Consider the following 265,863-nt stretch of genomic DNA (forward strand, 5'->3'; position numbering starts at 1 on the left):
GAATCACCATAATTCTAATGTAGTTATCAGTCCTTTTTGCTTCCTGGTTGGCTGGTTAAATATAATACATATCTTTTGCAGCAATCCCAGATTATAGAATTTCCAATATGTACAAGTGCAGTTTGAGATTCTTTTAAGCTACATCCGTTTGTGTATAGCACAGTAAAGGCAGCCCTGTAAGAGACAAAGTGTGTTGCATGTACTATGAAAAATACAGCAAAATGAAAGGTAAATGCAACTTTTGTTAAAACATGTAGCTATTCCACTTTTATTAAAAAGTCCTTTTATGTAATTGCTATTTCACCACAAAATAGCTCTAAGGAGCAATATTCTGTATGTGACTTCTCGATGCTAAGAGACTCCCTTTGGCTCATGCATTTCTGATCTTCAGCAAGCAGAAATGTATTATGGACAGCAACACATTATTGTATACATCAAACATTTCCCCAGTGTTCAGCACACACACTGATCGGTGATGCCAAAATTATGTATTTTTATCATATCCATATTTTTAGAAATACACCATTATTTATTTATTTATTCAGCTCTTTCTAAACTGACACTCTAAATATTTATAGACAAGCTGGTGTGGATATTTTAGTGCAAGCAAATGGAAATATACTCAAAATAATTTTAAAAATCTGTCTTACTGAGTCCATATCTTTTTTCTTGAGGTCTAACGAGACATATTTCAAGATGTGTATCTCTCCCTCCACCCCCCCAACATTAGCCGTAACCTGACAATGTGTTACCATGAATACATCATACAGAAAAACAGGAGTCCTTTTGAAAGCATAGCCCACAACCAAGGTACATAATTATCAAACTGCCTATTTATAGGCTAGTCAGAGCAGCCACATGTTATTTGCTATCAGGTCTCATTCGCAAGCCAGTAGACAACTCTTGCAGCAATGCAGATATGCCACTGCAAGCCCTCTTATGTAACCGCTCTGAGCTGACAGGAGAGAGCTCTCTCATAATAGAATAAAAAAATATCAGGGTTGGAAGGGACCTCAGGAGATCATCTAGTCCAACCCCCTGCTCAAAGCCAGACCAATCCCCAATTTTTGCCCCAGATCCCTAAATGGCCCCCTCAAGGATTGAACTCACAACCCTGGATTTAGCAGGCCAATGCTCAAACCACTGAGCTATCCCTCCCTCAACTTAACTACTCCTGCCTCACAAGCACGGTAGCGATGCCAGCAGTAGACACTCTCCCACCAACATAGCGCTGTGCACACCAGTTGTCATAAATATAAAGGGAAGGGTAACCACCTTTCTGTATACAGAACTATAAAATCCCTCCTGGCCAGAGGTAAAACCCTTTCACCTGTAAAGGGTTAAGAAGCTAAGATAACCTCGCTGGCACCTGACCAAAATGACCAATTAGGAGACAAGTTACTTTCAAAGCTGGAGGCGGGGAGGAAAACAAAGGGTCTGTCAGTCTGGGTGATGCTTTTGCCAGGAACAGAAAAGGAAGGGAGTCTTAAAACTTAGTAAGTAATCTTGCTAGATATGCATTAGATTTCTGTTTTGTTTAAATGGCTGGTAAAATAGCTGTGCTGAATGGAATGTATATTCCTGTTTTTGTGTCTTTTTGTAACTTAAGGTTTTGCCTAGAGGGATTCTCTATGTTTTGAATCTGATTACCCTGTAAGGTATTTACCATCCTGATTTTACAGAGGTGATTCTTTTACTTTTTCTTTAATTAAAATTCTTCCTTTAAGAACCTGATTGTTTTTTTCATTGTTCTTAAGATCCAAGGGTTTGGGTCTGTGTTCACCTATGCAAATTGGTGAGGATTTTTATCAAGCCTTCCCCAGGAAAGGTAGTGTAGGGCTTGGGGGGGATATTTTTGGGGGGGAAGACGTCTCCAAGTGGGCTCTTTCCCTGTTCTTTGTTTAACACGCTTGGTGGTGGCAGCATAAGGTTCAAGGACAAGGCAAAGTTTGTACCTTGACAAAGTTTTTAACCTAAGCTGGTAAGAATAAGCTTAGGAGGTCCTTCATGCAGGTCCCCCCCACATCTGTATCCTAGAGTTCAGAGCGGGTAAGGGACCTTGACACCAGTGCTTAGGTTGGTGTAACTTATGTCGCTTGTGGGGTGGCTTTTTCACACTCCTGAGCAACATAAGTTATACCACAGTAAGTGCTAGTGTACACATAGCCTAATACTTGTGGGGGAAGACTTGGCCAATCACCGCTACAGACTGTGCCGCTGTAAGGTACACAGTGTAGACATAGCTAAGAGAATGCCAGTAAAGAAACCTGAGAGACAAGTCCAGAGTCAAGTCGAGTTCTTGTGAACTGAGAAGTTAAGGTCTTTAGAGAAATACCAGCAACAGAGAGGTAATTCATTTACAGATCTGAAATGGAAAGAGTTTATAGGAGAAGAGATACAGCCTTCTTTGATATGTCCTTTAGGTTCAATTGGTTCCAGCTAACATAGAAGTTTCATATTTTACAAAATACCATTTATTAGGCTCAAGAAGTAAAGAAACTAAAGTAGGGTTTTTAAAATAAAACAAATATTGATCATGTAGAGGCTAATTTTTGATCTTTCCTTACTTGTAGACACTCCTTCATTGTCTGGTAATTCCTGGGTACATGCTGCTAGGGATTAAGGAGGAGCATCTTTGAGGAGTACTCCTGCCTAATCTAAAAAGTGACTGAAGTGACCCATAAATCTAAGAGATAAGCCTAACCATTCAGGGCCAAGTTCAAAATTTAGGTGGGAATACCTTTCAATTTTAATGCATAAACTCAACCCAAAAGACATCTGTGGACTATCTTATCCAGAAGGACTATAATTATTTATATTTTGCAGCGCTTCACTCATTATAACCCAGGACAAATTGGTTGCTGGTGCATGCTAGCCTGGAAGCAAACATAGATAGTGCTTTAATTTTGGATCATGGCATCTGGTTTAATAATGGATCTGGGATATACCTCCTCTGAAGACTCAAGATGGAAACAAAATACCTTCCCACTGAAACATCACCATTTTCGTATAACCATGGGAAAAAGCCAGCTTCAACTTCCCAAACAAAACTCTCCATTCAGTCCCTTTGATCGATAAATTCCAAGAAGTCCTACAAGCAGCTATCCGGGAAGAATGCAAAAGATGTCTCTCTCCAGCAAAGAGCAAGAGTGTAGCATTATTAGATTTCTTATCTAAAGAAAGAAACTGCTTATAAAGAAGTCAAGCTAGTGATAATTTTCTGTGTTGATTTATCAATGTATGCCAAGTAAAAGGGCAATGGAGGCCTGCCCAGATGGGAAGGAGCTATGATAAATCAAAATGATTAAGAATGCACAGACAATTCAAGCAGATTTCTAGCCGCAATGATCAGTGCCAAAGAATACAGTACAACAGGCAACCCACAAGAGAAGCAAAGCCATAAAGAGTGTGTCATTCAGACAATCCTGAACTCTGAAAAATATAATTCAGTCAGAGCAAGGCTGATCACTTCACCAGTGGCTTGCTTCTTAGTCTATTGCTCTTGGGTCATATAGAATCTATGGATAAACTAATAATATTAAAAGCGATGTGCAACCTGGCAGAACTGCTGCAGATGGATACCTTGTGGCTTCCATGGGCGATCCCTAAACACATGCAGTAGCTGTAGCCAGTGCCATCCAAAAATCCCCTTGTCGGAGCAGTTTGATAGCAACTACCCCATCCAGCCCCAGTAGAGGGATCACAGCTGGACATAATCCAGAGAGCAAGTTCCCCAAACAGATCCCTCTCTGCTGCCCACACGTGCCCCCACCAACCACACTTGCAGATCCCTCTCCAGCTCTGGGTCTCAGTCACACGTGAAGTAAGCTATACTCCACTCACACTGATTGATTCCAAGACATCCAGAAACTTTATGGATTTGGCCTTTGCCTGAGCCAAACACTTGCCCACCCAGAGGAAGCTTGTCCCAGAGCAGATGGAGACTATGTTGTCCCCTTGGTCTGTTTTCTACAAGACAGCACCTCTCCAGGTTGAGATTTGGGAACACCAGGATATTAAGAAATTTTACCTGATCCTTTTGCTGCACTTTTTGGTTATATTAGGCTTCCCCTGCCTCTCCTTCCACAACCCAATGATTTCCTGGGCAGCATGGGAGGTATGATTCAACTTCCAGTTCTGACAGCAGAGGTGCTTAGGAAGATCCAGTGGGGGGAGATAGAATGGCACCCAGGAAAGCATCTTTGGTGCTCGGTACTACATCAGTGTTGAGATATACTGGTTCCTTAATTCTGGCCAAGTATAGCGACCTCGCAGATGTGTTGATAAAAAGAATGCCAATGTCCTACCCCAACACTGACCCTACAACAAGCCTACAGATCTCCAGCCAGGGGCAAAGAGCCCGTTAGGCATATTTACCCTTTATCAGCACCTGAGATCAAGGTCCTACAAAATTACCTGGATGAGAATCTGACTACAAACTTCATCCAGCCCACCAAATCCCCTGCTGGAACCCCCATCCTGAGGATTAAAAAGAAGGAAAACGGCACCTCTGAGTTGATTATCTGGCCTTGAATAGTATCACCATGAAGAACAAATATCCTCTCCCATTGATCAACGAGCTTCTAGAACAAGTCAGCACAGCAAAGGTCTTCACCGAGCTCCACCTGCACAATGCATACAGCTTGGTCCACATCTGAAAGGGCCGAGAAGCGGAAGACAGCCTTCTGACCAGGTATGGCCACTATGAGAACCTGTTTACACCCTTCGGCCTCTCCAACGCCCTGGCCACATTCTAACATTTTGTGAATGATATCTTCAAAGATATCCTAGACCAGTTCATTGCTTAGATGACATCCTCATCTTCTTGGAAAGCCAGACTCTGCACAGCCATGAGGTCCAACAAGTGCTGGAATGCCTTAGGAAAAATGACCTATACACCAAACTGGAAAAATGCGAGTGTGACCACACCACCATTGATTTCCTGGGTTATGTCATCTCACTCTATGAGATCAGTATGGATCCACAGAAAGTATCTACCAGTATTGTGGACTGTGCCTCACTGAAGACCACCTGCAACATCCAGTGCTTCCTGGGATTTGTGAATTTCTATCAAAGATTCTTCATGAACTTCTCCTGAGTAGTGGCCTCAATTACACAACTTCACTGTAAGAATTCTACCTTTATCTAGATGTCAGAAGCCCAACAAGCAACTAAAGAAGAACTTTGACTCCGCATCTATATTGAAACAGCCAGACCCATCCAAGACCTTAGTTGTCAAGGCAGATACTTCTAATTATGCCATCAGAGCCGTGCTATCACAAACACAGGGGTCACCGTGCATTCTCCATCTGTGAACATTCTACTCCAGAAAGCTAACTCCCACATCACTATGAAATCTATGACAAATAGCTGCTAGCCATTAAGACTGCCTTTGAGAAGTGGTGTCACCACTTGAAGGGTGCACATTTCCCCATCCCGGTATTCCCAGACCATAAAAACTTAGAACACCTGCTACACCTGAAGTTCCTCAACCAACGCCAGGTCCACTGGTCCTGTTTTTACCCCATTTTGAGTTCACACTACATTATCAGCCCGGAGGCTGCAATGGCAAGCCCGATGCACTCTCCCACAAGGGTGAGTGCCTTGATGGCAAGGAAGGACCATCAGAACCCTTGCCATTTCACCAGTGTGCTAGTGAAAATGGACCTGTTAGCCCTCGTAAAATCCTCTCTGCCAAGAGACCAATTTGCAACTAAACAGATATTGCCCAGTGGTGAGCCGAACCCAGGCATCTCTGTTAGAAATGGGATACTTCTGTTCAAGGAATGCATTTATGCCCCTGAAGGTACACCCTGCCTTGCAATTCTCTGACTGTGCCATGATTTATATTTAACTGGCTATTTTGGACCATAAAACTGTGCAGCATTTCTGGTGGCCCAGATTGCATGCCTCCACAAGATCGCACAACTTGTGCAAGGTACGTTGCCATATAAAGCTCCCCCACAATAAGCCCCTGGGCACCTTTGTACACCTACTTACTTCTTCCTGACCCTGGAATCCATATCAATGGATTTTGTTGTGGAGCTCCCTGACTCCCAGAACCATACCATCATATTTGTACTCATAGACCTCCTAGCCAAGATGTCCCACTACATGCCCTGCCACAAGATCCCCACCACAGAAGTGACAGCCGATCTCTTCTCCTATCATGTTTTCAAGTTTCATGGATGTGACAGGCTGCTGGGGATACCCAGAGCTGCAAGACACTGTTACCCCTCTCAGCGTCAGCAAGTTTGAGCTTTGCTGCACCTAAACTATGACAACTCCTTGACAAACTAGCTTTTCTGCCTTGCCAGTATAGTCCTCAGGACTCCACCAGTCCAAACCTTGCCAGCAGGTAACAGTGAACTTCAGCACCAAGTGCCTCAGTGAAGTCTTTATTCAATTCACAACCACTATTGCTGAACATTCAAGAAAGATATTAAGTTCTCTGCTTCTTTAGAGAGACAGAAAGAGCAGCTTATCATCTTGACTGGAGATAACTATCACTTCAATTCAACCAAAGCACTGGGATGGTTTAGATAATAAGTAAAAGAAGCTTATTCAATCAAAAAAGAGGTTTTAAGTGGGTTCAAGTATAAGAGATAAAAGACAAAGGGTTATAAACAAACAAAAGTAAACTTTCTAATGGCTAAGACCTAACTTATCAAGCTACAGTCTTTGCTCCTCATCCATCTTCCTTTTCCAGCAATAGCTAACTAGCTCTTAGTCAGGATCCCCACAGAGTTCAAGACACTGATTTTCCTCATCTCCTCAGATGAAGGATAACTTAGGGGTTCTCTGCCCCTCTCTTTATAGTCCAATAAGCCTTTGGAAAGTATCTCTCAAAGTTCATCAACCCTGCTTTAAGAGGCAGGAAGGCTTCCTGGGGGTGCTGTCTCCATCCCCCATTGAGATTGTTAAATGATCACTTTTTTCCCCACTTGCTCTCCTGATGGCTTTGTTTGCCTGGCCTGCAAATGTCTCTCTGTCTTTGGTCATACCTTACTCAGTTTACATGGGAGACACATTCAAGCAGGCAGAACTGCATGACTGGGTTCAACTCCTACTCTTCGCACAGTTCACCTACAACGATGCTGAGCGTAAGTCCACCTGCCAAAGCCCCTCTTTCGCCAGCTATGGTGTCCACCCCCAATTCCACCCATTCCAACCCTCAACTTCCTATGGCCCTGCATCTGACCTGGTTGAACATCTCCATCACATCCTGGAGGAACTAAGATCCCATCTGGATTCTGCCAAACCAGACTCTAAGTGGTTCACTGACTACTGTCACTGGACTAACCTTCCCATCACTGGGACAAGGTCTGGCTGTTCACACAACACTTGGACACCTCCCATCCCTCCCGCAAACTAAACTACCACTACCTCTGTGACGCATGGCCAGAAAGGGTTAAGGCATCCTGCAGGATGAATGACTGAAATTCAACCATCAAAGACATATGGGGAGATAATGTTTGTGTTTTTGTGTATTTACATATATATGGGTAGTGGTCAACAATGTAATCAACACTCCCTGTCTATGCTGTATTCTGTTAATTCAGAAATCAAAAGAAATGAACATTTAAATGAACTATAAACATAGGATGTCGCTGTATTCATCTCTCTTTGAAATGCATAGCAAATCATCTGTGAATGGTGAAAAAACAGGGAATTGCCTTATGTTCATCTGTGTGAATAATTAACAACGATGCTTAGGAAATGAGGACCTATTGTTCCCTGAGGGACTCCAACTTCTCAAAGAAGGCCTGAATTGTATAAAAGATGTTTGGGTCCCAATCCTTCTTATCCCAGATCTGCTTAAGCTTCATCAGGGAAAGTCTGAATCATCACATTGAAATCCCAGTTATGCTGGTACTCCCTGAATACAATATTGGACACTGGACTATAACTTATGGACTAAATTCTAAAAGAACTCTTTGCAACTACAAAGCTCACCATCTCTGCTATGTATCTGAACCTCAAGAACTGAACTAATGTCTGTATGTATATTGATCTTTTAACCATACTCTCTCTCTTTTCTAATAAATTTTAGTTTAGTTAATAATAATTGGTGGTAAGCGTGTATTTGGATAAGATCTGGATAATTCATTAACCTGGAAGTAATGTGTCTGATCCTTTGAGATTGGTAGAAGCTTTTCTTTTATACGATGAAATAAGATTTTCAGAAATCATCATCATATTTGACTTGGGTACCTGGATGGTGGCTTGAGGCTGGCTTACTTCAAGGGAACTGTGTTGTTGGCTTCTGGGCAACCAGTGAGGTAATAAAGAATCTGTTTTATGCTGGCTTGGTAAATTTAAGTATTGGAAGTATCCACCAGTTTTGAGGATTATCTGCCCCATTCTTTGCAGTTCAACCTGAGTGACCTTGGCAGGCCCACACTGGGACCCCGGTCACAACCTCAGTCCCTTTCTCATCACTCAGCATGTTATCCTGGTCACTTTCCACCTCCAGCTACCCCCCACAGTGCGAGTACATCCCTTGTTACATGTCTCCCTAGGGGAAAAGCGCACCCCCAACTCCCTGCCGTGACAAATACAGGCTCCCCCTCTCATTTCCTCTCTCTGGTTTTGCCCTATATTTCTCCCCCTACATCGCCTCTCTCACTGGTTTCTCCTCCACCTGCCCCATGTACCTGATCTTCTCTACTTTCCCTGGGCCCTCACTTCAGACTTTACAACTTTCAAATAAAGCCTCACTGACCTGTGTGTCCTGGCTCCATCACAATTTTTGCCATTACAATCCGCTCCACTGATATATTTGCTTTTGTCCTCCTGCTCACCAGTATATTCCTTGACTTGAGCATTGTCCTCATCTCTGTTGCCATCTTTTTCAACATCCTCACCTCCATCACTGACATCAGCTCCACCATTAACAACTTCAGCTCCATCACCATCCTCACTGTCATCCCTACCTCCATCATTCACCTCATCACTGTCATCAGCTCCATTGCTATCAGGTCCCTTGCCAGCTCCATCACCCTCTTTGGTGCTACCCAGCGCTCTGCCATCATCTTCATCACTGTCCTGGGCTCCACCATCATTGCTCCCTCGTCGCCCCTGTCCTGGGCTCTGTTACTGCCATTGAATCCCTGGTCACCATCATTGCTGATCTGGGCTATGCCACAGTCACACGCATCATCTGCCTCCTGGTCACCATCATCCTGGGTCCCATTGGCTTTACTGTCAGCTCCATCAACAGATCTCTTCACCGCTACCATCATCAGCTCATTCACCTTCCTTGTTGCTTCCATCCTGGGCTCTGTTGCCATCACTGACTCCCTGATTGTCACTGTTGTCCCGGGCTCCGCCACCATCATTGGTTCCCTCGTCACAGCTGGCTTGGGACGTGTTGCCATTCTTGGCTCCACCACGGTCATCAGCTTCCTGGTTATCCCTGTCATTGGCTCTTCACCTCCCATATCGATTCCATCCTGGCCTCCATTGCCACCCTCATCACCGCCCTCCTCAGCCCCACTGCAGTCCTTGTTACCATCGTTGGCTCCATCACCATCATACACTCTTGTTGCCACTGTTCTGCTCTCCACTGCTATTGCTGGCTCCCTCTCTGTTGCCATTCTAATCTTCATCATCAGCTTCTTGGTCATTGTCATTGTTGGCTTCCTCCCAGTCCTCATCATTGCCATGGCTCCACTGCCATCATTGGTTCTGATGCCTCCCGCCTGGGTTCCATTGCCATGTCACCACCACTATCCTGGGTTCTGCCACTATCATCAACTCCCAGGTCACTTCTGTCTTGGACTCCATCCCTGTCCTTGTCATTGCCCTGGTTTCATTTTCGTCATAGGTTTCCTGGTCACTACCATCATGGGCTGCCTTATCACTGTTGTCATTGGTTCTGTCACCTCCCCCGTTGCCTTCCTCACTGCCATCTGAGCCAACAGACACCACAGTGCACTGCTAATTAGAGCTGGGCAAAGTTTTTCAAATAGTTTATTTGCCAAAAAATGTAGTTTTGGTCAATCCAAAACAACTTGTGAATTTGAAAGAAATGCTTTTGGCCATTCACAAAATGGCCAAAGGAGGAGGTGGTGGTAACCTGCTCCCCTATTCCCACCCCTTATAATCTTTAGCCCAGTGATTAGAACCCTCACCTGGGACATATAAGACCTAGGTTTGAATTCCTGCTCTGGAACAGACCCCAAAATGGACTTTTTCAATTCACCAAAAATTCCAAAACAAATTCAGATTCAGTTCAACCCAAACTGGATTTTTTTTTAACTGCCACCAAACCAAAAAAATCAGTTATTTGTCTAGCTGTACTGGTAATGTTTATTAATACAGCTGATCTAATACTATTTAGTTGAACAATATATTTGATGAATGGCATCATTCAAATAAAATATCTGACAAAAATGTGTTGTGTTATTCAACCAGTGTTTTGACTTTTAAATTATATTCCAAAAATGTTTTATTCTTCAAATAGATTTGATAAATTATTTACTAGTCAAAGAGCTCTGTTTATTTAGTTAATTTATGAAAATGACTCAATGAGCAAGATTCCAAACCAAGGATTTAAAAAACATAAGGATACATGCAGGATCTTACAGAAAAGATAAATCTCTAATAGTTTGTTGTTGAGTGACAGATAGGTATTAAAGTGAAATACTGACATCCGAAGGACAACAGTTGTACTTAAAAAAATATCTCCACTTACAGTTCTATTTAGACTTTGGGGAATTCATTTAGGGCCTAATCCTGCCCTACCCAAATCACACAATTGGATCCTGCTTAAATCATGAAACTTGAGGTTTCTTAAAGACTAGCAGAAAGATGAAGTTAGATGCTATGCATTTATAATGTGTTTCAAAGTTAAAATTACAACAGTTACATTGAAATCAATAGGTGTTAAGGGTGATTTTTAGGAGCAGCATAAAAGAGAAAATTCTAAAAATCCCTATGTTTGTTACCATGAATTATCACTGAATCCTTTCCCCTTCTGTACGCTAATAAATAAATAAATAAAAACACCTTCTGTCCTTGCAGATTATACTGACTTTGGTAAATTCATAATAGGGCCTGGAGCCTACATTTTCAGTCTGGTAGAAGAGGACAATTCCCAGCTGGTTCAGCTTATAGAACTTGACAGTTCTGAATAGAGTTGAGCAAACTTCTAATGTGTAGGACCTCTTGGCCTGTAACAGTTCACTATGGGATTAAATGAGTAAGAGTTGCTGGATGTACAATAGCAAACAGGTGAATGCTTGACATATGCAATACATAGAATGTGCAAATGCTTGACATATGCAATACATAGAATGTGCAAATTTATTTGGTGTTTTATTCTTTTACTTCTTGAAGAGTGGTAAAGTGAAGTGAAGAGATTTAATGTGAGCAGACCTAAAACATTTCTGAATGTTTTTGCTTGTTTCTTTGTAATTGCCATTCTGCTATAAAACAGAGTTCAGAAAGGATCAAAGAGGATTACTTTAATGAAGCAGGAATCTCATTTCTCTTCTTCCATAACTAAGCAAAAGGTCAACAGCTTTCCTATATTCAAGAACACAGGTCAACTTTCTAAAAGTCAAATACCAGCCTGAGCTTTCTGGAAGGGTTTGCAACTGGATTCAAGTACCAGAGTGCTGAGATTCTATAATGTGATAGTTACTTATTGGCCTGAATCAGCACTAAAAAAAAAAAAAAAAGATTCACGCCTGAATACTTAGTTGTGTAATAATTTCAACATTTTCTGTACTCTTCAAAGCTGGTTCTGAGTGTGCTTGGTATTATCCCCTTAATTTTAAGTATGAAGTGAAGTCAGTGGGAATTAAGCATGTTTTTAAGTGCTTTGCTGAGGCCCTGAGTCACCAGGATACTAAACTATGTGAGTAGTCTCATTGCCTAAATTTACACCCACGTGTAAGTGCTTTGCTGATCAGAATCCTAATTTGAGAGCTCAATGATGCCTTAAATTAGTGTCTTTTCTGGGGGCAAATTAATGGAGGATATGGGGCCAAAGCTGGATCTCAGGAAGTTCTTTGGCTCTTCGTGGAAGAATCATGGCTGGATGGGGAGCGTCAGGGTGCAGTTTTTATGCTCCACGATCATCTCTCTAAAAACCAATGGAGAAAAGAGTTTAGGAGGAAAGATATTGCAATGACTGAACTTATCTTCTGATAAAACTAAATGTCTGAAGATTTTGCTACTACAAGATATAGTAGCAAGATATTGCCAGAGATACTCTGATAATATATTATGGAGATTACTATAATTGGCTAATGGTCCTTCAATCCATAAGTGCCACATTTTACTGCCATGTCCAGAAGAAACACATCTGAAAGGGAAAAGCATTTTGCCGTGTTTTGATCTACAACACATTTTATTTGTAAACATTTGTTACATGTGCCAATAATTTAACTGAACACAAAATTTTGTACATTTCAATATATCCTATTAACAATGTCATACAAGAAAAAAATCAACTGTATTGAGTTACAGTTGTACTTGAAAACCTTCAGAATACAAACTGTGTTAGAAACACTGAACAAGAAAAGAAAAAAAGGTTTGAGAACAATGCCAGAGAGAATTTTTGAATCATTGTGTGATAGAAACCACAATGAAATCCTGTTAGTTGGCTCCTGTATCTCAAGATAAATCCAGCTAAAATACTGCTTAGGTTGACCGAACTAATTCCCAAAGCACAAAACAAACCACTTTTTTCGTTAACTTAATAGACTTCTTGGAAGGTAGATGCCTAAAATAAATTTAAAATATTATTGATTTTCCATAATTAATAAATCATTTGAAGAAAAAAGTTATATTGTCTTTATTCTTAATAACAATATCAAAAGATTATTTTGGTCTGAATGGAGGTCTTGCCGTTGTTTACACCGCATTTAAAACAAAATGTTGTACCTTGAATAAAGCCTCTGGACCATACCCAGTATCACAGTTGCAGTTGAGTTTATGATAGTTTAAGGTCTTTCTTTGGTAGTCACCTATTCAGTAAAATTTCCAAGCCTGTGGGTCTATAGTTAGGTTTCTAAATCCATCTTAAAGCACCTAAATAAGAGTAGCTTAATTTTGAAAAGCTGCCAAGTACCTGCAGCTCTTATTGTTAACCGTCAGATTTGTAGGTATTCAGCAATTCTGCTAACCAGGCTACTTTTATTTAGAAGCCTAACTTTAGGTATCCAAGTATGAATATTTAAGCCAATAATAGTGGAGAATTAAAAACAAATTTAAAAAAAAATTCTTCCATTAATTTTGAGGTTGCAGACGACAGACTTTTACATGAGCTACCATAATTGTACATATCTGTATATATACAATGTACAGGTGACAGCCGATATAAAGTTTGCTGCTAGCTAAACTACAAAAGCTCACTGCAGTATTTCAAATAATGCCTACGATACTGAAAATGTAAAGCACCACCTTCAGTATAGGTCCCTTCACTGTGTTAGACGGTGGATTAATGTCTCTTCATGTAGGATATTAATTCTCAGACAGATCAGACTATGGTCTGCTTTCTATGCTATTTCCCCCCTTACTAATATCCATAAAGAACATGTAGCATTCCTATTTTTTCTTTTTAATTTCCTTTGAAGGCAAAAAGACAGCCAGTATCAATTTAAAAATATGGACAATTTGTACATGTCCAATAAAAAAAAAGTCAACCTTTTTTATTGTAGCATACACACTAATCAACACATGAAGTCAAGCTCTGTAATATGTGCAGAATAAGCAAGTTCAGCTGCTACTGGTAAAATATAAAAGGAGAAGAGACAAACGTGAGAAGAGCATTGCACTGACCATGCTGAAATACTTACAACTTCCAGTTTTTCAGCCGGAGAGAAAGCGCCACATTTACACTTAATAGGAATGTTAACCAAGTGAGAAATAAAGAAATAACTGAAGATTCCATTCTAATTCAACTCACTGTTCTATCACATTAGGGTGCTTCCCCCCACCCTTTTAAAACATATATCACATCAAATATTTTCTTCTTACCCTCTTATCAAACAAATACAAAAACTGAACATTACTACATTTACCATGTACAATTTCCAGCACTGCATGTTGCACAGGTTCTTGGTCCAATAATTGCTTAAACTGCAGGCAGGTGCTGACAGCATGGTTCAATTTCATTTTAAAGATAGTATATTAATGAATTCCAGTAAACAAAAAGTCATCAGAAATTTTTAGACACTAATCTTCAAAATATTCTACATACTTGTTTTCCTAGTATGCTTAACTGGATACGATGTGTTTAAAAGGGCAGGAAACAACCTTGCAGAGTTAGTATAAACTAAAATGAAGTAACACTGCACAAATTCCTCCCACCTCTAGGGAGGAAGCCTTCTAAACCTAGAAATGATTAAGTTGATATTTGTCATGAGTAGTTGATGGCTTACGGAAAACTTAAAAGAACTGTTTAAAGAAATACATCTGCCTACAGATTTTCGGCACTTTTTTCTGCATTTTTTCTTTATTGAGAACACCCACATAAAAACCAAAAGCTTTGTTCTTTTAGTATTAAGGCTTCTCCAACTGTTTATTCTGCCATTAACTTGTTTGGTTTGTGACATCACTCCTTTTCCACAGCGACGTTACAAACATAAATGAACAGCTTCCGGTGAGGAATAAGTGACAGAAGCAAAGACAAGGTGGGTGAGGTAATCTCTTTTTTTGGAGCAACTTTCGTTCATGAGACACACAAGCTTACACACTGCTCTTCTTCAGGTCTACTCTGTGTAAGCTCAAATGCTTGTGTCTCTCACCAACAGAAGTTGCTTCAATAAAAGATATCACCTCACCCACCTTGTGTGTCTAATATCCTGGGTCCAACACGACCCCAACAACACTGCATGTGACAGAAGCAAACATGCTTAAGGCGCAAAGATCCTAGTTTCATGTAAGTGCTCCAATAAAACAAGGGACAAAAGAAATACACTACTATATACGTAAACAGCTTTCTAGGAACAGAGGGAACCAAATTAATCCCTGGTGCAATTCTATTGCTCTCCATGAAATTACACAGAGGATGAAATTGACCCAATCTTTTTCTAAGATTTCCTAAAGGCATCAGTAGGATTTTATGTCTTCAAAACTTAAGACCTCATAGAAAGTGTCAATTCATTATTGTTATGTTGATTTACCAAACCAAACCTTCATCATCATCAGGCTGACCTACATAATATACAGACATCGGCAACAATTCTTAATGCCCCATAATACCACCATGATACCAGATTTTTACTATTTGAACACTACTGAAAGCCTTTCCAGAGCCAAATCTCCTACTTATAAACAGAATTCAGTAATAAAATACAAAACTAATTTATATATGAGCAACGAACGTATCAAATTACTATTGCAATTTTGTGGTGACAGCATAGAAATTTAACAATAACCAGAAAGCCTAAAAAAGGTGTGTTTAGAATTATAAAAGAAATAGCGATTATCCCAAGATACAAATATAGCGCTGATAGCTGAAGAGCTTTCTGTTGCAGCCGGAAATGCGCCAATGAATAACAAGTTGTATACAGCGTGTTTCCCCAGTACTGCAACACAACACACTTAAAAACACTACTTTAATGTGGGTTATGCTGCAGCAGCAAAACACTTCTTAGTGGTTGGCAGTATAAATTAATTGTACTAGACAAAGAAAAAAGGCATTAAGTGAGCAATGCACGGTGAAACCAAACTATTGGATTTGTTCTTTAAGTACGTTTGCAATAAGAACTGGGGACGGGGACTGTCCATTCCATTCGGATAACATGCCTTCTTTGAACATTAGATTCTTGGCAGGAAGTGGAACACCCATTTCAGCAGAAGTCGGTTGTGAAAACAAACTTGAATTGGTGTCAGAGAGCAGATCCAGTGTTGAAATACCTTCCTAAAGACAAAGGGAAAAATACAATGTTTTAAAATAGGAACAAAGGACCAACAAAGGACAAAAGACTTCAAGACTAAGCTCGATAAGTTCATGGAGGGGATGGTATGATGGGATAGCCTAATTTTGGCAATTAATTGATCTTTGACTATTAGCAGTAAATATGCCCAATGGCCTGTGATGGGACGCTAGATAGGATGGGATCTGAGTTACTACAGAGAATTCTTTCCTGGGTGTCTGGCTGGTGAGTCTTGCCCACATGCTCAGGGTTTAGCTGATCGCCATATTTGGGGTTGGGAAGGAATTTTCCCCCAGAGCAGATTGGCAGAGGCTCTGGGGGTTTTTCACCTTCCTCTGCAGCATGAGGCACGGGTCACTTGCTGGAGGATTCTCTGTACCTTGAAGTCTTTAAACCACAAGTTGAGGACTTCAATAGCTCAGACATAGGTCAGGGGTTTGTTACAGGAGTGGGTGGGTGAGATTCTGTGGCCTGGTTGCGCAGGAGGTCAGACTAGATGATCATAATGGTCCCTTCTGACCTTAAAGTCTATGATTCTAAGGTGGTTTAGTACTAAAACTGGAGTTCTATTGACTCATTTAAGCCACAGATCTGCATTCTGGCGGTTCTATGAATGCTACTTTCAACCACTGAAGTTTTGAATTTTTATACAGGTAAGTGCATGTGCCACAGAACGTGTCAGGAGTTAATTGACTCTTCTGCTATGTCTACATACAAACTCTCTCGGGTCCAAGAAGGCTTTTGGAAAAATCCAAAGTAGAATTAAAAAAAACTTCAATGAGAACTCCATTTACTGGTAAGTAACTAGACACTGAAAACATAGCTGAAGCTGGTGTTTGCCCTAGTGTCAGAGTCTAATAATCTTTACAAAATTATGCTCCCTTCCCATCTTGCATGAAACCTACCTTCAGGCCCTTGTGAGCCATCTGCCCTGCAAGGAAGCATAAGGAAGTCAAAGGAACTGTACTTCTTGGGATTTCTGTATGTTGTTCCTCTGCAAGGCAGACTCTTTATATTCGTCTCCTACTCTTATCCTTAGGCTTTCTTTTTTTCCAGACTGCCATCTATGCTGGGAACACCCTCAAAAGCAAGATGATCACCCTCTCTCATTCAAACACCTCTAAACCATTTCCACAAAGCCCATTAGTAATGCTGCTCCATTTCATTAAATTCATCGTGTCTCACCAATCAAAAGTCATTCTAAGATAGAACCCTTCTCTGTCAGTTTTGCACCTCTTACCTGATTTGTATTGGCTATTTAAGACTATACACTCATCAGAGCAGGAACCACATCATCCTTGATAATTTGTACAAGAAACACATTGTTGGCATTTAAATATCAATGCATGTGTAGATATATTTATTTCTCACATTCTGATTAGTGTGAAGAGGTGGGAGGCAGGGGGGTTGTAGTCACTTCCACTTTTTCATTCCTGGAATCCTTACCCAAAAGTATTTCATCACTTAACTCCCTAGCACACCCCCACATCTCTCTCATTATGTATTATGGCTTTATATGATTTCATGTGCAATGTATTTTATAAATACAAAACCATTTGTATTTTACATGCCAGATACGTGGATCGTTCTACCGATTTCTGATTACACCACCAGATAATAATCTCCATCATTTAGTATCCCTTCTAGTTCTTGCTGGTTTCCAGTGCTCCTTGCATATGGATACAAAATTTAGAATGTTAAGATCCTTCATGTTTGGTCTTCAAATTTTATCTTCTGAAATGCTATGTATGTTGGAATTACATCACAGGACATTTGAATTAAGCAAAAAGCTCCTTCTCTTCCTTTTCTAACGAGTTTAAAGCAAGGCTTGTGTAGGAGTTCAATTCTCTTCAGTCTAAGAAACAGGTATCTAATCCAAATAGGCTTTCTTCACAAAAGGAATTTCAGTGCTCTGAAAATCTTAAACTCTTCTTTGTCCATCAGCACATTAAGTCAGTTCACCAGTATCAATCTTCTCATGTGTGCTACAAGTTCCCAAAGGACCTCAAAGACCTCTCGCACTGCTGCCATCTTTGTCTGGGCTGAGGCTAATTTAATGCACCTAGTTGGAAATACTGTTTGACACTCCAGGAGGAATCTGCTTCAAGAAGAAATGAAGGTTACTTTCTTGAGGTTACTTACCTGGAGTTCTTTCAGGTTGGCACATGGCCCATCTACAACTGCTAGTAGCAAATATCTCCAACAGATGGAGACAGAACTTTAGATGGGGAGGGCTCTGAGTTACTACAGTGAATTCTTTCCAGATATCTGGCTGGTGGGTCTCGTCGACATGCTCAGGGTATAACTGATCACCATCTTTCTATCAGGAAGAAATTTCCTCCCAAGTCAGACTGGCAGAGACCTTGGGGGTGAGGGGTTGCCTTCTTCTGCAGCATGGAGCATAGGTCACTTGCTCGTTTCAACGAGAGTAAATGGTGGATTCTCTGTATTTTTAAATCTTTAAATCATGATTTGAGGAATTCAGTAACTCAGTCAGAGGATATGAATCTATTACAGGAGTGGGTGGATGAGGTTCTGTGGCCTGAAATGTGCAGGTCAGGCTAGATGACCACGATGGTTCCTTCTGGCCTTAAAGCCTAGGAGTCTATGAGATGATGGATTTATGGATAATGCGCCAACCAGTGCAGCCTAACGGTAGAACCTTCTCCAAGCAGTGCCTGTTGGAACACACATGCGCCCTCTCCTCACTCTTGAACGTTCTGAGGGCGAGGATATAAAAGGGGGCACTGGCACTTTACTGCCTTAGTTCTTTCTGAGGCTGACCCAGAGAAACCAGGATAGGACTCTGAGGAATTGTGTGTGGGATGTGTGAATATGCAGAGTCATCTTGAAGAACTCTGGTTATTAGTAAATAACCTTAATTTCTCCTTCGAGTGGCTCTGCATATTCCCACTTATGGGTAGTTTGGCAAGTGATACTGTAAACTCAGGAGGAGGGAAGAGAGTCCTAATTAATTAACTGCTCTACCAAATCTAGCATCTTCTCTTGAAGCCAAATCCAAAGCATAATGTTTAGTAAACGTATGGACCGACTTCCAGGTAGCAGCTTTGCAGATTTCCCCAATAGAAACATGTTTAAGACAAGCCCTAGAATTCTTACAGGAGTGCTAAGTGTTGTCACTCTTGTCTGAGAACAAGGTCCAGCCAGCAAAGGGCAAATCAATTTAACCGGCTTCGTCATTTTTGTGTAGTTCCTCTTTTTTAAGTTAAATGGTATTGTGGTGGGTTTCTTTAGTATTTTCTCCCTACCAGGATGTTAAATTTAATTACATTATGATCATTAATACTGAGTGCTTCAGCCATATTCATCTTTTGGATCAGATCCTGTGCTTGTCTAAATCAAGAATTGCCTCTCCCCTTGCAGATTCCAGGACAAGCTGCTCCATGCAGCAGTCATTTACGGTGTCTAGAAATTTTCTTTGCATCCCTTCCTGAGGTGACATATAGACAGTCATTCTAAGGATAGCTGAAATCCCCCATTATTATTGTGTTTTTTGCCTCTGTAGCCATTCTTCACTGTCACCATCCTGGTCAGGTGATCAGTAGTATATTATATTGCTATATTCTTATTGTTCAAGCACAGAATTTCTGTCCATAGAGATTCTGTGGTACAGTTTGATTCATTTAAGATTACTATATTTGACTATGCTTCCTTTACATATAGTGCCACTCCCTCACCAGTAAAAAAAACAACGAGGAGTACTTGTGGCACCTTAGAGACTAAAATTTATTTTGGCATAAGCTTTCATGGGCTAAAACCCACTTAATCAGGATGGCCCATTTCAAACAGTTGATTATCACTACAAAAGGTTTTGGTTTTTTTTCCCTCCTGCTGATAATAGCCCACCTTAATTAATTGGTCTTGTTACGGTTGTTATGGCAACACCCATTGTTTCATGTTCTCTCTGTATATATATCTTCCTACTGAATTTTCCACTGCATGCACCCGATGAAGTGGGTTTTAGCCCACAAAAGCTTATGCCCAAATAAATTTTAGTCTCTAAGGTGCCACAAGTACTCCTCAGGTTTTTTTTTTGCTGATACAGACTAACACGGCTACCACTCTGAAATCCCTCACCAGCGTGACCTACTTGGTCATTCCTATATATTTGGTACCATGGTATAATGGTGTCCCATTGATTATCCTCATTCCACCAAGTTTCCATATTGCCTGTGACAGGGTCGGGCCAGATGGCTACAGAAGAGTAACAGAAGGCAGATATATTAGCCCCAGGCTAAGTAGGTCCCCTTTCCCTGGGTAAGGTAACAGGGGCGGTTCCAGAACAATCAGGAACCTTCTGGAGACAATTAAGACAGGCTGATTAGAACACCTGCAGCCAACCAAGAAGCTGCTAGAATCAATTAAGGCAGGCTAATCAGAGCACCTGAGTTTTAAAAAGGAGCTCACTTCTGTTTGTGGTGTGCGTGTGAGGAGCTGGGAGCAAGAGGCACGAGGAGCTGAGAGTGAGAACGCGGACTGTTGGAGGACTGAGGTGTACAAGCATTATCAGACACCAGGAGGAAGGTCCTATGGTGAGGATAAAGAAGATGTTGGGAGGAGGCCATGGGGAAGTAGCCCAGGGAGTTGGGCACAGCTGTTCCAGGAGGCACTCTAGACAGCTGCATTCCACAAGGCCCTGGGCTGGAACCCGGAGTAGAGGGTCGGCCCAGGTTCCCCCAAATCCTCCCAACTCCTGGTCAGACACAGGAGGAGTCAACCTGGACTGTGGGTTCAGAAAAACAGCCAAGCTGAGGGCTGCTGTGAAGCTCCAAGGCGAGCAAATCCGCCAATAAGCGCAAGATCCACCAAGGTGGAGGAGGAACTTTGTCACAATCCATATCCTCATTTAATGCCAGGCACTCTAGTTCACCTATCTCAGTATTTAGACTTCGAGGATTTATATAGAAGCACTTTTACATTTTGTCAATATTCAGTTGCTTAACTTCATGTGTTCTATTTCAATGGGACTCTTACATTTGATTGTTCCTCACTAGTTCCTACATCCACTTTACCAACTTCTTTCCTATCCTCTTTACTAGGATATAGAGTTTCCCCTTTAATAAATTTATCTCTAAGGGATGTCTCCTCCGCAAATCATATGCTGCTGTGCACCTGTCAGTTTTCCCCCAGCTCTTAGTTTAAACAAAAAAAAAAAAAGTCTTCTACAACCTTTTTAATTTTACATGGCAACAATCTGCTTCCATCTGGATTTAGGTGGAGCCCATCCTTCTTGTATAGACTCCTCCTTTCCCCAAAAGTTCCCTAGTTTCTAATAAAGGGGTTTAATAAACTTAAAACCGCCCTCACTACACCACTGTCTTCATCCATTGAGACCCTGCAGTTCTGCCTATATTTCCAGCCCTGAGCATAGAACTGGAAGGATTTCAGAGAATGCTACCATGGAGGTTCTGGACTTTAATTTCTTATCTAGCAGCCTAAATTTGGCTTCCAAGACCTCTCTCCTATCTTTCCCTTTGTCAGCGGTACCTATGTGTATCACAACCACTGGCTCCTCCCCTTAAGTCTGTCTAGATGTCTCAGGAGATCTACAACTTTGCACTTGGCAGACAATTTATCATGTGGTTCTCCCAGTCATCACAAACCCAACTATCTATATTTCTAATAACTGAATTGCTATTACCTGGCTCTTCCTAGTATCTCAGGATCTCTCCCTAGGAGGGGTGTCCTCAGTGCAAGAGGATACCATGACACCATGTGGAAGGAGTGTCCTAACTAAGGGATTGTTTCCCTTGGCTCCAGATGTTCTCCTCCACTCAGACTTTCATCCTCCTCAACAGCACAAAGGCTGTCAGACTGGGAGTGGGACTGTTCTACTGTGTCCCTGAAAGTCTCGTCTGTGTACTTCCATCTCCCTTAGTTCTTCCAGTTCAGCCGCTCTGGCCTCAAGTGTCTCTACAGTGAATCCGAGGCCCATGAGCTGCTTGCACAAAAATGCCACTTGCCCACAAGACAGATATTCATACATGCTGCATTCAGTGCAATAAACTGGATAGCCTCCACTCTGCTGCTGGATTTCTGCCTGCATTATATTTACTCTTGCAGGGTTTTTGGTTTTATTTGGGGCGGGGGCAGAATTGGCCTAAGTTTAGAGTAGGTTTGTTACATGTAGCGGCCTCTTACACTCCCTCTCTAAACTCCCTCACAAAATTCCCATTTGCTGCTCCTATTCACTATCTCCTTTGGTCATTTAGGAGCTGGCTTTTGAAAGCCTTGTTCTCCCTGAGATGATCTCCTCTGATCATCTGGTAACTTTTGCACAAGTTATCTACTGCCAGGTAATTAGTCACCCTAAATCACTAAAACAAAAAAACCAAACAAAAACCCGACCTTTTCTCCCTCTCTCCTATCTGGAGTCGAACAGGCTTAATCAGACCTGAATCTATTACTGGCTGCTGCAACCAGCAGGGAATTTGGCACAGGTGAGTATGAAAATATGAACATGCCTCATGCAGTACTTCAGAGAATTTGTCAGTTTTCTTAAAGATAAGCTGACAAGAAGCCAGGGTAGCCCAAACTGCTTCAGCAGGTTGCAAGAAACCTTCCAACATACGTAAAAACATCCCCTTCCTGAAAGGACCACCAAGAATGTCAAATACTGGATGTGATGCCACTTCCACAGCAACTGAAGGCAAGTTCAAAGTAGATTCCATATGATATATTAATTCATAAAATAGTAAAGCATCCTCAGAAGGAGAAGACAGAGAAGCAACACCAACATGCTCATCAGGTGAAATATCAGGTTCAAATTTTTTACCCACCTAACCATGCTCAAAAAGAGGAAGTAACTCTTCATTTTCTTACTCAGAAAGTATCAGGCACCACCATGTGAGCTGCAGACATATCCGGTGGAATCAGATCCAAAAATTTCCCAGAAGATGGATCCTTATTAGTTGGAATATCACTACTTCATCCATACGGAGGATGACTCAAGAACTCTTGCAGCACAGCCCAATAAGACCACAGACCTGCCAGTCTCTCCAATAATTGGGACCTGGGATCATATACATAGGATGAGGCAGCAGAAACTGTCCAAGAGGTTGAGGAAATCCAGACTTAGATGGCATGAATATGGACAATTGAGACCTTTCAACTCTCCCTCTATCCTCTTCTAACCGTGGATTCAACCTCTATTCCACTATTGATCTCACCGGAGATAGCAACGGCACTGGAGGATGCCTAAAAGCGGAGAAGGATCTGTTTGGCAATCCTCAAGGAGTCTTAAGAGGGAGAGGCAAAGATGGCTCTGTGAAAAAACTCACAATATCTTCCATTTTACCTTTTTCAGGTGAAAGGGATTTAGACCTCAGAACCAATGAAGGCTTCCTCCTCCTTCTCACTCTGAGCAATCACTCACTCAGATCCAACCAACAGTCAGATGTCATATTGAGAGCATGCCAGCACAATAATAGTCTTCTTCTGATCAGACATTGGCACTGGAGTTAATACAGGCAATGGTGCTGGTCTGACAGGCTTAGGAATCATCAGAGCTGGAGAGGGGCTCAACTCTGTAATCCTGAAACATGAAGCCAAATGCGGAATAGACTTAGGTCTCAGAGACTGAACCGCAGAAGACATATCCAAATCAGACAGAACCAATAAATCTGATCCACAACATTTGGCACTGCTGACAGTGACTGACTTCTCCCTGCCTTTTTGATTTGGAACTGCGACAGTCAGAACAAACAGCCTAATCATAGGGTCCTTAGCTATCAGTTGAACAGACAGGGCCCTCCAGCTCAGATGGAGAGGAGCCTCCAGAGGAGAAAGACGTCTCTTCTCCGCTGCTGGAGTTCAGACCCAACAGCAACCGCTGCAGCACCCGAGATCTGGACAGACTGCCAGAGCTGCCGGTCGCTGGAGACACCAAGGAATTGTTGGGGCTGCCATTAACTGTTTATCCCAGAGAGACTGACGATGACCCCCGAGACCCAGAAGTGTAGGAAGTAGCCCAGGGGAGCCAAATATAGTTCAGTTGTGTTCCTGACTGACAGCTGGCCAACGTATTGCAGCCAGGTTTCCCCACTGACCCAGTGGCGGACCACTCCGCCACTGTTAGGGCCCTGGGCTGGGACACGGTGGAGTCAGGTGGGCCCACATCACCCTACCCTTGGGGTGGCAGCCTCCCCACCATAGGCCAAGAGGCCTGCGTTTGTTGGCGGTCGGCCAGAGCCAGAACCCCCGACTGTTTTCTGCCCCACTCTGTTTGCGCTTATTGCTCTGTCCTGACTACAGGCCAGAGCATCCGGACTTTGCTGCCGTGCCCTGTCTGAGGGCCTGGCATATAGACTTGCTGCCCCATCCTGTTTGAGGGTCTGGGCTAACAGATTCGTTACTGCTCTTTTCTGAATACCAGCCAGAGCCTCTTTGCTGCCCCGCACTGTCTGAGGGCCAGGGCTTATAGACATTGCTGCTCTACCCTGATTGTAGGCTAGAGCCCTCTAATTGTTTGGTGCCTTGGCCAGTCGGAGGACCATGGCCCCTAGACTCACTACTGTGTTACCCCGCCAAGTGGCGGAGACCCCGTGCGAATTCCCCCCAAACGGTGCCCTTCCAGAGGGCTTGTAGCAAGGGGGTGTGGCCTCTCTTCCAGACGGATGGAGGGACAGCTGCAACCGCCTTACAAGTACCAACGGACATAGGAAAGAACTTGTCAACTACTGTATATGAGGATACACATGTGCATATCATAGAATTTCAACAAGTTGGATGCTTACATGGCAACTGTAGAAATGCTGAGGCATTGTAGAGGAAATACCAAGGTAAACATGCTACATCAATGCGCTTAAACAAAAAGTCTTCCAAAACATAGCCAAGAGTTTTACGCATTTTCTCTTTAACATTAACTCATCACTACATTGTTTACATGAAGAAACACACCAGACTTCTTCAAGTAATAAAACTAGAATTTAACAGCATGTTTCATCTATCACTCAGACTTGGCTAAATTTAGGACATGAGATTTCATTACCAAACAATGACAGTTTTAAATAAAAATATTTCTCTTAAAAGGGATATGGGTCAACTTGATATTTAGAAGATTACTAAGTAGCACGTGAGGCTACACTTGCCCAGAGTCCCTTAATAATATTTAGGAGGTTATAAGCATGTTTCAAATCTCTCTCTCTCCTTTTGCTGTGAAAACCCATACAGAACAGGGGAAACTGATTATATACGGAGCAGAGCAGTGATAACATACCAAGTATAAAACCAAACAATGGTATTTTCCCCTCTTATTTCAATGAAAATTCAGAAAATAATGAGATTTTTAATATGACAATGTCTTTAATAGCTCTATAATTAAAAAATGAATAAGCTACAAACTTCTACACAACATTTAACAAAAAAGCCAAAACCAAAAGACAGACCATGCAGAAGTTCCTACATTTTGATTTTTTTCCCTTACCTGGAATGAATAAACAAAGTTAAGAACCTGTAGAGACAGCTTTCTACTGGAATGCAAGAGTTTTTGAAGGCTGTCAAAATGAAAAAAGGAAAAGCTGTAAAACGTAGCAGGTGTCTAAAAAAGTGCACGTGTGCTGATACATATTGTTACTGTAGTGGACTAGAATACCAGGCTCACGATCTTAAGAGCAGCTCTAATGGTTCTTAACACCACTTGTTAAAATAAAACAGAATAATGTAATACTATCATTGTAGAAGAGGTAAATTGCTAACTAAACTCCAACCCCCCACTCCCTGCTTTTAACTACATGGGTTTTGTTCCATTCAACAAGTGAATATCCAATTTCCTGAAGCTATTTATGTTTGTTACTATGATAAAAAGGTGTGGTTGAAAGTTTTACTCAATATGTATAATGTACATGAAGCATGAATAATATATTAAATTTTATTCTTGCTTCTTATGCTAGACCGTTCTAAAAAGGTATGCTATACAGTGGTTCTTAGCGTAAGTTACTTCTTAAAATGCAACACAGCAAAAGCTCCAAAAAAGGTGACAAGCAACCTATTTACCTGTAAGATCCTCACCGCAGAGGGCTATTAGGGAAACGTTTTCAAATGGCCGTAACACAGCCTCTAAAATTGTGCCCCTAAATCAGACACATTTTGCCAAGAAAAGATGAACTATAATGAAAAGCCACCTTCGAAATGAGGAATACAAATCAGTGGCCATCACTTAAGTCCATAAGATTTTGTTATAGTGCATAAGAACTGCCTTCCCAAAATCAAATGCAGTAAAGCTACTACATTATTAGCTCTTACGGAATTTGAGTTTTGCTGGTATTTCAATGATGAGAGGATAGCTTGTGTAAAGGCTCTCTATGGCTACTTCCCTCTGCCCTTTCCCTCTACAAAGGACTATATTTATTCACACACAGAGAAGCCACCATTAATTTAAGAAATATAATCTAATCAAAGGTGCTGCATTTCAGTGAAACTGTTCCAATTAAATTGTCTGTCAGAGACCTCATTGAACAAGAGATGAAAAAATTACCATCAGAAATCCCATTTCCCATCGTCTCCAAAGTAAAATAAAATTCCTTTCAAAAAACATTTTGCTTTATTAATCAATTGCAATGTGAAGTTTAATCTACAATAAAGATAGATTGCAAGGCATGATTTTAAGTAGGCTAATCTCCGCTCATACACCACATACATCAGTGGTTCTCAAAACTAGGGCCGCTGCTTGCTCAGGGAAAGCCCCTGCCAGGCCGGGCCGGTTTGTTTACCTGTCGCGTCTACAGGTTCAGCCGATCGCAGCTCCCACTGGCCGCGGTTTGCCACTCCAGGCCAATGAGGGCTGCAGGAAGGGCGGCCAGCACATCCCTTGGCCCGTGCCGCTTCCCGCAGCCCCCATTAGCCTGGAGTGGCGAACTGCGGCCAGTGGGAACCGCGATCAGCCGAACCTGCAGACGCAGCAGGTAAACAAACCGGCCCAGCCTGCCAGGGGCTTTCCCTGAACAAGCAGCGGCCCTAGTCTGAGAACCACTGCCATACATTATGGTATGATGCCCACGCTGACAATAGCAGCCAAATATTCCTAGGGCTTGAGCTATGATCAATGAGCTATGGGAATGTATATTACAGCAAGTATCTTGGAGCCTAAAAGTGACTCCTACAATGTAATAACATGATACAGTACTACAGTTTCAAACTTTAATTTATTGCATTGCCAAAGCACAGATAAGTTCTGCACACAATGGCTGTGCAAAAGAAACCTCACCTTTCTTTTCTACATAGTCCATGGGTAGCAATTTTTCTGCAGACTTTCCGGTTTAATTCCGAGCTAAACAGTGGAATTCCAAAGCATAATTCCAGGGGAACCCATTCCAGTTCTGTTGTGGGAACTACAAGATATAAACAAGAGACTAAAATGTTTTCTGAAGAGAACAGTAAATTGACCCTGAAAATTTAACCCCGGATCAGTTCTCTCTAAAAAAAATAAAAATTGAGTCAGTAGCTAAACTGTACCAAAAGGTTCCTATCTCCCATTCTTTATAAAACTTACACAGTATTTACAAGACAGAACACTTCAAGCAATTCTGAGCCAAACAAAGATTCTTAATAGGTCTGCATTAGAACATATTAACAGTATTGCACTATCCATACATCAATGTGTCAAATACATTAAGTTTTTTTTTTAATGTGTACTATTTGCTTAAAACACAGCACTGGAGACATTAGGCAATGCTTGTATTGTGTGTTTAGATACTTTAATACTAGATTTCTGACTGGACAGAAATATCTAAGGGAGATTTTATCTTCCAGTAAATAATATAGGTCATTTGTAAGATCTTACCTTCAGGACTTTGCTTAGCTGCAGAATCCACAGATGTGTCTTCAACAACAATTTCAAATGATTCTGTGCTCCCATTTACATCAGATCCTGATGCCAATTCAAGCTCACCTAAATTTAAGATATTTAATAATATTTAGATGAACATAAGCTTAGTTACCTCCTGATGTACAGAATATATAAATTTTACTCATATGTGATGTATTGATAATGAACACAAAGTACCTCAAACTATTTACCTAAGGACAGTAATCTAGATGCATGGCATAAAGGAATAAAGAAAAACACAAGGATCTTACTTGGATCTAGTTTGACACTAAAATAATCAAAGGAAACTAGGGATCTCCATCGCTTCTACTTAAATAGAGTTTTGTTTTCAAAATAAAACATTAAAGAGCTGATGGTTTTAAGAGAAGATTTCGTTTTGTACTTATTTCTATATTCTAAACAATAAATTTATACACCTTGATTTTTGTTTAAAAGGGGCATATGAATTCAAAGAAATTGACCGCCAAAGACAAATAGTCTTCACTGCTGACTAACCTTTTCCATCAGAAGCATCACTCAGCTTTCTGTTTGTGTGTCGACTGGAAGGATTCAACATGGTAACATACCCACAAAAATGCTGCAAATCCACTTTGTCGCTTAATATTCTCAATGCTTTATGAACACCCATATTCACACGAGAGAAGTCTAGCAGAGAAAAGAAGCACACAAGTTTGCCTTTGCATCACTGCAAGAAGGTAGTAGAGCAACCATAGCACCACTACAGTTAATATCCAGGAAGTCAGGGCTAGACTTCTGATGGCGGTTCATTTAGGCATTTGGAGATTTCCCTTTCTTTTGTAGCTCCTAGGTTCAGATATCATGATGGTGGGTATGATATGGGAAACTGGGTAAATGGATCGCTTCTTCTTCCCCATTCCAAAAACAACATAGTACCTTAAGATACAGTGGCAAGGAGGGAAGAGAGAATGCAAGAATTAGTGGGTACCATTTTCCCCACACCTTCAGCTAGATGGCAGAGTGCAGCAATTTCAATGCTGGGCCTCACTGATGTCCATCTCTTCCACTAAGATGCAATCTGGATCTTCCACAGTACTTTGGCCCAGAGTTTATGTGAGGTACGTTATGAAGCACAAGATAATACTGCAGTGCTCCCAGGTTTTGAGTCTGGTCATGGAGGAACTACTGGCATCAACAGCTAGATGTCAAAACCCAGAATGAGAAAGGGGGGGTGAGAAAGATCCCTCTGGTTTTCAGCTCAAAACTTTTCACTTGAGGATCAAGGTGAAAGGATGTGGGCCACTTTGCCAAAGACCAAAAGGAGGAGAAGTGAATGTAGGAAATAGCTCATTGTAAACCTAAAACAAATAAACTGGATTTAGACTCAGATCAGGAAACTAATGGATGGTTTATGCTGGTTTGTATTTTGTCCAGCACCAATCTACAGTTTCAGGTGTTAAATCTCATACTTTGTACTTGGGAATGGGGGTTGTCCGTAACTCTGAACAAGACATTACGGATTTCAGCCACTGGGAGGGGCGGGGGATTGCAGTGGGGGACTGGGGCTGCAGCCGTAGAGACGTGTCAAAGCTTCTGACTCTCAGGAGCACCAGGGCTCAGGGATTTAGACGTGGAGGGAGTTCAGGGGCTCGAGGCTTCAGGCCCTGCAGCTCCACTCCCAGTTTCAGCCTCGTGGGGGGCACCAGGGTTCGGGGCTTCTGCCCCAGGATGGATGGCAGAGCTTCAGCCCCGCGGCTCTGTTCCTGGCTTCTGCCCGGGGGGAGGGGGGCAGGAAGAGGAGGGAAGAAGAGGACGCTGGGGCTTGGGGCTCCCCACAGCTCTGCTCCCGGTTTCGGGGGGAGGGGGGAGCTGGGGCTCGGCGCTTTAGCTATGGGGGAAAAGCACTGGGGCTGAAACCGACACTTCCCTGTGGGGCTGAAGCCCTGAGCCCCAGGCAGAAGCTGGGTACAGAGTTGTGGGACTGAAGCCCTGAGCCCCAGGGCTAAAGCCCCAAGGCAGTAAAGTATTTGCTGTCTGTCTGATTACTTCTGGGTCCACAGGGTATCCGGTTGACCTGTAAGTCCATAACTCTGGTGTTCGTATCTTTGAGGTTCTACTGTACATGACCATCATCTTCCTCTCCACCCCCTTTAAACTTCAAAATGATTGACTAAGACAAGTTTAAGAAGCACTTCACAATCAGTAAATTTCTGCTTCACTAAAAGTAATTGTGCTTGTGCAGACCTTGAAAGTGAAGATTAGGAAATTTAAAAGGGACATCATTAACTTGGAACTTTTTAAAAAAAAAAAACAAAAAAACGCTGTGTTCAATTTTTTATTTTCTGTATTACAGTCATGCTCCAGAGTAATAGTCAAGATAGTTTAGCTGAATGCACAACTAGGAGCTCACCATCTGCCTAGATGTTTTCATCTGGCAGTGTTCTGTAGGCAACACAGGAGTGACAAGTCTTGTGGAGAATAAGGTAGATTTAAAATTTTTTTCAATAAACTTGCATGCAACACAAAGAGCAGCTAGGAGGTGCATGTACAACCAATGATGGGCAATAAAAGCTGGTGTTGTCCCAGTAAGTTTATGCAGGGAAAGAAAGAGGGCCAGTAAATTAATTGGAAGTTGGGGTAATGGTCACAATAAGACTATCTTCCTCTACATTTACAGCAGCACCCTGTGGACACTATGTAAGGATCCCTTCAATTTTCTCTTCCAAGTTTAATCAATAGCTAGTAACATTGTAATCCTCTGCTATTAGAAAGTGGGCATCAATATATTTAGTTTAGCCTCGCCATACAAGGTAATTGTACAATAGCACTGAAGTCTTTGTTGCAGAATTCACATTAAAGACAGTTACCTCCTTGCTGTTCTGCTTCCTCAAATGGGAAAGGAATATGCATAGTTTCCCCCATTCCGTGCATGCCATGTCCCTGAACACCAAGAAATTAAAGTCAGGGAAAGAAATCCATATATACTACTAGAGCTTGCATTGATTTCTTAGTTCTACTTGTTCTCTATTGTTTAAGAAAGGCCAGATTGGTAACGCTAATGTAACAAACAAGTAGACCAGATAAGACGCTTATATACTGAAGATTGTGGTTAGTAATTTTAAACAAATATTAATGTAAGTAACTCAAAGTTAAAATGTAATAAAGGAGGAACAGTTAGCTTTGTGTTTTACTAATCATAACTACAAAGTTTAGCGTCATTGTTAGTTTCAAAGTGGCATCACAGCATGGAGACCCTCATCCACAGAAATGCTCAAATAATTGCTTTTCTTTTTCACTAAGGCTCTTACAGGTGAAGCATTTGGTGGTATATACAATATGAAAGTTACTTAATGTAATCCTAAATGCTCGCTTATTTGAGTTACTACTTTTTCTTTCAGTTGTTTTCTATATCTCAAAGATTTTAGCTAAACCAATGAAAGACAAAAAAAGGATTCATACACAATGCCATACTATGGCATTTATTTTACTAAAACGTTTAAGACAAATATACCTATATATTTTTTTAAAAACCCAATGTAGTAGTTAATGTCAGTAATTTCAATAAAGAACCCTTCATTTCAGATGTTTATGAAGAGCCATAGAAATGCTCTTCACACCAAAAGCAATAGTGAATTATGTTTAGCTGTTTTTGATTTAGATACAAGACCTAAACACCAAGTAGTCTCTCAAGAGGTGCTTTTCTTAGATGAGAACATTTTCAAACAGAACTACCTCTTATCACACACCATTTTGGCCTATAACCTTAGTATTTTCCTTCACCTTGAAACTGCCTTCTCACATCTCCTAACTTGTGAATCTGAATCTCACCACTTTGCAGTATTGCTCAGGTACATCACTCTCTTAGCCCCACTTATGCCAAAACTCTTGTCTATGACCTCATCTCTCTCGTCTTTAATATTGCACCTCTCTTTTGGCCTCCCCAAGTCCCAGATGTCCAAGAGCCTTGGTTCAAGAGCCTTCTCATCAGTGACACTGGAACACTTTTTACAGTGGGGGTGCTGAAAGCCATCTAACGAAACTGCAAATCCTGTGTGCTCAAAAGCAATATAAAAAAGTACAATTCCTGCTCACACCACATGGGATTCTCAACAATCGTGAAATAATGCTAGCTTCATTCTGACAGCATACCAAACTTTTCACAGTGAAATCTGGGGGTGCTGCAGCCCTTCCGCATCCCTAGTTCCCGTGCCTGTGCTTCTCATATGCCTCTCGACATCTGAATAACCTTCATGTATCTACCTCATCAAATCCATCTCACTTGAAAACCTCTTTTCTTTATTAAAGTTGCTTAACTTATCCTTCTTTCCGAGTTAATACAGTTAAAATAATAAGAAGAGAGTCTGGAATACAGTTTGTAGGAAAGTCTGTGAACAAAAAGTTGTGCAAGAGTACAAAAACACCCTAAAAGTTAGCACAAAATTGTACTAAGATACAAATATTATATGATCAGAAAGAAATAACTGAAAACCAATAAAAAAAATTTTAGTATAGAACTCTGAAAAAACAGGCATCTACAAAGCACAATTGTGATGCATACTATACTTGTTGACTACATTTTAATACATGGACTACGTTTTAATCCATATAACTGTATATGAATCACACAACGGTTTTGGTTCAACATTTTAGTGACACAGTAATAAACAAACTCCACAATAAAGCCGGTCAAAATTTTTCTAAGTTAAAAATTTTGAAAAAAAATGAAGAATTTTGAAAATAATGTCACTTTTTTCAGTCACCTCTACTGTACATTACATATAAGAAAAAAATGTACTGAAATTAAGTACATTTTATCATATCCATATCAAGTACCTGAATTAGAACGGCAGAATGTGTTAAAGCATCATTCAACATTGTCAATACATTCGAAGTTAGGACTACTCCTGGGTCATGACCCCAAGATGTTATTAGTAAGCGATCATAACCCTAAAAGAAAGAAACAAAATAAAAAGCAGTAGTAATTGATTGTCCAAGTATATAAAAGTGAAAAGCTAAATCATTAGGCTAATAGTAAAGTATTACAATTAGGAAATTACTGCCAGTATTTTCAGTAATATACCATTTTATATTGTGTTATAACATCACTTTTATGCTCATGCTCCTTCTAGTGATGGAGGCAGAATTTTGAGGTTGGGGGTTTCCTAACATGCTAGTACGAACAGGATATATCTGCTGCAAAGACTTGTGACAATGTGCAGATACCACAATGTTCCTTGAGAAGGGGAGATAAAAATATTCTCATATAAATTTGGAAGGTAAGAATATGTGCTGAGAAACTTTAAATCTGCCAGCAGTACTCAAAATGATAATGGTGTTCTATCAATGTGGAGTATATCTTCAGAGAAAAATAATGACATGGAAGCACTTTCCTTTTCTCTAAAGATACGACTGTGAGAGAGCCTCATTTCAGAAGATTAAAAAGTCCTGGGAATGTCTCTCGATAAAAAGTGTATATTTTTAACAAAATGCCACTGCAACAAGCAATAGTGGAAACAAGAACAACATTTTTGCATGGTAACAAAAAAAGGGTGTGCAGACAGATAAGATGTCCCAAGAAAAAATTTATTGGTATAGGACTTGAGACTATTTGGTACAAGGAAAATCCGCTATGCCAGCAAACCTCAAATCTGATTCTATAAGGAAATTTACAAAGTAACTACATAGAGCGCTTTTAAAAATATGAAAAAAAAAGCCACACCACACATTTGTGAAGTATTGAAGCTTTGGGTTAGGCCTCACAGCTAGACTCAAGATCCAGTTTGTTAGTATTATAGAACCTCTTTGTGGACTGGGTATCCACACTCACCTGACCTTTTAGTACTTTATTTTTGAGACAGGACTTTTCCCCATGCCAATTTTACAACAAAAAATAGGAATATAAAATGAGGGAGATAGAGCAAAACAAGATCTCTATGTTTTCATTCCTGATGTCTACAAACACTGATGCCAGAAACTATTGCTACTGTAGCTACATCAAAGGATGCATGCATCTCTCTGTCTATCTCCACTCACTCACAAGGCCAGTTTCTTAAATGTCTCAATTCTCTTTGGAAAGGGGGACATGAAGAATAAAGAGTCCTGTATCTCAGTTTAAATTGATATTTGACCAGGAGGAGATTCTATAATTTTAATTCAGCCAAGTTTGCCTTGGCCATTGCAACTTCCACCACCAGGATTGTGTTTTCCATTTAACATCTTTGACACAGACAAAATGGTAGGAGAAAACTGCCATACCTCCTTTAATCAATCCAAAGCAGTATGAATACAGTCATCCTAATTGCAGAAGACATCTCCAAGGTGCTTCAAAAAAAAAAATCTCTGTTCTAGGACCCGAACAGTCTCCAGAATAAAGGGGATAGTCTTAACCATCTTCTCAGACTCTGAGAGAAGCACGCGTGTGAAAGATTTTTATTTTTTGTTTTGTTTGGGGGATGAAGGGAGAAGAGAGAAGATCTGATTCTCTAAGGTAGAATCCTTGCACTCTGGAGTAGAAGCCTAAATCTTTCCCAGCAAAGATATGCTTGCTCCTCATAAGTCTTCTGCTACAGCAGTCTCCTATGTGTCCAGATAGTACTCCTGAACAACCACCACCACCATCTAAAGTGTTTACTTCATACTAAGAGGATCTGCAGTATGATGTATTAAATTAAAGCTAGGGAAAGTAGCGTCAAGTTTGCTGGAACAACACTGATACAAACAGCAACAGAAGCAATGAACAGTTCCTTCGTTGGGAGAAAATTCAGGTTCCATTTGAGAGAAAAAAGAAGCATATAAACATACCTGAAAAATATCTGGAAGTTTTCTAAGCCTTGTCCCTTTAGACAGCAATAGGGATGGTGGTCCTTGACCAGTAATATGGTAAATATACAATTTGAACCAAACTGAGCTAACTTCTGGTATAGCTGGTCCAATATGCTGAAGAAAGATCAATCAAAAAATGCAAAAGCATCATTTGAATTGCAACTATTACAAGTACAATTATAGGTTAAGAAAAAACGGCAGAACTTTGTTATTTTACTAGAGTTTGGTACACTTAAATAGTAACCCTTACAAGCAGATAAGACTGGCCTCATGGCCAGCAGCTACAACACCTCACTATTACATGGTGAATCCAAGTTTTAAGATTCCAACTCAGCTGTCCCTTCATTCCCTGGGTATAACAGAAGATGGGAAGGACACTCTTGCTTGAAAGCTAGATTTGTTAAAGTTTGCTAAAGGTACAGTACATACACACCGATTAGACACTTGCTCAAACACAACACTGTAAACAAGCTGGCTGTCTTATAGAATTTGGTTACCAAGTTGACGACATTACTTACCCTTTTAATTTATACTGCACAGTACGTTTTGCTATTCTAACGTTCACTGCAGAGGTCTGATACGTGAAGCTAAGTAATACACCAAGTAAAACTCAGAAAGCAAGTTACAGTAGCTTCACAGATGATTATATAATGCACTTTCCTAAATTATTGAAAGCTGATCCCCCTTCTGGAAAATTAAGCCTATGGCACCCCTTCTCCCACAGCCCTGGCATATGTAGTGAATGGGGTATACATCTTAATTTATTTACCATTCAGGATTGTTTTAGTTATTTATTTTTAATGAAAGCTGACAACCTGGAGAACACATCAGAAATCTTCTTACAGCCTCCCCACACATTTAGTTCTTCAGACACCCCCAGGGGGACATGCCCCAGCATTTGGGAAAAATTGACAGAATGTGTCATGTGATGGCAAGTCAACAATTAAAACACTGTAGCGCTTTAATGAAGATGCTCTAAGCCAGCAGTTCTCAAACTATGGGGTGGGCCTCCCAAGGGAGATGCGGGTATGCATCAAGGGAGGCAAAGCGGTGTCCCTTTTTCTTTTCTTTTCTTTTTTAAAAGAGCTCGTGCCGTCAGCTCCAGGTCGCTGGGGCTCATGCAGAACGGCCGTGCACGCCTGGGAGGCGGGGATAAAGGGGACAGCCAGAATAGGGGGACTGGAACACATGAGTTATGAGGAGAGGCTGAGGGAGCTGGGATTGTTTAGCCTGCAGAAGAGAAGAATGAGGGGGGATTTGATAGCTGCTTTCAACTACCTGAAAGGGGGTTCCAAAGAGGATGGCTCTAGACTGTTCTCAATGGTAGCAGATGACAGAACGAGGAGTTAATGGTCTCAAGTTGCAGTGGGGGAGGTTTAGATTGGATATTAGGAAAAACTTTTTCACTAAGAGGGTGGTGAAACACTGGAATGAGTTACCTAGGGAAGTGGTAGAATCTCCTTCCTTAGAGGTTTTTAAGGTCAGGCTTGACAAAGCCCTGGCTGGGATGATTTAACTGGGAATTGGTCCTGCTTTGAGCAGGGGGTTGGACTAGATGACCTTCTGGGGTCCCTTCCAACCCTGATATTCTATGATTCTATGAATAGAGAGTGCTACTTTAGGGAATAAATTAAGGGCTTCATTACACCACCCTTATTGTTATGGCACAGTATCTTACTATGTGCTACTCAACATGAGTACAGGGTAGTGAAGTAGGTTCTAAAATAATATCTCTTCTAGAGGATGCAAAATATTTATTTTGTTTCCTGGCATTTTTTATTTATAAATATAATCTTCTTACTATATATGTTCCATTCTATGCATCCGATGAAGTGGGCTGTAGCCCACGAAAGCTTATGCTCAAATAAATTTGTTAGTCTCTAAGATGCCACAAGTACTCCTGTTCTTTTTGCAGATACAGACTAACATGGCTGCTACTCTGAAAACTGATAAGAGAGTAGAAGACTTTATTTCCAAAGGGCTCACGAGTTCTAAGAACATGAATTCAAAACGTTAAATATATATATAAAGGAACATCTGTCACAGAACTTTTTAACTAGAGAGATAATTACTACGCAGACATTTAGTAAATAAATTCAGCTTAATAAATATGCACATTATACCTCACTAAACTCTGATTTTCATGAAACAATTGTAATATAATAATACGGTTTTATGTGCAAAATCATTTAGAGCAAAAAATTCTAATGAAGTTTCTATGAAAAAGATCCAAAGAAAACTGCTTTTATGTTAAAAGTATTAATTCAAAAATGAAGTGCAATAATATCACAGACTCAGATTCCTTTCAAAGTGGATTTTCACCTGGGGGGTACAGCTGCTGATGGGTCGAATTTCATTGGTGAGCGGCGCCATGGAGACAAGTAGTGTGTAGTTTTTGTTTAGAACTCTACTGCAGGTTGCAGGATCCAAGCCCAGCAAACTCTCACATCGTAAGAGATCCAAAGGAAAACCTACATTAAAAAGCATCAAAAGACACTTTGAATACAGCTAGAAAAGGAACATACACAACCAGTAACAATTCTAACAACATATGAATCAGAAAAGAATCCAGTTCTTTCCCCGAGATGTGTTGGTTCTTCAGGCTGAAAGTAGAAGAGTCTAGTCTGTCACTAGAATAAGGAGATACATTATTTTTACAGGCCGGTTTTTCAGAGTTGAACTTTTAACATTAAGCAGCTTGGCTTTTGACTGTTTAAGCTAACTCAGTATCTTAAACAGGTATTTGTGACTATGTTCTAGATGTTTTATAACAAACCATTAAAATATAAAGTTAAATTGGCATCTAGTATGCTTACTATGGAGCAAAAACATAGGTCAGAGAAAATGGAATACATAAAAAACTAGCTGCTATGTTGCTTTTTACTCAATGCTATGGAGGTGGCCAATGCCAATGTTTTGGCCAGCAAAGGATTACATCTAGCACCTGGAATCGTGGAAGTATTCAAGGATACCCTGGCATACTGATGTACTACTACAAAGCAGTATTTCAAATCTATGCCTGAACTTAGTCTCTGACAGAGAAGCATAACTTATACCTCACTGCCTACTTGACCATATGAAGAAGACAGTTTCCTACTCAGTGAATTACAAGAGTCAATATCTAATATTAAAGAAAAATTGTTATCTGTTCTTCAAGGTGTGGGTGCAGACATGTATTCCACTCAGATGCGAGTGCGTGCCCAATGCACCAAAGCCGAAGAACTTTGCCTAGCTGTACCCATAAAGATGGTACTTGTACCTTTGGCCATTAGCCCCTCCCCAGCAACTGACCCCCCACAGTTCCATCCCACCGAATGTCAAGAGCAGAGACTTCGATGCAGAGGAAAAGGAGGGTGGGTTGTGAAATACAAGTCTGAAATACATCTCAAAGAACAGCAATTACAGAACTGATAAGTAGTCATTTTTTATGTCAGTGGTTGTAGTTGTGTATTCTACTCAGGCAACTCACAAGCAGTAATCAGATGTGGGACTTGAAGTCTATTTAAATAATGATTATAGCACTGTCTTCACGAAGTTTGTATCTGACAGAGATGCTGTGGTAACTAAATAACGTTTGGTAAAAGTACGTACAGAACCCATATCACAGCCTGACAAATGTCCAATATTGAAACATTGCTGAAAAATGCAATCGATAACACTTGGGCTCTCATTAAATGAGTCCGTAATGTCTGTGGGGATGCAGATTGATCTACTCCATAAACTGTAGTAATGCAGGAAGTTATCCATCTGGAAATTATCTGCACAGAAACCACCTGACCCTTCATTCAATCCGCACAGGAAATAAAAAGTCAAGGAAATGTCCGAAAAGACTGTCCTCTCTAGGTAAAATGCCAAGTACTGTCTCACATCCAACATGTGAAGTCATTGGTCACGTGCATTTGAACGCAGTTTAGGAAAGAACACTGGTAAGTAAATCACTTGGTTAAGGTGAAGCTGTGAAATAATTTTTGAAAAAAAATTTGGATGTGGCCCCAGCTATACTTAGTCTTTGAAAAAACATGTATATGAGGGCTCCAGTAATAAACCCTGCAGCTTACTTATTCTTCTTGTGGATGTTATTGCAACAAGGAAAGCTGCCTTCTGGCACAGAAAGGGACTGAGAAAAGGCTACCAGAGGCTCAAACAGAGGCCCCATCAGGGCAGCTAAACATACATTATGGTACCACAAGGGAATTGGCCCGTTCACAGGTGGGTGGAGATGACTGACTCTTCTCAGAAATCCCATTACCATGGAGTTCATAAAAACTGACTTCCCTTGGATGGGCAGATGAAAAATGCTGAGATCATTGCTAAGTGAACCCTCAATGAACTGATAGAAAGACCAAATGATTGAAGGCATAGCAGGTACTTCAAAATGTCCTGAATATAGGCCAGTAGCAGCTGAACTCCCCGAGCTAGCAATCAAACTGAAAATCATTTCCACTTGGCCAAATAGTAGCCCTAGAAGATGGCTTTCTACTCTTAAGCCACACTTGTCAAACAGCTTCCAAATATCATTCCTTCTCTTCATCAAACTGTACAGCATCCACACCGCGAGGAGCAGGCTGTTCAATATTGGATGCCAAATCTGACAATGATCAGTAGGTCAGGATAAAGAGATATGAGCAGTTGAGGGAATCAGAGGAAATCAGAGAACCAGCACTGCCTTGGCCAAGCTGGTGCAATGAGAATCAGTCTAGCATGATCCAACTTCAGTTTGAAAACAACCTGTGTGATGACAGAAATCCCAAGGAAAGGCATACATGAGTGCCAATCCCCAATTCAGGTGGAAGGGATCTGTCAAGGATCTTGGACTGAGGCCCACCTGGGAGCAAAACTAATGGGCACTTCTTGTGGTCTTTTGTTGCAAACAGGTTGATAGTTGGAATGCCCCATACTCCGAAGATGGACCTTAACACACTGTTCTTCAGAGACAACTCATGATTCTGAGAAAACACTTTGCTGAGGTGATCACATTAGCAATTCCTCATCCCCAGTAGGTGAGCTGCTGTGGGTATGTTGTTCTCCCTGATGCAAAATGCCAAAACTTTACTATCTTCTGACAAAGCTGGTTGGAGTGAGGACCCTTGTTTGTTCACATAGTACACCACAGTGGTATTGTCAGTGAGTATATGAACCTCTGTGTCTGATGTGTGACCGAAAGGCCCAGCCTGCATTGTAAATGGCTCAGTGCTACAGGATGTTGATAGGAAGGAAATATTCCTATCTGTCCACACTCCCTGAACTTTCAAAATCTCCAGATATGTTCCCCAACCTATGGCAGAGGGATCACTAATGTTATGATCCATGGAGAACAGATGAAGGAACACCTCTGCAAACATTGATTTGGTTCCTCCACCACTTGATGGACTGCAGGATGGGTGGCAGCACTTGCACCAGGGTGTCCAGCTACTAAAAATGTAGGTGATACATCAGCTTAAGCCAAACCTGAAGATGACGAAGATGTAGTCTCGTATCCTGGACCATGTAAGTACACATGGCCATAAGATCCAATAACTTCAGGCATACCCAAATTATGGAAGAAGGGTAAACTTGGAGGGACAGACAGAAACAACAATTATCTGAAATCGTTCCCCTGGCAGGAATACCCTTGCACTCGTACAATCTAGTAGGGCCCCAATGTACTAAGTTTTGTGTGGTACTAAAGTTGATTTTGCTTTATTTATTATTAGACCTAGATGACTAAAAAGATGCAGAGTGAACCGGACATAGCTGAGCAATTGGTCTCTGGACTTGCCCCTCACCAACCAATTGTGCAGGTAAAAAAACATGTATTCCTCTTCTCCTGGGATGTGCTACTACTATAGCCATGCATTTGGTAAAAACTCAAGGAGCTACAGGAGAGAACCATGTCTTGATAATGCTGCCCCTGCAACTACAAATCTCAGAAACAGCCACACTGAAACAGTCATCTTCAACATCTAGGGCATCAAACCAGTCATTTGGGGGAGGATAGTAGCTAGGGTAATCATGTGGAATCTCATGTACTTAATGCACCTGTTGAGACCCTTAAGATCAAGAATAGGTCTCAGGAAATACTGCGAGTAGAATCTTTTCCCCTGATATTGTAGAGGGACTTCTTCTATGGCCCCCAAATCCTGCAGAGTCCACAGCTGCTGGAGATGCAGTGACTTGTGAGAGGGGTCCATGAAAAGGGATAGGGTGGAGGACGGGGCACAATGTGGGAAATGGAGAGAAATTGAATGGCATAACCTGATCCCACAGTGCTGAAGACCCATTTGTCTGTGGTAATAGCTTCCCAACCACTGTGGAAGTGAGAAAGGCCATCCCCGAACAGCTGCAAGTTCACAACTGGAATGCTGCTCTTGATCTGACAGTCAAAACTGCTGCTTGACAAAAGTTGAAGGAGGACAGACTGGCTGATTAAAAGTTAGACCCAGGTGGTCTTCTCCTGTATGACTTATTCCCCTTTCTAGGATGGTCCTTCTGTCTGCCCCAACATGCTGTCTGCCAGAAATACCACTGGGACAGGTATTGCTGGTGCTAACCAGTAAAATACCCTTTGGTTTGGGTATAAATCCCCAACACACACGAGTCCTTCAGTGAATGCAAAGTCTCATCTGTTCTGTCCAAGAACAAAATATGACCACCAAAGGCTTTTTGCATTTTGCTACACACTCTGAATTCACAAAATCATATTCTGACAGAAGTGGCTAGTGATTTGCAATGCGCATTTGCAAGGAGGAGGCTAACAAATTTTCTCCCCAGGAGATTCATCCTCTCAGCCTCTTCATCCTTGGGTGTGGATATATATCTCTGCTGTTACAAGAACAGAGTTAGGGGCAGGATGAGATTGAACACACTCAAACACCTGCATGGGAACATAACACTTGTCCATATGTTTTGCTGTAGAAGGCAAGGAAGCTGGGGTATTCCAAAAAGTCTTGGCAGGTTCTAATAATGCTTCATGTAAAGGGAACTACACTACTTGTGCCAAGGACTGAATAATGTCAAGTTGGGTGTATTTTCTTGCACAAACTCCACTTGAATACCCATAGCTGAAGCCATTCATCTGAGAAGCTCCTAATGGAGCTTAAAATCTTCAGGCACTGGGAAGAAGACTCCAGTACCATGAAGTCATCCAGTGATGAGGGTGATGACAGAAGTGGAGCCACTGGAACCTTCTGCAGTAATACATGCTTCTGTATGAGTGGTTCAGACTGAACCTGCTCCAAGGAAGCTGCCTCCATTTGAGTCTGCAATATAGGCAGCTGAGCAGATGATACTACAGGTTGGTTGGGCAACCTAACTCTGGAGTGAGTCAAAGACCAGGACTTTACTGAATGTGGAACATCCCACAGAGCTACTGGGTATAGGGATTTGGCACTAATGGCCAGTATGCACTAGACCAAGAGCCCATCTCTAATGTAGGAACAGTGCAAATCCTGGTACCAATCGTGGTCCACAGGAGTTCTCCACCATCTCCTAGAAGTGTGTCTCAAGGATGAGGGAGAGGGGGAAGATGTCCCTGAGCTTGATGAACCTTCAAAGTAACAGAAGGTAACACAGGAGCCGTCCTGCATGGAGTGAACAAACATCACGCCTCATCTGAGACCCAATACGCTGGCTGTATCAGCATCGGAGGTAAGAAAAGGAGTCACCACCTTGAGGACTGGCCACGATATCACATTCCCATTTGGTACTAACACTAAAGATAGCACAGACGACAGGGTCAGTACTCATTCTAAAGATATGGTCTGTACCACAGTCATCATTGGTGCCACAGATGGCAACAGTTCCAACGGACCACTCAGTACTGATAAGAAAGCAGTGGTCAATTGTCCACTGTGAGTGTTAGGCAATGCCGGCAATTGGGATGTCTTTGGCATCACACCAGGCAGCACTGCCCATATCAATGGTTTCTGGGCTACTGAATGCTCCTGAGTAATTGGAGAACCAGGAACAGAGAGAGGCAAAGTAAGTCTGACACTGCCTGGTATTCTAGTAGCAGGGAAAAAGTCAATGCTGACATTGACAGTACCAGCATCTCATGGACGGCATCGGAGTCAACAAGTATAGTGTCGAACTGATGCTGCCTTGGTAACAGAGCAGATAGCCCAGCTCCATCTCACATCCTGGTAGATCAGTCCACACTCCTCCTGGAAGAGAATGATGACAGCTCTGAAGTAGCTGCAGTCCATTTTGTGAGACCTTTTTCTCGGAGGACCCAAAGAAGGAGAATGATCTGTCTTCCTCCTGCGAGAGGAATCAGAGTCTGGCTGAAGAACATAAGTCTGGCTCTAGCTCTGAAGTTGTTTGAGAGGCCAGACGATCTGTGGAAGTCCCTTGTACCAAAGTGGGCCTCGTGGTCTACACTCAAGTGCTGCCTGAGTCTCAAGTCCATTGCCACCTGCATTCTTTTTTTTAAGAGACTTGCAGATGGAGAACCTTTCTCTAATGTACCTTTCTCCTAGTCACAATAAACACCTCATGTGGGGATCACTATTGGGAATAGCCAACCCACGTACTGGACAGTGTTTGAATCCTGGTGACAGCATCCCATCAGGATGACAAGTTAATCTAACTATTCTTAGCTAATACTAGTTAACTATTTATAACAAAAACTCAAAAGACTGAGATAAGAAACAGCATGTGGGAAATACCACATGAAATGCTCCAACTCTAGTTGCAGGTAGTGAGAAAGAATGGAGGAGGTTGGGTGGTGCTACCCTTCAATAGCCAGGGGATGGGGCTAATGGCCACAGGATGCAAACTCTGCCCCTATGGCTACCACTACGCAAACTTCTCTGACTTCGGAATGCTAGGTGCACACACACATGCACACCTGAGTGGAATACACATCTCCAATCACTCAAAGAAGAACTAAATGTCTGCTACCAAATCACATTACACTTTTTCTATTATCTGCCATTATACCACACTATAAAAGATACTTGGGCTAAGTATATTGGTGTAAATCTGGTGAAATACCATTGATTCAAGATAGCAGAGCAGTACTTAGTTCACTTGCTTCCAAACAATTCTCTCTATAGAACAGAGCAATACAACTGAATAGTATGATTCTGCCTTCCAAATTCTCCCTTAATTTATCCTGTGAGGTGCTGAGCACCTAAATATCCCAACTATGATTAGCATGGAGAGTGCTTAGCACCTTGCAAGATCAAGCTCTTATTTGTTAAAACAAAACCAAAAAAACCAACCTTATTGATAGATTTTGTCATCACAGAATTGCAATTTTGGGGTATATTTCAGGCCCATAGAGATAGCTGAACTAGCAGCAAGAAAAAAGTTTTGGCAATTCATCTTGATGATGGATTTTTGCAGTGAAGCATGTTTGGAATTTTTTTGAGGGGAGGGGGATTTTCACAGGCATAAAGGACAACTAGGCATTCACTTGTGTGTGTGTGTGCACAATGAGAGTTTTGCCTAACTCCCCTCTGTGCCTTTGAAATATCTCCACTTAGTACATTTAGTCATGCAGAAATATTCCTCCTTTACTATCCTTGAATGTGTGCGTTTTGGAACCAGCTCCCTCCCACACCAGCCCAGTTTGTCCTTGCTCTTGCAGTGAAATCAATCTAGTGCTTCGAACACCAGTCCTACTGCCATGTAAGTGACTTATGTGTCAAATGTGACAAGGATGGATCACTGGAGGCTCAACACAGGCAGCAGTGGACTGAAAGGCCCAATTTCAGGAAAGCATCCCATTCAGAAAGGGCACTTAATGAGAAAACTCTTTTTAAAGAGAACACACGATAGATAAACAAACATAACTCCGAGAGACTGGACAGTTTTCCCAAAACAGTAACTTTCACTATACCATTATTTGGTTGTTCAGGTTGTGCAGCTTGTGCCACTAGGTCCTTGTTATGCCGCAAAAACAGTATTGTGTTTCTCAGAGTAAGTGCATGATCAAAGTATCTCTGTGCCTCCCCTTCACCTGTGCTTTGAACCTAAACAAAAAATCATATAAAGGTGTACATGTTGTATACTGTTTCTGTAAATACCAGTTCCACAAATACGAGATTAAGAAGTTATTACAAACATTCTACAGTCAGCATTTAAAAGGTGCAACTGCCTTCCAGTTTTTCAGCAAGACTGATCCATAGCAACCATCAAGTTAAGTGAAAGCTGGCAAAGCTTGTCAAATACTGTAATGTTAAGTATATTAGTAGGACATTAAAATTAGGGGAAGGGAGGAATCCAAAAATATATATCCAACAACTGCAGTTGTACTGTATCATCATTGTTCAATATAACTGACCACTAAAGGGGCTTCTGTGAAAGGATGCCATAATAAAGTCATAGCAATTACAGAAAAAAAATCTACAAGTATACAACTGTATAGTCATCTTAAGAAATTGGTTGGTTTGTTTAAAATTATGGTAGATATAAGATCTAAAGGTTTTAAAAAAATAAATAAATAAAACCACAGGTCCAGAAAATTATGGCCTGCAAATTCCAGTCCTTAATGACCAAGTTTTCAAGGGCATGTGAATGCAAAAGTATGCATATTTACAGATACCCAAATCCAGCAAACAAAAAGCCAATGCTAGCACACAAGTTAGTGGTTGTGTGAACATGTATCTACAGATGTATGCACATGAGGGTTTGTGACGTTTAGTGTATTTTCATATCTTCACTTAGTGACTGCACTTTTATACATGCACTTCTGATAATGTCATCTTAAAAAAAAGTCATTTCTGGCACAGACATATAGGACAGTCTCCATTTTAATGGGACATAAAAAACTGAGGATCGAATATTCCCACGCATGTGTTCCTACCAATATTATTATGTACAAAGAGGGGTAATAAGAAGCTCCTAAAGCAAAAGCACAAGACAAAAATACATATCAAATACTGATAGTGTAAAACACACACACACAGAAACATCTTAAGCTCTGAAAAACTTTAGACTGTATACAAGAGGGTTACCTTTTCAAGTTCCAAAAGAAAACTGTCCAGAGATTCATCTGATAATTTTCCAACTTCAAACATAGTTACCGCATGACTTTTCAAGTTCTGCAACAATATGATCCAAATATATTGTATATAAGATTTTTTATCTTTCACAGATTCTTATCTCTGTGAGTGGGAGATTTAACATATATATTTTTGTAAAATAAAGACAAAATTTGCCTAAACAAATGATCATTAAAGTTCCTAAGCAATTGATACAAAAGGTCCTAAAATCATCAGAGCTGCATTATGCTAAAAGCCAAGACTTAAAGTGTTTTCTACACATTTGATCTTCACATAGACAAACTGAACAATCTGACATACAGGTGAAAGATTCCCCATCATTAGAAAGGCAGTGAGAGTTGAATCAAACAGGAATGCAATACGCTTTGTGTGTCCACTAGACAGACTCAAGCTGCTCACGCTGGCTGTGTCAGCTATAAAACAAAGAAAGAATTTGTAAACTTATTTGTTTTATTTAAGAATAAAGACAATTTCCTTAAGCAAGCCTTAAAATCATAAAACTAGATCTACGTATGAACTAAACAAATAAAGCATAAAGCCCACACTATGCCATACTGAGTCTTATACATATTTCCTCGCCATTATTGCAATACTATATAACTCATCAAATTTAAAATTTAATTTTGCAGTAATTTTATTTTCATTCAGGAAGAATTCTACTAACATTCATAATGCAGACTGGTTAATACAGCACTTTTTTGAGGTGGGGAGATGCAATAAGAATAAAAAGTGGGAAAATAACTCAATGCATTTGATGTTAGAAGTATTTCCACAATCTGCCTCTCTCTACATATTCTGGTTGGGTCTATGAATAATTAGCATTTATAACCTCAAGGCATTTTACAAACATTAACCAATTGATTCTAATGTATCAATTTAATATGGGTGCTAACCTGGATCATCTTGACTGTTGGTGTCAGTATCTGTAGCTGATGAACAAGCTTCCTGTACAGGAGTCCTGTTTTCCCCACTGTCCCATGAAAGGAGCATCTTTTGCGGATCCAAAGTACTCCTATTAACAAAGTCTGTATCTATTATCACTGTAGCACCATGGCAGCAGCTCTGCCTGCTAATCTCATGGTACTTCACGCATGCTCAGTGGCAGATTATGAAAACCACTGCAAGTCCTATCAAAGCCAGATAAAACATTTCACACCAATGTAGAAAACCTATTTCAAACTATCCCTCAGCAAGACGTCTGAATCCTCCAACTGCTGACTACAAAAAAGTTCAAACAGGTTTTATTTCTCCTTTTTTAAAAAATCATTACCAGACATTTAAGTTTAAGAACAAAACAAGGGCCCACAGGATTGCCAGAATGCCCAAGTACTGCAAGCTGTCTTGCCAACCACAGAAACGCACCGCCAATTAAAAGTATACACACCAACAGCTGCACTGAGAAAGGCTGTCATGGTACTACAATAAAAACAGCAACTTTTAGTTTTTAAAAATCAGGAAATAATCTTAAAATTCCTAAAGACACAAATCAAAATACAGAATAATTACAAATTCACAGCCATAAGACATTAAAGCAAGTACACAGTCTGTGTTTCAAAACCAAAATGCCAACACTTAAAGTATTATTTGCAGCATCTATGAGCGAATTTTACCACCAATAACCCTCACATATACCCAAGAGCTACACATATGTTATTCTCATTTTATATATAGAAAATGAAGGAAGATAATTAAATTATTGTCAGGACCACAAAGGAATCACAATGCCAGACGCAAGGGTAGAATTTAAAATGTCCCACCTCTGTAGTCAAAACTATACTTTTAAAGTAGCTCAAGAAACATGGCAAGATACCTACTTCAGTCGATTTATAGACGGAATGTTCCTCCATGATGAATGAAGATTTTCCAGATTCATTACTTGGCCTTTTTTGTGAGCAAAACCCAATCGACAATACATGGACACAGCATTCTGAAGAGACAAAGACACACAAGAGATCAATCAAAAACTGCTAAGTTTCATAATGTAGTTTTAGTATCTATTTAAGAAGCCATGTAGTAAAACATTGGAGGATTTTCACTTTGGACAATTAGATGCTTTGGATGTACTATGCAGACATACCTTCACCAGTGACAGGTCTATCTCTAGAACATTTGCAAGCTGAAAAATAGGAAACAGATAAGAGACAAAATAAGAAAAATTGATAAGTGATTCCAGGACTCATTTGCTACTAGCCAAGAACACCTTTTCTAGTACAAGTTGTACAATCTATTGTCATTTCACAAGTGGTTAAGAGAAAGGAGAAGAAATGCTGAAACCTCAGTCCAATACTCCCTTTCTTGAGCAGCAAGAGATTCAGGATCAAATACTCCACTGTTACACTCCTTGTGCAGTAATTTACAGCAGTGTAGATTACATGCAAAGTGGATGTAAAATGCTAACATTTCAATTGATTGATTTAAGCATTCTACACCCACTATACCCAGTCAATGAGTACAGAGGGCATTGGAGAATCAAGCCTAGTCTTACAACCTGATTCTGTTTTGAGAAGTGACTGTGTAAAAGTGACACTTACTCACAAAATCTATTCCCTGTGCTTTCATTGTCCCATCCATTCACTTTGGTGACAAAGATAAAAATGTACTACTTTTTACTCCTGTTAAAACAACAGAATCAATCCAACTATGAGAGGGGGAAGCTGGGTTCTATTTTTCTTGTGCATCATCAACTAAATTCCAATCACAGTTTTAATCTATCAGTTACCCCTGAGCAAACCCACTTAAGGCAATGGAGCTGTATATGCCCTGAACTAAGGACATAATTTGGTCTGCAGCATTTTTATTACAAAAGATTGAAGAACTCAGCTTGACCTCAGGAACCCCACAATGCCTTTTTGCAATCACTTTTCAAAGTAAAAATGCACCTCTAAGTAGAGACAACAAAGTAAATAAGCAACAAGTACTATGAATATTAACTATTTGCAAGGATCGTTCGCTAAAACTCCCACCCCATGTTGTTCCTATGCACTGCTCTTTTTGCCAGGGGAATTGTAGTGCTATTTATGAAAAAAAAAGTTGTGTACTTCTTAATATTTAAAAAAAAAAAAAAGCAACTAGCACATTCCATAAAGCACTGAATATTGTTTCAAATCTCTTACCCCTAGACTCATCTCTGGAAAGCTACATACAGTCATATGGCTGTGGAGATGGACACTGACAACAGGAAATGCATTTCTCTCTATCTGTCTTTCAGGTACTTCACCAGCCTGTTTTACTGGCCCTTCCAGTTTCCTCCACCTCCCTGATGCAGAAACAAACTAAGCATTACTTACCTCTGCCACATTAGTGTGTTCATCTATTGAAACAAATATCTTGTAGAGAAGAGTTTCAAAGTAATCACCTTGCACTCTGTTCATTACAAAACCTTCAAGTGGAGGCACTGGAAGGAAGAATTATTTTTAATACTATGGTTTAAGAGATGTAAGTTTTCAGAGTATTTTGACTGCTTAAAAGCTGAAAGGTTTTTTTAAAATAAAAACTAAATTTTATTCTAGTTCAGACTAGGGGTTGTCAAGGTTCCTTCCCCACTCTGAACTCTAGGGTACAGATGTGGGGACCTGTATGAAAACCTCCTAAGCTTACTTTTACCAGCTTAGGTTAAAACTTCCCCAAGGTACAAACTATTTTACCTTTTGCCCTTGGACTTTCGCTGCCACCACCAAACGTCTAACCGGTTTTATTTTATTAGGAAAGAGCCCGTTTGGAAACGTCTTTTCCCCAAAAATCCTCACCAAAACCTTGCACCCCCCTTCCTGGGGAAGGTTTGATAAAAATCCTCACCAATTTGCATAGGTGACCACAGACCCAAACCCTTGGATCTTAAGAACAATGAAAAAGCATTCAGTTTCTTAAAAGAAGAATTTTAATAGAAGTAAAAGTAAAAAGAAACATCTCTGTAAAATCAGGATGGTAAATACCTTACAGGGTAATCAGATTCAAAACATAGAGAATCCCTCTAGGCAAAACCTTAAGTTACAAAAAGACACAAAGACAGGAATATCCATTCCATTTAAACAAACAGAATCTAACGCATATCTAGCTAGATTACTTACTAAATTTCTAAGGCTCCATTCCTGTTCTGTTCCCAGCAAAAGCATCACACAGACAGACCCAGACCCTTTGTTTCTCCCCCTCTCCAGCTTTGAAAGTATCTTGTCTCCTCACTGGTCATTGTGGTCAGGTGCCAGCAAGATTATCCTAGCTTCTTAACCCTTTACAGGTGAAAGGGTTTTTCCTCTGGCCAGGAGGGATTTTAAAGGTGTTTACCCTTCCCTTTATATTTATGACAGGGGTAATTTACAATATTTTCCCTCCAAGTTCAGATTTATTCTTTCAGTTTCTCTGGTGCCTTTCCAACTTCACACACCTCCCAAAACTTAAACACAGTTAAAAATCTAAAATCATTCTATGAAATATTTTCATTCAGCAACTTTCTAATCAAAAAATTTCCTGTTGATATATTCTCCCACAATAACTAAAGCCATTCTGCCCAGCTGTATCATAAGACCCCACCTAAATCATCCTGCAGTCAGCCACCAGCCCATCCACCTGTAAAAACTCCCAGCCTACTTAAAAGGTCTATGAAAGAGACTAGCTTTGTACCATGTCTGAATGGTTAATATGTCTGGACTGTGGTGGAAAAAGGAGAGAAGTAAAGAGTTGAGGACCCAACTGCAGTTTAAGTATCTTGCCAGGTCTAAACTGTAGCAGTGTGAGGTGGTCCCTCTGTAACCAGCTCCCAAACCACTTAAACCAAACACAATTAAACCTTGTCCTTGAAATTCCATCCCAAATATCTTGAGAGCTAGTGCAGTACTCAAAATAATAGTAATTGCTCCCTGAATGTTGCCCCATTTATCCAGTGGACAGCCACATTCTGTAGAAGCTCAAGTTTCCACATGGTCCTAAAGGACAGCACATTAGAGTAATCAAATTTTCAGGTGACAGAGGCATGAATGATGGAAGTGAATAAGCAACCAGTACTATGAATATTAACTGAATCAGAAGGAAAAGGTCCCTCTTCTAGACAGATTTTTTTTTAATATGGTTAAGTTTCTACATTTATAGTATCCTTGTTAACTGCAGATACAACAAAACAAGGACAATTGTTTAAATTATACTTAAATGTCTTCAAGGACATGTCTTCCTCTCTACATATGTTAAAAGCAGCTTTATTATTTCAGACAGAAATATTAGTTGAAAATAAATAAATATTAGCATCAGGATAAAGGACAAATTTTTAGCAGCAAGTTGGAAAGCCACTGAATAAACAAGAAGAGTTTTCATCCATCTTGGTATTATGTTTAAATAGGTCACTTTAATAGAAAAAGACAAGCAACACCCAAAAAAAGGAAACCTAAATTATCTGGAATGAATCTCTTCCAAAAAAAACATAGCTACTACTGCTAAAACATACACTCACCTGCTATACAACTGTCATCAGATATTGGTACATCAAGGTAAATAAATCCTTTGTTATATAAACCTTTAAAAATAAAAAAGGTATGTCATTTTACAAAGATGTTTACCCAAGTACTAATGATACTAGTAGACGCTACATTTTTTTTCAAACAATTCAGGAAGGTTTAACGTCTCCCACCCAACTCTCCCGAATGATATACAATTATACAGCTATGCACAGACCAGAAGACTAAACAGAACATTAACTACATTACACTGAAGCAGAATCCTAAATTATTTACAGCACAAAGGCAAGGTACAATTTGACTCTCAACCATATATTTACTTCAGAAACAGGGATTAGGAAGGTAACAGGGTGTGGAAAGAAGGGTGATCAGAAATTGAGGCAATTATGTTTATTGCAGAAACATGGGGTATAGCTACACAATAGTTAATCTGGACTCTTGAGGTTTAGCGTTTACCCTCTACCATCCACACAGAAAGACCTCTGACTCAGGTTTTCCTGGCTGGGGGTGTGGGTTAGAGGCTGGGCTCTACTTTTAATTGGGCAGGAACCCACACTGAAGACGCAGACTTAACTCACTCGAATGCTGATAGTCCTCCAATGCCTTCCCACAATCCACCCCCACCTGAAGGACAGACAAGTTCTCTCACAAATGACTGGGAACCAATCCTACAGCGTCTAAGTACAGACAGCCATGGCATGTGCCCCCAATATACACGGGCATGAATAAATACTGAGGTCAGAGTAATGAAGGTATGCCTTTGTAGTGGGGATACTCATGCCTTTGTAGTGGTGACATTCACATCAAGACTAAGATAACCTGAGTGCTCAACCTTGGTGCCAATCACCCAGGTTAATTGTGTAGCATAAACCTAACTATGGAGAGGGATTTCAAAGGGCAAGACCAAGAGAGCACATTTCAGCATAACTTGAGAACCCTGACCGTTAACTCTAAGAATTGTATCATGAGCGAATAAAGCACAAACCTTGATCACCCAATGTATTAGGTGTCTGATTTATTGCCTTTTGTTTATCTCTGACCTTAGGCCAGAGAACTTATCTACTCCCTGTTCAGTACAGCAGAAAGGACACTACCAGCACTCAATTTTTAAATGTGTGTGTGTGTTTTTATTTAACTCATTCTTGTATCCAAGTGTTTTCTTTAGCCCATGATAGGATATTTGAGGCTAACTACCTCAAAAGTTAACACCTCCAAGAATCATTTAGTTACTCTTAACTATTTAGCTCTGAAAATATTATGAGAAACAGTAGAAATTTTCAGAAGTAAATTGCCAAGTCAACAGCCAACCAGGCAAGCAACCTTGATAAGATACAGTTTTAGCACAGTAGGGATTTGAGTTGCAGCTGTACATCGTATTTAATAATACAGATTTACTAAATTGAGTTCAGACTGGACTTCTGGCTTATGTTAGGAATTGCATTGCCTTCTAAAAATAAAGACACACACAATATATAATGGACTACACACTGACAAGCCTGCACAGAGTAGGGAGCAACACATACCCAGACAGGCTGTTAAGCACATGTAATGCAAGACAGCCTGTTGTCATAGGCCAGGAGGACACACGGCAAGCTGACATAACCCAAAGTGGCGTGCTTTTTACTGCTTTCTCAAGGTGCCATGTTCATTACTGCAGCAGGCTCTCAGTTGCTGTGTATGGCAGCATACACACAACAGATTTTAGGCCAACCAAACACTTGTCCCCTTAAAAGCCCATCCCACTGGTGGTCCATATTTGCTTTTTCCACCCATGAGACAGGGCACGATCCCTCTGCACACCCACGTTGGGCACACTGCTATTTGTGCATTGAGTTTGCACCATTTTCTTTCGTCAAGTACAGGCAGCACTTAGCCCTAAATACCTTGTAGGGTCGCTGTCAAGCATTTTCATAGTTTTTGCTTTTCTTAAACCCTCTACTGTTCTTACATCTACTCAGAAGCTTGAAATTAATCTCCCTCACTCTTTCTACAGAGTTTGTCCTGTTCCATTTAGCAAACACTGAATTTCTTAAAAAGAAAAGGAGGACTTGTGGCACCTTAGAGACTAACCAATTTATTTGAGCATAAGCTTTCGTGAGCTACAGCTCACTCGGATACAGCTCACTTCATCGGAGAGAAAACCTTTTGAAGTGATAAACACCCATTTTTTCATGATCTGTGTGTATAAAAACATCCTCACTGCATTTTCCACTTTTATGCATCCGATGAAGTGAGCTGTAGCTCACGAAAGCTTATGCTCAAATAAATTGGTTAGTCTCTAAGGTGCCACAAGTACTCCTTTTCTTTTTGCGAATCACAGACTAACACGGCTGCTACTCTGAAACTGAATTTCTTCCTGCTCTTCTTATGGGAAATATACAGTATAGATCAGCAGCATCAATGTCACCAATGATTTAGGTACAGACAGCTCAGGGAAGAGGGTTTGTTAGTCAGCTTGGGCTCCCTCTGCTGGCATGAGGACATGACTCAAAATATTGTTGTTTCTACAAAAACAATGGAAACACACACAGGTTCTCAGCAATAGAGTGGTAGACCTTTGGGAAATCAACAAGAGATTGTCCCCACCAGATCATAATATTCTTAAAAGAGTCCCATGTTTGCTATCTAATAGTGCTCTTCACAACAGAATCAATTACTATTTTAAAAGCTCTCCCCTCCCCAAATAGTATACATTTGATGAATAATAGCAAATTGAAATAATGTCCCTCTCCCTCATTTGGGTCAACACAACCTTGATATCTACAAATTGCATAAGTATGAGCTTTTTAGATGTCGCTGTGGGAAAGTCATTGTATCATTTCAAATAGAAATAGAGCGACAGCTGCCAAAATAAATATATACCGCTAAGAATCAGTGTTATACTATTTAGAAAACATTATTTATAGGTGATTTCCTCCACTCTTGTTTTATTCCATAATATTTTCCTTCATCTCTTAGCTGTACTAAATGCTTCAGTCTCCTATTTCCTTTTATTCCTAGTTTGAAATACTGGTCCTCAAATTTTTCCTCAATAAATTCTACAGTAGAAAGAAATGCCACATTTGTTAAACACTTACTGTGAACTACATTGTAGTCCAGTGATCCAGCAAGTTGAGGACCTGAATCAATTATCTTGTCAATAACAGATTTCTCAGATGTAGTACAAATCTATGTAAAAGAAAACATGTTAATTTCTAGTAATATCTGTCTACCCATTTTACATACAGTCACTCAGAATGAAAAGTTTTCAGCTTTAAGTCAGTGAAAACTAATAAAGGCATCTTTACACAAGGAAGTCAGTATATGAACCACAGATTTAAGCTTGCCACAGTTGTCTAGTTTGTTACTCTTATCTCTGCAGAAGTAACCTCATCACAAGATTACGCACACCTTTGGAATCTGTATTTAGTTTACTGCTTGCTGAAGATTTAGCAAGTGAAGTTCAGACTAAAAGAGAGATTTTAAAATTCACTGATGATACAGTGCTCAACCTTTAGGTAGGGTTGTGTATCTTCAATACAACTTATTTAACTATAACAGTTCTAAAACAGATTAAGTTTCAGATCTAAATACAACACCTCTATTTAAATCACTTTACAGTTATGGGATTTTGGAATACAAATAAACTGTATCTGAAATGTACTAGATTCCATCCAAACATTCAATTCCTGCTTTGAACAATTTACAATCTAAATGAAACCAGCAACATAATATAGTTGATTCATTTTGTTTCTTAAGACATATGCATCATACAGTTTATGGACATTCCTTCAGGGAAAAATGTCTTTCGCACTCATGCTGAAATAAGTTTCCTCATACTATATAACCCAGAAGTCAGAATTCATAGGAAAAGAGAAAGTATACCAATAAAAAAAACCCTTACCACTATTTCCATAAGAGATTCTACTGCATTAAGAGATAAACAGTACAGATTTGTAATCTTCCCCCATTTTCTCAGTAATTAGCAATGTCTAAATTTGGCTAAACACACAATACCTTAATGTCATCCTCTGTGATGTAGCCAGCCTGCACCACCCACCAGGCCTCTATGGCAATCTCCACTGGCTTTACTGGTAGCAGATCACGAGCAGTTTTCCTTCTGAAAAATTTCTGCAGTGGTACAGTCCATTTGAGATTGCACATGTTAAATGTTATTGATTACAAATAGAGATGTTCCAGTTTCCTTTACACCATAAAAACAGCTACTTGTAAATGATTACTCTCCAAGTACTTCATACTTAGGCATTAAACAAACATTGCAGGATACCTTGGGATGTGGGAAAGCTGCTGATTTTTATTCCTAATCCCCTAAGGTCACGGAATGCACATGAATATAGCACACAGGGATACAGACTTTTTTTTTTTTTAATACATTCTCTCCACTCCAAACCAAATAAAAATGGGAAAATGAAAACAAACCATTTGTGTGTGTACTCAAGTCTGCTAGCATGAAGTCCAGGCCTGAACTATTAAAAGCACACTAGCATTTTATTAGCAAAAAAGCAGAGCCTGAAGATACAGGATAGCATACAACATATCAAATGGAGTGTTTTTGTAGGCAGAATGCTTTACAAAACTAATAAGCAATGCATCATAAGAACACATATTCTGTTTATTTCTATCAACAGACAACGATTACACTGTGTTCCAGATGAGCTACAAGCTACTATAAACTTCAGTTCATGAAAGAACAGCTAGAGGGTACTGTTGTACTGATATGGTTAAGATTACTCTTCTCACATTCTATAAAGCAGGCCCCTAACCTTTTTGCTTCCCTCAGCCTACACTAAATCTCTTTTAACTTGGATACACAATCCTTTGGCCAAAGGCGCAATGCTGTAACTGCAGACAGAGCACTTATGAATTACTTATTACATTCTTAAAAAGGAAATTATTATTGTAAACTGAGCTTGTAAAAGGGCCAGATCATGCAGACATCAATCATGAGATTAATCTTGATGTCATCAGTGAAACTGATCATACACAAAAAAAGGGCTGAATGATCAGACCAAACACTGCATCCTCAAACAAGGTGAGTAGTATACAAACTAAATAGAATTTACATTAGCTACTTTGATAAGCTTTTTGAGACACACACCAGAGAAAATTCTGCTCTCAATTATACCAGTATAAATATGGAATAACTCCACCAATACCAATGGAATTACTTCAGATTTATACTAGTCAAAGGAGAATTTAGCCCCTTGTCTTTGTGTAGAGAGGGCCTTAGACAAAACGTAGCCCTTAATAAGTAGTAATAAGATAACATGAAGCTGCAGAAATTTTATTTTTTTCTAATTTTTTTTTGCTTTTTACCACAATTAACAAAGATATTTTAATAGCTTTGAAGAAACATACATATGTTAGTGTATTATTATTTGATTAATCATAATTTTACTAAAGAGGCACATGGCATCCTACCCCCATCTAGAACAGTTTTGTCAAGATGGAGCCAGGCATGGAGAGGCAGGACCCACAGAAAGAAAATTAAGAACAAAACTTACTTTTGATGACCTGCACTGGTTCATTAGATCAATATACTGGTTTCTTCCTATACCAAGAAGCCGTAGACCTGAAAAGTAAATGTTTGATTTTACTTGGGAAAAAAGTCTATTTTTAATTGAAGATGTGAGAACATATTATTCTCATTTTTAAAAGTAGTTCTGAATATCAAGAATGTTTTCAATACTTCCCTCTTTTTTTCTAAAGAAAGAGGTAAACAGCACCAAAAATAGATCCTGCGAACTTCATGGTAGCTACATCTCTGCCTAAGAGCAGAATTTGGCCCCATTCATTTCTTTTGCCCAGACTGAATTCATAGATTCCAAGGTCAGAAGGGACCATTGTGACCATCTAGTCTCACCTCCTACATAACACAGGCCATTGAACTTCCCCAAGATAATTCCTAGAACAGATTTTTTTTAAAAATCACCCAACTTAGATTTTAAAATTGTCACTGATGGAGAATCCACCAAGATCCTTGGTAAATTGCCTGATTATTTAATGGGCAAAAATTGTCAAAAAGTCACACCTTATTTCTAATCTGAATTTGTCTAGCTTCATTTTCCAGACAGTGGATCATGTTATATATACACACTCTTTTCTGATATACTGAAGAGCCGATCATTCAATATTTGTTTCCCATATAGATACGTATAGACTGTACATCAAGTCACCCCTTAACTTTCTCTCTGTTAAGGTAAACAGATTGAGCTCTTTGAATCTACCACTGTAAGGCATGTTTCCTAATGTTTTAATCATTTTTGTGGTTCTTCTCTGAAACCTCTCCAATTTTTCAACATCCTTCTTTAATTGTGGGCTGCTGGAGTACTGGATACACTATTCCAGCAGCAGTCACACCAGTGCCAAATACACAGGTAAAATGATCTCTCTACTCCTACACAAGATTCCCCTGTTAATGCATCCCAGGATCACATTAGCTGTTTTGGCCATAGAATCACCTTGGGAGCTTGTGTTCATGATTACCTATCATGACCCCCAAATCTTCTTCAGTCACTGCTTCCCAGGATAAAGTAAAGTATAGCCTACCTTCTTTGCTCTTATATATTTACATTTAGTCATATTAAAACACATAATGTTTGCTTGCACCCAGTAGCCTATCCAGATAGCTCTGAACCAGTGACCTGTCCTTTTCATTATTTACAACTCCCTCAGTTTTTGTGTCATCTGCAAACTTTAACAGTGATGATTTTGTGTTTTCTTCCGGTCATTGATAAATATGTTAAATAGCATAGGACCAAGAACCAATCCCTGCAGGACCCCACTGGAAACACACCCACTTGATGATGATTCCCTGTCATCTTACTTAATATAGTCGGAAGAAAAACAAATGTAAACTTATGTTTTTTATTTTATGACACAAGAGTCACAGCACAGAAAGAAAAGAGTCACCAAGATCTGTCCAACATCTTCATCACCTCAGCCTTACCTTCAGTCAGCTGGTAGTAATAACTATGCCAACACCAGACACTACGGAGTTAGCTGGATTTTTAAAACGGCTAGACATTTAATACTCACTTACATGACTAAGGTTACAAAAATTTTAAAAAAGGGAAAAATTAGCGGGTGCTCTGCATCCACTGGCAGCCAAGCTCCCCACTCCTCGCCTCCTTCTCCCCACACCTGAGTGCGCCGCGTCCCTGCTCCTCTCCTCCCTCCCAGCACTTCCCGCCCTCCCACCATCTAATAGCTGTTTGGTGGTGCTTAGGACTTTTTAGGAGGGAGGAAAAGAGGTGGAGGAGCGGGGAAGGGTTGTGCTCAGTGGAGGAGGTAGAGAAGAGGCAGGTCAGGGGTGGGGACTTGGGGGAAGAGGGTGGGACGAGGGCGGTGTAGGGGATGGAAGAGGGGCAGGGTCGAGCACCCACCAGGCAGCGGGGAAGTTGGTGCCTATGGTGAGGATACCAGCTAACTTGAGTGCTGATATTCCTGCTGTGCCTTCCTACAATTCTCTCACACCATGTGCCCAGAAGGACAGACAAGTTCTCCGACAATTCATCGGGAAAATCACAGAGCAGCCCAGATTACGGCAGCACACAGAACCATGGATTATGTCCCCAGAAGTCCTATTAACACAGGAATCCAGTACCAATGAGGACACAGCAGAGGATAACTCTGCATGAAGAGACACCCCTACTTCAAAACTACTACTTACAGGTGCTACACCTTTAAAAAGAAGCTGTGATGCAACTGAAGCCTTCAAACTGTTTTCAGAAACTGCAGTTATCTACCTCGCTAAACATAAGAATGCAGCCAGAAAATACTTACAGTCAGCAGCAGTAAAGTTAGGCAATGAATCATAGCTTTTTTCACTGTTCATTATATCCTTTAAAAAACAACATACAGAAAAGAAAAAAGCTTAATTTGTAGCATGAAACACAGTTTTGGACCAATGTAGTCCACTATTTCAGAAAGGGGCATTTCTTTGATATCAATGAGCATCTAAAACCTAAAATAATGTGTGTATTTTCGATATAAAAATCTATCCCTCAAATTGAAGAATTTGAGGAAGAAAATCTAGCCTGCTAAAATCAGTTAGCACTTTTGAGAGATCTGGCTTACTGTAAAAGTGATGCGAGAACTGTACCAAAAATTATATGCTTACTATTAATGATGATCAGATCCCTTAAAAAGTTATATTGTAAAAACCCCAGAAAGCCTGACAGGCAAATTACTAAGGGTCTAAGTCTATTTCCATTAAAGTCTGTGGTAAAACTGGAGATGTTCAACCAAACAGGGGAAGAAAAAAGCACTAATGAAAGTAGCTAATAGTAATCACAATAACAATTATCAATTTGTTCTACATTAAACTGTACGCATCTTTTACTCAAATGACAAAATATTATGTGTACTGCACCCAAGAGAAATGACAGAAGGTTGCCAGCAGAGCTGGTTGGGCATTTTTTGATGAAAAATGCCAATTCACCAAAACTGTAAAAGAGAGTCAGTTTTGACAAATTTCTCATTTTGAACATTTTTTAGATGTTTCAAAGTTGTCAAAATGGGCTGTTTTGACATTTTCCGAATGAAAAAGTTCCATTTTTTTCAGGTCAGCATGACTTTTTGTTTTGACATTTAAGTTAATTTGCAGTAAAAAAAAAAAAAAAAGTTTAAAAGGTCATAATTGAAATAAAATGTTTTGATTGATTCAATCTGAATTTTTTGGGATTTTCAGTTTGCAAAAAATTAGGAGTTTTCAATTGATTCAGGACTGGAAAACCATTTCCCACCCAACTGCAGTTGCCAATCCCTAGCTCTGCAGATTTCAGAGTAGCAGCCATGTTAGTCTGTATTCGCAAAAAGAAAAGGAGTACTTGTGGCACCTTAGAGATTAACAAATTTATTTGAGCATAAGCTTTCGTGAGCTACAGCTCACTTCATCGGATGCATTCAGTGGAAAATACAATGGGGAGATTTATATACATAGGGGTAGGCTGAGTTGTGATTATGAGCACAGTTCTGAAGAAGCTTTCCTTCATGCGGCTCATTAGCAGCAGCAGTCTCTCCAAGAGCAAACAATAACAGTCATTTGACTGGCTGGCAGACATTACAATGCTACAAAAAGCATTTCCCAAAGGACAGAGCATGACATGTTTTGTTTTAATTCTGTTCCCAAACTCACCTCCATTATTCCTGTGTAATACGAAAATGGTGTTATCCTCAGGCCTTTTACCATGATGTCAGACAAATGATAAGGGTACAGCATGAGATGATCTCTACTGTATTTTAACAGTTCCTCATAGTATTTTCGTTCTTCTTTCTTGACATGCTTAACTGGGGGGAAAAAAGGTCAGGCTAATATTCTGTTACACTGTTCTCTCAAAATGGTGCAGAGATTATATTTTTACACTTAAACTGCATGGCAACACACAAAAAAGGTTAGTCATAAAATGGTATGAAATTGACTTAAGAAATAAAAGGGGGATCCAAAGATGTTGAGCACCACCATCTGCTATTAACTTCTATAGGAGATGCAGGTGCTCAGAGCCTCTCAGGATAAGGTTGGAAATCAGAAAGATTACTTGTGATAAGATTAGCTATTAAGCTACTAAATAATCTCACCAGGAAATAGTGAAAACCCAATGAGAGTAATGTAAAGCTAACTAAAACGTAGCACTGAATAATATATTGTATGGAGCAATCCATTTTCAGCAATGATAGATAAGCTTATTGTTTGGTTTATTATGTGTCTCATTTCTAAATGAGACATGCCATTCTGGCATAAACAGACATGAAAAGAGGCTAAAATATACACTCATGTTCATGATTTAGAATGCCTGGAGTTGCCAGCACACCTCCTTTTAAAGCAGCGAGAGCTTTGTCCACTACAGAAGAGAAAGTGAGTAAAAGCAGTGTGAATCCAATGATGAGAATTCTATGTCAAACAGCTTGGACCCCAGGCCTTCTTCTTTGTACCTGTCTGGGCTCCTTCTAGAGCAGTGGTTCCCAAACTTGTTCCGCTGCTTGCGCAGGCAAAGCCCCTGGCGGGCCGCGCCGGTTTGTTTACCTGCCGCGTCCGCAGGTTCGGCCGATTGCGGCTCCCACTGGCCATGGTTCACTGCTCTAGGCCAACGGGAGCTGCTGGAAGTGGCACGGTCAGACAGACATGCTGGCCACTGCTTCCAGAAGCTCCCATTGGCCTGGAGCAGCGAACTGCGGCCACTGGAAGCCACGATCAGCCAAACCTGCAGATGCATCAGGGAAACAAACCAGCACGGCCCGCCAGGGGCTTTCCCTGCACAAGCGGCGGAACAAGTTTGGGAACGACTGTTCTACAGGGATACTTCCTTTGACATCATGGCTGTAAATTAGTTAAGTCCTCCATTAACAAGCCCTAACCTTGTTTGAAGGGCTCAGATGGCACACAGGAGACTTACTAAGTCGGCCATCAGTAAGCTTCACTTGGAAACCTGCAGAGTCTGAAAGGTGCATTCCACAAAGAAGTCACTGCAGTTAGGTGGATTTCAAAGTTAAATTTACTTTTGGGGTTCTAGCATTAAAAGGGTGTTTTGCTGGGGTCTTTTTTGGTGGAAATTTGGAGGCTTGAGTTGGTTCTGACAGGTCTATAGTAATTTCAGTGACATACTTTTGTAAACTATTAAAGATCACAGTACATTCAAACGAAGGCTTTATAAGTAGAGTAAGTTATCAAATTGAAGTTATCAGTCTTCCACACTCACCTAAGTTATTTCGGTATCGTAGCTGATTACGAATACTATAGAGTACAACCTGCTTTTCATACTCCCTCTGAGAGTTTCCAAGACCCTATGAAACAAAATATAAATGTTATTTTAGTTGAACTGTATGGTCCTTTAATTAAATCAGTGCAACTTGTACTACAGACAGGTATATTCTACTACAGCTACTGAATTCTCCTAATCTGTCACAGTAATAGGAGGTCAAGATTATCCATCTAACTGAATTAATAAAGGGTACCTTTGAACTGTACTTTTCTAAGGCTATGTCTACACTACAGAGCCTATGCTGGCATGGCCCCCACTGCAAACCAGCATACACTGGCAGAAAAACTTTCTGTTGGTGTAAGAACACCACCTCCCCAAACAAAATTATCTACGCCACCAGAAGCCCTCTTCTGTCACAGTAGCTGCATCTACACTCGAAGTTTTGCTGGCTAAGTCAAGTCAGTCAGGGATGTGGTTTTTTCACACTCTGACTGAAATAGCTATATGCCAATATAAATTTTAAGTGCAGACAAGCTTAAGTGTCCTTGCACCACTATTCTGATCAAGAGAAAAAATCAAATCCTGAAAACAAGTCTGTACGGGCCACATATACTTATTAGGACCCAATCATGCAAAGCGTCAAGCATCTCATAAAGCGCTAAGCACTTGAGTGAAGTGTGGTCAGCTCCTTGCAGGATCAACTTCTTAGGCCATATCTACACAAAGTTGCATAGGGTTTACTAAAGTGTGATGTAAAACTGATTTAGCTAATGCAACTTTGGGTATAGACATAGTTTGGTTTAAATCTGAATGTAAGAATGTCCACATAAAGATTTACACTCAGAAAAGAGGTGTGTTTTTCACATATGTTAGCTAATACGTAAAAAGCCTAATGTAGACCAGGCTGTAGTTTTAACATGTGCTAGCTGGTTAAAGTATACCCTTGGCTCCCCCTTAGGCTGCACTTTGACCAACTAATACATATTAAAACTACAGCTTGCCTGGTCTATATTAGGATTTTAACAAATTAGCCAATGTCTTTTTTCCTTAGTAAAGACATGGCCAAAATTGCACCAGTTTAACTCAGCTGGTTCAACGTCACAATTTTAGTTAAACTGGTGCAAAACTTGTGTATTTAGACAAGGCCTTAGTTAAACCAGTGCAAAGTCCAGTGTAGACACTCAAATTTAAGAATGGCTGTGATAAGGTGTACTAAACCCAAAGGCCCACCGCTTGGAGGTTTCACAGTCCTACCACACCCTGCCCCAGGAAAAGAGCAGAAGAGGTTTGTCCTACCAAAAGGCTGAGAGAGAGACTGCATCAAAAGCAGTCAATTAAAATAGAGGCTGCAGGGAAGGAACCAGAGCCCAGAAGCCTCACATGAAAGGAGCTGCGGGGCCTAAGTAGACTCAGTTGCTGGCTAGAGCCAGAAGAGCATGGGTGGTCCTCCTGGCTCATTGCAGCAGTTCCAGTACCTGGACAAAGCAGTTGCCAGAAGGGACCAGGGGAGCAAGGAAGATGCTTCTAGCTGGCTGCTGGGACTCAAGCAAGACTTCAGCCCAAGGTAAGGGTGAAGCTGAACATGCTGGGAGCATGGGGAAGTGGTCCAGGGAACAGTAGCAGCAACAGGTTAAAGCAGGGGTCTCAAACATGCAACCTGTGGGGTTATTTTCTGAGGCCCGCCAGCTCTCCGCGCCCCCCCCCCCAGCATTTACCTAGAGCAGGTCTGACCTGGTGAGCACCGGGGGCAGGGAAGCCTCCCTCCCTGCCTGCCCTGCCCCCGCGCCGCTCCGGAAAGCGGCCGAGACCTGGGGAGGGGGGGCACAGGGGTCTGTGTATTGTCCTGGCAGCTCCTCTAGGTACCTCCCCCGAAGCTCCCATTGGCCGCGGTTCCCTGTTCCCAGCCAAAGGAAGCTTCAGGGGAGGTACCTGGAGGTGCGGCCAGGGCAACACACATACCCCTGTGCCCGCCCTCCCCCCAGGTCCCGGCCGCTTCCCGGAGTGGCACGGGGCTAGGGCAGGCAGGCAGCCTGCCCTGCCCCAAGTGCGCATCGGGCCGGACCCGCCCCCCGATCCCCTCCTGCAGCCAAACCCCCTGCCCCGAGCCCCCTGCTGCACCCCACACCCCTCCAGCACCCCAACCCCCTGCCCTGAGCCCCCTGCCGCACCCCACATCCCTCCTGCACCCCAACCCCCTGCCCTGAGCCGCCTGTGCACCCTGACACCCTGCCCCACTCTGCACCCTGACCCCCTGCCCTGAGCCCCCTGTCGCACCCTACAGCCCTCCTGCACCCCCTGGGAGCAGGGAGGAGACAGGGTTGGGGTGGGGATTTCAGGGAAGGGGTGGGAAGAGGTGGGGCAGGGGCGGGGCCTCAAGGAAGGGATGGAGTGGGGGCGTGACCGGGACAGCGGGGGTGGTCAGTGGTGCGGCCCTCGGGCCAACGTACTAGTCCTCATGTGGCCCTCATGGTCATTTGAGTTTGAGACCCTGGGATTAAAGGGATGCAGCAGGTGGTTGCTATTTGCAGGGTCCTTGGGTTGGGACCTGGTGTAGTGGGCGGGCCCAGGTTCCCCCCACCAGCCAGAGGGGAAGTGACTAAGTGCCTTGAGAAGGGAGTTTACACAGGCCCTGGGAAGGGGCTGAAGACGCCAAAGGGATCATTATGTATTGAACTTTAATACCCCAGAAGGGGGATGAACTGAACTGAAAAAGTGACTCAGCTGGAGATCTTGAGGCTCACTATAGAATGAAGAGTCTCCAGGGAGGAAGCCTGGGGGCACTGCTCCATCCCAGAGAAGGAACTATTTGAGATCTAGCCTTTGAGTGGCCGTGGATACCAACCAGGGTACTAGGGTTAGGTCTTTTTGGACTGATGAAGGTCTGAGCCCAGGGAGGACTGCAAAAGACGAACAAGGGTACTGTGATAGGCCCCACCGGACTGTTTACGCCAGAAGGAGTCTATTTTGTTTCACAAATGGAGTGTGTGTGACTCTGCCAGAGGGTTGAGCCACTGAAAATCCACCTGAAAAGTGATGCTGCCAACAGAGAGCACCACAAGAGCTGCGAGAGAGCAGGCACACGCATGTGCGATAAGAGGGGCTCACGTGAGGTGACTGGCCCTATCACAGTCGCTTATTTTGATTTAGCCTAGATCTGCTATTAGAAACAGGTTTAAGTGAAATCGAAATAAGTGTCCCCCAAACCCTCTACAAACTGGATTTGAAAGAAAATTAAAAAAAAAAAAATTAAAAATCACATCTTAAGTTAAACCAGTGCAACTCTGAGCAGAAGCAAGCACTTAAGAAGAAGAAGAGCTACAGGCTGCATTACAGAGCTCCTTGAATAAGTCCTGATATCAGAAGTAAATCTCACATGGACAATAGTCTGGGCCTGACGGGAAAAAAAAAAATCAACTAGCCACAGTGAGCAAGAAGCTTTCCCTAACAAGCCTGGAGGACAAAATCACCAATTAATTAAAAAAAAAAAAAAGGCTTAAATTGTTGAAGGAAGGAAGGTCCCAATCTTGCAATTCAATCTACATGTCTCGTACTCCAAAGAGTTTAATGGGACACCGCATGGACAACAGGTGTACATATGTATGTACACACACGATTGAAAAAAACAGGACTCAGGTTTCTAGCCCTTATGATTGAACATAATTTTACAAAAGTGACCCAAGTTTAAACTGATGCATTGTTGCCTTCCCAATACTGCAGACAACGAAAATATTGTAGTGAGCATATTTTCAGATACTTTCATCTATAATTTTACTAGAACAAAAGGTTTTATAGAAGAAAACAGATAAAAATTATTTGAGGCTTTTACTACTCTTACAGAAGGTGAACAGATGTTACATTTTAGGAAAAGTTATTCAGTTCAAGCCCATTTTCTGTAAGAATAAGAGTTAATTCTTTATCCAGTATAGTTGTATAACTGGTCTTGCTGAGGACTGAACTACATAATCCTTAATAACAGAACTTAACGCTATTCCTCAGATTAAGTATAATAACTTGAAGCTCAAGGGAAAGACTAATGGCCAGTCACTACTTCTGCGGGACAGTATATTTACTAGTCTTCAAAGTAAACTGAGCTAATCAACTGAGCTAATCAAACAATTTTAATGCATGAACAGAATAAAATCCTGGTACTAATATCACACACTTCTCAATATGTTTGGCACCAGAAATTTTATCTGGTGTTGCCGCAGAAATGTTAATTTCAAATCAATTTCACTTTCAAACTGACATTCACTCAATATTTTGTGAAGTCCAATAGTAAGTAACCATTTCAAGAGAGAATATAATACGATATAAACTGTCCACATTTCAAAAAACCATTTGTTTCAACTACTTGAAGCCAAGCATTGAACAGGTTTGCCCTGGAGACCCTTCAATTATTTTTCTTCTACAATTTAGCTGTGCAGCAGTGAAATTTCATTGTCAGGTAACACCTTGCAATGGCACTAAAAGTCTTAAGTCTTATATCAGAGGGGTAGCCGTGTTAGTTTGTATCCACAGAAACAATGAGGAATCCGGTGGCATCTTAAAGACTAACAGATTTATTTGGGCATAAGCTTTCGTGGGTAAAAAAACCCACACTTTGGTGCCACCGGACTCCTCGTCGTTTAAGTCTTTTATAATGCTTTGAAATCCTTAGATAAAACGTAACATATAATTGCACGGTGTGCACAGATCCAACCTTAAAGCAAGTAAATTCACACACAGCTTTAAAGCATCAGCTGTTGGAAAAGAAATGGATTACGTTGCAGACAATTTCCACATCTTGTTAGATGTCCAGATACAAGAGAATGTGTAAGTACTGCCACTTTCACTAATAGGAAAAGATACTTTTACTCAAACTTTTTTTTTTTTTTTTTTTTTTTAAAAAGGAAGGTGTTCTTCCGAAAGCATTGCAGAAGTTACGTTTAACAGATGTCTTATCTAGTAGCAAGACTTAAATTAACAAGAGACTATTTTAGGCTGATTTACATGAGCATTAGCAGTGCATTTTCAGGTTTACAGGTAAAGAGAAATAAAATCACTTGTGTTCCTGCTACAAACTAGTTCTTGGAAGTCTCCCTAAGGAGCTCAATAATTCATATACCAGGATCTACAATCAATGTTCATCTTTCTTCCAACACATTTTCTCCCTTTCTTCTGCGTAAGAGAAGGAATTATTTTTCAGTTTCTGTTTGAAGTAGTATAAGACTCCTAAGATGAAAAGAGACTTTCCTTCTTGACTTTAAACAATGTTTATCACTTGGGCTGTCAGAAGCCCATTAAACCTGGCACTCATCAAAATTTCATGGGGTTTCCATTTTCATTAACGCTTATTGTGACATTTCTCTTACTGCTGAAAACTAGCGCAGTATAATCCTTAAATCTTGAAACCACTCCTGGTTTACTGTACATAGTACAGTGTTGACTGGGGAGTCCTCCCCTGGATCTGAACTTCCCCCAGAAAATAATCCTCAGTCGCTTAAAGCTTCACTATGAATCACACCTCCATGTTATGATTGTTTCATCTCAACCTTACAAGTGTCAGAACCACCTGTGCTTTCCAGGAGCACCTAGTGATCACGCACCACACAGGGAGGGATGGAGACAGGACACTCTCTCTCTCTCTCTCGGTTCACTTACTGAGAGCTGAGATTTAGTTTTAGAAGCACATGCTGTTAATAGGACACTTACAGCACTAAGGCCACATGCTTAAATAGCGCAGTTTTTTCCCCATGACACTCTGGAGTCTGTCTGATAAATCTCGACTCCCCAATGTCAAGACAGGAGGCAGATGAGATCCATAGTCCCAGAAGGGTGGGGGCCCCAATTACCCCTTGCCAAGAACCTGAAGGCGATAGAGTCACCAGGGCCCCTGCTGGAGGTGATGAAGACAGGATGTGTTGATTCTGTAAGATGGCATACGCGACAAAGGATTGATACCAATAGGAGAGATGAAGGGGCAAAAGAAGGTGATTGGGGAACAAGGAGTCCCCTTCATGGGGAAGATGAAGACAGATGGAGCAGCATGGATGGGAGGATGACAGAGGTAGGTAAGCCCCCCAGTTGCCGGTGTAGCGAGAGGGCCTGATAATGGGAACGGCAGAGCCAGTGGAAGGGGCAGCTGAGGCCCGAAAGAAGGGAATGGTGTTGCCCCCAGAAGCCCCGCCTGGCGGTGGGAGGCAGGACGATGCTTTCGCCTCTCCCCTCTCACTAGGCTCCCAATGTCTCTAGCTGTCACCGGCAGCCCAGCGGGCGGCTGACGATCGCCGCCTCTCCCCGCCGTGTAGCACCGGCAGGGGAGGGGTCCGCGCTGTCCATGGCACCCGTCCAACACTCCGGGCAGGGGGAGGCTGGTGTCCGGTCATGGGCTGATGCTGGGGGAGGGGCTTTGGTACAGTGACCGCTCCCCCCAGCCCGGTATCGGTCCGATGCTGACGGGAGGGGGATCGGTACCAGCCCAGGCGAGGACCAGAACTTGTCTAACGCGGGCGGGAGGGGAGGCGGTCCCGGCCCGGCTGCCCCGCCCGCCCCGGTACCGGCCAGATGCTGGCCAGAGGGGGGTTGGTACCCACCCAGCCGCCCCTCCCCCGGCCCAGTGGGGCGCTGGCGGGAGGGGGTTGGGACTGGCCCGGCTACTCCTCCCCCCGCCATGCCGGTACCTGGCGGACGCTGGCAGGCAGGCGGGCCCAGGGGTAGTTGTGGCGGATGTGGAACTCCACGTCTATGTTCATAGCGAGGGGCCGGGATAGGCTGCGGCCAGCCGCTGCGCACAGCCCCAACGCGAGGGGGCGCTCCAGCACAGGCTCCTCCCTCCAGCCGCGCAGCCTCCACCGACACGGCGCTCCCCACTTCCGCGTTACGCCCCCCGGAAGCGCCGCCCCCGGCCGCTTACGTCACTTCCTGTAACTGGGCTTGAACGCGACGACAGTTCCACAGGGCTCGTGCCCAGTGGGAAAGGCGGGAGTGGTGATGCGCACGCAGTGTGTGACGCAGCCAGGGGGGCGTTTCCTCTCAGTCCCCTAACCCTTGCCCTCGGTTTCTACGTGCTGAGGCGCCTGCGCCTCCCTCCTACTCGCTGGTCTCCGAGCGCTCTGCGCCTGGCGCGCCGGACTGGGGCCGAGCCCAGACTTCAACGCGGCGCTCGCAGGCCCCAGCCGCTGTCCCCCGTGCACCAGACCCGCTCCAGCGGCCCCCCACGGCTACGCTCCCTGGTGCGCTGCCCCGAAGAGCTTCAGCCCTGAGCCCGTCCTCAGCCTCTGTCGTGCCTCCCTCAGCCTGACCCACAAATCTCCCCACATCTCACTCCCTGGCCCCGACCCGCTCCCCCGAAATGCTCCGGGGCTGCAGCCTCCACCCCTGCTGCCTCCACTCCCGAGCAGTGCTGCAGAGCTGAGTCCTGACCGCCTCCCTCCAATGCCTCAGGTTCAGTCTCAGCTCCCTCTCTGTTCAGGTGCCTCCTGTCGCTGCCCCCGGCTGACCACCACCGCAGGACTCTGAACTAGACTCCATTATTTGAACTGAGTTAGACTCATAGATATTACGGTCAGAAAGAGATCGTTAGGATCGTCTAGTCTGACCTCCTGCACAACGCAGGCCCCGGAATCTCACCCACCCACTCCTGTAATAAACCCCAACCTATATCTGAGCTATTGACGTCCTCAACTCGTGGTTAAAGACTTCAAGGTGCAGAGAAACTTCCCACAAGTGACCACGCTGCAGAGGAAGGCGAAGAGTGTACTCCGTGAAATTTGGTACAGGTCCTCCAGTGTGCATTTGATATAAATTAGGGGTGTCAACCATATGGCCTGCGTGATGTACTCAGATTCTCCAGAACTTAAGCTGTCTTTTAAAAAAAAAAAAGTTTCGCAGCCTCATGGCTGCCAAAATAAAGCTATGTCTGCACTATGCACCTTTTAGCGACACAGCTGTGCCGCTACAGCCATGCCGCTAAAAGGTGTGCGGTGTAGTCGCTCTTTGTTCTCCCGCCGACAAAAAAATTCCACCTGCAATGAGAGGTGGTAGCTTTGTCAGAGTGAGAGCTCTCCTGCCAACAAAGCACTGTTCACACAAGCACTTTTCGTCGGTAAAACTTTTGTGGTTCAGGGAGGTGTTTTTTTCACACCATTGAACTACGAAAGTTTTACTGACGAAAGCCTAACTTTCCAAATGTGAATGATTTGTAACCAAAATGTTGTCTGCCTGAGTCTGCAGATATCTTAAAACTGACAGCAATGGGAAATTTCCAGTATCCTATTAATCTGATTGGAGTGTCACTGGTATCTCTGATTGGCATGTCAACATTAGCTATTTAATCACTAACCATTGTAATGGATGGAATGGCTCAGTGGAGTGGAAGTGAAGTCCCACTTGGCTGGTAATTGTTGCATGGAAGGAAATGCAGAGGAAAAAAACAAGAGATTCACTAAGACTGAAGTGGGAGAGAAAGGAAGAAGGGTAGAAATAATCATGGCCTAAAGGCCATTCATCTGTCTAACTGACATTAGGGCACTGAACAAATAATGACTGATAACTAAACGTGTAGTTAATGCATAAAAGCCGGAACATTCTCCCATTCATCTCTATGCAAACCTACTGATGTTGGTGAGCATTCCATTGTACTTCGTCACACAGAGTGAACCACTGGATCAGTGTAAATATGGAAGTCGATTGAAATAAAACTCTTAACTGCTGCATTGCATCAGGTTTAGATGTAAGGTTTTGTCAGTCCTTTAGAATTTTATAGATACTGTTATTGAGACGGACACCAACTTTCTATTTAGTAGTATTTTTCTCAAGCAGGTTGCAGATTGTTTAAATAGCCCTGTACTCTTATTTTGAACTTCTTGAAAATAAAAGTATAGGGCTATTTAATTTTTGCTTTAGCTGTACTGTATTACTACTAAAATATATTTAAGAGATTGCTGTTTGAAATGTCATGAGCAATCAGAACATAAAAGTAATACCTGCTGAAAGAAAGGGAACACATGGTTACTCGTTCAGTTTAATGTGTCTATTATCTTACATGAATAATAATATTTAGTCAGTGATAATATTGGTAAGAAAATGAAAGCCATAACAGTAGAAAGAAACTCAACACCTTATTGGCTTGCTTTCTTGCCTTGTCCCTACAATAAATTAATGTATACACACTCATCCCTCCAAAGCAATTTTTCAAATCTTGTAATCAAGGCTTTCGTTTTTCGATGTGTCCTATCCTATCACAGGTTTATATAGTATATAAGTAACCTATGAAAAGTAATTAGACTGAAACCTTTTATATCTTGCTTGCTATCATATAAAACATCACCTGGTACAAGTCTTAAGCTGGTACTAACTGTTTGCAATTGATAACAGCAAGAGGCCACACCTGTTGATAGGGCATGGCAATTTTAAGCTTTTGATTTGGGACCAAATTCTCATGTTAGTGAACCAACATCAGTGAGTTATTCCTTTGAAAATAACTAGTAACACACAGATTGCAAAATCAGCAACCTAGAAACTCAAGCACAATGGTGGGCACAGTACAAAAGCCTCTTAGGGCTTGTCTACACTGGCACTTTACAGCACTGCAACTTTCTCACTCAGGGGTGTGCAAAAACACCCCCCTGAGCACAGCAAGTTTAAGCGCTGTAAAGTGCCAGTGTAGACAGTGCACCAGTGCCATGGAGATGGCTTTAGCATTGCCAGTGTAGACTAGCCCTTAGATTGCTTAAAAGCATTGTGTTCAAATCATTGGGACTAATTTTCAAGCTTTACTCTGAAAAGTGTTTTTGGGCTATCAAAGCCATGATTAGAATCCAAAAATGGATTTACTTGAACATAAATGAGATTTTAACCTGTTGCAAGAATAAAGCGTTATAAAAAGAAGTTTCATCATTTAGCTATTTAGTATTTTTGGTCAAGGTTTTCAAACAGTTGTTGGTATCTTTTCATCTATGAGAAACAGTGGGAATTGCAGCCTATGATGTAGATGGTTTGCAATGTCTCATGTGACTGAATAGTCCAATCCAAGATTTCTGTGATCTTTGGCAGTTATTGCAAATATATGTGTCTTGGTTGGGAGCTGCTTGCTTCCTACGGGATCTTTTCTCTTCAAGCTGTAGGAGCCAGCTTCTGTCATGGACTTTGATACCCTGATGGAGACAGGAGACTAAATTTAGGTTCCTAAATAAAAGTCTGATTTTCAGACCTGCTGAGTTCCTTCAGCTCAGATTGAAGTCGGTCAGTCTGATTCTAATCTGAGTTAGCTAAACCAGATGTGTAAAATACAATATGAGTTTAGAAGCAGACCTGTTGGGAGTTCCAGATGCACAACACTTCCAAGGATCAGGCCTAGGGGGTATGTGCCTACATGTGTTTTCAATCTTCTCCCTCAGCTTTGGCAGCACAGCCAGCTATTTTGCTGAACTACTGTTGGCTCTCTCCTCCATGGGTGTGCATGCATGACCCCTCTGAGGGAGTACCAAAGGTAAATTAATGTTTCTTTGGACAACAGTAACTTTCACAACTATTTTCCTTGTGAATTACATGTGTAACCCTTCTGCCCGTCAGAGTTGGCAGCAACAAGGGCCGGGTTCAATATCTAGGGGTTCCATTCCAATAACACAATGCAAACCGGCTCGAGCCCCCACCCAGTGACCTGGGACAAATATATACCACCCCCGGCTGGGCGCCTCCAAGAAGGAATACTTCCCCTCTCGCAAGCACATAGTCTGAGTGTAGCAAAAGCCTTTTAATAACAGACAGAAACAATGTGGCATTATGTTGGGGAAACACCACCAACAGGATTCATAACACAACCCATGAGCAAAAAAAACCCACCCCAGGCAAATTGGGGCATGCCCTTTTCCCTTTGGTTCTTGAGTCCAGCAACCCCAAATCACCCAAAGTCCCAAAAGTCCAATGCCCCAAAAGTCTCTGTCCCTGGTCAGGGCAGCCCCAGAGTTTGAAAGTTTATCTGCGGAGCTTTACCTCCCAACCTGGGTGGAAATGGGATGGGGGTAAGAGGCACCTTACGTGATCTGAAGCTGACTGCCCCATAGCTCTGCTCCGCTCCGCCAACCGCCCCACAAACTCCTTCGCTCAGCTGCACTCCGCTCCGCCAGCTGCCCCACGAACTCCTTCGCTCAGCTCCACGGCCCACAAGCAGCTCCTGCCATCCACACGCTGCTCCGCGTCGAACTGCTCCACAATATATCTTCAGGCTCCCCCACTACTTAACACAACACTCAGTGATTTCAGCTCTTGGGTGAATTCAGCTTATAGTAGGGGAGCCCCAGTGCTGGTGCACTGTCAGCCCAAAGTGAGCTCAGCAGCCTATAACTAGACTTCTAATGAAATCAAAATTAGCTCTAATATTCCACAGTGGAGAGAGGAGGAAGTGCAATTAGCATGTAAGACCCTCACCAAGGGGCCCATGCCACCAAGTATTAATACTTGTCCCCAGCCTCTCTCTATTCACACAGTTTTGGAACCCATGACCCTTGCCTAGCGAGTGCTACTTAGTTGATGGTGAATCCCTCCATCATAACAAAAAGCCACGTACAGTTCCAAGCACAGTTCCCATAATCAGGGTAATAACAATTTATTCTTCCTGCCCCAATAACAGAGACACTGGGGATCCCACAGCAGCCAAAGTGACCATTTGGGCAGCTATGGTCTCATTCTAGGCGTGGTGGGTGTGCCTATGCAAATGAGATCAGCCCCTGAAGTTCTTTTCCACAACTTGCCACACCTCACCACCAGATGTCAGGGTGGAGCTCATCCTGACACTGCTTACACATGTTAGGATATAGATATTCAGGCCTGTATGCAAAGGCCTATACTTTAAGAAATTAGGTATATTCTTATCACTTAGCTAGTTATAGAGGTATAAAAGAAAGAATCAAAATCACAGTCTGCCTGTTTACAGGCCTTCTCTTACAGTGACAGTCTGAGGCCCTGTTCTTAGGCTAAGATCTTTGGCTAAACAGCAGAGGCAGTCAGAAGCTAGGAAGTGTGTGGTCACAGCCTCACATTCCAAACTAGTCACATTGAAATAAGGCAATCTGGGGCTGTTAGAAAGGTGATCTGATCTATCATCTCCAGAGAAAGGGAAGAGCCTAGCGGATGTAAAAGGAAGTTTAGTTTGATAGTTTTCTATTCAGTAAGAACTCACTTATCAATAGACACAGCTGGGAAACCCTTATGTCTTTATAGGTGTAGATGTGAAATCCTCACTTCTGTATTGTTTTGTCATTATTGTTCCCATTTTGCTGTTGTTTATTTGCATGGTCTCTGTCTGGTTCTGTGATTGTTTCTGTCTGCTGTGTAATTAATTTTGCCGGATGTTAACTAATTAAGGTGGTGGGATATAACTGGTTAAATAATCATGTTACAATATGTTAGGATTGGTTAGTTAAATTTCAGTAACTGATTAAGGTATAGCTAAGCAGAACTCAAGTTTTACTACATAGTCTGCAGTCAGTCAAGAAGTAAGGGGGGGGAGATGGGAACAGGGAATGGGGGTGGGGAAATTGGAATCATGTTTTGCTAAGGAGGGGAATGGGAATAGGGACACAGGTAAGGCTCTGTGGTGTCAGAGCTGGGAAGGGGGACACTAAGGAAGGAAACTGGAATCATGCTTGCTGGAAGTTCACCCCAATAAACATTGAATTGTTTGCACCTTTGGACTTCGGGTATTGTTGCTCTCTGTTCATGTGAGAAGGATCAGGGAAGTAAGCTGGTGAAGGATTAAGCCCTCTAACATTACACAAGCTTGCCATAACAGCATACCTCACAGAACAGTCCCCTCTCTCCATTCTACTTATGCTTCGCTGTGCTCCTCTTTTTGTCTTACTTTACATTTAATAATATAATACTACTGACTAGGTTGAGGGGCAAATTTGATGCTTACAGCTATCCATACGTTCTAAAATGCAAATTATATCATTATATCCTTTTCTCCAGACATTTGAATATCACTTGTCTTCTTAGGGTATGTCTATACTACGAAATTAGGTCAAATTTGTAGAAGTCGGTTTTGCAGAAAGCGTTTTTATACAATCGATTGTGTGTGTTCCCACACAAATGCTCTAAGTGCATGTAATCGGCAGAGTGTGTCCACAGTACCAAGGCAGCCATCTACTTCCGGAGCATTGCACTATGGGTAGCTATCCCACAGTTCCCACAGTCTCCACTGCCCATTTGAATTCTGGGTAGAAATCCCAGTGCCTGATGGGGCTAAAACATTGTTGCGGGTGGTTCTGGGTACATATCATCAGGCCCCCCCTTCCCTCCCTCCCTCCATGAAAGCAAGGGCAGACAATCGTTTTGCGCCTTTTTTCTTGAGTTACCCGTGCAGACGCCATACCACGACAAGCATGGAGCCTGCTCAGCTAACCGTCACTGTATGGGTGCTGGCAGACCTGGTACTGCATTGCTACACAGCAACAGTTTATTGCATTTTGGCAGTAGACAGTGCAGTATGACTGGTAGCCGTTGTCGACGTAGTCCAGGGTGCTCTTTTAACCGACCTCGATGAGGTCAGGAGCGCCTGGGCATACATGGGAGTGATTCAGCCAAGTCATTTCCCTTTAAGTTTTCTTTCATGGCGATTCAGTCCTACCGGCAGTGCACTGTCTTTTAATCTGCAGCCAGCAGTCATACTGCACCATCTTCTGCTGAGCACCCAGGAGATTATGATGGCTAGCGGTCATGCTGCACAATCTGCTGCCAGCAAGATGTATAAAAATAGATGAAGTGGCTCAAAACAAGAAATAGACCAGATTTGTTTTCTATTCATTTTCTCCTCCCTCCCTCCGTGAAATCAATGGCCTGCTAAACCCAGTTTTGAGTTCTATCCTTGAGGTTTTGAGTTCTATCCTTGAGGGGGCCATTCTGTTTCTCGCAAAGCCACCCCTTTGTTGATTTTAATTCCCTGTAAACCAACCCTGTAAGCCATGTCGTCCATCGCCCCTCCCTCCAGCAGAGCAATGGCAGACAATCGTTCTTTTTTCTGTGCAGACGCAATACCACAGCAAGCATGGAGCCCGCTCAGATCACTTTGGCAATTAGGAGCACATTAAACACCACACACATTATCCAGCAGTATATGCAGCACCAGAACCTGGCAAAGCAAAACCGGGCGAGTAGGCAACATCAGCACGGTGACGAGAGTGATGAGGATATAAACAGAGACTTCTCTCAAAGCATGGGCCCTGGCAATGTGGGCATCATGGTGTTAATGGGGCAGGTTCATGCGGTGGAACGCCGATTCTGGGCTCGGGAAACAAGCACAGACTGGTGGGACCGCATAGTGTTGCAGGTCTGGGACAACACTCCTCATTTTGTGCTTTCCTACACTCTGACATTGTCTTCCTCCACGCATTCGTCTGTGCTCTGGCAGTGTGGGAGGACAGCAAGAGCTCAGAGAGTGTGTTTCTTTCGCGTTCTAATCTTCTCTAGCCTCCGGGAAGGAGACGATCCTGTGATCCTTGAAAATCATGCAGGTGGTGGAGAAAAAATAAAGGGACAGTGGTATTTAAAAAGACACATTTTATAGAACAATGGGTACACTCTTTCACGGTAAACCTTGCTGTTAACATTACATACATAGCACATGTGCTTTTGTTACAAGGTCGCATTTTGCCTCCCCTCACCGTGTGGCTAGCCCTCCTCCCTCCCCCCACCCCTTGGCTAACAGGGGGAAACATCTGTTCAGCTACAGGCAAACAGCGCAGCAGAAACGGGCACCTCTGAATGTCCCCTTAAGAAAAGCACCCTATTTCAACCAGGTGACTATGAATGATATCACTTTCCTGAGGATAACACAGAGAGATAAAGAACGGATGTTGTTTGAACACCAGCAAACATACACTGCAATGCTTTGTTCTACAATGATTCCCAAGTACGTGCTACTGGCCTGAAGTGGTAAACTGTCATAGAATCATAGAATATCAGGGTTGGAAGGGACCTCAGGAGGTCATCTACTCCAACCCCCTACTCAAAGCAGGACCAATCCCTAACTAAATCATCCCAGCCAGGGCTTTGTGAAGCTGGGCGTTAAAAATCTCCAAGGATGGAGATTCCACCACCTTTCTAGGTAACCCATTCCAGGGCTTCACCACCCTCCTAGTGAAAAAGTTTTTCCTAATATCCAACTTAGACCTTCCCCACTGCGACTTGAGACCATTCCTCCTTGTTCTGTCATCTGCTACTACTGAGAACAGCCGAGCTCCATCCTCTTTGGAACCCCCTTTCAGGTAATTGAAAGCAGCTGTCAAATCCCCCCTCATTCTTCTGAGAAGTGTTGTTGCTTCTCGAGCTCAACCACGCTTTAAACATGGCTAGATTTCAACAGTCTGCTAAAAATGTAGGCTGAAATTCCAAAGGTGCCTAAGGGAGTTAGGTGCTCAAATTCATTGGGACCCCAATTCTCCTAAGGTGTGTCTCACAGCAAAGAAAAACCAGCGGCTGGTCAGTTCCCGCTGACGTGGGCTGTCCTACCATGGTGGTCAGAATAAGGCTGCCCTCCCCAGAAACCTTTTGCAAAGGCTTTGGGAGTACATCCAGGAGAGCCGCGAATGCCAGGGCAAATTAATCTTTAAACATGCTTGCTTTTAAACCATGTATAGTATTTTAAAAGGTACACTCACCAGAGGTCCCTTCTCTGCCTGGCGGGTCCAGGAGGCAGCCTTGGGTGGGTTCGGGGGGTGCTGGCTCCAGGTCCAAGGTGAGAAACAGTTCCTGGCTGTCAGGAAAACCAGTTTCTCCACTTGCTTGCTGTGAGCTATCTACAACCTCATCATCATCATCTTCCTCGTCCCCAAAACCTGCTTCCATGTTGCCTCCATCTCCATTGAAGGAGTCAAACAACACGGCTGGGGTAGTGGTGGCTGAACCCCCTAAAATGGCATGCAGCTCATCATAGAAGTGGCATGTTTTTGGCTCTGACCCGAAGTGGCCGTTCACCTCTCTAGCTTTCTGGTAGGCTTGCCTCAGCTCCTTAAGTTTCATGCTGCACTGCTTCGGGTCCCTGTTATGACCTCTGTCCTTCATGCCCTGGGAGATTTTGACAAATGTTTTGGCATTTCGAAAACTGGAACGTAGTTCTTATAGCACGGATTCCTCTCCCCATACAGCGATCAGATCCCGTACCTCCCGTTCAGTCCATGCTGGAGCTCTTTTGTGATTCTGGGACTCCATCATGGCCACCTCTGCTGATGAGCTCTGTATAGTCACCTCTGCTGATGAGCTCTGCATGGTCACCCGCAGCTTGCCACGCTGGCCAAACAGGAAATTGAAATTCAATAGTTCGCTGGCCTTTTCCTGTCTACCTGGCCAGTGCATCTGAGTTGAGAGTGCTGTCCAGAGCGGTCACAATGGAGCACTCTGAGATAGCTCCCGGAGGCCAATACCATCTAATTGTGTTCACAGTACCCCAAATTCGACCCGGCAAGGCCAATTTCAGCACTAATCCCCTTGTCGGGGGTGGAGTAAGGAAATCGATTTTAAGAGCCCTTTAAGTCGAAAAAAAGGGCTTCATCATGTGGACGGGTGCACGGTTAAATCGATTTAACGCTGATAAATTCGACCTCAACTCCTAGTGTAGACCAAGGCTTAGATTGTAAGCCCCTCTAGTCAGGGCCTATGTATTTGTATATGTGTTTGCATAGCACCTAGCACACCAGGATATGTTGTGGGCTCTCAATCCAACCTTGTAGCTGCTCCTGCAATATACATAACAATAAATAATGCTTTGACCAGTCCAATTTTAAATGACTCGAGCATGGGTTCCATCACTTTTCTTCTCTTGCCTACTCCATAGCCTAATCAGTCTCACTGTCTGGAACATATTCCTCACATACAGCCTAAGTTTTGTCCCATTACAATATCTTCTCTTAATGCTACTGCACTTTGTGTTTGATTTATTAGATAATTATTTTAAATGTGGAGTAACAGATGTTTCATCACATGTGAAAATATTACCCTCTGCTTGGGCCCAATCTGGAAACTGTGAGATTCTCTTCCCCCCACACCTCAGACACACACACTTTTGGGGTAGCAGGCCTCAGGTGGTCCATCCCTCTCCCAGCCATGTGAGCTTGGGGGAGGTAGTGGAAACAGTCCCCATGTGAAGGCCAGGCAGGAGACATATTAGAGCTGGTCGGAAAATTCCGATGAAACGTTTTTTGTCAACATTTACCAATTTGTTGAATCAATTTGTCTCTGCGAGAGGTTTAGATTTTGATGAAGTTCCATCAGAACCCGGCTCTTTGGCTGCCCATCTGCCAGCCTGGCTCAGACTTGGGGCTTCCAGGGTCCACAGCTCCAGGGTAGCCCCATCAGGTGGATTGCTGTGGAGTCAGGTTCCATTCCCTTTCACAGAGAATTTCAAAATTTTGGAGACCCTCTGTAAAACAGAATTACCTTTCTCTGTCCAGCTGTACTCCTCATGTCTGTGTTTTACTGTCTACAGATGTGATGTCGTGCCTTGTGACCTTGTTGTTCAGTTTGTTACAAGTAGGTAATTTAAACCATTCAGTGGTTCCCAAACTGGGGTTCATGAACCCCTGGGGGTCTGCAAAATGTTACAGGGAGTTCTCGGGGGGAAAATTCCCAAATGGCGGACAGAGCTGTCCCTAGGGACTCCGGGCAGCACGGGGCCAGCAGCACGGAGCCCCTGGACTTCCAAGAGCTAAGCAGATCAAAGCAAGCATATCTATCACACTGAGGAGATTTAAACTTCAAGACTCCTTATAAGAAATGGAAAGGGAGGTGGATATTTTTGCTGTTTTTAAAATTAAATAGGCAGCTAGTATTGGTTTTAAAATTATTATGAACAACAAATTTTTGTTGTAACGTGCGTTGTTTGCCTGGACTGCTCAAGACCTCAATGCTTGTGTAGGAGGAACTCTTTGAGTTGGCTTTTTAAATACCTTCATGCTGTTTCACATCTGATACTCCTTGAGGAAACATAGGAACCCTTATAACAGGGTTATTCAAAGTGATACAGGCTACGAAAGTGAGATCTTGGAAGGGTGTTGCCATTTTCATAATGTAATAAAAATACTGTAATGTTAAATAATAATTAATTATAAACGGTGTGTAGTAAGCATGTCATAAAACCAAATTTTATATTTCCAGAATCACTGCTTTTATAATCTATACTCAGGTAAAGGAGAAAATCCCTGGAAATTTTCATTTTTAGGAGGTGGTTCGCGAGACTTGACATTTTAGTGAAAGGGGTTCACAAGTTGTTAAAGTTTGGGAACCACTGCAGTAGTCATATCTGTTTGCTCTTCTTGAGACCAAGAATCGAGCATTCTTGTAGCATATTATTTCTGTTTTGTATTCATGCTTTTTGGATTGTACCATATGAAAGATGTCTTAGCATTCATTAGATTCTTTGAACAAGTGGCAGCGATAGATGACAAAAAGGTTGTTCCCGAGAGCATGGCAGCACCCTCATTTTGACCTTAACATGGACTTGTTATATCACATAGACCAGGACAAGCAGACACAGGACACACGGATACAGCTACTAGTACTCTGGCTATATCATTGCAAGCTCCTACATCTAGCACATGCCGCTCCACATGTCAGACATGCTGGGAAGGACAAAACACAGTCTAAGATCCTGGCCTGATACTAGTGCCCCTTCCATTGGCAGAGATCCGCTTTGAATGAATAGGAATTGACCTTATAAGCCCGCAAAGAGAAGAGCGCATCTGGACATGAGTATATACTTGTTATCGTGGACTATGCCACCTGATACCTGGAAGCCATGGCTCGCCAGTCAGCAAATGCCAGGACTACTGCTAATGAGCTGCTGAAAGTCTTCATATGGGTAGGAATTCCCAGAGAAATCCTGACAAGACTAGGAGACAAATTTCACTTCCTGGCTAATGAGAGAGGTCTGATCTATTGAAAGTCAAAGTATTACATCTGTGTACCGTCTGGATGGCCTAGTGGAAAGATTCAATAAGACACTCAGAAGAATGCTCAAGAAATTCATTACCCAGGACCCTCAATATTAAGACCAACTACTCCCAACCCTACTCTTCGCATCAGGGAAGTACCACAAGCATCAACGGGGTTTTCATCATTCAAACTGCTATATGAGCGACAGTCAAGAGACATACCAGAGGTATGGGAAACATGTGAAAGCCAGGAGCCAAAAGCTGAAAACAGTACAATATGTTTTAAAGTTACATGGGAGACTAGAGACTATGAAGGGATACACTGAAGGAAAATCTCAAAGAAGCACAGGAACAACAACAACAACATTATAATAAAGGGGCATAAATGTGCATCTTTCAGCCAGGTGACAGGGTTCTCCTACTTCTTCCATGCTCTGAATCAAAGCTAATGGCCAAGTGGCGAGGACCTTATGAGGTGGTTAAGAAAGTAGGAACCATGGACTACTCAATCAGACAACTGGGGAGGGGGGAAGGAACAACAAATTTACCACATAAATATGCTGGAGCTCTGGAAAACAAGGGAAAACTTCATCTTGCCATATCCTGAGGAACTAGAATTGGGGCCCCAAATTAACAACTGCCTGAAAGAAAGCTTAGTGCCCCTCAGAGAGAACCTAAACCAGAAACAAAAGGAACAGGAATTCCAACTGGTATTTTCCAAAGGTATTCTCAGCTCTCTCTGGGAAGATGTCCTTGGCCCACCATCAAATTGATGTGGAACCTGGTAAAGTAATACAGGAAGGGCTGTGACCAATCCCCAACTAATTGAGGGGGATGGTTGAAAAAGGACCATGTTAAAACTCAGGGTAATAGAGGAATCCCAAGGTGACTGGAGGAGTCCTATTGTGCTCATGGGCAATGGGTATAATGGGCCACGGGAGCCTCGGGTCAGAGTAGCTCCAGCCACACTGGCCTGCCAACCCCAGCCATGAGCCGACCGGCCAACCCCAGCCAGGCCAGCCAGCCACAGCAGCCCCAGCCCCTCTCCTTTTAATTAGTTAACCGATTAAATGACATAATTTTAATAATTTAAACGGTAAACTTTTTTAATGGATATTTACATCCCTACACTCTTCCTATTTCATTTTAAGACAATGCTGTTTGGGTTACATGGGGCCGTGGCTACTTTTCAACATTTGATAGACTAATTAAAAAGGCTAATGTAGTGCCAATCTTTAAAAAAGGGAAGAAGGAGGATCCTGGGAACTACAGGCCAGTCAGCCTCACCTCAGTCCCTGGAAAAATCATGGAGCAGGTCCTCAAAGAATCAATCCTGAAGCACTTGCATGAGAGGAAAGTGATCAGGAACAGCCAGCATGGATTCACCAAGGGAAGGTCATGCCTGACTAATCTAATCGCCTTTTATGATGAGATTACTGGTTCTGTGGATGAAGGGAAAGCAGTGGATGTATTGTTTCTTGACTTTAGCAAAGCTTTTGACATGGTCTCCCACAGTATTCTTGTCAGCAAGTTAAGGAAGTATGGGCTGGATGAATGCACTATAAGGTGGGTAGAAAGCTGGCTAGATTGTCGGGCTCAACGGGTAGTGATCAATGGCTCCATGTCTAGTTGGCAGCCGGTATCAAGTGGAGTGCCCCAAGGGTCGGTCCTGGGGCCGGTTTTGTTCAATATCTTCATAAATGATCTGGAGGATGGTGTGGATTGCACTCTCAGCAAATTTGCGGATGATACTAAACTGGGAGGAGTGGTAGATACGCTGGAGGGGAGGGATAAGATACAGAAGGACCTAGACAAATTGGAGGATTGGGCCAAAAGAAATCTGATGAGGTTCAATAAGGATAAGTGCAGGGTCCTGCACTTAGGACGGAAGAACCCAATGCACAGCTACAGACTAGGGACCGAATGGCTAGGCAGCAGTTCTGCGGAAAAGGACCTAGGGGTGACAGTGGACGAGAAGCTGGATATGAGTCAGCAGTGTGCCCTTGTTGCCAAGAAGGCCAATGGCATTTTGGGATGTATAAGTAGGGGCATAGCGAGCAGATCGAGGGACGTGATCGTTCCCCTATATTCGACTTTGGTGAGGCCTCATCTGGAGTACTGTGTCCAGTTTTGGGCCCCACACTTCAAGAAGGATGTGGATAAATTGGAGAGAGTCCAGCGAAGGGCAACAAAAATGATTAGGGGACTGGAACACATGAGTTATGAGGAGAGACTGAGGGAGCTGGGATTGTTTAGCCTGCAGAAAAGAAGAATGAGGGGGGATTTGATAGCTGCTTTCAACTACCTGAAAGGGGGTTCCAAAGAGGATGGCTCTAGACTGTTCTCAATGGTAGCAGATGACAGAACGAGGAGTAATGGTCTCAAGTTGCAGTGGGGGAGGTTTAGATTGGATATTAGGGAAAACTTTTTCACTAAGAGGGTGGTGAAACACTGGAATGCGTTACCTAGGGAGGTGGTAGAATCTCCTTCCTTAGAGGTTTTTAAGGTCAGGCTTGACAAAGCCTGGCTGGGATGATTTAACTGGGAATTGGTCCTGCTTTGAGCAGGGGATTGGACTAGATGACCTTCTGGGGTCCCTTCCAACCCTGATATTCTATGATTCTATGATTACTCCAACAGCATAATCAATACACGGTGGCATACTTGGACAATGTAATTATCTATAGCAGGGATCTCAATCTCAAATCACCACGAGGGCCACATGAGGACTAGTACATTGGCCCAAGGGCCGCATCACTGAAACCTTTTCATACAACGATACAAAAGTATAGTAAAAAATGAAGAGTAATATAGTATGCTATTAAAAGTCAATGTATTAACTTTTTTAAAACTGTAATGCGAAAAGTCAGTGCTAATTTTGACAGTCATTCATTTTTGGCCACTTAGCCAATGAAGTGAGCTGTAGTTCACAAAAGCTTATGCTCAGATAAATTTGTTAAGTCTCTAAGGTCCACAAGTCCTCCTTTTCTTCTTTTGAAAGTGTTGTGCAAGTTTCCTTTGGATCAAAGACTCACTTGATGGCAGCCATTAACAACTTTCAGCATAAAACCCTGCATCTCAGCCCTGCCCCATCATCCCAATGGAGTTTAAAATGTTGATACCCTGAGTAATATCCCAGACAGAAAGAAAAGAAGTAATTTAAAAAGTTAAAAATTATGCACACTTAGTTATTTACATAATGATTTTCTGTCAGGACACTTACATATCGCCAACCCAAATCAATTTTACTCCCATCCAAATCTTGGAGCTTTCTATTCCCTGTCCAATTTCCTTTCCAACTGGGAGTGGCTGATTTCAGTGAGCTCCTGAAGAGAGTCTGTTGATTCTGTGGAGTCTGCTAGATGGGAGAGTCCTCATCCATTCTGCTCTGTTGAGTTCATCACTGTCACGATTCTTTCAGCCTGAGCTTCTACAGCTACATTCTCAGTTTTTGGGGGCAGCCAAGCTGAGATTCTGTCCCTCTGGTACCTTCTCAGGCAGCCCTGATATTCCGTGTCAATACTGCCCCCAGTCCGTAAGCACTAGCGTCTATGTCTAATCTGATTGGGGGGAGTGAGGAGGGGTTAAAACATGTAAGCTAAGACAGGAGCTGTCACTAGGGCCCTTTTCAACTCTGAAAATGCTAAATAATTTTCTGTTGATCACTGAAATTGTTTCCTTTTCTTGTCCAACCTGTGCAATGAATTCACAATTTTGACAAACACACAAATAAACTTTCTATAGTAGGACCAGAGCTCGACAAAACTCTGTACATCTGTGAGTGTCTGAGGAGTTGGCCAGTGCCACACAGCCTCAATTTTCTTTTTCTCGGTGGAAACTCCCTCCTCACTGATTGCGTGCCCAATGTGTATTATCACTATTTTTGGAACCGCTCCAACAGAAACTCTGGGATTTCACCTTCACCCCTTTCTCCCTTATAGTTTCCTTTTATATTGACACTTATTTACTATTGGCTGTTTTCTAAAATATTGAGAAAATAAACAGGAACCCGCTCCTGTTTCAGCGCTGCAAGAACTTTAACAGATAAAATTTCCCCAAGACCTTCGGTCTCAAAGTAGGTATCAACCATTCCCCAGTTTTCCCTTGCTGAAAAGCTAGCATAGCATATAGCTGTTATTATGGATTCTGCCCTAGGAGGTAGAACAGCCAGCTTACTTGCAAACCAATTGTGTATAACCATTTGTTTCACCTGGGCCACACCTTTTGAAGGAATTTCTACAGATGGAATTTGTAAGACACCTTTCCTGGTATTTATTATACAGTTATTAGCCATAATGATAGCCAAACCAATTATTAGCTCATCCGCTATCTCAGCTACCCAGAGTTTTTCTCAAATTCTAGAGGTCCAATTTGCAAACCCACTTTTCACATTTTTGGATAGATATGTGGTCCCCAGTCACTGTCTCCATTTTAGACCAACTAGCCAGTTCAGTTTTGGATCCCCTATTCCCTAGCATTCTTAGTAGGGCTGTCAATTAATCACAGTTAACCCACACAATTAATGCTATTTTTTAATCTCACAATTCTCTCGTGATTAGTTTTTTTAATAATTTGACAGCCCTATTTATTAGCATGTCTGGTCTAACAACTGATATGTTTGACCCAGTATTCCTGGGAATTTCACAGCTCTGATTACACATTCAATAGCCAAACTCCCGTAATTGTTGTATATCTGGATCTGTTTAGCCAGATCTAAACAAAAACAGAGGAGCTGATTCTTGTACCTCCAAGCTCTGAGCCTTCAGCTTGGGATCCCCCTCCCCACCCCCATTTTCCAAACTGCCTATCTTTACTAGGCACTTGTGGTGTTCTATCTGCTTTAAATTTATAACAATCCCTGTTCTAGCCATTTTTTCCACAGTATCAGCATTTAACTGAGCAGCTTCCCCCAATTTTTGTATGATTGCCAATCTCCCTTGTTTTACAAACCAAATTTAACAATGTCTCCAATCATTCAAAAATGCCATAAACCAGACTAGAATCCTCTTTTCCATCATGCATACGAGATACAAACCTGTACTGACAGGGCTCCTGGTGATCAGCTTCCATCTTCTTCACTAGTGGCTATTTCTTTCTCTGGTATGTAACTGCAAGAAAGGATTCAAGTTCTCTGGGAAATTTCACAGCTTCTTGAAGTGCCATTGGTCACCTTTCACTGATGGTGGTCAGCAAGTCCAAGTCCAGCTGAGTATCTATAAACTGGTCTATTGCTAATTTATACTGGAAGTGCTCATTGGTATAGGGATATGCAGAAACACAAGTCTCTATGGGTCCTCTGCCAATTTGGGTGGTGTCTCTTCTTTCCCTCTTCTTTTAGCCCTCAGCTATGCACTGGCCTGCTCAGATTGATGGCTGTCTCCAAACCATATATCAAGAGCTAGTCCCAGATGTGGATAACTCAGTCTCTTTTCTGGGGGTAAGTTATACAGCACCACCAGAGCTGGGCCACTCAAGTTGGCTGCTAGAAACTCACATCTCTGTTCATCTCTCCAACCATAGTTCATTAGGGCTATAATGTTATATTAAGCCAAATAAGCCTCCCCTGGAGTTTTTCACTCAAAGATAGTGGCCTTTTGTATTACCCGAGCTGGGACAATCCAACCTCTCTCCTCTGGGCCTCTGTGAGTTACAAACAGGGTAGAAAAGTGTTGTAAATGTCCTAATTTACCCAAGTTCTCTAACTGGCCTAATTCCCCATGGAGACATCTGAGTTCCACTGTGATCTGAATTCCTTCTCAAGCTGAATTTTTAGTTCCATAAATCCTTGCTGCAGCTCATTCCTGTTAGCAAGTTCCAAGTGGGCCAAAGTTTTCTTGTCTCCTCAATTTCTATTTCCTGAAAAATCTTTTAGTGCATGACCATCAGGTTGCTGGTAACCTCATTGATCCATCTTGCCAGCCCAGACTGGGAATTTTATAGTGGGAATTCCCAATCCACTAGGAGAATTTGTAGCTGCTGCCCAACAAAGATTTTCTCTCCCACCACAGGACATCTCCCAGTCCCTTCCAGGAAGTTTCCAGATTTTGTTTTCATTCCTCTTGCAAAGTCTCCTGCTCTTGTTTTAAATCATTTTGGCCATCTTTGATTTCTGCAAGCACCTCAATTATTTTTTCCTCCTGGGTTGAACAGGAATACCAGCTCACAATTTCTCTCCTTGGAATCTCTAAGCCACTGTCACGCTAATGTTGACCCTTTTGCCTGTGCAGTTAGCCAATATTTAGGGCCTTGCAAGATTGTTTCCATTAGGAGGAGAAATTGATTACATGTGTTAAATATATTCTTCGGTACAATCCTGTTTATTGACAAAAAATGTATACATAGTCATGTTTCCCTGAATACAGTAGAAACAAACTACAGCAGGCATTTTCCTTGCTCAGAAATCCCCAAGCCTGTCTCTTTAGTGAGTTCTGTGCCCAAGAAACTGTGTATCTCTGTTCTTCTTGGGGTCATGCTCACAACTGCTTCTTGCTTTTTTCTAGCTCTCTGCTTCTAACACACATACAGACACACACAGCTTCAATTCAGACTACAAAGCTCAGGTTTGCTCAGGCCTCACCATGCTGCTCAGTGCCTTGGGCAGTACCCTGTATTGTTTTCAGCTATCTCACTACATGAAAGAGCTTAATTGTTCCTTCAGTTTACCCTGAATGAATGGTGATTAGCACTCCCACTGGCTTTGGCCAGGTCCATGATTGTCTTTGGACTGAAGACTCCATGGAAGCCATTAACAAAATCCGGTGTAACAGTACTGCTATTCATTTAAAGTAGCACCATTGCTGTAGATGGCACTTATTATCTGGAATAACAGTCTGCCTCCTGAGTTTATATGCTTCCTACTAGGGCAGGGGGGTGTTATACCAATAAAATAAAAACCAGCAGCATCTTATTAAAGGGAATAAGGCAAAATGCACATTTATTGTGAATCCAGAAAGAATCATAGTAAGCAGTTAGTTATAGCTATAACATTCCATTCAATTTCATATTTATTCACACATTCATTCATACACACACACACAGGTTCTGCAAGATTGTTATCATAAAAAGAAAAGGAGTACTTGTGGCACCTTAGAGACTAACCAATTTATTTGAGCATAAGCTTTCGTGAGCTACAACTCACTTTATCAGATGCATCAATGTCTGAAGTGAGTTGTCGCTCACAAAAGCTTATGCTCAAATGAATTGGTTAGTCTCTAAGGTGCCACAAGTACTCCTTTTCTTTTTGCGAATACAGACTAACACGGCTGCTACTCTGAAACCTGTCATTGTTATCATAGTTACCAGCCTTAGAGTTGCTCGTGCCAAGCCACTGGCCAGATGGCCTGGGCATGAGGAGGGAGCAGGGCCTTGTCAGATGCTTATCTGATGCTCCTGGAAGTTGGTTTGCAGAATAAGACCCCAAAGTTCTCACTTTCTAGAGTCCATTTTTATAGGAATTTATTCCTATGCCAGTCCACGGGAATTGCTTCATCATGCTGTTGCTGAATTAATCAGCATATTCCTGACGGCTCCGTGCTGCCAGATGTTATCTTGTTCTTCGGTTCTCCCATTCTTGAGGCTGTTGGGTGGATTCCAGTCTGCCCTCTGGGGGTCCTCTGGTTGTTTCCACTTGACGCCTTCTTCGGCTGATCGACACTGGATTCTTAGGCTGGCACCTCCCTGATCATTCAGTTATTATCCACACCAAGCATCCATCCACATACATCCTCTATCTCTATTTTAATCACAACTGTTAACAAAGTGAGATGAATACAACAAAAGATCGGGGAGTCTCTGGGTGCTGTTTCTGTTGTTACAAAGTATCACTTTGAGTCTCTCTCTGTGTGAGTAGTTGTTGTTAGAAAGTGTTGCTTTGAGAACAGACTCTGTCTTAGGATGTACTAACACAACTAGCAGCTTGCAAGTTTCACACAGAGAGGGAGAGAAACAGTAAAAACAAGAGACCAAAAACCAAGAGGCCTCTTAACTAGTAATACCCTGGAATTTAAAATATGGGGAATCAAACTCATTTGTGATTTTAATACAGAACTTCTTTAATATGATCCAACATAACAGTGGCCAACCTGAGCCTGAGAAGGAGACAGAATTTACCAATGTACATTGCTAAAGAGCCACAGTAATATGTCAGCAGCCCCCCATGAGCTCCTCCCAGTGCCTCCCGATGAAATCAATGGCCGCATAGGCTGTACCTAACCTGCAGCAATTAGCAGTGCAGTGAGTGCATTCAAACCTGGAACATTCACATATACTTCAGCAATTAAGTTCAGTGCTTTTCTTCCCCATTCTGCTCCCCCACTTAATGGGTGCTGGATCACTTTGAGAGGAGCTCTGAAAAATATTATGGCAGAAGGGGGGATCTACTAAATCGCTCATGCAATGCCAGGTGTTCAAGATGTCCTTCAAAATCAGCAAAGAGGAAAATATATTATGTAACCCTTCTGCCCATCAGAGTTGGCAGCAACAAGGGCCGGGTTCAATATCTAGGGGATCCATTCCAATAACACAATGCAAACCGGCTCAAGCCCCCACCCAGTGACCTGGGACAAATATATACCACCCCCGCTGGGCACCTCCAAGAGGCAATATTTCCCCTCTCACAAGCACATAGTCTGAGTGTAGCAAAAAGCCTTTTAATAACAGAGAGAAACAATGTGGCATTATGTTGGGGAAACACCACCAACAGGATTCATAACACAACCCTTGAGCAAAAACCCACCCCAAGCAAATTGAGGCATCCCCCTTTCCCTTTGGTTCTTGAGTCCAGCAACCCCAAATCACCCAAAGTCCCAAAAGTCCAATGACCCAAAAGTCTCTGTCCCTGGTCAGGGCAGCCCCAGAGTTCGAAAGTTTATCTGTGGAGCTTTACCTCCCAACCTAGGTGGAGATGGGACGGGGGTAAGAGGCACCTTACATGATCTGAAGCTGACCGCCCCACAGCTCCATAGGCCTTCACTTCGCTTCGCTCCTGTCAAGGTTCCTCCCCCACTCTGAACTCTAGGGTACAGATGTGGGGACCTGCATGAAAAACCTCCTAAGCTTATCTTTACCAGCTTAGGTCAAAACTTCCCCAAGGTACAAAATATTACCCCCGTTATCCTTAGACTGGCCGCTACCACCACCAAACTAATACTGGTTACTGGGGAAGAGCTGTTTGGACGCGTCCTTCCCCCCAAAATACTTCCCAAAACCTTGCACCCCACTTCCTGGACAAGGTTTGGTAAAAAGCCTCACCAATTTGCCTAGGTGACTACAGACCCAGACCCTTGGATCTTAAGAACAATGAACAATCCTCCCAACACTTGCACCCCCCCTTTCCTGGGAAATGTTGGATAAAAAGCCTCACCAATTTGCATAGGTGACCACAAACCCAAACCCTTGGATCTGAGAACAATGAAAAAGCATTCAGTGTTTTACAAGAAGACTTTTAATAAAAAATAGAAGTAAATAGAAATAAAGAAATCCCCCCTGTAAAATCAGGATGGTATATATCTTACAGGGTAATTAGATTCAAAAACATAGAGAACCCCTCTAGGCAAAACCTTAAGTTACAAAAAAGATACACAGACAGAAATAGTTATTCTATTCAGCACAATTCTTTTCTCAGCCATTTAAAGAAATCATAATCTAACACATACCTAGCTAGATTACTTACTAAAAGTTCTAAGACTCCATTCCTGTTCTGTCCCTGGCAAGCGCAGCATACAGACAGACACAGACCCTTTGTTTCTCTCCCTCCTCCCAGCTTTTGAAAGTATCTTGTCTCCTCATTGGTCATTTTGGTCAGGTGCCAGCGAGGTTACCTTTAGCTTCTTAACCCTTTACAGGTGAGAGGAGCTTTCCCCTGGCCAGGAGGGATTTCAAAGGGGTTTACCCTTCCCTTTATATTTATGACAGCTCCGCTCCACCAGCCGCCCCAGGAACTCCTTCGCTCAGCTCCGCGGCCCACAAGCAGCTCCTGCCATCCCACGAACTGCTCCACCAGCCGGTCCACAAACTGCTCCACGTCCCACCAGCAGCTCCCTGTGGAGATAGAGGTGGCTAGGGACTATTTAGAAAAGATGGACGTGCACAAGTCCATGGGGCCGGACGAGTTGCATCCGAGAGTGCTGAAGGAATTGGTGGCTGTGATTGCAGAGCCATTGGCCATTATCTTTGAAAACTCATGGCGATCGGGGGAAGTCCCGGATGACTGGAAAAAGGCTAATGCAGTGCCAATCTTTAAAAAAGGGAAGAAGGAGGATCCAGGGAACTACAGGCCAGTCAGCCTCACCTCAGTCCCTGGAAAAATCATGGAGCAGGTCCTCAAAGAATCAATCCTGAAGCACTTGCATGAGAGGAAAGTGATCAGGAACAGCCAGCATGGATTCACCAAGGGAAGGTCATGCCTGACTAATCTAATCGCCTTTTATGATGAGATTACTGGTTCTGTGGATGAAGGGAAAGCAGTGGATGTATTGTTTCTTGACTTTAGCAAAGCTTTTGACACTGTCTCCCACAGTATTCTTGTCAGCAAGTTAAGGAAGTATGGGCTGGATGAATGCACTATAAGGTGGGTAGAAAGCTGGCTAGATTGTCGGGCTCAACGGGTAGTGATCAATGGCTCCATGTCTAGTTGGCAGCTGGTATCAAGTGGAGTGCCCCAAGGGTCGGTCCTGGGGCCGGTTTTGTTCAATATCTTCATAAATGATCTGGAGGATAGTGTGGATTGCACTCTCAGCAAATTTGCGGATGATACTAAACTGGGAGGAGTGGTAGATACGCTGGAGGGGAGGGATAGGATACAGAAGGACCTAGACAAATTGGAGGATTGGGCCAAAAGAAATCTGATGAGGTTCAATAAGGATAAGTGCAGGGTCCTGCACTTAGGACGGAAGAACCCAATGCACCGCTACAGACTAGGGACCGAATGGCTAGGCAGCAGTTCTGCGGAAAAGGACCTAGGGGTGACAGTGGATGAGAAGCTGGATATGAGTCAGCAGTGTGCCCTTGTTGCCAAGAAGGCCAATGGCATTTTGGGATGTATAAGAAGGGGCATAGCGAGCAGATCGAAGGATGTGATCATTCCCCTCTATTCGACATTGGTGAGGCCTCATCTGGAGTACTGTGTCCAGTTTTGGGCCCCACACTTCAAGAAGGATGTGGATAAATTGGAGAGAGTCCAGCGAAGGGCAACAAAAATGATTAGGGGACTGGAACACATGAGTTATGAGGAGAGGCTGAGGGAGCTGGGATTGTTTAGCCTGCAGAAGAGAAGAATGAGGGGGGATTTGATAGCTGCTTTCAACTACCTGAAAGGGGGTTCCAAAGAGGATGGCTCTAGACTGTTCTCAATGGTAGCAGATGACAGAACGAGGAGTAATGGTCTCAAGTTGCAGTGGGGGAGGTTTAGATTGGATATTAGGAAAAACTTTTTCACTAAGAGGGTGGTGAAACACTGAAATGCGTTACCTAGGGAGGTGGTAGAATCTCCTTCCTTAGAGGTTTTTAAGGTCAGGCTTGACAAAGCCCTGGCTGGAATGATTTAACTGGGAATTGGTCCTGCTTCGAGCAGGGGGTTGGACTAGATGACCTTCAGGGGTCCCTTCCAACCCTGATATTCTATGATTCCCGCCGTCCTACAAACTGCTCCACCAGCCTGTCCACAAGGCACTCCAGCCAGCCCGCAAACTGCTCCACAATATATCTTCAGGCTCCCCCACTACTTGACACAACGCTCAGTGATTTCAGCTCTGAGTCAGTTCAGCTCTTTGGTGAATTCAGCTTGTAGTAGGGGAGCCCCAGTGCTGGTACACCATTAGCCCAAAGTGAGCTCAGCAGCCTGTAACTAGACTTCTAATGAAATCAAAATTAGCTCTAATATTCTATAGTGGAGAGAGGGGGAAGTGCAATTAGCATGTAAGGCCCTCACCAAGGGGCCCATGCCACCAAGTATTAATACATATCCCCAGCCTTTCTCAATTCACAGAGTTTTAAAACCCATGACCCTTGCCTAGCGAGTGCTACTTAGTTGATGGTGAGTCCCTCCATCATAACAAAAGGCCAAGTACAGTTCCAAGCACATTTCCCATAATCAGGGTAATAACAATTTATTCTTCCTGCCCCAATAACAGAGACACTGGGGATCCCACAGCAGCCAAAGTGACCATTTGGTTAGCTATGGCCTCATTCTAGGCAGGGTGGGTGTGCCTATGCAAATGAGATCGGCCCCTGAAGTTCTTTTCCACAACTTGCCACACCTCACCACCAGATGTCAGGGTGGAGCTCATCCTGACACTGCTTACATTTACAATCTGTTTTATTCTTCAAAAATAGATTACCACAGATTATTAAATTCTGGACACAAATGTTCATTGTCACAATTCACTCTTAACTTTTTGCGCGCATTCAAACATCATTAAAGTCTTTACAGAATATGCCACAGTGCACTGATAGCTGACTAAATCTTTAAAACGTGCCCTGGCATTTTAAGAATTAGCACACTGAACATTAAATAAACTACTGAGGTTCCCAATGATACTGCTAGAGTCAGTAATGCATTCTGTTACCTGCCGTGAATTTGGTTTTGGTTACTATTTTTGGATCTTCTATAAACTTAAATCCTATAAACTCCTATAAGCTTGGATTTTTTTTCTAGAGGTATTGTAAATGCAAATGAATTTATATTAACTGCCTGTTGTTCCCTTCCTCTAATCTCTGTCTGTTTATATGGCTGTCCTCAGATTGTTATATTTGCATTATTGTGATGCCTAGAAGCCCCAGCCATGGACTAGGACCCCATTGTGCTAGGCGCTGTGCAGAATTGCCCCCAAAGAGTTTATAATCTAAGATTATTGATTATAAATTCAGTTGGAGCTGAGGGTACTCTGCATTTCACTGCGTCAAGCCACTGTGAACTCAGAGCAGGGCTCATCCTTTTTTAAATGTTTAGAAAGCACATATTGACATTTACCATAATCATATATTTTAAATAATAATATTTTTTTAAAACGGTGTGACTAATGGCCCCATCCCATAAAGTGCTGACTGCCTCCTGAAAGGCACATCCAAACTCTAGCACTTTGAAGGATTAACTTCAAAGTTAATGGCGGCTGTGATTGCAGAGCCATTGGCCATTATCTTTGAAAACTCGTGGCGAACCGGGGAAGTCCCGGATGACTGGAAAAAGGCTAATGTAGTGCCAATCTTTAAAAAAGGGAAGAAGGAGGATCCTGGGAACTACAGGCCAGTCAGCCTCACTTCAGTCCCTGGAAAAATCATGGAGCAGGTCCTCAAAGAATCAATCCTGAAGCACTTGCATGAGAGGAAAGTGATCAGGAACAGCCAGCATGGATTCACCAAGGGAAGCTCATGCCTGACTAATCTAATCGCCTTTTATGATGAGATTACTGGTTCTGTGGATGAAGGGAAAGCAGTGGATGTATTGTTTCTTGACTTTAGCAAAGCTTTTGACACGGTCTCCCACAGTATTCTTGTCAGCAAGTTAAGGAAGTATGGGCTGGATGAATGCACTATAAGGTGGGTAGAAAGCTGGCTAGATTGTCGGGCTCAACGGGTAGTGATCAATGGCTCCATGTCTAGTTGGCAGCCGGTATCAAGTGGAGTACCCCAAGGGTCGGTCCTGGGGCCAGTTTTGTTCAATATCTTCATAAATGATCTGGAGGATAGTGTGGATTGCACTCTCAACAAATTTGCGGATGATACTAAACTGGGAGGAGTGGTAGATACGCTGGAGGGGAGGGATAGGATACAGAAGGACCTAGACAAATTGGAGGATTGGGCCAAAAGAAATCTGATGAGGTTCAATAAGGATAAGTGCAGGGTCCTGCACTTAGGACGGAAGAACCCAATGCACAGCTACAGACTAGGGACCGAATGGCTAGGCAGCAGTTCTGCGGAAAAGGACCTAGGGGTGACAGTGGATGAGAAGCTGGATATGAGTCAGCAGTGTGCCCTTGTTGCCAAGAAGGCCAATGGCATTTTGGGATGTATAAGAAGGGGCATAGCGAGCAGATCGAAGGATGTGATCATTCCCCTCTATTCGACATTGGTGAGGCCTCATCTGGAGTACTGTGTCCAGTTTTGGGCCCCACACTTCAAGAAGGATGTGGATAAATTGGAGAGAGTCCAGCGAAGGGCAACAAAAATGATTAGGGGACTGGAACACATGAGTTATGAGGAGAGGCTGAGGGAGCTGGGATTGTTTAGCCTGCAGAAGAGAAGAATGAGGGGGGATTTGATAGCTGCTTTCAACTACCTGAAAGGGGGTTCCAAAGAGGATGGCTCTAGACTGTTCTCAATGGTAGCAGATGACAGAACGAGGAGTAATGGTCTCAAGTTGCAGTGGGGGAGGTTTAGATTGGATATTAGGGAAAACTTTTTCACTAAGAGGGTGGTGAAACACTGGAATGCGTTACCTAGGGAGGTGGTAGAATCTCCTTCCTTAGAGGTTTTTAAGGTCAGGCTTGACAAAACCCTGGCTGGGATGATTTAACTGGGAATTGGTCCTGCTTTGAGCAGGGGGTTGGACTAGATGACCTTCTGGGGTCCCTTCCAACCCTGATATTCTATGATTCTATGATTCTAACTGCTAAATGTTTAGGGAAATAAAGTCCATTTACATTGATGTACACACACGCCCATCTATAAATGACTCAAATTACAAAAATGTCAAAAGTTATTTATTAATCCAGGAACCATCAGGGCAGGGATTATACTTGGAAGCTATAATAAGACTCAGATATTGAAAATACTTACCTTATTGAACAACAAAGCAATTGTATCCTCCACACGTTCAAGCTAAGCAAAAATGGGCAACTTTCATGTAAGTAATTATTCCTCTTGGATTGCATTTGTGCACTATCAGTTTAAATGCAGTAATATACATCTGAATTAGGATTTCAAATCGGAAGAATGTTTTTAAATGTATTGTGACTTTGTTGTGTGTACCTGATAATATTTACATCATTGCATATCCATATAAATCTACAATTGTAATATAGGTTCTGAGTGTTTTAATAGTGACTATAACACAGTTAAATAGGGGTGGTATTGTAGGATTAAAAAAATGCAACAACCAGTGTGTTAAGGAAAACATCATTGTAACCTGTGAACTTGTGTATGTACTTGCTGGACACTAAAATAACTCCATATGGGTCTAGGACAACATCTCCAATGACACAGGCCAACATTTTCAAACTTTGGCTTAGTTTGTCATTGGGTGACTAAGTAGTCATCTACAAGTGCTCTGAGACCTGCGTAGTCCACAGTGGGACCTGATCCAAATCCATAAATTGAAACCCCTTAGAATCGCTGTAGGGTTTTGACTGAGAGAATTTTGGCCAAAATATCCATGCTTAGATTCCTAATATTAGACATCTAACTGCACATGTAGGTACTGTCCGCTGTAGGTAGGACAAGATGTAAGTGGCTTAATCTGCAGCATAGGAGATTTAAGTTGGAGAGTAGGAAGAACTTGCTAACTACAGAGATAATTAAGCACTGGAATAGGTTACCAAGGGAGGTGGTAGAATCCCCATCACTGGAGGTTTTTAAGAACAGAGGAGACAAACACCTGCCAGGATGAACCTAGAGTGCTCCTGCCTTAGTAAGGGAAAGGGATGAACTAGGTGACTTCTTGAGGTCCCGTCCAGCCCTACCTTTCTCTGATTCTATAATTTTCAAAGAACTTCAGTGGGAGTTGCAAGTGCTCAGCGTACCTGTCATTTAAGCAAGTTGTATGGTAATAAAAAGGAGCTCTGGTTTGTATTTGTATTTTTGAAACTCACAAATTAGCACAACATTTATTTCTGCTGCTGTGTATTCTGATAGAGTTAAGTTAAACACTGATAAAAGAGCCATGTCCCAGGAGGTGCTGAGCACCTGCCACTGCCCAAGGGCCATATCTTGAGGTCTTTACTCATTATTGCCTCAGTCAAACATCCACTCCCTTGAGTGTGCCATTTGCACAAAGCTCTGTGTGGGAGCCAGTGCACTACACCAAGAAAGACTGTGAATCAATACCATTAGGAAGTGCAGATTGCTGCTCTGGTGTGTCGGTCCCTCTCTGAAGACTTCTGTAAGGGTCCTGGGGAAAGATAAATGGCCCCTGCTCATCCTCCCCATTCCTTTCTGGGCCATTTGTTCCCTAGAGGGGACAAGAAGCAAGCAGCCCTTGCTCACAGGGGCTGCTATTTGGATCAGCCTTTGCATGGGCCGCACAAGGCTAGGGCGGGGAGGCTTCTTGTACACACCCTGTCTCCTCCCCACACACAGACCCCTGCACACCCATGTAAGGGCAGATCACTTCAATTTTTCCTGAGTGAGGTGAGCCTAAAAGGGCTGATCCTGCTCCATTTGAAGTAAATGGAAAAACTCTCCTTGACTTCAGTAGGAACAGTAGAATGCCCACGCTGTTTAGGGACCTCAAGACTTGGCCCATTTACACAAGTGGGAAATAGAGGGGCTCAGCTTCCCTTGGGATTTGGCCCCAGGAGATTGGAACTAATCTTGGAAATATGCTCAACTCCTGGTTCCAAGAACCACATCTGAAACACCCTTAAAATCTGTCACTGTAAATAAAAGATTTTAAGCAAGCAGTTTGTTCTTCTCCTATTTCCACATTTCACCACAATATTTTTCATTCGTGCTTTGTGTATTGTGTTTTAAATCCCCAGAGCAAGTCGTACAACTTAACAGAAAAACTGCGGGATTCAACAGTAGGGGCCCCCAGTTTTTCAGCAAATGAGCCAGTAAGCAATTTTATTATGAGGGGTGCAAGAGGGCACACTTTACTACAGCACATGTACTCACCTAAGGCTGGCTATTTTGGACTCTGCATTATGCATTATTCTCTCTCTTTAGTTACGGTTGAGACTAATAGAGCTGAGCAGGAACCCGATTTTCCATTTTGCAGGAAATTCCATGATTTCTAATAGTTTTTCCACTGTGAAACAGAATAAAGCCCAAAAAAGCTGAAATTTCCCACAAAATGAAATTCTAAAAAAAATTAGTTTGGGGTCAATCAAAACATTTTGTTTCCATAAAATCAGAACATTAGTTCTGATTTCAACCTTTAACTTCTTAAACCTCTTTTAAATATAAAAGACAATGAATTTCATTTTGAAAATAAAAGCTGAAACATTCCATTCCAAAAATATTGAAACAGGATGTTATCAACATGCTTAATTTCAAACAGGGAGGTTCCAAAACAATTTTTTTTCAAAACATATCATTTTTTACAAAAAGGGCATTTTTCATCAAAAAAAAGTTTCAGTGAAAAATTTCGAACCAGCTCTAGAGACTAGCATTCTTTCATAAATCTAATTTGGGCTATAAATGGGCCTAAACCACAATTCCAGATCCAAAATCTTCAGACTTCAGTCGGGTTTCACTCTCTGAACAGGATCTGGTTCCTGCTTCTGCAATTGACTGAAAAACCCTGGATCAAAACACTCCCATACTTTGGAAGTCTATAACTGTTTCCTCCTTTCGCAATCTTGTACCCTCCATCCTATCTGTAATTTTGATTTCCCTATTAATTGCCCCAAATGGAATCAGATGGACTAGGTGGGTGAGATGATTCGTCCAACAAAAGATATTACTTCACCCACCTCGTCTCTCTAATATCCTGGGACCGACACGGCTACAACAACACAGGATACACCAAATGGAATCAATCAGTCTAAAATTTTGCATGTGTGCTCTGCTGCCAGTAGAGGTGCTTTGGGGAAGGTTTCAGGATAATCAGGAAAGGTTTTCTGATGATTTGACCGTTTGCAAAGCTGAGGCATTTTCACTTTTGTAAAATTTGGTTCACGTTGTCATCAAATGTCATCTCTCAAAAATGCCTTAGCCAAGAAACTCCAGATCTTATGTATTTTATTTTTCCTAATGAGTATTGGTGCCTTTGAATAATTTGGGGAAGGAAAGTGATTCCTTTTTAATTTGATCGTTTTTTTGAGAATCTCATGAAGTCTCAGATTCTGACTAATTGCCTTCCTCCATCAGGGCGGGCTCTAAGCAACACAAAAGAGAGGGTGAGTCTGGCATAGGATAGGTGGTTTGAAAACATCCAAGTACCAAGCAGGGATTACCTCCTGACTCTGGCAGAGCAAGTAACTCTGGAGGTTCTCCTCAGAGACTAATGCAGAATTTATAAACATCACATGAACTTCTGCATTGCCTTTACATACTCCTCCCAAATTATAACCCTGTAGGGACCACTGCTGAGTGTAAATATTATTTATTGCAGTGGGAGGTTTGTTACTGTGTTTTGCTTTCTCACAGAGCCCAACAGTAGCTTCTTGTTGCCTCTTCTTCTAGGAACAGGTGATATTCAATGGCAGTTGTTGGCCAGATACCCAATCTCAGCAGAAGGTGCAATAGATTTGTGTTCAGCCATGGGAGGTTGGGAGAGAACCTATGACAGATTTTGGTTCCTTCCCTGGGGCCCACTTCTCTAGTATATACATTGCTCCTTTTCCTACTTAGGCAGAGTGGTGAATGATGCTGAGGTGGGTTACAAACGCTTCTTACACAGTGTTTGAATCAGACACCCTGCAGGGGAACACTCTGAAACTGAAAATCACTCCATCAGCTTAAAAAGTGACATACAAACAGTACATGAAAATTAAAGGTTTTGCTGTTTTGGGGTGGGGGAGGAAGGGAAGTTGTGGGGGGGAGGGAATAAGCGTCTAAACTCTAATTTTGAGGCCTCAAAAATGTTAACAGCATCTGTTCAAATGTAACCTCTCCTTGCTATGCCACTGCCACCATCTGGTGCCATTCTCTTAAAATAACTAAACCATCATGACAGCCCTTATTCAGCTCTACAACCCCAGAGACCGTGTCTCTGCATTTGCAGCTGTGGTACATGTTTTTCATCAGTGGTGCAGCTGCACTGGAGCCAGTATTGGTTTAGGTTTCAGAATAGCAGCCGTGTTAGTCTGTATCCACAAAAAGAAAAGGAGGACTTGTGGCACCTCAGAGACGAAACAATTTATTTGAGCATAAGCTTTCCACTGAATGCATCCGATGAAGTGGGCTGGAGCTCACGAAAGCTCATGCTCAGATAAATTTGTTAGTCTCTAAGGTGCCACAAGTCCCCCTTTTATTTTTGAGTATTAGTTTAGGTGTTTGTGTAGACAAGACTCAAACTTTTACAGCACTATCTCAAGACAGAAATCCAGGTGTAAGGTGAGATAATGTATATAAATCTTTGAAGAATTCTTGATACAATAGTGAAAACAGATAAGCTTTGTCTGCTCTAGCTCTCAGACTGGTAAAGCTGTACCTTTGCTCAAAAAAGAGAGGCAAAATATGCTGATTTAGAGAAGGTGATAGAATACACTTCTCCTGAGGGCATTCTGTGCCAAAAAATTAAAAATTCTGCACACAATATTTTAAAATTCTGCAAATTTTATTTGCCAAATAAATGTGGAAACTCCAGCAGGGCATTGGGGAGCAAAGGCCACTGGCTGCACAGAGGTGGGAAATCACAGTGCAGCTCCCCTCTGGGACACGGACTCAGCAGTGAGGCTGCACCCAACTCTGACACACCACAAGGACTGGGCCTGCCCCAGAAACACCCCAGAGCTTTGCCCCTCCATGCCAGGTGCACCAGGTGTGGGCAGGCAGGCTCAGCAAGGCAGGATCCAAGTGTGGAGGGGCTTACCATGGGGCGGATCCAGGTTTGGGTTGAGAGGGTTCTGTGTGGGGCAACCTGGGTGCGAGCAGCTCAATGGGGGATCCAGCTGCGGGGGGAATCTGGATGCACAGGGGCTTGTTGGATGGTTCTGGGTGCAACAGTAATGGGACTCTGCAGCAGGGTCCAGGTGAAGTGACTGCAGTTCAGCGAGGGTTGGGGAGGATAGAACTCAGAAGGGGGGTCTGGGTGTGGGGGGTTCATGGGGGGGCAGATGCTGGGGGACTGGGACTCAGTGGGGTGGGGATCCAGGTGCAACTGGTTGGGGCTTGATAGGGTGGGGATCCGGGTGCAGGTGGCTCATTGGAATGGTCCAGGTGCAGGGGGAGTGGGGCTCATTGGGAGGGTTCTGGGTGCAGGGGGGTTGAGGTTCGACCAGAAAGTCTGGATATGAGGGGGTCTGGATGAACAGGGGTTGGGCGGAGTGAGGATCAGCTACCTGTACAGTGATCCCTCCCCCTGCAGCTGAGGAGCAATAGGTGCAGGAAGTGCCGGGGGAGAGGAGGGGAGTTTGCAGAACTTCCTACAACCGGGAGAGAAACCTGTGGATGAGTATGACACAGCCCCAGATGCTATGCAAGGGAAGAAGAAGTCCCGTCCTCCCCAGCCTAGCCGGGACTAGCAGCTGAGCCTGGCTCAGGGTAGAAGCCACCAGCCAGGTCTTCCCCAGTCCTGCCCCCTGCCACACAATGATTTACCTCTCTGCCGCCTGCCCTGGGCACCTGAAACACACTGCTGGGGAGGCTCGCATGACCACTTTTGTGGCTTCCCTTTGGTTCCCCATCAGAGAAGCATTTTTCTGCGGGGAAGCAAAGAAATCTGTGGCAGACATAAATTCTGGACATGCGCAGTGGTGCAGAATTCCCCCAGGACTAATACATATCCCTAAAACAATGTCAGTTGAATCTGAAAACATGCTTCGTGGTGGTTAGCATCGCTAGTGGCTCATCATATGGTATATTATGATCAAATGATCAGCAAAATTAAAGGAACCAAATTCATCCCTAGTGTAACTGAAATGAAACTTACTTTTAGGTGAATAAAGCCCTTCATTTGCGGCCTTGGTTTGCGTTTGACCTAAACACATGTGACTCAGTAATGAAACCTACAGTTCTGGAGCCACACAATTCTACCTGCCCCACAAGGTGACTTCCAGGAATAATACTGATAAAAAAATAATGCTTTCCTATTGTATCGGTGGAATTTAATATTCCAGGACTGTATTTGGTCAAACTGGAGCTGTACAATATCAAATTAAATGAGTGGAAATGATAAACATTTTTTATTTATTGTCTGTTATAGTAGGATGACATGAGTGCCTAGCTGAAATGATGATGGGTGAATAAATGCAAGATACTCATATTTTAAATTAACAGCTGCTACTTTGTAGCAGGAGTGAGGCTGATTCAGATGGGTATTTAAATTCTGAAGTTCTAAATAAAGGGCAGGGCTCTCAGCCGGTATATGAGCACTTTTTATTCTGAAAAAATAAATAACAAATAAGTATATTTTGACTTTGTTAAAATGGCTAATTAACTGCATTTTTACTCACAAGTTTAAAAAAGTTTATTTGCACCTGATTATGTTTAGGAAATTTTCAGTTGCAGCTAGAATTGTTGAGCAGTAACAAAAGATGTATCTATATGGCAATTGTACTTTGTATCTACTGTATATTCTTATTACTTCATATGGACGGCCTCTTCATTGCCTGCATAGTGCCTGATAGTGTCAGTTGCTGACTTGCAGCTGCTGCTATTAGGCATAAAACAGCCTTAACAATTTGTATTTTGAGATAATCAGTGACAGTCCACATGACAGATGGGGGATGGCATTCAGATATGGTGATATATTGCTTTGAACATTATGGGAAGCAGATGTAGCTGTCTGCCACAGTGTATAACAAGAAAAGAGAAAACTGGCCAAACAAAGAAAAAATTATAGGTATGCTGATTCGAAAAAAGCAAAGGAAGAACCGATTAAGTCTAATGGTTTAGACACAACAAATCCTGCATCTTGGCAGGGGTTAGACAAGATGATCCTTGCAGTCTCTTCTAACCCAGAAGAATGGAAAGACAGCAGTGTCCCTGTATAAGCGCAAAGTATCTTGCACCGAGAGAATCAGCTACAGGCTGATCTCACTGTTATCGATCCTAAGAAAGGTCTTTGCTCACATTCTACTCGGTATGATGCAGCTGCTTCTCGACAGACATCATTGTCCACAGCAATCAAGTTTCACTGTTGGGCAGTCAGTAATGGACACTGTCCTTACCCTCCAGCTTCTGGTTGAGCTGCACTGAGAATTTAATTGCCCGCTTCATGTGGCACATATTACTGTATCTCAAAGCAGTTTTTGATATGGTCAACAGGTCAGCACTTTGGCTCACACTGAAAGGTGTTGGTGTTCCAAACGATCTGCTAAAACTTTTCCATGACCTTCCCACCATACTGGTGCAAGAGTGCACATTGGTTCATAGCTTTCTACTCATTTCTTCAACCTCAGGTGTGCATCAGGGATGCATTCTCACCTTGCATTATTCTGTTGAGCTATCAAATGGATATAAGGACTTGCTCTTCTATACATCACAATCAAGGTGGGTCATGAAGTGTTCACTGACTAAGATAACACCAACAACACTGCCTTGTTTGTGGAGAAGTTGGAGAATTTCAGCCCTTGCTCTCTCAGGTCTCCAAGATGCTACCCTCAATATGGGATAAAACATCTCATGGCAGAACATCAAAGTCCAGAACCTCAAAACTGGAGCATCAGAACCCCCAATGCAGGTAGGGCTTAGTACCATGGAGAGTGTTAATGCATTCATCTACCTAGGCTGCAAGCAGAGTTCAAATTGTCACAGAAAACTGGATGTTCTTCGATGAATAGGTCTTGCCACTTCCTGAATGAACTCCATGTCTTGCTTATGGATGCGACATCTTTGTGATGAGACAAAATTCCAGATCTATCAAGCCTGTGTACTACCTGTATTTCTATGAGTGCAAAACCTAGACACTCTTACAGACAGACTTGGAACAACTAGAAACATTCCTTATGCACTGTCGGTGTCAAATCCTGAGCATAAAGTGGTTTGACTTTGTGTGTAATGTCATGATCTGGCCTTCCTTCAGTTGCTCACTATATTCAAAAGCAGTATTGTGTGTTTCTCAGCCACATCACAAAGATGAACAAAAACACCATGCTTTGAAACTCTCCATCACAAGGTAGATCAGGTGACGAAATGGGATGGGATCACTGGGGCAAGTGAAGTGGTTAGAGGAGGAAAGCAGATGGGAAGCTTTTGTATGTGTGATGGGGAGAGGGAGGAGGGAATTGTAGGAGAAGAAGAGAGGACAAGCTGAGGGGAGGGGGAAAGGTATGTCATATTTTGTCAATTTTCTTTTAAAGACAAAGGAAAGAGCCTGTGTGTAGAGAGAGACATGGAGGCAGGAGGTGTTTGAGGAGTGAATCAATGGGATGAAAAAGTACCTGAGATTGCAAACATGTGATTCAACTAAGTTGGAGATGTAGAGTTGTTTAACTAGGAAGATGATAGAGTTGAAGGAGGAGAGAATGAATCTAGTAGAGGAAGTCAGCCTGGTCATGGGATTTCCACCACAGATACTCTGTTGCATGAGAGCAGGAACAAAGGAAGAGGTTGTTGGGGATGAATGAAACCTGGGGATTGGGAGAGTGGATCTGGGAGAGAGGGGCAAAAGAGTCAAGGGTGGAGGAGAGTGAAACATGCAGAGAATCAACAACCATGGAAGAAAGGGAAGAAAGGACCAGGAGGAGGGGACTGAGAGCAGACAAGAAGTCATCAGCGCTGATGGACCGAAAGTCATGGAAAGGCTGAACAACAGGGCATGGGGTTGGGGAGGAGTTTGCTAATGGGGGATGCTGAAAGTGACCAGGTGATAGTTGGAGAGGGGAACCCAGCAAAAGAGATATTGCAGAGGGTAGTCCTTGTGAAGACCAAGTCAAGTGAACGACCGTTTTGGTGAGTGGGAGAGTTAAATCAGGGCTGCAAGTTGCATGAAGGTGCCAAGGATCATTATTATTATCTGCTGTGCTCCTGCTGCCTTTCATTGTTTGTTTGGCTTTAACTTCTAGCCACTAGTTCTTATTCTGCCTTTCTCCACTAGATCCAAGAGACCTTTACGACCTTGTATTTTCTCCCCATGAAGGTAATCAAGTAGGCTCCCACTGTTTTCTGCCCCTGCTGGTTAATGTTCTGGAGCCCAAGCACTTTCTGACTTCACCTACTACCCCTCCAAATGTCACAAAACTGTAGGCAATGTGTCATCCATCTCTGTTCTTTCCAATCACACGTACATTGTAAGAAGCAATGGCATACATTTTCTATTCAGATATTTTAAAAATGAAAGGACTATCCCATTTGATTTATGACTTTAAATATAGTGCAATGACTGCCATGGTTCAAAGGGCCCAAGCTAAAGTAAATGCAGGTTTAACACAACTTAGGTTACAGGGAAGTGAACCCTACGTTAGTTCTGGGCTAACAGATGAGCTTCCTGATAAGGCTAGGAGGACATGGTATAATATTTTCAGCCTGTATTTTAAAATGTGCCAGACTTAAGAGAGAACAGTATAATTTTGCATTTTACTCTTAACTCAAGAATCTGCATGGAAGTATGAGTCACATCAGTTATGCTATTGATAATTCAAACCATCCCTTCTAGACAAAGCTTTAAAGTTCATCTTGATAACACAGAGTGTTAGCACTTCCCATGTGACATTATGGGATATTAAGAATTCAAGATGTAACACAATGCCTCCTCTATTCAGTACTGTTTCAGTTACATTACAGCTCATTAGAAGCTTCTGTTACAGTGAATAATTAATCCCATGTATGTATGCAACAATTAATAATTAATTATGTGGGCATTGATTTGCTAAAGGTTGTCTTCTGAGAGCACAATGTATTATACACAACTTTACTAATTAGATTAGCACCTAATTCCTAGTTGTTACAGTATTAACAAGTATATTATATAATAATATATTATGTGGTTATGGACAGAGAAAAGGAAACCCTGCAAATATCCAGGATTGCTGATTAGTAAGAGAACTGGTTCATTGTCTGGAACTGGGACATGTGTGAAGGACTCTGGATCCTCAAACTGACAGATGGGCTACCATGAAACATACTGCAAATTTGTGAATATAAATACTAATTTCTAGGATTTCTGAGGTGGTCTCATAGTTTTTGTTGTGTTTTTTTTTTACCTGTGCTTAATTTTATGAAAATGACAGCTCTTTTTTTTTTAAGCCATAAAGACTGATTTGTATTGTTAGTGAAATTGTTTGCTTAGAATTCTATTAAAAACTAGCCTTTTGTTCCCTGTTGTAGACTGTTGACTCAGCCCCCTTGACTTCAACCAGAGTTGTACCTCTGAAACTGAGACTGGAATTGGCCCAACAATTGTAACAGGCTTTTATTTGATCTCTATTCTCTAACTACTTTCATGTATTCCAGTTGAACATGCATATATCTGCTCTGTTGCTAAATGGGTCAGGTATATCCCAACAGTCCACGGGGCAATGAAAGGCAGCAGTAGCCCAGCAGATAATAATAATGATTAAATGTATGTGACACATAAGACTACTGGTAAAAGACTAACATCATTCACATTAATGGGTCAGGTTTATAAAAGGTAATACTCCCATCAGATGGCCGGGGTCAGTATAGACTGATTTGAGTGGTTACAGTTACATATTCCTTTTTTATTTCCCTAAAGTGAAATGCAAATAAAATATAATCAACCAAAACCAATCAAAAAGTAAGGCAGTCAATTAATAAAGCACTCAAAAGGAGCTGTCAAGGGTGAAGGTCAGGGTGAAACACCTGAGCCCCTCTAATATGTGATAGGATTATTCCAACTCTTATTAAACATCTGCCAATAGATATGATCTCCAAACCCCAGCGGCTTTCTCATCACATGGGCACTGGTTCTCAAAAAGTCCTTCTGCAGTGGCCTGAGTTTGCTGCTCCTGGTGCTGTACACTGTCAATGACTGAGTGGGTGTGTGTTATTTCTGTCAGTGCATGATCATTGTCATTAGTATTCTAGATATTGCTATTCCCTTGTCTTCTGTTTAGCTTGTGGGACCTCGCTAAACTTGAAGGTATGGATGGATAAAAATAGTTGTTATTTTGATATGTTGCCAGGTACTTTTTGTTGGAAATCTAACTCTCTCCCTCTCTTTTGCATTAGGGGTCCCTTTTTTTTGGTTGTGTTTCTTCTGTTCTAGTTTCCCGATCTATAGTTCTTTTGTAAGTACTTCAAAGCTATTGTCATTAGCTCAAGAAACTTGTTAGATTTTGGTCCCAAATTTGGGTCTCTGCCATAAGTGTCTACACAAGTGAAGTTTGGGGGGAGGGATAGCTCAGTGGTTTGAGCATTGGCCTGCTAAACCCAGGGTTGTGAGTTCAATCCTTGAGGAGGCCGTTTAGGGATCTGGAGCAAAAATTGGGGATTGGTCCTGCTTCAAGCAGGGGGTTGGACTAGATGACCTCCTGAGGTCCCTTCCAACCCTAACCTTCTATGAATCCTTCTATGAATCTATGAATCTATGTGTTGCAATATTAACTATGCTAAGTATAGCTCCCTTGAATCTGCCAGGGCTTTTATTTTTTATTCAATTCTTTTCTGCCAACCCATTTGGTTTGGCACTGTAAGACTCGACATACATGCTTGAATTGATTTGATTTGAAAGATCAAAGAGAATACCTAAAATGATTCACTGAGTATTGTGGGTCATTATCTGTTATCGACTCATCTGAAATCCCCTGGCAAGCAAATTGATTTACAATGTGTTAGTAAATTGTTACTTGATGTATTGTGCAACAGCTCAGTTTCGACCACTAATATGCGGTCATCTATCCCATTCAATTCAAAAAGATCTGTGCCAACCTTGGATGAAGGGCAACCAGGAATCTTATGTGGTTTCACTTGTTTATTGCATTCTGTTTCCTACATTTATGGCAGATTTCATACTTGGATACCTGACATTTTTGCTAAGTACACTCAGAGGTAACCCAACTTTTCAGATTACTGAGAATCAGATTAGTAATCGAGAACATAAATGTGCTTCATATAAACTATTCTTATTTGTAATGTGGATAGGGCCTCACCAGACTAAAGTTCAAAGGTGAAACTGGCCAGTCCAAGGCATAGTCCAGTTAGGATGACATGATTATGTCCCATCCACACCACAAATTTTAACCATTCTGTAACCAGGTCAGACACAATCCATGTTGTAATTATTTCCCCAAAACTCACTAATAGTTGTAATGTCCTGGGCCACTTAGAACAACGTGAAAAAAATTCCCAGCATTGTTTCATTGGAAAGCATGCCTGTAATCTGATGATCTGATACTCTTGCTATGTTCTCACACTGTCAACAAAGTATTATTGCCCCAACAAAACTACAACAGTGCAGGAAGTGATTATCTAATGTAGTAATAACCATAAAAATGTCATAAATTAAGCAGTGACTCTGCCCATGTTGTTTTAAATGAATGTGTGCAAAGTCATGAGTTGTGTCAGAGCCACAGTGACCCAAGTGACTCATCTTCAGACTTCAGTCACTTTAGGTTAGGGAGCATTGTGAAGATTTCATTAGTACTAGCTACTAGGCTGATGTGTTGTTTCCATGGGGTTAGGAATACCTATCTGTTATATCAAGAGTACAGGAAGCAATAAGACTTTAGGAGGACTACCATGCAGAAGAGGAATGTCTTGTCAGTGTGCATGCATGGCACTTGGAGCCAGGAACTCTTGAATTCCATTCCCAGCTTTGTAGCTGTCTCAGTTGTTGGCCTGGGCAGTTCACTTAACCTCTGTCTCAGATTTCCCATCTGATGATTTGTCACTCAAAGGGTGTTCCCAGGATTAATTAATTAATGCTTTACTGTGATTTAAAGATTAAAGTTTTAGTGCAGTGGCCAGCGGTTCTCAAACTGTGGGTCAGTACCCCAAAGTGGGTCACAAGCCCATTTTAAAGGGGCACCAGGGCTAGCATTAGACTTGCTGGGACCTGGAGCTGAAGCCGACGCCCAAGCCCCCCCAACTGGGACTGAAACCAAAGCCCAACTCCCCTCCCTGCCTGGAGCTGAAGTTGGGGCTTGGGCTTCGGCTCCCTTGTCCCGGAGTCGTGTCAGAATTTTTGTTCTCAGAAGGGGGTCGCAGTGCAATGAGAACTGAGAATCAAAAGATTTCTACATCCATGGAATTGGTACAGGAAAAAAAAAACATATTCTGACCACCATTAGCAAACTCATGTTGTGTCAGCTCTCCATGAAATTTCTCTCTCACAGGAAATATCTTTATTCATTTATTCATTCATAAACTGGGTTGATAAATGCATGGGACTCATTCCATTTATAATATTATTTTAGTCATTTGAGCTACAAATTGACTAACTACTAATGCTATTCTGCACACAATGGGTTGTAGTTTGTAGACATGAGTTATAAACTCCTCAAGACCTGGACATAATGTATTAGCAGTCAAGATATATTAACAAGCTACATGCCTAAAGTCTGTTGAAAGATGAAATGACACAGCTGTCAATTAAAAATAAAATCTAGCTAGCTATGTCATCTGTTTTACTGTAGTCATGTTAGGCCAGATTCTCAACTGCCTTGTACCTTGTGTAGACATTTACAATATAAGTGAAAAGAGGGAACAAAACCACGACAAATCAGAATAGTACCATTTTACAACCACTTTCCTCTCTCTTTCCCAGGTGAAAATGACTCCAAAAAGGTATGAGGCAGTGGAGAATCAGCCCATAGAGCTCAATAAACCATGAACCACTAGCATCATTTCTTGAGCTGACTGATCATATTCTGTCCTCAGTTACATGGAAGTAAATGTGAAACCACTTGAAGTAACTCTTTTGAATTGTAAATGAGAACAGAGCTTGAACAAATGATTATAGGAGCCCTGACAGTGGTTCATAGTTTATTGAATTCTAGGCACTGGAAGGTTTTTCTTTCCTAACAAACATTTTAGGCTAGATTATGCACACGTCACTGATGTTGAGGAGCAGTTACCCTTCCTTGGGACTGCTTATGGGAGGGAATGGTCACCATCAGGAGTGAGCTGTACAATCGACACAGGCTTCTGGATACACTGGGCCAGATGCAGCAGAGCTCTCCTGCCTCCTTTGCCAGAGCTGCACCACATGTTGGGGCAGGGAGGGGATGTGTCAGGGCAGGACTCTGCTATGCCCAATTATTTTCTGGTGGAAAGATTTCTACCAGCACTGTAAGTTAAAGGTGCCCCCCTCTTCCTTTAACTTAGCTGTGGCCAAGCCACTAAGAATCAGGGAGACATGACTGGCTCCCTAACCACCTCTCCATACCTAGGAGCCTTGCTCAGGGACACTGGAAAATTGAGATCAGCTTTTCCTAGATATTTTTGAAAATTTCAGAGGCATTTTATTCTCTTCATGTGGTCACATCCCCCAACTGCAGGGTGATGGGTGCCTTTTTGTAGAATAACAGTATTTCTATACATTCCCTTTTGAGGAGAGACATGCAGCTGCTGGTGTCTCAGATATTGCATGCTGCCAAGTCAGATACATCATATCTTGGGAAGAATAAGCAAGATGAATAGTATCCTAACTGGGGCCTCTTCTTTTATTACCTTTTATGTTATTTTATTTTTTTTTTGTCTCTTATTAGCATTTTATTATCTGTGCTAGCCAGATTCTTTACAATTTTCAGACTTGGGGCCTGATTCCTCACTGCAACATGTCTTGTGTAGACACACCTGTTCAAAGTGAGTCTATAACTGTGCCATTCTCCCTTGACAGTATACCTTATCTACAAAGCTTTCCTAGTGTATAAGCCACTATGTTGGTTTTGTACTGGTATGCTAACGCTACAAGTGAAACAAGCTATTCAAGTAAAAGTTCAGCTTTGCCAGTGTAACTGTGTCTACACTAGGGACTTCTGCCACCATAGCTATGTCGGTCAGAGATCACACCTTTTCACACACCGGCAGAAGTCTGTAATGTAGACCAAGCCTTGGCAGCATTTTTTTTTTTTTGCACCCTCCTTTCCCTCACTTTGCAAGGTGCAGGGCAGTGGTTAATCAGGGCCATAACATTCCAACTTGATATCACAGACTGAAGTGGATACTACACTGAAACAAATCTTACAGAAGCATTACAATCTATCAGATAAACAGATGAATTAACTCGAACCTAATTACCATCTAACAAATACATATCTTTAATAATTTATTTATGATCAATGAGTGGTATTTTATTAATAATTGTTATTGATCACTTAGAAAATGCCTTGCATTTACACAAAGCCTTGCAAAAATAGACTACAACATATTCCTTGCCCCAAAGATCTTATAATCAAAATAGATAGTTTAAGATAGGCAAGATCAGGGGCTGAATTAGAACAACTGATTAAACAGTTAGTACTTCTACCTGATGGCTGCATTTTGTGCTACAAAATCAAAACTTTTTTTGTTGATTTTTTAAAAGAAATTGCTCCTCCTCATGGTTGCAAAGAAATCCTTTGCAAATATGAAGTGTAACAAATAACATGATGTCTGCCTGAGTCTGCAGGAAGCCTGAAACAATAGCTCTGAGAGGTCTGAATTGCCTCATTCATCTCAATAGATGTTAATTCTAAATATAATAATTTTGATAGTTTAATGTCAGCACTGTTTATTCCATTCTCCTTTATCATCTATGTACTACAAACTGCTCCCTTCCACGCAGCATAATGAAGTACGGAGCATATGGTCTGTTGTTTATAAATTGGGACCTGTCTGAATTAAAGGAGTACTATGAGTGCAAGATATAATTATTAATGTCTTATCTAGCTTAAGGTAGACTCTAATAATACTGACAAGTTTTAAATTATAGACAGAATAAGGAATTGGAATAAAATTTGTGTGTTAAGCTTGATATCATGGAGTTGGGCCAAATCATGAAGCCATTACTCAGTGTTGTTTATCTAGGTTCTAATATCACATCCATCACTGTAATATCTGGGCACCTCTGATGTTAATGAGAATTTTATCTGAGTACAGACCTCAGAATTCAGTCCATAGAGAATTGACAGATAAGTATATAAAAATCTCTAGAAATATAAATGCTAACTCGGTTTGAAAGAGAGGGCTTGTGTTTTAATCTGAGGAATTCAAGGGTGCACTGCAGCCATCTGGTCTATCTCCAGTTTATTTACATAAGTGTGTAGCTCTGGGACAGTTTAATATTTAACTATGGAAATGCAGTATTAATGGTCTATTGGATCATTTTAAAAAGAGGCATCCAGAATGAGGTAATGCTGGTGGAAAGTATCGGTGACCATTTTACAAAAACATATTGAAAGGTTCAAGGCACCCTACCAGCAAAATATTTTTATGTAATAGCATCTTTAATGCAATCTGGGTCCCAAAATGCTTTCTGAAAGTATTTAACACAAGACAGTTTATGGAATACAGAACAGAGTACAGTGATGAATAAACACTGTATGGCAAACAACAGAAAGCATTCAGTCATAAGACCAGCTGAGGGGCCTATTGAATTCTGCATAAGCCATGGTGGACATTGAATCTGTTACTTGCTGAGGACAACTCGAACAAGTTATATGACTCTTCTTGCATCAATACGGTGTGTATATTATGGCTTAGATTAATTGATTCATTGCGCATACAGCTTTTGTGTCATGGAGAGGAATACTGAGAATAGACTTTCATTGTATTGTAAGCTGCCATTATTCCATTAACCTATGCTCATTACTCAGTCTAATTAAGTTGCCGCTGTACAACCTGATGTTACAAAGAACAAAGGTGAATTCTATTCTCAGAATTATTCCAATCACCAACTGGAGGGAGAGAACTTAGATGCTGCACATCAGTTTGTCAGGAATGAAGAAACGGGATGCCATTTAATTTGTATTTTCAAGCGCATATTCAAATACTTATGCCTGTAGTATGTAATTCTAGCAAAGCAATAACAAACATGTATTTTCACAGTAGAAATATTTGGATACAACACCATCAGTTCAGCGACAATAACTGTATTTTCTTTCAGATCTTGATATAATTTTATATTGGAATAATTTAAATGAAAACTCACAACTGAAAATATTAAATATTTATATATATATGGGTCTATTTTTACAATAATTCAAAGATTTGGTCAAGAAACTCCCTAGTTACTGGACTTGATTTACTATCTGTTCATACAGTATAACAACATGTAACTTTACAATCAAGATTTAGGATAATGGTCTGGTGGTGAAAGTCTTATTACCTTGTGATCCTAAAGCAAGGAAAGAAGACTTAGAGAAAGAAATGTTACATTGTTATAGTGTGTTATAAATGCCTATTTTCATAAGGGTAACCGAAAATAAGGATAATTTTACAAAAATATAAGCAATGTCAAAGTCACAATAATCAGAAATTATTTTGGGTGATCTCATTAGAGGCATGAAGGACTGAATGGCCAGAGTTGATCCCTTTAGTAAAGCATTCAGGTTGATTGGCTAGGCAGTGTAGGGAGATTTATTCTGCTATGGCCACCTGTTCTTTGGACAGAGCACTTCATTATCCTGGACTGCCAATCTTTTCATCAGAACTAACAATATTTAAGCATGACCATTTTGAGAAAGAATAACAATAAAAGATGCTTCTTGCACCTACAGGAGTGCCAAAGCAACCAAAGCGATCGGTGGAGACAAAGTTGCAGCCCTTTCATTTTAATGCAGATGACACCTATCCTTGGACAAGAATGTGACAGTGACTATAATCTATTAAACACACTAATAGACACAACAGGTAAAATTTTCAAAAGCACCTAAGTGACTTAGGGCTGATGTCCCATTTTCAAAAGAGACTTAAGCACTTAGGAGTCTAAGCCCTGGTCTACACTAGGACTTTAGGTTGAATTTAGCAGCGTTAAATCGATGTAAACCTGCACCCGTCCACACAATGAAGCCCTTTATTTCGACTTAAAGGGCTCTTAAAATCGATTTGCTTACTCCACCCCTGACAAGTGGATTAGCGCTTAAATCGACGTTGCCGGCTCGAATTTGGGGTACTGTGGACACAATTCAATGGTATTGGCCTCCGGGAGCTATCCCAGAGTGCTCCATTGTGACCGCTCTGGACAGCACTCTCAACTCAGATGCACTGGCCAGGTAGACAGGAAAAGAACAGCGAACTTTTAAATCTCATTTCCTGTTTGGCCAGCATGGCAAGCTGCAGGTGACCATGCAGAGCTCATCAGCACAGGTGACCATGATGGAGTCCCAGAATCGCAAAAGAGCTCCAGCATGGACCGAACAGGGATCTGATCGCTGTTTGGGGAGAGGAATCCGTGCTATCAGAACTCCGTTCCAGTTTTCGAAATACCAAAACCTTTGTCAAAATCTCCCAGGGCATGAAGGACAGAGGCCATAACAGGGACCCGAAGCAGTGCCACGTGAAACTGAAGGAGCTGAGGCAAGCATACCAGAAAACCAGAGAGGTGAACGGCCGCTCCGGGTCAGAGCCCCAAACATGCCGCTTCTATGATGAGCTGCATGCCATTTTAGGGGGTTCAGCCACCACTACCCCAGCCGTGTTGTTTGACTCCTTCAATGGAGATGGAGGCAATACGGAAGCAGGTTTTGGGGACGAAGAAGATGATGATGATGATGAGGTTGTAGATAGCTCACAGCAAGCAAGTGGAGAAACCGGTTTTCCCGACAGCCAGGAACTGTTTCTCACCCTGGACCTGGAGCCAGTACCCCCCGAGCCCACCCAAGGCTGCCTCCTGGACCCAGCAGGCGTAGAAGGGACCTCTGGTGAGTGTACCTTTTAAAATACTATACATGGTTTAAAAGCAAGCATGTGAAAGGATTACTTTGCCCTGGCATTCGCGGTTCTCCTAGATGTACTCCTAAAGCCTTTGCAAAAGGTTTCTGGGGAGGGCAGCCTTATTGTGTCCTTAATGGTAGGACACTTTACCACTCCAGACCAGTAACACGTACTCGGGAATCATTGTAGAACAAAGCATTGCAGAGTGTGTTTGCTGGCATTCAAACAACATCCGTTCTTTATCTCTCTGTGTTATCCTCAGGAGAGTGAGATATAATTCATGGTCACCTGGTTGAAATAGAGTGCTTTTCTTCAGGGGACACTCAGAGGAGCCCATTCCTGCTGGGCTGTTTGCCTGTGGCTAAACAGAAATGTTCCCCGCTGTTAGCCACAGGGAGGGGGGAGGGTTGAGGGGGTAGCCACGTGGTGGGGGGAGGCAAAATGCGACCTTGGAACGAAAGCACATGTGCTATGTATATAATGTTAACAGCAAGGATTACCCTGAAAGAGTGTAGCCACTGTTTTATAAAATGTGTCTTTTTAAATACTGCTGTCCCTTTTTTTTTCTCCACCAGCTGCATGTGTTTCAATGATCACAGGATCTTCTCCTTCCCAGAGGCTAGTGAAGCTTAGAAAAAAAAAAAAAAGCACTTGCGATGAAATGTTCTCCGAGCTCATGCTGTCCTCCCCCACTGACAGAGCACAGATGAATGCGTGGAGGCAAATAATGTCAGAGTGCAGGAAAGCACAAAATGACCGGGAGGAGAGGTGGCGGGCTGAAGAGAGTAAGTGGCGGGCTGAAGAGAGGGCTGAAGCTCAAATGTGGCAGCAGCGTGATGAGAGGAGGCAGGATTCAATGCTGAGGCTGCTGGCGGACCAAACCAGTATGCTCCAGTGTATGGTTGAGCTGCAGCAAAGGCAGCTGGAGCACAGACTGCCACTGCAGCCCCTGAGTAACCAACCGCCCTTCTCCCCAAGTTCCATAGCCTCCATACCCAGATGCCCAAGAATGCGGTGGGGGGGCCTCCGGCCAACCAGCCACCCCACCACAGAGGATTGCCCAAAAAAAAGAAGGCTGTCATTCAATAAATTTTAAAGTTGTAAACTTTTAAAGTGCTGTGCTTAAAGTGCTGTGTGGCATTTTCCTTCCCTCCTCCACCACCCCTCCTGGGCTACCTTGGTAGTCATCCCCCTATTTGTGTGATGAATGAATAAAGAATGCATGAATGTGAAGCAACAATGACTTTATTGCCTCTGCAAGCGGTGATTGACGGGAGGAGGGGCGGGTGGTTAGCTTACAGGGAAGTAGAGTGAACCAAGGGGCGGGGGGTTTCATCAAGGAGAAACAAACAGAACTTTCACACCGTAGCCTGGCCAGTCATGAAACTGGTTTTCAAAGCTTCTCTGATGCGTACCGCGCCCTCCTGTGCTCTTCTAACCGCCCTGGTGTCTGGCTGCGCGTAACCAGCAGCCAGGCGATTTGCCTCAACCTCCCACCCCGCCATAAACGTCTCTCCCTTACTCTCACAGATATTGTGGAGCACACAGCAAGCAGTAATAACAGTGGGAATATTGGTTTCGCTGAGGTCTAAGCGAGTCAGTAAACTGCGCCAGCGCGCCTTTAAACGTCCAAATGCACATTCTACCACCATTCTGCACTTGCTCAGCCTGTAGTTGAACAGCTCCTGACTACTGTCCAGGCTGCCTGTGTACGGCTTCATGAGCCATGGCATTAAGGGGTAGGCTGGGTCCCCAAGGATACATATAGGCATTTCAACATCCCCAACAGTTATTTTCTGGTCTGGGAATAAAGTCCCTTTCTGCAGCTTTTGAAACAGACCAGAGTTCCTGAAGATGCGAGCGTCATGCACCTTTCCCGGCCATCCCACGTTGCTGTTGGTGAAACGTCCCTTGTGATCCACCAGAGCTTGCAGCACTATTGAAAAGTACCCCTTGCGGTTTATGTACTCGGCGGCTTGGTGCTCCGGTGCCAAGATGGGGATATGGGTTCCGTCTATGGCCCCACCACAGTTAGGGAATCCCATTGCAGCAAAGCCATCCACTATGACGTGCGCATTTCCCAGGGTCACTACGCTTGATATCAGGAGATCTTTGATTGCGTGGGCTACTTGCATCACAGCAGCCCCCACAGTAGATTTGCCCACTCCAAATTGATTCCCAACTGACCGGTAGCTGTCTGGCGTTGCAAGCTTCCACAGGGTTATCGCCACTCGCTTCTCAACTGTGAGGGCTACTCTCATCTTGGTATTCATGCGCTTCAGGGCAGGGGAAAGCAAGTCACAAAGTTCCATGAAAGTGCCCTTACGCATGCGAAAGTTTCGCAGCCACTGGGAATCGTCCCAGACCTGCAACACTATGCGGTCCCACCAGTCTGTGCTTGTTTCCCGAGCCCAGAATCGGCGTTCCACAGCATGAACCTGCCCCATTTGCACCATGATGCATGCATTGGCAGGGCCCATGCTTTCAGAGAAATCTTTGTCCATGTCCTGATCACTCACGTGACCGCGCTGACGTCGCCTCCTCGCCCGGTATCACTTTGCCAGGCTCCGGTGCTGCATATACTGCTGGATAATGCGTGTGGTGTTTAATGTGCTCCTAATTGCCAAAGTGAGCTGAGCGGCCTCCATGCTTGCCTTGGTATGGCGTCCGCACAGAAAAAAGGCGCGGAACGATTGTCTGCCGTTGCTCTGACGGAGGGAGGGGCGACTGACGACACGGCTTACAGGGTTGGCTTCAGGGAGCTAAAATCAACAAAGGGGGTGTCTTTACATCAAGCAGTATTTCAGGCAGGACTTCACGGAGGGTTCCAATAAGAAATGGTGCACCTAAGTTATTGTTTTTATTGGAACAAGGAGGTTAGCCTGGCCTCTGATTGATACATGGCTAGATTTACCTCGCTGCACCTTCTCTGTGAGTGACTGCAGTGTAACCTAGAAGAATGAGTCCCCTAGACAGGGGAGGGGGGAAGCAAATGAGTACAAAACAAATCTGGTCTATTTCTTGTTTTGATCCACTCCATCTATCTTTTACATCTTTGGCTGGCAGCAGATGGTGCAGAAGGACTGCATGCCATCCACATCTCATGGCTGCTCGGCAAAAGATGGTACAGTACGACTGCTAGCCATCCTCATCTCTTGCCTGCCAGGCAGAAGATGGTACAATACGACTGCTAGCAATCCTCATCTCTTGCCTGCCTGAGAGAAGATGGTACAGTACGACTGCTAGCAATCCGTATCACCTGCCTGCTCACCATAAGACGGTTCAATAGGACTGACTGCAGGACTAAAGAGAATGACCTGGTCAAGTCACTCCAAATTTAGTCCCTGCGCCCATTTCTGCCCAGGCGCTCCCAGCCGACGTGGCCAGGAGCACCTCGGACATGACAAGGATGACTACCAGTCATACTGCACCGTCTGCTGCCACAAGGCAAGGGGTTGCTGCTACTGTGTAGCAAAGCCGTACCACGTCTGCCAGCACCCAGGAGACATAGGGTGACGGTTACCTGAGCGGGCTCCATGCTTGCCATGGTATGGCTTCTGCACAGGTAACTCAGGAAAAAAGGCGCAAAACGATTGTCTGCCCTTGCTTTCACGGAGGGAGGGAGGGAACGGGGGCCTGACGATACGTACCCAGAACCACCCGCGACAATGTTTTCGCCCCATCAGAGTGCTCCATTGTGACTGCTCTGGACAGCACTCTCAGATGCCCGATTGTTTGCCGTTGCTCTGACGCAGGGAGGGGCAACTGAGGACACGGCTTACAGGGTTGGTTTCAGGGAGCTAAAATCAACAAAGGGGGTGTCTTTACATCAAGGAGTATTTCAGGCAGGACTTCACGGAGGGTTCCAATAGGAAATGGTGCACCTAAGTTATTGTTCTTATTGGAACAAGGAGGTTAGCCTGGCCTCTGATTGATACATGGCTAGATTTACCTCGCTGCACCTTCTCTGTGAGTGACTGCAGTGTGACCTAGAAGAATGAGTCCCCTAGACGGGGGAGGGGAGGAAGCAAATGAATACAGAACAAATCTGGTCTATTTCTTGTTTTGATCCACTCCATCTATCTTTTACATCTTTGGCTGGCAGCAGACGGTGCAGAAGGACTGCATGCCATCCACATCTCATGGCTGCTCGGCAGAAGATGGTACAGTACGACTGCTAGCCATCCTCATCTCTTGCCTGCCAGGCAGAAGATGGTACAATACGACTGCTAGCAATCCTCATCTCTTGCCTGCCTGGGAGAAGATGGTACAGTACGACTGCTAGCAATCTGTATCGCCTGCCTGCTCACCATAAGACGGTTCAATAGGACTGACTGCAGGACTAAAGAGAATGACCTGGTCAAGTCACTCCAAATTTAGTCCCTGCGCCCATGTCTGTCCAGGCGCTCCCAGCCGACGTGGCCAGGAGCACCTCGGACATGACGATGATGGCTACCAGTCGTACTGTACCGTCTGCTGCCACAAGGCAAGGGGTTGCTGCTACTGTGTAGCAATGCCGTACCATGTCTGCCAGCACCCAGGAGTCATAGGGTGACAGTTACCTGAGCGGGCTCCATGCTTGCCATGGTATGGCGTCTGCACAGGTAACTCAGGAAAAAAGGCGCGAAACGATTTTCTGCCCTTGCTTTCACGGAGGGAGGGAGGGAACGGGGGCCTGACAATATGTACCCAGAACCACCCGCGACAATATTTTAGCCCCATCAGGCATTGGGATCTCAACCCAGAATTCCAATGGGCAGCGGAGACTGCGGGAACTGTAGGATAGCTACCCACAGTGCAACGCTCCAGAAGTCAACTCTAGCCTCGGTACTGTGGAAGCACTCCGCCGAGTTAATGCACTTAATGCACTTAGAGCATTTTCTGTGAGGACACACACACTCGAATATATAAAACCGATTTCTAAAAAAATGACTTCTATAAATTCGACCTTATTCCGTAGTGTAGACATACCCTAAATCACACTGAGTTTCCATGGGACTTCAGCTTCTAAGTCATGTAGGGGCTTTTGCACATTTTACCCATTGTCATTTGGATGATGGTGCTGCAGTTGGGCGATACTGATCAGCTGCTACATTTTAACTGTCATAAAGAGCAAATTAACAGCTTGAAGCTATAACTCTTTCTCATTCAAGTATTCTTTACTCGTGACTAGTGCCATTGAAATCAATAACATTCCTTGCATGAAAAAGACTGCCTGCATGAGCAATGGTTACAAGATCAAGCCCCCATGTTTTACTTCAGTCGGAGATCAGCTTATCCATAAAAGTACTAGTATTTGAAAGGCTGAATTTATTTGCCATTTTATAGTGGGGCAAATCCTGAAGTGCTCACTCAAGGCTAGTTCATGCAACCCTCTCTCATGCTGGTGATCACTTATTTCCTTTGACTTGAATGGAACTATTTGTTTGGGTAAATGCTTACCAATGTGAGTAAGGTTTTCAGAGTCTACTCATAGATCAACACACCTAAGTCAGTCAATAAGAGTTTTTCCTGAGTAAGGAGTGAGTGAAAACTAAGTAAGGACATCAGAGTTTGGACCTTTGTGAATAAAGATCAGATGGCAATCTGACCCAACCTAGCCTGTAGTATTATTTTCCACTTACTGTTGCCTCTGTTTTTCTAGCCAACCATTCGGCGCCATCATGATTTTGATGCAGAACGGGATGCCAAGAAACTACAGAAAGCTTGCAAAGGGATGGGTAAGAATGCTATTGTTTTTAACATGTTGTTTAGCTGTGTTGATACCAATGGGACAGTTTTGCATTATAGAAGTTGTATGTCCAAGCACGCACTTGCAGCAAAACAATTGCTTGATCAGTTTTGAGTTAATCTTTGTTTTCTGTCAGATATCGAATGCCACTTATTAACTCCAAAGCACAACTGCTGTGTGTGTGCATAGATACAGATACCCTCACAGTATGATATATTATATTAGCTTGGGGGGAAATAATCTTAATCGTCATTAGCTACATATGAATCATTACTACACCCCAAGGTGCTTGTGGATCTAATACTGAGGAAGAGTAAAATCACTGGCTAATCAATACACATTTACCCCACAAGCATTCTCACCTCATTACAGTAAGGGTCCAATCCTCAGAAAGATCCTGAGCACCTCCTACAAGGTGCTGAACATCCCTCCCTTCCACTGAAGTCTACAGGAGCTCAGGGCACTTGGCACCTCACAGAATTGGATCTTCACTGTGCCCATTATTCCTGGTGTGTTAACTTCATGACTTAACCCCAAAGGAGCAGAAAGAACATGGCATTTATTCACTGCAACTGATCTGTCAAGCTGTCAGTAACAATAACAGGAATAGTGAACTCTCATTGTTCAGAGCCGGCATTAGGGGGAGGCTACAAAGGCAGTTATCTAGGACACCTGAATATTAGGGGCTGCTCTTGCCTGGCCAACCCCGCAGCCACAACAGCTTCACTAGGAAGTGCCCCGTTAAAAGCACACTCCCACTCCTCCAGGTTGCAGTGGCAACGAGCATTAAAACATCTATCCCCAGATCTGGCCTGGTGTTCAGATTTTCCATAAGGGATAGCTGAAAAGCGGGGATATACGCTTGTCCTGTACTGACATATGCATTCAGCGTCTACATGCTGAGATGGAAATGAGTTCAATGCTAAGCATGTGACAAGAGACAACAGGTAGATAGAGATGGGGAAGCAAACAATGAGACAATATTGGTCAGCGTGATACACTGCGCTCTCAGCACACCTGACGTATAATCTGACAAAGAATCCCCTTAGTGTCCTAAAGACACCTTATCTAGGTCCATCCGGTTCATACTTACCTACACCCTAGGATGTGCATTACACATGCAGGCCACCTGGCTTGAAATGGTCCACCACATTGCATCACACAAGGAGTTAATATGATGTGTAGCAACTATCCATCTTGAAAGACAATGGTGTAAGCATAAAAGCAGTTCAGTTAATGGGTGTCTTGCTGCAGCATCACGAGGGGCTAAAAAGTCCAATTCTCCAGTGACAGTCCTTGCCACAATAGTGCAGGCATAAGGCGCAGGGAGAGAGGATGAAGCTAGTGCACTGCTAGCTCTCGAGGCTTGCTGCACTTTAGTTTTCGCTTTCCTCCCTCTATCAACCATCTCTCTTCAGCCTCTTTGACTCCCTGGTGCAGCATAGCCCGCCAGGGTGTCCGGTTGCTAGCTGCATCTTCCCAGGTTGCAGTTTCAATGTTGAAAGTTGTCAAGACCCTCTTGCAAACATCTTTGTACCTAAGCCAAAGTCGGCCCAGTGGCCTTGTAGCATCCGCAAGTTCTCTATACAGGAGATTTTTTGGAATGTGTCCATTTTCCCTTCCGGTGCAGATAACCAAGCCAACGGAGATGTCTTTGTTTGAGAGCAGTGATAAGACTTAGCAATTTTGCTTTCTCAAGTACTTCAGGTCCAGGAATTTTGGTTTCCCACTTGATATTTAGACTACGCATGTGCATTAAACGTGCAGGCCACATGGCTGGAAATTGTCCACTACATTGTAGCACACAAGGAGTCAGCATGATACCTCTCCAGTTACATCATTAGAGCTAACATCCAGGATGGTGGAGTTAAATCTTTAAGGTCATTCCTGTCATCAAGCTGCCTCAGGAGATCCTTGTAGCTGCTCTAAGATAATGTCATTGGTACAGGCAAATCTTTCTGACAGATGGGCTGCACAGCAAGTACACATGGGCGGGTGGATTCTCACTGACACTTAGGCCTCTTTGTGCCGCTCTGGCAGTATAAAGGGGCCTAGTGTAAATGAGAAATTAGCCGTCAGACACTGACCCACAGCTGTTTGTCTCTTCCACCAACACATTGGATTGCTGGCTCTTTCCTTGTACCACACATTGTAACTCTCTCCCCTCATTCCCATCTGGAGTGAAATACTTCACTGTTATCACCTCTTTGCACTGTGTTTGCCTCTCCTTGTCTCTGCCCCTAGCATTGTACACTAACAGTTGGAGCCAGGGGATTGTCAGCGTGGACACTACACTGTGGCCCAGTTTCCATATAAGGAGTCACACCTAAAGAATTTCAGTTACAGAATCCACGTTGTGCTAGGCAATAGGTGGCCTGAAGTGTAACTTTGGCCATTGTGATGGAATATATCGCTGTATTCACACCTACACACTATTGTAATAATCTTTGTACAAAGTACACCTTGTGAGGTATCCTTTACACCAGTGTTTCCCAACCGGTGTGCCACAGCACACTGGTGTGCCGTCAGGCTCGAACAGGTGTGCCGTGGAATTTTTTGAAAAACAACATGCAGAGTGGGGGCGGGGTAGGGGGAAGGAAGGTGGGAGGAAGACACCTTCTGATTGGCCGACAGCCTCACTGCCCCACCTCCTCCATGGGTACAGCAACCAATCAAAGCTCGATCTCCCTCTCCTCCCCACAGCCCTTCCGTGAGCACCGGATTGGCTCCTCTGCCCCTCCCCTTCCCTCCTGCAGCCGCCAGCTAGGGGTGGGGGGAAGAGCCTGTAGGGGGAGCAGGGACCCTGCTGCAGCCCCCCAGGGTTGGGAGGTGGGAAGAACCTCAGGAGAAGCAGATGTGAGAGGGGAGGAGCTGAACTGGGAAGTGGGAGCGGGGTGTAAGGTGAGGAAGCTGGGAAGGCAGAACTGGTGGGGGCTGGGTGGGAGTGGGGCAGAATTGGGATGAGGTGAGGGCTGGATTGGTGGAGGATAGGGACAGAACTGATGGGGCAGGGGCGCCATTTAAGGAGGGTGGGGGAGCACCTGCCCACCTGCATGAGTAGAGATGGGAGGGCATGGGGGGCATTGCTCCCCAAACTGGATACATCACAGAGGTGATGCGTGGGCGTGGCAGATTTCTGCCTTCCATTTCAATGTTCACCAGGGGAAGGAGACCAAAGCCCTGAGGTAAGTGGGGAAGTGGGATACTGGGAGGAAGCATGACCAGGAGCACATGAGAAGGGAGAGCTCCTGCCTCATACTGAGAAAGAGGGATGATCAGCGAGTTATCTCAAGTACCTATACACAAATGCAAGAAGCCTGGGAAACAAGCAGGGAGAACTGGAAGTCCTGGCACAGTCAAGGAATTATGATGTGATTGGAATAACAGAGACTTGGTGGGATAACTCCCATGACTGGAGTACTGTCCAGGAAGGTAAACTGTTCAGGAAGGACAGGCAGGGCAGAAAAGGCGGGGGAGTTGCATTGTATGTAAGGGAGCAGTATGACTGCTCAGAGCTCAAGTATGAAACTGCAGAAAAACCTGAGAGTCTCTGGATTAAGTTTAGAAGTGTGAGCAACAAGGGTGATGTCGTGGTGGAAGTCTGCTATAGACCACCGGACCAGGGGGATGAGGTGGACGAGGCTTTCTTCCGGCAACTCACGGAAGTTACTAGATCTCAGGCCCTGGTTCTCATGGGAGACTTCAATCACCCTGATATCTGCTGGGAGAGCAATACAGTAGTGCACAGACAATCCAGGAAGTTTTTGGAAAGTGTAGGGGACAATTTCCTGGTGCAAGTGCTGGAGGAACCAACTAAGGGCAGAGCTCTTTTATTCAATATCTTCATAAATGATCTGGAGGATGGTGTGGATTGCACTCTCAGCAAATTTGCGGATGATACTAAACTGGGAGGAGTGGTAGATACGCTGGAGGGGAGGGATAGGATACAGAAGGACCTAGACATCTGATGAGGTTCAATAAGGATAAGTGCAGGGTCCTGCACTTAGGACGGAAGAACCCAATGCACAGCTACAGACTAGGGACCGAATGGCTAGGCAGCAGTTCTGCGGAAAAGGACCTAGGGGTGACAGTGGACGAGAAGCTGGATATGAGTCAGCAGTGTGCCCTTGTTGCCAAGAAGGCCAATAGCATTTTGGGATGTATAAGTAGGGGCATAGCGAGCAGATCGAGGGACGTGATCGTTCCCCTCTATTCGACATTGGTGAGGCCTCATCTGGAGTACTGTGTCCAGTTTTGGGCCCCACACTTCAAGAAGGATGTGGATAAATTGGAGAGAGTCCAGCGAAGGGCAACAAAAATGATTAGGGGACTGGAACACATGACTTATGAGGAGAGGCTGAGGGAGCTGGGATTGTTTAGCCTGCAGAAGAGAAGAATGAGGGGGGATTTGATAGCTGCTTTCAACTACCTGAAAGGGGGTTTTAAAGAGGATGGCTCTAGACTGTTCTCAATGGTAGCAGATGACAGAACGAGGAGTAATGGTCTCAAGTTGCAGTGGGGGAGGTTTAGACTGGATATTAGGAAAAACTTTTTCACTAAGAGGGTGGTGAAACACTGGAATGAGTTACCTAGGGAGGTGTTAGAATCTCCTTCCTTAGAGGTTTTTAAGGTCAGGCTTGACAAAGCCCTGGCTGGGATGATTTAACTGGGAATTGGTCCTGCTTTGAGCAGGGGGTTGGACTAGATGACCTTCTGGGGTCCCTTCCAACCCTGATATTCTATGATTCTATGATTCTTCTTCACCTGCTGCTCACAAACCGGGAAGAATTAGTAGGGGAAGAAAAAGTGGATGGGAACCTGGGAGGCAGTGACCATGAGATGGTCGAGTTCAGGATCCTGACACAGGGAAGAAAGGAGAGCAGCAGAATACAGACCCTGGACTTCAGAAAAGCAGACTTTGACTCCCTCAGAGAACTGATGGGCAGGATCCCCTAGCAGAATAACATGAGGCTGAAAGGAGTCCAGGAGAGTTGGCTGTATTTTAAACAATCCTTATTGGGGTTACAGGGACAAACCATCCTGATGTGTAGAAAGAATAGTAAATATAGCAGGCACCAGCTTGGCTTAACAGTGAAATCCTTTCTGATCTTAAACACAAAAAAGAAGCTGTCAAGAAGTGGAAGATTGGACAAATGACCAGGGAAGAACATAAAAATATTGCTCGGGCATGCAGGAGTGAAATCAGGAAGGCCAAATCACACCTGGAGTTGCAGCTAGCAAGAGATGTTAAGAGTAACAAGAAGGGTTTCTTCAGGTATGTTAGCAACAAGAAGAAAGTCAACGAAAGGGTGGGCCCCTTACTGAATGAGGGAGGCAACCTAGTGACAGAGGATGTGGAAAAAGCGAATTTACTCAATGCTTTTTTTGCCTCTGTCTTCATGAACAAGGTCAGCTCCCAGACTACTGCACTGGGCAGCACAGCATGGGGAGGAGGTGACCAGCCCTCTGTGGAGAAAGAAGTGGTTCAGGACTATTTAGAAAAGCTGGACGAGCACAAGTCCATGGGGCCAGATGTGCTGCATCCGAGAGTGCTAAAGGAGTTGGCGGATGTGATTGCAGAGCCATTGGCCATTATTTTTGAAAATTCATGGCGATCGGGGGAAGTCCTGGACGACTGGAAAAAGGCTAATGTAGTGCCCATCTTTAAAAAAGGGAAGAAGGAGGATCCTGGGAACTACAGGCCAGTCAGCCTCACCTCAGTCCCTGGAAAAATCATAGAGTAGGTCCTCAAGGAATCAATTCTGAAGCACTTAGAGGAGAGGAAAGTGATCAGGAACAGTCAGCATGGATTCACCAAGGGCAAGTCATGCCTGACTGACCTAATTGCCTTCTATGATGAGATAACTGGCTCTGTAGATGAGGGGAAAGCAGTGGACGTGTTGTTCCTTGACTTTAGCAAAGCTTTTTACACAGTCTCCCACAGTATTCTTGCCAGCAAGTTAAAGAAGTATGGGCTGGATGAATGGACTATAAGGTGAATAGAAAGTTGGCTAGATTGTCAGGCTCAACGGGTAGTGATCAATGGCTCCATGTCTAGTTGGCAGCTGGTATCAAGTGGAGTGCCCCAAGGGTCGGTCCTCGGGCCGGTTTTGTTCAATATCTTCATAAATGATCTGGAGGATGGTGTGGATTGCACTCTCAGCAAGTTTGCAGATGACACTAAACTGGGAGGAGAAGTATATATGCTGGAGGGTAGGGATAGGATACAGAGGGACCTAGACAAATTAGAGGATTGCGCCAAAAGAAATCTGATGAGGTTCAACAAGGACAAGTGCAGAGTCCTGCACTTAGGACGGAAGAATCCCATGCACCGCTACAGACTAGGGACTGAATGGCTCAGCAGCAGTTCTGCAGAAAAGGATGTAGGGATTACAGTGAACGAGAAGGTGAATATGAGTCAACAGTGTGCCCTTGTTGCCAAGAAGGCCAATGGCATTTTGGGCTGTATAAGTAGGGGCATTGCCAGCAGATCGAGGGACGTGATTGTTCCCCTCTATTCGACATTGGTGAGGCCCCATCTGGAGTACTGTGTCCAGTTTTGGGCCCCACTCTACAAGAAGGATGTGGAAAAATTGGAAAGAGTCCAGCAGAGGGCAACAAAAATGATTAGGGGACAGGAACACATGACTTATGAGGCGAGGCTGAGGGAACTGGGATTGTTTAGTCTGCAGAAGAGAAGAATGAGGGGGGATATGATAGCTGCTTTCAACTACCTGAAAGGGGGTTCCAAAGAGAATGGATCTAGACTGTTCTCAGTGGTAGCAGATGACAGAACGAGGAGTAATGGTCTCAAGTTGCAGTGGGGGAGGTTTAGGTTGGATATTAGGAAAAACTTTTTCACTAGGAGGGTGGTGAAACACTGGAATGCGTTACCTAGGGAAGTGGTGGAATCTCCTTCCTTAGAGGTTTTTAAGGTCAGGCTTGACAAAGCCCTGTCTGGGATGATTTAGTTGGGGATTGGTCCTGCTTTGAGCAGGGGATTGGACTAGATGACCTCCTGAGGCCCCTTCCAACCCTGATATTCTATGATTTGGCCCTGCTCCCTCCCCAGGCCCAGGCCGGCAAGGGCCCCTTAAGGGGGGCATGGAGGAACATTCAGGAGCAGGGGGTGAGTAGTGACACCAGGCGTTCTGTGCATCCAGATCAGTTTCCCCATGTGAGCTGGGTAATGGCCACCTCACCCTCCAGGCTCAGGTATGTCCTCCTCAATGCCCGTGAACCACTGGGTGCCAGTGGCCATGGTGACTGTGTAGGACAGCATGACCCGGGCTGGTGCGCACATGCTCACAAGGAGTGGAGCTGTCTCCACTGCGCCAACAAAGGACTGAGCGCATGGCTGAGCCCCGCAGCAGCAGCACCCCCTCAGACACAGCCCCTCCCTGCGCCTTGAGCTACACCCGTGCCGGCACACAGCCCCTAGCTACACCCCTGCCTGCACCCTGAGCTACCCCTCTCTGCACACAGCTTCTAGCTAGCCCCTGCACCCTGAACTACCCTCCTTTCTCTACACAGCCCCTAGTTACCCACTCCCTGCACCTTGAGCTACATCCTCCCAGCACACAGCCCTTGCCAGCTGTGAATGGTAAGGGTGGTAAACAGCTTAAACCGAGGTGATAAGAGGGCAAGTTCATCTGGAGATATGGTGGTGTGTCTCAAAATAATTAAAGGTATCACGGTATGCGGCAGCAGAGAAAAGGTTGAGAACCATTGATTTAAACACTCAGAATTTGCTGGTCGGTATCGTCCTGATAAAACGTGTGGCAATATGGTTTGTGAAGTTATAAAATTCCCTGTCTGGTGGGTTATTAATACATGTTCCAAGCCTCACAGCCCTGCCAAAACAGAAGTTAACAAACAGGTCTGACCTAACAAAGGAATATGTGCTTTGCTTAATTTTCATTTAAGCAGTAAACACAGTCATCAGGCAGGGAGGGAAACAAAGAAAGCTCAAACCGGTGAGAAAAAAACAGCAGGGAACATCCTTCCACATAGACTCTTTGTCTCCTAGTGCCCAGCTGGAAATGTTTTTCAAGAGGGGAACTGAAACTATAAAAAGGAGGGACAAACACTCCAAGGAACCCCCCTCTCTCGCTGGGCTCATCACATTCACTGCACCTAAAGAGACAAAGTAAGCAGTCATTGGATTCTGGGGGAAAGGTCCTAACCCACAGTGCTTGGTCAGTAAGACTGCTGAAAGCATGTGGCAAGAAACTTTGCTTGAATCTGATATAATTTAAGTTAGGCATTAGTAAGTGTCAGACTAGATGATCATAATGGTCCCTTCTGACCTTGATACCTATTAATCTTTATTTTTCTTGTATGCCTCATTAATTGTACTCACTTAAAATCTTTCTCTTTGTAGTAAATACACTTGTTTTACTGTTTCAGACAATCCAGTGTGTTTAAATTGAAGTGTCTGAATAACTACTTGAGATAATAAACCTGCATATTATTCCCTTAAAGGAATAATGAACTTAAAATATTTGCACTGTCCAGGAGAGGGCTGGGGCAGGCAGTACAAGGCATAGTTCCCTGGGGGGAAATCTGGGGCTGGGGGTTTGTTAGGGTCATCCTGCAGTATAACCAAGACTGCTGAGAGCCAGACTGTAACCCAGGTGTGACTGGCAGACTGCAGTTACACATACTCAGGGTGTGGCTTGCATGGTGGAAGACTGTTTATGAGTGGCACAGGTAGGAGCTCCTTCAGCAAGGCATTGTAAGACACCCAAGGTTGCAAGGCCAGGGTGACACAGCCCCGCCTGATCTGGACTGTACCCTGGTATGTCATAGCCATCTGTGATCAAAGTAACTAAGGGAGCAAGAATCAACATTGTTATACACCAGTTCGTGCTCCTGCTGAAGACAGTGAGTGTTTTCCAATTATCTTCAATAGGTTAACTTCCCACAGAACGTGCCACACTGGGTCAGACTATTGGCACACTTGTGTTCTGCTGCCAGAGGTAGTCAGTATCTGATCCTTCAAAGGAGGCTAACTTCCAAACCCTAACAAATAATACACCTGGCTAGCTATTCAGTGGTACACAGGGTGGAATTTCTTCCTGATCCCTGATGAGCTTATTCCTTGAAACATGCGATTTGGTTCCCTAATGATATCTTAGCTTTATGTGGCATTGGTTTGGGTGCACTTTCTCTTTATGTTCTGGCTGCAGACTAAAAGTAACTTTTTTTAAATGGTACATGCTAGAAAAGCTATCGTTGACACCAACTGATGTTCTAAAACTAATTTTCTACTAATTTGAAGGGAGAGTTCTTGATCCTCTTTTCCTCTCCCAGCAGAAATGAAATCTGCTGGCAGTTTCTGAATGATTTCCTCGTCTACATTAATATTTTTTAGGAACAGATGAAACAGCAATTATTGAAATCCTATCAAATCGATCATCAGACCAGAGGCAACAAGTAAAACAGAAGTACAAGACCATGTATAGCAAGGTATTTCAAAAGAAATGGCCCTGTTGTTTTAAACAAAGTGCTCTTTAGAAATGTGCCCCCGCATTTCCCCACTTCTGATAATGCCATGTGTCTGACAGTTTTTAAAAGACACAGAATCAGGAAGTTAGTTTCCGATGAAAGAATTACTGTCACTTAACATATTGATTCTATTAATCATCCTGGGCCTTACAGATAGCTTGGTAAATGGAACTTAGTGGAGCTGATTGAAATTTGGAATTTCTCTTCCTTGGGAGACTCTGAGCTTTCAAAATAGGTTTTCATCCCAATTTGGGATGAAAGGGCAAAATCTGAGAATTTTTCACAAAGTGAGATATTCCAAAAATATTTTGTTTTGATAAGGGAAAAATGTTCTGTTTCAACTTTATCATTTCAATTTTTTATATCGTATTATACATTATAATTTAATAACCTAAAAGACAAACATTTCACATTTTTCAAAACACTATGTTTCAACTTTATCTAAACATTTTGATAATTTCCCGAGGAAATATTTTGATGAAATCAATACATTTCCACAACATTTTTCAATTTCATCTCATCAGCATTTTCCAACAGAAAACTGTTTGGTTGGAAAATTTTCTACCAGCTCTAGAAAACTGCATTTACTAATCTGAAGTATTTTTATCAAATTCAGTAGAGCCGGACATTTATACTCAAATTCCAGAACCTTTAAAACATTTTCATTTTTGTTTGCCTCCCCTGCAGTGAGAAAGAATGCCTGAACTAAGGGTAAAGGTAGTTGATATAGCAACAGAAATTTCCTAATGTAAATTCAGAGGGACAATTCTGATATAATTTACACCAGTTTTACATCAGCGTAATTATATTGACTTCAATGGATTTACTGCTGATATACACCAGCATGAGACGAAAATCTGACCTACAGATTTCCAATAAAGTTCAAAAGGTCAGAAATCTGTTTTGGTACTTGACTTCTGAAAGGAAAGACTCAATGCCTGAGTAATATTTAATATAAGAAAAATAAAAGCTTTCAAAACACCTGTTTTAGGCATGGGGTCAAATCCTGCAGGACTTATACTTAATTTGTAATTGATTGGAGCTAGTTGCAGATTAGGTCACTAATCAACATCAGTAAGGGTGGCAGTATTTGGCCCAAAATCCTTCAACAGGCAAACCCAACAGTGAGCGCAATAAGAATTTTGCCTGAGTAAGGATTGCAGGATTTGTTTCACAATGAGTATTTGAAGCAGCATATGTTAGAGAACTGAGCCAAAGGGTCTGAAACGACCAATTTGAGACATCACAGTTACAGTGGCACTGATATTAGGAATTTCTGTCTTATTTCCAACCAAAGGACACAACTTTTGGGTGTTATCACCCTTAACAACCATACACAGTAGTAATACCTTGCTCTTGCCTATATAGCATGAGCCTCTTGAGACAGTGGATCAAGTAGTCCCAGCTCACCTTCTCAAGGCACTGGGGTGCCTGGTGGTTTACACTGAGATAAGTCTATTGACATCAATAGAGGGACTCCTGATGTACATTGGTGTCAATGAGAGAAGAACCAGGCCCATAGATTTAAAGATATTTTTCCCTTTTTTCTGATCTGAATTTTTGGAAGACTTCCTTTAGCACAGGAAATGTTAACAACTCCGTAGACTTAACACAAATAATTAATAAACAATAGTAAACATTACCTCTCAATTCTTCTGGGTAGATTTTCTGTGCTATGAATTAACTTTCTGGGCTACTTCCTTAGGATTTGGAAGAGGTACTGAAAGGAGAACTAAGTGGGAATTTTGAAAAGACAGCATTGGCTCTGTTGGATCGTCCATGTGAATATGATGCCCGAGAGCTTCGGAAAGCAATGAAAGGTGCAGGAACGGATGAATTGGTGCTGATTGAGATTCTTTGCACCAGGGTCAATAAGGTTCGTGGGTGTTTAGCCGTTATTATACATCTTCCTTGCTGTACTGCTCTGACTAGTGCGCACGTCACCCCTGCCCTCTAGAAGAAGGTATGTCAGAACTGCTCAAGTGAGTGGAGTATGTCTCCCTCTAGAAGCTGCAGACAAAAGGCTATCAGCCCCCTCAGACTGGAGTCAGGAGCATTTTTTAAGGAACTGACCATAATAGTCAGGCCATTTGTTGTGTTATAAATTGGACAGTCCTCTTTTGGGGTGGTTTGTCCCCCAACCAGTACTGCAAGATAAACGCAGGTGCTTATGTCTGATATTATAAGGGGGATGAATTTTGGAGTGTGCCATTCTGCCCCTGCCAGCATGACCTTACACACCACACATGTAAGGTCACACCGGGAGGCGGGGAGGGGGTATCTCACCTGCAGGGTCGGGTCCATGCCATTCCTAGAAGTACCAGAATGTCTGGTATTCTGGGACTGCGTGAGAGGGCACACTAGACCCAAATGCTATGTAGATAAAGAACATCATAGTCACATCAGAAAGTTCCCTCCCACCCCTCCAGCACCCACCTCCCTCAGAATATGAGTGGGCTTTGGAGAGATGCAGAGAGGGACAGATGCCGGGGGGTGCATCATAGATCATGACACATGACAACATTTATACCTGTTTGAGGGAGTGTGAAGAGACTTTTGCATCACTGCAGCAGTTCAAAGGGCATTTAGGCCAGCGCAACTCAGGAAAGTGATCCTCTTCAGGACAGCAATTAAGCGTGTGCTTAAATCCCATTGAAATCAAAGAAACACAAAGTTAAGCATGTGTTTAACTGCTGTCCTGAATAGGAATGGATTTAAGCATGTACTTATGTACTTTCCTGAACTTGGATCTTAGTGGAGACTGAGAATCTGACCTATTACATATCTCCCACTAAATGTCATCATTCTATCTGGGGTCTAATCCCAGGAACACCACTGTGGTATCTGAAGATGTCAAGTCACATGGGCATGTTACTGACCTGATTTTTTGTTTGTTTGCTTATCCCAGCAAATTGTAGACATAAAGGATGCATACAAAAGGCGTAAGTGATATTTTATATAAAACACCCTCGTTTAAAGAAAATATCTCACCCTTTAGCAGTGAATAAAATCTTACAGACTTTTTTTCTTAATAGTCTTTGAGCGGGATCTAGAATCTGATGTAAAAAGCGACACAAGTGGCTCCCTAAGAAAGATTCTGGTTTCTGTGCTACAGGTAAGGGTTGGAATATTTCTATTACAAACCTACATGATATAGGCATTTTTTTCTACACCACCTAGATAGTGCAGGTATAATAAATATCTGTTCTGTGCACACAGGCTCTTTACAGCAAAACATCTATACTTACAGCCTTTTAACCAAATCGAGAGTCATAATTAAAGACAAGTGTACAATTCAGGCTGGATGTGACCATGGCTCCAATAACAACTCAGCCTTGGCTCTTCCTATCTGAGATTTATATATGTATAAAACCTAGGGACACAAAAGAGGATTTGCCCCCAGTCTAGGGAAATTTTATTATTGCACTGTTGTGCTGGGATTTTACTTACTTACCACCTAGTTCTATAGACCATAGCAGTCCTTGGCCATTCTCACAGTTTGCACCCTACCTCTTTTGGTCAAGGGCATATTTTACCATTGATGGTAATTCTCACTAAGAGCTTTTAGATCTTGCATAGTATTATTCCTCCATTGAAGATACTGGATTATTACTACTTTATTTTGTGTATTATGGTTATGCCTAGAGTACCTAACCATGATCAGGGTTGCATTGTACCAGAGACATAATTAGAAACAGTCCCTGCCCCAAAAAGCTTCCAATCTAAACAGATAAGACAGAGAAAGGGTGGGAGGGGCTTGCTATGTTTTTCAATTCACACAGAGCAAACATTATATCAGACAGAATGCTCTTTGTTTTAGATTAAGAAAACAAGAAGAAAAGTGAAGTCTCCATGAGAGCTGGATGTGTGTGTGTGTGTGTGTGTGTGAGAGAGAGAGAGAGAGAGAGAGAGAGAGAATGCACTGAACACAAAACGACTGTCCATCTCTGCAGACAGACAGAGATGAAAAGGTACAGCACACAGGAAGGAAAGGCACAACAGTGGCATAGCTAAATACATGACAGCTACATTCCCGTTCTAGAATGTGGGAAGCCACAATAGTTTTGTTTGACCCCTCTGGGTGTATTTTCAGGGGGGACAAACCAGGGAATATTCATAGATTTGTCCTTGATAGGTGCTACCAGAAATTCCTGTAGAAAATTAAAGCAACGCTAAAAAGGCAGGTGTCAGTGAATGGTTCTGATTGTTAAATAGGGAGGAAGAGTGCAGGGCCACATGACTGTTATTAAGGAATAGAAATGTGACAAAAGCGACATTTCACTGCAGGTATTGGAAATCTTTTTTTAAATTGACTGTTGTGACAGACGTGCCTCCGTATTCCCCTATTCTTGCAAGAAAGTTTCAGCTGTAGGGTTACAAGGCTACATGTTCCTGACAGTCAGGGATCACTTGGGATGCCTCCACTGTACAGCATTGCACAACTGTGTCGGTAAATCATAGGATCTTTTCACCTTCTTCTGAAGCAACAGGTATTGAGTGTTGCAGAAGGCAGGATACTAGCCTTGGTGAACTAGCATCTCTGAAGTAAAGCAAATACTATGGGCTAAATTCTGCCCTGATTTGTACCTTTGAAATCAATGGGATTGCGCAGGGTGCAAGGTAAGCCAAAGTAGAATTTAGCCCTGTGTAATTTGTTGATACAGCACTAGACAATGGCCAGTAGATGGCAGCAAAAAGACTATGAGGAAGCAGCTTGTGAAGGCAAAAAGGAAAACGCTCCATTCTAGTACAGTAGAACCTCATAGTTACAAACACTCGGGAATGGAGGTTGTTTATAGCGCTGAACAAAATGTTATGCTCGTTCTTTCAAAATTTTACAACTGAACATTGACTTAATACAGCTTTGAAACTTTACTATGCAGAAGAAAAATGCTGCTTTTAACCCTCTTACTTTAAATGAAGCAAGCACAGAAACAATTTCCTTACCTTGTCAAAACAAAATGTAAACTGTCCCTTTATTTTTTAGTAGTTTACATTTAACACAGTACTGTGCTGTATTTGCTTTATGTTGTTGTTGTTTTTTGTCTCTGCTACTGCCTGATTGTGTACTTCCGGTTCCAAAGGAGGTATGTAGTTGACCAGTCAGTTCGGAACGCTGGTGTTTGTAACTCTGAGGTTCTACTGTACAAGAGTAATAAGCATGTATTCTCTTTTTTAACACAATGTCCCTTTCTGTAGGCTAACCGAGATGAAGGACTGGAGATCGATGCAGAGCTCGCTGGGAAAGATGCCAAAGAGCTGTATGAAGTAAGTGAAATAATGGGGAAATCCCCAATTGTCATGGTCTTTATCTGTCTATGGCATTTCTAAGGTGTCAAATGTTGAACAACCCCAAAGATAATGGCATTAAATTGTACCAATAAAATGGCAGGTTGGGAACAGAATTGGGTGCATTGGGTTCACTGCAATGTCTGGTTTTTAAAAATATGAAAAAAAAACCCCAAACGTTTAAAAACGGTTAATTTTAACATTCAATTTTTGAGGCAGGGGAAGGCTGCTGGGGAACAGACGAATTGGTTTTCAATGTTGTCTTAGCAAAGAGAAACTACATGCAGCTAAGAGCTACCTTTCAAGCTTATGAAAAGGTAAGTTTTGTTGGTTGTTGTTTTTTTTGTTCTGTGACAGGTATTGTGCAGCTTGGAGCTCAGTGGTAATTTAATGGAATTAATTCACACATTCATAGAATCCAAGGCCAGAAAGGGCCATTCTTATCTAGTCTGACCTCCTGCATAACACTGGCCATAGAACATCCCCAAAATAATTCCTAGAGCAGATCTACTTACAATTGGAACATATGATTCTTTATTTGTAATTTTAAGGAGGGGTCAGACATTCTAAACATCTAGCAATATATGTATAGGGCCAGCTCTTCAAATGCTGTAATGAATGGTCTACATCAATTTGCACCAGTTGAGGATCTGCCCCATAATATCCAGCAAAATAAGTTTTTGATTGTTGTCCTGTCTTCCCCCAACCCCATGAATAACAGAGAGGGTGACCTTTCCCCAGTTACACTGCAAAGATTCAGCAAAGAGGTACATTGCACAGCTAATAGGCCCCTGGCCAAAGACCTTGAGGTTCTCACTTTCTGCTCCTCTCCTCCACTGAAGCAGAGATCTGATGGGTGGGAATCTATGTCTCTCATCCTGATCCTCCAGTCTCAATGAAAGTCTCAATGGGAAGGCCTCTTGAATCTAGCTCTTGCTGTTCTCCCATGCAAAAAATGGACCTCTTTTCACTAGAGGCTTCCAATTTTTTTGGAATTAAGCCCATGGAGCCTGAAAAATAATTAGGAAGAGAATAAGGACAATGTAGGAGAAGGTAAGATGGTATGTCCTGCTTGTGACTAAGTGGATGCACTTTTCTCTCAAAATATATAAATTAGAGAGGGCCCAAACAAAACCCCAAGATGCACACACCTGAACTTTGGGAATGTTTGGAGCTAAACTTTGCAGCTTAGTCCCATCTGAAATATAAACAGCTCTTGCTGAAAACATAACAGCTCCATCCCGGCTACTGAAATGAAGAGCCAAAAACCAAAACCCTGTTGAGTGTGTTGGAGGCCTATGTAATGTTATAAATGAAATTCAGGTTTGTTTAAACAAAGTTCATAGCTATTTACAAGGCAGGGAGTTAAGATAAAATGCATTAGGTTGAGAATTAGTTTAACAATGAGAAGCATTAGGCTGGGGAATCATCTCCCATAGGAAGTGGTAGAAACTCTGGACAAAACACTCCAGAACACACTAGACAGAACTCTCTGGCTCTGGCTGGAGGATGGACAAGATGACATTTCCCATTAGGGAGGACCATTTTATGATTCTCTGTTTCTTTATATAAATTCTTAAAAAGAAATGTCACTGTGTTTTGATGCCTGAACATGATTGCCTTAAGGCGAGAACTTGCATTTATTTACCTTCCTAAACTTGTTCTGTGTTCAGCAGATGATTAGAACCATTGAATCTCTTGATGAGGGGGAAAATCTAGTAAGGCATTGTTGGAAATATATTCACAACTTACTCCAAACTTTTGTTTGTGGCTAGAGAGGCCAAAGCCAGAACCATTTATCTACACACATGTACACATAAACACTACCCAAACTCTGGCAGTTTCAATAAATGAGCCTCAAATCTGAAATCCCCTGAATTTCTAAAGCAAAAGCCAAACACGGGTTGTCAAACTCACCTGCATCCTTTCCATCTGTATTTGAAGTTGCGATGGGCCCGAGACTAAAGCCATCTGTCCACATATGAATCCTCTCCATATTTTGATGGGTTTGATTTGCAAGACTAGATTCAAATCAAGCCTGGTTTTGCAGAACTCAAACCCCAAACATTCCCAGTTTTGCCCATCTCTCATTTGAGCAGATATTCCAGAGTGGAAGAATCCTGTCTTGCGAGGCGGAGTCGAGGAAAAATTATCTCATTTTTTACAAATAGAAGATTTTTTTTATTCACAAAAATTAGAACAGATTTTAACTTCAAAATATTTTCCCCTTCCCTGCCCGACTGTCTCCTCCCTACAGTGTGGTACAAAACCCAGGCAAAATGGAGACCCTTCTAAACTACATTTACCCAAAGAAAATAAGTTACAACCCACCAAAATCTACCTTGACTGTTTGGACCTATCCAAGTCTTTGGTGGGACAGAGGAGGTGCGAACAGTCTCTCTCAATTGGAGGTCTCCCCAAGAAGAAGTCATGAGATGATTCACTACAACACCTACTGCAAATGTTTCAGTTACCTTTAAGGATGCACGTTGCATATTCTGAGTCAGCTGAATTAAATCGGTATAGTTCTATCAATGTCAATGGAGCCAGGAAGAGTTACACCAGCTGAGGATCTGGTCCTTTGAGACGGAGTGAGACCCTTGCCCGCCATGGGGATTAAAGTAGTTAAAAGCTTACTCCCTAAAGTCAAAGAAGGTATCAATATGATCTAAATCAGTCTTTTGCCACGTTAAAAGCCATGTGATCAGAAACAGGAGTGGCTCAGTGCTGTTCTTATCACTAGAGGGATAGATTACTGCACAAACAGAAGCTATAATTAATTTTTTCATTATCTCTTTAGCTGAAGGGGAGAGACATTGAAGATGCCATTAAAAGTGAAACATCTGGAGATTTGGAGAAGGCCTTTCTCACTCTTGGTAAAAAGAAAGTCTATAGCTTTTCTCTCTAGTTTTCATCCTCACTTGACTTTAGCCATTGGGGTTCTTATGTGTATAAACACAGTGATAATCTGCTTTGTTAGAACTAGATTGAGACACGGAAAGACCACTGGGGGACAGAACCAATTAATGTTGACTTGCCCCATGTGTCTGGGAAGAACCTCCATTAAGCCCCAGCATGAGCTATCTAGATCTTAGGTCTCAGAGCACAGAAGTAAGCCAACATCATCCCACTCAGGAGTAAATTGGCAGGGAGCAGAATTCCAGACGGGCCAAAAGAACAAAAACCGTGTCCCCATACAATTCGTTTTCATTCTGGAATATAAACATCAACATTTTCAGCCCTTCTGTGCTTGCATTAACATGTTTATTCAATTTTGATATTCATAAGTATATAACATGCTCTCTCTGTAGGGCAATACATTCACTTTTAGGCTCGTCTGTCACCTGTAATGATATGGGTTGACCCTTGCATCTCCACAGAGCCAGTTGCAGGACTAAGGCCCTACAACAATGCACGTCCAGTTGGGTACTGACATTGGGGATGTCTAGGTTTCCATTAAGAGGGCTGTTGTTCTCCTCCTACTGAAGCTACAGTGCGGAATATGAACTGAACAAGGCTCATGAGGTCCCTTTCACTTTTCTTCTTTAGTGAGATGTGCCAGAGATTGCCAAGGCTACTTTGCCACCCGTCTGTATGAGGCAATGAAGGGCGCAGGGACAGAGGAGGAGACTTTGATTCGCATCCTCGTGACTCGGGCTGAGGTAAAATATGCTGGGATCTGAGAGGCCCCAAATCTTCTGGTGGATAAGTGTGAAATTTAGAAGGAATGAATTATAGTAGTAGGATCAGATTCTGTGCTCAGTCAGTTTTGCAATTTAAATTCAACGAAGCTCCATAGACTTCAGTGCTATTACTGTTTTTACACCCATAAAACTGAGAACAGACTCTAGCTTTGATACCAAATCTATTTATTTTTTTTAAAAGAACGATGCATGAGACACATTAGTAATTGCACAATGGAGCCAAACACATCTAGATTAAAGTTGGCCACCATTATTCAACTGGGAGATAAGTTGTTTGGTCCCAAAGAGCTTTGTTAAAAAAATCCTAATTAAATAACGATAAAGAAGCAGTTCGCAAAGTATGGTCAGTGGAGAGCTAGGGAGTCACATGGTGCAGGCTCTGTCTGTTTCCAGATGGGAAAAACAGGGCAGAGGAGAAGGAGAGAAGAAGATAAGAGTCAAAGCAGACTATGATTAAAGTCTTTTCACAAAGCACAAAACATGCTCAAGACATTTCAGCTCCATAAACAGTGTCTGAACATTACTCTTCCATGTAAGCTGTTGTCGCCACTGTGATGTTAAGTGGTCTTGCGTAGGAAGGGAAAAGGTTCATGTGACGGAGAGGCAAAGTGATTTGATGGAGAGGCAAAGTGATTAACCATATGATTGGAATGGTGGGGCTGGAAATTAGTCTCCAGGACACTCTCCCTGTTAAGTTGTGGCCTGACTATGAAAACATTTGAGAACCTCCGTAATAAAGATATGACACATATCATTGATGCCATCTTTTATGGACTAACATATAACATCTGGTTCTCTTTACTTAGCAACCAGAAAGTTATGTATGACCCAAAAACTATTTATTTTTTTAATTCTATTCCTGGAAATTTCTCCCCCACTCCTTACCACCCATGAGTGTCTTCCAGAGGAGACCGTAACTTGAGCCACTGTGTAAGGGCAGCAGTCAGGATATCAAGTTTGAGCTAAAAGTGCTCCATGGTTTTGAACCTACTCCTTCCCCACCAAGGCCCTGGATCCAAATCTGATTAAAATCAATCGGAATCTTCCCACTGACTGCAGTGGGCTTTGGATCAGGACCTAGAAGAGTGAGGTATGGTGCAAAACAGATCCGCACTTCTAAAAATTCTTTCCATTTCAGATTGACCTTCAAACAATAAAGGAGAAGTTCCAGAAAATATACAACAAGTCCTTAGCAGAGGCCATCAAATCAGACATCTCTGGGGACTTCAGAAAGCTGCTAGTGGCACTGCTACACTAAGACTGCTGTCACAAAGGGAGAAACATGAGAAGAAGTCACCTTCTTGACCAGCTTCCAAGTAGCATGCAAAAAATGTGGCACTAGCAATAAAAAATCCACACCGTTTATTTTCTTTACAGTGGGGGAACATGTTGCCAGGTAATCCTTGTGTTACCTGGACATGAGGTTCAGGCCAAGCCTATCACACAAAATGTTCTCATGCAATAAAAATGTTTTAAAAAACTAAATCTAAACTGACCTGTCTTCCCATCTTTAACATAAAGAGGGATTTCTAGAATCTTGTCACCGTTTCCCCCAGGGATCTTTGGTGTCTCTAGAGAATTCCAAAGACAATCCCCCTTCCTCCTCTGCTCCTATAACCCACGTCCTAAGCACTCCATATCATGCCATCACACTTTGTGCCAAAATGGACTGAATAGTGCTCCCTTCTGAGCCCATCATCACAGCTGCTTTAACTGCCAGAGAGCTGCCAATGAACAATGCGCATCAGCCTCTGCTCTCAATCCAAAGGGAAGGTGAGAGTGATTTCCCTGTCTGAGCCATGTCTCCCATCAGCATCATCTGCTAAATTATCCCACAAAAGGGCCAAAGGATTGCAGTCCCTGGGCTGAGGGGAGGGCAGGAACTGCACCCTCTGTGCTATGCCATGGAACCTAGCACAGCAAAGTGGGTGAGGAGGAGGTGGGTCCCTGGCCTTGCCCTGCCTCTGTATTGCCCTTGAAGTGGGACTGGCCCGCAAGGGGGAGTGTACTGTACCACATAGAAATGAGCATGCTCCCCATGAGCGTTGAGACGTTCTCCTGCTGGAGCTGGACAGCTCTGCACCACCCCTGATGCAGGACTATGCCCTAAACAAATGACTGAGCCTTAGATTAGACATGATGTGGCAGGGAGAATACAGGGGAGAGTCTGGGAAGCCAAGGGATAAGAGTGGCTGATCAGGAAACAGGCTTATGGGGTTTTATGCATGTATCTTGGTCCTGCCTTTTTATTACAATGTACTAACTTCTGGGGACGGTGGAACAAAGTCTATCTCTCTCGATATTTATATCATATTCCCAATAATGGTGTCTGGGCAGCTAGTACAGTACTTAGGCGAGAGCAAGGTCAGTTATGGAAGACTAATTGAAAGGAGGGAGGTGTTTCAAGGAGCAATGTGAGGCTGTATAGTGTGCAGGGCAGGGAGGATGTACCAGTCACAGGAACATTTAACAGCTCTAATACAAGGCCAATTTTTCAAAAGAATTTTTTTTTTTATTTGGAGGCAAATTCCTAATCTGAAATCAACCTCAGGCTTCTGTATCCAGCAACTCTCTGAATCGAGAAAGAAAGAGCATAGCGGAGCAGGAGACACGTATCTTAGGCTTGCAGTTGCCTTAGTTCTGTTGTAAGCAGAGCCCTTAGAAAGAAATTAATAATTACTTAGGTGTCCAGGGCTCCCAGGGATCTTTCATCATTCAGAGGTCACATTGTACATCAGATCCACTAAGATCCATGCAGGCAACACTATTTGGATGATACGGTTTTGTCAAGAGTATAGCAGGCTTCCAATATGAGCATGTAAGAGTTCCGGGGGAGGATTAAGCACCAATGCTAAAATGTTCAGATTTGGGTGTTTACAGGTTCCAGCAGGATCTGGGGATGCTCAGCACTTCTTAAATCAGGTCACTTCTTTAGGTGCCTAAATATGAATTTTAAGTGCCTAATTTTAGGCAGCCCAATTTGCTTTGACCTGAAGACTGTTTCAATTAAGACTAATAGGTCTTTCTTAGAAAATGCATGATAGCTTCTCTCTTAGCCCCTCGCTTTCTGATTAGAGAGATTGGCCTGAAGCAAAATCCAGGGGCCAAACTCCAGATCCAAACTTCCTGGGCCAAATTCTTCAGTTATACAAGTGCAAGGGCAGTGGTGAGGCCTGTGAAGTTACCCTGGATTCACATTGATGTAACAGAGCAAAATTTGACCTCGGATCTCTATAATGGGTCAATACCCAGGCTTCAAACTCTCACATACTCAGGCGCGCAATATTCAGATCCAAACCTAAATGTTCCAGGTTTCAGAGGTGTTCAAATTTGGCCCATTACACAGCCTGCAAACTCAGAACCAAACCAAGATCCAGATCTGAGGTTTGGATTCATTCCCCACTCTACTTCTAATGAGAGAAAGCAGGTTCTGTGTTGTACATGAATACAAATGGTAGCTGTAGAGTTAGATTGCTATAAAGAATCATTCTTGCTGAGCAGCTATATAGCAAATGGGTAACGCAGTAGTGACATGGGGTATACAGGAGGTGAGAGAGGCGATGTTTCAGTGCTCAGCAGAATCGGATCCTAAGGATAGCTGGACCAGCAAAGCAGGAGGAATGCAAGATAGCTGGCAACAAGAAGAGATAGATTGGGTTTTGCAAGACTTGGGTCTGAGGACAAGGGGCAGAAGGTTCAGAACAATTTGGCAAGAGACCAAAGATATATTCTCCTGGAAAGGATAAAAGTGTTGTATTTATCCATGTCATGCCTTTGCAACGGCCTTGGTATTGCATGACCCTATCTGAAGCAAAATGAAGAGCTTTGTCCAACTTTCACATGTGACTGTCCTCCTCCTCCCATGTAGTCATGATGAGTTCCACTTGCCTATGACATTCTTCCAGGTACTCAAGCCCCACCCACTTGTTTATGCAGCTCCATGGCTTCTGGTCACCCTGATGCATAGACCAAGAAGCCAGGAGGTGGAGTTAAAGTACAGCTTTGTAAGCATGATCAGGCAGTTAGGGAATTATTTACTCTCTGCTCCTGGGGCTAGGGTCAGAGGGGACAATGGAGAGGGAATTGGGAATGTTGCTCTGGTTGGGTGTATCTGAAAGTGGCACAAAGCCCATTGTCATCTACTTAATGTACACGGTGGGTTGCAGGTCAGATTCTTGTACCAGATATGGACTGAGAGAGACAGATAGAAATGTGTTTTCCATGAGATCCTTTAATGCAGTGGTTCTCAAACTTCAAACTATTACACAACCTCAGGAGCGAGGACCGAAGCCTGAGACCGCTCGAGCCCTGCCACTCCAGATGGGGGTGGACAAAGCCAAAACCCAAGCCCTGCTGCCCTGGGCGGGGGTCCAAAGCCCAAGCCTGAGCCCCACCACCACAGGCAGGGGGGCCAAAGTCCAAGAGCTTTGGCCCAGCCCATGGGCTTTGGGCTTTGGCCCCGGCCCCCAGGGGTGGGGTTTGAGCTTTGGTCCCGGGTAGTGGGGCTTGGGCTTCAGCAAGTCTAATACCAGCCCTGGTGACCCCATTAAAACAGGGTCCCGACCCACAGTTTGAGAACTGCTGCTTTAATGCACTGCCAGGCATGGCTGTCAGAAGAGGTGTTACACACTGCGCCACCTAGTGGATGAACGTATAATACAATTTAACATTCTATTACAGTCATGGAGACCTATTTTGGCTCTCTCACAGGCCTAATGCTGCCTCTGCTTGTTAGGTTAGAGGCTTAGGAACTATGGAGATGAGCACAGAGATAGATGTGATTAGCCTTTGTTTGCTCCTGTATGTCAGTTACTTGATTAATATGTGCCAGGCTGTCACGGGGTCTTTAAGAAGTTACTGCAAGTCACTGTTCGTGCAGTTTTATTGATCCTCTGTGGACATTAGACTGTCTCTCATGAGATTTCCCAATACGTTCACCTTTCTTACTGCTTCCATCTTTCTCTGCCCCAGCTTATAACCCCATGTTGGCAGACCACACTCCCTTGGGGTTGTGCAGCACCTTAAGGCAGGTTGGCCATTTCCCCTGCCCTGAGCCGAAGGACCTAGGCAGCAAGCCTAGCCAGCTCCTGAATGGATGCATGAGGACCCAGCAAAGCCCTCCTCCCACTCAGCCCAACACTGGACCATGTCTGACTCTTACTGTCATCTGCCTGTTTCTTTCTTTTTGTTCTAAAGACCATTCCACTTGCTATTTATCACCTCTCCCAGATCCTTACTAGAGATGTTAAATAAGACTGTAAAGTGGAGCTAACACTTCCTGTCTCCCACCCTCCCACCTTGAACCCTGTCTGGTTCAGATTCTAAGATCTCCAGAAAAGGGACTGTTTGTCACTATGTGTCCGTACAGTACCTAGCACAATGGAGCCCTGAGCTCATTTGGGGGCCTGCAAGCACTGCTGCAGTGCAAATAATAACAAATTAACCCAGTAGACCAAACTGTTCGGCATACAGATTAACTTTCTTTTGCACCTCTCTGCTAACATGCTGTTTTGTATCTTATTTCAACTACACTCCTCAGGGAATGATAACAATGATCACTTCATCTCCTTCAGCAGTGGTGTAAAAGAAGGGGATGACTTCCTCGGGCACAAATGGAGGGGTTACACTGATACCAGTATGTCCTGCACACACCATCCAGACCTATAAACAAGAGGCTTCTGATGCTTTTGTTACAATGGTCCAGTATTGAGGGCACTAGCCTTGGAGTGACAAAACCCTGGTTCAATTCCCTGTTCTGCCACAAACTTCCTGTGTGACCTTGGTCAAGTCACTTAGTCTCTCTGTGCCTCAGTTCCCCATCTGTAAAATGGGGTAATAGCACTTTGCTACCTCACAAGAGTGTTGTGAATAGATTGTGAGGTGCCAAGGTACCAAAGGACATATAAGCACCAGAGATAGAAAACTGCTTTTTTTTTTTTCTAAAATGCTTCATGAAAAATCATTTCTTCACTTTCCTAACAGGAAACCCCAATCCAAGCAATTGCTGCTAGTTCAGCTGCAGGCTCTGCTCTGCATCCTTTCAAGCTGCAATAGCTAGGACTATGATCTAATTCAAGCAAACTCACTGGCAACTCTCTGGCTGAGGCACATGGCACTCTGAGGTGCACTGTTGGTGGGAGAATCATCTCTGAAACAGTAACCCCCCTTCATGTGAAGGGAAGAGGTCATCAAAGACAGGCCGCAGTATCTTCATTTCCCCAGAGTCATGGCCAGAATTAGCAGAAACCCTTTGTGAGGAATTAGCACGGTGCCTCAGTCAAACAGAGCAATAGGATATTTAAACTATGCAGGCCAGATTCTGAGGTCAGAGGGATCTTGCACAAGTAAGGACCTCAAGATTTGATCTTATAAAAGTTTTTTCAAACATACACCAGTATCCAGAAGCGCAGGAACAGCAAAAATCCCACCCATCTAACCACCCATCCCCCCCCGCATAAAACCTCAACATAAGTAAAGTCCACCCTGGGTTGAACGGCCGTGCTAGTTTCTTTAAGGGTTAAAAAATAAATCCTCAGCCGTTGCCAGGAAACGGCCAGAAAAACTAAACAAGCAAACAAACCCGAAAGAGCTAGTGCTCATGCAGATAGACACCAAGCCAAAGCAATCAGCAGAAAGAACCACCCTAGCAGAAATAACACAGACACACGTAGCTGCTTTGTGGCTTATCTTCTTAGATTTGGTGGCTTTCAATTGGGTAGTTAATGTTCCCTGGATGAGGGGCAGAACCTTTCATTTTGGTTTTTGAATTGCACTGTAACTATTTAGGGCATGACCATGGCCAGCCCTGTAGGCAGCAATATGGGAGGCAGTAATGCAGCTTCCCCCAACCCACCTTGCATGCCCCCGGGAGTGCAGAGGCTACTAATTATGGTGCTTAGGAGCAACTCACCTGAAAGTGGGCGGGGGGGGGGGGGGAGAGAGGAGTAGACAGGGCTATTGTTCTACCTACTCACCCCATCTACACTGACCAATGGATTTGACTGGTTGGCTGCATAAAATAAGATTATTTAAAGGGGTGTCACCGACTATGCTCCTCTCTGTGTAACCAGGGAGCTTCAGGATGCTTCCCAGTGCTCACCCTGCATCTGTCCCCAGCTCCGCACTGCCCCAGCACAGGGCTATGCCTTGAGGGCACCGTCTAGCCCTCAGTTACTTTAGCATGCTTTTATGTCATGTAAATACTTAGTTGGAAACTGCCACATGGGGCACAGCCTGCAGCATGAAGCCTCCGTTTGTACAGGAATGGATTGCACCAGAACACTGTGATCTGCTGTGGTGAAGACAATGGTGTGAGAGCAGGTCGGGCAATGGGCCCATTGAGCAGAGGCACCAGAGGCCTTTCACTGGTGTCTGTCTCGGTCTAACTGCATGCAGACATAAGGAATTTCTGACCACTGCACTCAATCCTACATATGGCTTCGCCATCAGAACATGAGAAGGAGTCTTGTTCTTCTGGACAGCCAACAAGCTAGTTTGACATTGTACGGGTAAAAAACAGCTTTAGGATACAATGCCCTCAAAAAAAAGGTGTGTGTGTGGGAGGGGGGAAACTAACAAGTGGTCACAGCAAGAGACTGGGAGTTAGGGCTCCTGGGTTACATTCCCAGTTCTGACACTGATTTGCTGTGTGAACTTCAGCAAGTCACTTCACCTCTCTGAGACTCAGTTTCCCCGTCTGGAATATTTACCTTCCTCAAGGAGTATTGTGCGGCTTAATTAATTAAGGTTTCTAAAGATAATGGAGGCCCCAGTGCGAAAGGTACTATAGAGCCGCTACATGTTACTTTCAGTGCTCTGTTAAGTACATGCAGCATCAGAATCAGAAACTTCTGAGACAGCAAACTTTGACAGTCCGAACTTCAGTTAGACAAGTCACCTGGACACTCACCTACATTCTGAGCAGGGAGAGATAACAGCTGCTTATCTCAGAGTTCTGGGTTATAGAAAATGGGTGGTTCGCTACAATGGGAGCATTAGAGCAAAACACCCAGTGCTACCGGCTTCTCCCGCACTCAGTCCCAAATCCCAGCAGATAGATTAGAGGGTCTTTCCCCTATTCCTTAAAATGAAAATATTGTCCCGTCAGAAACTCTTGATACCTCTGTTTTCCCCTCCTTCAGGATGAAAGTGCATACCTAGTGCTAGGCATTTCAGACTGTTTACAGGCTTCTAGAATTCCCAGGCACTTCAGGACAGGGCCTTCTGGTTGTTTCCAAATGGACAGCCAGAACTTTTATAAGTGTACCTTGGTTTCAGAGTCTATTTGTTATATGTAAACACTGGCCAGGAAAACACCCCTTGGGCATGCTCAGTAATGTTCAGCTCCTTGCAAAAGGCAAGGGGAAAGTCACATGTGATAACAGTGAGAAGTCCATATGTGACTATTCTTAGCCCTGGAATGTATACAACACCTCATTGCCTGGTGGTTCTTTCACAAAGCTCCGGAAAGCAGCGAAAGTGCCTTCAGAATAAACAAATCCAGAAATGACCCTCCATGAATCACTTACCAACAGAAAGAAACATCTTGAGGGTATATAGTTTTACTCATGTACAATACTAGCTATGGAAAATCTCAGCAGAGACTAAAGGACACAAAGTGAGTGAATACAGTGAAGGACAACATAAGGTAAACATTTCTACCATGTGATTTCACCGCAGATTGAGCAGTCAGATTGTCATGAAGATAGATAGCCATCTTATTGTTCTGCCTGGTACATTGTTTAGTCGTGTGTCTGATTAATATAAAAAACAACAACTAAGCAGAGTTAATAAATAACCATTTCAGTGCAGATCCCCAGTCTCTAGAGTTTAGTTTGCCCTTTGCAGAGTTTAGCTCTGCCAGATTTATATTCTTCAGTAATGACTAACTCTAAGGAAAAGAGACATAAGTTACTAAATTGCGAATACTTTAAAAATAGTGAAGAAAAATACTTTAAAAATAGTGAAGGCTAAGCACATTTATTAGACATGTTTAAAATGAACATACAATTTGCTCAGGGCTTTTCGCTTTAGCCCCAAGTCAGCAAGATAATTTTAGTGCTTATGCTTTGTGTCAGGCTAACAGAAGATTCCTACCTCACATCTGATACCTTTAAAAAACAAATAAGCAGATGCTGAGTGACCTCCTTTCCCACTGCACTTAACCACTGTTCTTATTTCTGTGCACAAACAGAGTTAGAATATTTAGAGTAACCATCAAAGTTCTGATCCCTGGCCCCTCTGGAGCTGAGCATTTCAATAAAAGCTGCTAAGAACTTGTTTTCCCTGCCAAGCCCAATATTCCTCTCTCACACATTTCGCTATGGAGGAAGAATCTGCAAAGGACCTTCTCTTCAAAGACCAGGACTTCTCCTCCGAACTATTGAGGCAGCTCAACGTTTTAAGGCAAAACGGGATGTTGACTGATGTTACTCTCTGCACTAGCGAGTTTGAAATCCCTTGCCACAGGAATGTGCTGGCTGCAAGCAGTCCTTACTTCAAGGCAATGTTCTGTAACAACTTTAAAGAGAGTTGCCAGGCAAAAGTCGACTTGAAAGGCATTGACTCCAATATTTTGTATCAGATTGTCCTTTATGTTTACACAGGAGAGATTCTTATAACACCCGAGAACGTCTTGTACCTAATGGAGGCCACTTCCATGTTACAGTACATTAAATTGTTCCAGGCCTGCTCCTTGTACCTCCAGGACCGGCTGACTCCTGAGAATTGCCTGAGCATGTTAAGGCTCTCTGAAATCTTGAACTGCCAGAATCTCAATAAGAAAGCCAAGGAGATGGCTCTCAAATACTTTCCTGAAGTAGCCTCTTCTGAAGACCTGAAGGAGCTTTGTGCACTGGAGTTGATCGATTACCTTGGGGACGATGAGCTCTGTGGTGAGGAGGAACAAGTGTTTGAGACACTGATGGTCTGGATCCGGCACGATCTCCAGGCACGACAGGGCTATATCCAAGATTTGTTCAAGAAGGTCCGACTTCAGTATGTCCACCCAACCTTCCTTTTCCACTTCATTGCCAATAATTCCCTCATTCAGTCGTCACCCGCTTGTAGAAGCATCCTGGAATCAGCGAGGAGACAGATGTTCTCATTATATAGCACTAGCACTCCTGACATCAAACCCATGTGGCACGTTCCTCGCAGATATTCGTACCAAGAGTTCCTCATAATCGTTGGTGGCAGGAAGGACAACCAGACGACAACCAGGGACGTCCTGCTGTATGACGAGAAGACCAACCAGTGGCTGAGCCTCGCCAAGCATCCTGTGCGCCTTTACAAAGCCTCTGCAGTGAGCTTGCATAGCAATATCTATGTGCTAGGAGGGATGCCCGTTAGCTGTGAGAAAAGTCCAGTCAGTGATAATGTTTATATTTTTTCCCTCAAGCTAAATCAGTGGAGATTAGTTGAACACATGCTGGTTCCACGCTATTCTCACAGGAGCATAGCCTATAAGAACTACATTTTCTCAATTGGAGGAATTGGAGAGAAACAGGAAATTCTGAATTCCATGGAGAGGTATGACAGCATTTATAACATCTGGGAGAACATGGCAAACATGCCCGTTGCTGTCCTTCACCCTGCCGTTGCAGCTAAAGACCAAAGAATTTATCTCTTTGGAGGGGAAGACATTATGCAAAACCCTGTCCGTCTAATACAGGTAATTGTCACTCCGGCTCATCTTATGTGCATTTCCTCCAGGGTATTCAGTGACTGACACCCAAGCCCAGCTAGTGAAATCAAAGCCCAATATAGAACTGAATTTGCAATGAGTCTCATGTAGTCGAAGGCAAGATACACATGCTAAGTTGCAAATGCTCATTCAGGGTAGTCCAGTATGTAGGAAATGCTGTTCAAATGCTTTTATATTTCCACAAGTAGCCTTTATTATTGTTAAGGCCCAAACCCTGAGGCCCTTCTGAGGTTTTACTCAGTCCTTTCTCAGGCAGATTCCCACTGGTTTCAATGAGAGTTTGCCTGATTGAGTAAAACTGAGTAAAGATCTCAGGGTCGGCTCTATGTGATGTTAGTGCTTGTGAAAGGTGTCATATTGACAGTCTTGCAAACTGATGCCCACTCAGGCCCTGACTCCAGGAACTTAACCACATGGCTAACTTTATATGTGAGTATTCCCATTGAAGTCAGTGCTCACTATTAGGCGTGTGCTTAAGTTCCTGGCTGAATCTGGGTCTCAGTCCTTTGTCTCTCCTCGGACAGTAACAGCAAAGACACTAGTTGTGATGGTGGTTACTGTGATATGGATTCCTATTCACTAGAACCAGGATTGAAACTGCTATTTCATCTCACACAAGCCAGTGGTTCCCAATGGCCCATGCACTCCCTACTGAGGGTCTGTGGTTTCCAGTTGGTCACTTAACACTGGCTCTCCACCTCACTGCCAGCTGTAAAACTGTTTTAAAAGGAGGCAAAAATACATTAAATACTTTCATATTTAATGTGTTAGTCACGTGTTAATATTGTTTTTCCTGGCAAGTGTAACCACCTGGTCAGTGTGTTTTTTGGGTCCCTCAATGTGCCCAGTCCACAGAGGATATGAGTCTGTTACAGCTCTCAGAGAGAGCCTAGCTGTTTAGCTCAAGCTGTAAAGACTTACGCTTTTAATTCTGCAGGTGCCTGGTTCAACCCATAGTGTCAACCAAGGTGGTAGAGGTTGCCTAGTGAGGGCTTGTCCAAGATTTAAACCATCATAGAATATCAGGGTTGGAAGGGATCTCAGGAGGTCATCTAGTCCAACCCCCTGCTCAAAGCAGGGCCAATCCCCAACTAAATCATCCCAGACAGGGCTTTGTCGAGCCTGACCTTAAAAACCTCAAAGGAAGGAGATTCCACCACCTCCCTAGGTAATGCATTCCAGTGCTTCACCACCCTCCTAGTGAAAATTTTTTTCCTGATATCCAACCTAAACCTCCCTCACTGCAACTTGAGACCATTACTCTTTGTTCTGTCATCTGCTACCACTGAGAACAGTCTAGAGCCATCCTCTTTGGAACCCTCTTTCAGGTAGTTGAAAGCAGCTATCCTATCCCCCCTCATTCTTCTCTTCTGCAGACTAAACAATCCCAGTTACCTCAGCCTCTCCTCATAAGTCATGTGTTCCAGTCCCCTAATCATTTTTGTTGCCCTCCGCTGGACACTTTCCTATTTTTCCACATCCTTCTTGTAGAGTGGGGCCCAAAACTGGACACAGTACTCCAGATGAGGCCTCACCAATGTTGAATAGAGAGGAACGATCACGTCCCTCGATCTGCTGGCAATGCCCCTACTTATACAGCCCAAAATGCCATTAGCCTTCTTGGCAACAAGGGCACACTGTTGACTCATATCCAGCTTCTCGTCCACTGTACCCCTAGGTCCTTTTCTGCAGAACTGCTACCTATCCATTCGGTCCCTAGTCTTAGCAGTGCATGGGATTCTTCCGTTCTAAGTGCAGGACTCTGCACTTGTCTTTGTTGAACCTCATCAGATTTCTTTTGGCCCAATCTTCTAATTTGTCAAGGTCCCTCTGTATCCTGTCCCTATGCTCCAGCATATCTACCACTCCTCCCAGTTTAGTGTCATCTGCAAACTTGCTGAGGGTGGATCTCAGATGCTCAGAGGAAGAGATTCCTCTACTCACAGGAAGCATGTATCCCACTGTATGTGTCCCTCTCAGATCCTCTGTGGGTCAGGCACAGAGTCTGTTACAGCTTTCAGCTACAGATCCTGGTTCTTTAATCCTAGAGGTCCCTGGTTCAATCCCTGTTGATCAAGACGGCAACAGCACATAATCAACTCTGTACTTACCACAGGGATGTAATTCAATTATCAGTGGAAGTTAGATGCAGGTGGGAGATGTCCCGAGACAATCACTTAGTAGATGTGGTTGACACATTTGACACTCCAAACATAGGCCTCTGAACAGCCAGCTTCTGGCAATAACTCTCAGTCACTAACAACAAGAGCCACATTTGAACAGAAAGAAAAGGAGTACTTGTGGCACCTTAGAGACTAACCAATTTATTTGAGCATGAGCTTTCGTGAGCTACAGCTCACTTGAAGTGAGCTGTAGCTCACGAAAGCTCATGCTCAAATAAATTGGTTAGTCTCTAAGGTGCCACAAGTACTCCTTTTCTTTTTGCGAATACAGACTAACACGGCTGTTACCCTGAAACCTGACATTTGAACAGATGACATAGAGATGAATGAGTCATGTTGGATGAAGGTTCACTTACTGAGCAGATGAGTCTAACAAATATTTATTAAGGCACAACTCAGCAAATAGTGATCAATTACTCACAAGTGGGAAGCTTATCCGAATGATCTCATCACAGTCGCCTCCAACACTGAACAATACAACTTCAACCTCCCTTTGTTAAACAAAATTTATAATTTTGTTATATTTTCTTATACATATGTATTAGTTTCTCATTTTCATGTTAACTCTCCTCCCACATCAGTATGGGTTCAAACCGTTAGTTCAAACCAGTTTGTTCTAGTTTTTTTAGTTACTTGAGTTTTCTTGTTTTTCCAGCATGATACTCTGTGGTTTCTTATACATACACAGTTCTACTTATGCTTAGGCTGTTACGTGTTATCAGAACAGACTCTTAAAATCCACAGCAGGCTTCTGTCAGGCCTAAATGTGGCTTGGCTCCCAACAGGTCAAGGTTCCATTATCAATTCTCTGTGCTAAGCTGGCCCACACCAATCAGAGATGTGAATACAACGGCTGGGTCAATTGGATGGCTGTCATCAGATCTATGTGCAACTAGGACTGAATTTTTTTCAGAGGGGACAGATTAGCAAATAATTTGTGGGGAAATGTTCTCCATTTTTCAGCAGCTCAATGCAGTACATAGTTTTCGTGCATGTTAACGAATCAACAAACAAGCAAGTAGCCATTTCTGTAGGTGTGATTGTCTGCTGAAATGCTGCATAATTTACAGTGTGTATCTTTATGTACTTTTCAGGTTTACCACATATCCAGGAACATGTGGTTTAGAATGGAGACCAGAATGGTGAAGAATGTTTGTGCACCAGCAGTACTGATTGGAGACCGTATCATCATTGTTGGAGGTAAGCAGTTATACTAGGTCATTCATGTCAGCTGCACAAGACTAACTCCCATGGAATTTGACATACTTACTTACCAACGGTTTCTTTACATCTTTAATACATTCTGAGGCAATCAACTTGCTGAGGCAATTTCCTTTATGTGAAGGGATAGTAAAATGAGGCAATGTTGTCACTTACCTTTGCGGCCCACACGGGATGAAGGGGGACAAACAACGCCCCCTACTGCCCATGTGCAGTGTACTATACCATTGGTCACAGCAGGCTTGCGGGCTGCTACCATCTCCCCTCCCAGATGGGAGGTCAGCAGGCAGAGAGAGGTAGCTAATATCCAGAGCCTGAACTCTAACTCCCCATGCAACAGAGAAAGCCAGCCTATGTGGGAAGTAATCTCCATCTGGTAAAGGGCTAATGCAGATTAATTCTCTTCTAGAGCAGTGGTTCTCAAAGCCGGTCCACTGCTGGCCGCCCTTCCCACAGCCCCCATTGGCCTAGCGGTGGGAGTTAGGCCAGTGGGAGCCGCGATTGGCCTAACCTGCAGATGCGGCAGGTAAACAAACCAGTCCGGCCCGGCAGGGGCTGTCCCTGAACAAGTGGCGGACCGGCTTTGAGAACCACTGTTCTAGAGTAAGGAGGGAACCAGCCCAGGAACCTGATATGAGAGCATCACAGTTCCTTCCATGTTTTGGTCCTGAGCTGATGCATCTGTGTACTGCTTCTCAGGGGGAAGTGAGAATTTAGCTCCATGGTGTTTTACAGAAAAAAACTGATTTTGCCACATTTGCTCTTGTTGAGAAGCAGCACTGCACTTCACTCCATGGGTTTCAGTGGGACTGCTTGTGGAGCAGAGTGCTATTCATGTCTACAGTAGGGGCTTGACTACATGGGGACAGCCAAGAGAATTAATCTGATTGAACTAAATGCGTGAATTTACAGTGGTTTAGTTAAACTGCATTAAAACCCTGCATGAACACCCGCATTCAGAATTAAAGTGGCCTTGATTCAGTATCGCTTAATTCACCATAAACAAAACCACATTAAGGCCACATTAATTCTGAATGAGGGTATTCACCAGGGTTTTAATGCATATTAATTAATTCACTTTAAATTAACACATTTAGTTAATTCAGATTAACATTTCAGGATCTCCCCTGTAGGCAAGCTCGATGACTCCTTTATCAGTCGAGGAATACCAGTATACTAGTGCTCCTACTATGGCACAGCTATACTAGCAAAGTTGCACTCTGGGCCAGTACAGTAAAACCAGCCGCCATGAGCGAAATAGGATATCACTGTAAAAACGCTGTTTTGCCAGTATAACTGCATCTATTCTAAGAGCTTCTGCCAGCTCAGCTACACCGGTCACAAATCACACCCTCACCCACCCAGAGAAAGTTAAGGGGTGACTTTATCACAGTTCATAAGTACCTACCCAGGGAACAAATATTTGATAATGGGCTCTTCAGTTTGGCAGAGAAACATATAAACACAATCCAATGAATGGAAGTTGAAGCTAGACCAATTCAGACTGCGAATAAGGTACACAGTCAGAGTAATTAACCATTGGAACAATTTACCAATGATGGATTCTCCATCACTGACCATTTTAAAATCAAGATTGGATGTTTTTCTAAAAGATCTGCTCTAGGAATTATTTTGGGGACGTTCTATGGCCTGTGTTATACAACTCAGACTACATATCACACTGTTCCTTTCTGACCTTGGAATCTATGAATAACTATGCCAGCAGAAGTTTGTAGGCTAAGCATGGCCTAACGGACTTGTCCAAGATCAAACAGAAAGTTCGGCATGGAGCAGGGATTTGAACCAAGGACTCCCAAGTCGGCACTCTAACCACTAGACCAGACTTCCCTTCCTTGAAGCTATTGGGACTATTCACAAAGAAAGCTACTACTCAAAGGAGGGGGAAGACTCCTGAGCCTGAGTAAACCCTTCAGGATTAGGTCCCAGGGGAAGCAAAGTATATCAGACCACAGCAAAGAAGTAGGTGAAAAGGATTTTCAACTCTTACCTTCAAATGTATTTATCTGATACGCTTGTGTGGACCCAAGTATTCTGCTGATGAGCTTAAGGCCTAAACTGTGTTTAAAAATTATTTATTTAACAAAACCCACAAAAATCCAAGTTAACGTTAAACATATTCCATTCTTCTTTAAAGCAGAGAGATTTACGGCAGATAAGCTGTCATTTACCAGCAATTACACCAATCGATTGGCCCAATTTTTCTGGTTTAGCAACAGCTGAAATTACAAAACAAAACAATGTTTTTTTAAAAACAGCATTCACCACATTTCAAGGTTTTCTTGAAAAACAACTCAGAATGAAAGAAGGGAGAACATGTTGGCTGAACAACAAGAGTCTTGGGGCTTGTCTACATGGCGTGTTAGTCCTCACAAGAGGGATGCAAATTTTAGTGCACCCCAGTGTGTTGTGCACTAATTGGCCTTCATGGAACCTGCTGGCATACACTAAAAATCCCCTGCTGCATGTTACTGTAGTGCTGTTTGAAACAGTATTTCATTAACATGCACTAGAGAACTTTTCATGTACGCCAGCAAGGCCCACAAGGCCCTGGCAGTGTACACCATGCTAGGGCACACTAGAATTTACACCTCTCTAGCATAGACTAGTGCACCTCATAGACAAGCCCCCTTTTTTGTTAGAAGCCTACATTTTTCCCTTGCCCACCACTTTTAACTTCTATTGGCAATATCTACTAGTGGGCCCTGGATCAGGCTTTGAGACAGAATTAGGGGTAGGCTTCAGGTTCTGATCCAATAAGGCCAAAAGCTCATGAGACCAGCTCCAAATATCTGGAAACTTGTGAGATGAGCTGCTCTTGCAAAATCTGGGCCACACTGAGCTGGAACTGGAAAACAGATTTCTTGCAGTGCTACATCTGACCCAAAACCAAAGCTGTTAGAGGTGTGGTCAGATCCAGGGATCTGAGTTGGAATACAATCCCCACACCTGCCTCTCGAAATTCCAAAATGCTCATACCTGAGCTGCTGGTTTTGGGCTATCTCTAAATTTTGAGTAACACTAAAGGCAATTAGACAAAGCTGTCAGAAAAAGATTTTAGGACTTTTCATCACTTCAGGTGCCTGTTCTAGGGAGGCAAACCTCTCCCCTCCTCATGCGAGGGAATGATCTGCTGGGAAGTCCACAAGTGAAAAGTTATGATGTTTCCACTCCTGTATGAATTAATCATTAATACAGGGCACAGTATGGCTCTCAGAACGGGGAGACATGGCCTTATTTTGCCATTGATGCCAATGGGAGTTGTCTGTATATTTCTGAGACCAGCACGGGGGTGAAAGTTCATATGTCCAGCTAGCAGAAATACACTGGGGTTTGAAAAATAGAGGCAGAAAACTGGAAGCACAAACTGTGCTTGACAGAACTACAGTCTGATCTGGTACAGCTAATCCTACATTCTATCTGCATATATCAGGGGATTTTATAGCATTCCCAAGTGCTCAGATACTGTGATGAAAGGAGAACTTGGATAGCTAGACATACATCATGAATGTGACATATTAGCACTCCCCTGGTAAATTAGATGTGCCTAGTGAGGCCCACAGTCCTGCAAAATTAACAAACCATATAATTACGAGATTGATAAGGGTCTTGAAGACGAGCAGGAAATATGTTGTTATCCCTTCTGTTGGATTTAGATTTTAACTACCACTCACCTCTTCCATTCCCTGATTTGTGTCTAGGGTACACCCGGAGAATAATCGCCTACGATACTAAGGCCAACAAGTTTGTTAAGTGTGCAGACATGAAGGACAGACGGATGCATCACGGGGCTGCTGTGATAAAAAACAAGCTATATGTAACCGGGGGGCGCTGTCTCACTGCAGACAATACAATCCAAGACTCTGATTCATTGGACTGCTATGATCCTGAGACTGACACATGGACTTTGAAGGGGAAACTCCCACACAAACTCTTTGACCATGGATGCCTTGCTCTTCTGTGTGTCCACTATTCCAACCTCCTGTAAAGGAATCTTGTGTTACTCTGGCCCAAAGGGCCAAAATTGCTGGGTACGATGTATATGGAAAGTACTAGCAACTGCCCCAATCCTCTGCCAGTGAAGCAACCAAAGGAGGCAGTCATCTCCAGGGTGCTGTGTGCAAAAGGTCCTGAATTCTCAGATATATATGTGCATACTGCTGCAAAATGGGATGTAATTTGGTGTAAAATACCAGAGTACATACTATATTGCCCAATGGCCCCACCCTGAGGTCCTTACTCAGATTTTACTCAAGCAATTGGAGTAAAAACTGGGCAAGAGCCTCAGGATTTCACGGAATATAACGTGTTTTGGAAGACAGATAGAAATGCTGAAGTCTCAGAGGAAACATGTCACAACAAAGTTGCTAATGTATTTATACCACTGCCCTCTACTTGACAGAAATAGGACTCCTCAACAGTGTATTATAGCCCAGGATACTAAGATAATTTCTCTTTTAGTTCAGGTGGCAGGGGCTTTAGGAATAGGAGGATTTGAGTTCTATGCCCCCCGACTCACCACAAAGTTCTGAGTAGCCATGTGGTGCTACATAGCCATGGATTTGCTACAGTATTCATCTAGTAACAGGGAAAACCTTTCTGCCATCAGTTAATGCTAAAACAAGGGCTTTTAAAAATGAACAGGTTATATAGGAAGGTAGGGAAGAAATTAGTCTATATTTAATGTTCCACATCACAAGCTAGAGAGGAACAAAACCCCAATCCTTGACTTTGAACCCTTTCAAGTGTTGGTGAGATGGAGATTTGAATCCCCAGAGCTGACCACTGTCCTGGTGACTGGAGGAAAGTGGGTCAAGGTCTCTCTAAGATTTTTCTCGTCTATCTCCTCCCTTAAGGAACAAGAGAAGGGTTGCCAACCCTCCAGGACTGGCCTGGAATCTCCTGGAATCAGCACTGATCTCCTGGTAACTATTGAAAGCAATCCAGGAGATTTTAATCGGATATTTTTTAAAAATGAGATGATGTCATGTTGGGGAAAAATATCTCCCGGAATAGCCTCAGTCAGAGTTGGCAACCCTAGAAGAGAGGAAGGAAATGAAGAGAGGGGTACAGGAAGCCCAAAAGTCATATACTTCTTTCTTCTTTTTGGAGAGGAGAAGGGAAAGCTTCCAGTCCTCTCTCTATATCAGGGTTTACAATGAAGTCAGACATAGAGGTTGGCTATGAAGCTGCTAAACATGGGAACTCCTGTAAAGCTGGAAAAACAGGGGTAACACAATGAGGACAGTGGATCCAGAAGAGAAGATATATATGCAGGGAGCAAGAAATAAACCACTACTGTCCTCCCCTTTCAAAAACTAAAACTAAAACAACACAACCCTGCTGGGAAACAGATGACAGAAAACCAGTAACAGAAAAGAAAACTTTCCAAAAGGAGCAAACTTTCACTCCATCATTTGGTTAAACAGTTCAATTGCTGGTGGCATCTTGTGGGGATTTGCCACTGAGTTTACATTTTTGAAGGGACAGAATTACCATCTGATAGCGAAGATGTCCTGGACTCTCAGACCAGTCACCACAGACTGTTGAGACAGTGAGGGGTTTTCATGGCAGTTGGTGATCAGCATCTAGGGAATGGACGTCCAAAACGTAACACTGTTCTCATTGTATCAAAGCCTTTACAGGAGTGCAGACAAGTATGAGGAACTGATGGGCTAATGGAAAGTAGTTGAGTCAGAGGGGGAAATTACATTTCAAGTGTCTAGTTTTAATGCTACAACAGAGAATTGTTCCCTATAAAGCAAACTGTGATGGGATTTTGCTACTTGTGGTTTTTGCCAGCTCTTTTCTTCTAGGAATCTGAGGAAACCTACAAAAGAGGAAATGGAGATGAATACAGGCTCCACCCTTCAGCTCCTAAACTTTCCACCAAGGGCCTGCCAAGTCCACATTTTCCCCCTGGAATTAGGCTACTTGTGAATGCCAGTTGCGGTATTTTTTGAGCAGTCAGGGGTTGTGGAATTTCCAAAATACTGCATCCCACAACTGCTCAAAAAATATCACAACTGGCATTCAAAACACAAGTAGCCCATGTACCCCCGGTCCTCCCTTCATGTTCCGGATGCCGAGCTCTCTCCACACCCTGATTGGTCCCTCCTCTGCATCTGCAGCTGATGGATCCCACCCGCCCTAGCCTGCCCTGCCAGGTAAGCAGAGCTGCCATGCGCCTCTCAGCCAGGTCGCCTGCCCCACTGCAGGGCCTCAGAGCCTGGCCAGGAGGGGTGACAAGCCCAGGCCCTGGCTCCCTGCCCTGGGAAAAGAGAGAGGCCCGGAGGCAGGTGCTGACTGACAGGCTGGCGCTGCGTCCCGGGCCTGTGCCACTCACCCTGCCACCGTGACATAGAGTGCAACACTGCCCCCAACCTCGAGTGTGAGACCACAGCACCCCCTATATACCCCTACCAGTATGCACCCCCTATATACCCCTACCAGTATGCACACACACTCATCCCGCAGCCCCCCAAATACCCCTCCCAGTACACTGTCCAGCACCTCCATATACCCCCTCCAGCACTCCCCATATACCCCTTCCAGTACACACACCCCCATCCCACACACCCCAAATACTCCCTCCCAGTACACACCCACTGCTCCAGCACCCCCCAGTACTGCCTCCCAGTACACACCCACCCCTCCAGTACCCCCCAATACTCCATCCCAGTACACTCACACTCCTCCAGCACCTCCAAATACCCCCTCCCACACCCCCCAATACTCCCTCCCAGTAAACACACACCCCTCCAGCATCCCCCAGTACTCCTCCCCAGTACACACGCACCCCTCCAGCACCTCCAAATACCCCCTCCAACACTTCCCAAATACCCTCTTGCAGTACATACACACACCCCCAGCACCTACCAGTGTTGGGGGTTTGATTTTGAATTTGATTGCCATCTTGATTGCTTTGTTGCTTATGTGGACGAACCCCTACTGGGGCTTGTAGCTTTTTTTTTTTAAATCAAATCTGTACTAGGTAACTAATGAAAGCTTTCGCTTGTTATTTGATGTATAGACCAATGTGTTCATAAAAAAAAACAACCTTTGTTTCAATCAATATATTGGGTTACTTTTGGGCTAGTTTTTAAGTGATTTGGGGCTATTAATGCAGAAGAAATCTGGCAACCCTTTTCTCTACTGTCTTACAACATGTGCAGTCGTCAACACCTGTGCAAAGTAGGGGCCAAACATGGGACTTGCCAAACCAGATCAGACCAGAGATCCATCTAGTTCAGCATCCGGTCTCCTACAACGGCCAGCACCAGACACTTCTCAAGGCAAAAGAATCCCTGTACTGAACAATTATGGAATAATCCTCCTAACCGCCAAACAATTGGTTTATACTTTGAAGCGTGAGGATTTTTTTGAACCTACATAAAGTAGCTGTCAATGATCTCATAATCCATATAAGGGTCTGGCTGTGCCTAGCTCACATGCAGAGGGCAGGGGCAGAACACATCAGGCTTAACCTTGTAGTCCATGGAGTGCAGTGAAGCCTCCTTTCTCTAGGATGCACAATGATCCCTCTTTCTCCCCTGTACCGCCAAGTGAGGACAGTGACAATCTAGCCCTTACTGACTGTGGGCCTGCCCTTGTATTCCTTCTGCGCACACACTCCAAATCTGCTACCCGTCACACAAGGAATGCAGGATTGGGCACTATGTAGGTGCAAAAACCAGACACACAACATTTCAATGTTGGGCAATACTCCAGATTCTCTGACAAGTTAAGTCCTGCAGGGAGAGGGTATGCTCTCTGTCTAATGTGGCTTTGAGTCATTCCTGTATCTCACAGTAGGGATGGCGATCGAGCAAGAGAGATTTCAACCCAAAGGATACAAACTTTAAAAAAATGCCTGAAACAGGGCTTACAGAACCAGAACTTGAGCAGGGCAACCACCCTACTAACAAGGGCCTGACTGTGCGGTCCGTACTCCTGGGTGTCAATGGGAGACTTTCTTGAATAAGGACTGCAAGGCTGGTTTTACTGTCAGCATTGTTATGGAGTCATTACCTGCATTTCTAAAGTGCCCATCACTGTAGTGATGGGACACTCATACTAATACTCCTCACTTATACCATGTTTTCCATCTGAGGATTTCAAGGTGCTTTACGAATATGAAGGAAGCATCACAGCACTCTGTGGAAGTATTTCTTGCTATCACTGTTTAATAGCTGTGGAAACTGAGACACAGAGGGGTTAAGAAGACCTTGTGATGGAGTAAGAAGTATTAACCTGGTAATGTTGCATGACAGTTTTACTAGTTTACTGTTATCTGCTAACATGGGGCGTGCCCCGTTTCCCTGAGGTACTGCACCAATACTAGATGGTGATGGGAAATATGGGTGTGACTTCACTGAGGGATGATACTTGATGGCCAGCACGTAAACGATAGCGGCTGCCCTTCATAACCTGAGCCCAGGAGGGGGTTAGGGCCAGGTGACGCCTTCTGCCCCGAAACTGGACAAAGGCCGGAGGAGGGGCCAGGGGTGTGGCTGGGTGAGGCAACAGGAAGGGGTGTCAGTTTGGAGCTGGCTGGGGAGACCGGGGGAGACCCAGAACTTGGGTCTGGGCTCTGCTCTTCACAGGAGGGACTTGACTGAGGGGTCCTGTTTTCTGTACCTACAAACTCTGTTTTAGACTGTGTTCCTGTCGTCTAATAAATTTTCTGTTTTACTAGCTGGCTGAGAGTCACGGTGAATTGCAGGAAGGGGGAGGGTGTGGGGCCCTGACTCCCCCACGGTCCGTGACAGATCTACATTTTCAAAAGCATCCATTAATTTTGAGCTTGATTTCCTGCTGTTCCCACTGAAGTCAGTTGGAGTTGTGAGTGCTCCGCATTTCCAATGCTTCATTTTCAAGTGTCCCAAGTTGATCACCAAATATGCAGACACTCAGCATTCTTACATTCTTCCAATGTAGGCCTCCATAACTTCCCCAGCGTCACTGGTGAAGTCTGTGGCAGATCCAGAAAAAGAACTCAGATCTCCCAGTCCTATGTCTTAACCACATGACTACCCTTCCTCCTCGTGTACCAAGGACCTGACCCAAAGACCACTGAAGGCAATGAATCTCTCCATAGACTTTAACAATGAGCTTTGGATCAGGCCGCAGCTGCTGAGTACTTAGTGTGGATTGTCTCTAATCCTGCTGTTTATAACAGCAAATGTTTAGGATTTGAGTCATTTTATGGTAAGGGAAAAATTTCTGACAAAAAACCCCCTCAAAACTTTCTGTGTATCTCTCTCAAATGAGAAAGGAGATAAAGTTTGCTCTTAAACTTTCTGTTTTGCCCACTGCAAATTTAAAACTATGTATCGCTGCATGGACAGTTTGTGTTCTTAAGAAGTTTTACTTTGATCTTAAAGGGTTTTGTAGGTTAAGCCTGTATTTTTTTATTGTAGCCATTAATCAAACAATATAATCAATTCCAAGGGCAGTGTTTTTCTTGTGTAGCAATGTGCTTAGAATAATAATGCATTTCCTGCTCCTATTTGATTAAACACACCTGACAAATCAGGAGAGATATCAATGCATAAACTCCAAGTTCATCTTGTTGTCATCCACTTTTTTTCAAACTGCAGTGAGTTCAGTGGAAGGTGAACTCCTTTATTTAAGAACTAAACAATGTCTTTTCTTTTCTTTTTTAGAATAAATATGAATGGCACAGAGCAAAATCTAACTTATCAATGGCATTGTTTCTAATCACCTTTGTAGAGTCATTAATCATTAACAGAAGAAGCAAAACAGATTTTTTTTATACACCAAAAACTTGAGAGCTCCTAAGCAAAAGTTACATAGCTCTAGCCTCAGCTGGTATAAATCAGCATCGCTTCATTGACTGCAAGAGAGCTATGCCAACTTGTGCCAGCTGAGGATCTGACACAACTTGATTACTGAAGTATTTGTAATGTATCATCAGCTATTTTTCATTAGCAAATCAAGGGTACAAATGAAGTACAATTTATGAGAAATACTGCCTCGGGTTCTGTGTAATGCTGTATAAATCCACTGAAGTCAACAGAAAGACTCAGGATTTACACCAGAGTAACTAAGAGTAAAACTGGCCCATTTTCTTTACTGAAGTTTCCAAAACTGGAGCAAAATGATAGCAAAGAAAACAACTGCTATGTCACACTCTCAAAGTCACAAGCACAGTTCAGCTGTCACTTGTCACTTTCCTTCACGAGGATCTTTTCTATTCGTGGTCCTTTTTCATTGTTGCAAGAATAGTCTCTTAGAAAAACAAGGCACTGGATGTCTCAGGGAATTAGTAACGGGCTACTGAGTCTTTTAACCACTTGATCACCAGTTCAAATCCAAAGTAACTCCGCAGAGGCTGGAAATCATTACCATTAGGCTTTGAAATCAGCAGGAACACTCATGGAGTAAGGTACTTGGGATGAGTGAGAGTGGCAGAATCTGGTCCACAGTGAATTTTGTTTATTTAAAAGCAAGACATTCGACCCTAAGGTAATAGTTTGTTCTACCTTTTAGGCCTCCCTAGTCTGATTCTCATTTAGGCTCCTCCTGTGATTTGGCAAAGTTCCTACCCCATGTTCTTAACACGACACAGGAAAAGCAGCAAAAAAACTCATCCCCTTCCTGGGTCTTGCCTAAAATGTCCACTTAAATGACAACACAATAAGGTTCAGAACTTAACTTTTTCCTGAACTTGTTTTGTTTCTAGGGTTTCTCCCTGTGGGGCCTCTCTGTTCCTACCCCCTGGTCCCTTTCTCTGCACCATGTGCAGTCACTTACACATGTGCATAGTGGGTGTGTAATGCTGCCAGTGAGAGCTCTCCACTCACACGAGCAATAGCGTTTAACTCACCCGACACGTGTATCAGTGACTACACAAAGTGCAAGGCTGTAGCTGGACAGTCAGCCCCTCAAACCTTTTTTAATTAAACTCCTGGGTTGGAGCGGGTATGATTCTCCTAGTCTGGTGAGTCAGCAGAAATAGTTCTACATCACCTCCCCTGTTACAGGAGATGGGGCTGGGAGTGCTAAGGAGAAAGCATGCTCAGCCATGAAGAGCAGAACACACCACGCAGCTGATATAGCACTGCAAGGGGAGACTTGGCAAGAAGATGAGGGTTAAATGCTGTGCATCTACAGTGCCTCATACGGAAACTTCAGCATTAACCTCTATAATCAATATGGTGGACTAATCACTAATACACACAGGGCTGTGGAGACAAAGTCCCTAGCCCAGAAGGCTTATAGCCTAAATTAGATGGCTAACACAACAAGAAGTAAGGTGTCAGAAGGTGCTGGAAGACAATGGGTGACAGGGGATGGATCACTTGATGATTATCTGTTCTGTTCATTCCCTCTGAAGCGCCTGCCATTGGCCACTGAAGTGAGCTGTAGCTCACGAAAGGTTATGCTCAAATAAATTGGTTAGTCTCTAAGGTGCCACAAGTCCTCCTTTTCTTTTTGCGAATACAGACTAACACGGCTGTTACTCTGCAAAGAGACAGGATACTGAGCTGCATGGACATTGGTCTGACCCAATAGGGCCATTCTTATGTTCTTAAGAAAGAACTGGAAAACAAAGGGATAAGGAAGGAGACTCTGGGGAGAGCTGTATTACCATGAACTCATTCAGATAAGGTGTCTCACTGCATTAAATAGGCCCCGGGCACTGGCCAGAATAAAAGCTGGGGAAATATATCTGCTTTGTGTTATTATGACATATATATTTCCCTGAAAACAACATTAAAGAGTACCACAGGCTGACATGCTGCTCTGTTTATGTGTTCCTCTGATAGGGCTCTCAATCATGAGACAGTGTAAGCACCATGGAATGTGGTCCCTGTCAAGAAAAGTCTGCCTTTATGGAGAGAAGAGCTGAGTAAACATGACCCAGGAAACAGGCCCAAATGATCAGTGGATAAGTAACTACTGACCTTCAGCTGCATTGTAGGGGAAGTCCGGTGCACTCCTCTGTGATGACATAGGGCCCCTGTGCAGAGGCGTATGTGCAATTCCACTCTGCAAGGGGTTGTGATGGATGTGGAGGAGCCACACAGAGCATAGCAAACCCATTCTGCATAAGCTGCACAGATGGGCTACCGCTGTTCCATGCGCCTTGGGCCAGGTCATAACATGAGAGGACTCCATTTTTCTAAAACTAAACTGGCTCCTGATTGAGAGAACTATTTTCAGAGGTGCTGCAACTGCAGCTAGCCTTCCCGCCATGTGCACAGCCAACTTCCCCTGCTGACTCCTCCAAGCTCTTCCCTGTTAGAACTTGTGCTCCTCCCTCCAGGTTCCATGCAATTGGGACCCCTGAGCTGCAGCTGCTTCTGACCAATGCACCCACAACTGCTTCACTTGGGAGGAAAGATTCCTCCCTCTGCTAACTGCACATACTTCCCCTGCGCTCCTTCTATGAGAAAGTCATGCAGAATGTAAACCCTGGTTCAAAGCGTATTGGCCAAACGGAGTCTTTCTAGTAAGACTCCCATTGACTTCAGTGGGCGTTAAACCAGGCCCTGAAGAGGGATTAAATCAATGGGATCTACAGCCATTATCCTAAAATCCTGTAGCACTTGATAGAAAATAATATTGTTTAAAAGCAAAAATATATAGGAGGTCAGGAGATTTTGGGCCCTCCAGGTTCCCCGTTAAGAGGCCATGTGTAGAGCCTACAATGGGTATCTTTTTATATATTAAAATGGAGCTTTTTCTAGTCCCTATGTGCTCTGGCGGTTTTTTCAGGTGAAATATAGTGGTGTTCGGTGAAATAAGTGGTGATTCTGCAAACAACACTTTTGCAGGGGAAAAAAAAGCGGGGTGGAGGTACATTTTGGGATCTTTGAATTTCTAGTACACAACCATGAAATGTCATAACAGTCCAGAGTGGCTGAAAGTCCTCTGCCTTTCCTTTTGATATGGGCAAGGCTAATTAAGAGATAAAAGTTATGTGTAGCTCCAACAGGCACTCCTGTCCTACACATAGACACCCCAGTTTCTTAGAATCTGTCACCATGAAAACGAGAAGACAATGGATGTGCCTACAGTTATTCTTCCACACTGAGGTTTTGCTATTACAGTAGAACTTTGAACCAAGCAGGTACATTCTTCTCATGGTTTGTGCCTGGATCATGCAAATACATCTAAGTTTATGTAAATTATGATCTACTGGCAGGCTTGGATCAGGAGACAAGACCATACACAGGTTTTAGTCAAGTTCTCCTGATAGCTGCAGATATACTGGCAAATAAGACATGAAGGCTGCTAGGTGCAATAAATTGTTGCATTTCCACACAAACAGTGATTCATTCAGCATGGAGTCAGGGGAGAGGTGAATACCTGAAGATTTAAATCAGATTGGTGAATCAGCAGCATCTGGCCTAAGAGTTGCTTGTGAGGTTAAACCTATTTATAGACAAATGGAGGGTAATTTTCATGACTAAAGGGAGTGGATTATTTTTTCATAAATTCTTTGGAATAAATCTTGAGAGCTCTATTCAGATAAATTTCCACTTAAGCTAGCAGAAGTTTGCCCCAGTAAAGCACAGACTAAAAAACAGCAAAGACCTGAGGACTTGGGCCTTTCCTTCCCCCATTTACTCCTAGGATCAAATTCTGCCCACCGATAAGCACAAGGAACTCCTGTCAAAACAGATTTTGGTCTCAGATACGCTGGTGTAATTCTGTTAACTTCAGCAGGGTTACTCTGGATTTATACCAGTGCAAATGAGATCAAAGTCTGATCCACGGACTTTAATTGGGGTTTCAGATGCATACCTGTGAGTAAAACATGACCTCTCTTTTCAGTGGGTTTTTTAATCTTCTCCAAATGTCTCGACTCCCCTTCTTCTTTGTTCCTCATTCTGACTTGTAATAGCATTTAGGGTCAGATCCTCAGTTAGTGTAAATGGATGTAGCTCTGCTGAACTCCACAGAGTTACGCAGCATGCCCAGTGGAAGGAGTATGGTCAGGAACTCCTAAATTCTAATCCAAGCTCTTGCAAAGACTTGCTGGCTGACCATGGCTAAATCACTTTTACTCTCTGTGTCTCACTTCCTCATCTGAGAAAAAAATCTGTTAAAGTTTGTAAGATTTCTACGGACTACTGTAGTTAGTATTATCTTCCGTAAACTGCCAAAGTCAGCCATGACAAAATTCCATTACTGCTATTCATTCAAGACACTTGTTTAAAAGAACGTATTTTCTGTTCAGCAAGCAAAAGCATCCACTGAAATACAGGGCAACCCTTTTAAATTAATACCTGATAAATACAAACATTTGTGAATGAATACATTTGCAATATTACAAAAGGTAAAATGCCATACAAATTTAACTTGGTTAAAACTGATTAGTTGGAATAATGCCTTTTCCATGCAGTGGCGGATTAGCCAATTGGTGGGGGGGCCCATAAAAATGGGCACCCCACCCCCAGAGACATTCACCACAGAGCGTGGAAGCCCAGAACCCTGGCAAAAGCACCAGGTGGGCGGGGTATGGGAAGCCCCCACGCCCTGACCTTGCTCCCCGGCAAAAGCGCCGAGTGGGGCAGGAAAAGCCCCCAAACCGCAACCCCAGACCCTGGCAGAAATGCCAGGCTGGGCGGTGGGGGAAGCCCCAGGGCCCGGACTCCGGCTGCATCCCTGGGACTGGAGGAGTGCTCGCTTCCTGTCTTGGCCTCAGGGCTGGAGCAGCTTTCACTCCCCACTGCGGCCCTGGGGCCCTGGCGGGGGGGTACAGAGCTTCTCTGGTCTTGGGGCTGCCATGCGGGGAGGCAGACAGGAGCAATGGGAAGGTTGCAGTGGTGGGGTGGAATGGGGCGGAACAGGAGCAGGGCCATGGGGAAAGGGGCAGAACAGTGTGGGGCCATGGGCAGGGCAGCAGGTGGAAGGAACAGAATGGGGATGGGACTGCAGGTGGAAGGTGTGGGAAGGGGGCCCCCCTCTGGCCCGTGGCCCCCCAAACCTTAATCTGCTTCTGTTTCCATGTCCCAAATCAAAGTATTTCACAAAACAGCAAAAGCTCTTTTAAAGAAATACCAGTTAAAAGAAAAGGTCTATTAAAATAATACAATTTGGGTGCAATTAGCTTATATATCTACAAGCTTTTGCTGTACTGTGTATATAATGATACTTTATGTAAAAATGGAATAAATTGATTATATGGTTATAAGTCCTGTATAAATAGAATGAAACCCATACATTTAAGTACATAGGCTGCATGTAGTGTTTGCAAATGGAATACGTGCACAAAGCATGCAGCATAAGTACTTTCATTTCAGCAACAGTTCCTCCATCTGGTAGGATATTAAACAATCAACCAAACCAATACAGTTCTATCATATGTTTGGATAGAAATGTACACGAGTTGTAACACTGATGTCACCATAACACTGATGTCACCATGAAACTTAGTTTTTTTTAATTAAAACTAATGATGGCGATTTAGAACTCCATACATTCATTTTATTTGTAAGTTAGCAGCTTCAGACCCTACAAAAACAGCACCCAGTATTTACATAACACACGTCAACACATATAAAGGCTGCAGGATTGGTCCTATAGTTTGTTCATCACAAGTCAAGAAGCAAGCACGTTTTTTTTTTTCTGTTCATTCCATGTTTTTGTGCCAGCTTTTCTGAGAACTCCTTCTCTCACCCTCTTCTTGGCATCTGGTTTATTTTAAAAGGACAAAAATGCATCAGTGTTTTTCTTGTTGCAATTAAGGTTCTCCACTTACATTATTTATGGGAATCCATTCAATTCTTCTCCTCTTGGTAGCTTGAATTTCATATACAATGTTGTAACTGCAGAGATCTCGTGGGATAGGGTTTTTGTTTTGTTTTGTTTTTGTTTTTAATTTATGCTGTCTGTATTATGATGAAAACTGCTTATGAACTGAGGATTGCAAGGATGTTTGGATAACTGCCACCATTCCCATAACGTTAAACTGATTCTTGGAACTTGCAGTACTTAACTACTCCATTCCAAAGCACTTGTATGTTGCAGAACTTCTTTAATCTTGTCTTCTAAGCCATTGCTTGGATCACCAGAGATACCACTTGCATTTTCTCTTTTCTTTATTAGGTCTACTAATCTTAAAGCCCATAGTTTAATGCACGTTAATATTGCCAGCCTCTAAATTGCCTGCTGGAGTTTGTTATGAGTGGCACATAACATACAGTATGTGGATCAAACCCTGAGGTCCTTGCTCCAGACTGTGATCAAAATTTTGAAGAGTGACTTGTGATTTCAGGAGCCCCAGCTTGAGGCACCTTAAAGCGGCCTGATTGCAAGTTCCACTATAAGGTGTTTCAAATGGAGTACCCTAAAGCTGAGGTGCCCCAAATCAACTAATTGCTTTTGAAAATCTTGGCCTATGGCAGTTATCAAGTGGCAGTTATCAAGTATCTCTACCGGAATTAGAGAGCACCTCTAATTAAATACTGAAGGCCCTGGGTTTTCATTCAGTCCATTCTCTTGCAAACTCTCATGGACCTTAACCTGGGCCACGTTTTAATGGGAGTTTGACTGCAAGGAAAACTTTGACCTCAGAATTTCAAGTATCGTATATTCTCTCTGAGTAAGTTTTTCAATCTCAGCTAAATAACATTCATTAATATTTTAAGCTAACGTTTCTCTTCACAGTTCTGTATGTTGTTTACATAAAATATTTCTGCAGGGCTTTAGAGTTTCCTTTACATTTACGTAAAATAGGCAGGTTGGTTACTGACTGCTGTTTAGGTGAAGTGAACTGTGCTAGATCCAGGCTGGGTAAAAGGTTGCCAGAGTCAATAACAATTAAGGGTAACTATGTAATCCACACTTTTTGGAAATAAACTGAGCTGTCTATATTTATAGGGTCAGAGCAATACAGGCTGTGCCACATGTCCCCCGTGTGACTGTGCAAGTTTCTACAGAGCAGAAAACAAGAGGTCACGCAGATGTACTTACAGAAATTCAAAGAGAGCGCAGGGGGCTGGAAGAGATTATGAAATCCGGCCAGATTTACAACAACAGGTGGCTGAGTACTCAATCACACCCACAGAGGAATAACAAAGGCTGGGACTAACAGGGCTACTGCTGCTGAGGAACCCAGCAACACAAAGTGGTAAATTATTGGGTGTTTGGAGGCACCTTGGAAAGTAAGTTTGAGAGTCAGCACTGGGACCATTAGCCCACCACCTACATTGGCCCTTCAGTAAGCTTTAAGGAAGGATGGGCGAATGGTTAGGACTTGGGAGACCTGGGTTCAATTCCCTGCTCTGCCACAGATTCTCTGTATGACCTCGGGCAAGTCACTTAATCTCTCTGTGCCTCAATTCCCCCATCTGTAAAATGGGGTAACAGTACTCCCCTACCTAACAGGGCTGTAGTCAGGTTAATGTAAGGACCTGGAGACTAGAACCTGGACCTCAGCGCCTGGGGTGGCATGTTCCCACAGTGTCACTGGGAGGCCATGCAGAGGCACAACCAGAGAGCACAGTGGAGAGTAGGCACCGCAGAAAGTGCCACCCAAGAGATCCAGAGTAACAGCAGCCCTCTAACTGGCCAAATGCCCCTACTTAACCCCAGGGGTTACCCCAGCAAGTTATCTGGGCAATCACAGAGACTTTGGCCTACTGCAGTGCAAGACTTTACAGTGTCTCCTAATCTCTGGTCCCTGACTCTGACCCTGATTCCTGCCACTCGATTCTCACCTGCTGTTATCTCTGATTTGCAGTCTCCGACCCTGGCCTGATTCTTGTTTACAGGACCTGGTCTTGCGACTCCTCCAACTCCTGCCAACTCCCGTTCCTGGTGGGCAGACCTCAGCCCGGCTGTGACCGCTAGGCCAGACCACCTCTGCCCCTGTCCCTTACAGTTTAAATACTTTAAACATTGTGAGGGGCTCAATTGCTACAGCAATGGGGCCATATAAGTGTAGTAGATGGTGAGCTGAGTACCCTCAACTCCACTGATATTAATGGAAGGTGACGGTTCTCACCTCCTCTAAGCAAGTGCTCAGCACTTTGCAGACACAGGCCCATCAAACCAACAATGGATAAGCCATTGTCAATTTTTCCATGTCATTGGGTATCATCAGAAAAGTGTATGAAGCTGCCAGATCTTTTCTGCAGTAGGTAATGAGGCAGATAACACATGGTGAGGCTTAAAGCACAAATTCCAAGGACCTTCCATACACATCCCTTATCTGCCTGCTGTAAATATAAGTGACTGTGTGCAGACAAGACAAACAAGGCTAGATTTTAGGGAAAACAAAGTAAAACAAAAACAAAATAAATCCAACCAAAGAGTCTTGAGCCAATCAATGGCCCTGAGTTAGCAATGTTCAGCTTGAGAAGATCTCCAGGGAGCCCTCTATGAAAAGAGCTACTATCCACTGTGTGTGCAGCAATCTCCACAGTACCACAGATGCACAGTGAGCTGTCTCAGATGCCCCAGGTCTGGGCACAGTGAACCATGCCACATCCAAACCTGTTAAGCTGGCTCCAGAGCCATGGTGTGCCAAAAGCCATGTAGCCATTCATCCAGCCTGGTGATGACGTGAGAGTTCCTGTTAGTGGCAGCAGCTCTCACTGCCACCATGAGCTGATTACGTTATCAGCTGGATGGAAGTGTGCACTGTCCAGGCAGGATTTCTACTATGCAGTCAGTGGTGGGGGTGCATCCTGAACAGTGGCAAGTGTGGCATTTACTGTACCTTGATGATCAGCTTATTGGCTGCATTCAAATGCCAGAAATAAGGTGAAAGAATATAGGCTAGGACTGATAACCATACAAGTTTTGTTGGCTTGAATCTGCCTGTGATAAATCTTATGGTATGATTAAGCTGTGCAGCTCCTAGTCTTGTGTGGGCAGGGTTTAACCAAACAGGGACACAGTGTCACCAACTAAGTGGCAGAGAGCCCTGTGAACTATGCAGGTTGACCCTACAAGTTTGTTCAGGAGGCAGTTTCTGCTCTTGATCTTTTGAGCTACTGTAGTGAGACGGCATTTATATGTGAGTGTATTATCTAGGGTGGCCTCTAGCAATACTGGCTTTAGATCATGTGCCAACTGTTGACCATTCAAGAAGATGTTAAACTCACATTGGTTCTCAGCATGGTATACGTGGAAGCATGGTGACACGGTCTTTGATATGCTTGGTGTCCGTCTCCATTTCTTGCATTAGTTACCCATGGCAACCATATTACCGTTCAGGTTCTCATCAATCGTTTGGAAGTCACAGTCTTAAAGCCAAGCAAAAATATAATCAATATACATTAACTGCCTAGAGATGGTGTTTAGGAGGTCATTGGTGAATACATTAAATAAAGTTGGTGCCAGAGGGTACCATAAGATGCAGTAAGTCAGAAGAGACAGCTACATTCTCAATATATGTAATGAATGCTAGCAGTTGGTCATAGGTGCTTCAGTGTAGTTGAAAGCCTTCCTGATCATCACTCTAAAGTTCTTCTGTCATGGGCCTGATTGTCTGTCAAATCATCTGCTCCAGGAGTTTGTAGCTACAATTCGAGTGATATTGAATGATAGCTAGCTGCTGAAGAGTCATCTTTACCTGGCTTTGGTAAAGCTATCACCTTTGCTTTTCACTATATCTTAGGTATTATGTTTTCCTCTGTAACACAGGACATGAAGATGAACAACCAGTGTTAGCTTTTCTACCCGAGATGTTGTAGTAGGTCTGGTATTACGTTATCAAAGCAGCAGGCTTTCCCTGTTTTCACTGATTTCAGTGCCTTTTTTATTACTTCCCTAGAGAACGATTGAAAGTTCAAGTTTCAAGTTGCAGTGGGGGAGGTTTAGATTGGATATTAGGAAAAACTTTTTCACTAAGAGGGTGGTGAAACACTGGAATGCGTTACCTAGGGAGGTGGTAGAATCTCCTTCCTTAGAGGTTTTTAAGGTCAGGCTTGACAAAGCCCTGGCTGGGATGATTTAACTGGGAATTGGTCCTGCTTTGAGCAGGGGGTTGGACTAGATGACCTTCTGGGGTCCCTTCCAACCCTGATATTCTATGATTCTATGATTCTATGAAAGTTTTCGTCTTGGTTGAGCTGTGGAGATTGCTTGTACTGTTGTCACTTTGTTTGATTGACAGCTCAAAAATTCTATCTTTATCTGCTTTAGTGATTTTGGTCAGGTATGCAGCGACACTGCTGGAGAGACCTTCAGTTGCCATGTAGCTGGTGGATTTTCTACTGCACCAAACTTCCTGATGAGTGTCCATGCTTTCCTGCTAGATCCTGACATGCCCATTTCTAAAACTGCTCTCTTCCCAACATAGTCTTCACGCTGCATTCAGGCTCCCTCTCTCTGACATGATTAGCTATTTCTGGATCACCAGAATTTTAAGGAGGTCTGAACATTCTTTATCCAGACATAGTATGTAGATTTTCTGGCAGCCACATGGGATGGATTTGAAGGCAGCTGTAAAGATTGCTTTGGTAAACCCTGAGTATTGCTCAATGAGCTTAGTGCAATTGTCCCAGTCTGTCTTCCTTTCATTCCAAGGTAGCCTTGGGCTAGTGGTCACGATAGGTATGGTAACCCCTATTTGGATTAGAATAGGGCAATGCTAGCTGTGGGGGAAATTTCCAAGCACCCTGCAGGTGGCTGGTAAAGGGGAGTCTCCAGCAGAAGTGACCCAACTGAGGTCAGAGGAGTAGCCCTGGTTCCAGCAGACTGAGTAATAAGTTGATGGTTGCTCAGTGTCATGAAAAAAGTATAGTTCATTGAGAAAGGCCCAGTTTGCAGAGTCTATCCCACTTAGATCAGATTCTCTATAGCCCCAAGTGTGTGGTGGCTATTAAAGTCTCTGGCGTAGTTGGAGGGATGCTGGAGTGATGGCAGAGCAGGAGCAGGCCATAACTGATTAGGAGTCTTATAGGCATTAGTCAGTTTAAACTGACTGATCCTTATGATGTAGTCAGATGAAAACAGTCGCTCTCCACCTCAGCTAAATTTGATCTTACATAAATGCTCTTACATTTTTCCATGCAGGCGATAGTTATGAGGTCAAAACCAGAGATGATGAACTGACTGACAATAAGGGAATTAACCCGGGTTTCCTGAAGGGAGATGACATTGACCTTTATCAGGAGGCAACGTTTTCAAGAACAGAGCGTTTTGCAGCTGATTGGCCCTCAACATTCAACTGTAGCACCTTGAGAGAGTAGCCTACATTTATAGTATTTCCTGGTCCCCGTGCACAGAAACAGGGGCCCAACAGGTTCCAACAGATTGCAGCTTTAGTTTCTCGAAAGGGTAATCACAGGGTACACAACAAGAATGTAGGGTCATTGCATAGAATGGGAATCACAGCCAAAAGGGATGAGTCACATGAACACCATGTACACAGAGCTTGATTTTCCACTGCCATGCTCCCTGTGGAGTCACTGACATGCAAAGTGGTATTAAACACTGCCACTCCGAGTTAGTAACATTTTACACCCGCTCTGCACTCTCAAGTATAAATGACTGCACAAGACAATGGAGAATTGGGCCAATATTCAAGTTTACATATTCAAGTTAAAGAATGGCACTGGGCTATATTTATGTCTGGTTATTTAACAATTTGAAAATTGCATCTAGTTAGACCCCCACCCAATAGCCTTTCACTCCCAATAGCATAAGGCATGTACAGGATACAGTGTAAACAAGTGCACAGTGGCAGTTCTTTGGCAGAGACCTAGTCCATCTTTCAATGCCACATTTAATAGCTATAGATGGCCCCTATCAGAATAGATTTTCCAACAAGTGACACGCCAGTGCCTTGACAAAATGAGGACTTATGTCTGATGTCAATCACTTACTCTTTGCCAGTTCAAACGCAACGTCCTTCCAGAAAGGGCAAATCAAAGAAGGCTATTGAAACACTTAAGTCAATCTCTCACAGTTAAGGCATGTTTATAGGACCTTGATTTAAATGGGAGGGGATATTTAGTGAGTGGTCTCCAACTCTGCCCTTCCCACCTTTGGTTCAATGGAATCTGGATTCACATGCTTACAGAGTATGTTGCAAGGCAGCTGTTTTCCCAGCCTTCCCTTGAAGCACAGGATTGATTAGGGTTTGTGGTGTGTTACAAGAAGGGCGGTGCATTTGGAGATTCTTTTTTGGTTATTGTTCCTTTGCAATGTTTGTGTATTTTAAAAGGATTGTAAAGTCCTAAGAATTCCAGATACATTGAATTTATTAATTATAGGTGAAGTTAGGTAGTTACACCTATGGTTAAGGTTCACTAACACTTTCCATTATAAGACCCTGTTTTCAGTTGCTTTATAACTATGATCAACTTTAATTGTTCAGACTGAAATTTTCAATGCCAAGCGTCTGCTTGCTGAGTGTCTGACTTATGCTGGTTTGGTTTTTGTTTGGTTGGTTTTTTTAAGTTTCAGCTAACGCAGTCTAGCCATTTCCAAGAATGAGGTTAGAGGGGAAAACATGGTTTTCCCCAAGTTAAAAAAATTCTTGCAACCTTTGAATTGAGAAGCTCTAGCACCTCCGTGCTTTGGAGCAGGGACTTGAAATTTGATAAGGGGGTCTCCACAGTGTCAGGGATGTGCCTTTTGCTGTCCCCATGTAAATCCACCCACATTTTGCCAACCTGTCAACCTCGGGGGGGAAATCTCAGTTCACACATGTTCAGTAGAGGTTTGTTAGAGTCTGGCAACTAAAGTCTCTGAAGATTCCATCTGCGCTAAGCACGCTCGATCCCTGCACAGCTCCGACATGTGACTGTATTTTGTGTGGGTGTGTGTATGTGAGATTCCCACAGACACACTGAGCTTACGCCAGCCCAGGGCTGCAGGGACTGAACAGGACTTTCCCTGCAATTCCTCTTCTAGGCTAGCTGGGGCTGCCATAGAGTCAGGCGCTGGAACTGAGAGCGGGGATACCTCTCCTATGTTTCTCAATGCCCACCTCCAGTGCCCAGGTGGGGAGGAGGAGGAGGAGAAGAGGAAGCAGCTTTGACTAGGACACAGAGGGATGAGGAGCGCAGGCTGGGGACAAGCACAGGGACAGGAGTTGAGTTAGTGGGAGGAGACCCTGGAATTGAACCGAGAGGCTCAATTACATAGGCTTCAGTTTCCTATGTAACTTTAATTCACCCCCTTTATGTGTAACCATTATGTTACAATAATTAATTACATGATCACATACTACTTTTTTCCACAGGTGGTTTCTGTTCCTGTCATTCACAGTGCTCCCTCTTTGTGACTCAGCCCTCCAGCTAGGTCACTATACAGTCCCCCTTTCTGGGATATCAAAGTCTCTCCAGACCAGCTGTCCGGATTGCACCTCCAACAGTGTTGCACCACTTCCCAGTGGCTGGTAAGGGAACTTGGGCCCTCCCTCTACACTGACTTCCAATCCAGTGATCTTAGAACCAGCAGCCAAGGTCTACACCAGGGATGGCCAAACTGTGGCTTGTGAGCCACATGTGGCTCTTTTACCATTAAAGTGCAGCTCACAAGCCCATCCAGTGTCCGCCCAACCCCACTCCAATTCTCCACCTACTAGATTGGGGGTTGGGGGGGAGCTCTGGATCACTGCCTTGCAATGGGATGGTGGGGTAGGGGCTTCTGTCCAGCAGGGGGAGGGGTCTCAGGGCTTCAGCCCTGTGGGACATACCTGCCGGGGCTTGGGGCTTCAGCAGGAATGGAGCTGCAGCCCCGAGCCCCAGCTCCCAGCAGGTGTGCCTCAGCTCTCAAACTTCTGAAGATTATCATATGTGGCTTAGAGGGCCAGTAAGTTTGGCCACCCCTGGTGTACATAGTCTCCTTCCTTGCTGCTGTTTACCTGGGCTTCTTCCTACCCTACCTTCTCAGGCTTTTTCCACAACTGCTTGGAGGTTGACCCTTCTTCCAGGGCTAGGATCCCAGGGCTTATATTCCCGCAAATTTCTTCCTCCCCACCTCTCTGCTCCCAGAAAGTGACTGAAGACTCTCCCCTGCTGCTACAAACTTCCTCTCTGTCTATTCCTTAGCCAGCTTCTCCAGATGGGCTTCATCAGCAATTAGTAGTTATAAATCCCTGGGCCTCCCTTCAGGTGCAATTGTAAAGGTTAATTGGCTCTTCTGGGCCACCTTAACCCCTTCAGGGCTGGTATGGGGTGACACCTCATCATGGCTGACCACTCACAATTGCCACTAACGTCAATGGGAGCTTGCTTGAACATATAAAGATAAAGGTATAAAATGATAAGTACTGGAAAATGAGGGTCTTGTGTCTGAAGCTGAACATCTAAAATTAGTGGACAATTTTAATAATTTTGGCCCTATCACGCTGCTTCACCACCGCAGCTGTAAAATGGGGACAATATCACCTAATCTCATAAGGGTGTTGTGAACATAAATTCATTTATATTTGTGAATCACTCAAATTCTGTGGTAAGGACTCTATAGAAAGATCCATTAGGAAATGTATAACTCTGTATCCAGTGCAGGGTTTGGATGGCATGTGGTAAATATGTGTTGGGGGCCATATATTGAATAATGACTATAAAAAGAAATATTGAATAATTAGCCTTTCAGCGAACACCATCCATGTACATGGTGTTTGGAGTTTGATCCTCTGTGTCCATTGGTCAGTATAGACGATTCCTCAGCCTGTGGCCAGTCGCCACATAATTTTATCCCAGGGTCAGGCACATTTTTTAAATCGTCACTTTTTGAGGAGGAAACTTTTATGAGAGTTACTTGCACAGTTCCGGCTCCAAAGGAAGGTCCTTCTTTGCAAAATGTTCCCAAGATGACCATTCAGATGGTAGGTCAAAATCACTGCCAAAAGAGACTAGGCAAGATGAGTCAAGGAGAGAGGCATTGGAAATCCAAACTGAGATCCAGAGTCAGGTTTTGCAGATGTCTCCTTGTCTTTATACTGGACTGAACCAAACACCTGGATCCCATGTCCAAATTTTGTGGTGTTTGCAATCCAGATTCTTAGTTTATGGTTTGCAACCATCTTTGCGAATGATGCAAGAAAGCACTTCACTCTACCTCCTATGTAAGCATACATTTCACCAATTTTTACTCCCTTTTAGTTATTCTCAACATGGGTTAGTCTCATTTGCACCAGTCCCAGATGGCAGCAAAGTTACAAGTTCTGTGTGCTCTGTACTGTTTGTGGACAGCCAGTTTCCCGTCCTGTCCTTTTGTTTTTGAATGCAGCTGCAGAACAAAGAAACTTGGTATCGTTACGAGAGGCCTGCTCATCCTCTGTGGTTTCTGGGTTAGTGCTGTACAGGCTCCAGATTCCCTGTGGGTGGGTGAATATTGACCACTGAGCCTAAAGCAGCAAAGAAGAAGAGATGAGAATGATCATTCAGACTATCAGTCGGTTCAGTTGCAAGCCATAAAGCCGAGACTTACAAAAGCTTGTGATGGATTCTCCATCACTGGGAACTTTTAAATCAAGATTGGATGTTTTCCTATAAAATATACTCTAGTTCAAACAAGAATTAATTCAGAGAATTTCTATGACCTGCGCTATACTGGAAGTCAGAGAAGATGATCACCAGGGATCCTAGAAATCTGTTTGCCACAGAAAAACATGGAATTTCCATTTTTACAGAGAATCTTTGTCTTACATTTTGTGAAAAAAAAAACATATACAGTAGAAACCCCGTTTATCCAAGCCTCCATTATCCAGCTCTCTGTATTAACCGAACTGGGGCTGACAGGCCGAGCCGCGCCGCCTGGGGCTGAAGTTCTCCAGATTATCTGAATTTTTGATTATCCAATCTGGCCCCATTCCCAAATTAGATTGGTAAATGGGGTTCCACTGTATTGTGGCTAGGGAAACTAAAGTTCAGCGTTTCATTTTAATCATGGATTTTAATGGGGTTTTTTATCTGAGATTTTTTTATCACAGAAAACTAGGATCACTGATGATTCCAGTGATTCCCTTCTGGAATTATAATCTATGAATCCGTGAAATCAGGGAAATGCTTGTGAAAAGAGATGTGCGTGGCATATAATGGATATTCTATCATTGGGGGTTGCCAGGGGATGATATCCTCTGCCATTTCAATGCCACGTGGGATGCTCATCTTACCTCAACTGGTCTATCTTCGTCTATCCTCAACTGGTCTATCTTCCGTCGAATAGTGGAAGTCAACGAATGGCTACGCAGGTGGTGTCGGAGAGAAGGCTTTGGATTCTTTGACCATGGGATGGTGTTCCATGAAGGAGGAGTGCTGGGCAGAGACGGGCTCCACCTTACAAAGAGAGGGAAGAGCATCTTTGCGAGCAGGCTGGCTAACCTAGTGAGGAAGGCTTTAAACTAGGTTCACCGGGGGAAGGAGACCAAAGCGGGATACCGGGAGGAAGCACAGGCAGGAATGTCTGTGAGGGGAGGGCTCCTGCCTCATACTGAGAATGAGGGGCGATCAGCAGGTTATCTCAAGTGCTTATATACGAATGCACAAAGCCTTGGAAACAAGCAGGGAGAACTGGAGGTCCTGGTGATGTCAAGGAATTATGACGTGATTGGAATAACAGAGACTTGGTGGGATAACTCACATGACTGGAGTACTGTCATGGATGGTTATAAACTGTTCAGGAAGGACAGGCAGGGCAGAAAAGGTGGGGGAGTAGCACTGTATGTAAGGGAGCAGTATGACTGCTCAGAGCTCCGGTACGATACTGCAGAAAAACCTGAGTGTCTCTGGATTAAGTTTAGAAGTGTGAGCAACAGGAGTGATGTAGTGATGGGAGTCTGCTATAGACCACCGGACCAGGGGGATGAGGTGGATGAGGCTTTCTTCCGGCAGCTCGCAGAAGCTACTAGATCGCATGCCCGGGTTCTCATAGGTGACTTTAATTTTCCTGATATCTGCTGGGAGAGCAGTACAGCGGTGCATAGACAATCCAGGAAGTTTTTGGAAAGCGTAGGGGACAATTTCCTGGTGCAAGTGCTAGAGGAGCCAACTAGGGAGGGGAGCTTTTCTTGACCTGCTGCTCACAAACCGGGAAGAATTAGTAGGGGAAGCAAAAGTGGATGGGGAATCTGGGAGGCAGTGACCATGAGTTGGTTGAGTTCAGGATCCTGACACAGGGAAGAAAGGTAAGCAGCAGGATACAGACCCTGGACTTCAGGAAAGCAGACTTCGACTCCCTCAGGGAACGGATGGGTAGGATCCCCTGGGGGACTAACATGAAGGGGAAAGGAGTCCAGGAGAGCTGGCTGTATTTCAAGGAATCCCTGTTGAGGTTACAGGGACAAACCATCCCGATGTGTCGAAAGAATAGTAAATATGGCAGGCGACCAGCTTGGCTTAACGGTGAAATCCTAGCAGATCTCAAGCATAAAAAAGAAGCTTACAAGAAGTGGAAGGTTGGACATATGACCAGGGAAGACTATAAAAATATTGCTCGGGCATGTAGGAATGAAATTAGGAGGGCCAAATCGCACCTGGAGCTGCAGCTAGCGAGAGATGTCAAGAGTAACAAGAAGGGTTTCTTCAGGTATGTTGGCAACAAGAAGAAAGCCAAGGAAAGTGTGGGCCCCTTAATGAATGAGGGAGGCAACCTAGTGACAGAGGATGTGGAAAAAGCTAATGTACTCAATGCTTTTTTTGCCTCTGTCTTCACGAACAAGGTCAGCTCCCAGACTGCTGTGCTGGGCATCACAACATGGGGAATAGATGGCCAGCCCTCTGTGGAGAAAGAGGTGGTTAGGGACTATTTAGAAAAACTGGACGTGCACAAGTCCATGGGGCCGGATGAGTTGCATCCGAGAGTGCTAAAGGAACTGGCGGCTGTGATTGCAGAGCCATTGGCCATTATCTTTGAAAACTCGTGGCGAACAGAGGAAGTCCCGGATGACTGAAAAAAGGCTAATGTAGTGCCAATCTTTAAAAAAGGGAAGAAGGAGGATCCTGGGAACTATAGGCCAGTAAGCCTCACTTCAGTCCCCGGAAAAATCATGGAGCAGGTCCTCAAAGAGTCAATCCTGAAGCACTTACATGAGAGGAAAGTGATCAGAAACAGTCAGCATGGATTCACCAAGGGAAGGTCATGCCTGACTAATCTAATCGCCTTCTATGATGAGATTACTGGTTCTGTGGATGAAGGGAAAGCAGTGGATGTATTGTATCTTGACTTTAGCAAAGCTTTTGACACGGTCTCCCACAGTATTCTTGTCAGTAAGTTAAAGAAGTATGGGCTGGATGAATACACTATAAGGTGGGTAGAAAGTTGGCTAGATTGTCGGGCTCAACGGGTAATGATCAATGGCTCCATGTCTAGTTGGCAGCCGGTGTCAAGTGGAGTGCCCCAGGGGTCGGTCCTGGGGCCGGTTTTGTTCAATATCTTCATAAATGATCTGGAGGATGGTGTGGATTGCACTCTCAGCAAATTTGCGGATGATACTTAACTGGGAGGAGTGGTAGATACGCTGGAGATCAGGGATAGGATTCAGAGGGACCTAGAAAAATTGGAGGATTGGGCCAAAAGAAATCTGATGAGGTTCAATAAAGATAAGTGCAGGGTCCTGCACTTAGGACGGAAGAACCCAATGCACAGGTACAGACTAGGGACCGAATGGCTAGGCAGCAGTTCTGCAGAAAAGGACCTAGGGGTGACAGTGGACGAGAAGCTGGATATGAGCCAGCAGTGTGCCCTTGTTGCCAAGAAGGCCAATGGCATTTTGGGATGTATAAGTAGGGGCATAGCGAGCAGATCGAGGGACGTGATTGTTCCCCTCTATTCGACATTGGTGAGGCCTCATCTGGAGTACTGTGTCCAGTTTTGGGCCCCACACTACAAGAAGGATGTGGATAAATTGGAGAGAGTCCAGCGAAGGGCAACAAAAATGATTAGGGGTCTGGAACACATGACTTATGAGGAGAGACTGAGGGAACTGGGATTGTTTAGTCTGCAGAAGAGAAGAATGAGGGGGGATTTGATAGCTGCTTTCAACTACCTGAGAGGTAGTTCCAGAAAGGATGGTTCTAGACTATTCTCAGTGGTAGAAGAGGACAGGACAAGGAGTAATGGTCTCAAGCTGCAGTGGGGGAGGTTTAGGTTGGATATTAGGAAAAACTTTTTCACTAGGAGGGTGGTGAAACACTGGAATGCGTTGCCTAGGGAGGTGGTGGAATCTCCTTCCTTAGAAGTTTTTAAGGTCAGGCTTGACAAAGCCCTGGCTGGGATGATTTAATTGGGTATGGGTCCTGCTTTTGAGCAGGGGGTTGGACTAGATGACCTCCTGAGGTCCCTTCCAACCCTGATATTCTATGATTCTATGATCTTGTTTTTCACTGTGTCCCATAAAAGGAAGCCTACTGCTGGTCAGTGCCAATTAATTGTCCTGTCACTCTTTCTAGAGACAGCAGTTATTCAAAACTCTGCAAAGTCATTCCTTTCTCTGCTGTTTGTGGCTTCTCTGAACTTTCATAGTCAGCATGTCTTAAAATGTGATGCTACTCTGAAAAGTGGCTGTGTAAAATGGACATTGTAAAGGGTTCCACATTTATTGCCTCCTAATGATCTGTGTCCAATGTGCTCACAAGTACAAAGATTTTTTTCTAACTGCCAGCCCTGCAAACTCTGCCTGAGATCTGGGAGTCAAGCTACATTCTTGCCTTCACACCTATCATCACCAGTATCAAAGGTTCTGCATTCCCAGTGTTACTTGTAAAAAAATGAGGAGTACTTGTGGCACCTTAGAGAGTAACAACTTTAATGGGGCATAAGCTTTCGTGGCAAATAAATTTGTTAGTCTCTAAGGTGCCACAAGTACTCCTTGGTTTGTTTTTGTTTTTGTTTTTTTGCAGATACAGACTAACACAGCTACCATTGAGTGTTACTTGTGTAACTCCACTGTCTTAAAATCATGCCTTCAGGGACACTTGTGAGCCCATCATCAAGGATCTACAACCTATCCTGAAGGACAATCCCTCACTCTCACAGATCTTGGGAGACAGGCCAGTCCTCGCTTACAGACAGCCCCCACTGTTCCCTCTCAGCTGTCTGCATGTGCGCGCGCACACAGATCCTAAACCCCATGCACATGACGAAACACCGCGCGCACAAAAATTTGCACAAAAGCACAAAAATTTGCACAGAAGAAATTTTTTGCACACACAACCTGTCAAAAATTATAGGGAACATTGACAGCCCCTCAACCTGAAGCAAATACTCACCAGCAACCACACACCACACAACAAAAACACTAACCCAGGAACCTATCCTTGCAACAAAGCCTGCTGCCAATTCTGTCCACATATCTATTCAAGGAACACCATCATAGGACCTAATCACATCAGCTCGTTCACCTGCACATCTACCAATGTGATATATGCCCTCATGTGCCAACAATGCCCCTCTGCCATGTACATTAGCCAAACCAGACAATCTCTACACAAAAGAATAAATGGACACAAATCAGATATTAAGAATTATAATATCCAAAAACCAGTCGGAGAACACTGCAACCTCCCTGGCCACTCAATTTCAGACCTAAAAGTCGCAATTCTCCAACAAAAAAAGCTTCAAAAACAGACTCCAACGAGAAACTGCAGAATTGGAATTTATTTGCAAACTGGACACTGTTAACTTAGGCTTGAATAAAGACTGGGAGTGGATGGGTCATTATGCAAAGTAAAAACTATTTCCCCATGCTAATTTTTTCCCCTACTGCTACTCACACCTTCTTGTCAACTGTTTGAAATGGGCCATCCTGATTATCACTACAAAAGGTTTTTTTTTTCTCCTGCTGATAATAGCCCACCTTAATTTATTGGTCTTGTTACAGTTGGTATGGCAACACCCATTTTTTCATGTTCTCTGTGTATATATATCTTCCTACTGTATTTTCCACTGCATGCATCCGATTAAGTGGGTTTTAGCCCACAAAAGCTTATGCCCAAATAAATGTGTTAGTCTCTAAGGTGCCACAAGGACTCCTCATTTTTTGTGTGTGATCCAATTATCTCCAAAGGTAGGGTGACCAGACATCCTGTTTTTAACAGGACAGTGCCGTATTTAAGACCTCCAGCGCATGTCCTGATGTTTTCTTAAAAATGAGCAAATTGTCCCATATTTTCTGTCTCTCCCCCCACCCCTGCAATCAGTACTGGAGGATCGTGGTGCTGGCTGGATCCCTGCTCACTGGCCGCCCGCCCGCAGTGAGTGGGGTCGGGGATCTAGTGGTCAATGATGAGGTGGGTGTGCAAGGCTGGTGGCAGGGCAAAGCTACAGCGCACGTGTAACACTGACAGACCCCAGTTGTCGGTGGGCGGGATCAAACCTGGGATCTCTGGAGCTAAATGCATGAGCCTCTACTGCATGAGCTAAAAGCCATGTGGCCCTTACTAGGGCCGTCCCTAGCTATTCTGCGGCCCTACGCAGCCCCCTCCCTGTGGGCGGGGGCAGTCCTCCATGGGGGGGGCTGGCTTGGGGGATGGGGGGAGCCACCCCCCAGCACTCACCGACGGTGTGGCTGGGGCCAGGCTGCTGCACTTCCCGCCCCCCGTGAGTGCTGGCCCAGCCCTGCTGCACTCCTCAGGGCAGTGGGGGCAGGGCTGGAGCGGAGCAGGGGTGAGAAGAGGTGGGGTGGGGCGGAGCAGGGGCGGGGACTTGGGGAAGGAGTGGAGTGGGGCTGGGACGGAGCAGGGGCTGGAGTAGCACACAGCTGCACAGGGCACCAGGAAATTTGGGACCAAATTTCCTGGTACCCTATGCAGCTGCATACTTTGCTTATGGGTAAGGATGGCCCTGGCCCTTAGCTAAAGCTGTGGAGCAGACTCATTAATCTCTAAGTGGTCTCGGTGTCACTAGGTGGGACAGAACACCACACCCAGGAGGTGTGCGGGTTACATGCAGGGCCAGCTACTCCTCCTGCTGATCCGTCACTGCAGTGCCTGCTGCATGCCAGCTCTCAACCAGGAGGGCCCTGCCCCACCCCGTCCTGTTTCCGGCCAGCACTGGCTGTGTGCTGCGGTGGCTGGTGCGTGCGGGCAGGTGCCAGGCAGTAGTCGGTTACCTGTTGCCTCTGCTGCACACCCATTGACCCTCTAACATGCTCCCCCTCTTGCTGTCCTCGTCCTGCTTTGCCCCTTTGCCCCCCCCCCCTCCCCACCAGCCCCACTGCTCCTCCATTTTCCCCCCAGTGGCGTGTGTCCAACTCACAGCGCTGTGTGGAGAACCAGCCCCTGGTCAGAGCACTTAGCCCACCAACAGCCTAGCCAGCAGGCTCCTTCCTTCCCCCACTGCCTCTGGCTGGGCTAGCGCCCTAGGAAAGCCCAAGACCCTCCAGCCTGGAGCGCTGGCAAGGAGGAGCCAAGCCTGCATGTGCCAAAGCCCTGCACAGCACTGGCATGGGGAAGCCTCTCTGCCCCTCAGCTAAGTTCTGGAGTGGCAGGCAAGAAGCAATTTCCAGTCTGTGCGTGCCCTGACCCTGCAGGCTCCACAGCATCCCCGCAGGCAGGGGCTTAGCACCCGCTTCATCACCTCACCTCCCTGCCCTAGGGGTCCTGCCCTGAGGGAGCATGGGGCTGCTCCGTCTCCTAGGCACCCTCCCCTGCTGCGCCACCTTTCTGGCCAGGTTCACTGAAGCCCCTGCAATCAGGTTCCCTGAGCCATGATGCACAATGCACCCTTAGGGCTTAACCCCATCCTGCCCGCACTGTAGCCAGGGGACAGGAGGTGGCTGGGTTATGTTGGTGGCCAGCAGCAACCTGGAAGTGTTAACTGCCTTTCGACACTGCAGGCAAGAAGGGACAAGCTTCTTCCAGCCACAGGGTTGTGGGGGAGGAAGAGATGAGCTCTGCAAAGACACAGGCCTGGTCATCCCCCGCCCCTGGAAGCAGCTGCTGTCCCTTCCCTAAAGCCTTAAAGATAAAAAGGTAAATAAAAAGAATCCAACCACGCAGTATTTTTTTTAAACAGGGGCTCAGTCAACTTGATGTTAATGTGAATGTTTTCTACTGCATAGTTCTGACTGATTGCCATTGAATTCGCTTGAATACGAGTAAATTACCAGGTATCCCGTATTCAGCATAAGGAAATATGGTCACCCTATCCAAAGGGTCTGCACAACTGTAACCGTGGAACTTGATGAACTGTTGACTTACAAAGAAGGAACCGAATCCAGGTCACTTAGCCCCTCAGATCCAACATAACTAACAGGAGTAAAAATCAGTAGAGAATTTTTTGAGAGCAGGTCTCATTCTAAATACACAGGGGAGCAGGTTTCTTGAGTCAGGGCATGTCTACACTTACCTCTGGAGCAATCGATCCAGCCGGGGTTGATTTATTGTGTCTAGCGAAGATGTGATAAATCGACCGCCAAGTGCTCTCCTGTGGACTCTGGTACTCCACCAGAGCAAGAAGCATAGACGGAGTTGACGGGGGAGTTGGCAGCAGTCAATCTACCACAGTGAAGACACCGTGGTAAGTAGATTTAAGTACGTCAACTTCAGCTATGTTATTCACGTACCTGAAGTTATGCAACTTAGATCGATCCTCTCCTCCCCCCCGCCTCCCCAAGTGTAGACCAGGCCAAGAAGATGCCATTTGTCACTTTTAGGAGTAGACTTGGCACTTTAAGGGCCCAATTCTCCTGTACATTTCGGCCACTTTACATTCTCTAGCAGTGTAAATTATGCTTACACCCATGTTATGACCTCATTATACTGCTAGAGTGGTGTAAATCAATAAGAGTGCGGCCCACTGGCTCCTGGTACCAGTTTTTGCATTTGCTGTTCACTTTGATGAGCACAGTACCATATGTCTTTCTCTAAGATGAGGTCAGGATCCATTCTGAGTCTTTTAAATAACTGTTCCCTTTTACTCTTCTGGTTAATTTTTCAGCATTCGAAGAATATATCTCCTCAAAGAATATATATTCAAAGAATAGATCAACTGCAAAGTAGTCTTCCCAGATGTTTTTGTTTACAGTGTAAAAGTGTTCCTGGTGAAATCAATTGTTAAATATAGATTTTCAGACTGTTTCTCATAACATGCTTCTCATGACATAAATGAGGGAATTTGGAGCTGTAAGGTTCCCTTAAGAATTTATTCATGCAGAAGGACCATATCCTGACCTCAGATGCATGAGTGTCCTTCCTATTGACAACAGGAGCTGTATGTGCATGTCTGAGGGCACAATTAGGCCCTCAGTGTGTTCTGATCTTCATCAAACACTTAGGTCAGGCTCAGGATTACAGGATCAGGGGAGGCATCTGGATGGGAGCCACTGTTGGTGGTTTTCTGCTGTTAGCTCCCTCTTTAAACTTTCAAGAGAAACAAAACAAGTTTGTGATTTCTCATTCTTCTTTCTATTTTGGGAAATCACCTTTGCCACAATTACAGAGATTTACAGCACGGAGAGCCAAACTCTACCATCAGATCTGCAGGGCTGATCTCAGATAAGCGCTTAAGCTGAAGTATTTTTTGGCTGAAATGTGTAAGTGAGGATCCATGGGATCCTTGCATGTTCCAAACACTGTTTTCCACGGGACCAATGCCATTTATGTGTTTGGGATACTTACTGTGGTTTGGCCAAAAGGGGGCAGTTTTAGCACAGTGCAAAGGCGGACTCCGTGATTGTCGGATTTAGTAGGATGGCCAGCACTGCACAAAACATAAGGCATGGAAATGTCCTCAAGGAGCTTACAGTCTGAATAAGATTCCTATTATCCCCTCAACCCCCAAGAAGAGCATCCCTGTCATCTGCCCAGTAAAAGTAATCTCCTTCTGTAACTTCACAATGAAGCAATATCTCACCCAGTGGAACGGCTACAGTATTCAGCCTTTTAGAAGAATTAAACTGTCGTTATAGATGGGCCAGAAGGCATACCCTAGATCCAAACACACATGAACTTTGGGGAAGTTCAGTTCCAAATCTGAACTTTGATGCCTGGGCCCAGCTCCTATTGTAATGAACTACTCCCAGTCCTCTGCCATGAGGGACTGTGATGCTCTTTGCTTGTGGGAAGCGTTGCCCAGTGGTGCGGGCTTAGGACCTTCAACCTGCAGAGGGGGGATTGGTAGGGGAGCCCAGGCCCTCCCTCTCCACCAGGCTCTGGACCAGGGTCCTGTGAGGGCAACAAAAGGATCTGACAGCCAGGAGCTCCTTAAGGCTGCCCTCCCTGGGTCATTTCCTGCCGCCCTGCTATTGTCCAGAGTTTGCCATCTGTAACAGGAGGATGTGAAGCAGGGTCAGCTCACCCATGGCACCTCTTCGCAGCCAGGCATGGCATGGTAATTCTCTCCCTTCTGCAGCAGCAGCTGCCTCCTCTTATGCCTTGGTCCTCCAACCAGGTCAGTTTCCAATCTGGCCCATTCAGGGATAGTCCATAAACAAAACACAGGGAATCAACACAAATAAACTTAGTTAGCATGTGGAGGGGGAGGGGATGCCTCCCAGCAGGGTCTGTCAGAAGCAGCCCCCCTTTCCCTCAGGAAGGGGCATTCAGACACTTGTTAATGGGAGAGATCCTGCCTCCCCAGGCTCAGTCCTTTCCTCAGGAGAGGCAAGATCCTCTCTCTTCCCTGGCCTGCCCTCATGTGAGCTGTTCTGCTCCCTTTTATCTCCTCCCCCAGCCTGTGCATCTCTTGCAGGTGTGGCAGGGTGGGCTAGCTGAGCCCAGAGCAGCTCCTTAACCCCTAGTTGCCCAGTGTGGGGTTGGTATACCCCATCACAGATATATGTACTGATGCCTTTAAGGGGAGTGTAACTCACAGTACCTGCACTTGTATCAGGAACACCATGGGAAACTGGATTAAAAGAACGGCAGTTAATGTCTAGCAACTATAGACAGACACATCCAGGTTTCTTTTTATTGTTACCTGTGTGTTTGGGGCTGCATGATGAAAAGCTTGAGCCTGGAAATTCTGAGAGCCAAGAGTTTACTAAAGGATCTTCCACCTACCAATTAGTACATTTATCCTTTTCATATACTCCAGCAGCTAACAACGGCCTGGTCCAACCAAGTTGCCCTGATTTATCTAAAGGTGTGATGTTGTACTTATGTAGTTAAACTGGTGCAACATTTTGTGTGGACAATTTTCCATAGGTTTAAACCTGGCTTATATTGATTTTAGCTGATCTGATCCCCTGATCCCATCTGTGCTCTGACTAATGCACTGGATTTTTGTGCCCTGAGCAAACACATAGGTAACAGGTAGGGTGGGGTGTGTCCACTGAAATTTTTGACTTTTCAGCAAAAAATCAAAAACTGGAATATTTTGATTTGCAAATGCTTTCACCATTCCTCACGGGAGCTGTAGCTCAGGAGCCTCCTGCTCATATTCCCCTCCAAAGACTAGCCTCCCCAATTAGATTACATGTCGTGTGAAGCACCGCAGTCTTCCCTCTTGGTGAGGGGAGAAGGTGCAGCCTGGGAGTCCCTGACTGTGGTGCATCATGGGAGATGTAGTCTGCTGGGGAGCCGGGCCCAGAGAGAAAAATGGGACATGAGGTATTCAAACTATAACCTTGCGAGGCACTGTGGCACTAAATCAAAATCTTTGAACTTTTGGGCAAAAACTAAAAACTGTTCAGTTTTTCAATGAAAATAAAACAATTCCACAGAAAATAGACACTTTTCGTGAAAAAATGTATTTAGTCAAAAATCCAATTTTCCATTGGAAAAACCAGTTTCAATGGAAAATTTTCAACCTGCCCTATTGTAGACCGATAAAAAAAATAATGTATTTTTTTAAACCTTTGCCGATCTTAAGGACACTCAGAACAATTCTGGATTACAGCTGGAAGAGGCTATGCTATAACTAGCTGTGCCTCGCTGTCCTCCCCTGCTCTTTTCCTGCCTGGGAAACAGGCGGATATTTTTGGAAGATTATTTTAAATAGCTCAGGGTATACAGTTTCATTTCATCTGGTGATTCTGACATGCAGTGGGAGCTGAGCTGGCAAAGACTGCTCCTTGTCACACAGTAGCCCACATTACAAAACGGGAGGCCATGCCAAGAACACAATGCCTATACTTCTCAGATTCAGGCTGAGCCAGACCGATTTGTGTTTCACCCTCAAGACGGTACTACTGCCATGACCTCCCTCTGAAGGCCATTCAGACACTACGGCTGGCCTGCACACCAGCCTACCTGCTGCTAGAGCAGCATATTACACTAGTACACTGCACTAGCCTACTTTTTTTAAACCTGAGTGGGAAGGGAGATTTGTTCCCCTTCTTTAAGGGAACTGTTCTCCTTCTAAATGTATGTAGTGATGCCCAGATTCTCCAGGCATAGGTGACTTAGGTCATGTCAACGCTATAGGGACAATTGCAGCATAGCTACATCACCATAGCTATGCCAGCATAACCCTGTAGCGTAGATGCAGCCTCCAAGAACAGAAGGGGTTTATCCATTGCTGTAGGAACACCAACGGTAGCTGTACTGGCGGAAACATTCTTCTGTCAACCTACCTGTATCCACAGAAGAGGTTAGGTTGGCATAGCTACAGGGCTAAGAGGGTTGGATTTATCATATACCTGAGCACCATAGCTAGGTCAACCTCTATTTTAAGTGTAAGCCAAATCCTGAAGTCCTTATTCAAGGCCCAGTCATGTTAACCCTGAGAGCCATACATCAGAGGACCCTATGTTGGCAAATCTCCCTCTCCCACACAGAAGAAGGGCTCAGACTGCTTTTCAGTAGTACTAATCACTTCCCTCAGACTCCAGAGAGGACTCCCTGTGCTGTTGACATGTGGAAAGGGAGAAAAGTGGGGAAGGGGAAATGTTCTGCACACTGCGGGGGATAAGGGTGAAGATGGTGAACAGTGGTTGGACCAGGAGAGGGGAACATGCATCATCCCCCCACAGGCCCATGGAAATTCTGTTGGCAATGTAATCTAGCCTCTGTCTGTGTTATATTCCCTCCACCACCACTTCCCCACACTTTACAAATCTTGCAACATTTTCACCCTAACTCCTGCTGGTGAAAGTGTTGATTTTCACACCATTTGACTGTGTGATGAACAGAGCCTAGAGACAAGACGGACTGAGAATTCAGTGTTTACATCCAGCTAAGGTTTGAGCTGGGGGTTGGCTTTGAGGCCACCTCAGGGAAAGGGATTCAATGGTGCTGAAATCGTGCTGGCTGGTCTTATGAAACTTTGGCCCAAAATGTCAGAAAACTGATCTTGCACGATTTCCAGCATCCTGGTGTGTCTAATGGGCTCAGCTGTTCTTACAGGGACAGCCATTCTTGCAAGATTTCAGCTGGGCTGAAGCCAGAGGCGAAAACTAGGCTTCTCCTAGTTTTGGATGATACCAAAAGCATAGGGGTGTGTTTGGGTCTGGGGATTTCAATTCAAAACCTACCTTCTCTCTGACCCTCAGCCCCATAACCTACATTCAAAGCGATTTCCAGTTTTGGCCTTTTCTCTAACTGAAACCAAAGATACCTATTTGTGCATTTAAAAGAAGGTAAGAATACTCATTCCAGAAATGTTACAAGATTAGTTTTGTGGAGAAAGTGATACATTTACAATCTGGCTTCTGCTAACATAACTGTGGAGTCTGAAGGATGCATATAATTAACATTATTACAGTGATCTAATGTATTCGGAATAGAAGCTCTAACATGCATACACTAGCGTTAAAATACAATGGTGAAAGCTGCTTCAGCGTAGCCTACACAACTATAGTGGTTACACAAGCTAAGTTACATTGCACAGAAACAGGAGAAAATGTTTGAGTAGAACTGCAGGGTAGGACAGTTCAGTTCATGCTGGTGTTTATGATGCCTCTTTGCTGTTACTAAGGGTTTGGGGGCTTAATAATTCAGCTGTTCAATCAGCTGTGATCTATTCATGGTTTCATAATTCTCATATGTTACAAACAGTAACTTAGGCAAGAGTTATTTTCCACAAACACATGTGATAGGACTTCAGTTAGGCCTCATCTGTCTGACACTGTCACCAGCACGAAAGCTCAGTGATGACCTTGGCAGAATGGACTCTTTTACTTTCCAGTTACACTAATTCTGAGGTCTATTTTTCTGGCATTAATCTGCCTTGGTTACCAGTCACTTGGTCTACAAACTGCACTGACTGACGAGCTTATGCATTTATACTAGCTAGGCTGCAGGGCAACAGCGGGTCACCAACTTGGGGTTGGAAAAGTTTTCCTTCCCTGTCTTACATATTGCATATTTACAGTGGTCACCATTTAAGAGTCAGCATGTTCTGCACAGGTCTAACTGAAACACCACCATTTCCCCTCCAGGAATTAGAATAGGAAATAATTGTGGTATCTATTGGTAAATGCTGCCTCTTGAATGGCCACCACATCTGCCCACAGGTACTGCAGCACTGTCCACTTCTTGAGACAGATGGACCATTAATCTATTCCTGTACAGTAGTTCCTGTATGAGCCACTCCCATCACAATCTGGACTTCAGCAGTAACCGCCACTGCTGTGGTGCTTCAAGCCACAAGCCACAAGTTTGCTTCTGACCACGCATTGCAAACTAGGGAACCAAACCTGCTCCCACTGAAGTCAATGGGACTTTTGCTACTGACAGCATTGGAGACAGCACTGAGCCTTTTCAGAGCATGTGAAGGGCCCCACTGAATACTCTCACCCAGTCCACTTATAGCTCCACCAAGGTGTGACTCTGCTTGGCAACCCTCTGATAGATAAAATGGGAAGAACCTTAAAATTCCACAAATACATTTGAAGATTCTATTTCTTTTTGTGCTGAAGATATGGAGCCCTGGATCCATACTGGTTCCACGGTGACAGAATACTTTGCTCTGGAAAAGATGCAGAAGACACAGCTCCTGCCCCAAGGAACTTAGAATCTAAAGAGAAAGACAAGTCAAAACACACTGAGAGGCTATGGTAGGGTGTCTGCCCTACACTAACCCTGAAGAGGTAAATGTAGGCCAGAGGGGCCAATTAATCTGTTAGGCTATAAGATGGGGGAATTAAGGCTAAGAGGAAAGTCCTAATTAGGGGCAGCTCAACTGTGCAAGAACAGGAGGCACGTCTATAAAGCCAGGGAGCGGATAGCAGAAAAGTGCTGTAAGGGAGAAGTCTGCTTTGCTCTATGGAGGAAGGGAGGAGTGTTGGGGGCTATAGACATTAGTCTGCAGTTATTTGCTGGGAGGAGGAAGTTTGGGCTGGCAAACCCAGTGTGTGGGGAGCCAGGAGGAGTAGAAAAGGCTCAGGGAAAAGGCAGTGGGGTTCAGGGGGGTGTAAATGTTAGCTGTTAAGTAGCGGGTCCCTGAGCTGATAGACGGAGTAGAGGGTGGGCTTGGTTTCCCTTGGCAGCCACTGGGGAAGTAGTACCATAGAGGTAGTGAATGAGCAGACTGCCTAAGACTGCTGGTGAGGAAAGACTTTGAAACCCTGGAAGAGGGGAACACACATAGTAACCTTGCCAGAGGGCCAAGTCACTGAGAGGGAGCACCCTGAGTTGCAGAGAGAGAGAGAGTGTGCGCAGCAACAGGCTATGCAGCCAGCAGCAGAAGACGGCCTTGGACCTGGAAAGAACTAATCCCCAGAGTGGCCAGGAGGAGGTACCACCTGCAGTGAGTGGACCCCCTGACAGAGGCCCAGAGGTTTCAAGCAGGTGTTGTGGTTGTTTGGGTAAATTACAGAATGAGTGAATGGAAATATTTTCTCCTGAATGGGTTTGCACTTCAAGTAAAGGAGCTCACACATCTCCCCTCACACCCCAGACAGCAGGACAGGTAGACTTTTCTTTTTTTCTTCAAAGGAATGATTCGTGGCAGCTGGCAATTGAGCACCTGGCAACTGTTCAGAGGCTGTTAATACAGAACAGCTATCTCCAAAAGACAATCTGTTCCAGCCATGCAGGTGGCCTGCTTTTTGTTTCTTCTGAATTAGGATTCCATGGGGCTTGCTGAATTACTCAACTCTCCAGCCTGAAATCTCAGTTATACTGAAGGAGGGATAAGTTACATCTCCACCCACCCAAAGGCCCTTTTGCACTGCCAGAGAAGTGTAAAGGGGCCTTAGTGTAACCGAAAATTTAGGCTGTTATGCCTCAATCTCTAGGAAAGGAACTTTCAACACTGCCCAAAAAATGTTTCTGTGGCCCAGCCAAACTGTGGGATGAACGCTACTAAGTGCAGTGCTGTGTAATTGCAATAGCAGCCCACACAGAGAGACAGCAGCCGGATTCACCAAAAACAACAAAAGCATCAAGTTTTTCTTAAACACTTTAACCATTTATTTTTAAATATGCTTAAATCTTTGTTAGTAAATATATAGCTAGCTCTGGTAGTACCCTACCCTTCTAATATACATGGGGCAGATCACATCCTTGCATGGTAAAATCCCAGTGAGAGGAAACTAAAGCCGGGGAGAATTTTGCTATGCTCCCCTCACAGAGATTCCCCACCTTATTCCATTGCTGAAACATGCTGCCCCCAAACCCTGCAGTTCCCAGCTCTGGGCCCTTGGTGCACATCCTGCCCCAAGTAACCTCACTCCAGGGACTCTCCAGGCTGCAGCTGCCCTTAGAATTTCCTTTACAGGTGGGGCTTGCCAGCATGGAGGAGACCAGAAGAAACGATAATAGGGCTTCAGATCTTTCCATGGTAATCTCTGCAGGGCTGGGGAGAGGACTCCATATACATGTCACCAGCCCGGACCCCAGCAATAAGTGTGACACCACAGTAAACTCTTTCCAGTTTCTTTGCAAATCCACTTGCTTCCAGGGAAACTCAGAAGCATTTGAACCACCACCTTGTTCCCACCCAGAATGAAGGATTCAGGAGGCTTTGTTTGCTTTATGCTTGTACAGTAATTAATTTATGACTGAGACCATGTAACAGTACAACACACAGGAATTGGGGCATGGGTCACTTGCTGGAGGGCTCTCTGCTCCTTGAAGTCTTTAAACCATGATTTGAGGACTTCAATAGCGCAGACATAGGTGAGAGGTTTTTCGCAGGAGTGGGTGGGTGAATTTCTGTGGCCTGCGTTGTGCAGGAGGTCAGACTAGATGATCATAATGGTCCCTTCTGACCTTAGTATCTATGAATTCTGGGAAGATATTGATCTTTATTCCTGGCACCAGTCGCCTCTCCTGAGTCAGAGCTGCAAAGGATAACACACCTGTGACATGGCAGAGGTCAGTAATCACTGAATCTGGCAGTTCCTACTGCAAACAAGACGGATTCTGATAGAGGTCTGATTTTCACTGATGTTTCACTGTAGCGTTTGGAACATTGCACATATGGTAATCATTACAGGGCAGTCAGAAAGACAAGACTTCCCACTGTAACTTTGTCCACACACAGCAAAGTGAAGACACAGAAGGCTGGAGGAAAGCTATCTTCACTGAGCCACATGGCCCTCATTACTGAGGCAAGACCTAGCAGGGCTGAGACAAAGCAGACACCACCCACACAGGTCTGTATGTGACCTACTATAAGAAAGAGATTCAAAGTTACCACAATCTTCATCTGGAAAGTACCATTTCATTTGGGATGAAAAGGTGGATTCTCTGATGACCAAGACTGCAATCCGGAAGAATGTCTTGAAGGTTTTGAGGTCAAGGCTGCATATGGAAAGCCACTTTCAAAGCCACAAGAAGGAATTGGACTGAGTCTCAAGCATTGGAATGACCATTCTAGAAGAACAGGACTGAAAATATTGAGCTGTCAGATCACTGCTAAAACCTGAAATAGAAAGGGAGGATTTAATAAATTTTCTGGAGAGCTGGATTCCTGTATTTAAAAAATAATACATTTGGGGTTCTGGTTTATTTGCCTTCTGGATTTTGAGCCTCTAGGGTGCCCTCAGGTCATGTTTTCTAGGTTTTCTCTGCAACTATGAGGGCTACAAACTTGCACTTTTTTGTATCGGAAAGCTGAGATACCCAAACTTCATAATCCAGGAGCTGGCTTTTTAAAAATAACACCAAATATTGGTAGATTTGTGCTAAAATCACTAGAGTTGGCAACACTTATTCCCACAGAACATTCTTTGTAGCTACAAGCAACCAGCTGAACCTTAAATTTGCAGCATCAGCAAATCACCATTGCCCCTGGCTACACCAAAACAAGCCTCTGCCATGTTAACCCAAGAAGAATGTCCTGTTAGCTTTAGTAGAGCTCATGCCCTCAGTGGGCCAACCATTGGAGCGTGAAATAGATAAACAATTTAGCAGATCTGATGTTGCATACCATAGAGGGCATGCATAGTCCATCATATATGAGTAATTGCTAGTACATTAAATCATGCAGAAAATAAAATGGAAAGACTAGTAATATTTTAAGTAATAGATGTGAGAGATAACGAATAAATGATAGTTGCAAAACAGCCCAGAGACCTGACCTATAACAATGCTAATAGCCCAGGCTTTGCTTCTTTCCTGAAATGAGCCTAGCCTCTCCATCCAAATGGCCACTTCTGCTCAATTAAAGATGTATTCAGGGTTATATTCCATTTGAAGCCACTATACCTTTTTTTCAATTTAAAGGGCTCTTAAAATCGATTTCCTTACTCCACCCCCGACAAGGGGATTAGCGCTGAAATCGGCCTTGCCGGATCGAATTTGGGGTACTGTGGATGCAATTAGACGGTATTGGCCTCCGGGAGCTCTCCCAAAGTGCTTCATCATGACCACTCTGGACAGCACTCTCAACTCAGATGCACTGGCCAGGTAGACAAAAAAAGGCCTGCGAACTTTTGAATTTCATTTCCTGTTTGGCCAGCGTGGCAAGCTGCAGGTGACCATGCAGAGCTCATCAGCAGAGGTGACCATGATGGAGTCCCAGAATCGCAAAAGAGCTCCAGCATGGACCAAACGGGAGGTACGGGATCTGATCTCTGTATGGGGAGAGGAATCCGTGCTATCAGAACTACGTTACAGTTTTCGAAATGCCAAAACATTTGTCTAAATCTCCCAGGGCATGAAGGACAGAGGCCATAACAGGGACCTGAAGCAGTGCTATGTGAAACTTAAGGAGCTGAGGCAAGCCTACCAGAAAACCAGAGAGGCGAACAGCCGCTCTGGGTCAGAGCCCCAAACATGCCGCTTCTATGATGAGCTGCATGCCATTTTAGGGGGTTCAGCCACCACTACCCTAGCCGTGTTGTTTGACTCCTTCAATGGAGATGGAGGCAACACGGAAGCAGGTTTTGGCGATAAGAAAGATGATGATGATGAGGTTGTAGATAGCTCACAGCAAGCAAGCGGAGAAACTGGTTTTCCTGACAGCCAGGAACTGTTTCTCACCCTGGACCTTGAGCCAGTACCCCCTGAACCCACCCAAGGCTGCCTCCTGGACCCACCAGGCAGAGAAGGGACCTCTGGTGAGTGTACTTTTTTAAATAGTATACATGGTTTAAAAGCAAGCTTGTTTAATGATTAATTTGCCCTGGCATTCGCGGCTCTCCTGGATGTACTCCCAAAGCCTTTGCAAAAGGTTTCTGGGGAGGACAGGCTTATTCCGTCCATCATGGTAGGACACTTTACCACTCCAGGCCAGTAGCACATACTCGGAAATCATTGTACAACAAAGCATTGCAGTGTATGTTTGCTGGCATTCAAACAACATCTGTTCTTTATCTCTCTGTGTTATCCTCAGGAGAGTGATATCATTCATGGTCGCCTGGTTGAAATAGGGTGCTTTTCTTAAGGGGACATTCAGAGGTGCCCGTTCCTGCTGGGCTGTTTGTCTGTGGCTGAATAGAAAAGTTCCCTGCTGTTAGCCACGGGGAGGGGGGAGGGAGCAGGGGGAAGGAGCTAGTCACGCACTGGGGGGAGGCAAAATGCGACCTTGGAACGAAAGCACATGTGCTATATATGTAATGTTAATAGCAAGGTTTACCATGAAAGAGTGTACCCATTGTTCTATAAAATGTGTCTTTTTAAATACCACTGTCCCTTTTTTTCTCTCCACCAGCTGCATGTGTTTCAAGGATCACAGGATCTTCTCCTTCCCAGAGGCTAGTGAAGATTAGAAGGCGAAAAAAACGCACTCGCGATCAAATGTTCTCTGAGCTCATGCTGTCCTCCCACACTGACAGAGTACAGACGAATGCATGGAGGCAGACAATGTCAGAGTGCAGGAAAGGACAAAATGACCGGGAGGAGAGGTGGCAGGCTGAAGAGAGGGCTGAAGCTGAAAGATGGCGGCAGCGTGATGAGAGGAGGCAGGATTCAATGCTGAGGCTGCTGGAGGATCAAACTAACAGACTCCAGCGTATGGTTGAGCAGCAGGAAAGGCAGCAGGAGCACAGACCGCCGCTGCAGCCCCTGTGTAACCAACCACCCTCCTCCCCAAGTTCCATAGCCTCCTCACCCAGACGCCCAAGAACACTGTGGGGGGCCTCTTGCCACCCAGCCACTCCACCCCAGAGGATTGCCCAAGCGACAGAAGGCTGGCATTCAATAAGTTTTAAAGTTTTAAACTTTTAAAGTGCTGTGTGGCCTTGTCCTTCCCTCCTCCATCACTCCTCCCGGTGCTTCCCTCCTCCACCACCCGTCCCGGGCTACCTTGGCAGTTATCCCCCTATTTGTGTGATGAATTAATAAAGAATGCATGAATGTGAAGCAACAATGACTTTATTGCCTCTGCAAGTGGTGATCGAAGGGAGGAAGGGAGGGTGGTTAGCTTACAGGGAAGTAGAGTGAACCAGGGGGCGGGGGGTTTCATCAAGGAGAAACAACAGAACTTTCACACCGTAGCCTGGCCAGTCATGAAACTGTTTTTCAAAGCTTCTCTGAAGCGCACTGTGCCCTTCTGTGCTCTTCTAACCACCCTGGTGTCTGGCTGTGCGTAACCAGCGGACAGGTGATTTGCCTCAACCTCCCACCCCGCTATAAACGTCTCCCCCTTACTCTCACAGATATTGTGGAGCGCACAGAAAGCAGTAATAACAGTGGGAATATTGGTTTCGCTGAGGTCTAAGCGAGTCAGTAAACTGCGCCAGCGAGCCTTTAAATGCCCAAATGCACATTCTACCACCATTCTGCACTTGCTCAGCCTGTAGTTGAACAGCTCCTGACTACTGTCCAGGCTGCCTGTGTACAGCTTCATGAGCCATGGCATTAAGGGGTAGGCTGGGTCCCCAAGGAGAACTATAGGCATTTCAACATCCCCAACAGTTATTTTCAGGTCTGGGAATAAAGTCCCTTCCTACAGCTTTTGAAACAGACCAGAATTCCTGAAGATGTGAGCGTCATGTACCTTTCCCGGCCATCCCACGTTGATGTTGGTGAAATGTCTCTTGTGATCCACCAGTGCTTGTAGCACTATTGAAATGTACCCCTTGCGGTTTATGTACTCGGCGGCTTGGTGCTCCGGTGCCAAGACAGGGATATGGGTTCCGTCTATGGCCCCACAACAGTTAGGGAATCCCACTGCAGCAAAGCCATCCACTATGACCTGCACATTTCCCAGGGTCACTACCCTTGGTATCAGCAGATCTTTGATTGTGTTGGTTACTTGCATCACAGCAGTGGTTACTTGCATCACAGCAGCCCCCACAGTAGATTTGCCCACTCCAAGTTGATTCCCAACTGACCGGTAGCTGTCTGGCATTGCAAGCTTCCACAGGGCTATTGCCACTCACTTCTCAACTGTGAGGGCTGCTCTCATCTTAGTATTCTTGCGCCTCAGGGCAGGGGAAAGAAAGTCACAAAGTTCCATGAAAGTGCCTTACACATGCAAAAGTTTTGCAGCCACTGGGAATCGTCCCAGACCTGCAACACTATGCGGTCCCACCAGTCTGTGCTTGTTTCCTGGGCCCAGAATCTGCATTCCACCGTATGAACCTGCCCCATTAGCACCATGATGCCCATATTGCCAGGGCCCGTGCTTTGAGAGAAGTCTGTGTCCATGTCCTCATCACTCACGTTACCGCGCTGATGTCTCCTACTCGCCTGGTATCGCTTTGCCAGGTTCTGGTGCTGCATATACTGCTGGATAATGCATGTGGTGTTTAATGTGCTCCTAATTGCCAAAGTGATCTGAGCGAGCTCCATGCTTGCTGTGGTATTGTGTCTACACAGAAAAAAGGCACGGAACGATTGTCTGCTGTCGCTCTGCTGGAGGGAGGGGCAATTGATGACATGGCTTACAGGGTTGGCTTACAGGGAATTGAAATCAACAAAGGGGGTGGCTTTACATCAAGGAAAAAGAAAAACAATTGTCACTCAGAATGGCCCCCTCAAGGATTGGACTCGAAACCGTGGGTTTTGCAGGCCAATGCTCAACCCACTGAGCCATCCCTCCCGCCCCGGTATTTCAGACAGGACTGAATCTCCATTAAACTTTTCAAGGTGCTCCTGACAGACCTCACCGAAACAATTGTCAGCTGTTGATTTCACTGAGGTAGGGAGGGGGGAGCAAATGAATACAAAACAAATCTGCTGTATTTCTTGTTTTGATCCACTCCATCTATCTTTTACATCTTTGGCTGGCAGCAGATGGTGCAGTAGGACTGCTAGCCATCCACATCTCCTGGCTGCTCGGCAGAAGATGATGCAATAGGACTGCCAGCAGGACTAAAGAGAATGACCTGGTCGAGTCAGTCCTAATTTAGTTCCTGCGTCTATGTCTGCCCAGGCGCTCTTGACCGACCTTACTGAGACGGTCAGGAGCACCTCGGACATGATGAGGATGGTTATCAGGCCTATTGCACTATCTACTGCCACAAGGCAATGGGCTGCTGCTACTGTGTAGCAATGCAGTACGACGTCTGCCAGCACCCAGGAGACATAGCGTGACAGTGAGCTGAGTGGGCTCCATGCTTGCCGTGGTATGGTGTCTGCACAGGTAACTCAGGGAAAAAGGCGCGAAACGATTGTCTGCCGTTGCTTTCACGGAGGGAGAGAGGGAGGGAATGGGGGCCTGATGATATGTACCCAGAACCACCCGCTACAATGTTTTTTGCCCCATCAGGCATTGGAATCTCAACCCAGAATTCCAATGGGCGGCAGAGACTATGGGAACTGTGGGATAGCTAACCACAGTGCAACACTCCGGAAGTTGACACTAGCCTTGGTATTGTGGAAGCACTCTGCCGCATTAATGTACTTAATGCACTTAGACACACACAATCAACTATATAAAATCGACTATATAAAAACAATTTCTAAAAAAACGACTTCTATAAATTCGACCAAATTTCGTAGTGTAGACATACTCTAAGGAAATGTGTTATGAACAAATCAAATCAATAAGTTAATTCTAAACCTGCTTCCTTGTAATCTGATACGTTTATAGCATTACTGTGGCTCTAACTTTGATTGACGTGCGTGAGAAGTTATTTTTCCCTGTAGAAACTGTGAAACAGTGGGTAGGTGTTGTACTTGGTTACTGGTGAGCAAGGAGTTAACTTCAATTCATCTTTCCCCCTCCCCTCGCACAGGTGCTCAGAGGAAGACACATTGCTTAGAAGACAGGGGAGGAGAATGTCTTTGGGAATTTTAAGCATGCAAATTCCATAACCCCGAGGACACCTTCTGTGACCCCCGCTGGGGATCACAACCCACAGTGTGGGAGACTTCTCTTCAAAGTAACCGTTTTTCACCAAATAGCCTGATTTACACAGCTGCTTTCTTCCAGTAGGTGGGGAGTGGGGAGACCTGAAGGTAGAAATTTCACACTCTGCTACCTGAGTCTGTATTCTTCATTTCCCACAGGGAAAATGTATTGCAGTTGAATCCATAATATACTCTACTTATTCTATAATAAGTACCTCCTTAGTCTATGGTACCTTTCTTCCATGGACCTCAAAGCGCAACACAAACATTAATGAATGATGCCTCCAACCCCCACCGTGTGAGGAAAGCATGTGTTATACCCATTTTAGAAATAGGAAAATTAAGGCACAGAGAAGTTAAGGGCCAGGCCAGCATTTTCAATTCTGGGATCCTAAAGTTTGGCACCTTCATAAATACTTAGGAAACCCAATGAGTATCTGGATTTTCAGAGTGCTGAGGACCCATAGTTACCATTGAATTCCATACATTTGGATGCATGGGGGTTTTTTTAGGCACCCTACTTAGACCATTTTGGCCTAAATAGCTTGTCCAATGCCATGTATCAAGTACACAGCAGAATCAGGAACAGATTAGTTCCCAGTCCCATGCTTCCTGCTCCCATTGAAGTCTGTGGGAGTTTTGCCTTTGATATCAGGGGCAGGAATCTGTCTGCTGAGTTACTTACAGCAGCACTAAACTTTTGATCTTACAAATGGTTAAACTGAACATGGAATTGCTGGCTGGCTGTTACCATATTTTCCTAAGTCCTGCACTAAACCCAACAAAAGGGAGGGGGAGATAGCCTTTAACAGTTGCTGACGTAGAAAATGTACACTTTCTATAAAACTAAATCCTTGAGTGAGCCGTCTGCAATGATGTATGAGAATTTAGTATAAACAGCAAACAGTTCCTGGGTTCTCTTCTAATTCCTTCTGCAATATGCACCAGACCTGCAGTCTGCACCTCTCCACCTATTTATAATTGGCTCATATTACATTTGTTCCTAGCCTACTTTCTCCTTTAAAGCTGCCTACAGCACACACAGGAGGGGTACATGAGCCTGTCAGTTCCAAACAGCAGATGCTGAAATGGGCCTAGAGACAAGGTGCTTCTCCAACATCCTTTATACACAGTGGGCTGGCAATATATTAGGAGTGTAACTATTTTTCTGTACAACTAAGGCTGTCAGTATTTTTATTTCTGGTTGTTTGTGTTGGGAGATATGGTCTGGGGTTCTCTTAGGTATTTATAATGGGGATATGCAGTTGGTTCATTTTTTAAAAAAAAGTTAATCTTATTTTAACCTTTACACCCAAACTGGTTTGAAAGGTGTTTACCCAGGAATATTTAATCTTCTACACCAGTGTTTCTCAATATTTTTTATACCAGGGACAGGCTTGCTGCCTTCCTAAACTGTGTCAGAGAGCTCTCAGGAACCGGTGCCGGTCCACGGACTGGTCATTGAGAAACATTGTTCTACACTATCTGATTTCCAAAGAGTGCCTACTTTTAACTTCTCTCGTTTCACTTCTGCGTTGCCTGTAGCAGAAGGAGATGAAGTAACTTGCCCAAGGTCAAAGGACGAGCGTGTGCCTGAGATAGACTTAGAGCCCAGTTTCCTGCTGCAGCCTGTATCATTAGTGATTCACTACAATAGAACCCTCAGAGTTATGAGCACCAGAGTTACAAACTGACTGGTCAACCACATGCCTCATTTGGAACGGGAAGTATACAATCTGGCAGCAGCAAAGATGGGGGCAGGGGAGCAAATACAGTACAGCACTGTGTAAAATGTAAACTACTAAAAAAAAAAAGTTTTTTTAAAAAGATTTGACACAGTAAGGAAGCTCTTCTGTGCTTGTTTATATAAATTAAGAGGGTTAAAAGTAGCATTTTTCTTCTGCATAGTAGAGTTTCAAAGCTGTATTACGTCAATGTTCAGTTGTAAACCTTTGCAAGAACAACCATAACATTTTGTTCAGTTACAAACAACCTCCATTCCCGAGGTATTTGTAACTCTGAGGTTCTACTGTATTCATATTTTTACTAACATTTCTATTGCCCCATCACCATAGTATCTTTGTGCCTTACAGGATCTAAATGAGCCATTTAAGAGCTTAAGCTGGGAGTTTCAAAGGAGACAAAGAGTTAAGTACCCAAATCCTATTGAAATTCACTGGGAGCCAGATTCTCTAACCAATGAAAGTTAGGTGCCTAAATGCCTTTGTGGATCTGAGCCTCAGTGCCTAACTCCCTTAGCCTCCTTTGAAAATACTATCCTTAACTAATTTTCTAATTGAAAGCCTTGAACTGGAGAAAGATTGAGAGCAAGCTGACAGAGGAGGCCCTGGCAACCCACTCCAGCAATGCCACGGGCACATACTTTAAAAAGTGACTAATATTCCAGCAGTTCCACTCTGCCTGCCTGCTAGCACAAAATCGTCTTTGAAAGATTTCAGCCACTAAGCTGACTGTGACCCTAGGTCACATGAGGATTCTCACGACTTATTTGATGACTACATGTGGGCACAGGACAGGCAGCCAGCAGCTCCTGAGCTTTAATCCCAGTTCTGACACTGACTCACCCTTTGAGAGGCCTTGGATTAATCATTTAATCTTTCTATCCGCAGAGTGAGGATAATGATACTTACTCACCTGCCTGGAGTGGGGACTAATTAATGTTTGTGAATGCTTTGAAAATGAAAAGTATAATATGAAGTGCTAAGTGTATTATTGTTATCTGGTATAAAAAAATCCATATTATGAACACTTTATTGTCACATTTGCAGTAAAATAGCTTGGAAGTGTATGATCAGAGATATTATCTAATGACATTTATGTAGCTCCTCTCATGCCATAGGATCCCTAAGAGACTTACCGACTGCGTATATAGAGATCACTACATCCACCATGTAAATGCAGTCACTGTTGAGGTAAAAAGCAGCAGCCATTATGTGCCAATGTGAGCAACACTAAGCTAGTGAGGAAGGGGTCACTGGAGATGGAGGTGGTTTGAGGGTGGGGGATTAAAGAACACTAAATAGGGACATATTTCAGGTTGGGTGAATGTAATTGCCCAGGTGCTTATGTAACACCAACAGACCGTGGTTGTGGGCAGGCAGAATCGAACCTGGGGCCTCTGGAGCTTAGTGCATGAGCTAAAAGCCATATGGCCATTAGAGAGAGAGAAGGATTAATGAGTCTAATTCAACAGCCTTAGCTAAGTGGTCTCAATGCCACTAGACAGAACACCATACCCAGAAGGTGTGTGGATTATACTCAGGCCTTGTCTGTATGGGAAAGTTTTACCAGTTATTCTGATATAGTTATTCAGGTGTATTTATATCAATATAACCGTTTGTGTTGAAATTCTTATTCGGGTATAAGAATAGGTATGTTTTTGTTTTGGGTTTTTTTGGGGGGTTTGCTTTAGATTAAATCTTTTCCCAAGCAACATAAACTAAACTGTTTGTTTTTTTTAAAAGGCATCTTAGGCCCTTTCTACATTAGAAAGGGCCTGCCAGTGTAGCTATACTTGGAAACCCTCCAAGCGGAGACACAGCTAACACTGGGCAAATGAATGTTTTTGCCCGGATAGCTGAAATCAGTTCCCCAAGTGGAATCAGATGTCCCACCAAAGGGACTTTTTTGCCAGTGTAACTGCATTTACATTGTGGCTCTTGCTGGTACGGCTATGTCAGTTAGGGGAATGATTTTTTTTAAAACACTCCTAGTCCTAACTGACGTAGCTACAACGGCAAAACTTTCTAGACCAGGTCTAGAATCTAGAATAAGGGGTTTTCCAGTTTAAATTCACACCTTGGAGGGGGGATTTGGATGCTGAGTGGTTCTCAGGAGGGATGGTTCCAGGAGGCAGTTGATATGTACATGAGAGGGGGCTTGTTCTGCTGTTCAAGCGTTGGCCACAACAGCTGTGAGGATCACTAGCAGAGACAGCAACTTCTTCTGCAGTGGGAGGGACGGGCCAAGAGAGGTGTCAGGAGCTTCCTCCTCCCTCAGGGAGGGGATGTCAGCAGAAGGTAGCCATTGGTGGACCCACCTCCCACAGAAGGAGCCAGCAGCTGCAGGAAGAGGGATGATAGTCTCTAGAACACTGGGGAAAACCAGCCACCAGTAATCATAATTTGCATTTACCTAGCACTAGGCCTTCTCCAAGTGCTTGGCGGACATTAACTTATGAATCAGCACAACACCCCGGGAAGTGAATAAATGGGATTATCCTCATATTTACACATAAGAAAACAAAAATACCACAAAGTTCAGTAACTGGGCCCAGGCCACACAGTGAATCGGTGACAGCGCCCATGCCAGAACGCAGGACAGGAGCCCCTGGCTCCCAGTCCCATGCTGCTTCACCGGATAGAAACCCTTCTTCACACACTGCACGTGATCCTGTGTGGATGGGGAAAGGATGGATTTCCCCATGAGCCTCTGCACTGTCGACATAAACTGACTCAGTTGCTCCAGTATGGGTGACTGGGGCATGGAGGTTACCTCAGTCTTGTACTTCTAGGAAGATCTCTCCCAAGTGATAAGTGATTCATTTGCAGGCGTGTCCACGTCTAAGGTTCAAAGTAGTGGCACAGCAGATCACACAATTCCACAAAAATGCTGTAGGCATTGCAGATCCCTCATAACCCAATGATGGAGCACGTTTGGGATAGCCTAAATTTGTGACATAGAAAGCTTTGTAAAATTAACAACTACCCTCACCTGAGAGGCACCAGTGGATCCAACATGATAGCTAGACGGTGAAGGGACCTACCTTTTTTCCCGTCGGGTCACCACTCAGGTTTATAGCTGCGGGAGGGCTTCTTGCAAAGAGCTCTTTCTCACATTTTGATATGAAAGAGTCAAGATGCACTTGGCATTATACACACACTAGAAATGCATTTTTGACTGAGACATGTACAACACAGCAAGGTATTTATCACTTAAATTTCTCTCCATTATTACACTGGGCATTGGGGATACAGACGTGTCATGACCGGCAGCTGCATATAGCATTGCTATAAAGTGGTGTAACCCATTATTATTTGTTAACTAATGCACGGATGTAATGCATTCTTCACAAGTGATTTTCACTATTAGAGATTTCAGATTTTCATTGCTAGTCAGAAGATATGGATATTGTAGCATAAAACTGTGTACAGACTTCATGACCTCTCACATACACAGGTCAAAATTAACATATCAGTAGAACACATAGTCGTGGTTGTAGAAATCCTGTACTGCTACCGAAGGAAAACAATCTGTGGCCACCTAGCACTTCATGGCTGTCACTATATTGCATTTCATGGTCACTCAGTAATAATGGCAACAGTGGAGCTAGAACTCAGAGCCACCAGTTCCAAAAATATGGGCCCTGACCACAGAAGCTAGAGTAGATCTGCCCTCCATTGTACAGCTCTCACAGTGTCTGGCTGTGGGCAGTGGGAGTCCCCACACTGACCAGTTCACATGCTCCCTAGTTATATATAGCTCATCCTTGAATGCCAGGGATTCAAGGAATTTCAGCTTCCTGATTGTCACCATGGATATATGGAATTGATGGCAATAGCAGGGCTGATTTCCTCTTTCTCCAGAAGTACAGACCCCTACAAGATGCGCTAAGAGGGAATCAGCTTTGGAAGTTAGCAGTATAAGGCCCATGACATACAGTTAAGTAGTTCTGAGTCCATCCAGAAGAGGACAATATACACTATCCTGTTCATTACAATACAGGGAGATGGAATTCCTAGATTTCTCAGTAACATGATATGTGAACACAGGCCCCTCTGATGTTCTCGATTCTAATAATAAGGTCCCCAAATTTACACTCCACTTGAAATCTCAAATCCAGCCATAGCACCTGAGGTGACTTGGTAGCTATGTCATCAGCATATGCAGAGCGCTAACAGGCATGTAATTTACCCATGCGACAAAATGAGGAAATCTCACACATTGCACATCTCCATTTACCCGGCTGAGATCCCTCTGCAGAATAACTTGTTGCTACACCTCGACCTCAAAGCCCCCTTACAGCACGATTCACTCCATAATACGTACAGCTCTCAAATACACACAGTGCAGATGTATGTGTGCATTAAAATCTGAGCAAGTCAGGTCCTTGCTTATGCTCTTTTCAACAAGGTACAGGATGCCATTTATTTTATTTAGTTTGATTTGTTTAAAATGCACCCACCACAGCATTGGGTGCAGGTGTGGTTCGCTGACCTAGTCTATGTGATCACATCACCTTCTAGCAGATAACCCCAACAAAAATAAAAATCTGGGATGTAAAGCTAGCTTAGGAAGTTGCTCATTCAGTTCAAGCAAGGCCTTCTTTTGGTGTTGAAGATCCCAGGTTCAATCCCCATTGACAACAGTGGAGCTGCATGCATTACACCTACATAAATTTTGTCACTAAAAGCAATACCTTTGCATAGCTCATTTGGTAATCTCTATACTTATCTCTCCTTTGCACAGGTTTTTTTATTACCTTTGCACATCAACATCCAGACAGAGAAGCAGAGCCCTGCAGTTTCAATAGCTACTGTATTTGAAGGCCAAAGAGTGACAGTGTTTAATAAAAGAAAATATACATTTAGGCACCAATCCTGCAAACACACAAACTTTTTTCCACCAAATTTCAGCTAGACCAGCATGCAAACTGGCCGCATGGATCTATACCATTGCCCTCACTTGGATGGAATCAAAGCTTCTCAGCTGTGAATAGTTCTGTTTTGGCTTCAATGGAAGGGATCATGCTTTTGGAGCAAGTGGCTCTGACTTCTATCCACGCTGTTGCCACTAAGTTCTGAATGGCCATGGTGTGTAGCACAGTGCAAGCCATGAGTTCAGTTATGCACATGAATTGAGGGCTTGATTTAACATTTTTTTCTGATCAAAACAATATTATAATAACCTTTTGTTTTAAGTTCTGGTGGACCAGCTATTCTCAGGGACAGGAACATTCTGATAATACAGCAGTTCTCCAGCCGCCTCATCTAGAACTCAGAAGCACTTGGCATACCAGCTTTCTCATTTTAATAAATGTAGTTATAATGGATTCTTATGCTGATACTATACCTTAAATCAGCCAGCATATTATCTGATCACAGCTCACGCACCACAGCTGGAAAACCGAGGAACTATTAACTAGCACAAATTTGTTGTTTCCTTTTAATTAATTACAATGTCTTTGTATTTAGCTACTATCCCTGAATATTAAATATTTTCAAAGAGTCATTTAAAATACATTACAGGTGAGTCTGAGCCTCAAAATTCAGATCTAAATGCAAAATAATTGACATGAGAATGAGATGGATCTTGTAGTATATATTGTTAGTTTCTGTCCCTATCCCATTCTACAGCACAGATCAGACTTGCATGTAAGAGTTGCCAAATGATTCTCATTAAGAGGATGAACATATTTTCAGTGACATATGTCTGACCGACTTAACTTACTTGGCTGGGCACTGCAGCCAGTGACACCAAAATAACATACAGCTGGCAGTCTTTGTTCAAATACACCTAAATTAAATTTAACACCATTAGAAGATGGCCTCACCCTGGAGGAGGTTTAAGGTCATCTGCAAATCATTGCAGTGTTAATCACCCCCTTGGCCCTTACAAGAGTTGTATTCATTGTTATGTATGTAGTTCCTCATTCTCCAAAGGCATGTAATTTAAAAACACACAAACTGGCAGGTCTCAAGGTTGATTTCTGTTGCACTAGATTTATTTGTAACATAGAATGGCTGATAAACATTTTCATGATTAAAAATGTACTTTGCCAACAAATTATGATGAGGGGGCTCAGAGCATCACATCTCACATGTTATCCTGCACGCACGCAATCCACACAACATAGAATCATAGAATTGTAGGACTGGAAGGGACCTTGAGAGATCATCTAGTTAAGTCCCCTGCACTTAAGTCCCCTGTACTGCACATGGCAGTACTAGTATTATCTAGACCAGGGGTGGCCAAACTTACTGGCTCTCTGAGCCACATATGACAATCTTCAGAAGTTCGAGCCTGGGCACACCTGCCGGGAGCCAGGGCTCAGGGATTCAGCCGGCTCCTGCTAAAGCCCCGAGCCCTTGCAGGTGTGCCCCACAGGGCTGAAGCCCCAAGACCCCCCCCCCTTTGTTTCTGGGACACCATGTTGTTATAACTACTATTACAGTACTGCCCTTGCATAAACACATAGCAAAGCAGCCCCAGCCTTGATGCACTTCCAATCTAAATAGAACAGACTGACAAAGGAAGTACTATTATCCCCAATTTCCAGTTGTGGACAGAGGCAGAGAGATTAAGGGAATCATCCACGGTCACACAGGAAGTCTGTGGCAGAGCCAGCAATTGACATCCCCCCATTCTCCAAGAGCTAGGCTACTGCCTTAACAGCAAGACCATCATTCCGCCATGTACAACTGAGTCTCTTGCAAGGCCCCAGGATTTATTCTTGGGATGCAGAAGCAAAGCTACAGGCAGGGCCGACAAGTGCAGGGAAAGGGAGGGCCCTGAGTGCAGGGTCTGTAACATCTGTAAATACAGTGAAATGGGAGGGGGAGGGGCCCGAAATCTCTCTCCATGGGCCTGGGTTCAGGGCACACTTACAGTTGGTGTTTGGGGTTTTAAATGAGTTGCTCAAACTAGCTGGTATTCAAGGCTTGATTTTTTTCTTAACTTCAGCATTCCAGCTTCCTCAGTTGCAAACATTTCTTGTGTAACCTCTGTGTGCGTGTGAGAGAGAGAGAGAACACATAACAACTTTGCTAGCAAGCATCAGTTGTTGCAATCCCACAAGTCAGCACATAGCTCAGCCCCCTCAGGAAAGGTGGACAGTGTGACTTGGATTATGACAGCTAGGCCACTGTGGGGGTGTTTATCTCTCTCACACACTTATACAAGCAGCCTAGCTCCTTTATATATGTATTTACCACGGACACTGAAGTGGAGTGAAACCATTCATCAGCGAATCAGAGCACTTGGCTGCTTGGTACAGTTTAACATACAACAGCAGCTGTTCCCAACCTAGGGAGAAACATGGAACACCTGACAAACAACAATGCAAGGACAGTTATTCACAATTTTTTTTTTCAGTTGACACTTCAGATTCTTTTACTGGCAGAATTTCAAAGCAAACACACACAGAACCAAGACTGCATCTTTTTGAAGCTCAACAAGCAGCAGCTAGAAAATTATTTCCAATCCACTGTTCTTTAATTAAATTCATTCACTAATGTATTTATTTTCACTGAGTTCAAGGATTCATCCTCTGTTCAGGGTGCTTTTTTTTTTTAACTAACATTCAAAAAAATCATTATCTCTATAAAATAAACTCCCCTGGCAGGACTTATTTTGTAAGAAAAAATTGTTCAAGTTCTGTCTGTGATCACAGAGGTCAAGTTCTAGAGCAACAATCAGGTCAGTCACCAAATCTAAAGTTCACAAATATAGATGACATACCCAAATTACTGGTTTCAGAGTAGCACCCCTGTTAGTCTGTATTGGCAAAAAGGAAAGCTATTACGCTCTCCTGCTGGTAATAGCTCACCTTAAGTGATCACTCTGGTTACAGTGTGTATGGTAACACCCATTGTTTCATGTTCTCTATGTATATAAATCTCCCCACTGTATTTTCCACTGAATGCATCCGATGAAGTGAGCTGTAGCTCAGGAAGGCTCATGCTCAAATAAATTTGTTAGTCTCTAAGGTGCCACAAGTACCCAAATTACTGGCATCGTCTGAAAACCCACACCGGCGCATGGGAAAATGTATTCTAAATTATTATGCCATCCTCCCACCATCTAATATATTATCTAGCCTCCAAATCCATCCAATCTGTTGGTCTCTGTAGCTTTCTTCCATAGGCATCTAATCCCCATAGCTATCTATCCAATCAATCTATTTAGCTGCCTGTAGCTCCGCATCTCAGCAGCGTATCCCTCTCTCCCACCAGTTTATCTATCGAGCTACCTGCCCAGCGTAGGAAATAAAGACCGCAAAGCCCCGCAGAAGAAGCAGGGAGAAACGGGGGCCTTAGATGAGCTGTTTGTTGACAGACATTCCTTTTTATTCTTGTGACTCACACTCGCGCTCGGCACATTCAGGGGCGCTCGGCAGCCCAGCGAGCACAGAGGCCAGGTCTGAAGTTTCCACTGGCGCTGGATTGTGCAACACGCAGGAGCAGCCCCAGAAGACCGCCGCGAGCAATAAACAAAGCCACGTGTCTCGCCACTGAGCCAGGGGCCGGGCCAACGCCGCTCTTCCGGCAACAAAGAGCGCTCGGATAAATACAGCCGCGGCCGCTGCGAGGACACGGATCCGCACCGGAGCGACGGTCGTGCAAAATCCCCCCCCCTCCTTTCCTAGCCACGCAGCTCGGGACCCCCCCCTCCCCGGCGCGCCCCTTCCAGGCTCCGGAGGGAGCGGGACGGCTCGGCGGCAGGGCGCTCAGCCTGCCCGCGCCGCGATGCCTTTTCTGGGGCAGGACTGGAGGTCCCCGGGGCAGAACTGGGTGAAGACGGCGGATGGCTGGACCAGGTTCCTGGAGGAGAGACACAGCGGCTATGTCAGCGACCTAGGCAGGTGCGTGGCACAAGGGCGTTGCACCAGGGGGAGTTGGAAACGCTGCTGTTGAGCGGGGGGGCTTATTGCATTATGGGGGAGGGGGATGAGCGGGGGGGGGACGCGGTCTTTGCAGGCGTTGCGATGTCCCACTCTGCCAACGATTGTTTTTTACAAAAAAAGCCGCTTTTGCCCTGGGTGCCCAGCTGCCCGTCGTGTGCGTGCGGTGCCTTTGTTTATGTTGGTGCGCGTCATTGGGAGAAGGAGGCAACAGAAAGGAGAGAAGCAGAGAGGAAAGGAGCAGCTGGGCTGCATGGGTAGGGGGTGAGCCGATGTACCCGAAAGCTTCCTCGCTCCAGATGGGGGTTACGCTTATCCGCGTGGTGTGTGAGTTCTGCCTTTTCTTTTTTCTTTCTTTCTTTTTTTTTTTAAATGGGTTAAGGTTTGGGAGACCAAGCCAATAAATTCCCAGACGAAAACTCCATCCTTTTGCTTGGTATGTTATTTTCTGCTTCTTAACTGTGGTTTCAGTAAAACTTGATGGTGTGTGTTTAATAAGCAGCTCTGTTTTTAGAAAGCTGCTGAAGTCTGTAATACCTTGTCAGGCTCCTGAGTTCATTGCAGCGTTCCCAGTGAGAGCTGGAGAGTTTTGAAACACCAGGCTGCAGATGGTTGGTTTGTTTTTGTTGTGGGTTTAGGCTAAAGATCTCCTTTGGCCAGCAGGGGGAGCTCTTTGGAGAGGGGGGCGTCTAAATTACTCCACGTTTGGCTGAGGAGCGGGCACTGGGTCTGGCAAAAGCCGGTCTTCCATTATGTCTGGTTAAAGTTGGCAGTGAGCTGTCAGATGGTCCTAAGATGGCTTCACTCTGCCAGCCAGTCTGCCAATGTATTAGAGCCTTTGAAATGTTTTCGGATGAGTGTACTATATTAGCCTACAAGGAAAACTAGCAGAAAGTGTGGTTATTTTTGAAGGTTTTAACCTCTGGAGCCCTCATCTGCTTATTGTTTGTAAGGCATCACCCCTTTATCTCTGCTTTTAAAAAAAAAAAGTCTAGTTATTTAATCTGAGGATTAGTTATACAATCCTTTATTCTATAGTAGACACTGGCAACTATGAATACAGAGTCCAATTTGGAGCACTTGTACCACAGCAATTGAGTTACAAGCAATCTGTACTAATTTGAGTGGCTTCTGTCATTTCAGAGCATGCCATATTTAAAAACTGAAGTTAAACAAAATGTGCAGGTTCTGTTTTTAAACACTAGGGGCCTTTGTTTTTTTGTAAGCATAACTGACGTAGGCTTGTTATGGCAGGCTCTCCTGGTTTATTGCTTTGGCATATCCTTGAACATGGGCCATAAACAGAGATCTGCTTTTTGTTCATTAGATGCTCTGATGCATGAAGATGTCTAGTCACATTTAACTCTAAAAGTAAAGAAACATGTTTTTATTTTATAGCCATAAATGTAAAGCTATTGAAGGGTTAGGATCTCTGCCCCTTCTTAGTGATCTGTTTAATGCCTATTTTCCTTCTAAATAGATTCTATTAATTCTTCATGATCTTCCTAGCCTCTGATGTTTGCAGCCTTTGGCACTAGTGCCTTTTGTGGTCTGTCTGAGTGGGGAAGTTAAACTCCGTTACCATAGATAGATAACACCAAGCAAAAGCCTGTAAGGATAGTGAAGCACTGAGACATCTGGAGCTTCTTTATCCTGGAAGGGTTGGCTCATATACAGCATCTCACTGTCTGTGAGGTCCTCTCCTAGTTGAATAATCAAGGTCCAGTGTTATTTGTAGGGTCATGTAGTCAGTCAGTGGCTCATGCCACTCTAGAACCCAAGATCTGCTTGGGTCTTGGGCCTTTCCTTTAGCTACTAAATCAGGCATTCATGGATTTAAAGGAAAGGTTGATAATCTACAGCCAAATTCACTACTTACATAATTCCCATTCACTGGAATTGTACCTGCTCATGTCAGGGCTGAAATTGGATCCAGAATACTTACTGACTGGAAATTTTATCCCAGGGCTTTAAAGCCTCACCACCTTTACAGCATAGACCTGGATCTGGAATCTTAAGACCTCTGTTGTAGCCAATTTTGGATTATGTGTTGCCATTCTGTGGAGCACCAGTGGGTCATCTGGTCTGCTGACGTTTCTGTGTTCCAATAAAATAAGCATGTAAACAAAGACACCTCTTCTGTTGAAAAGAGGGATGAGTAAGACTCTGGCTAAACACAGTGGGCCTAATTCTCTAGCTGCTACATGTGTGCACTTCCCATTCAGAGGTGCTTGTGTTTACCAGCTGCAGAGCTTGGCCCAGTAAGTATATGGGCACTAGAGAGCTACTCCACTTCTCGCTGGCCACCCAAGTGTGTGTGGTTCTGCCTTCCTATGAGAGAGTGAACAGTAACTTACATCTGAGGGTGGGGTTGATCACATTTTTTTTATCTACTGTAGTTTAGAACTGTACATGGCAGCATCAAGAAGTAAGCCCTGATCTTGGCTCATTGAGGACTGTGTCAAAACTACCATTGACTTCAGTGGTGCAGGATTGTGCCCTTAACAAGTGCCACTTAAAATCTTCTGAACCACTGCCAAACTGCCCTTGGAGAACTTCCAGGGAACTGCCTTCCTCCCCACCCCCCTTTGTCCAGAAGCAAACACTTCCTAAGGCTTCCCAGTTCCTGAGCTTAAGAAATATGATACCCCTGAAGCCATTAATTCTTCACAGATCATAAATAATATTCCTCATGACTGGGTGGCTTGATTACGCTGCATCCAAAGAAGAAATTGGAAGGCAGGCAGTTAAGCTGTTTACAGTGTTGAATAGGTTGTAGGCAGGAAGACTTTGTTGCTACTGTGGGATGATGACCAACTGGCTTTGAAACAAGTGATTGGGCAGACTCTTCTTGCAAGGCCAATTCTTGTTTTTAAGGAGCACAGAGCGAGGATTGTGTAGGCCGATGACCTGGCCTGCAGATGAAACAATAACATGCATTCTCACACACTGTTGTGATGGAAACAACTAAAGATGACTTGAAGGAAACATGATCTTGCAGTGAATCGCAAAGGGAACATGATCTCTTTGCAGTGGTGGTTTTCATCGTACTTTTTTTTAACAAGCTTTTAAAAATAGTTTATAATGTAAATAGGAAGAATGTCTGGACTGATAGACATAACTGTTGTTAACTGCAAAATAATTAGATTGGTGCTGTTCTTAAATTCACTTTGAAAGAAAGGGTCTGATCCAGTTAACAACAGTTCCTCTTTAAGGTTCATCTAGTCCAGTATCCTGTCTCTGATAGTGGCCAGACCAGATGCTTGGCAGGAAGGTGCAAGAGCTCCTTAGTAAGTAGATTGGCGGGGGTGTAAATCTGCCCCATGCACTAGGTCTCATCCACTAATGGTGTAATAAAGGTTTTAGATTATGGAGTCATCAGTAAGTTCACAGTCAGGGTTGTTGAGATTCAAGTTTTAAATCAGAACTGAGATCCCTCTCTTTCACAGTTTAATTATTTGAATTTAATCTCTGAATCTGGCACAGTAATTCATCATAGGACAATTACATGTTCTGAGGAATTTGTTTTTAGTAAAGCTTTGACTTTTGCACAGGAATTTTCTTACAGTGTTCCCTTCTTGATATTTTATTCTGGCATTGTCTCACTTTTCTTTTAGTTCCTCTAGTTAAACAACCACAGTTACCACAAAATCCAAACTTCACACACACCTGCCTCCGTCTCTGACATAGACCACTTTTAAACTTCGAAAACCAAGTGCCTAGAGAAGTATTTTCCTAATTCAGAACATTCTAATTGAGCTGCACCGGTAATACCCAGCGGAACTGCAAGTTCCATCAGCTGTTTCCGTTTTCTGATGCTGCCAGCCTGACTCACTAGCTCCACTCCTTACAGAGGTAGGAAGCCAGGGAGGCAAGCTAGACCACAAAGGACATAGAGGTGGGCTCCCAGAGAGGGGGCCATATGGATAAGAGTGGCTGTGCGGAGCAAATAGAGTGAACAGGAAGGTAGAGAAGAAAGTGAAGATGTGTGGGGAGCCACCAATTATCCCTCCTTATACCCCATTAATACCTCCATGTCCCCAGGCTCTGGAGGAGGTCTTCATTCTCTCTAGCTCTAGTCCCAGTCTTGTGGACCCACTTGTATGCATCAGACCAGAACACACCTCGTGTGGCTTACTACAGGAAGACGCTGCTTCAGGAGCAGAGTCATTAACTCTGTACAGTATTAGTCAGATGACTAAGAACTAGACTTCAGAATGTCAGAGTAAGGATCTGTCATATAATTTGTCTGCACCGCCCCACACTCTCAGTGCCACTGCAGAAAAGCTGATAACTAACCTTCCACACATTACTGGGGTACGCTGTTAGTTTTGTTAGTTATGTATCCTTTGTCTACAGTTGCTTTTGAGCAAGCTGATCTCTTTAAGTTACTTTGTTTTGCAACAGAGAGAGGGGGGAGAAATATTCTATCTTTACTGGGGCTTTTCCTTTTTATTTATCTAGGATCAGATATTTTAAAAATGTTATTTAAAAACTGGAACAAATAAACAGCACACAAGTGCCCAGCTAAGGTTAAAGGTGAGCTCGGTAGGAAGGGGAACAGATTAACTATTTAACATCATGCCAAAAGAGACTCTTATGTGCACACATCTCAGACCGGAAGTTCTCAATGCAGTGTACAAAGCAGTAGATTGGAGCATTTTTTTGAGCCCCAGGAGTGTAATGAGGTTGGCCCCTCCCTTGAAAGAAGAAAGCAAGAAACAGGTACTTTACAGGCCCACATAAGTGTAACTGAAGCCAGTGATGATAAAACTGAAAACACAGGACCAGACTTTCAAACCAGGCCCCTCCAATACAGAGCTCCTTCTCCTTTCTTCCTCCAGGCTCCTAGAAAGGAGGACACTCTTCCCCCCTCCATCCCCCCCCACTTCTGTTGCCAACCCCAGAGTCCCCTGATGTGATGCTTCTCTTGCTGTCCTCTAGCCACCCGATTCCTGCCAGGATGTGTGGGTCTCTGCTACTCTCCCCATCGCCCGCAACCCTCCCATTATATAAATGGCTCCAGTGCAGTGTCCCCTCCGCTGCTGCTGCTCACAGCTCTCCCTAGCAGCAAGAACATAGGCTGCCTTGCCCTGCTCTCCACAGGTTTCTGAACAACAGCAATGAAACTGACCAGAGTCTTCTCAGTTTCACTCTACAGCTCAGCACTACTTATTTAGAGCTGGGCAAACATCGCTGGGCTTTGGTTCAAGCTCTTAGAGTTAGTGAGTCTTTTTCCACTGACTTCAGTGAGTTTGGGATTATACTCTTAAAAGGAAAATGAAAGAGCTCTAGGTCCCTTTGCCAGATATTATACATTCAAACAAAAAGAAATGCACAGCCTTTCCAAATGCAGGAAGAGGAAAAATACACTTTGGCCACAGATCCCAACCCTTTATACATATCACCCACTTGTTTACAGACTCTGGAAGACAGCCACCGAAACATGAATCAGGGTTGTGTTATCTTTGTAATCATAAAAGTTAAAAGTTATGGGGGTTTTTGTTTGTTTTGTTTTTAATTTAAGCTTAGTTTTCTCCCCAGCCCTTTCACTAATTGGCAGGAAACACTTCTTACTCACAACTAGATAGTGAATTCTTCAAGCATTCTGGCTATACACCTTCACAGGTTATGCATTATGCTTTATAAAACCTAGCATACCCCTGCCAGAAGGAGTTGCAATCTAAGTTAGATAGAGCATATGGTAGAAATTGATGACATCAGACAAGCAGGCAGAGATAAAAGGAAGGACAAGGGTGCTCTACTACAAGGTCATGAAGTTGATTGTGTAACATGCTTTGAGCATGCTCCTATTCACTATAATTATGTATATAATCCAGCACAAAAATTGGATGGGTGAGGTATTTGAATGTTTTATGAAAAAAAGTCTTCATTATTGGACTCTAAAACTGCTTATAGTTTTTTTTGTTTTTTTTTTTAATAGACCAGCACTAGAATGAGCTGTTTAACAGCAAACAAACATGGGTTCCTGGAACCAGATACGTGGAAAGAGTAAAATATAGTTCTCACAGTAAAAAGTTCCGTGGACCACAGAATAAACAGACTATCTGCCTTGTGTCATTCACAGTTACTGCAAAAAGGAGGATTACAACAAGGAGAATCTCTTCAACAGCATGAACTATGATGTTGCTGCCAAGAAGAGAAAGAAGGACCTGCTGAATAACAAGACAAAGATTCAGTGTAAGGCAGCAAATGGGGGACTTTTAAAACCAAAGTTGCTTGAGGATGATTATAAAAAACCCACACATATATGTCTCAGAAAGTGCATGAGACACTTCCAGAAGTCTCTTGAGTCTCTGCACCCATGTTTGACCTAAGTAGAGAAGTTGGATACATTTTAATATGAAGATATATGCCTGTGTTAATCCCTTCTCCAAGTGTTTGTACTTGTTGTGTTCAAATTTTTGTCATTTGTATTTGGCAGAGGGAGAGTAATTTTTTCCTATGGTACATTCAAGTGAACCAGTTCCAATTTTTTTTCCTCCTGTAGACTTCCTTGTGTACAACAGATTGAAGGGTGCACTCTCCTTTCCACATGTACACTTAAAATCCATTTATATTAATGGAGGCGCAAAGCTTGAGTGTGAATTCTGATCCTACCTCTGCTACGCAAAATGCATGCAAAATGAAATCTAGGATTCAGACTTTCTCTCAATCGAGGACGCTTTGAACTCTGTTATATGCAGAGTTAAGGCTCTTATCTCTGTTGGCTTCATGTGGATGGATCCATGGTATTTTGCAGAGATACAAGAGTCTGTGTGGATCTGATTGCAGGATTTATACCTAAATTTAGTGCATGTGAAGGCTACAAACATCAACATACACACAGAGGAAGTGAAATAGGTTATGATTCTCACTGTATTATTGGCTTGCCATGCAACCCACAGGATCTTTTCAACAGCTGATGTGAGACTTTAGTGCAGGAATCGGCAACCTTTGGCACACGGCCCGTCAGGGAAATCCCCTGGCGGGCCGGGCCGGTTTGTTTACCTGCAGCATCCACAGGTTCAGCCGATCGCAGCTCCCACTGGCCGCGGTTTGCCGTTCCGGGCCAATGGGGGCTGCAGGAAGCGGCGGCCAGCACATCCCTCAACCCACGCCACTTTCCGCAGCCCCTGTTGGCCTGGAACGGCGAACCACTGCCAATGGGAGCTGCGATCGGCCGAACCTGCTGACACTGCAGGTAAACAAAGCATCCCGGCCCGCCAGCGGATTTCCCTGACAGGCTGTGCGCCAAAGGTTGCTGATCCCTGCTTTAGTCCTTGATATGATTGTAGTCAAATGTGCAATGTGAACAAGTTGTTACTGTGACAGCCTTTGGCCAGATATGACCTTAATCACTGACTTAAATGGAGTGATTCAGGATCTGCACTTGTGTACATGTGTAACTTTTGTTTCCAGACTTGAGTGCATATATATTTGCATTCAGTTTCCTCTCTGTGGAAATCAGGTGTGTGTTTCTGGGAGTGGAGAGAAGTGCGGGAACTTTTCATCTCTAATAATGTTAGTTGGTAAATGGCCACTGTGTAATACACTGAATGTCCTAGTTCAGTGAGGTGAATGGGATGGGAAAGGGCTGCGTGGGTTCCTATCTCTTGGATTGGCTATTGTATAGCTGGAGATCACTTTCTGCAAGGTTGGGTTAACTATACAGCAGCGTGATATGTGTTTGGGGGGGGGAAGGTGATGGTATCACACTAGGGAGGAGAGGAAAGGTGTTTATAACCCCTCTTGTTCAGAGGGCTGAAAGGGAAGCTTTTGGGAAGGGCCCTCCCACAAAACAGGGAATGTTTCAGGCCCAAAGGAGATTTTTTTTGTTTTTCTGTTTTCGAAAGGGTCATGCAAGTGATGAAAGCCATTTCTAGTGGAGCTGCCTATATAATTCTAACTCTAGCACTCACTGTTATAAGCGCTGTAGTGACTGTTAGTCTAGCGTCTCGTGACACGTTAATCCGACCTCTGTAACTGAGGTCATGAGTAATTAACTAAATCAATAACAACAAACTCTGGCTGTCAGCACGCTTATTGTCAGAGCAAAGAAAACAAGGGGCTGTAGTATATTCACAGCATACAGATTAAATATCTACAGTCTTGGACTGTGTCACTGAAACACAAACCTTTTCTAGGATCCTGGCTGTTGCCTTAGATAAACGAATGTGGAAAGAAAGCAATTCATTGATGGTCTGATTCTGATCTGTGTTACGCTGGTGTAAATCGGAAGCCGCTCCACAAGGGTCAATGGAGCAGTACCAGCATAGAACAGTTGAGGGTAGAACGGGGCTTAATCTTTCTACAAAGTTAGCTTTTTATTATATATAAAATAAGTGAAGAAAATCTGTCTTTGTCCGCACAGATTTCCATCAAGAAAAATGGATTTATGTCCACAAGGGAAGCACAAAAGAAGTAAGTACCGACGGTTTCATTTCCCCCATACCATCTGTCCAGATAGCGTTATTTATGGGGCCAAATCCTCAGGTGGTGCAAATCAGCATAGTTCCATTGAAATAAATGGAGCTGTGCTAATTTATACCACCTGAGGATCTGGCCTATGATTACTATTGCAGTAGTGACTACAAGCCCCAATTAGGGCTACATTGGGCTAGGCTCTGTACATACGTAAAACAAAAAGACGACATTGTTTGCTTGCTTCTACCAAAAGCTAGTGGTAAACTAAGCAGCGACACACCTTTGCAGGCTTTCCCACCGTTGAGTCCTAGCAAGAGAAGCACTGCAGTTCAGCACTTCGGTTCAATTGTGTGTGTAGAGAGGAGCAGCTGTAAGAAATCACATTGTACATAAGCCCTTCATGTTGAGCCCTAGGAATGTATTACTTCTCCCGTTTTTTGAAATTATTGAAAGAGATCAAATTGAGCTATTTGGAGGTCATGGATAGGGCTCAGTTCTCTTCTTAGAAACATCATAACTCCCATTGGGCTGCATTCCCTGGGGACCTAAATAGATACAATTCCATTGAAGTCATTGGAGATGTGCCCGCTTACACCAGCAGTGAGTTTGTTCCGTAGCATGCCGCCATACATATGTTAAGATGCTATGCTGGCCCGGACCACGTACGCCCGGGATTCTCTCTTCAGACTACTGTACAACAAAACGTGATGCAGCTTTGTTCTTTTTCACTCTCAGCGTCATGGTTACTGCACCTTGGGAGAAGCTTTTAACAGACTTGACTTCTCAAATGCTATCCTAGACTCCAGACGGTTCAACTATGTTGTAAGGGTGAGTATAAGGCCATAACTTCACTATAACTTCTAGCGCAGACACCAGTTGCTTAACTTAACTGAGCTGAGAACAAATTCTGCACTGGAAAAGATCTGCAAGACTATGCTGTGGTCTCTGTGAGTGCAGGAGGGAAGCTTCAAGAACTAGTTAATGAAGCATTTTCTGATGCGTGGAAAGGAGGGTCCATCTGTTTGAAATTGCGGCATGGGCAGGATAGATCACACATAGCCTTCCTTCAGATCCAGTGAAAATAGGGGCTAGCGTGGGGGCATGGAACAAGGTCTACACTTCCTCCAGTTTTCCTGATCAAACTGTTTATTTTGAAACTTCTTAGGTGTTAAGTCTGTATGTGACTGGGAGGGAGGCAGTGTTTGTTGTTTAAAGTAAAGTTATTGCCATCTGTTCAGTGGCCTCTCTGAAATGAGATGGTCATCTCAGCTGTGTTGCTAATGAACAGGTCTCCATGTCACAAGCTGATAAATAAGGTAGCAGTTTTCTTGGCAGTCTCAGCAGAGTGGCCAGGTGTGCAATAGTCACAGGAACTGCCTACATAACTGCTTCTGGAGGTGGTCTATTCAGCTCATGGTTGAAGCACTTGGGCAGGAAACTGTGGAAGAACTTGGTAATGTTGATGCTTGTGCTATATCTGCTCTTGGAGAGCTTCAGGGTTGCCAGTCCAGCCCCTTACTGAAAGCTAAATTCAAGTTCTGGTTGATATAACTCCACCTTTGGTGTAGGCTACAAAGTATGAGCTGTTTCAGAGTAGCAGCCGAGTTAGTCTGTATCCACAAAAAGAACAGGAGTACTTGTGGCACCTTAGCATCCTGGGCACCACAGAGGGCCCACGGTTCCCCTGCATGGCGCATTTGAAATACAGGTGAAGGTTACAGTTCCCTGAACGCCATGGACACTAAACCTGCAGTGACACACTATGGGATCGGAGAAGTTTTGAGAGTGGGGTGTATAGGATCCTGGCTACAAACTCTGTGAGGAAGCAGAGCTGCTATTACAGCCCCATATGTTATGGCAGCTTCAACAGACGAGCTGCTCTGTTGCCCTTGCATAGCCTCTTATTTGATCGAAGGATAACTTAGCCCCAAGCTTCTGTGTAGGTTCCCTATGCCAAGCCCTCTTACTCTGGCTTTTCACAGAAGACCAAGAGTTCATCTCACATTTGCAGCATTCAAAGGGTGTCACTTTTATTCCTTGATTCTGTGTCCAGTAACCTGTTTATGTGCACATTATCCACAAATGGATCTGTAATTTCAGAATACGCTCATTGAGACTGACAATTCTATCAGCTATTTTTTTAATGGCAAAAAGGCAGCTAGAAAATCTGTTTAAAAATTCAAGGTTGTCTATAAACAGCTCCTTTTCACATTTCATCAGCCGTTAATCACTGGGGGAGCACCAGCTGTTAGGTTTTAGATTCTGGTGCAGAGGTTTTGCTAGCGTGTTGCTCTTCCCCAGTGAGTCAAATGTTACAAAAGAGTCAGCCAAAAAGACGATACCCATTAGGCTAGCCTTGGATCCCTCACCTGTTGTCTAGTCAGATGTAGGTCAGGCATACCAAACGTCCAATCAAAACCTCGCAGTGTAGGGTAGCGGTGTCTTTGTTACTCAAATCACCATGCGGTTAACCTCTTGCTGCCCAGTGGCATGAAACTTAATTTAGCGCCCCCACCCCCTCTTTTTTTTTCTGTCCTCTTTATCTCATTTTATAATCAACCCCTCTGTGCTACCCTTCGTGTAGTATACTACCCATCACCCAGCTACGTAATGAAGTGTTTGAGTGGCATTTCTTTTTAAACACCAGTTATGGAACTAGTTAAGCTAGTCAAATGTAATTCTAGACTCATGGCAGACTTTTATGGCCACTCCTCCAACATAATCATAATCTTTCATTGCCTGGATGTTGGGGAAGGTAGTCTCTTGAGATTTTAAGAAAGGACATTCAAATATCATCTTAAATGTAGATTGGAATAGGGATGGGAGGTTGACCTGATGTCTTTCCCCTGCCACCCTCTTTCACTTGTGTTGATGACTGATGATGGGCAGGGGAGTAAGGGAATCGCTTCTCAGTTCCTGCTGCCCATCACGTCCCTTGTTACGCACTTATGTTTCATCACTGAAAGTTCAAATATTGTCTTCTAAAGCTTCCATGGAAAAACTCTGGTACAGTGAGTATTCCAGGTGGTGTCTAATGCTGTATGTCTCACAATACATGTAGCTTTGTACCCTTTGATTAAGGTAAGCTCCAGAGGCAATCTTAGTAGGCAGAGCTACTGATGAGCCATTCACGAAGCACCCTCAGCTTGATTTTTTTCAGAGGCGCTGAGCACTGCTGCTCCTGCTGACTTGAGTTGCCATTGTGTGTGCTCAGTAGTTCTGAAAATTAAGTCCCATATGTGGGACGCAGACTTCCTAAAGGATGGTTGTTCCTCCTGTTTAGAAATGTCTCTAGCACTTCAGAGAACACTCTACATAGTCTGAGATACCATTTGGTAAAGAGAAAAGGGCCTGACTCTCATTTACAGGCCTCTTCACAGTACAAGAGTGACATAAAGAGGGCCTTGGTGTGAATGAGAGTCAGGCCTAAAACAGTGGGAAAGCATCTTTCTGACATGAGGCTAAGCTCATTAATAGAGTTGCACCAGAAATCAGCTTGGCCCATGAAGTTTTAGATCATGTTAATGTAATTTTGCAGGGCTCTGCTTTGTGACAGCTTAAAGCTTTGACCAGGAGATAAGTAAAATGAACTGTGGCATTTTTACAGTGGAAGTAGCAACATTCAAGACTAAAATCAGTGCATGTTCTCATTAGTCTGAATTACCTCCCACCTGAGCTTTATGAAGTTTTTCCAGTAGTCTTAACAAAGTATGAAACTTCCTGATGTAAGATGAGGTTTGTTTTTATTTTTGTTTTTTTTAATCTGCCAATCTTAAATATGGGACCATGGTTCAAATGTAAAACTGGTTTCTTCAATGAAAGTCTTCATGAGCCAAGTCTCTGGTGGATAAAATACCATAAAATACCACGTGCACTGGAGTTGCTCATGAAAGGCCCTTCCTGGAGATGGATTTCCTCTTTAGATCCACCTTACGGTCTGTTGCAAGACAGGATGAGGACTTCTAGAGCACACAAATGAGCCATACATTACCTGGAATATGCCTTGACTAACAGCTGGCTAATGTCCTCTCTTACCCCTTTCCCCAAATGTCCATGGAACTACAGGAGTCTGATTAATTCCATGGTAGCATGTGGAAGTGCTTCCCAAGTAGTAGCATTTGCATATTGGAGCTGGAAAGTAGAGGGGAGGAAAGCCAGAGGTGAGCTTGGAGAAGGAATGGGGAGGCAAACGGTGATAGGCCTAAAATATTTTTACTATTGTATCTCTAACTTCTAGTCCACAATTTTTGTAATTATCCACAATTTTTGTAATTATCTAAAATGTATCAATTTGTTTATAGCTCAGTGGGCTCTCATCCTAACAGTCCAACATGCTCATGGACTGCCTCTAACATATTTACTTCGCATGAATTTTATGCGAAAGAGTCGGCATCAAAAATGTATACAGTCTTAAGACTTCTTACTTTCATCTGCTGGATCTTATTAGATAAGTAGGTTACAAAAGAAGAATTGTGTTATTTAGGAGACTGCCAGACTAAAAAGCCTAACAGTGCATTGATTTGCTAAATTTGAAGGTTTTACAGATTATTAGTGACTTGTTAGATTGAGGTGGAGGTGGTTTGGAAATATTCAAGTGTGCCAGGTGTTACTATTAATGCCTGAAACAAATTCTTGCAAGTGTCATGTTAAAATGACCCAGGTCTTGCTATACATTATTTAGGCTCAGAGTAAACCCTGCACATTTTCAGGTAGTTGGGTCTATATAGTAATGAGAACAATTTGGGCCCAGTGTTTTAATCTTGATGTGGTTATGATTACAGTGCTATTAAAAATGGAAAAGGCACAAAAGTGCATGCCATGTAAACAAGTAAAATGAGATGAGACCTTTAAACATCACAGCAGCCTCCAAAGCTGTTGACCATTTTCTGAACTGTTCACTTATCGGATGACAGTGAGATTTTGCACACTTTCCTTGCTTCAGAAGGATTTACCATGCGATAGTTTCATAGCAGTATGTTGTAGGAGATGACAAGCTGTCACTGTAACACTGTATTTCAGCACATAAAAGCTCAGGGCTTGAGCCTGACCTCAGGTACATGGGTACAGATTGGTAGAATTGTATGATCTGGACAGCTCATAGTTAGCCTAATGTGCACTCTTCAATTGATGTATTTTTAAATTTCTGTTAGACTTAGTATTGGTTATCCTGGATTTATGCCACATAGCAGCATCTGTTAGTTAAATTATTATAACTCATGGTACAGACACTGACATATCCACTGTCACATTCACTTCAAGCTGAAACTTGGCATATGAGGCTAAAGCCACCGAATGAATAGAAGTGCTGGGAGTGGGGGAGATTTGTTGTAGGTTGGATGTTAAAAGCCAGATACTCAGCTGGGGGAAATCTGTGTAGTTCCATTAATTTACACCAACTGAGGATCTGGCACTAAGTGTTTAATTTTGCACTCTGACTTTTTTAGTTTGACATGTTTTCACACGTCTATAACTCCAGAAAGCTGCCCTTTAAGAACCACGTAATGCATACGTAGTTCATGAAAACTGTGCTTTTAATGAGTTCAGTTCACTTACCTGTGCAGTTCAGCAGCGAAGGTTTTAGGAGCTCTAGCTAAGCAGCGTTTTAGAGTACGGCACTAGTGCATATATGTCACTACAGGAAATTAAAACGGCTCCAAAAGTAGCTATTCTGTTCTCACATGTCCATTGCTGATGCTGTGCTTTGTACTCTGGCATATGCCATAATGGCTTCAACAGGAGCCCCAAAGTAAGGTTTGACTAGTCCTGGGCAGCCCTTTTTATTGTTTGTTTGTTTGTTTTTTTTTGGCTGAAACCAAAAGTTGCCGGGCTTCACCCTTGGAGCACATTTTGTTCCTAGTCCCAACCCACAAGTCTCTTCACTTGTGGCCCCTCATACATTTAGCCTTTGCTGCCGTTTGTGGAAGGAGATGCAGTAGCCTTCCCACTCTTCAGGAGGCAGCAGCAAGCTGGCCTGCTCCCTTTTAAACACTCCAGTCTGGGACTTTCTGGTTGGAGCTCAGGGGTTGTTGAGCTGGAGTAACTTCTTTCTCCACCACTAATAGCCGAGGAACGCTGAAGTATCTTGTTGTGCTGCTACAGGACAGTTACTCTCCTCCACCTACTCAGAAAATTCTAGACTAGGGAGATTAGGGGGTGTGGAGCTACCTGCAGCTTCTCATTTACCCCTTTTACCCTCCACAATCCCCTCAAGTAAAAAGGGTCAGAATGGGGCAAAGAGGCCAGAGGGCTCTCCCTGGAGACATTAGATTGGGGGGGCAGGGGAGTCACCAAGCCTCTCTTCCCCCTCCCCTATCACTAGGAGTCTGAAGTCAACAGGAATTGTAGGTGTTTAGTGTTGTCTTTTAGGATTTGGTCCTGAGAACCTGTTTTTCAGAGGTGCTGAACACTCACAACTCCAGTTAAAATCAATGGGAGCTGCAGGTACTCAGCATTGCAGAGAATCAGGCCCTAAGATTGCTGTTACTAACCTCTTTCCCCCTGCACTCCCTCCTACCATCTGTCTTCAAACAGTGTTACTGGAGCATGGTCTGGAATTAACACCGCCACATATACAATTACAAAATGCTAGCAGGTCTAATACCTCCTTATTCCAGGCATTATTCAGAGTGCTCTAGTCTTTTTTTTGTTTGCTTTACAGTTTGCACAATCCATCACTCAAAGACATTTTAGGTGGTTTTTTTTGTTTTGTTTTTTTCCAATCTGGAATAACACCATTGGCTTTGAAGGAATGACTGGAGTAACTGTGAGCAGACCTTCTACATGCACCTTTATTACTGCCCTGGTACACACACAATTATACTGGACAAGAAAACTAGTTTTGTTCACACATCTGGGGTTTGTTTTTGGTTGGTCTTTTTTGTGTGTTTGCTGTTCATTCGTGGCATAGCAGTTTGCTATGGAATGCAATACCCAGAAGGTAGTCATAGTATTCAGTTAGAATTTCATCCTTTATTTATTGCTGTTGAAAAGGTGGTACGCTACAGCTGTGCTAATTGACTTTCTAAATGTAATTGACCCTTGATAAACGTAGTGAAAGAAATGGACTCTAATTCATCTTGATTGCCTAATTTTTTTTTAATTTCCTATATACCAAAGCACAAAATGTTGGTAACACAAAGAATCTAACTTTTATTTTAATTTGAAAGATCAGCCACAATTTCTTAACTTTTTTTTTATGGTATTGCACCACTTGGTGCTTTTCACCTGTGCAAAGACAACTGATTTTGAACATATTTTTGAATATCAGCACAGTTTTGATTACATATAATCTTGAGAAAACTGTCCTGTTTGGGAGTTCTAGAACATTACAAACTGGGGACATAATTTGCATATACATAAAGAAATCCAAAGAAGCTGATCTGGGTGCTCACATTACTGCGTGGACAAATGGAGTCTGGCAAGTTGATCATGATAATTGAAGGTCACAAGGTTAAACAATTCAGTACTAGGAGATTATTACTAAGGCTATTTTGGGGCAATGACATTCTTGTTAGTACATCCATTGTTCTAAGAAATCTTGGGAAAACTTAAAAATATTTCCAACATCTTGCTAATTAATTTATGCTTCAGAGCATGTAATACACCAGACCCTCCTGTTTAGGTGAGAGCCACCATAGAATTTTGTTACAATATATGTACTAAATATTACCTCACAAGACTATTGTTGCATATTTTCTCCCCACCCCCAAATGATGTGTCATGATAGAAGGCAGATTGCCCTCCATGAAAAATGTGAGACTCTGTAGGGTTTTTTTCTTTCCTCTTGCTTTATACCAGTCATGTGAGGTTTAAGATATTAATAGAAAGTAAACTCAGAAAGCCATCTGACGTTTAAAGTTGGCCTGGAAGATAAATGGAAGAGGAGACCAGTCGCTCGGGGCACTTTGCAGCTCCTAGGTGACAGTCACATGCTGGTAACAGAGCTGAGTAAAATGGGCAAATGATTGCAATCATACCCCTATGAGCTCACTGTTTATGGCAAAGTACCAATAATTTTATGGCTACATTCCTGTCATTCTTATAGCTAGGCAAACAATTAAACTCAAGACTTATCAACTCTTGTCAGTAACCATCTTAGCTATTTGACATAAGATGAGTGCAGAGAAGTTGCAATTCCTTTTTTGCCAGCAATAAGATAGCATAATCGCTGATGATAATAGATAAATTGGCTAGCCCTGTGATTGATTGTAAGATAAAGATTTTCTTACTCTGTTCTAATTTAGAAAGGAATCTAAATAAGTTGAATGGTATGTAGAAAGTGTATTTTTTATAAAATACAGTAAAAAGGCATAAAGGGTTACTGCCAAATAGCATTTTGGCCCACAATTTTACAAATCCTAAAGCCAACAGAAAAGCTTATAAAACTATTTTTCTCCTGGAAGTAAAAAATATAAAAAAAGGAGAGGAACATCTTCTTCAGTAATTGCAACCCAAACACTGCAGCACTGAATGAGTGTATATGGGAACCAGAAAGTCACACTGACTTGGAGTGCATACTGAGACAGTATCCATTGGCGAGTTAGAAAGTAAACCAAACAGCATAAATAGGGAAAAGTGAACTAAATTGTTTACATTTTTTCAGATCTAGTAACAAACTTAATAAAAATGAAGGAACCTTGGTTTGTCTTTTTTTATTTTTTTAAACATGACTCTTAATCTTTCCTCTTAATGAAAACTCCAATATAAAACAAACCTAACAAAAGAGTGAATTGGATTATTATGCATAAATTGTAGGATTAGTCTTCTAAATAAGATTCTCTCAAACATGAGTCTCTGTTTCTTGTTCTCTTATCACACTATTTGTTTATGTACTAGTGAAAGACATTGACTACCATTGTTCTTTCAGTATGAATAGTCATTGTCTGTCAGTCTGAACAGTAATTTGTGGCCTCCCTACACCTTTAAATCATGAAGCGATGTTTCAGTTTAAAGAAAGCAGTTAAATAACAACCTGTTTTCCTCCACTGTGTGCTTAATTGTGTGGCTCTTTTTTGCCCCTTGGATCAGTCTTCATTGTGATTCTGCATGTCCTCTTTTATTCCAGCAGTAAACAAGTATCTGAACTGTTTTGCTGTGTCATGTGACTAGAAGTCAAGATTAGAAAAATATCTCTGTACTCTAGCTGGCAACTTCTATTTTTATCCACAGCTGTTGGAGCTGATAGCAAAGTCTCAGCTAACATCGCTGAGTGGAATCGCCCAGAAAAACTTCATGAACATTTTGGAAAAAGTGGTGCAGAAAGGTAAAACAAATGTAACAATCATGGTTTGTATCCAGTGTGCCTAATGATCACCATGTCCACGTTGATCAGTGTGCAAGATTTTTTTGCAAGGAGGGGCATGAAGACACAACACTGGGCTGGTTCATTTTCCTCTGTCCCCTTCTGGAAAGGGACTCATAGGGCAGGAGGGGGTTTGAATAGAGATCATAGTGGATTCCCCTTGTGGAGAGTCTTACTCCTGGGGGAATTCTATGCCAAAAAATTAAAAATTCTGCAAATTTTATTTGTCAAAATAATGCCATATAATCACACCAGTTTCAATTGTTTTGATAAGTTATTTAAACTACAATACAGAAAAAAGTCCCAATAACTATTCAGCATTTCCTAAACACATGAAAGTTAAGTTACAAATACTTGATAACTAATACCCTGCATCCAGTTATAATCCTGGATTTTCATTTAAATTACATTACAGAACACCAAACAGGAAGAAATAAAAAAGAGTAGACTGTCATTTTAAATTACTCAGACTTTCACACATGAAAGTCATACAGTTTTGCTAATCATTGTCCTGGACCTAGCTGGGTACTTTGGGAAGTGCTTTGTTCTGATTGTCCTGACATTTTATTGACTGCTTGGTAAATGTTTTATTTACCCTCAAAAGTTGTTTTTTGTTTTGTTGTTTTTTTTTAAAATGGGTAAGTAAAAATCTAACCTCATTGTGCCACTTTGACATATGAAAAAAGAGAGACAGTGCATAGATCTTCCTAGCTGATTCCCTTGCTGGCATTTATAAGGCTTTACATCACTCTGGCAATGCAAGGGCCTTAAAACTTTTACAGGTTTCAGAGTAGCAACCGTGTTAGTCTGTATTCGCAAAAAGAAAAGGAGTACTTGTGGCGCCTTAGACTAACAAATTGATAGTCTCTAAGGCGCCACAAGTACTCCTTTTCTTTTTGCAAAACTTTTACAGGTTTTTATGCTCCTGGGGAATTGACTGAGAATTATTCTACTGTTTGTTAACTGTTCCTATTAACAATGTTACTATGCAGACAGGTTGCTCCATTTCTGCCTCAGAAAATTAGATCAATTAACCATCAACCGAAAAGTTAAGAAAATGTGCTTTTTTTTTTTTTTTAAATACAAAAGCTATTTTCTTTAACTTAAAAACAATTTTCAGTAACATGATACTAATATTTAATTAAGTGTTTTTCAAGAAATTACACTTTACTAGGCAGGGAGGCTGCTACACTTCTGCCTTGGGGACAGAGCCTTCCTCCTGCATAACAAAAAGACCTACCCTCCTCCACGCCCCTCGAGCCACAGTATCAAGAGAGAAGGACAGAGTCTCTCACACTTGTTGGCCAGCCCTGCCCCCTGATGGTGATCAGTGTCTCCCCAGCAGGCACGCAGGCCCAGCCCCCCTCCCTCCACAGTGATTTGCGTCTGAAGCTGCTCCAGGCATGCTGGAACAGATGGGCTGCCAGGGAACAGATGTGTGTGTCCCCCATAGATTTCTTGTGTTTTTCTGTGTGGGGGCACAGAAATATATGTGGGCCATATGAATTCTGCGCCCCTGCATTGGCACAGAATTCTGTCAGGAGTATCTTCTCCATCATCCTATAAGGGGTGTGAAGGACCCTGATCTTCCTCCCATCTGTAGACAAGGCTGTTTGGTCCTGCCCTCAAAGCTGGCAGACTGGAGAGGAACTGCAGGAGGCCAAGGCTGGCTGCATAAAGGCCCTATGCTTCCTTCCTAACGCTAGGCCCTAGTCACTTTCAAGGCTTCCTAGCAGCTCTGCCACCAAGGGTTCCCACTGGCCATGGCTGCGCACCAAGGCAAAGGAGTGCTTTAGGGCTGACGCTACTTCTTTCTGGGAATCTCTGTGGGGTCACAGTGTATTCAGTGTATGTGTGTTTTGGGAGTTCCCCCTTCCCTGGTCAACCCAGTCTCCACCCCCTCTCCTTGTGTGGACCCTGGACCTTCAGAGCACCCTTGCAGGAATAAGAGGGTGGGGCAAGAAGAGCTATAGAGGTGGCTGAGCCCCTGTTTCCACATGCACTGTTTAGAAGCAGGAGAAGGGCTGCATGTGGAAGGTCTCCTCCATGCACCAATCTAAGGGGGACAAGCTGGCCAGTGTTCCTAGTTAGAAGCACTGTCGAAAGGCCAAACATCTTTCCTCAGCGAAGTTCCCTCTAAGCTGCAGGGCTACACAGCAGGCTATCAAGGGCCACACAGGTAGGGAGAGGTGCCTCTCCCCCGGTCCCAGCCTTGGAGCTGCTGCAGCCAGGGGAGAGGGCTGGGCGGAGTCCTCTCTCATCTGCCACAGCCCAGGGGAAGCCTGCACCCCAAACACCGCACCCCCAGCTGTAGCCCCTCACCCCCCACACCCCAACCCTCTGCCCTAGCCATGAGCCCCCTCCCTCAGCCCAAACCCCTCATTCCTGGCCTCACCCCAGAGCCCACACACCCCCAGCCCTAAGCCCCCTCCCATGCCCCAAACCCCTCATTCCCAGCCCCACCCCAGAGCCCTCACCCCCTGCACCCCAATCCTCTGCCACAGCCCTGAGCCCACTCCCACACTCCGAACCTGTTGGCCCCACCCTTGCCACACATCACCTCCATATGTAAAAAATTAGAGGGAACATTGTCCCTCAGCCCAATCTCTGGTACAGTTATTAGGGGACATCTCTGACAAATGTTTCCTATCTGATAACCTGTCATGTCTAAACAAAGCAGTCCTCCTCTACCCCCTTCTTCCCCCCATGGTTGGAGATTTGATATCTTTTGGCCTAAGATCATAGAGAATGATTCTTACAAAGCCTGCAGAAGAAAGTAGATACTGAGAATGTATTTAAACATTATAGTCCTTTTAAAATATTTTTTTCCTCTTCTCTCTGCCTCCAAAGTCCTTGAAGATCAGCAGAACATCAGGCTAATAAGGGAATTGCTGCAGACTCTCTACACGTCACTGTGCACCCTGGTGCAAAGGGTTGGCAAGTCTGTTCTGGTTGGAAACATCAACATGTGGGTACACAGAATGGAGACTATTCTGCACTGGCAACAGCAACTGAACAGCATCCAAATCACAAGAGTAAGCAAGAATCCAGGCCCTCACTTAGAGGCAAATGACACATTGGCTCTTTCATGCAACCTTATCATGCAGCTGTAGCTCCTGCCTGTGTAACTGGATCATAATGAGCATTCCTAGGCTTCACATGCAGCCTGCTGGTGGAGAAAATTTGGATTAAGAATTGAATTCAATTGGATTAGACAAGGGGAGGCTTTTTTAATTATTACTTTTTATTCTGACTTCCAAGTGGAAAATTAAACCAAGATGCCAAATGTTTTTCGGAGTTACATGCCTAACATTGCAAGTTTCTCTAAAAAACAGCTTCATTTAGAAAAGCTGACTGCCATGATGAAGCCTGGCATCTTCAAGTGCTCCTCAAGGGCCCAGTCCTGAATTACTTCTGTACTCAAATCACCCACTAACTCCACCATCAGGCCTGCTGTTAGTAGTAACCAAAACCAGTTAGGCCTCTAAATGGTCATCAAATGCTGTGTGAGTGGAATTTGGTCTCACTCCAATTCCTTTTGGATAGATGCTCATGTTGCAAAAATTTCCAATAGTAGTCTCAACAGAGGGTCAGAGTCAGGGCTAAGGCAGAATGATGAGAGTCAAATACCACTTGTACTGTCCTGTTTGTGACTCAGTACTGGACTTTAATTTCCACTGTTGCCCATAATCCCACTCTCACATTGAAGTTAATTGCAAAGTTCCCATTGACCTTAGTGACACCGGGACATGGGCCGAAATTAATTGGAAAAACAAGTTTTTCCCCAGTAGGCTGCTAAAGAAGCATCATGCTTGGCTGCTGCTCATAGGCAAGAGAGGTGCTTATGCTTGCCTCAGTAATTTCAAAATGTGTGCAGGGTAAGCACTATCTAGGGAACCCTGAAGGAGCATAGCTGCAGTACAAGGACCTTGGGGTGGGAGAGGGAAGTTAAGGGACAACTGGGAAAGGAGGCTTCTTTGGGCCCTGCCCTACAGCCCCAATCCTGCAATTATCTCTGTGCCACCAGACATTCACTGACTTCCCTGGGACCATAGGTGCCGACTCCATGGGTGCTCCAGGGCTCGGGCACACACAGAAAAAAATTAGTGGATGTTTAGCACCCACTGGCAGCCAGTTCCCCTTCTTCCCCCCTAGCACCTCCTGCCTGCTGGGGGCCCCACCAATCAACTCCTCCCCCTCCCTCGCACCACCTACCTTGATCAGCTCTTCCGCGGAGTGCAGGAGGCACGGAGGGGGAGGAGCGGAGTGGGAATGGAGTATGCTCAGGGGAAGGGGTGGAACTGGGCAGGAAGAGGCGAGGCAGGGCAGGGGGCTTGGGATAAGCGGTCAGGTGGGGGGTTGAGCACAGAGGAAGCTGGCGCCTGTGCGTGGGGCTTCTTGAGGGTGCAGGGTTCTGCTTGCACAGAGCTGACTGCAAGATCAGGATCCAGCTGCTTGACTCAATAGTTAAAACTATTTTATCTCAGCACCGGGCCAGTATACCATCAGGTTAGAAAATCCTGAAGACCAGTTCAAAAACCTATCAATCCCAGCCAAGGTTCTATCATAGCACCACTTGGGAACTGAAGTGTGTGTGCGTGAATGTGTTACATACATTTATTTACTTATTGGCCTAAATGTGGTTGGCTGATCTTTCTTTTACAAAATTGTTTAATGGCTCGAGCTGTAGAGCTTGCAAAAAATGTAATTTTCACACCATTGAAGAAGATTTCTTGTCAAGCTTGAACAAAAGCAGCTGTGTTTAAAGGGGGGGGGGAGAGCAGTATTACAGGCAGTTGGTCACTTACTGCAAGTGGACCAAATGCTTTTGGTATTTCAGAAGGAAAAAAAAATGTCTTAACAGCCAAGGAGTCTAAAGCTTGAAAAATATATACTGAGCATGTGTAGTACTTACTAGCTTAAAAAAAAATGCTGTCAAGAAAATGAAAGTTAACACAGGACTCGTCTGATCTAGAGTGGGTTCTTAAATGTTTGCAATGTAGCAGATAACTCTTTGGCCCTGATTCAGCAAAACCCTGAAGAATGTGCTTGAGTTACATGGACTTCATTAGTAAGCTGCACAGGTGTTTTATTAAGTTCAAGGCATTTGAGCCTAATCCTGCACATTTTACTCCTGTTGACTTACATAGGCGTTTCATTTGTAAAAAGTGCAGCGTTATTAATGAATGGAATTTTAGGGCACTAGTAAGTTATATACAAGACTTCTGTGTTATCCACAGAAAACTTGACCTAAATTCTGCAGCCCGAGACAGAGATTCTGTCACGCCGCAATGGAGCAGATTGGAGACTGTTGCACCAACTCTAGGTCAATAAAAACCTTGCTGTTTTTTAAATTTAATTGAAATACATGAATGATGCAATCTTTACAGTATGCTCTGTGTTCTGTAATTCCATATGGAATTTAGTTATGCAATGCACTTACATTTTTAATTTGTAGTGTGCTTCAGAGTTTTGTATTGAGGATGCCAAACTGCGTTGTAGAAGTTGTCAGAGGGAAGTTGAGTAAGAAACTGTTTAGGTTTGGGGGCGGTATGTGGGAGGCTGCTTGGGATTCTGGGATAAGAATATTGGCTAGATGTCCCTATTACAATGACTAGCAGCAAAATAGTTAACAGTAATTATCCTAAATTATCACCCTTAGAGTTTAGAGTCAACACCCCACTGAGATGAGTGGGATTGTTCACTCCTTTTGGAGTTATTGCTGCAGGCTACTGGCAGACGCAGTTGTGTCTATGGTCTTCTTGGAGACCAGAAGAGCTAGAAAATTAATTAAGGAAAGATTAGCAGAGTTTTGTTGCAATGGATGGGCTGTGCAGCATATGCTGCTGCTGTGGAGTTGCAGAGTAAACTGGGCCCTGTTATAGACTAATAACTGTGGCTTACTGAAGGGTTAGGAAGTGGGAGCTTTTGTGTTTCCATAAATATTTATATTATGCCTTTGAATTGCTACACACCATCCAAACACTGGAGATGGGATCATATTGTAAAAATAGTCCCACACAATTTTCCTCAGCTGATCACCACTTTGTATTTTGTTTTAAACAGTTAACTGCCCTGCCAGTTGCATGTAGGGTGATATGACTGCAACTTAAAATAGAGGCATCACGGGAAAGGGCAACTAAAGACTTGGCACATTTATTTGAGACTCTTAACATTGTTTCACTGTTGGAGCCCAAGCCTGCAAACCTTTACTCACATGAGTAAGGAGTGGGCACTAGTGTAGCAGTTGGAGCCCATTTCCTGGTTCTTGGGGGTCTTGATGGCACTGGGGATTTTCCCTGAATTCAAAAGTCTGTATCCTGTTACTAATATAGCTGCACAGGTGCAAACCTCTAGTGCGACCGACAGAGCCACTGTATGGAGCCCAGCGGTAAGGGCTACTGGTAGAGATAGTGACTTTCATTGTCTAGACCAGTGGTTCCCAAACTTGTTCCGCCGCTTGTGCAGGGAAAGCCCCTGGCGGACCGGGCCGGTTTGTTTACCTGCCGCATCCGCACGTTCGGCCGATTGTGGCTCCCAGTGGCTGCGGTTCGCTGCTCCAGGCTAATGGGAGCTGTTGGGAGCGGTGTGGGCCAAGGGATGTGCTGGCCACCGCTTCCAGCAGCTCCCATTAGCCTGGAGCTGCGAACCGCGGCCACTGGGAGCCGCGATCGGCCAAACATGCTGAGGCGGCAGGTAAACAAACCGGCCCCGCCCGCCAGGGGCTTTCCCTGCACAAGCGGCAGAACAAGTTTGGGAACCACTGGTCTAGACCAGGGATTTGCATTTGTGCAACTAAACTGGTTCCTAGGCAACGATGACTGTAATTGAGGCAAATCCACAATGCAGACACGGTCCTAGAAGTATTCTCTGTAGGAAACAATTTAAAAAAAAATACTCTTAAATATTTCCTGAGTAACAGGTAGCATTGCCAGCAATGTTGTAGGAAACAATTATAGGGAAATCTTCATTGGTACCATTACTAGTGAACATCTCTTAACTGGTTAATATAAGGATCATGCGACCCTGCAAAGTAAAACACAATTGTCTTAGTAGAACATGAAATTTCCAAGGGACTTAAACTGTATAGACTGGAGGTTTAACCTGCTAGGGAACAGTATTGCCCCTCCGGTTCTCTGAAGTGACCTACAGAGATTGTAATGCCCTGGTCCACCATAGTGGAGCTTTGGCACCATAAACCTCCCCTCCAGTTGTGAGGGGAGTAAACCGTGCAGTCAACGTTTGATAGCACATCACAATTGTTGCTCTGCCACAGTAAACAGTGGATACGAGTACTTTTCACACTGGAAATAATGGCTCAACAACACCACAGTCCACCATAGGATCTCCTAGGGAAACTGATCTGTCCCCTGGATGGGAAATTATCCAGTGTCACTGTATCTTGTGTATATAAAATATTTAGCAAGTAGTACATTACTCCCATTTAGAATTGCCTGCTTTTCATAACTGAGCTCTTACACTCTTTTTCCAGCCTGCCTTTAAAGGAATGACCTTTACAGACCTGCCATTGTGTTTACAATTAAACATCATGCAGCGGCTAACTGATGGGAGAGACCTTGTCAGCCTTGGGCAAGTGGCCCCTGAACTGCAAGTGCTCAGTGAGGACCGGCTGCTGTGGAAAAAGCTCTGCCAATACCATTTCACAGACCGACAGGTAATGGGATGAAAGTTAAACCTCAGTCAGTCTCCTGTTGTAACCCATTTGTGATTGAACACACAGAACCAAGAAGCAGTCAAACAAGGAAGATCTGTCTGAGGGGCATGCTGCGAGTCCCTCATATGGGCTGACAAGACAATGGCGATAAAGGTTATCCCTGAGGGGAAATTCTGATAGTGTTGTAAATGCCACCATACTGGTGCCTGAAATAGAGGGCTGTAGCATCAATAACCTGCACATGCACCTCCTCCAATCTAGGCTGCTAACCAACCCGCATGGCCTAGGATGGTACCACTTCTACTTGTACCATAGGTTTAGGGAGTTCTCTGTGTGTGTCGTTCCCAACAGTAACTGCCCACCTCAAACAACCCATCAGCGCAACTGGCAGCGTTGCTGACAGTCTCCATGGGGTGGCCAAGGATTGACTGGACCATGAACTATCCTCTCTTGCCCTTTAGTGGGAAGATCCCTCCCAATCTGAGTTGCTAACCACTGGTGGGAAGCTAACCCTGTTGCTATATTGTATCTGTTTTGAGGTAAAGGTTTTCAGTCTCTAGGGCTGCCAGTCTGGTACCATTCATAGGCACTAAATATACACACACAAACTGGGGGACCAGATCTTCAGCTGGTGTGAATTAGCATTGTTCCAATGATGTCAGCAAACCTACACAGATTTACATCTGCTGAAGATCTGGATTCTGGGGAGATATTTTTTTCCTATATTGACTATATGTCACATGGTGTGACAAATAGATCCAAATCTGATCTCCACCACTAATGACGATGTCCTAAAAGTGAATGTCTCACAAGCAAATATTGCAACTCCAGGTTTAAAGATATATCTGTGCAGAAAAGAAACGCAGTTTAATTCCTGAAACCACTACATGGGATAAAGTTTGTTACCCCGATAGTCATTTTTAGAGTTTCTGGATCATGGTGAAGCCCTTGGAGCCATTGTATAGCAATGTGCAACAGGAAAGAATCTGTGTAAAAGATAAGATTGGTCTCTAGTATTGATATTGTGTAGTGTATTTAGAATAAGGAGACTGTTAATGTGGAGAGGCTCAGAACAGATTCTCTTGCTACTACAGATGGGATCATGTGGCAATCAGCAAGAATTACATGCTGGCTGCTATGTGCAGGAGGAGGAAGGTCTTGAAGTGATACTGCAAACAAAACTAAGCCCTCATGTACACTCAGTCCACTCTTACTCTGATTTTTAGATTCGTAAACGGATAATCTTATCTGAGAAGGGGTTGCTGGATTGGAAGAAGATGTACTTTAAACTTATAAGGTGTTACCCGAGGAAAGAGCAGTATGGAGACACACTGCAGCTCTGCAGACATTGCCACATCCTCTCCTGGAAGGTATGGGTATTTTGCTGGTAGAATTGATTGAGGGCCTGATTTCTCAGAAGTGCTGAGTGCCCACAACTCTAATTCAAGTTAGTGAGAGTTGCAAGTGCTGACCTCCTCCAAAAATCAGTCCAACACCACTTAAAACTTGCTTGTTCTCAATTCAAGTTCCTTCACATTTTCCTGTTACTCTCTGGGGCCTTATCTTTCCCCCACAGGATCTAGTGGAGCTTTCCACCCAGTTATTGGAGAAGAGGGCTCCTGGATTGTTACAGCAAATTTGAGGCATTTACTGAAACCTGGGGCCAAATTCTGCTGTCCACTACAGTGGTGTAAATCTGAAATAACTCCATTGACCTCAGAGTTACTCTGCTCTGACACGAATTTAACTGACAGCCAAATCAGGACTCTGTCCCTTGGAGATGAGTGGGAGAGTGAATTTGAATCCTTGTCACCCTTCTCCCTTGAATTGATAACTGTCCCTGAAATCTAAAGCCCAGCCTTGACCTGTTCATTGCCAAAGGAGAGTATAACATTTGTTATAGACTCCTATAAAGAGTAGAACTGGGAGGAATCTAAAGAGCTCCTCTAGTCCACCCCCTTGTGCTGAGGCAGGACCAAGTAAACCTAGATCATCCCTGACAGGCATTTGTCTCACCTGTTTATTGGAGGTTTTTAAGATGGGAATTCCACAACCTCTCTTGGTAGCCTATTCCAGAGCTTAACTGTCCTTATAGTTAGAAACTTCTCCCTCATATCTAACCTAAATCTCCCTTGCTATATATTAAGCTGATTATTTCTTGACCTCCCTTCATGGAGAACAACTGATCACAGTCCTTAACATATTTGAAGACTGTTCTCCTCTCTGTCCTTCTCCCTCCCACCCCCCAGTCGTCTTTTCGCAAGACTAAACCTACCCAGGGTTGTGGGTTTTCTTTTTTGTTTACTTCATAGGTCAGATTTTTTTTTTTTTTAAACCCATTACCATTTTTGTTGCTCTTGTCTGGACTCTCCAATTTGTCCATGTCTTTCCTCATGTGTGGCACCCAGAATTGGACACAGTACTCCCAGCTGAGGGCTCACCAGTGCCAAGTGGAACAACTACTCCCATGTCTTAGATACAGATCATGAGCCGTTTTTGTATGAACATCACATTCATGGCTCATATTCAATTTGTGATCTACTGTGAGCCCCAGCAGAGGCAACGTATAGGGGGACATGCAGGCTCAACTGCCCCCCAGATGGTCCTGCTAGGGAGAGGGACGCTGTCTTCCTGCTGCACCTGCCCCCCAGCATGCTCAGCCCCAATCCCTGGCAGCTGGGTCTGGGCGGGGAGCGGAGGGGGAGGGACCAGCCACTTCTCATGCGAAGCACTCTGTGTCACTGCTCCGTGCAGCGCAGCAGCTGCCTGAGAGAGCCCGGCTGGGGAGGCAGAGGTGGGCCACTTCCCACCCAGGCCTGGGTGCCAGGGACAGGGGCTGAGCAAGCCAGAACCCCCTCCTCCCACCCCCCAGTACATTTCTGGCTCACTCGGCCCTTGTCTCCAGAAGCCAGGCACAGGCAGGGAGTGGCCCACTGCCACCTCCCCAACCAGGCTCTCTCAGACAGCTGCTGCACTGCACGGAGCAGTGACCCGGACTGGCCAGCTTGAACTGCATGAGAAGTGGCTCCTTCCCACTTCCCGCCTGGGCCTGGCTGCCAGGGAGAGTGGCCAAACGTGCCGGGGGGGGGAGGGTGGCGCAGCGGGAGAAGGACAGACACACACACACACCGGTAACATGGGGCAGAGAGGGCGTGGTGGCCCTGGGCTGTGGGACCCCACTAGGTGCATCCTCCCAGTTTGACAGTGAACCATTGATAACTACTCTTTGGGTACAGTTTTACATCCAGTTGTACACCCACCTTATAGTATTCTCAGCCCTGCACTCTAATCTATCAGTTTGCAAATGGGATGTTCAGCATGTGGCGCACACAGCATTGTACACCAATTAAAGCTGTGACACTAGTTCTGTGGCCACTCTCTAACCGGATTATTTTTTTCAGGGTACTGATCATCCTTGCACAGCCAACAACCCAGAGAGCTGCTCCACTTCTCTTTCACCCCAAGACTTTATCAACTTGTTCAGATTCTGAACCCTGGTTCTTCACAGCATATCGTATTCTTACAAGACACTTTATAAGGCTCAGCTTGGACACTGAACTTGTAAATAGTGTAAATGTCGATGTTTGTTTGAAGCTCCTGAGTCAAGCAAACAAGAGGATCTTCAAGACGAAAGGTGAAATTGCTCGCTGACGTTTGATGTTCAAGAACTATGGACTTCTAACAAGACTGGTGTGTATAGGCAATGTTGTAAAAAGTCACCTTTTTATTATCAGAGTACAAGATACAGGGCAGAAATTTCTTTCTGTTTAGAAGTTAAAACTGAATTTGCCCCATGGCCATTTGAAAACTCCATATTTTTTTCAGTTTCTAATAAATGAAAAGAAAGACGTATGAGAGTAGGACTGTTTAACTGCTCCTCCATCTGGTTTTATTTACAACAGATATTTATAAATACGACATTTTTAAAATATTTATGGGGAAAAATTCCCTGCAACGAGTTTTAATCATACTTGTATGTTAAAAAGAATAAAATTGAATGCATTCAGAAATATGCAAAACATCTAGGGTTTGATCCTAATTAAAACTGAAAATAACACACCACGCCATTTTCTACCTCGAATAAATAGAGTACCTTTGAAACAATAACCCACTATGCAATGTGAACTGTTATACTTTGTACAATGATTTAAAGGGAAATGATGTTTATGACCGTAAGCAAACTTGTTCTTACGTTACTGCTTACTTTTTTAATTAGTTTTCTTGCTGTAGTCAGTGCTTGAATGCCCAGATGATGAGCACCTTAGAAATACCTAAGATTTTACTCCCTCCTCTTTTTAATTTTGTTGTCTTTATAAAAGAGTAAACAAAACAAAACAAAAAAAACCAAACCAAGGGTGAGGATTTGTATTTAAGGCAGGTGCATGATGGATGAATAAGGAGCCAGAGCTAACCTCTCATTACTGTAAATTCATAACTCCATTGATTTCAGTGGAATTACTCTGTATTTACACCTGTCTGAGATCAGCATCTGTTCACTGGGTCGGACTCCCTCCACCCCATGTAACTCCACTGAAATAAAGTCAAAACTGGTGTAACTGAGAGATGACTCAGCCCCATAGGACCAGGTTCCTGATAGGCCTAACTAGGTAAAGCTCTGCTGGGGCCAGTGGAACTGTGCCAGTTTACATTCACTGACGATCTGGCTCATAACATGTAAGATAAATACCATTTGTTTGTAACTGCTGTAAGGAACAGGAAAAGCAGCGAGGAAAGCCAGCCATAGAGTCCTAGTGTAATAAGGGTACAGTCAGTCCTTAGGGTAAATAGGATTTCTAATCACCTGACATCCCTGATCATTTCTATCTCATCCATCTCCCTGCCAGTGCCAGATTAACAGAGATACAGTGAGAATTAGTGCTTACAAATCTTGGTCCCACTGAAATTAATGGCCAAACTTCTAATCTCCTTTATTATGTATAACTCATGAATGTGACAAACTTGATCTGGCAGATTCCAGTACATGTATAAAAGTTTGTAAAGCCTACGTAGGAAAAATACTTGCAGTTGTTCGACAGCAGAGTTCACAGATAGCACTTTCCCAACACTGTACACAGAGCGCGTAAGCAAGGTGACTAAGAAAGACAAACATTTGTAGGTTGTATGGTATGGACAAAAGAGTTGTGAGGAAGAGGAATACTCAGGATAAATCAGGAAGAACTACTTGAGTTTAATTATTAAATAGTCTGTTCCTTTTTTTACAGGTTTTATAATTGATCTCTAACACGTTTTCTGCAGCTGTTTATATATGTTTTTGCAACAGTGTTTGCATTTTTACAAACTAAATCACTTTGCATGCTCTTTCAGTACTTTAGATTGAATAGTGGGGCTGGGGACTGCAGCCCTGGTGAGGGGAGATCCAGGAGAATGCTTTGACAGTAACTGCCATTTGTTGCATTCCAAAGGCAGAAGGTTTGGTTCTTCCAAAAATCTCTTTCAGAGGCAGGGCAAGAGACACTCCCATCAGAAATCATTTTGTATTATGCAGAGAAGGGAATAAAATGAAGACAGGGACCTTTCCCTCCCTCCATCTGCTCTCAGCTCAAACTCAAAAGAGTAAATTTGATCTCGGGGGAGAAGAGGTATGTTCATGTGAATGGAAAGTGATTCAGAGGTAGTTAACCTGGAGAAATGAAACTCTAGTTGTGGGTGTTAGTGTCATTGAATAAGGGAGGCCAGCTTCTATTCTCATTCACACCCATGCAACCTTGTTGATGTCAGTGAGGTTGTGTGGGTATAAATGAGACTGGAATTTGACTTGGTGAGAAGGGAGTGTTAAGGGCAGTAATTTGGAAGTGACTGAAGTAGTGATGTTGTGTGTCAAGATCCATGCTATTCCTTTCTCTAGCAGTTAAAAGTACCCTTATAACCTTTTGTGCCCTCTACTTGGAGGTCTGATTTCCCACCCCCCTTCCCCATCCATCTGCCCCATCTACTCCCAGTGAACCAGCCTAAATAAAAGTTGTGATTTGCAATGTCAAATTTGACATACCAGCAATTGGTGTTTCAACCTGTAAAATACTTACTTTAGGTTTCAGAGTAGCAGCCATGTTAGTCTGTATCTGCAAAAAGAAAAGGAGGACTTGTGGCACCTTAGAGACTAACCAATTTATTTGAGCATAAGCTTTCGTGAGCTACAGTCCACTGAATGCATCCGATGAAGTGAGCTGTAGCTCACAAAAGCTTATGCTCAAATTGGTTAGTCTCTAAGGTGCCACAAGTCCTCCTTTTCTTTTAGGTTGTATTTATTGGAGCAAGTTCCTCTTCTATGTAATTGACATCAAGTGAATTTAACTCCAGGACTGACTCTGGCCCAGCATGTTCACCATTCCATATATAATAGATATAGTCTGAGCACAGGGTTCTGAGTCAGGAACTTATGAATTCTAGTCCTGGCTGTGCAACCATTTCATTCTGTGGTTTTGGGCAAAACACTCTCTCTGCCTCCATTTCCAGTCTGTAAAATGGGGATAATAACTACTTATCGCAGTGCCCCACTGTAAGGATCCGTTAGCTAATGTTTGGTAAAGCAGTTGAAGTTTAAAGTGCAGGTTCTGATCTGAAAGCACTACATGGACCTTAAGAGAAACATGTGTCTACACGCTGACACTTTCAGATTGTGGTGTTTCGAGAAAACCTGCTTTTATGTGGTTACCAGAGGCAGAGACCTACAGTATGAAACGAAACGTAATGCATGCTATTAAGGAGTGTAACTCATTAAATGAGTCTGCTAGAGAAAGAAATAGAACTTGCCTCATATTGTTGTTTTATTGCTGCAGTGGTTACTGATATCGATCTCCTCGTGAGTCTTTCCTATTCCCAAAATGGTTAATTACTGTCAAATATTGTAGTGAGTCCAATGATTCCTTTTTAACAACCACTGTTTGTGCCCAGATACCTTAGCCTGACCACTTACAAAGGCATCGGTTTTATTTAAGTAGATTATTTGCATCTGCGTGACTTGGGCTGACAGGAGAATGAAAACTGAGTGGTAACAGTGGGTTTGAGGCATGAGGGTGCAAGGCTACTCTGGCATAAAAGGGACCTCTTTATTTTCAGGGTAATTCTGGCAAAGTTACTGTAAGTTGAAAACAGGCTTTCTGTGTTTGAACATGACACTGGTGATGATGATCTTTCCAAACAGCCTTTTACCTTGGTTGCCATTAGGGTTTCAATACTATGAAATAAGGTCTGTGCTCTGCCTTTAGCATCATAAATGCAGAGTGATTCCATTGAAGCCAATGGAGTTGCTCCGCATTTACCAGTGCAACAGAGCTGAATATGGCTCAATACAGATATTTTAAAACCACCCCATACAGTGGAGGGGGCATGGGAAGGAAGAGAGGAGAATTTTGCATTTCAGTTTCCTGGAGGTGAGTATTTGAGTTTTATTTGAATGTGACCATCGCTTCAAGAGGCTGAATTTCAGTTGTACATAAGCTGAGCAGTTTATACTAATGATGGTTTGGTATTTTAATGTTTGATTATAAAATGTGTGCACCTCATCTTATATTGTTTCTGGGGGTTTTTTAAGTGTGTTATTACTTCTGTTTTGTAAAATCGTTAGGAAACCTTGTACTGCTCTACAGACATGCTTCATATGTAAACGTTTAATTGCACCATGCCACGTTCTGTAAATGGGAAGATTGCTGTCCCCCTGTTTTGAACTCCTGTAGTGACTAATGTTTGTGTTCCCATTTCCGTTTGGCTGCGCAACTAACTCCTTCTAGAACGTACGCAGGTAGTAAACTAGCTTTTTCTGCCCAGCCACTTCTTTGGCCCTCAGTAGCTACAACTGAAATAGACCAGGAACATTTCAAATACTGTAGAGTAGCTAATAAATCTTGGATGATGTCTCATGCTTAAACCTTCTGTTCGCTACAGTAAACCATCATGTGCTTTTGGGGGGGGGCTCTTAGTAACCTGTTGCTTCTTTTCACAGGTCAGCACCTTGCCAAAAAATGGCTTTAAATTAAAATGCTAGTCTTGCTTGCTGGCTTGTTGGCAAAAACACACCGTCCCTGTGGATTTGATGCATAATCAGTTTAAAAGTTTTGCAACAGCATTTGGAGTTCTGCTTGTCATCTAGCATAGTAATGTTTACAGACAAGCTAGCTTTTTATAAAGGCTTTCCTTCTACATGTAATGGCTCTTGTAAAGGTCCCTTCTTCTGAACTGACTAGCCCTCTGCTGCCTCTGAGGTTGAGAAGTTCCTAAGTGGAGCCTAATTTACAATGTACTCAGCACCTCGTCAGTATTCACCACTCCATTGACTTCATTGCTCTGGATCATTCAGCTCTCTGCAGGGTCTGGCCCCAAGGACAGTACATCTTTCCTCTTCTTGACGGTCTCCATTATATTAATAGCTTGAATACCTAAGTAACACCCCTGTTCTGGCACTCTGTAGAGCACACATACCCTTTCACCCGGGTGACCCCGCTGCTGTAACTGAGGATAGTCTGGCCCTTTTTGGCTATCACTGGCTGCGTATAGTGCCAACAGGACAGCTCCAGAGTTAACATTTTTAATTAGAAATTGCAAATGCACTAATGTTTTAGGGGCTAATCTACAGTAATAGTGAATACCTGCTTATATGTGAAAAGGAAGCTTGTTTTTCCTTTTTAAATAAAGCTGTAACTAGATAAGGTATGAAGTGAAAAACATACCTTGTGTATTAAGACTCCTATTTCATATTATTGTGTGATTAAAATCCTGTATAAATTATTTGCGCACTTTTTTTTCTTTGCATGTTCAGTTCTGATTTTTACAGCGGTTTGGTACAAACAGCGATGTATTTTTGTAAATTGTCTTTGACACTGAATTGCAATAAATATTCAAACAATGTGAACCTTGGTATTTCATTGTTTGTTGCTTTCAAGTGAGTAGGCTTCTCGTAAATGTAAATTGAAAGACTCACCTGCAAGTCTATCCAGAGCTTAAATACCATGGCAACAGGTGCTTTGGTAATACCCAGAATGGATAAATCCACTGTTTTCTTGTAAATCAAAAGAAAAGAAGGTTAATGCAATTGTCTTCAGTAAGGGCCAACAAAAGGTCAGTGGTTAAATGGGACTTAAGTGGTGCATAGACCTTGCAAAGGAGCATATTTCACCCTAAATGAGTTATGATTCACATGTATCCAGCTGCTTCTAAGCTATGTAGTTTTCACATTGGTACTCCAAGTTGGAGGATTACATAAGCAATATATCTTCTGGCCCTAGGAACCTGAAGACTTTTAATCAGAAAACTGCAATTGAAAAACTGCAATTGAAATCAAAAGGACTTTGGCCCAAGTTGTGACTGCATGATCAGAACAAAGGTGTCTGATCAGATGATGGGGAATTAAACACAAGGAATACCTTAACCTGACATGTTAACTCTTCAGGAAGACAACTGAATGACAAACGGTCATTAATACAGGAAGATTATATAGAAGAGGATGCCTGGCTAGGTTTCATAAAATAAACTAGAAAATGGGAGGAAAATAGAGAGTGGGTTTTGTGCACAAAAAGACTTAAGACCTAGTTAACAAGTTTCAGAGCAAGTGTATCAGAGGTTTCTGAAACCCATCTCCAGAAACTCTACAATTAACTTTGGACAGACTGGAAAAACTTACGCTAAGACTTCTGTACTAAGTTAGCAGGAGCTGTGTAGCTAAAGCCCCACAGGTAGCAGTCTTCAAGGTGCCAGATTTTCTTCTAAATTGGGGGCAGGGAAAAACATGCTTAGTGCCCTGATTCAGCAAATCTCTTGCTCAAGTTCCCCATTAAAGTCTATGGAATTAAGTATGTAAGTGTTTTACTTAACTGGGGCCTAGGACTTAGATCCTCAAAGGGATGTAGGTGTTGCAACGCTCAGTGTTGCAAAGCCTGACTTTTAGGCACCCAGAAAATCACTGGAACAACAAAGGAACCCACAAAGCCTGGGTTAGGTGCCCAGGCACCCTATGCAATGAATGGGGAGAGAGAGAGGTGTCTGAGAATGGGATCCATGAAAGCCAGTATACTAGGCAGTTTGTCACAACCAGGATGTGGGCAGTCCTATTTAGTGGTCGGAACAGGAGTCAAGCTGAATCAGGTACTGAGAGTCAGAGTCTAAGATAAGCCAAAGGGCAAACTGAGAGTCAGGGTCACAAGTCAGAGTCTAGGGTCCATCTGGAGCAGGGGCAGACAGTCTGTTGTTGCTCAGACAGCTCCCCATCATGGATTCCTGGCTTAAATACTGGTGCCAGCCAATCAGGGGCTATGAAGAGCTGCCACTCAAGTCCTGCTGAGCAGCATTTCCTGCTGAGCCCAGCCTCACAGGGTGATGTGGAGGTGCCAATGGCCCAGAATCCCCATAGTCTCAGGTTCTAGCCCTGCAGGTTCTTACATCATCTTCCCAACCTCCCCCCCCTTTGAGGTGGTGTCAGGCTTGGCTGGGTGAGTACTGTGGAATTCATCCAACAGGTTAAGGGTGCGGACATAGGACGCAGGCTCCCAAGTGTGCTCTTCAGGGTCATAGCCTCCGCAGTCCACCAGATAGTACAGACAGATGCATTGCTATCAGGAGTTGAGGATGGCATGCACTTTGTATTCCTCATTACCCTGGATTTCTACTGGTGGAGGCAGCAGTGTAGTTCAGTTGAGGAAGGGGTTCTCAGTGTAGGGCTTCAGAATAGAGCTTTGGAAAAATGGATGTATTTTGAGAGCAGGGGAAGCTGGAGCTTGAAGGTAACTGGGTTAATTTGCTGGCATATCAGGACAGATTCCAGGAACTGGTGATCCAATTTGTGGGAGGGTCACCTAGTCTGGAGGTGTTTGGCAGCAAGCCACACCTTTTGGCTTACTGTAAATGCTGGTGCTTCTTGTTGCCGACGGTCTGCATGCCTCCTGTAGGCCTCCTTCTCCTCTTCTCAGTGGTTCTTGAGCTCTTTCTGAACGAGATGGATCTGTTGGACCCAGTGAGTGGCAGCAGGATTCAGGAAGGTTGCTGGTAACACTGGGTGGAAATGGATGGAACCCATCATTAGTGAAGAAGGGGAGGCATAGTCAGCGCTGCTGTAAGAAAACTCTGCGTATGACAGGAACATGGACCAGTTATCTTGATGATAATTTACAAAGCACCTTAAGTACTGCTCCAGTACTTGGTTCACCTATTCAGTTTGCCCAACTGTTTGGGGGTTATATGTGGTGGAGACAGTTCAGTGTGCGATAGTCTACACAGAAGCATAGTGACCCATCCTTCTTCACGAAGTGAACTGGTGCCCCTGCTGGAGAGGTAAACCGCCGAATGAAGTCCTTGGCAAGGTTTTCCTGAACATACCCACAGAGCGCATCCAGTTCTGGTTCAGACATGTAGTATACCTGTCCGTAGGGCACTTTTGCCCTGGCTGTAGGTCTATTGGGTAGTCGTAGTTTCTGTGTGGGGGTAGTGAGTCTGTATTTTTCTTTTTGAACACATCCCCATAGTTGTGATATTTGTGGTTCTGGTCTAGGGCCACTCCCATCTGGCCAGCCCCTGCTGTCCAGAGATTTGCTTCTAAGGATCTCCACCCATCCTGGAGCCCTGGTTGCAGGTCAGTTGGAGATTGATTGATTGCTTTGTTACTTTCTGACAGTATTCAGAGGAGAAGCTAATGCTTCACCATTTTTCCACATCTCCTCCACCACCAGGAGATGCACAGGCCATGCCACTCCAACCAAGGACCCCCCAAGAATTATCAGGCAGAATGGGGAACGGATCACATCAAGGAATACTGTTTCTCAGTGCCCTTACATTACGGCTCTTGTGTCACTGGTCCCAAAGATAGGGGTGACCCCCCAATTGTCTCCACAAGGTCTGGTGTGGGTTTTAGCCAGAAGGGAATCTGAAGAGGTTTGGCCGCTGGTTGGAGGGCAGCCTGCCCCTTCCATCATCTGTGGAGGGGTTGGGTGGGATTGAGGGGTTGGGAGGATGAAGATGTCTGAGCAAACTGTCATGACTAGAATGTGGGTGGTCAGATCTAGTGGTTGGAGCAGGAGTCAGGTACCAGGAAGTCAGAATCCAGGATAGGCCAGAGTGCAAACCAAGAGTCAGGCATCAGGAAGCAGGTAGGGTCAGGTTACTGGAGGTTTGAGTCCGTGATGGGCCAAAGAGCAAACCAAGAATCAGGAGGCTGGCAAGTTCAGAAGCCCAAGTCTCGGGTCTCCCACAAGCGGGGTCTGGAACAGAGCCAGGCAAGCAGTCTATGTCGTTGCTCAGACAGCTCCCTGTTATGACTTCCTGACTTATATAGTGGTGCCAGCCAATCAGTGGGCTGTGAGAAGTTGCCATTCAGATCCTGCTGGACCATATTTCCTGCTGAGCTCAGCCTCATAGGGTCCTCCCACAGGAATCCAGCATAAGCCTCCTGGGGAGATGTGGAGGCATCAGTGGCCCCTGGGCCCTGCTTCTAGCCCTGCAGGTTCTTAAACAATGTCTCATGATCAGTGAACCTGGAATCAGAGGGCCAATGTTCCCTGGAGGGACTATTATTGACAAAACACCAGTGGGACAGGGAATATGGGGACTTTGGCTGGAAGCAATTCAGCCACATGGGCAGAACAGTCCACAGGGTTTAATAAAGTTTCATTTGTTCAACTTAACCTGCAGTCAACTTTGTACTTTGTGAATGGAACATGGTGGCAGCATCTGAGCGGGGAGTTTTCTGAAGTGCAGAAGCTGGCAGTATGAGCCATAGAACTCAGTCTGAAGCCCCCAGAGCTCTAGATTTTACAGACAGAAACCTAGCCCAGAGGGTACCCGGTGGAAGAAGAAGTTGGAGCTATACAGAGAGCTGGCCATGCAGGAGGACAATAGCAGGAAATTAAAACCATTATTTTACCATATTGGGGAACAAGGCAGAGGAATCTGCACCACTCTGAATCTCCCCACTGCCTCAAGCCTCACAGCAGTCTTAGGAACCCTATTGTTCTCCTCCAAAGGGACCGATCATGGTTTCATACCCAGTTTGATCACAGCCAGTCATGGCACTGAAATCTCCAACCACTAGCAATGTGACATGTGGCGTAGCTGACTGGATTTTTGCTGCTAGCTGATAGTAGAATGCAGCCTTTCCTGCTAGTGATGTGGCACTTTTGCCACAACAACAGGTAAGTGTCAACAAGTTGAAGCCAAGCATGGAGAGATGGTGTTCCGTATGGCTGAAAGCTGTGCCAGAGGTTGTCTAATAACCGCACCTTGAGTTTGGGGTGGAACACCAGTGTGGAGGAATATTGCTCCTTCAACAGGAACTTGATTACTTTGTGGCAGACCAGCCTCTGTAATGCTGGTGATTATGCTCTTGTAATGGGTGAGTCTTTGACAAGAGCTGTCTTGTATCCAGTGCCACTCAGTGTTAACACATTCCGTGTGGTAACATGGAATGCATCTCTAAAGTCTGGTTTTGACTTCAGGAAGTTGGGAGCGGGGGGTGGGGGGCTGCAGTTTCCCTAAGTGAGGTTTAGGTCACATCTGTCCCATGCATGCAGAGCACGGTCTGCATCCTGAAGTTGGTAATAATGGGGGCTTTAATCCTGGTGCTGTTGTCATGGTCAATTGTCCCTTGATTTCACTGTGCCTCCTTGGGAATGGGGAGACATAGAGGTGTTCTATTGTTGGGGACACCATCCCCCTTCCCAGGAACTCTTCTGCCAGATGCTGTTGGTTCCTGAGAGCGTGGATGACCATTACGAAGGTCTAGCTTTCCTTCTGCTGATGTGATTCACACATCCATAGTCCTGGCTCCTCCACCTTCACCACCATTGGGGAACCTGGCTCTCATCCTCTGGGTCCATCTTTGGCCTTTGCTCGTTACCCTGAGCAGCAGCCCTTATCAGGGGCCTATTGGACCTGAGGCTTGCATGGGAAGATGACCACACCTTGAAGCAGAGCAGCTTACAGCGCTGCTACCCACTACCCCAATATTTATTACTACTCATTATTTACCACTCCCCAATTTTTTTGTCACCTGCAAACTTTATCAGTGATGATTTGATGTTTTCTTCCAGGTCATTGATAAAAATGTTAAATATCATGGGGCTAAGAACCAACCCCTTGGGACCTCACTGGCAATACACCCACTTGATGACAATTCTACATTTACAATTGCATTTGGAGACCTATCAGTTAGCCAGCTTTTAATCCATGTGTAAAAATGTAAATTTTATATCATTTTAGTTTTTAATCAAAATGTCATATGTTACCAAACACCTTACAGAAGTCTAGGCATATTACATCAACACTATTACTTTTATCAACCAAACTTGTAATCTAATAAAAATTGTTAGTTTAGCAGGCTCTATTTTCCATAAAGCCAGATTGATTGGCATTAATTATATTATATTATAGCCTTTAATTCTTTATTAATCAACTCCTGTATCAGCCTGTAGTGGGGCAGTTGCCCCACTTTGACAGACAAAGGATTAATGGCAGCCCTTGGAGTGGCTGCACAGAATCCAGCCAATCAGAGAAGCCTTAGAAGGAGCTAATCAGGGCCAGGCTGGGCCCTATATAGAGGCTGACAAGCAAGAGAGGAGGACTGGCTCCCAGGAATAGTACCTTTGATAGAGCAGTCCTGGGCAGGCTCAGGAGAGCAGAGGGAAAGCGCCAGCCTGATACCTGCCAGGCTGAGGCCCCTGAAAGAAAGGGCTGAGAAGGTGCAAGGTCTAAAGGGAAGTGGCCCAGGGAACGCAATCAGTAGAGGGGAGAAAAGGAGGGCAGGACATGGCTGCGGCCAGACGGTCCCTGGGTCAGGACCCAGAGTAGTGGGTGGGTCTGGGTCTCACCCCCCTCCCCCCGCTTCCACTGCACCTGCACGCTCTCCCCCCTTCTCCTCCCTTTCTTTTCTTTTTGTTGTTTTTTCTTTCCTGCTGTTGCGAGAGTGCTGGCCAGCTGCCGGCCGGCTGTTAGCCCCCTCCTCCCCCCCCCGCCCTTGGACGCTGCTGCCGCTCTAACTGAAATCCCGCCCTGGGGCATCAGCAATGGAGGGCACCGGAGTGACCTCCACCGCTGCCATGCCCATCTCCTCCCCAGACTCTAGGGAAGCCCCTCCAGCCAGTGGGAAAGGCCAGGGCAAGAAGAAGGGGAAGGGCCCCGCTAAAACCACCGGGCCCTCCATGGCAGGGGCCACCCCCTCTGCTGCAGCCCCGCCACCGACCATGGCGTCCTCCCCCACTGCCCCCTCCACCAGCTCTGCGGATGTCCCTCCCTCAGCCCCCAGGACATATGCCCGGATGGTGGCAGCCCCCCCGCCTGCCGCCTCGTCATCTCTCCCGCCCACTGCCTCCGCCACCATCAATAGCGGCCAGGGCCACTTTCCCACCATGACAAGGAAGCACGGTGTCCGATGCCTCCTGGTGCACACCTCGCCTCACGTGGAGACCTACTGCGGGCGTTGGCGAGGGTGGTGGGGCCCTCGGCCATTGTGGCAGCCTCCAAAATGTATGGGAAGGTCGTCTTCTTCTTAGCATCAGAGGCTGCCGCCCAGGAAGCAGTGGAGAGGGGCCTTGCAGTGGGGGGGGGTGTTTGTCCCCCTAGAGCCGCTAGAGGACCTGGGCATCCGCCTGGTCCTGACCTCTGTCCCTCCTTTTCTCCCCAATGCTACCCTGCTACCCATCCTTTCCATCCTGGGGAAACCTGTTTCTGTTATCAGCCCTCTCCTGTTGGGCTGCAAAGACCCCACCCTCCGTCACTTTTTTCCTTCTGCCTGCAAGTGCAACTTTTATTGCCGTCGGTGGCACGCGACGGAGAGGCACTCGAAGGGTCCTTCCTAGTCCCCCACCAGGGGACCCATTACCTGGTGTACTTTTCCACAGGGGAAGCCCAGTGCCACCTCTGCCGGGCGTCGGGGCATGTCCGGAGGGACTGCCCTTAGCCTGGCAAGGAGGGGCACCTGGGATCCCTGAGACCCAGCAGGACATCAGCCCCGTCATTGCCGATGCCCCTGGCCGCTCGGTACCCGAACCCACCCCCCTCCTCTTCGGACCACCGCTACTCCCGCTCAGGCCAAAGGGGAACCTCACCTACAATGCCCAGACAAGCGGGAGAGCCCCGCCCTCACTGCTGACAATCTAGTGGGGCCTATGGAGGAGGGTGTGGCAGAGATACCACCAGGCATGGGAGAGAGCTTGCCCCAGGGAGAATCCTCCCTCCCTTATGCTGCCCCACCGTTCCCCCTCCAAGTCCCTGAGCCATCGCCTTTACCCCTGACACAACCCCTGCTAACCAGCCCCCAGATGATGCCATGGAGGGCTGGGCCCTAGTCCAGGGGAAGCGAGGCAAGTGGAAGGCTCAAGTTCCGCCTCATCTACCCGAGGTGGAGGCCCCCCGGAAGACCAGGAAGGGGGGCACCAATGCTGAACCTTCCACTTTGCCCACAAGTGCGTCCCATCCACCGGTGTCAGCCGGGAAAGACGTGGCAGTACCGGAGGGTAGTGTCTCCCCTCCACGGGAGACCCTCCCCTGCAAGACCCTCCCCTCCAAGACCCTCGAGGAAGCCCCTTCTATCCTGACACTACCCGAAGCCCCCGTGAACCCCGAGACAACCATCGTGGCGGGTGCCGGCGGGGAGAACCCCGAGGCGGCGGAAAGTTCCTCTCCTCCACGTTCGAGGAGATAGAGGCCTTAGATCTGACCCCGGTCGCCCAGGGGGAGGACGATCTTTTGCCAGCAAATCTCGATCTGGGCAACCTCACTCCACCCCTCTTTTCCCCATGCTCCCTCCCCTTAACTGTTGCTTCCGCTCCCACCTCCGAGGAGCCCCTGGAGTCCTCCACCGACCCAGCCACTGATGGCATCCTGCTGACGACCACCGAGCCTGCTCAAGTGACAGCCAGCGCCACGCGGCCGGGGCAAGAGTTGCCAGGGGCACCCCCCGTTGGTGCAGAGCAATTGACTTCCTTCCTGGGAGGGGGACCTACAGAAGATAATCCACCTCCTGATGCTGTGGCCGCTAAATCCACCACAGAGCGCGTGCCCAGTGTCACTGAGAGCTCCCTCCCCACCCCTTAACCCTTGAGCCTGATCGTGAGGTGCCACCATCCAGCTGCTTGCCTCCCGAAACCCAGAACCTCGCCCCTGCCCCTGCCCCTATCCAATTTACCTCCTGCAATATCATTGCTGCCCCCGGAGCTGTCTCCTTCCCTTTCCCAACTGATGACCCCCAGGGAGCAGCCTTTGTGTTCTCCTGCCCCGACCCATTAGGAGCTGCTATTTTCCCTCCACCGGTCCCTATCGCCCCAGAGCTTGAGGCGGGCCTAGAAGCTCCAGCCCATCAGGCACCCCGTCAGGGGTCCGCACCCTGCTTGTCCGTTTTAGTGGACCACAGGGCTGCACCAAGGGCCCCACTGGGGAAAACCGGGAAACCGTAACCCCACTCCTCCATGAGCTGCGAGGAGAGCTGCGGAAGTTTTTAGAGGATGTCCGTGTCTCCCACAACAAGGTACAGCTTGCTCTCCAGTGATGGGGGGATTTTTTCAAATCCTCCGGGCCACAAGGGCCCTCATGGGGGAAGGTAAAGGGATGGGGAAGCAGGATGCCGCGGCCTACTGGTGTGTCCGCGTCTTCCGTGACTAATTACTCACCTACGGGATGAGTCAAGGACTGTTGCATGGCCCGCAGGGGGATGCGAGCATCCCTACCAGTGAGGATCTCCCCGGGCCCTCCCCATGACACCTCTCACCATCGCAAAGTTGAACACCCGGGGTTGTAGGATGGCTCTCCGCAGGTCCCAGGTGCTCTCCTTCCTTCGGGAGGGAGGGTACTCTGTGATTTTCCTGCAGGAGACCCATACGGATCCGACCGCTGAAGATAGTTGGCGTCTGGAGTGGGGGGACAGGGTCTACTTTAGCCATTCCACGATTCGGCAGGCTGGAGTGGCAACCCTGTTCTTCCCCGACCTACGGCCCGAGGTGCTAGGGGTTCCTGAGGCCGTACCGGGTCGCCTGCTGCATCTCCGGGTCCGTATAGAGGGGCTCATGGTTAACCTCGTTAACGTCTGTGCCCCGACATCGGGCCCAGAGCGGCTGCAATTCTATCAGCAGGCGTCCGCTTTCCTCGGCACCTTAGATTCTCACGAGTGCTTGGTCCTGGCAGGGGATTTTATTACCACCCTCAAGTAGCAAGACCGCTCAGGGACCAAGCAGAGCCCGGCCGCCGTGGACACCCTCCAGGAGATAGTTGAACATCACTCCCTAGTGGACATCTGGCGTGACCACCACCTGGATGACACTTCCACGTTCACCTTTGTCCGGGTGGAAGCCCATCGATTGAGCCACTCCCGGTTGGACCACATTTATTTATCACACTTCCATCTCTCACGAGCCCACTCCTCCAGCATTCAGCTGGCCCCATTTTCTGACCATCACCTAGCCACCGTGACAGCCTCCCTCTGTGCGGAGAGGCCGGGGCCGGCCTACTGGCATTTTAACAACAGCCTGTTGGAGGATGAGGGCTTCGTGACGTCCTTCTGGGAATTCTGGCTGGCCTGGCGAGGACAGCAGCGTGCCTTTCCCTTGGTGCGGCAATGGTGGGACCTGGGGAAGGTGCGCACCAGGCTTTTCTGCCGCGACTACACCCGGGGCACCAGCTGACAGAGAAATGCGGTGATAGAGCAGTTGGAACGGGAGGTCTTAGAGCTGGAGAGGCGTCTGCCCACCAGCCCCGAAGACCTGCTCCTCTGCGGAGCATGCCGGGAGAAGCGGGAGGAGCTCCGGGCCCTCAAGGACCATCGGGCCCGGGGCACCTTTGTTCGATCCCGCATCCGCCTCCTTCGGGAGATGGATCGCAGCTCCCGCTTCTTCTATGCCCTGGAGAAAACGAGCCAAGAAACACGTCACCTGCCTCCTGGCAGAAAACGGCATCCCCCTCACGGAACCGGCAGAGATGTGCGGGAGGGCCCAAGCCTTCTACGCAAGTCTTTTCTCCCTGGATCTGATCGACCCTAGCGCTTGCAGAGTGCTTTGGGAGGAGCTCCCTACGGTCAGTGTGAGTGACCGAGACCGGCTAGAGTTGCCTTTCACTCTGGCCAAGTTCTCGGAAGCCCTCCGTCGTATGCCCACTAATAAGTCTCCAGGCATGAACGGGCTGACCGTGGAGTTCTACCGAGTGTTTTGGGACATCCTTGGCCCAGACCTAGTCACCGTCTGGGCCGAGTCTCTGCAGAGTGGGGTCCTCCCTCTTTTGTGCAGGCGAGCTGTGCTCGTCTTATTGCTGAAGAAGGGGGACCTCCGCGATTTACGAAATTGGCGTCCCGTCTCGCTCCTCAGCACAGATTACAAAATCGTAGCAAAAGCAATCTCGCTGCGGCTAGGGTCTGTGCTGGTGGACGTCATCCACCCAGACCAGACCTACACTGTCCCGGACCGCAGTATCTTTGATAACCTATTTATGGTTTGGGACCTTTTGGAACTCGGGCATAGAGACTGTCTGTCGTTCACCCTCCTGTCCCTAGATCAGGAGAAGGCGTTCGATAGGGTGGACCACGGGTACTCCTGAGCACTCTGTGGGCGTTTGGCTTCGGACCCCAGTTTGTGGGTTTTCTCCGGGTGCTGTACACTTCCGCAGAGTGTCTGGTTAAGCTCAACTGGACCCTGACCGAACCGGTCAGCTTCGGGCGAGGAGTATGGAAGGGGTGTCCCCTCTCGGGCCAGCTGTATGCTCTGGTGATCAAGCCCTTCCTCTGTCTCCTCCGCAGGAGGTTGACAGGGTTGGTGCTGCGGAAGCCATAGCTGCAGCTGGTCCTGTCGGCGTACGCCGATGACGTGCTCCTCGTGATCCAGGACCCCGGTGACTTGGCGCAGGTGGAGGCTTGCCAGACCATCTATTTGGCAGCCTCCTCCGCCCGGGTCAACTGGGTCAAGAGCTCTCGCTTGGCGATAGGAGACTGGCGGCAGGCGAGCTCCCTCCCATCCGCGCTTCAGACCATCCGGTGGAGCGTGGGTCTGCTGCTCTACCTCGGCGTCTACCTTTCTGCCATGCATCCCTCTCCCCCAAAGAACTGGGAAAATTTAGAGGGCGGGGTGATAGAGCAGCTCCGGAAATGGACGGGACTACTCCTATGTCTCTCCTTCCGAGGGAGAGTGCTGGTGCTTAATCAACTAGTCCTGTCCATGCTCTGGTACCGGCTCAACACCCTGGTCCCAGCCCCGGGTTTCCTGACCAATTTCCGGACATTGATTCTGGGGTTCTTTTGGTCAGGAATGCACTGGGCCCCTGTAGGGGTTCTTCATCTACCCCTGAAGGAAGGAGGACAGGGCCTGAAGTGTCTACACACTCAGGTCCGTGTTTTCCACCTCCAGGCCCTACAGAGGCTCCTCTATGGTGCAGGCAGTTCGGCGGGGAGCACATTGGCACACGCCATCCTGCGCCGCATCCGAGGGCTCCGATATGACCGGCAGCTCTTTTTATCTCTGTTCGGGAGGTCTTCCGCTAGACCTCTCGGGGCTGCCGGTCTTCTACCAGGACTTCCTCCAGACTTGGAAACTGTTTTTAATGACCAGGTCCATGGCGGCCACCAAGGGGGTAGATCTCCTCGCGGAGCCCCTGCTACACAACCCCCAGCTCCGTGTGCAGGTGGCGGAGTCCCGCTCGGTGCGCCAGAGCTTGATCCTGGCAGAAGTCACGAGAGTGGGAGACCTCCTGGACTATGACCGGAGAGACTGGCTGGATCCTTTGATGCTCACCCAGCGCATGGGGCTCTCCAGACCTCGCACCCCCCGGCGCGTACTTCAGGAGGTGAAGGCCACTTTGCCGCCCGCTGCTCGAGCTTACCTCGACCGGGTCCTGCTCGAGGACACACCCCGCCCACCCTTTACACGAGACCCGCCAGACCTTTTAATTGGACCCCTGCCCCGCAGACCCAATCGACCCCCTCACCCCTTCACTGCGAGCCGGCTGCATGAACTGCAGCTGGTACGCTTCCAAACCGCGCCAAGGAAACATCCATACACGCTCGTGCTCCACACCCTTCACGCCCTCACCCTAGTGTCCCGCCCCGACACAAAGGGGTGAGACCTTCTGCCACCTTTGGAGGGTAAGCAGCCCCGGTGGGCCAGCCTATATTCCACCTTGGTTCCGAGGCCCGTCGGGGACATCAGTTGGCGGCTCCTTCATGGAGCTGTGAGCACGGGCACGTATTTGGCACAGTTCACCCCCGTCCCAGATACTTGTCCCTTTTGTGGAGTGAGCGAAACCCTGCCGCACATATATTTGGAGTGCGCCAGGCTGCAGCCCCTGTTCTAGCTCCTCACAAATCTCCTATTACGTTTTTCGCTGCATTTTTCCCCTCACCTTTTTTTTATGCACTCCCCATCCGTGGCCTCACAAAGTCGCGGGATCTCCTAGTTAACCTCCTCCTGGCCCTGGCTAAAACGGCCATCTATAAAACCAGAGAGAGGAGGTTGGCCGATGGAGTTTCCTGTGACTGTGGGGCCGTTTTCCGATCCTCGGTCCGTTTACGTATCCGGGCGGAGTTCCTCTGGGCGGCGTCCACCGACTCCCTTGATGCTTTTGAGGAGCGGTGGGCGCTGTCCGAGGTTCTCTGCGCGGTGTCCCCATCCGGGTCCCTTTGTCTGACCCTTTGATTGGGGGAGAGAGTAAGGGACCCCAGCCCCAGCCATTGCTGCTGCGGACACCACCACCTTAGAGGGGTCCTTTCACACGTGGGTGCACGTTCCCCCCCCCCCGATTGTCCACCCCATAGCTTTCCCCTCTTGTTGGGTGTTTTCAGAGGAGGGAATTGTTGGTGACACTCGGGTGTGGTGCCAGGTAACTCCAGGGGGTGGAAGACCACGGGAGTCGATGAAGCCCCCTCGCTTTGGGTCACCAGGTAACTCGGAAGGGTGGAAGACCACGAGAGTCGAGGAAGCCCCCCACTCTGGGCCCAGGCAAGCTTGAACACTTCCGTCCCCTGAAGCTAATGAGAAAACAATTGTGATTGGTTGCTGTGTTACACACTGCATATGCTGCTGTTTTTACTTTGTAAGTGTGTTCTGCAAATAAAAACATCTTTTGCTTCAAAAAAAAAATTACTCTCCTATAGCCATCTGGCCTGACCCTGTCACAATAACCAGTTTTGATCTTTATGCTTGCTACTTATAATCACTTAAAACCTATCCTTCTGTAGTTAATAAATCTGTTTTTATATTTGATCTAAAACAGTGTGGTTTTGGTTGAAATGCTTGGGGACTCTCAGCTCAGCTTAACAAGGGCTGTTGAATAACCACTACCCTTTGTTGAAGTGGTGAACTAATTAATGAGCTTGCACTGTCCAAGGGAGTCTTAAGCAGTGTAAGACGATATATTTCTAGGGTGAAATGCTGGGGACTGGGGTGATTGCTTGGTGCCTCTCTTTATAATTCATGAGTGGCTTGGAGAGCCTTCACGCAATTTAGCTGGATGTGGGTCTTCACATGCTGATCGCTGAATGATTACAGCACCTCAAGAGGTTTACTATTTGTCACTGGCATAGCTTTGTAAGAGACAACCCAGGCTGGAGAGTTAAGGGGCACAGCAGTCCCACAATTTCAGGTTGTACCCTGGGGGTCCCATCAGACCCTGAATTGAGCCAAAGACTCAGACTGAAATTATTTGAAGCCTTTGGTATCTTTCATAGGGATTTTATTCCAGATAAATAAGTAGAGCTAGTAGACCACTTGCTGAATCTTTTTTCCATGGAAAATTGGGTTTTCAACTAAATTAAAATTTTAATAGAAAGTGCCCTTCCTTGAACACTTTTCATTAATTTTAATCAGAAAACCAAAATTCTTTTTTCAACAAAGCAAAAGTTTCCACTGAAATTTTTGGTAACTATTTTTTGTTTTTATTTGGGCTGTTGATTAATCACAGTTAACTCATATGAACTAAAAAAATGAATCTTGATTTAAAAAATTAATCGTGCTTAATTGCACTGTTAAACAATAGAATACCAATTGAAGTGTATTAAATACTTTTGGATATTTTTCTACATCTTAAAATATATTGATTTCTATTACAAGACAGAATACAAACTGTACACTGATCACTTTATATTTTTATTTTTATCTCTGGAATGGTGGTTGAAACATGAAGGAACATATGAATCTTCAGCGCTTCTGGCATGTAAATATCTTGCAACGCCAGTTACAACAGTGCCATGCGAACACCTGTTCTCACTTTCAGGCATTATCTCCTACAAATTGTAACTACATTTGTTTGTCTGAGCAATTGGCTGAAGTAGGACTGAGTGGACTTGTAGGCTCTAAAGTTTTATACTGTTTTATTTTTGAATACAGTTATTTTTTGTACATAATTCTACATTTGTAAGTTCAACTTTCATGATAAAGAGATAGTATTTTTCAATTCACCTAAAACAAGTACTGAAGTACAATCTTTTTACAGTGCAAATATTTGTAGTAGTAAATATAAAGTGAGCACTGTACACTTTGTATTCTGTTTTAATTGAAATCAATATATTTGAAAATGTAGAAAACATCTAAAATATATAAATAAATGTTGTTCTATTATTAACAGTGCAATTAATTGCGATTTAATTTTTTTAATCACTTGACAGCCCTAGTTTTCATCAATCTTCTGCGGGGGGGGGGTGGGGGGAGGTAAGGTCCATAAAGTAAATCCTGGGGGTTTAAATTCCTTCTCTAACTGGAAAGACAGAATTGCATCCATTTTGTTTCTTATAGTGTATTATTCTGTACTTGTAAAACAAACAATCTGATGTTAATATGTTTTACTTGGATCATTTAAGTTGTGGTCATAACTGGCCTTGAACCGATGGCAGAAAAGCAGGGAGGAAGGAAGTGGGAGGAAAGCAGGAATTCTGAGATTGAAATAGAATGTATATTCCTCCACATTCTTAGATACCAACTGCTCTTTAGGCCTTCATCATACTGTCTGCTTGACTAACTTCTATCTTTGCTGTCCTTTGTGGGCATCAGAGCCCACGCACTGACCTGAGCAGGTCTGTCTAGACTGCTATTTTTAGCCCCATAGTGGAAGCCCAAGTCAGTTGACCCGGGCTGTGAGACTTGTTGCCGCAGTGCTTTTGTAGTGTACATGTATCCTTTGCTTTCTGAGAAGAAACTAAGATAGAAAATGTACCAACGAATATGAAATTTAAACATGGGTGAATACATTACAAGCCAACCACTTAGTGACAGATTATTATATAGTGAAATGATAGCAGATTATACAAAAACCTGTGTGTCTAACTCTCAATTGGTATAACTCGATCAGTCCCAGAGACTGAATTTTCTCTATTTTGAAAGCACAGTGAGTTTCATCCAGCTTTACAAACATTTTTAGTCTTTATTATTTTAATCAGATATCATATAGTTAATGAAAGTTGCATTCACGTGGGTTGGTCAAAAAAATGAGCATGCTATTGATAATCTTTACTATAGGCACCGACTCTCTGGGTGCTCCAGGGATGGAGCACCCACAGGGAAAAAGGGTGGGTGCTGAGCACCCACCGGTAGCCCCCCTATCACTGCATCTCCCTCCCTGCAGTGCCTCCTGCCCACTGGCAGGCCCCACCGATCGGCGCCTCCCCCTCCCTCCCAGGGCCTACTGCCTGCTGAGGATCAGCTGTTTCACGGCATCAGGAAGTGCTGGCGGGGAGGGGAGGAGCTAAGGAGAGGGCGCAGCGTGCTTGGGGGAGAGGGCAGAACTGGTTGGGGAAGAGATGCGGAAGAGGTGGGGTGGGAAGAAGCAGGGTGGGGTTGGGGCATTGGGGGAAGGGGTGGAGTGGGGGCGGGGCGTGGGCAGAGTTGGGGGAGATTAGAAACTCAGCGCCTATGATCTTTACTATCCAATAACAAGGCTGTAGGTATAAAAATCTGAGTTCCCCCCACCACCTTCTCCTTTCTCCTCCTGGTCCCCCCGCTGCTGCCTCACTGTTGAATGGCAAAATGGTGACATCAGCTATAGGGAGGGTTTCATCATGTGACATTGGTCATAAATCCCTCCCTGATCTGTCTATTGCATACTAGAGTCTCGTTTGTTGAAATGAGTCTGGCAAGGGTACAGTCCAAGAGCTACCTCTGTATCTGGGGCCCAGATCTGCTGATTCAGCAAACAGATGTCCAACTTTAAGAATACGAGAATTCTCATTGGCTTCAATGGGATATTCACTTGTTTAAATTTAAGCCTGTGTTCAAGTTCATTGCTAAATCAGAGTCCTAGGACACCATGACTCTGTTGTTTTGGCCTTGCCCTGGAAAAGCTCTTCAGGGCTGCTCTTTTGGTAATCCTGCAGAGCACCCTCTTGCATGTGTGAGGTTGGTATGGAAAACATGGGGGAAGCAAACACCTACTTTGCTGTCCCAAGGCTGAGTCTGGGAGCGCTCTTTTTTTTAAATGGGTGGCCATGTGCAATGCCTCTCAGAATTTGACTATAACCCCCTTTCCTTCCCAGGTTACTTAGGAGGAGGCAACTCTCGCCTGTTGCCTGGGCACCTTAGGTCATTAGGGATAATGGAGAGCCTGGTGGTCCTAGCTGAGATGGGCAATTAGGTAGGAATCCTCTAGTCACCCCTCTGCAGCCGGACTCTTACTTCTATAAATATTTATAGTTGGTGCCCCCACCTGGGGAGGCACTGTATATACCTGTTGGTGTACCTTGGTTGCCTCCAAGAACAAAAATATAAGTAATGGATCTTATGCAGGCAATAAACACGCAAAATAAAACCAACACAATTTTACTTAAATTATCCTAACAACATACAATAGAAAATGCAATAAGTTAATATAGATTTCTATTATGTCTATAGTAAACATGGCAGGCGACCAGCTTGGCTTAACAAAGCCCTGGCTGGGATGATTTAACTGGGAATTGGTCCTGCTTTGAGCAGGGGGTTGGACTAGATGACCTTCTGGGGTCCCTTCCAACCCTGATATTCTATGATTCTATGATTAACAGTGAAATCCTTGCTCATCTTAAACACAAAAAAGAAGCTTACAAGAAGTGGAAGATTGGACAAATGACCAGAGAGGAGTATAAAAATATTGCTCAGGCATGCAGGACTGAAATCAAGAACGTCAAATCACACTTGGAGTTGCAGCTAGCAAGAGATGTTAAGAGTAACAAGAAGGGTTTCTTCAGGTATGTTAGCAAGAAGAAGAAAGCCAAGGAAAGGGTGGGCCCCTTACTGAATGAGGGAGGCAACCTAGTGACAGAGGATGTGGGAAAAGCTAATGTACTCAATGCTTTTTTTGCCTCTGTCTTCACGAACAAGGTCAGCTCCCAGACTGCTGCACTGGACAGCACAGCATGGGGAGGAGGTGACCTGTGGAGAAAGAAGTGGTTCAGGACTATTTAGAAAAGCTGGACGAGCACAAGTCCATGGGGCCAGATGCGCTGCATCCGAGAGTGCTAAAGGAGTTGGCGGATGTGATTGCAGAGCCATTGGCCATTATCTTTGAAAACTCATGGCGATCGGGGGGAGGTCCTGGAAGACTGGAAAAAAGCTAATGTAGTGCCCATCTTTTAAAAAGGGAAGAAGGAGGATCTGGGGAACTACAGGCCAGTCAGCCTCACCTCAGTCCCTGGAAAAATCATGGAGCAGGTCCTCAAGGAATCAATTCTGAAGCACTTAGAGGAGAGGAAGGTGACCAGGAACAGTCAGCATGGATTCACCAAGGGCAAGTCATGCCTGACTAACCTAATTGCCTTCTATGATGAGATAACTGGCTCTGTGGATGAGGGGAAAGCAGTGGACCTGTTATTCCTTGACTTTAGCAAAGCTTTTGACACTGTCTCCTACAGTATTCTTGTCAACAAGTTAAAGAAGTATGGGCTGGATGAATGGACTATAAGGTGAATAGAAAGCTGGCTAGATCATCTGGCTCAGCGGGTAGTGATCAATGGCTCCATGTCTAGTTGGCAGGCAGTATCAAGCGGAGTGCCCCAAGGGTCGGTCCTGGGGCCGGTTTTGTTCAATAACTTTATTAATGATCTGGAGGATGGTGTGGATTGCACCCTCAGCAAGTTTGCACATGATACTAAACTGGGAGGAGTGGTAGATACGCTGGAGGGTAGGGATAGGATACAGAGGGCCCTAGACAAATTAGAGGATTGGGCCAAAAGAAATCTGATGAGGTTCAACAAGGACAAGTGCAGAGTCCGGCACTTAGGACGGAAGAATCCCATGCACCGCTACAGACTAGGGACCAAATGGCTAGGCAGCAGTTTTGTAGAAATGGACCTAAGGGTTACAGTGGACAAGAAGCTGGATATAAGTCAGCAGTGTGCCCTTGTTGCCAAGAAGGCTAACGGCATTTTGGGCTGTATAAGTAGGGGCATTGCCAGCAGATCGAGGGACGTGATCATTCCCCTCTATTCGACATTGGTGAGGCCTCATCTGGAATACTCCGTCCAGTTTTGGGCCTGTCAGGGTTCCTTCCCCACTCTGAACTCTAGGGTACAGATGTGGGGACCCGCATGAAAGACCCCCTAAGCTTATTCCTACCAGCTTAGGTTAAAAACTTCCCCAAGGTACAAACTTTGCCTTGTCCTTGAACAGTATGCTGCCACCACCAAGCTTTTTAAACAAAGAACAGGGAAAGAGACCACTTGGAGACATCTTCCCCCAAGTCCTACACACCCCCTTTCCTGGGGCGGCTTGAGAATAATATCCTAACCAATTAGTTACAAAATCATCAAAGACCCAAACCCCTGGATCTTGGAACAATGGAAAAGTCAGTCAGGTTCTTAAAAGAAGGACTTTATTTAAAAAAAAAAAAAAAAGTAAAAATCATCTCTGTAAAATCAGGATGGAAAATACTTTACAGGGTATTCAGATTCAAAACTCAGAGGATCCCCCTCTGGGTAAAACCTTAAAGTTACAGAAAACAGGAACAAACCTCCCTCTTAACACAGGGAAAATTCACATAAAACAAAAGATAAATTAATCCACCTGCCTGGCTTACCTATACTGGTTGCAATATTGGAGACTTGGATTAGGATGGGTTGGAGAAGATGGATTTCGGTCTAGCCTCTGTCCCAAGAGAGAACAACACATAAACAGCACAAAACAAAAGCCTGCCCCACCCCCAGATTTGAAAGTATCTTGTCCCCTTATTGGTCCTTTGGGTCAGGTGCCAGCCAGGTTAGCTGAGCTTCTTAACCCTTTACAGGTAACAGGATGTTGCCTCTGGCCAGGAGGGATTTTATAGCACTGTATATAGAAAGGTGGTTACCCTTCCCTTTATATTTATGACAGGGCCCACACTACAAGAAGGATGTGGAAAAATTGGAATGAGTCCAGCGGAGGGCAACAAAAATTATTAGGGGGTTGGAGCATATGACTTATGTGGAGAGGCTGAGGGAACTGGGATTGTTTAGTCAGCAGAAGAGAAGAATGAGGGGGGATTTGATAGCTGCTTTCAACTACCTGAAAGGGGGTTCCAAAGAGGATGGATCTAGACTGTTCTCAGTGGTAGCAGTTGACAGAACAAGGACTAATGGTTTCAAGTTGCAGTGGGGGAGGTTTAGGTTGGATGTTAGGAAAAACTTTTTCACTAAGAGGCTGGTGAAGCACTGGACCGGGTTACCTAGCGAGGTGGTGGAATCTCCTTCCTTAAAGGTTTTCAAGGTCAGGCTTGACAAAGCCCTGGCTGGGATGATATAGTTGGGGATTGGCCCTACTTTGAGCAGGGGGTTGGACTAGATGACCTTCTGAGGTCCCTTCCAACCCTGATATTCTGTGATTCTATACCCAATCAGTAGGTGGCACTGCAATAGCTCAGCTAATGGCTGCAGCTTTCAACAGCAAGTTGCAACAAAAACCTAACCCAGTGGTTCTCCACCAGGGGTATGTATTCCTTGGGGGTACACAGAGGTCTTCCAGGCGTATATCAAC

At 44.1% G+C, this 265,863-nt stretch overlaps 4 protein-coding genes across 7 annotated transcripts; 3 read left to right on the forward strand and 1 right to left on the reverse strand.

The window, feature by feature from the left end:
• Positions 1-12,359: 12,359 nt before the first annotated feature.
• On the reverse strand, positions 12,360-68,502 carry FAM91A1 (family with sequence similarity 91 member A1). Its single transcript, XM_084621896.1, has 24 exons — positions 68,310-68,502; positions 61,648-61,732; positions 60,090-60,241; positions 58,736-58,793; positions 56,455-56,522; positions 54,947-55,060; positions 54,028-54,118; positions 50,947-51,009; positions 48,797-48,903; positions 47,587-47,625; positions 47,324-47,436; positions 46,403-46,521; positions 45,810-45,922; positions 45,462-45,548; positions 44,345-44,477; positions 36,844-36,992; positions 34,501-34,635; positions 32,533-32,646; positions 30,567-30,639; positions 28,237-28,386; positions 27,697-27,804; positions 27,121-27,244; positions 25,342-25,411; positions 12,360-15,880 (listed from the first exon to the last, which is right to left on the reverse strand). Exons 1-24 carry the CDS (start codon positions 68,379-68,381, stop codon positions 15,689-15,691), a joined length of 2,529 nt encoding a protein of 842 aa, XP_084478022.1. The 5' UTR covers positions 68,382-68,502; the 3' UTR covers positions 12,360-15,688.
• ANXA13 (annexin A13) lies at positions 67,427-139,813 on the forward strand. Of its 2 annotated transcripts, none has more exons than XM_084621897.1 (11): positions 67,427-67,696; positions 119,773-119,848; positions 129,236-129,330; positions 131,075-131,245; positions 132,278-132,311; positions 132,405-132,484; positions 134,569-134,637; positions 134,874-134,975; positions 137,459-137,534; positions 138,208-138,320; positions 139,501-139,813. In XM_084621897.1, the coding sequence occupies exons 1-11, from the start codon at positions 67,442-67,444 to the stop codon at positions 139,618-139,620; spliced, it is 1,191 nt and encodes a 396-aa protein (XP_084478023.1). In that variant the 5' UTR covers positions 67,427-67,441; the 3' UTR covers positions 139,621-139,813. The 2 variants fall into 2 exon arrangements, with proteins under 2 accessions (XP_084478023.1, XP_084478024.1); XM_084621898.1 differs by lacking the exon at positions 67,427-67,696 and adding an exon at positions 111,748-111,936.
• Positions 139,814-147,532: 7,719 nt separating this feature from the next.
• On the forward strand, positions 147,533-158,236 carry KLHL38 (kelch like family member 38). The gene is made up of 3 exons (XM_084621051.1): positions 147,533-149,034; positions 152,345-152,450; positions 156,191-158,236. Exons 1-3 carry the CDS (start codon positions 147,685-147,687, stop codon positions 156,475-156,477), a joined length of 1,743 nt encoding a protein of 580 aa, XP_084477177.1. The 5' UTR covers positions 147,533-147,684; the 3' UTR covers positions 156,478-158,236.
• Positions 158,237-211,216: 52,980 nt separating this feature from the next.
• On the forward strand, positions 211,217-240,939 carry FBXO32 (F-box protein 32). Of its 3 annotated transcripts, none has more exons than XM_084618240.1 (9): positions 211,217-211,550; positions 217,678-217,790; positions 219,964-220,013; positions 220,752-220,844; positions 229,185-229,278; positions 232,168-232,352; positions 236,810-236,992; positions 238,219-238,362; positions 240,394-240,937. In XM_084618240.1, exons 1-9 carry the CDS (start codon positions 211,435-211,437, stop codon positions 240,481-240,483), a joined length of 1,068 nt encoding a protein of 355 aa, XP_084474366.1. In that variant the 5' UTR covers positions 211,217-211,434; the 3' UTR covers positions 240,484-240,937. The 3 variants fall into 3 exon arrangements, with proteins under 3 accessions (XP_084474366.1, XP_084474367.1, XP_084474368.1); XM_084618241.1 differs by having other exon boundaries at positions 211,431-211,546; positions 240,394-240,939; XM_084618242.1 differs by lacking the exon at positions 211,217-211,550 and adding an exon at positions 211,849-211,916.
• Positions 240,940-265,863: the final 24,924 nt, after the last annotated feature.

This window comes from Lepidochelys olivacea (assembly GCF_965140295.1).
Source record: "Lepidochelys olivacea isolate rLepOli2 genome assembly, chromosome: 2".
Classification (NCBI taxonomy): domain Eukaryota; kingdom Metazoa; phylum Chordata; order Testudines; family Cheloniidae; genus Lepidochelys; species Lepidochelys olivacea.

Excerpts from the sequence above, each read along its gene's own strand:
- ANXA13 (XM_084621897.1), top strand. The coding sequence starts at position 67,442 with ATGAGATCCATAGTCCCAGAAGGGTGGGGGCCCCAATTACCCCTTGCC. Across the intron at positions 129,331-131,074 it reads ACAAGACCATGTATAGCAAG|GATTTGGAAGAGGTACTGAA; the intron begins GTATTTCAAAAG and ends CTACTTCCTTAG. Across the intron at positions 134,976-137,458 it reads CCTTTCAAGCTTATGAAAAG|CTGAAGGGGAGAGACATTGA; the intron begins GTAAGTTTTGTT and ends TTATCTCTTTAG.
- FBXO32 (XM_084618240.1), top strand. The coding sequence starts at position 211,435 with ATGCCTTTTCTGGGGCAGGACTGGAGGTCCCCGGGGCAGAACTGGGTG. Across the intron at positions 217,791-219,963 it reads TAACAAGACAAAGATTCAGT|ATTTCCATCAAGAAAAATGG; the intron begins GTAAGGCAGCAA and ends TTGTCCGCACAG. Across the intron at positions 238,363-240,393 it reads GCCACATCCTCTCCTGGAAG|GGTACTGATCATCCTTGCAC; the intron begins GTATGGGTATTT and ends TATTTTTTTCAG.
- FAM91A1 (XM_084621896.1), bottom strand. The coding sequence starts at position 68,381 with ATGAACATAGACGTGGAGTTCCACATCCGCCACAACTACCCCTGGGCC. Across the intron at positions 60,242-61,647 it reads ACGATACCGAAATAACTTAG|TTAAGCATGTCAAGAAAGAA; the intron begins GTGAGTGTGGAA and ends TTTTCCCCCCAG. Across the intron at positions 27,805-28,236 it reads TGATGCTTCTGATGGAAAAG|GTGAGCTTGAATTGGCATCA; the intron begins GTTAGTCAGCAG and ends TCTTAAATTTAG.
- KLHL38 (XM_084621051.1), top strand. The coding sequence starts at position 147,685 with ATGGAGGAAGAATCTGCAAAGGACCTTCTCTTCAAAGACCAGGACTTC. Across the intron at positions 149,035-152,344 it reads ACCCTGTCCGTCTAATACAG|GTTTACCACATATCCAGGAA; the intron begins GTAATTGTCACT and ends TGTACTTTTCAG. Across the intron at positions 152,451-156,190 it reads CCGTATCATCATTGTTGGAG|GGTACACCCGGAGAATAATC; the intron begins GTAAGCAGTTAT and ends ATTTGTGTCTAG.